Raw genomic sequence first — 243,139 nt, forward strand, 5'->3', positions numbered from 1 at the left:
GTGTGTGTGTGTGTGTGTGTGTGTGTGTGTGTGTGTGTGTGTGTGTGTGTGTAAATATGCTTTTACAACTGAACACTAAAAAATCTTCTGGCCCGGACAACATTCCAAGCACATTTTTAAAAAAGGTATGCAGAATGGACATGAAGGTACTTGCACGTTCTTTTCACAAGGTCATTGTGCGACGAACAAGTACCGAGTGACTGGAGGACAGCCAGAGGGAAGCTACTGCATAAAACAGGGAAAAAGCACTGCATTCAGAACTACCGTCCAATTTCTTTACCATCTACGGTGTGTAAACTTTTGGAACACATAATCCATAATGATATCTCAAAATTCTAGGAAAATAATAATATACTAACAAAGCATCAACACGGATTCAGAAAAGGTACTCTACAATTACCCAATTAGTTTTAACACTGTACGACTTTGGGGAAGCAATTAACAATGGGAAACAAATAGATGCTATTTTCATGGACTTTTCAAAGGTTTTCGACAGGGTCTCTCACAAAAAACTAGATTACAAATTGAGCTTGATGCTAAGAAACTCCAGAATAATTTATTGGCTCACAGCATACCTTGATGGCAGAGAACAATCCGTTGTTTTTAATAATCATTCTTCTCAACGGCTTCCGGTAGACTCTGGTATTCCCCAGGGCTCGGTTCTTGGACCTCTCTTGTTCCTTTTATTAATTAATGATATGCTGCATGTATTCCAGTTATGGTTAGGCTTTATGCTGATGAGTGTATATTGTACTCAGAAATAGACCGTATTACTGACCAGGACTTGCTGAACGATGCTTTTCGACAAGTTGTCGACTGGTGCGATGCCTGGCAAATGTGGAATAATTTCGAGATAACTGTTTTTATGTGCATTTCACGTAAGAAGCATAAACTAACGTTTCCGTACCATATTAATAAAATAATTATTTCCGAAATAACACATCATAAGTATCTCAGACTCTGATCACAAATGAGCTCACTTGGACTAAACACCTTGAATATGTCGTAGCTAATGCTAGCCGCAGGCTTTTTTAAAGGAGGGTTTTGAAACTTTCTACTCCCACTGTACGCCTACTCACATATGAAGCTGAAAAATCCGATGCTAGACTATGCATGTGTAATTTGAAACCCTTTTACTAAAACTGGCACTAACAAGATAGAAATGGTGCAAAGAAAAGCAGCTCGTTTCATTTATAACACTTTCGGACGCACTTCAGTGACACCCCTCTTAACAAAAGCAAATCTGCCACCAATAATGCAAAGAAACTATGTCACGACTAAAATTCATTTTTCAACTTATTAACGGTCACTATAAGACAGATCTCACGGGAATAATTACTTTTTCATCTGGTTATGCTACTAGGCAACGACATAGCTGAACAATAACCCCGTTTAGTACACGTAATAAATGCCTTAAGTATTCCTTCTTTCCACGAACAGTGGTTGAATGGAATACTCTAACCAATGACCAAGTATTAAAATCATCACCTTCGGCGTTTGTTTCAAGTAGTGAGTGAGTGAGTGAGTGAGTGAGTGAGTGAGTGAGTGAGTGAGTGAGTGAGTGAGTGAGTGAGTGAGCGAGCGAGCGAGTGAGTGAGTGAGTGAGTGAGTGAGTGAGTGAGTGAGTAAACCTTTATTTGGTCCAGCAAAACGCGATAAAACGCGCACCCGGCTAATCCCACGACGGGACTGACAGATCAAGTCTGCCGGCCCGATCGCGGGCGCGCTGGACGGCCAGGATTTGGTCCTCAAAGACGGGATTTCGCAGGAGCACGTCCCACTCTTCCTTGGTGAACTTCGGGTCCAGCGACCCGCACTGCCAGAGCATATCAGGCAACGTAGCTACCTCGCCACAGGCCACTCAAGAACAATTCGGATAAATCTCGGGATATATGCTGTTAAAGGACGCCGGATTTGGGTAGGAGTTCGTTTGCCGGAGTCTGAGTGTGACCGCCTGCGGCCTGCTTAGCTTGAATTGAGGCGGCGGGAAAACCCTTCTCTCTAAGTGAAAAAATTTATTCATTTCGTTGTGCGTGATAGGAGCGTCTCTTTGTCCGGGGAAAGAGTCGCCTGATCCGAGGGCAGTGCGGTCGGTAAAGCGACGCGCAGCCTCGTGGACAGACTCGTTGAGGTGCAGAGAAACCCCTTCAATCACCCCGACGTGTGCAGGGAACCAACGGATCGAGTGTATGGAGCTCTTGCCGTGTTTCGCGCCTTTCAGAACTTGAATTCTCTGCCGGGCTTCCCGGCCTTTCTGGAATGCACTGACGGCCACTTTAGAATCGCTATACACCCTTTCTCTCCGATAGTCTTGCATGGTGAGTGCAAAGGCCACTACTCGCTCGGCCACCTCTGGGTTCGTCGTCCGGACGGAAGCACAGTTGACTTTGCCCAGCGTGTCCACGACGTAAACCGCAATAGCCTTGACGTCTCGGTATGCAGCTGCGTCCACGAAGCTTGCTTAGATCTTGTCCTTGTTTATTTGCTTTAATATATTGACACATGTACTTGTCTTTATCGGGCGACACGTTTCACCGCCTAAGAAATGTTATCGCACAGCGCAGGACGCGCCTGCATGTATCGGAAGTTTCTGGAATGTAATCGATGGTTCCATCCGCTGTCTGTGACCGAACCTTGTGTAAACAGACTGAATGTGTGCGCGACGCGAATAATGTAGAACTTTGTGGAAAGCATGCGGGTCCCAGCGATTAGTCTGGAACATTCGACGATTGATGTATAAAAACCGACGCGCTTGACCCGTTGATCAGATTTTCGACGATCGCCGACTGTGTTCGCCGCTCTCGTTGTGCTTTAAGTGTAGCCTGTTTTGTGGGCACAGGTTCGCCCAATAAAAGCTAGTTTTGCCTTTCACAGTATTGCTACTGTGTTCTTTGACGTCACCATCACGTGACATCTGGTGGAAGTGCTTTGCGTTCATGTACCGGACGCCCCTACAAAGCCGTGACCCAAGCCCGCACCCGGAAGACAACACCAATGTCGCCAAGAACCAGCGAGGTAGCCGCAGGCTGCAAGGACTGCCCCCGGAGCACGGACTTTTGCCTGAGACGACAAGGAAGATCGCCACCAAGTCCACCCCAATGGCAGCCCCAGTATCCCCCGTCGTGCTGCAGCAGCCCAATGAGCCTCCGACGTTCCGCGGTTCAACGTTCGAGGACTCGGTAAGCTGGCTTGAGACGTATGAGGAAGTCGCTACATTTAACAACAGGAACAGGGACGACAAACGGCAACATGTCTTCTTTCCATTGGAAGCCGCGGCCAGAACGTGGTTCGAGAACGGAGAAGCCACCTTAACGACCTGGGAACTGTTCCGACGCGGCTCCCCGCAGAGATTCGCAAGCGTCGTGCGCCGAGAACGAGCCCAAGCGCTATTAGAAACCCGAGTGCAGCTACCTAATAAGACAACCGCGATCTTCACGGAGGGAATATATATATATATATATTCAGGGTGTCCCACGTAACTTTAGTCAAGCTTTGAAACATGCAGATGCCGCGTAGCTGGACGGAACCAAGAGAATGTCGTTTGCCGTCGCTTGGAAATATTCAGATTAATTCTTAATTTTGCCTAATTAATAATAAGTCTTATTACTAAACTTATCAAATATAATTGGATGAAAAGTCTCAAGGAAAAAAATGAAAAACTCCCCATACAGCCTTTTTTTTTTGCTCAATACGTGCTACATGAAAGTGTTTTTCGGAGCGTGTAAGCAGCTCGCGAATACACGCAAAAGTGGTGCCTGACTGGCCGCTCTACGCACTTTGCGTGTGTTTGCGGGCTTCTTTCGCGCTCTCAAGAACACTTATATGCAACACGTATTGAGCAACATAAAGCTATATCGGAAATATTTCACGTTGCCCTACAATTTTCACATTGACAATTCTCATCTAATCATACTACATGAGAAGTTCAATAATTAATCAAGACACATCATGTAATTAGGCGACATGAATAAATAATCAGAGTATCTCCAAGCGACGGCAAGCAACACTGCCTTGATCCTCACCAGCTATGTGGCATTTGCATATTTTTAAAGGTTGGGTAAAATTACGTGGGACACCATATATATATATATATATATATATATATATATATATATATATATATATATATATATTGACACGTGTATTTATCTTTATCGGGCGACCACGTTTCGCCGCCTAACCAGTGTTATCGCACAGCGCGGGACGCGCCTGCATGTATCCGAAGTTTCTGGAAAGTTATCGATGCTTCTATTCGCTGTCTGTTGTCGCCGAACCTTACGTTATCTGATTTCATCACCTACCGCGAATGGTGTAGAACTTTCTGGTAGGCACGCGGGTTCCAACGATTAGTCTGGAACATTCGACGACTGCTGTATAAAAGCCGACGCGCTTGACCCGCTGATCAGATTTTCGACGATCATCGACCGTGTTCGCCGCTATCGTTGTGCTATAAGTGTAGCCTGTTTTGTGGGCACAGGTTCGCCCAATAAAATTTAGTTTTGTCGTTCACAGTATTGCTACTGTGTTCTTCAACGTCACCACCACGTGCCATCTGGTGGAGGTGCTAGTGCGTTCATGTACCGAACGCCCCCGCAATGCCGCGATCCAAGCTCGAAGCCCGAGGACAAAACCAACATCGCCCAAGACCAGCGTGCTAGCCGCAGACTGCAAGGACTGCCCCCAGAGCACGGACTTCTACTTGAGTCGACAAAGAAGATCGTGGTCAAAACAACCCCAATGGCTGCCCCAGCGTCCCCCGTTATCCTACAACAACCTCGGGACCCACCGACCTTCCATGGAGCAGCGACTGAAGACCCAGAATCCTGGCTGGAGACCTACGAACGAATCGCGACTTTTAACAACTGGGACTCCGACGAAAAGCTGCAGCATGTATACTTTGCCTTAGAAGATGCCACCAGAACGTGGTTTGATAACCGGGAGTCGACCTTGACGACATGGGACCCCTTCCGTAGCGGCTTCCTGCGCACCTTTACGAGCGTCGTGCGCAAGGAAAGGGCCGAAGGCATGCTGGACGCCCGAGTGCAGCTACCTAACGAGAACGTTACCATCTTCACGGAAGAAATGAACCGTCTGTTCCGCCACGCCGACCCGGATATGCCAGAGGAGAGGAAAGTCCGCCTTCTCATGCGTGGTGTGAAGGAAGAACTTTTCGGCGCAATGATACGAAGGCCACCGAAGACCGTAGAAGAGTTCCTTCGCGAGGCCACCAGCCTCGATCAGACACTCGAAATGCGGAACCGGCAATTCAACCGCCTTACAAGCTCTACCCACTACGCAGGAATTCAATCACTGGCCACGGACGATCTGCGAGAGACCATCAGGGCCATTGTGCGCGAAGAGCTGCGCAAGGTCTTGCCTTCGTCGCAGCCTCAAGTGGCCTCGATCGCCGACATCGTGAAAGAAGAGCTGCACCGATCACTTGGAGTTCCTGAGGTGCAACCAGAATCACCACAGCCCCAGCCGGAAGCGATGACCTACGCCGCCGTAGCACGCCGTCAAGGCACCCCTTCGCGACCGCGCCAGGGCCCTGTAACGCCGCAATTCCGTCGTCTGCCGCCGCCGCCACCAGCACGCCCACCCGTCGCCCACCGCACATGCGCGAGGAAGACGGACATTTGGCGAGCCCCCGACCACCGCCCGCTCTGTTATCACTGCGGAGAAGCCGGCCCTGTGTACCGCCGATGCCCATACCGCGACTTCGGACTGAGAGGGTTTGCCGTCAACGCGCCGCGTCCACAGCTTGGCGAGCGCCCACGTGACATCGCCGATTACCTCGCCGCTACTCAGTGGAGCCCTCGACGGCCGTACCGTTCGCCGTCACCAGGCCGCTACCTGTCGCCGCAGCGCCGACCATACACCGGCCCAGCCCGGGGCCACTCTACGAGCCCGTATCCGGAAAACTAAAAGCAGCAACCGATGGAGGTGCGGTTGCTGTTCGTCGAACTGACGAAGATCCTCCGCCGCCGAGGAAGACGACGAAGAGACCATCTCGACGACATAATAACGACCCGCCGCCGTCCCGACGAAGTCAGGAAGCCAAGACTACACCGACGAAAGACGACTTGACGACGCGACGTTCCAGCTTCAGTTCAACACGACGCAGCCGTGATCCGAGGCCAAGACCTAACTGCAACGCCTAAGAACCACCGACCTCGACGTGCTTCTCGACGGCCACGCAGTTACCGCCTTAGTGGACACAGGGGCTGATTACTCCGTCATGAGTGTACACATCGCCGCCCAGTTGAAGAAGGTTAAGACTGCATGGGAGGGCCCTCAAATTCGGACCGCTGGAGGGCACTTCATCACGCCGACTGGAATCTGCACGGCAAGAATAACCATTCATGACAGGACTTACCCTGCCACCTTCGTTATTCTCCAACAGTGTTCACGAGACGTCATTCTCGGTATGGACTTCCTGAACCAACACGGCGCAATCATCGACCTGAAGTCGAAGTCAATAACGCTGTCGGAAGATAAAGCGATACCGGCGTGGAGCCCTCGTAGTCACCACGCCTTGAGTGTGCTCGAAGATCAAGTGAGCATCCCGCCTCGCTCCAGCATTGTTATTTCGGTCGGCACCGAAATACCCGCTGACGTAGAAGGTGTCATCGAAGGCGACCAACGTCTACTGCTAGACCGTGAAATTTGCGTCGCAAGAGGGATCTCTCGACTGCATGGAGGGAAAACTGAAGTGTTGCTGACAAACTTCAGCCAGGAGTTCAAGCACATCAAGGGCACGACGATCGCGTACATCGAGGAAATTCTGGAAACCAGTAATGCGTTTGTCCTCTCGGAATCCGCCGCATCTACCCCGACGACCATGGTTCCCGAACCAGACTACGACATTAATCCAAGTCTCCCCGTGATTAAGTAATAGCCGCTCAGAAGTCTGCTCCGACGATACAAAGGCTGCTTTTCGACGTCATCGAGGATTCGACAAACACCAGTCGCCAAGCATTGCATAATCACCGAGGAGTACGCTCGACCACTCCACCAGAGCCCTTAACGAGTTTCGCCGCGAGAACGTGAAGCTATAAGAGAACAAATCGACGAAATGCTGCGCGACGACATCATTCATTCGTCGAAAAGCCAGTGGGCATCCCCTGTGGTCCTGGTGAAGAAAAAGGACGGAACCCTGCGTTTCTGCGTCGACTATCGTCGTCTGAACAAGATCTCGAAGAAGGACGTATAGCCCCTCCCACGGATAGACGACGCATTGGATCGGCTCTGCAACGCTAAATACTTCTCCTCGGTGGACCTCAAGTCTGGCTATTGGCAAATAGAAGTCGACGAAAGAGATCGCGAAAAGACCGCCTTCATCACCCCAGATGGCCTCTACGAGTTCAAGGTTATGCCATTTGGACTGTGCTCGACGCCTGCAACGTTCCAGCGCGTGATGGACACGGTTTTTGCAGGATTGAAGTGGCAGACCTGTCTCGTTTACTTGGATGACGTCCTTGTATTCGCCGGAAATTTCGACGATCACCTTAGGCGGCTTGTTACAGTACTAGAGGCCATCAAGTCATCAGAGCTCACTCTGAAGCCAGAAAAGTGCCGCTTCGCTTACGATGAGCTTCTGCTCCTAGGCCACGTCATCAGCAAGTCTGGAGTTAGCCCTGACCCGCAGAAGACAGCTGCCATCGCAAAGTTCCCGCAGCCCATCGACAAGAAGGCAGTGCGTAGATTTCTTGGCATGTGTGCCTACTACAGGCGATTTGTAAAGCACTTTTCACGCATGGCTGAGCCGCTAACACAGCTAACTAAATGTGACGTCGAGTTCAAGTGGGAAGCGCCGCAGGCCGACGCATATCATGAACTAAAACGACGCATGCAGTCGCCACCCGTACTTCGCACTTCGACGAGCACGCCGATACCGAAATCCACACTGACGCCAGTAGCCTAGGCCTCGGTGCCGTCCTAGTCCAGAGAAAAGATGGACATGAACACGTGATAGCTAACGCTAGCCGGTCGTTGTCAAAAGCGGAAGGCAATTATTCTACAACCGAAAAGGAATGCCTCGCCATCGTTTGGGCTACAGCGAAATTTCGCCCTTACCTATATGGCAGGCCATTCAAAGTGGTCAGCGACCATCACGCGTTGTGTTCGCTAGCTAACTTAAAGGACCCTTCAGGACGGCTGGCACGGTGGAGCCTCAGACTACAAGAATACGACATCACTGTAACATACAAGTCTCGACGAAAACACTCAGATGCTGATTGCTTATCACGCGCCCCCATTGACCCGCCGCCACAAGATGACGAGGATGACGACGCCTTCCTTGGAATAATAAGCGCGGAAGACTTCGCCGAACGGCAACGAGGAGACCCGGAGCTAAAAGCCCTAGTCGAGTATTCGGAAGGGCACACCGACGTTGTCCCTAGGGCATTTAAGCGTGGATTGTCTTCGTTCGCGCTTCAAAACAACCTACTCGTGAAGAACTTCTCACCAGTCCGCGTCAGCTACCTTCTTGTTGTTCCGTCGGCACTGCGTCCAGAAGTACTGCACGCCCTACATGACGATCCGACCGCTGGGCACCTCGGTTTCTCCCGGACGCTATCGAGGATACAAGAAAGGTATTACTGGCCGCACCTAACCGCCGATGTCGCCCGTTACGTCAAGACATGCGGAAACTGTCAACAACGCAAGACACCACCGACAAGGCCAGCGGGATTACTACAGCCGATGAAGCCTCCTTACCGACCTTTTCAGCAGATCGGGATGGACTTGTTGGGACCGTTTCCGACATCAACTTCCGGAATTAAGTGGATCGTCGTGGCGACGGACTATCTCACCCACTTCGCTGAAACTAAAGCTCTACCGAAAGGCAGTGCAGTCGAAGTGGCGAAATTTTTCGTTGAGAACATCCTGCTGCAACATGGTGCTCCAGAAGTCCTCATCACCGACAGAGGAACGGCTTTTGCAGCAGAGTTCACGCAAGCCATTCTGCAATACAGCCAGACAAGTCACAGGAGGACAACTGCCTACCATCCGCAGACGAATGGTCTCACGGAGCGCCTGAACAAGACCCTCGCCGACATGCTAGCAATGTACGTCGACGTCGAGCACAAGACGTGGGATGCGGTCCTGTCGTACGTAACATTCGCTTGCAACACGGCGGTGCAAGAAACAACACAGATCACGCCATTTAAGCTGGTTTATGGCAGGAATCCGACGACGACGCTCGACGCCATGCTGCCGCACGTCACTAACGAGGAAAATCTTGACGTCGCTACCTATCTCCAGCGCGCCGAAGAAGCTCGACAGCTCGCCCGCCTACGGATCAAGAACCAGCAGCGTACCGACAGCCGACACTACAACCTCCGACGACGCTTCTTCGAGTACCAGCCCGGCGACCGTGTTTGGGTGTGGACCCCGATACGCCGACGAGGACTGAGTGAGAAACTATTGCGACGCTATTTCGGACCCTACAAGGTCATTCGACGTATTGGCGCACTGGACTATGAGATCGTGCCAGACGGCATTTCGCATCCACAGCGGCGCCACGCACGATCTGAAGTGGTCCACGTGGTGCGCCTTAAACCCTTTTACGGACGCTGACGAACTTCCTTATTTTGTTGTTTTCTTTGCTACGAGTGCTTTTCTTTATTACTTTCGTTTGTTCGCAGCATCTGTTCGATGCTTTTTTAGAGGGGGGTAATGACACGTGTACTTATCTTTATCGGGCGACCACGTTTGGCCGCCTAACAAATGTTATCGTGCAGCGCAGGACGCGCCTGCATGTAAAAGAAGTTTCTGGAAAGTTTTCGATGCTTCTATTCGCCGTCTGTTGTCGCCGAACCTTACGTTATCTGATTTCATCGCCTGCCGCGAATGGTGTAGAACTTTGTGGTAGGCACGCGGGTCCCAACGATTAGTCTGGAACATTCGACGACTGCTGTATAAAAGCCGACGCGCTTGACCCGCTGATCAGATTTTCGACGATCGCCGACCGTGTTCGTCGCTATCGTTGTGCTATAAGTGTAGCTTGTTTTGTGGGAACAGGTTCGCCCAATAAAATTTAGTTTTGGCGTTCACGGTATTGCTACTGTGTACTTCAACGTTACCACCACGTGACAATATATATATATATATATATATATATATATATATATATATATATATATATATATTATTTCATTGATTTGATTGATTGATTGATCGGGTGATATATTGTGTTGATGTGTGCGTTGGTACATTATATGATAAGCTGAGCAATGCTTACAAGTGCATCACTTCCAAGGACGCCAACCCCAAGGTTGGTTTTACCATAATTTTTCACTGATCTTTCCGTAAATGTTTTATACAATGTTGGCTTACAAATCTTCATATACATTCTATTATCTTCTACAAATATTGCCTCGCGCATTTCTCATATTCGTAATGCACTACCATCACAGGAGTCTACCTGCAGCCTCGCATACCTGTCGCATCAGCTTATTACGAAGCCGTAATTGGGGAACAGAAAAATATCGATACTACTCGCAGTACGAGGCAAACCTTTTCAATTCACTTGCCCGAACGTTTTCTGCATTCTCCCAGTTGTGGCGGACGTTTCTGTGTTACTTAACGTAGCTGAAATTAAGTCTTCTTTCAGCTTGAAAACTTGTCCAGCGGATGACAAGGCATTAATTAGGGCAAAGTCTTACGACACGTGTGAGTGACATTAGGACTAATTGCTCTAAGATTATTTAGACGGCGTGGTGGATTTTGACTCTTTTTCACTTGTCGTTTAGCGGATGGAGAATTACCTGTCGAGAGTGCTGGCCGGCTCATATAAAAGGTGGAGTTTTGCAATGCTGCTTCAGTGGGCTTGTTTCCATCGTTAATCTGTTAACGCTGCTCTGTTCGCAGGTATAGGGCCACTTATTTTGGTATTTGGACTGTACGCATGTCTTTAGAACATTGCTAATGTCAACATTGCTGCACACGAAGTAAGATTATGTAAAGCAGTGAAACGCACTAGTAGGCGAATGTTTTCGTAATTGTTTTTCAGTAATTGTTTTCTAATGTAAACCTCAGCGTAACGTAATCATAAACAAATTAAAATATTACCCATCTGCATGAAATGCCTTTAAAAGATATTTTCCTCATTTCACTTTCAGAAACTTAAAAATTGTACGCGTTCAAGCATGGTTCCCGACCTTGTTGCATTCTTGAGTTTAGTGGCCCAAATTGCCGTGTTTGTTTCGAATACCATGTATGCATTACAGGTGGCAATATTACACGCTTCTTCAGATATGTTGTTTATTATTTTTACGGTTGCAGGAAAAGGTCAAGATGGTAAAATCTCGAGGAGCTTTCATTGCGCTTTCTCTTCTCGTTGGTATGTATCCATAAGGGCGTATCTACGTATGCATAAGGGGCATAAGGGCAGATCCGGGCATATAGATTTATGAGCCGATATTTACGATTTCGTTTATTATTTAGGGCATGTGCATGTGTAGTATTTAGGGCAGTAGTGTAACTTAATTATCACGGCGCACTTGCGTGTCTGTGTGGTATATGAGATTTTTTAACAATAATATTAACATAATGTCATATTTTGATTGCTCAAGAATGTCAAGTTCTTTTTTGAAATTACTGGAAAAAATTTAAAGAATATCGTTTTTCACAGTAAAGGCAATTACGCGCATTTGCAGGCAAAACTAACGGTCCAGACTTTATTTTCTGGAAAGTAAAGATTCATTTATTTTATTTTATTGTTTCTTGATGCCTCGGAAAATTTGATACTGAAGACATATCTTGTAAATATCTTGTCTTACAACACCATCTGCAAGAATACGTCACCTACTTGAGCATATCTTTCTGCTTGAAACATATATAAACAGTACTCTAAATTTACCACAGGCGCTTTCGCTGGGCATCCGATTTCTTAAATTAACCTTTGTTAACAGCCGTATATAGGTGGTTTTGGAGTGGATCCTTATGTCGGGTAAAATGTAATAGATTTTGGCCAACCATCCGCCTTTATGTGAATTACGTCTCTCTTAGCTGGAATCAACAACAATCAGAAAACTCTAGGTGTATGACAGCGGTACCATCACCCATAAAAGAAATTATTGTGCTTCAGAGATTGACTCGACATCAATATGCTCAGGCCAGAATGTGTAGATCTGGGCAGTTACGTAGCCGTGGTGCCACCAATAATTCTCGTTGTACATATTTTGGAGGGCCAGCCAGTAGACTCATTAATATTCATTTTTCAGTCCTCTCGCTCTTCACCACGCCTGCAGTTGGAGGTTTACTTGCGCTCTCGGCTGCCATCAATCAAATCCGAGAACATCAGGGGCGCTTCGATGTTGAGCCGACTGCCGACGCATGAAAGGCACAAAACTGACAACCCAAGTTCATGGCGTTTTGTAAACCTACGTACATAATAGATGAAAAGACTAATAAAGTGTGCCTTGAAACCCACAGTCTCTGAAGGTAATGCTTTTCTTCCAGATATGCATACAGAATCATTCTCTTCTATACGGAGCACGATTGAGTGCACTGAAGGGTTTGTTTTTCCAGGCCCACGCATCACCCGAGACCGAAAGTATCTTATGCACTCCCACCCGAGCCCGGCCCAGCGGTTCCAAACCATGCCCGTACGTGGCCAGTGCACGAAAGACCCGGGCCCAGACGGACCTGGTCCGGCTCTGTTGAATTATTAGCTCTTAAGCCTAAACGAAGCAAGGTCGAGTTCACAGTTATTGTGAACATGTTAAGCAAAAACACACACAGCTATATTGCAAAAATCAGCGCCTTCCAGTGCCATCCAGTGTGAAACCAGCGCGTTTTTTTTTTACACTTCATCGCACTAGGGATGCTGGCGCTCGCTGGGAGTCATTGGGACATCACTGAGAACGCTGGATAAGAGCTGGGTCACACTGGACGACGCGCTGGCTGCACTGCCATGACGCTGGGGTGGACTCATTTGTGCAGTACAGGTGCTGGTTCACGCTGCAGTTTGCTGGTTCGCACTAAAAACTGTGCTAGTTTTGTTTGTGCTGCACTGGTTCCAGTACGCAAAGAGGAGCGCCGCTGCATATTAAATGCTTTATACGATTTCATCACTTGCTACTAGTTTCCTGTCATAAATAACGCTATGTTTTAGAGTCATAAAAGTGTATCTGATGTCGCAGTTTGGAGGAAAGATGCGTGAGGTGCCCTGTTTATGCACGCACATTTTACATTACAGATCACTTTCGTTTTTTGCATTTTCTCTTTTTGACTGGGCCGATAGCTAAATTCTTGAACGAAACAACGCAAACGCAGAAGATGCCGCGTCTTTTAGTATTTTGCACGTAACCCATGACTTAAGGTTATCGCCGTTGCCGCAGTGTTGTGGAGTCGACACGAAATCCAGAAGTCGTTCAGACGTGTTCGAACACAGATCCCGAGTTCGAAGCCTACTGCTGGTTCATATTATCGCACCGATAACAAAGCTGAGGCGACTGGTGCGCTTCCACTTTCCCTAGTGTACCAAAAAAAGTGTATCGAGTGTGGCTAGCACTCAAGCGGCCCGATAAGAAGCCAGCGTCTCTTATCTCTTTCCCTCGCTGCAGCCGCAGCTATAAAACGAAGCGCAATAAACGGCCGGGGGTTCTTTTTCTGGCCTAGCCTACTGATGTATCGTGGCTCTGCTTGAAGCGAAGGGTACATCGTGTCAGAACCGCCCCCGTCTATCCATCAGGATCGTTCCCGTAGCCAAAGCAATGACAATCGTCATACTGCTGGCACCACTTCAGCTGACTGGAAATGTCAGAAGAAACTGGCTTGTCTTCAAGCAGAAACTGCAACTGTTCCTGACAGCGACATCGACTGACAGCCCAAAGACGGCAGCGGTAAAAGCGGCGATCCTTCTCAGCGCTGCTGGCGACGAAGCACTCGACATCTTCAACAACTTCAGCTTCACGGAAGGTGGGCGCAAAGATGATTACGACATGCTGCTCAAGAAATTTGACAGTTACTTCCATGAAAAGGAAAACGAAGTCTACGAAAGGCACGTGTTTCGTATGCGTGTGCAAGGTCAGGCCGAACCATTTGAGCCTTTTGCACGAGACCTGAGAACTCAAGCTAAGCTCTGTAATTTTGGCGGCCTCAAAGAAGCCATGGTACGTGACCGGATTGTTTTCGGCACTAATAGTACGGCGCTCAGAGAAAAGATGCTCCGACAAGTCTCTCGCATCGCAGAGAGCAGAATAAATGTGCAAGGCGGCGGAGGTTGCCGCGCAGCAAAACGCTACATGGCGCAAACAAAGTCTGCAAGTAGACTACGCCTTAAGTAATCTGCCTGGCAAAGGAGAGCAGATTCGTTGTAAGCAATGCAGCCGGACGCACGCGCCACGACAATGCCCAGCTTACGGGAAGCGCTGCTACGCGTGCAACAGAATGAATCGCTTCTCGGTATTCTGCAGAAATCGCCAAGTCAACCAAGTACAGGAAGAGCTGGAAGGTGATGAAAATTTCCAAGTTTTGGACGTCAGCATATGCGGTGTCAACAAGCAAGCAGGGCTAGATTGGATGGTGCGAGGCCACATTTCCGGACGCCAGGTCAGCTTCAATGTTGATGCAGGCTCCCGGGCAAACCTCCTCCCCCTCAGCATATTTCAACGCATCCGCGGTACAACGTCCCTGCGCCAGAGTGCAGCGGTCCTGACTGCCTATAACGGCACCGTAATCAAGCACGTTGACATCGCCACAGCAACCCTGGTCATGAACGGAGCGAAGCATGAGACAAGCTTTTTTTATCGTGAAAGAAGTCCGACAAGCAATCTTTGGCTTTAACACGTGCCTGCAATTTGGTCTCATCTCAACAGCTGCCGACGCCATTAAACAACACCGCGGGCACGAATCACTAGAGCAGACAGTCCCGCACCTTTTCCGTGGAATCTGCTGTGTGAAACGACACTACCAGATGGTGTTACGGCCGGATGCGGTTGCGGTGCTACAACCAGCCCGGAGGGTACCCTTTTCGCTAAGGGAAGCACTACGTGAGGAGCTCAACCGCATGGAGAAGGCGTCCATCACCAAAGGGTAGACGAACCCACCGAGTGGGTAAGTCTATTGGTCATAGTACGTAAAAAGAATGGAAACCTCACGGTGTGCATGGACCCAAGAGTATCGAACAAACGCATCATGCGTGAACATTACCGAATGCCCGCACGTGAAGATATTAAGTGCGAATTGTCAGGGCGCGATTTTTTCCCGCCTTGACGCGAACTCCGGCTTCCATCAAATTCCGCTATAGATGAAGCCACATCGCGGATATGCACGTTTGCGACTCCGTTCGGGTGCTACTGATTCCTTCGTTTCCCTTTCGGGATTCCCTCCGTCAGTGAGGTCTTTCAGAAGACGCTCAGATTTTTGAAGGCCTGCCAGGAGTAAATGTCTATGTTGACGATGTCCTAATCTGGGGTAACAGCAAACAGCATGATGAGCGCATGCGCGCCGCTTTGACAAGGGCAGAAGAAGCTGGACTCGCGTTCAACTGTGAAAAGTGCGTCTTCGGTGTAAAATAAATAACTCTTTTTGGTGACGTCATCACCGAACACGGCATACGGCCGAGCGCTGATCTAGTTTCAACCATTCCAGATACGCCGCCTCCGAATGACAAAAACGCACAATGCTCGGTGTTGTTAGCTAGTTCCGCAAGTACCTGCCTCGACTCGGCGATAAAACTCCCCTGCTACGCAGCTTGGTAAAGGAACACGTCGTTTTCGACTGGACTTCAGCTTACGAGCGTGAATGGAAAAAAAATCTGAAGCATTAACACCTCCTTTGCTCGCCTTCTTCGACGCAAAAAGGGAAGCAAACTTAGGCTGGTGCATCGGGGCTAGGGATAGGCGCAGCATTGTTGCTGAAGCATGGCAGTGACTGTCGCCCAGTAATGTACGCTTTGCGAGCGCTAACCGATAGCGAAACGCCATACTCTCAAAGCGAGAAAGAAGCCCTCGGCATTATATTCGCATGCGAAACGTTTTACCAACTGGTCTATGACCGCAAGATTCTCATTGAAACGGGTCACAGACCTTTGCTGGCAACCGCGAAAAAGACCATCAGAGATATGCCGCCAAGATTACAGCGTTTCTTAGTACGTCTTCTCCGATACGATTATGATCTGGAGCTTGTGCCTGGCAAGGATTTGCTTTTCGCAGACATGCTGTCCCGTGCTCCTGCCCTTCCTGCCGACATGGAATCAACCGAAGACGTCGATGTTCATGCTGTGCAAGTCATCTCGAGCATAGTAAGCACACTAACAAAGCGGCACCTTCAAAAAGGAGACCTAGCGGACCCATACTTGAGCGAAATCTTGCAGCAGGTGGCACAAGGAGCTAAGGTTGAAGGCAAGTTAAACATGTTTGTAGCAGAACTATCGGTAGTTGATGGAATACTGCTATATGGATGCAAAATGGTTGTACCACAAACAATGCGAGCCGAGATGCAGCGCATGCCAGAAATACGCGTACAAGCAACCTTCCCAGCCTATTATTTTGTGGCCGACACCCAGGGAGCCGTGGCATCTGGTAGGAATCTGCCTCTTTCACTTTGCTGGTGATACGTACGTAGTGGTGTTTTATGCACATTCCAACTTTCCAGACGTTGAGAAGCTCGCTGATACCACTGCTCGCTGATACCACCACTCTGCCTGAATGCAGCAACCAAACGGAGCGCCCGGTGGTAAAACGCCGCCAGACGTCCAATGGCACGCGATTGCTTCCACTGCTGCAAGGAGACACGGTACGGGTTCGCGACGACCGCCAGTGGTCACGCAAAGCGCTGGTTCTCCATAAGGTTAATCCTTGGTCGCAAGTACTGAAAACACACAACGGCCGCCTTGTAAGGCGAAATAAGCAACACCTGTTGCGAACACGAGAACACAAGGTAGCCGACGACAGCGACAAGGACGTGGACATCCCCCGAGTCCTAGAACACCGGCGGTCATGATCAGCCATGTGCTGGACATGCAACAAGCCCTAAGCTCGCAGCATCAGGTACGGCTGCTGGAACAAACATTGCAGCAGTTCCACGCAGTTCAACCCGGCTACGGACAGAGCCTACACGGCTGACATACGATGCCAATTTTCGGCAAGTTTCTTAGTGCATTGTCAGATTTGATTTCTTCGGAGAGGAAAAGATGTATCGGGTGTGGCTATCACGCAAGCGGCCCGACAACAAGCCAGCGTCCCTTCTCCCTTTCCCTCGCTGCATGCAGCCGCAGCTATAAAACGAAGCGGAATAAACGGCCGGGGGTTCTTTTTCCTTGCCTAGCCTACTCATGTGTCGTGGTTCTGCTTGAAGCGAACGATACAAAAAGGTTCTGAGGCTCAAATACACACATTTTAGCTTTCGCGAGCTACCCGCGCAGAGATCGGTCCCCACCGAAGCTTAGGCCTAGCGTACCCGCCGAGCCCGTCCACACGCCAACGGCGTGTCTGGGCCCTGGAATCAACAAGTCTAACAAGAATAAATCACTCTATGTTTCAGCTTTCGCATTTGATGTTCTTAATTAAACCATTTTTTTCGTGTCTACAGGGTCAGCACAAGAAGCGATGAACGCCGATGCGACGCGCCATCAACACAGGTATATGTGCTGTTGCCGAAGGCTGCCAGCACTAGCCTACGCTTACCTGACCAAGATATATGACTAGACAGGCGTGGTCGATTGAAACGTATCACTGAACTAAGTAAAAGTTGCATATCCCTTGCGTGAAGAACAAGAAGCGGCTATCGAAATGCACAGTAACATCCCATACAGCGTCCCGGGTCGGCGGTTCATGTGGGACTTCTTCGCAGTTAAAATATCAATTGCAAGCAAAAATCGATGTTGTGCACTTGCAAGCATACTACTGAATAAGGAGAGCAACGTTTTCTTTCTGGTAGAGGCGTAAGTTTCTGGGCGATAGCGTATCCACCCAGTCTGTGCGAGACGCGTCTCTGTGAAACAACTGCTTCTGGATCTTGACATGGCAAATTGTTCAGTCATGTCCATCTACTGACATGACGTAGTGGTACTGTACGGGGCTTGTGATCTATGGGTCGGACGATGGAATCGTGGTCGAAAAATTTTTATTCTTACATTCTTTTATTTTTGATTGCACTAAAACACTTTCTTTTGCTTTCTGCATTCAAAAATATATATAAGGTGGCCAGCCAGCGCGTATTTAACGCTCTACAGTTGCTTTTCGCACCAGTACCCAGCGTCTCCCAGTATGCCCCGCCTGCCCAGCATACAGCGCGCGATACTGGCCCCATAATCCGTCATGGCACTGGACACGGCTTGTCCTCTAGGGTCAGTATAGTAACTCTATGGCAGTTCCCTTAGAAACTAGGTCCCGAGTTCTCTCTGGTAACTATCGCATGAAACTCTATGATTGGTGGTATGAGCAGACAGAGTTTCTCACTAGGTGTTATAGTGAGAAACTCTATGTGAGCAGATTCTGCCATATAGTTAATAACCAACTCTAGAGGAAAAGCTGGCCCGAAAAAGTGGGAACCGCTAGGGCGCCGCCCTGTTGCTACTGGTCAATGTGGCCAGCGCAGTTACTATTGGAATGGCTGAAAACAAGTACAGGGCACTTTATGCTTTGTCATTTAAAGACGCATACCTGATGACTTTATGAAGGTGATGCGTTAATATTATGTTTACGGAAGGCGCTTGCTAAGTGCGTGACTTATGTAAACCATGATGTACGCATTCATGGAATGAAAGATGACGCGAATTTCGGTTTGGAATCTGTTTTTTGAGATGCGTAGTAGTTTTTTCACAGAACACCTATATAAACTTAGAGAAGGGAAACTGTACCTTTCACAGTGCAACGGAAATAAGAGTAGCGGTGGCGTTGTGAACTAAAGTATGCGACCGAGGGTGGCGCTGGCAAAATTAAAACTAATATCATCATCATTATGTAGTGAGGAATATGGCCGCTAAGGTAGCGGCTGGTGGGGTTCGTAACTCTGCACATTCGCTGGTTTTGGGCGTTTTGCTACCGCTTTCGGAGGGTGTTCATGTGTACTATACTCTAAAATGACTACCGATAGCTTTATTATATCGCCAGGTGATCGAGAGGCCTCAACTGGCAAGAAAACACGTCAGACAAGTAAACTTGCATTGTTTATTGTCAATCGTGAATGAAGCAGTACATGCCACAATTTTCGCACAGGTCAGGTGGAGTTAATGCTGTCAGTCACTGAGTTGACAACATACAGAAACACAGATAGCAATCTTTTTAACAGAATTGAAAGCTGAAATCGAGCGAAGTTTTCTCATCGTGTTTGGCGTGCCGCTAAAGCAACGACAACGATATTGTGCTCGGCTACACTCGTACTTGTGTTGCGTACAGTGCTGTTTGACGTGTTTCATACTATACGTATGTTGTCTGTATTCAACTATTTCAGCTAGATTGCAGAAAAGAAACATAAGAAGTCCTCGGCAAAGATGTACTGTCAGTAAGGTAAGCTCAAGCTGCCATATTACATTGTTTTCATAACATATTGGCGATAGGCACGAAGTGTAGCGGGAAAAAAACATTATGCTAAATTTTAGATCACATATTGTGTTCTGGATATTTCTGCTGCCCATTTAGTCTTCAGGCGCAGCGCTAAAGGCTTTGACACAAGTGGAGTACTCGTAGGAAGGCGAGGAACGTAACCGAGACGACAGCGCTTACAAGGTCCTCTGCAAATATTGTGTATAAACAAGGACACTAAATAAACATATAAGTATGCCCAATTAATGCTCACAGATCCTTGTAAAATGAAATTTACGGTTTCATGCTGAAGAAACATCTCGGTTTGCATGTTCAAACAATGCAGAAAGGTTACCAGAAGATGAACACTTCAGTTTAGTAACAGAGGTGAGCAAGTGGAGCATCAGCCTGCAGCCAACGTTTAAACAAACATATTTGTGAGGGCCATGACGAAGATAAGTTCCCATGCTGAGGCTACCCTTGCTCGTCCACTGTTTATTGGATGAATGTTAAGCCAAACTTCAAGTATATTTCATAAACTTTTTTGTGAACACACTGTCCTCAGGTATGTCATCTGCTGTTTGAAGAGAAATAAAATTTGATTTTATTGGTTTGTCATGTTTCAGAAGTGTGGAGTAGGCCAGCTGTGTGAAGTTGCCTGTTCTAGCCATCTCTTAGGGTGTAGGGCTAGCCTAGTTACTGATTTGATCCAAACTGTACATGAGCCTTTTGTAGTTAACAAATCAAAACTGCAATATTCAGATCTAATTCTAATCCTATCATTTACCATCTGTACAATATTCGCTTAGATTTTATGTCTTATAAATATATTGGTGTACACGTTACAAATTTAAGTTGCACCAATATGGAGTGTCATTAACAATGCTATTCAGCTGCTCGGGTACTTACAGTGCAACTTTTCCAAAACACTGTATACTTTAAAACTACACCTTTACAAGATGCTAATACCCTCAAAACTTGAATATGCATCTGCAGTATGGGATCCCAGTCGCGTTAGTCTTGTTACTTTACTTGAACTAGTACAAACTTACTCTGCTTGTTTCATTCTTTCTAATTATAACCATACAGCGAGTATAACCTTCGTGAAACTAACCAGCACGTATTCCCCTAGCTAATCGCTGCAGTCGCCATGTTTCGCTATTTCATAAAATTTTCCTTCATACCAGCTTTCACGACGACTTCACACCGCGGCCTCAAGTACTTTTCAAACTGCATCGATCATCGCAGTATCGCAGGGATTGATTGTTGCTACACGAAGTCTTTCTTTCAATCTTTCATCCCCCGCACATATCTGGAATGGAACCACCTTCCCTCAAGTATTGTAGCCATCACCGATAACAAACGTTCTTTTGCAAAACATTGGCTAATATTGTATAATCAGGAGAATGATTGTATTATCAGAACTCACTGCTCTTGTTCCTTTGTTTTACTCTACTGCTTTGTACCCACTCCCCTCTTTAATGGCATATGGCCCTGAGTGTACCTTAAATAAAATATAGAATAATAAAGTGAAGATTGACTGCCAGAGTTTCAGTGAACGTGAAGCATCATTTCCTCAAAATTGCACTGAGCGGTTTTGAAGGCTTTAAAATTATTTGCCGTTTCATGTAACAAATTAACCCTATGAGGGAGCATGTGATACTTGGTGGTAATGCCCGTCAATCTGATCTGAAAATAGCAGATGACAGAGTTTGTGCATTATCAAGTAGTAGCTTGCTACATGACGAGAAAAGAAACAAGCTGGGACTCAACTTGTAGCTTCTCCAATTTTCATAAAACGCCCTTAAAATCAAGCAAGCTTCTATGTCAAATTTTAGCATTCCCGCTCGGTACGATACAAAACTGTAGACTGCTGCTTTCGTGATAGCGCTGACAGCCCTCTATCTGGTAAACTTGCAAACATTTCATGGTGAGGCACGTAGTTCAAGAGGACCTGTTGTCATTATGGTGACCGTTGAGCTTCTCATGGCTTGGCGTGGGTAGCTTGCAAACCAATAATATCGCTTTCGTCCTTCCTGAAAAGAGAAATCATGAAGCCATGACAAAGATGCAAGCAAAGAATGGTGAAACAAATGTTTGTCCAATTAATGAGCAAATCACAGTTCTAGTTGAAGTGTTCAGGAACATACCTTGCGAGGATTCTGGCTCTGTGGTGACACATTCACGGTTGACTTGTACGTCCAGCGACAATAGAGTACAAAGGGGTGATCAAATATCAGCAGCATTTGGAGGCTGGAGGCAAAAGAAGAAAGCCTCAATTACTATGGTGGAGGCATGGGTGAGCATGTGATTCATGTATGGCTAAGAAAAGCGCACACACGCACACACGCACACACACACACAACACTGTTTTGAGTGTGCATTTCTTTCAATGGTGTCCTTGTGCAGGCTGTGCTTAGTGAAACCTCGATTAATTTTTTTTGCCAGCTACTAGGTAACACAGTAATTTTATTATGTATCAAATGATATTAATGAAACTGTATCACTGGAAGTACACTTGCACTAATGGGCTGTGAATTTATCGCAGTTTATCATTCATGCAGACACAGCCAAAACTACTTTTGATACTGTACTCCGTACTAGGAATTTTAGCAACGTGTCAAAATAACAAGAGCCTTGTTTGAATTGCCTTTGAAGAGCAAGACCTTTACTGTGATTTTCCACTTTGAAAATAGGTTTCACTACAGGAATCTGTTTTATCCGCCTCGCACCCGAAGAAGTTGAAAGTGCGAAGCAGTGTTTTTTTTACTCACCGGTGCACACACCCAGAGGCTGCAAGGTTAATCCGTATCTTGAGTAGTTTCCACACAGACTGCTCGGTTCCTGCGACGAGTTTTCACGCTAGCTAGTACATTTTTTGTAAGCAACCCGTCATCTCGCGGCCAGAGGCGGCCGATCACTGACGATGGAAGCCGTGTACGTAGCCATTACGCCAGTGAAACGCCGCCCGCCGCAGCTGATAAAATTCACCGTCTTTAAACACGTTCGCCTGGCAGTGGCTATTGAATGTAGGACGCACAAACTGGCTGAGATGTTATTGTTGTCTAATTAAAACAAACCTGCGTGATGCTGCACAAAAGAAACGACCATCCAGTTCGCAAATATAGCCGCCGTACAATTTGAATCGGTAAATGGCACGGACGGCAATCGATACCAGTGGGCCGCTGCTTATCACACGTCAATAAGATCTCGAAACCTTTATTCAAGTAATAAAGCACAGGTTTTAATAACATAAATTTAATAAAAACAATTGTGTTTATTTTGCAAAAAATTTCACGTTAACTATGTTTGACAGTTATTATATGTACATTTATATTTCCAATATTCAGCCCCGTTAAGCGCCCCTAGCAGAAAAAATACAAATTAAAGTGTGCGACCAAATTACAGTAGCTCCACTTGCGCGCTCATGCTGGAACGCGCCGCGGTTGATTTTTCGCCCTTTGTGGCGATCGCTGGAACTTGAGAGTGTGCGATGTGGTTTCGTACAGTTTAGGTTTGACATGCGATCGCGCGTCAACATCTGACGCTATGGCAGATTCGTGCCTTTTGTGCCACCGAAGGCCTGAAGTGCTCTGGCATGTACCTTCAGATGGAAATAAATGAACGTATCTTCTTGCTCAGAACATCACGCGATTAGACAGCTCTTGTGATGCATCACAATCATTTGACAAGCGTCACAGTAGAGCATTTTTTTACATGCGGAGCGGTGTGTTTATTTGCAGGTTTCCCTTCAGTAGGAAATTGCTGGACAGGCGGACTAGCGCACCAGAATTGTACTGGCGAATCCACAGGCAAGTCATAGAATATATTTAATTGTTGCACTTTGCACAGTCATGCTTCTACAAAGGCCACAGCAGAAAAACAGCCTGATGGCGAGTATTTCTGCGCCACGAAGCAATCAAGAGGCGAGTGCCTAATACGGACGAAATCGAGTGCATGAACCCACATATTAATAGCGTAGGCGTCTTATTAACTGTGCAATATTTTCAACACTTCCTTGCACGCCATTTCATGTGGCATATCTTTTCTGGTGACAAATATGTGCAGCGAATCTATTTGCATGATTGACTCCGGGCCTGTGGGATCGTTCACTTGCACTTGATGCTGAGTCTTTTACATGTATCCATAAACTGCAGATATGCCCCTCAGATCCCTACGAGCATTTTCAAAATTCAATTATTTTAGACACCAGGTACATATATGCAATACTGACATAATCTCAGATACCACTGAGCAGCTGGGACACATTTTTGTTGAGTATACTCGCAGGTAAAATTGGTAGATATGTGGACAGCTCCAGCTCATTTTCCTTAAATCAGTGTGTACAAGGGGTATGCAAAAATAACTTTTTTCTCGCGCACCGATTATTTTGCTGTATAAGCAAGAGGACCCACCATGTTAGTGTAACGTATCTTGTACATCACACTAATATGTGCTTTAATTTACCAAGTGAGATGAGTTACTTTTATGGCTCATTCAGTCAAACCACACAAGCTGCATTCATCAATCTTCTATTGGATTTTGCAAATGTTTAATGAAACATGTTCCCCTGTTATGCAGATATGCAATGACAAGCCCTTCTGTGTGTTCGAAAGGTAAAATTTAAGCACTAAATTAAAGAAGGCCTTTCTAGTCAGAAACAACAAGCAAAAATGGTGAATGCATAGTATCAGAAGCCCGAGGTGCGGAAATTATGAGAAGTGTCGAATGATCTTAAGGAAAGGGTCGTATTTGAAAATGCAAGACTCTTTGGTGGAGGTCAAGCAAGTCAATATAGGTAGAATACTCTGCAAAATTATGCGAGTGAGGGGATGTCAAACAATTGGTCAGGAAATGCGTTCTTTTCTGCAAAACCAAAGGTGATTGCCATTACATAAGTCACTTTAGCATCATGAGACTGCTGCTTGATAAATTCAGAAATAAACCAAAAAACAAGACAAGCAAAAATAAAAAACAATTTAATGATGCTCTCTCCACACTGGGATAAATAAAAACAAACACATCACATCTAATGTGGACATATCAGACGCCTTGTGAAACACCAAAGGAAAAATTCAGTTTCGAGCTATGGAACTTGCCGCATAGATGTGGGGGGCCTTGCACTAATAGTGATAGTTACCACTGCATTTAGAAATTGAAAGCATTTGTGCAGACAAGGATGATTCTTTATATTTTTGGCTACCACTTCAAATGCCTCCACCAAGTGTTACAATGCTGCACGCAGCCATACTAAGGATCTCGCAGCAACACCTGCATGTAAAAAGCAGAAGCAGTCAAAGTGCTGGTGTATATTGGACACTATGTTTGAAAACTTTTAGACAAGAAGAGTGCAAGAAGCAGACATAACAACTGCATTTATTTCCACAATTCCCCATTTGAATGGCCTTTTCTTTTTGCTTAGACAATGCCTACGCCTAGCCATAGCAGCTCCCTCACACAGACTCCGCAAGCCAAGAGGCCGTGGAGGCAAATGCAGGTAAGAGGCAAGAAGCAATAGCACTGGTATTGCCATTCATCTAATTTCTTTCCTTTTCTTACGTTTAGGCAGCCAGCACACCCCGAACAGCCACCTTGACTGCGGTTGTGTCACCCTAGTTGCCAAGGAAGCATTTGAGGGAAAGCGACAGGCAATGTGAACAGCCACTTCTCCATGTAAACGATACTCTTTCTCTCGGATGACTCCTACGCCTCGCCACGCCAATTGATCTGTGCAGACTCCACCAACAAAGATGCCGTGGAGGCACGTGCAGGTCAGACGCAAGAAGCAGTGGCACTGGAGTCGACATTCACCCAATTTCTTTCTTTTCCTTACACTGAGGCAGCCAGCACACCTCGAACAGCCACCTTGACTGCGGGTGTGTCAGCAAATTCCTCTTGTACATATGCTCATAATAAACATCAGTAAACTTGAACTTAATAATAAACTTGAAGGCAAACGGGATATTGATGCATTGCTTTTTTGAACAATTAGTGCCCACATACATGTTATACTTTGCAGTGCTACAGAGCGTATTTTGAAGCTTCCCCATATATTTTGCACCTTTAGTTACGTATGTGTTGTGTCGCCCTCAATGCAGTTCATGTTGTAGCAGCTGCTTTGTCTGTGTATTGCACATTGGATTAAGCTTTTGATATCCACATGTGCAAAAGGCCTATACTTCTCTCACATATACAAAATAAGGTTCTATGTAGTTCTCAGTGTTACTATAAAATAAATGTAAACAATCCGATCGTGGAATTGTGTTTATTACAGTAATTCCTATGACAGTTATTGACAAGTTGACAACTTGAACTGGTCAATCCGTCGTGGGAAGGTATTGTTTGTATACATATAGAAAAAAGGGGGATATGTGTGTTTTTGTAGGGGGGTATAGAATTAGGGCGGTACGAAAAAACGTACCAACACCATCCTCTAGACCCATTGCTTTAAGGTACCGTAACAAAGCGTATCATGCATAAAGTTCATACAACTCTGATATTACTACACACGCCAGGCGACGCGAGCTACATTTGCCATGACTCGCATTCGCGACTGCACCGGATGCCCGCCATATTAGTCTGGTTAATCTTGCTCACTGCACCGAGGCAAAAGAACGATCATGGGGGCAGGTGCCTTTAAAGTATCTCGACTTTTCGAGGCACCGCTGCGCGTGCCAGAGGAGCTGTCCGGGCGAACACTACCTGGCACACACCTGCCTCGGCGGCCCCAACTTACGAACCGTTCTGCTTCGAGCTTTGATCCCCCCACTGTCTCTTGGGTACCCTGGTGTTCCTGAGCCGCCTGCTTTATTATAATCTCAGGTGCTCTCCTGAGACTTCCGTTTGTCGGTTACATGTGCCCTACAGCTGGATCAGTACTTGTAATAATAATTATAAAAAACGATCTATCGTCGCGACGTTAGATCGCTACAGCGGCTTCTGCAACATACCGCCCCCGTGTGAAGAGAATTACGGAACGCTAACGAGGAATCTGACCACAGCTTCGAGCTCCAAACTCATAACCTTGTCGAGTGACACTCGTGCAACAAGCGTGACCGCTGAAAACCGCATACCGCCGGAAATTTCAACAGGACCATCCTTCGGTTGCATAACTGCCACGTGCACGGCCAACATCGACCACACCCACACCATCCCGCAACATAAACAGCCCAAACATACGGCTGCACGTACACCGTATCACCACACTACAAGCGAGACGCCATGCTGCTACCATAAAGTTTCTCATATGTACTGCTAAACTCTATGGCCTATGGCTGCTACGCTGCTACGTTTGCCAGATTAAAACTGACTACTGGCACCAAGTCTAGTCAGCGTCTCAGGAGCTGGCAACCTCGGCGCGTAGCAACATGGCGGTGCTCTTGCGGTTCCCTATTTCAATGCATAGGCCCTATGGGTAGCTTGTCCTCTAGAGTCAGTATAGTAACTCTATGGGTTCTGCCATGCATGGTGGCGCGGCGGCCGTGCTGTGTGAAAGTTGGAAAGACGAGAGCAAAAGTGCCAGCAGGAGTGCATTAGAACATTTTAGTTTTTCATTTTTCTTTTATTATGTGGCCCGATTTTGCATTGCCCGTTCATCCCCTGAGTCAAAGGGATAAGTTCATAGTCATCATTATCATCATCATAATAGTAATGAGAATGAAGGAGTGGGCAGAACGTGAAGAGATCTTGGGAGAGCTACAGAATGGATTTCGAAAGAACAGAAGGCTAGATGATAATTTCTTTGTTATAACACAGTGCATAGAGATAGCGGCAGCCAGGCAGAAACCGCTATGGATAGCTTTTTTAGACATTAGAGGAGCCTATGATAATGTAAATCGAGAAAAGTTATGGAGCAGGTCGAAGGAATATGGTCTAGATAGAAAGGTGGTTGGATTCCTGCAACAAGTTTATAGGCCGGCACCGGGTGCACGCACGTGGCAGCAGACGACCCCAAGTGGAGTCCGCTGCTGCCACGCATGATGACGTCACAAAAAAAGTTTAATAGAAAATACATAAAATGCTAACATTATCATTTGGTTGTTAAATGCACTACGCCTAAATAAATAAAGCATTTATTTTATGCTGCGTTATAGAATCGAAAATGACTGTCGCCGGCTACACACGCGTGCACGCAGTGGAAGGACCGTTGTGGTTCCTTGTGGCTGTGTGTTGTGTACTGTAATACAGGAGCACTGTGTAATATCTGCGAGTACGAATAACGTTGCCGTTACGAAGCTACAGAAGCTTCGAACGAACTGTACTACATCCACGAAACAGCACGACATGTCGCCTGACTTGGACTGTCTGTTTCGAAGAGTCGTGGTAACGCAGCGCCGGCTGCATATGGTGCCGACACGGATAATGCATATTGCGGGGTGTGTCATATGTAGTGCTTCTTTAAGTTGTGTTTACGTCTTCTGGTAAATCCGGATGCTTGTTTGGCCTTGGACACCACGTCGACACACTGCTCACGAGCTCGAAAACGTAGTAGTAGTGGTGCGCGCCGGCATTCCCTAGAAAAAATTCTAATACAAAAACTAATAGCCTATGAGGTTATTGACACTAATAGAGTGTATTGGTATTAGACTAATAGCTTGTATTAGGCTAATAGGTTGACACTAATAGGACTAGACTAATAGCCTGTATTAGGCTAATAGGTTGACACTAATAGACTGTATTGGGCCAATAGGTTGACACTAATAGGACTAGACTAATAGCCTGTATTAGGCTAATAGGTTGAAACTAATAGCCTGTATTAGGCTAATAGGTTGACACTAATAGGACTAGACTAATAGCCTGTATTAGGCTAATAGGTTGAAACTAATAGCCTGTATTAGGCTAATAGGTTGACACTAATAGGACTATAATAATAGCCTGTATTAGGCTAACTGAACAAAATCAATAGGGCTAGACTAATAGGTCTATTAGCACTGGTACTAATAAGTGTATGATGACATTCTAGTTTACATAAAGGCACACTGGGCAGCTAGATCCTCCACGTAGCTCACCGCAGCGGCACGCATGTACATTGTGAGCAACATTAAGACACCTGTAATACACAAAATGTCTTTATTCCGCTCCACATACATGTTCTTTGCCTGCTTCTTTGAGTTCACCAACATTGCTGGCACTTTCTCCGTCGCTGTCCTGCTGTCCTGCTGCACTCACTTTCATAACGTCGGCAATCTTGACAGCAAGGATTTTATTCATAAGTTTTTTTTTTCCATTTCCCCAATCGGATAACGTTGTAGCAAAAAGTTGCTGAAGAAATCTGGGAACAAAACACACATAAGTAAACAAATTTCACGACACACACACAAAACAAGAAATGCTCATAGCAAGGCAACAATAATTGCAACGAAGTGTTCTTGATCAAGCCACAGTAAAAAATAGGCCAACAGTGACATTCTGAGAGCTGCCAAGCAGCCATCTCGTGCATTGCTTTTCAAGCTATTAAGCACAATATGAGCTGTCAAAAAGGAAAACACATATAATACTGGAATCTTAGTCTGGGAAAGTAATGTGAATTAGATTAGCGTAAAAAACAAATATACAACTCTGGTTTTTATGTCCTGATAACTAGACCGTGAAGCAAACAAATTGTGTAGGCTAGGCAGACAAGACAATCGGGAACATGCTATAATGGGTATTACGCTATAGATTTAACCATCTGTTTCAGGTGAGTTACACATGGAAGACTTAACTAAATACTTATACATACCACTTAGGACTGAGCACTTAGTTTTGTCCAACGCTGGCTTTGCGCCAGTTTTCGTCCGGTTTGATACTGCACCGGTCACACTGTGGCCAGCCAAGTCTGCCATTGAAAAAATTGCCACAGCAGCTTCCCGAACAAATCGGCTGTCCGTCTTTGCAGCCATGAGGCGGTTATAGAGAGCTTCTGTAATGTATACATTCTTCCCCAAATGTACCTGGAACAAGTTGCATGTTAAATATTTTACTTATCATTGTTATGCAGCAAAAAGTACTCAGAAAGACTGGTAATTAGGAAATTAGTGACAAACTTGTCACAGCATGACACAGGATCTACGTGTTATCCCATGTTTGCTAACAAGCACAAAGCTGCGACATTAACCTATCCAAGAAGTGCGTGTGCAAACAGAAATACTTACTTGTCCTTCAGCACTTTTGTAAACAGAAGCTGTTGACTTTCCAGAATTTGGTTCGCCATTTTCGTTTAAGTTGCTTGATGGCGTTTCTTCCGAGCTGCCCTTCACTGGTCCTTCAGGACTCCTGATGGGCTGTTGTGTTGGTGTTGGTTCGCCTGCGCTCCCGGGGGGCTGCAGTGCCTTTTTCATGCTCCTTTCCGTGCTTGTGAGAACTTGGTCACCGTGTGCGCTCTTTTCACAACAGCGTTTCTCTGGAATACAGGTCACCAAGAAATACCAAATGTACAATACACAAATATAAATGACATTTTCCCACTGCAAACATCATCTAAAGACAATGACACAGAATATCAGGCACGCACAGGCTCGTCTACTTTCATGGTGAAAAGGCAAGCATGTGGTCATGCTATGTGGAGTGTTGGTGCAGTCGCACATGGAACCAAGCCTGCAAATATATGCAGTCGTACTTAAAGGCATAGCTTTCGCATCATCTGCATTTTGAGTGGCTTGCCAGGCCTGTGTTGTATATAGGCAAATTTCACTTTCAGTTTTGCTGCTGCGTTGGCACCAATGCTCTACTTGTCTCCCGCATGTAACAGGCAGCAGTTTCAGAGTTTTGAACCTAATGAACTGAACTTTCTTTTTTTCCATCAGTGAAAAAGAATATGGCCTTTCTCATTACCTTAGCAGTAACCATAATGGTACCGAATTCTTTGCCCTCAAGATACAATTTACTGGAGAGAGTGCAGTTCATTTGCTTCATGGTGGTGAATGCACCACCCGTTGATACATGTGGCATGAAAATGCATGGCAGACTTAAGGGCAACGCAGGCCCATACGGTGTGTATCAGATGATGCAAAGCCACAAGTTCAGGTGTCGCTGCACCAGTGCAGGTTTGCGTGTATATGACCAACTGGCTGCATTGCCACTAGATTGTGCACAGTCACGTGCTTGCATGTTTACCCCAAGAGTAGGTGAGCCTGTGCACTATAAGCATATAGACAGGACAAAGATGTCACAGGAAGACAGAAGCTGCAAGTCAGTACTAGACTGAATCAGAAATTAAAGTGTTGAATAGCTGCACTAGGGGACAACTTTAACTTTGTCTGGCAATGAAACCTAGAAGGGTAGAATTTCTCAACGCGTTACTCTGCTATGTAGTCGGAGCGCTTTCAGTTTTTTAGAATAGATGCTGAATCGGTGCAGCTTCCACGTACAATGAATTTGCAAATATTTCCTTTCCCCCAGCAGGTATTGTAGATGAGAATAAGGAACTTTCAACGTTCAATATTGCAAACCTATAGGGAAAGAACTTGCATGTTAGTGAAGGAACTTGACAGATAATTGAGGAAGCTTAGGACAATGCAGAGGAAGATGGAAAAGAGAAAGTGAGATTAGACATTAGGATAAAAGCAAGCAGCAGATATTACAAATAAGGCGATGACTAGATAAGCACTGTAAAGGACTGCGTGATCATAGATGAAAAACGCTCATGCAGAATGGGAGATCTCTGGAAAACACTCGATACGATGAAATTGGATCTGAAACCTGCATTGAAGATCTTGCTACACAGAGCTTTTTCTAGCATCTCTATTCTTGCAGAGAGTTTGATATTTTCTGCTCTCAGCCTTGCCACTTCCTGCTCAAGCTCCTCTGTCTTGAGGTCTTTTTCCTCAGGGTAGAGAGCCTCCAACTGCTTTTTCCTGAATGTTGCCTCAACATTCTTTTGCCGCAACTTTGAAGTTCGTTTGTTCTTCTTCTCCTGTGCACGAACAAAAGGAAAAAAAACATGAACAAGGAAGTGCATGCAAGAACATCTGACCGTGTAGCTAGCAGGGTTGCTGTAAGCTGCCCTTTGCCCATTTCCCGGGGACCAGTAGTAGTGTCAGGAGGAAACAGATAGTGCACTGAATTAGGGCTACCCAATGGCCGCATTGTTACCACACACGCCTACAAGTACCAGGTGCAAGCTGCCCGACCATGCAGGTGCACCAGCGAATCAGCGCCGCTAAAAAGCATTTTTACACCACAAAATAACTTAATGGTGTTTGTATATACAGATATTTATGGGCCTCACCTCTCAGTAGGAATCATGACTGGTGCAAGAGTCTTCTTCCGAGTCACTGTACAGTGGCATTTTCGGGCACGAAAAGCGCTTGTCCACACCTTCCGTGCACGCGTCGGCCTCCTCTTTGGTTGCTGAAAATCGCATGATATGCGCACTTGTCGATACCCGTAACAATCGCGCCATGAAACATTACATAGAAAAGCGTATTTACCAAACAACTTCATAATTTGGGCCCGGAAATAACCGCTGTTTTCTGCGTCCTCCCAGCGCACCCCATACCATCTTGTGGAGTTGAAATCCCTGAGATTTTTGGGGGAGAAATTCTTAATGCGATCGACGGACACGGCTACCTTCATTCCATCATCCCTAAAGCGCACAAAGGTATAAATCGTGTCGAGATGTCGAGACACACGTGCTACTGGCACTAACACTAATACTATAAGCCTCGACGACCACAGACCAACAAGTGCGCAGGCGACAATAGAACTGCTTCGTCGGCGAGACTCCGCCACACGCACATAGGTGCACATGGTGATCGATGGCAATGACGATGGGTTGGGATATGTAAAATATTCGAAACACAATTTTATTGTTATAGCTTTTATAAATATATTTTGTCTTACCGTCACGTACCTTAAATTACAGTGATAGTTACATATAATTGTTATTAAAATACGAACTATGTATTAAAATGCATTTAGTGACAAATAAGATGATAACATGCAGCGCCAGCTTTTGATTTTTATACTCTTTAGCGCAAAGTCGTCCTGTAGGGCTGTAGGTTGCAAACTATGATGCATGCAGCACATGTGCACCACGTTATTGGCATGCCCATGGGTTTTTCCTTCGTCCATGCCATAGAATGAAGAACCGCGTTATATCCGTTCAAGAAGCTTTCCACACGCCTTGGTGTAGGACGTGTTGGTCTGGCCTTTAGTCGTAATACTCGCAGTTCAGTTTTTATTCATTCAGTCTTGCCGTGCCATTTTTTTTATTTGTTCAGTTTTACCATGCCGTGTACGATGCCGTGAATATACGTTTTAACGTTGGAGAGCCGACAGACACCTTAGCGTTCTGCATCATGGACCAGACGCGAAGCACTAGCGCCGGAGGGACGTCGCAGCGTAAGAAGCGCAGGAAACGTTATTTAGAGCCAGGGGAGACCTACTCCTTGCCACGGACATCGTTGCGGTACCAGGAGAGGGTCCGGGACACCCAGTCATGTTCACAGACGCCTACACAGCTTAGAAGCTCCGGCGCTGGAAGTGCAAATGCCGGCGTGTGTGAGATTGATGACGACGATGATTTCGACGCCAGTGACCAAAACCTTGATCATGCGGAAAGTGACGAGGGAGATGGCAACAAACAGTGTGACAGTGAATCCAGCTGCTCTGAAGACTGCAGTGGTGCAGATGAGTGCGAAGGTGATGCAGATGAATTTTGTAGCCTGTTCTCAAGCGAACGCGAACTCAGACATAAGTGTCAGAGATGCCATGCTGACGCTAATGGCGTATACTGCGTCAGTAGGCCTCAACTGGACGGATATGGAGAAGCTTGTGAGTGTCATAAACCTTTTTCTTGGCATGCCCGTTCTTCCTACTTCGAGCTACATGCTTAGAAAAGCGTGGAGGCAGTGGATGGGCGGCCTTGTCAAGCGACACTACTTTTGTGAGGCATGCGAAGCTGTGATGCCTAATCCTCGTCAAAAGGATTTTTTATGCCTGCACTGCAACACCGCCAACTCGGGACAAAATTCTTTTGTTACATTGGACCTCAAGAAGCAAATTGAAGTCATGCTTATTGAAAAGTCTGTGTCAAAGGGCTTGATGGAATCTTTGAAGAAAAGGGAACTTCAAGCGGATGATGGCTCTATGAAAGACATCTGTGATGGACGCCTTTACAAAGAACAGATGAAAAACTCTTCGTGGTGTGACATATCCCTCACATTCAACACAGATGGCGCGAAAGTTTTCAAATGCAACAAAGCTTCAATATGGCCAATACAGTGTGTGGTGAATGAACTGCCATTATCCTTGCGGTGGAGTAATGTACTATTATGTGGACTGTATTTTGGAAAGGGCCACCCAAGAATGAGTCCATTCCTTGGAACTTTTGTTAAAAGCCTTAAAGAACTGAACTCTGTCAAGTGGAAGTGTGACGAACTAGCGCTGTCCTCGAAGGTGCACATCACGTGTTGTTGTGTTGATGCCCCAGCACGTGCAGCAGTGCTGAATATGAAGCAATACAACGGCTACTTTGGGTGCAGCTTCTGCCTTCGCAAAGGTGTCCATATCCGTGGTAAGTACTTTCAATTACAAGCTAGTTTATGGCCGTTTAAGCACCTATCTATTCCCATATACATGTAGATATAACAAAGCTTGAGTTAAATTAGTCAAAATTGCAAAGGCACTTCAGTGCATACTTTATTATGTAACATCTTTTGAATGTCATCTATGATAGCACTTATGTCTTTGGCATTTTACTATTTAGGGGACAATGCAAATCACACAAGGAAAGCAGAGGGGCATTTTTTTAGTTATTCATGCCACCTGCATGCTAAATAAAACAGCTTTTTCAGATATGTGTTTTGCCAACCCACACAGAACAATTTCAAGAAGCGTAAAAGTAAGAGTGTGATGTGATTTATGTTCCCAGGCTCTCTGAGATACCCAGTTCCAGAGGGAGCAAGCCACCCAAATCTGAGGACCAACACAAGTGTCAGGGAAGATATGCGGATATCTCTGCAGTCTGGAAATCCATCCCACGGCATAAAGGGAGCTTCAGCACTTGCTTACATACCCAACTTTGACTTTTTGTCCAGACTACATGCATTGTCTGCTAGGAGTTGCAAGGCAGCTGGCCGACATATGGTTTGGGTCAGCAGATTCACCATCATATATTGGAAAGCCAGCTCAAATCAAGAGAGTGGACCAACGACTGCTCAGTATTAAGCCACCACAGTGGTTCACCCGACTCCCACGCACTGTGCAGGAAAGAGCGATGTGGAAGGCAAGCGAATGGAAATGGTGGGTTTTGTTTTATGGCGCTCCATGTCTCGATGGCATCCTGCCATCAAACTAACACAGCCATTTCTGCTTGCTGGTGTCAGCCATACACACTCTACTGAAATCCAGCATTAGCAGAGAAGACATTAGTGATGCAACAGGAAAGCTTTCTAGTTTTGTCTTCAAAATGCAGATGCTCTATGGTGAGACATCAATGACTTTTAATGTGCATCAACTTTTGCACCTGCCAAAGAGTGTGGTGGAACTTGGTCCTTTGTGGACTCACTCCACATTTGTTTTTGAGTCAGGAAATGGAGTACTGTTAAAATTAATAAGCAGTGCAAATGGTGTGCCAGTGCAAGTTATGGAACGGTTTGTGATGCATCTACAGCTTGCAATGCTCAAGAATACTCTTAATTTGCAGCCTAAAGTGAAAGAAATTTGTGATCAGTTAACACCTCCAGTAGCTTGCAAAAGTAATGAAACAAAGACTTTGGGAAGAGGGGTTGTGTGTGGCATTGTGGACAGCGAGCAAAAGAATGCATTTCTTGCGGAGCTTGGCTATATACCAGATAAAGTTACCAGCTTCCGGCGCCTTTTAGTTCGAGGCCACCTGCTTCACACCAGTGCATACCACCGTGCGAAAAAAACAAGGAACTGTACCTTCAAATGTACAATGGGTCAATTCTATACTTTGCACAATGTGTATGAACTTTGTGATAGCTCTTGCATGTTAATGTGCACACAGTTGGCCTGTGAAAGGTATCATGACATTGCACACATAAGCTCCTGCATGCCAAGGAGAGAAAAATTGTTGATGCCTCTTGACAGAGTAGGTAGCATTTCTGTTTTAATGTCTCTGGGCAGTTCCTGCTATGTTGCAGACCTACCCAATTTGCTTGAGAAAGACTAGAACAAGTGGTAGTCCATTTAATAACAGGCAAGTCAACAGCAGTTGACATTGAAGAATTAGTGTACCATGTAGTTTGTTGTCCCTTTTTTGTTATTCGGGAGGGTGGAAGGCTCCCCTAGAATACCTTGGCTTTCTTTCTTTGATGTCAACCACTGCTGAGTTGCCTTAACTTCACCTGTGCCATCACACCCTCCTTTAGTACCATCTTACTCTTACATAGATCCCATTTACTTAACATTTACTTCTTTTTTAGATCACCACTTCTAGATATGTTCCACATGTTTCACTGCGTAAAACAACCCTTCTTGTTCTAGTTTTAGGTATATGCAGTTTGAGCAAGCGCATGTGTGTTTAATCTGAGCCTTTCGCTAATTATGCATTATTACTGCCTTGAACATAAGTTCTTCACTAACCTGGAGTATATTTTTTTCCAAGCTTCATTTAGATGGCTTTCTCTTTGTCCTGCATACATTAGAAGCCCTAAAATCCTCTAAATTATGAGACAAAGGTGGTTAGATACCCAGATCCAGCCGATCTCCAATGAATCTGAACTCGCCAAGACGTCTTCAAAACATGATTGCTTTGTTATATCAAAATTATTATTGTATTGTTATATATTGTTAGCCATTTCAGTGGCACCAATCAAGAATAACTCTTCTTTAGCTGAACTGTGCAATCTTTACACTGCCCACATTCTATTATTTATTTGTTTATTTGTTTACTTAAATGACAATGGTGTAGGCTGCCTTTAGAAGCTCCAGCAGAGCGATTACATAGTATGACCAGAATGCATATTTTCCCTTCAAGAGACTATGAAGAAAAGCACAATTAATAAGATAAACATTTGCAAATACACCTGCTGTGCATAATAGCAACGCAATAGTCTTGATGCTGTTACATTTCCTGTCAGAAAGATAGGTGCAAAAGAGGGCTCAGTACACAAAACAAGTGCATGAAATTACCAGTGCATCTGGACTGCAAATAAAAAGGATTTGGGAGTGCTAGAGTTGACAAGATTTTGTGAAAGGGTGTGCCATTAGCTTATTGGTTGAAGAATGAACTATAAACATTCTGCGGTTCTTGATTATGGCACTAAAGTTGTTTTAATGTGTTAAGGCTATTACATTTATTGTGTTTGTCACAATTTATTAGGTTGAATGTAAGAGTGAAGTCTTATTTTAGTGCAGTTAGTGCTCAACATCTGCAAGTTATGTAATTTCTAGCAAGCTTCTAGTGTCTGGTATCTGTTACTGAGATATGTGTGTTGTATGCATTCCCAGTAAACCTAAGTGCTTTCTTTCTATGCATTCTATGGTACTTATGTCTGTCTGTGTGCTGGTCCTAGACGGCACTCATGTATGTGAGCAAACGCCTGATAGTCTTGTTTATCTTAGCTTAGCTTGGTCACACTGTGCAATGCTTCAAGCGGTGTTCAATAACCAGAACTTTTTCATTGCCGCTGTGAAAACATATGGACTATGTACATTATAGCTCATCTTAGAATCAACAGTTTCGAGGTGTTGCAAGTTCATCAGCTTGCCAAATGTCTACATTGCCTATCTTGTACTTAAAACTAGCTACTTTGTCTTATGTCTAATTACCATGTGTGCGCATTTTGTGATGCTTAGAGTAATCCTCCATGATGGGTGACATTAGCTGTTTATCACTACCAAGTACTTGCTTAAAATTGTATTGGTCATCGAGAGACTGAATGCTTTAGCATGATAGTCATTTGCAAAAAGAAGAGAAAGCAACGTCATGTGGTAGATAGAAGACAAACATTGTTCTGATAAATAAGAAAAAGAAGTAGCAGTTGATCACATAATTTACTTGTTCTTCCCTTTCTCAATTCATTGTGGCTGTTTGAATGAAGAAAATAAAAGATTTGGAGAAGTAGTTTTCTTGGTGATGGACCGTTTTCTTTAACACCGCTACAACTAAACTGACACTGAATATCTTGCAATTTTTTTTATTTTCAGCAACTTCATCCTGAAGCTTATTCTTGTGCGTCATATAAAAACCTCAATACATGATGGCTCAAAATTGTGCTGATTGCTAACTATCCTCATAAATGTCTCCCAAGTTTCACTCCTCCTGTAGCAGCCTACCTGTACTAATGTTTTATCACCGAAGCTAGTACGAACAGTGATTTATCTGTTTTGGCAGGCAGTATTCTTTAGTGTGGTAGTTGGTGAACAGATTACATATAGCATTAGCACGAAAATTTGCCTTTTATTTCTTCCATATCTTTGGGATACTTTCTTGAGGCCATCTACTGGGTATCTCAAAGAAAATCAAGTGCAGCAAAATACAGGATGTTACAACAAAACCTTGTATGATAAAAACCAGTATTAGAAAAGTTATCAAAACTATTGGGTAGCATTTGCACTATATATCTTACGGTTAATTACAAACATATAGGTTTGTTTCAAGGTTACCAAGAACCTGCTAATTGCCTTTATAATTACATTAGGCACCATGCAATTGAGAACTTGATGCTAGCAGGTATGTACAACATGCCTATTTGATGAACATTGCATAGGTCATTGAAGTTTTGGCGTTTACTTAAAATTTGAGGCAAACTTCATTAGTGTCTTACTTGATTTCTCCCCCCATAAAACAACTTTTTTATACATAATGGGAACATCAACTCATTTTTCTTTGCTATCTTTGAATCTGCAACTAGACACAGAGTGTCTACCATATAACCACACTTGAATCCTGACTGGCTTTGATTTTGCTATGACATTATGCCACCCAAGACTGGAAATTATGATGTTTATACATAGCTCTTATTTTTACTGATTAGCTTGTCAGTAATGTGATGTATGCCTGAAATCCACCCAGCCACGAATATATGTTACCAAAAAATCATCCCTTTTCATAACTAACATTCTATAATTTTAATATTTACTTCAACTCCTCATTAAAAACTTCGTATAAAATGTTCTCAAGCATATTTCTGTAACTGTAATAGGAGCCATATCAAAACTAATATGACACTTATTAGGCTAATAAAAGTTTCAACAAGACTTATACAACCTAATGAAACTTATAGAACACTAGTAGGATAATACAAATGTCAACAAGACTAATACAACCTAATATGACTGATAGAACACGTATTAGGATAATACGAATTTCGTTCACTAATAAGACTACTAAGACTAATAAGACTAATAAGACTAATAAGACTGATAGAAGGATGTGTTAGACTAATATAAATGCTAATAGGTGCTGCACCAAAACTGATACAAAACCTATTAGACTTATAGAAATTTCTACAAGACAAATAGAACACTAATAAGACCAATAGAAACATGTATTAGACTAATATAAATCTCTATTAGAATTTTTGCTAGGGTTGACGTCGATGTAGGGTGCATACACGTTTCCAAATCGCTTTGCAAAGTAAGGGCGCCTTTTGTCGATGAACAAAGTGCATTCACACATTTCGCTTCGCCTTACGCGCGCAGAAGCCTAGTAACGAAAGCCTGAATGTGAAACGAGAATTGGTAACACTGAGCTTAGTGTCACAAATTACTTCCCCCCCCCTCTTCTGGCTTCTGGATTGGATTGGCGGGGCTCGCTACGTGCTTGCACGCGCTTTTCCGAGCGCAGATTGATGTGCGCTTGGTTTCTGCACTTGGCTTTTATACAGTCGCTTTTTCGAGCGCAGATTGGTGTGCGTATGGTTTCTGCACTAGGCTTTTATACGACCTTTTGTCGCTGCTTTCCTTTTCTCTGGATTGATTCGGCGCGGCTTGGTGCAGCCGCACAAGTTGTTTCTTCATTCTATGGCCGCACAGACTTGTGCGCCTGCTTTTTGCACTGGTCTTTGAACACATCGCTCGCTGCTCGCGCTTATATATAAATACGAACTGAGCAAAGTGAGCGTCGCTTAGCGCGGAAGTGCTGCGCCGCGGGCGTGCTGTGTATCTAAGCGCGCAGCAATGCCGGGAAACATTCATACAAAAGCAAAGGGTCAGAAAACTGCGCTTTGTTTTCCATTACTTTGTCATGTACCTTCACACTGGGTAGCGCCGAGCGATCGCTTCTAACAAACGCAGAAATGAGTCTTTGCAGCGCGTGTGGCCATTAATTGACTGCCACCACAGCCATGTGAGGTGTGTCTCCAGAAGCGGTGCAGTTACCCTGCAGCCGGCGTAGAGGAGGTGGCGCTTCACTTTCTGACAATAACTTTCTATTTTTTGCCTGTGAAAGCCCGTGATAGCTCGTGAGGTCGTGCGGGACGAGCTGCTGGCGCGACCCCAACTCGCTGGCCCCGGGAGGATTGTGCAAATTGATGAATGCCGCCTTCGCGGCAAGCGAAAATACAATCGAGGCCGCCTGATGACGGGCGATAACGTTCCGCCGAGCCGCCAAAATCACTTCGGCATTGCAGGTCGGCGACCATGGGTATTCGGCATGATCTGCGTGACCACCGGGCCGCTCCGACTATTCAAGGTCGACAGACGAGACGCGGCGACGCGAGGCCCCATTATTGCAGCCAACGTTGAACCGGGGACGTACCACCATCCACAGTGATAAATGGGCCGCATAAAACTGCATACCGAACTTAGTGGATGCTAACGGAGCGAGCCTCAATCTGCAATGGGAAACTAAACCACAGCGTGAACTTTGTGGACCCGATCACGGGCGTTCACACGCAAAATATGGAAAGTTATTGGCATGCAGAAAGTGAAGCGCCACCTCCTCTACGCCGGCTGCAGTGTAACTGCACCGCTGCTGGAGTCGCACCTCACATGGCTGTGATGGGAGTCAGTTAATGGCCACAGGTGCTGCAAAGACTCACTTCTGCGTTTGTTAGAAGCGATCGCTCAGCGCTACCCAGTGTGAAGGTACATGACAAAGTAATGGAAAACAAAGCGCAGTTTTCTGACCCTTTGCTTTTGTATGAATGTTTCCAGGCTTTGCTGCGCGCTTACATACACGGTACGCCCGCGGCGCAGCACTTCCTTATATATAAGCGCGAGCAGCGAGCGATGTGTTCAAACACCTGTGCAAAAAAGCAGGCGCACACCAAGTATGTGCGCCTACACCAAGCAGCGCCGAATCAATCCATAGGAAAGGAAAGCAGTGACAAGCGATCGTATAAAAGCGTCCCATCTGCGCTCGGAAAAGCGATCGTGTAAAAGACTAGTGCCGAAACCAGGCGCACATCAATCTGCACTCGGAAAAGCGCACGCAAGCACGTAGCGAGCCACGCCAATCCAATCCAGAAGCCACAGAAGAGGGGGTGAGTAATGTGTGACACTAAGCTAAGTGTTACTCGAGAATCTAACAGAAAGGCCCGTTCCCGCCTGAAGGCACTGTTAGCAAGTGTCCGTGACAAGTTTTAAGTGACTCGCACGAGGCTGGGCGTTGAACAGCGTGTGGAGTGCCGCTGCTTCAGTCTGGCCAGTGCCCAACCTGCTTTCATGAACCATTTGAAATGCCCAGTGTATTAGTTGCTATAGATTGTGGTGCAGTACGTGAGACAGCCATTCTGTAGCAGCCGTGCAAATTACCTGTGGAAGTAAAAGTAATGCGGTAGGTTTTTGTGGTGATTATCATTATGTATCACATGCATGGGAGTGCGATCATTTACACCCTGTGCACGTGTTTAGATAAGTGCTTTATCTTCTGAAGATATGGTACAGCACCTGGGTCTTGAGTGGATCTTTCACTGTACAGGCTATACCAACACCTCTCTACCTTTGTGTGCTGCATTTTTGCCAACTGTCTTTGCTCTACAAAGAAGGCCAATTTTCTTTCGCTAAGTTTCACTCACTAAGGGAACAGGCTTGTGTGACTTAGCTGGACTTGGAGCAATCAACAGGAGTCAAACACATCTGGTAGAGCTTTGGTGGTACAATTTTCAATGGGGGCCATTCTACATGCACACCTAGGAAATCCTTTCCTTGGCAAATACTAACGTCGTGGCATTACTTTTTAAAATCTGTATGCCTTAATAATATTGTTAAAATATATAAGTATGTCTGCAAATTTAAGAAATGTGGAGTCCCTGACGTAATTCTTAATGCATTTCGGTACATTCCATTATTCCCGATGGACTCCTCAGTATCGCTTTTATTTCTCAGAATTCTCTCGCAACAGGTATCGTTCTTTCATCTTTAAAACAAATGAGCCCTCCCTCTTTTTAAATATGGTGACTAAGGCATTTGTAATATATAGATTGATCTTCTTAGCACCTTATTCAAGTAAAATGTTAGACTACATAGTTTATAAGCATACTGTCGAATTCATTGAATCACATAATGCCCATGTAAGTTATAACATCGCTTTCTGCATGGATTTAGTACCGTGTCGCAGTTAACTCGCGATGCCACTCATGTTTGTGTTTTCTAGCATTTCAAGCAATGTCAATCATGATTAATAGTTTGCACTTCATTTCTTAGCTTTTTTTTTACATTGCATGGTGTGTGCATATTGTTCTTGTATATATACCTGAATAAAAAATTTAGTTGCAAGTCAGTGTTCCTGTTGCGTTTTCAGTCCTTCATACTTTGTGCACTATTTCTAGTCTTTCAAAAATGCACTAACCCACCCCGCTCTAAGTGCGGAAGTTTAAAGTCAGCTGTTAAAATGAGAATCCAATAAACATCGAAACTATCAGTTGGACAATAACAATTATTTTACTGTTTGCAACATACAGTTTGTACATGTTGGTACAAGAATATTTGAAAGAGATATACAGAGTGTTACAGTGTGCAAGGTTGAACGGTCCCGTCTCTGCCATGAATACTTCAATATCATCATAGGTGTGCACAGGTCTTGCACTGCAAGCCAGAGACTTGCTCCAGGGCTTTCTTATTCTATTAAGGGTCAGCTGCTTGCATTCATAACGTGGTTGGTAAATTGCTTAGCTATTTCTCATCTAAGTCCCTGCATTTCATTCTGCTGTATTCACCGAATTATTTTCAGCACCTTTCTTTCAATGACATTAAGGGTTACATTCGTTTTGTGTCAAGGTGTTTTCTAATGCACCAAGATTAAAGATTCTGACAAGTTTTCAAAGCTGACGCAATGGCAAAAATATTCTCAGCCATAAAGTGTGCTCATTGAGACACCAGGCACCTTGTCCCACAAAACATCAATCAATTCTATTTTTAGATAAAAGCACATAAGTTTCTTATTTGCCAAGCTACATCGCTACACCAGTAGGCGCCACATGGTATTTCCGAAAAGAAGGTTGCACAAGTATTTAACTACACTCTTTAAAAGTTTACTGTTAATACCTGTGTTTCCTTCATTTCAGTTGCAATATGCGAAGTAGGTAGCAAGAGTGTGTAGCTTTAGTGCATCTGCTGTTGACAGAGCTAAGCTGACATGAAGGTGAAAGGGCATGCCTACATATATCAGCCCAACGTAAAGGTACGGCTTGATAAAGACATGTTGCGTTGGAAAGGTGAAATAAAGGTCAGCAGGATTCTCTGGTAATGTGGCACGCACAATACAGCTGGGATACAATATGCAGATTGCTTTGCAATTACTCATTTGCTTTCTTGGTGTTGCATGGCAGAAAAGAAAGCTGCAACATAAGTTTGCATGCTATAGTGTTATTTATCTTCATAACATCGGAAAAAAATGCAGTTCATTGCTCCACCAAAGGCACCATCAGCCAGCTGTGCCTTTCTTGACATAAAGCTTCTCAGCCTGGTTTCTACATATGTTACCTTTGAGAATTTCCTTTCACACAAACTTGTCCCAGGAACTGCGGAAAGGAGGTCAAGAATGCAACATAAATCTGGAAACGGATTTGTCCAGCCCAGTACCATTTTACGGTCCTGGCTTTCTTCATGCCAGTTTGGGACTTAAGAAGCTGCAGTTCAGCATGAAAGGTGTCGAATTATATATATTTCAGAGGAGCTAGACATAAAAATTCATTTTATTATCCCCCACGTAAAGGTTCAAAAGGCTCTACATGAAAACTATGATATCAACTTGCGTAAATCTCACGCAATGTGGGAATTCTTGTTATGTGAAGTATTTTACAGGTAGTTGGCTATGCCAAGGTTAAGGGTTGCTATGGGTCGTTCCGAAATGAACACTCGTGTGAAACTTGCTTTTGAATCTCAAACAGAGGTGACCAACAACAGGTGGGTGTGCTGCTGCTGAGACACCCGCATCTTTTCATGCGAGCCATCTGGTTCCAACGCAGGTAGCGTGAGAGTTGCATGACAAAGCTGGAATGATGACAATGAAACGAACAAGATGGCATCACAAACACAACAACACATTAGTGGCACAAGCTAATATACAACTTGGGCTACTGGGTTGGCATAAAAGCATGTAAGAGTAACAAGACCCATTATTGAAATCTTTCAATACAAACTAACAAAAAGCGCTTTGTTGTATCTATAAAACTACATAAAAAGTCACATACTCACATAAGAAAATACACAATAAAAAATCCATTATAGCAAAAGCAATATTGTATTACTTCTGCGACTTTATCTTATTGGTAAGGCCATGAAAGCAGAAATGCCAGGTGATACCACTTTACCAAAGCTCAAGCGAATGTCTCGTTTAGTCCACTTCCTTTTTGGTGAAGATTGATTTGCTGGTTATTGATGCTTGCACATGTTGACATAGCTCCTGCCAGTCATGGAAAAAGCTGATTTTATTATGATTACGGCATGCAGTTTCTCAGCTCCAAGCCCTGCTGTTTTCTTTAGCATAGCTTCCTTCAGTTGCAGCAATAATGTAAAGTTGATATGTGCTGGGCCAATGTGCAGATATTTTTTACTCTTACATGTCATCCAATCTTTTTCCTTCTCCCATTTTTGCCCAGAATGATGCAGTTGATTCGATTTCCAAGGTTGCTTTTGCATTGCTTGCAATTAAGCTTGGAAGGCAGCATTCTCCACTCTTTTTCTGTCCTTCCTGAATTAAGCAACAAGTGAGAATACTGCTTCAGGTGGCACAGTGGTTGCTTTATTTTGTCCTCCAATGTAATAGCAGTTGCTACGAACTTAGCAAGAACCTGGTCCAGATGCCAGCAGTCCTTTCTTTACCTTCGTCACAGATGTCTGAGAATGCAAATTATTGGCAGAAAGTTTGCAGATCATGCACTTCAACTTGCTCACCAGCTTCAATGCATGTTGCTATGCAACGTTTGCAGCAGTTTGTCCAACTAACATAGTCCACTGCCAACAAAACTTGTGCGTCTGTATCAGCATCACCCTTTTCTCTGGTGTTTGGTCGGGTGAAGTTCTGCAAGAGAATGCCTAATCATAGCACGAATTCCTGGGTATACATTAACCAGAAGATTAATTAAATTGGTTTAAGCAATATAGGTAGTTGGGCGAGTTGGTTCAGCATTGCATGCTTGTAAAAGTACATAAGATACAAGGACAAAATAAAGGACAAGAATCCGTAGTGCATGTGCTACGTGTGTATTGTCCTATCTTTTGTCCTTGTATTTTAGGTGCATTTACACGTCTGAAATGGTTTAAGCATGTCGCATCTTAGTTTCAACAGGTATGGCTGACTAGATTTTGTGTGGTTTTCAGTTTTTCTGCATGGGGGCTTACATCTGAGAGAGAGTGAAAGGAACAAGGAAGCCCGGGTAGATTAACCATGCGTACATCCAGTTGGCTACGCTGTATGGGGGTGAGAGTATGAGGGGTTAAAAGAAAAAAAGGAGGCAAGTGGAGACAGTTCACTCGCACAAAAGACAGATGGTGTCTATAAGTGTCTTTTCAGATTCGCTTATTTTAGAAAGTCATTAGAGCATGTATGTATAGCTTTCTTCGTTGATATGACCAAGCACCCAGGATCCTAGCCTCTGTAAAAGGTCAACTATCCAGTTGGGTGGGTACACTCTAAAGGGGCTGACATTGGACATCAAAGTGGGTTCACTGACAGGGGAGTGCTCAATGGTCTTTCCACAGTTACAGTGGGTACATTTAATAATGAAGGACAGTGAATTTGTAAAGGCACTTGATCAAGTAAGCCTCTAAATACCAAGGGTCACAAAGAAGGCCCAGATGTCATAAACACTTCTAATAGAGCTTTCTCTCACCACGAAAGGGAGATGGTGATGTTGCAGCAGGTGCAAACATCTTTGAAACTGAACGCTAGTGAGTAACAATGGTTCTTGAAAATGTAGCCAGTGAGCTCACCACTTTCAAGCAAACAAGATGATACCCAAGCAAGATGGTGGAATATTGAATATGAGCTCTGAGCACTTTAGTATACATAGCTATGCAGGCCGAGATTAGGTCTCTCTGCTGATTGCAATTGTAACGATTCAACTGTCAAATCGTGAGCGTGTTTTACACAGAGTAGATTCAAGAAAAGGCTACCTCGACCACGGCTATATCACCAATTTAACCAGTTCAGAGCTAAACTTACACACATGTCAAAATGCTAAAGGTCTCGTTAACAGCCATGCGTTCAAGAGGGATTTATTTAGAATTATTTTTCCAGCATATCCATACATGTATCCCCCTGTTGTGTTGACTAGGACATGGACCATTGATTTATGCTTGTAGATGCTTTGTAACAGTGAGGGCTGTCCTTAGGAATTTCAGTAGCCACACAATACATGATTTGTGGTGCAACTAAAAATAGATCTGAGCTGTGCTCCACGAAGGCAATGAGAAAATCACTTTGTGGTAGTGCATTTCGCACGCATGTATGTGTAAGTCAGTGCGCTTTCTTTTTCTTCTTTTCTCACTTCCTTTCTTTAGTCCCTGCCATTTAACACGGGGCATCAAGTTTTTCAAGCCTGGGGCTGGGGCTTCTCTAGATGCAATTAAATTTTTTCTGGAAAGAGAAAGAGAGAGAGGAGCTAGACGTTGAAGATTTCACAGCCACTGATATTCCACCGCACACTCTAAAAAAAGTTTACACCCTTTGGGGCTTGTCTTGTGCCACAGTGATAATCGTCATCTGCCTTAATTACTTGAATTTCCTCTCTTGAAAACTCGGCGCTCGCTACTTTCCTGTCGAGAGTGCTGTGTCATGATGATTACGCGCAAGTCGTTCGTGACTAGGAAGTACCGGCCTCGCAGCATTAAAGAAAGGAAATGCGGGCAAGACAAATGACGATTATATATTGTTTGGGGACAAAATACAACCCTAAGGGGGTAAACTTTTTTTCATAATGTAGTCATAGCTCACATAAATCCACACGTGGGCAAAGTCTTGTATGCATCTCATTAATGGTCGACAAATTTGCTTGAGATAGCTTCACCGCAATATGGAAATTTTATGAGCTCAATTGTACAAAATGAAGTGCAGAGAAACGTATGTTCTATATATATATATATATATATATATATATATATATATATATATATATATATATATATATATATATATATATATATATATATATATATATGCTCACTATATGCTATATATATATATATATATATATATGCTCACTTTAACATACTCGGGCTACTTAAGCACTATGTCAATTTTATGAACTTTTTGTCAATGGATAACTGTTCTAAGACCTGTGGTGTACAAAATTTATTTATCTTCCGATGGTGCTTGTGCAACATCTCCAAATATTACGCATCATTTATTATTTAAGACAACAGCAGTATAGTGGACTAAGGATGACTTTATTGACTGATGGAACTACCCACATGAAAATATTTCACTTTTAGTATTCTTAAGAGCTCATCATTTGAATTGTTGAAACACTCAAATGTGCTCAAATACACTGGGTTACAATTATTATTGGATTGTGTCTGCATTGGAAAGAAAAGAATGAAACTGCTGCCCTGTCGTGTATGGAACACCTGGCTGATAAGCAAAGTCATGAACTCAAACCCTAGCAGGAACACGGATTTGGTTTTTCTACAACAATGGGTTTTTTGTAGGATCATTTTTGATCACTAACTCAACCACGCTAGCACCTATGAGTGGCTCTCTGACGGCTAAATTAATATGTGGTACGATATATTTTAAGCTTGTTTTTAAACTACTATATGCACTTGAACTGACTTGACTTATGGTTGTGCAGCTTTGCTAAGGTTCACTTCTTTATATATTTTATATGCGTTTAATGGGTTCACGGCAACTCAATTTTTAATAATGAGTATGTTGCGGCAATCTAAATGTACCAACAACCATCATCCCGCACTCATTTCTCTCCTTTCAAGTTGAAAAAGAAACACAAGAGAAAGAACCATGCTCACTAATGAAAATGTTTTGCCTTTAGTGTATATATATGACTAAACCTGTCTTCCATACATGCTAATACAACTAGGAAGACATTACAGCATGGAACCCCTCTGGTTGCTTGAAAGTTCTGAGAACCGTGCAGCTGTAATTGATATCAATATAAGTGACCTTTCCTCTGTATATGTTCGAAGTAGTACTTAATGAACGGGATTGTGGAAGTATATGCTTAATGCTGATGCTATTAAGCTAATTTGTCAAAAGACATTGCTACCTGATTTGTGTGAAGCCTGTCTGCAGCTCCTTTTTGTAAATTTAGGTGTATAAAAAGGGTAATATTATATACCTGATGATAAAAGAGTCATTCTAGAGAGAATCTGGTTCATGTTTTAATGTTCGGAACAGAAGCCAGAAATATCACCGATGTCACCTACCATTGTTAATGACGTGTGGGCATGTCCTACATACTTTATTCTTAATCTGCTACTGAGTCCCCCTCTCTTTAAATCATTGTCCAAACAGATAAAGCATGTAGGTGGCTGTGTTAAACTTCATAATACCTTTTCACTGAAAGCCATGACCCAAGCTCCTAACAGTATTCCTTTGTATAAGCAATGCAACTTTTTGTCGTCAAGCTTAAATATTAAAAAGAACTGGTCTGCCAAAGGCTTTTCCGTAGTAGCCTAATAATTTACCCGCCGTTTGCAATAGCTACCCAAAATTTTTCACCGCATGCCTTGCATTCTTAGACTTTTGTCCTTGCTGTCTAGTTTTGGAATTGCTGACGTACATCATTTCAGGCGTGCTTTCTAGCAAGATTGGTACTTAGCGTTCCGTCAATTGTACAAACAATACTTGCCAGGTGTGCAGCTTGTGTTCCCCTACTTGATTCTGAAATGAAATACTTGTACACATTGTTTGGGACGTTTAGCACCTTCCGTGCCTTCGACGAGCAAGGTTCGTCCGTGGCTTTCTGCTAAAAACGGCCAAAGACAAGCTCACCTCGTAAGCAGTACTTCGCATTCTCTAGCAAAGCCATGGATAAGCCAAGATGTGTCTCAATGTTTAGTCAGGCTTTTGATCGAAGGCAATGCATAATCCATGGGACAGAGCAAGAAGAAGCAAATTTATTCTTTCTGAGCAGGTAAAACACGTTGCCAAATGAGGTTTTAAAAATACATTAGCCACTTCTGGTCAAAATGAAACGAATTGTGGGGTTTTACATGCCAAAACCATGATATGATTATGAGGCACAGCGTAGTGGGGCATTCCGCATTAATTCTGACCATCTGGGTTTCCTTGATGTGCGCCAAATGCACAATACATGGGTGTCTTTTCATTTTGCCCCCATCGGGGGTAACAGTGCGACATGGAAGAGGATAAAAAAGCGCTTGGTAGTACATACTGCAAGAGTGTGCTTAACTGAGCTGGTTAGTGCACGTTTATAATTGAATTTACCAGTGCTGAAGTTGGGTGGAGAGAAGACGACAGACAGCGTTAGAGGGGTGAAGCCTCAAAACACCGTAAATAATTTAATATAGTATCTTCTTTACAGCCACTTTTGTTTTCCAGGAGGATACTATGCCCTGTTGTCACGACACAGTATATGGTCCTGTGGGAGCAGGACATTGCAATGTTACGACATTCGCTCTAGCTCATTCAGTCGTCCGCTATGCTGCTACATTGGCCTTCACGAGTAGCAGCACACAAGTCAACCGAGCTAGCCGGAGGCCCCAAGAGAGTGTCAAAACGTCGCAATGTCCTTCTCCCACGTGACCACATACTGTGTTGTGATGTCACTACACCAGTATCCCCCTAGAAAACAAAACCGAAACCGGCTCTAGGAAAGCTATTATACTAAATCACGCCACTCCAAGGACTGTTACTCTATTTTTAGAGCTCTAAAGCCTTAATTTAACTACAAAAAAGGAATAATTGAAGATATCATGTCAGTACCTCTTCAATTGGAACATTGCAGATGTTCGGCCTAAATTGTATTGGGAGCTTTGAATAAGCATTTATGGTCTGAGGATGTGTTGTAAATGCCAAAGAAAAGTCGAACGGGGATAGCCACCGGGCATAGTTTTGTTGGTAAAATACTTTATTTGAAAAACCTGAAGGAGCTAAGTAACATTTTCTTGGTGCAAATGTTGGCTTACATAGCTGTAACTGGCACAAGAATTGTTGAAGCTTGAAGCAGGATCGACTCTGCCATGGGCACTCAAGCAGTGGGCATTCCTTCTCTGGCCAAAGACCTAGAGTGAGGGGTCAGAGTAGAACTGAAAATGTTGCCGTCCAGCATAAATGCAAGGACACACTTTATGTTATGCACAACATACGGTGTCTGTCAACAATAAGCTTGCGCACAGTCATAAAATACAGATATGCCTGCTCGTGGATAGACATAAATGGCTGCCTTATACATGACATTTAACATGACAGCCATCTGGCTTTGCCGAGGTATGCAGCAGTGTAACAGCCATGCAAGTGTTGGCAAATTGTATGGCAACATCTATGCAAATTAAAGGGCAGGCTATTGCTTCCTGTCAAGATAACCTGACTCAGTACAATACCAGTGCAACTTATATCTCGGTATTTCTGCCCAAAATAGACCCTATTTACACATTGCAGTTCTACCCACGTTAACTCTCACACTACTGCACACAAATGTTCTTTTCTTTCCCATTGCCAAACTCCTATTTCAGTTACCACTATAGAAATTTAATGAATAACCTTTCTGCCTAGCCAAAACCACATATACAGCTTATCCAAGCCACAAATCGCGATTTGCTCACGAGGAACAAATTTTATTCCATCTATTTCAGGCTTTCAGGTGGAATTTGTGTATACAGTTATGCAATTTTGGAGCTGTTTATAATGTTTTATGTACCGCGCAGTGGGGCAGTATTATTTTAACATTGTGTTTGAAAGGAAAACCTTTTTTTTAACATAAAGTATAATTTTCACTCTTTTCTTTCATTCGGGTGCTTGAGTTGTTTCCCGCAATCTTTCTGCATTCGAGTGCGTGACTCTGTCTTTCCAAGCTGCCAAGTGCCTTCGTTTCATCGTTGTGCTCTTTTTTATGCCTTCAGTATGATGCCTGTGATGTTTGATCACACACGAATTAAAGTGCAAACTTTCCTTTGACTTATCATTCTGGTTCTGATCCCGACTGCCGCACCTTATCTCAAATAATCCTTGTCTCGTTCTTTTGCAAGCTTCATTCCCCCCTTCTCCCCCCCCTTTGTTTTGTGTTTTTGTCTTTATGACAAATGTTCAACATTTCTTTAGCAGTCGTGGTAGATGGATTATTAGTCCCAGTGAAAGGAAAGCTGTCGCCGTCTTCAGAGCAGACACAGCACCCATTGACCGACACAGCATAGCAAACCTACTGACAGAGAACAGAATGGCTTTTATGGCACAAATTCAGATTCGCCTCTGAGTTTCTGTGCTTTTAGAGCTATGACGATTGCTTCTGCAACGCATCTATTTGCTGTGAGAATATCGCTACTCAAGTAGTGTTAATTTTTTGCAGCATTCTTTAGACCGAGTTACTTAGCTTCATCAATGGGCATCCTCTCGTCATGTGAACAAACTCAGCTCTATGGCCTACTTATTAAAATCCCTGTTGGCATAGCGGATGTGTAACATGATTTCTTGTCTAATTTGGTCAATCAGACCTCGAGCTTCACTTTACTGCCGCAGATGTCCAATTCAAAGTATTCACAAGCCTCTACGTCACTCTTGTTGATCCAGACTACTAGTCTTATGAACATGGTGGTCTAGTTTGTTCAACGCCTGTCACATGAATTGCAGATGCAAGCAAACTAAGTTGAACTTAACAACTATATGTGACATAGATGTAAGTATTCTATCACTTTTATTTGATTTCTTTGATGTCAGTGCGCAAGAATATTCCCATAATTCTCAGCCACTCAATGTCACGTATTTCAGTCTTTTAGGTCCCTAGGGCCCTTGTGAGTGCACAGCCAAGGATGCTACGTAATTGTTTGTAAACATCAGTGATCTTCCCAGTTCCTCCCATCTTTAATACCGCCGTGGCGGTGCTGGCTGCTTGAAGGGCAAAGCTTTCAAATTTCAGATGGGATGACTTCAGCGTCCCAGCCTTGCAAACCTTGGAGTGCCCATCACGGCACAGAACATTGAGGCACAGAATATGGGCAGGCACACAGCTGGTGGTTTCAAGGGCTAAGCCTGCATGATCAGCCTTCCGATGAGACTTGCTATCCCAGCCTTGCGAGCTATGGAGCAGTCATCGTTGTAGTGGCGAGATAAGTCTGCACTCTATGTGCTGTTCACTTCAAGGGCTAGGCCTTCAAAATGGATGTCACTGAAGAAATTTATCGCCCCAGCCTTGCAAGCTTTGCAGTTGTCATTGCATCGTCCTTCGCATCGATAAGGAGGTCATCGGCTGAACCGAGGGCTGGGCTGACAGGTTGTGTCATCCACCTCCGGAGCATCCTGGCTTTGTGAACTTTAGGCCGTTGTGCCAAAGGGCAAGGTCAAACAGGAGCTGAAGCAAGCAGAAGGTGCTCCCACCTCCCAAACCTACAGATGATGCCTGCAGCCACAGTATGAGTCCTGGGTATTATGGCACAAAATGTAAAGAATCGAGACAGATGCCATAAATACCTTGATCTTGCTCCTTTAATGGAACTCTAATGTGAACGATCATGATAGAAGAGTGATACTATCTTCCTCTTCTGTTTGCAATAGGTACGAGGGCATTCAAGGCAAGAAAACAGGAAAATTAAAGGACCTATTAGTACATATTAAGTAAGGGACTAATCAGTGCGGACCACGAAGCCCCGGGTGACAAAAATGAAGGGAATAGCTGGAACACGAAGGAAAGCCACGTAGAAAAGTTGCCCCATGGATTGTGCTGAAGACATGCCGTCAAGGCTTCACTGGACCAGGGCAACGAGTCAAAAACCTAGCTGGCCAACACATCGCTACAAGAGTACGGTTTGTTACTTCACCACGCCACAGAATTCTAACACAAGGCCTGTGAGCTCCCATTTCTGTGGCCAGAACACAAGCTTCTCGATATGGCCCTGTATAGTTGCTGGAGTGAGTGCAGTGCTGCTTCCCTCATCGTCTCACCTTGCTGCAACAGTGAAATGTGTTCTTTGGCTGAACAATACCTTCTTCATTCACTTCGTTTTGTGCCACTGCTTTATTTGTTGTAGTCTGCTGTTCACGTCAAAATACCATCTTACTCTTAGCTTCTAACTTATATCTTTACATTTACTTCCCTTTCCATGGGTGCATTAAACTTTTGTTGCATGTATGCAATGGTTTTATTTTCTTTTGGGCACTATGCGGTTTTGGGTAAGTCACCAATTCCAAGTATAAAGAACCTGCATCATATCTACTTATTATTGGCAGCTATGTGGAAAGCAGGCAAACGCAGTGAATATGTAATGGCTAAAAATCACTCTACATAGTTAGATTGTCTGTTGCAATTTATAGGCCTGCCAAACTTAAAAGAACACGACAGTGCAAGCCCGAAGGTACTTAAATTTAGAAAAATATACAAAAAATTATTTGGTTATTCATTATGATGACTGTTTATTAAGTAAAGACTGGCAGATTGTATTCCGTAATGATGCTGTGGACAGCCATGCAGCTCAATATAGTCGCAGCCGCAATGGGTCTGTGCTGCAGACATGCAGAAATGTATATGAAGTTTATTAATTAAATATTCACGTAACATCTGATGAGAAGTCAGTTGCCGTATACACGCAACCGTGCAGGTAGGTCTGCATAATCAATGAGCGCAAGAAAAATTAGGCCATAAAAATCGCTCAGTGGCTTGTTTTATTTGAAATCGATTTTGCCCAACCTACACACAAACGAAAAATAATCACATATGACAAATATGACAATATGACAACATGACAAACATAAATGAGTGAGGAAATGGTAGGGCGAGGAGGAGAACAAAGCCAGAAAGCGATTGGGCTTGGTTGATTGATTGATTGATTGATTCTTTATTGGTTTATCACATATACATGTGATGGGAGGCGAAGGGAAAAGCCATTCAAGGATGGCTTGAGGGAGTCCTTCGCCCCCACGCTGGCAAAGACAACAGCAGAGGCAAACACGTCCTGTTCACATGGTCGTACACTTTTGCCAAACCATCATATTAAGCACAACATTGCCATAAACCTTGACAAAACCATAAAATTAAACACATTAGTTACTGTCCTACGTAGGGCAACATGCGTTAACATACTTTACTTCACCTCAGCATCGAATGACAGCACATTTCATAACAATGTACGGTTAGTAATAGTGACATTGAAACAATATAATTAAATAGCAATCGTAAACAGCTCTAGTGGTCAACGTTAGGCTAGAAAGAATGTGTACAAGTCAGATAATGTTGCTTCGCGAATATAGATTTGTTTTTATTAAACTCATTTAGTAGACGTGGAAGTTTGTTTTGGAGCATTTGCCGACCATAGCCAGTGTGACAATATGGAACATTCCATATTTCTGTTGTTCTAGTGGCATATGATGCTTCCTTCAAATGGAGATTCACCAAACCCATGAAGATAGAATTATGACAATCATAGTTAAGGCGATATTCACGCAACAATTTATGCTCATATGTGTCTTGTACTCTAATTATTTTAAATTTTTTAAAGAGCTCCACAGTAGAATGCCGGAGTGGCACATTCTCAATTATTCTCAAAATTCTTTTTTGCATGACTGATAACCGCGAGAAATTCGATTGTGTTGTAGTCCCCCAGACCAAATGACAATAGTTTAGATAGGAAGCGAAGAGGGCGTTATAGATTAAGAATTTTATTGACTTCGGAATTAAGTAGCGGTTTCTGTTCAGAATTCCCGTTATTGCACCTAACTTTTGTAATATCGCATTGATATGCTCATCCCACTGCAGTGATTCTGAAAAATGTACACCAAGTACTTTAATAGACCTAACTAGCTCTATCTCTGAGCAGCGATAAATTAGGTTACGTACTACTGAAACCTTCCTGCCTATAGAATGAAACATCACAGCCTTTGTTTTCTTTGTATTTATCTTTAATTGGTTCGAAACCTGACAGCAGCTTCAAAGCATGGCCAGAAGGTTGGCCCAGGATGCTAGGCAATAGATGTATGTTGGGAAGAGTTCGAGGGCATTCTGGTCAGCTCCATGCTTGATCCATAGTACTATCTGCAATGCGTATCAATAAGCAGCCTCCTGAAAGTTGTTTCCTATGTAAGCATGGTTGTGTATGTTTCAGCTCAAGAACGGAAGTTATAGTTACCTGCTTCTGTGCCTGAATTGACAGATGAGCACGCTTAATAAATCAGAACGTGTCAATAGTGTACTGAGTAGGCGTATGTTAGCAGGCTAGGATTTTCTTTGTCTTTAGCTATATTTATCATCATTTTACCTGTTGCACAATGTAGACCAATGAAGGCCCAAGACAAGAAGGAAGATGAAAAAGTGAATGCATGCATGACTTTCTTTAATGAAAAAAAAATGAATGTTTTCTGCTTCAATGTCATAATACATACCTGCCAACATTTACAATTTCATCACAAAATGTCAGATTTCTAGAGGTTGCTTGTAATTCTTCTAACAAATAATTATAACACAAATAATTATAATGTGGGCATTTCTTGGGCACTTCTTCATAATCTGCACATGATCATCATCACATCGTGTTCTTCATCTTCATCTCTTGTGGGGACCCATTTTAAGATTGATCTGTGCCTTCAGTGTGATCGGTCCACCATGTATTCGGGGTGTATCAAAAGGTCACGCTAACTGCTACGTCACAATAACATTTTTTTTTCATTTGCATCCTAGTAAAGGCAAAAACTGATCTTAACGGAATGCAAATATTATAAATGGGCAATTTTCATAGCCACACTACTCAGACCGACTCGGTTATTCAGACTTACTGGCAGCAGTGCCACAAGTAAAACGGCAGGTAATATTTTGGCTGACGTTACATAAATATTTTGCGAATAAATATCACAAGCATTTGCTTTTCTATGACGCAGATTATGTTTGCTGCAAATATAGAGCAGCGTGCCTTTTCATAGCGCTGCTACAGAATGAAGCCATGTAAGGTTCCCAGAAGTGTTGCATAATTCAGTTTCCTAAAATCAGCTTCGCCACAAGAATGTTGTTATGCAGTGAAGCATACGCAATGTACGGCGGCAAAGCATATTATAAAGTGGAAAGGTGCCACTGTCACGGGACATACAATGTGTTCCTTAATTATACGTGTGTGCACCCGCCGTCTCCTCTCCGTAAAAGCACCAATACACATATTAATTGTACTAGCAGGCCATCAGAGCTACTTTGGACATGGCTGTGGCAAGGTGAGCTCTTATTTCAACCACCTTGCGCGGATTTAGCTAATATTCTAGAAATATTAGACACTTAAAAAACATGAACACTATAAACTTTGGCTTGATAAAATGTTACTTCTTTAAAGCTAGGGCCACACTTTTAACCCCAGAACATGGGCCTTAAATCTCCACAGAAACAGCTTTGAATGTCTGCCAGTACAGTTACTACATGTGTCGGTATTTCTACTATGACAGGGGACAGTAAGTGTGCGCATGTGTAATTAAGGAACACACATGTCCGGTGACAACGGCTGTATTACGGAAAAACTGACTTTAGGAAACCAAATTATGCAACATTTTTAGACCCTTGCCCAAAGCTAACCAAGTTATTTGCGCAGAAAACAATTCTCAGAATTTCTTACTATATTTCAGCTTTTTGTTTGCAATGGTAGTACTTTTTGCATATAAAGTTAAGAGTCTGTAATACAAATGGTTTGTTTGTGTGTAAATTGTCTATCGGGTATCTTAAGCGCCAAGTAGAGCGCAAAAGCAAGATGACATACAACACATAAAAGCTGAAATTTGATGTAGACAGTACAAGCTAGCATGAATTTTAGTTCTTGTGTAAATGTTTTTTGACCATGAGTTGAAAAGCCCTGTTCACTTAATGCTGAAGATAAAAGTAGACAAATTTTTAAGGAATGAAAATTCGCAGGGTAGGCTCATCAGAAAGTATAAGCTTTGTCTTTTAGTGAGGGTTTCTCACAAGGGTTTAAATGTGGTTTGTAATGAGAGCTAATTTTGAATGCTGATAACACTAAAAATTCTATCAGATTAAAGTCATTTAATGTGGATCTAGCTTCTTCGCTTCTTCCTCCAAGTTTGGCGTCGGCATCTAATCAAGTAAACGTAGCAGAATACCAGCTGTACAATGGTACAAACTAAAGTAATGTTTAACAGTCTCGGAAGAGAGCAGCAGTTTATGAAAGGTAGCGAGGAACTGGAAGTGGTAAAGGAATACATCTACTTAGGGCAGGTAGTGACCGCGGATCCGGATCATGAGACTGAAATAATCAGAAGAAAAAATGGGCTGGGGTGCGTTTGGCAGGCATTCTCAGATCATGAACAGCAGGTTGCCATTATCCCTCAAGAGAAAAGGGTATAATAGCTGTGTCTTACCAGTACTCACCTACGGGGCAGTAACCCGGAGGCTTACGAAAAGGGTTCTACTCAAATTGAGGACGACGCAACGAGCTATGGAAAGAAGAATGATGGGTGTAACGTTAAGGGATAAGAAAAGAGCAAATTGGGTGAGGGAACAAACGCGAGTTAATGACATCTTAGTTGAAATCAAGAAAAAGAAATGGGCATGGGCAGGACGTGTAATGAGGCGGGAAGATAACCGATGGTCATTAAGGGTTACGGACTGGATTCCAAGGGAAGGGAAGCGTAGGAGGGGCCGGCAGAAAGTTAGGTGGGCGGATGAGATTAAGAAGTTTGCAGGGACAACATGGCCACAATTGGTACATGACCGGTGTAGTTGGAGAAGTATGGGAGAGGCCTTTGCCCTGCAGTGGGCGTAACCAGGCTGATGATGATGATGATGATGATGATTATGATGATGATGATAATTGTGGCTGCGCCTCACTCACAACCTATGCTGCCGGCGCTGCCTGGTATGTCTCTCGCATTGCGTGAAGCCGACGCTACCAATGACGACACCGTCTGCACACTTTGCCTGGGCTTTATTTCAATTGCACTTTGCACTAGGAGGTGGGCCCTGTAGCCACGCCACTATCGCCTCCAACGCAGGCAAAGAAGATGGGCTCACTATTCCAGACACTAGTACCTCTGACCTGCATAGGACTTGCCACAGGTGAGAAGTATCGCGCTGATAACCCCCACAGCGCTACACACAAAGTGCTTGGAATGGTTCTTCATACATCCTTATCTCTTAGTACTCGTGGTACAAAGGCACAATTGGGCTAGTCGCTTGTGTGGGGGAGAAACCACTGGGGCACCATATCTACCAGCCAAGTTTTTCGATTTGTGGCTAATTCTGAGCACACATGGCGCAAAGTCATCTGCAGTGATGTCTGTTCTTTTTATGTCCGATGGTGTGTCCTAGTGAGCAACGCTTCACCTTTCAAAGAACAGATTTGGTAACAGCATGTACAATAAATTGAATGAAGCTGGATTTTAAACGCCCGTTCAGTTGATGAAATCGCACCAATATACCACTTGCCCCAATTGGGCAAATGACCAATAAACCATCGTACCCTATCTTAGGGCATCAAGGGGCAGCCAAAGTCAGAGCCCTCGAACAGTTGCCTGTTGATGTATTTCATGATGCCTGCAGTTAAGATGTCTGCTGCTGCGGCTGAGTAGTAGTGGCTTATGCCAAGGGGATGTGAGGGTGAGTGCCACAGTAGCTGAATTGGTAAGGCACCCCATGCCTAATGAAGGTGGTGTAGATTCAGTTCCTACCTACAGCAAGCTATCTTTTCGTCCACTTTCATCTCTGTTTTCATACTATCTATAAATTGCAAAAATGCACAATTAATTTACCCTATGCTTTCTCCGATTTCATTGTCTATTTTCATCACCTGGTCAAAGAATGGTGGCTCAGCTCCATACGGGATACTTCAGCTTGGAAGATAAGAAGGTCCAAGGAGGCCTACGGAAGTGACCTGCTCGGCAATTGTGGATACTGTTCAGAATCAGCTTTAAAAGAATAGAAGGTTTTGAGCTAAATGTATAGCAGACACTCGATTTGTCATAAAGGTGCTTAGAGTAAATACTCGTGCACTAAACATGAAAGCTTCAGCTAAATGTGTCCCAACTGCTGACAAGAAATGCAGAAATAAGGTAACTTCTCAATCTAATATATGCTCCTGACAGTGCAGCTTGTCATCAAGCACCGAAACATTTGTCAGAGCAGAAGCGCGACAAGGGGTCAGATGGGTAATAGGCACCCTCCAAAATAGTGCAATTTTCGGCTTTGAAGCTGGTCGGGGCACAGCATGGTATTGGGGTGTTCAATAAAAGCATGAATCTTTTCAAAAGGCGAAAGCTGACGCATACGCTTTCCATTCCGCGTTGTGGTACTTGTTAAGTCGTCAGTCCTCACATCACCGGCCACTGCGCTTTCTGCGCTCGTATGTTGACATTTCTAATGGCATTGCCGGACATTTGTGTCATTCTTCTGCTTGTCCATGTAGAGGTTTGGTTAAGATGTCCTCTTTGCCACATTAGGGTGAGAAAATTGTTTAATAGATAAAGATTAACATAAAATACATGTTTTCTTTGGATCGTTGCTCCGGGTGATCTAGTGCCTCACTTGATTACCTAACCCCCCCCCCCCCCCCCCCCCAATGCATCACAGGCTTCATTGCCTGTCTTGTTTCATGCTGGTGGCCAGAGTAGGCTCCAGTTACTTCAGTGTCAAGTGAAGGTATGCACGTGGGAGGTGCTATTTGCTGCTCCATGTAGTGTCTGCCTAACTGGACCGTTTAACCTGATTTGCAACTAGAGACAAGTTTTACATTTAAAATAGCGCGAGGCTTGTCACCGGCTTGTGGCAGCACTGCAATGCATACTAATAATGTGGTTAAGTCGACCATAAGGCAGCCCTATTACAAAAATCTGGACTTATATCTACCTTAACGCATCCCTAAATCAATTTTCCATTTCGCTTTCTTCAAAGTGTGGCCGCAGTAGCAGATCAAGCGAAATGCATAGATATTTCAGTGGCGTGAATATAATGCTCACACTTGATCATTACCTCCGTGTATTAGCTTGAGAAGCGGCTAATCACTTTGAGCATGCTAAAGTAAGCAAAAATTGAAGGCTCACTAGAGCGTCGAAGCAGTGCCATGAAAGAGCGAGCTACCCGAATATCGAGCCGAGTCGTGCTCGCAGACTCTTTTGAATTGCTATCTCAAAGCATAAATTCATATACGGTGTTGCAGAGTTTATAAAAACAATTTTTGTGTTTCTATTACTATGAATGTTGGCACTCCAGCAAAAAAAGGCCCCTTCTTACACGCCGAAAATGTGCGCAGCAGTGTACAGCATTTGTTGTACGTGAAAGCGAATAATTTTGCTATTGGCTTCAAGTAACAAAGCAAAATTCATGCCATTTCTGTTGCTCTAAGCCAGAGTGTGCATGCAGTTTCGATATTGGCACAACACTGGCAGACCAGTCCCACCGTGCCAGTGTTGACTCAACTTCCTGGGCGAAGCACTGATAGTTCGTGCTCCGACGCGCCGCCTGGGCAGTGCCAGAAGCTTGTACGCTATTGTCAAGAGAGGCATCTGTTTTTTGTAGGTTACTCTTTATGAACTGGCATACAGTTATTTCTGTACAATGTCAAAACAAAGAAAAATGAAGACATTAGTTCCCCTCAACCTAAGGAACTTAAAATCCAAATTTCTGCAGGTAAGGTGATGGCGTCCATGTTTTGGGAGCAAAAAGGGATCACCTTGGACTATATTTAAGTGGATGCTACAGTAACAGCAGTTAATTATTTATCACTGATGGCAAAATGAGACAGATTAGATCGACAGGCTTTTGAAAGCCGGTTTATCCCATAGGTCATGCGTGCCATGGCCGATTCCATTCCCTGAAAGCTGAAGAGCAGCTCGACAAGGACTTGCTAATCAGACGTAAGCGGAACAGACGCCACTAGACATGAGGTGTACAAATTGTACGCCTCATGTACAAATATGAGCAATGTACAAATATGTGCATAAATTTACCCACAGCTTTCAAGAACATGCCTGCTAGATACAATGTGTCAATTGTTCCTTTACACACCTGTCAAATTAGCCCAGTTGTGTTCTCGTACCACGAGACAAGGGTGTATAAAAATCACGCCAACCATTTTGTGCATTGTGCTGTGGGTTGGTCTATAAGATACCTCTCAGCTGTGGCAGGTTCTATGTGGACCAAAGGCCCAATGCCTGAATGACTATTTGAGGGAGCATTCAAACAATTTAAATAAACCGGATGGTGCAGCGCACATTGCAAGGCCTGCTAATGTGAGCCGTGCTTTCGCACATTATGATCCTGGGCAGGAGTAGCAACAAAACAGCACATGAGCTCACAAAGGTGCAATCAGAAAGATTGTGCACATGTTAGTAGCACTTCAGTTGCTTTAGTTCCCCAGAGGTACACTTGTTTAATGCAGGTTTGTAGTATTACTGGACAAACTAGTACTGTCACAACATTCGCCTCTTGCGTGCGCGCAAAATTTTTACCCTATGTTCCATCCTCTGAATCATTAAATCAGTTGGTAGTTCGCACTTTCATGTGTCCTTCCTCTATAAATATATTTTGCACACAAACAATGTGCAGCAGACTTCACCAACTTTCCCAAGACGAAGTCCTAGTCAGACTCAAAAATCTCCTTCAGAGATTTTCTTATTGTGATGAGAATTTGTCACTGCACGGCACTCTGTTCGAACAAAGTCTTCACTGACAAGATGGGAGAAAAGAAAGGTTATAGAGGCAAAAATTGTCACATTATCACCCTGATATATTCCCTAATGCAATGCCTAAAAGATTTTTTTTTGTTCGACAAGAAGATCAGGGTAAGGCTCAAGACCTATGAGCATTCTTTTGAACAGATGAAGGGATTAACCAAATAAGCCCTGCGAAGTGAAGCAAGATTCACACAATGAAAACTTGGCATTTGCTTGAGAGGGGCATGCATGGACATTCATATTAGCGTGCATCTCATATCTATAACCTAATGCAGGTTCCTGCAATAAACCTACATCGTGTTTGAGAACAAGTTGCGAGCAACATTTGCGCAAACCTGGTACCTCGCACAGCGCCATCAAAAGAAGCAATACAAAATAACAGCTTAGAAAACTAGCTGGAAGAAATTTAAGAAAATTTCTTGTTCGTCGAGACAGTCAAGCTTTACAACAAGATTGAGCCAGAGTAGAACTATGAGCGGCTGGGCCACGTTCTGCAATATTTGTCTTCATACTTTACATTGGGGTTGCTGAACATGTGCCTTTTCAACTGTGGCGAGAAGGTGTTCAAGCAAGTCGCGATTCGCTAGCCGCAAAAATCCGAGATAAGCAAGGAAATAGTATGTACATGCAAGACAAAATACAGTGTAAGTAAATGCAACATCGAGTGCCATATAAAAACAGCAACATCTCACATACTCAGGCAATATCTGCAACAGCAATCCTACGAAGGATGAAAAAAAAATCTTTTTCGCGATCGATGCACAACACTAAGCGGCAACTGCAGCAACAAGCACTTAGAACGAGTTTAAGCGTTTTTACCATAAGAGAAAAAAGTGCTGCCAAATTGAGAGTCCACATATGCCCCATTCACAACAGCAAATTCAACAAACAAGAGCAACAGCACTGAAAAACGTAACAGGAACTGTACAAGACCACACTACCAACCATAAACGCACTGCAAGGCATAAGGAAACGAGCTGCTCCAGCGTTGTGCCGAAGTGTCGCTCGAGGTCGCAAGCTCGAACACCATCCGGTTTTTCCAGCGCAACTAACTAGAACAACATTCTAGCACACAATACAGTAAGAAACCGTAAAATTGTGTTTTAGCTAAGCTCAAAAGCTGAAGCAGCTCCAGCAGCGCGCGCAAAACTATAAACCGGAACACGCTATACTTGTTTAAACAACGTCATCATAACTGTGACGTCACTTTCGTGCGTGGCAGCAGCGTTTTAGTATAGCATTTCGCTTCTACCACACGCGTATCACCAGTTACCGCCCAAGTTTATACAGATAATGAGGTAGAGATAACATGGGAGGGGGAAACTACAAAGCCAGCTAAAATAAGAAGTGGTCTCTGGCAGGGCTGTCCATTGTCGCCCCTGCTTTTTATGATTTACATGAGGCAAATGGAAAAGAGGATAGAACAGAGCACAATAGGAACCGACATAAGCTATATGCTGGAAGGGCAGAAGGTAGCTCAAGTACTAGCCGGACTGATGTATGCAGATGATATTGTACTGCTTGCTGACACCCGAGTAGGGCTACAGGAACTAATGAGGATATGTGGAGAGGAGGGAGATAAATTGGGACTACAATTCAGTAGAGAGAAGTCTGGGATAATAGTATACAATGAAGAAAGGGGGGAACCATTGGAAATACAAGGCACTAATTAAGATTGATCATGTTAAAAAAGGCCATGTCTGGTGTGACCGGGGCACAGCAGACGAAAGGTGCCCAAAACGTCTACGTTCACCTATGACGTCACGTCCGCTATAACACATGATGTCACATCGGTTCATTTCCATGGCGTCTGTCTTAAGCCGAGACCACACCTACGCTTGCGGACGCGCGTAAGCTCGCGTCCGCGCGCCTATCGCCTGCCGCGCCTCGCGAGTAATGGCGGTTTACATCCACAAAGACGCGTGACAGCGCGCGCTTACTGGGCTCACTCACAGACGCCTTTGCAGGCGCCGCTTCGTACTTTGTTATCGACAGTGTTTCAACATGTTCAATTTCTATAAACGTAATTGTAATGCTGTTATAGCTGTTAGATCAATGCAAAAAAAAAGGAAAGAAGCATTTTCTTGCATAATATAAATCCGCTTCACTGAGAGTCGAACGTTTCGCGCCGCACCTGCGTAGCCAGGCGCGCCGACGCGAGTCAACCCAAGCGCGCGATAACAGAGAGGAGCTGTTCCCCGAGATCACGCCGCATTTCGACGCGTACGAGCCATGCCGCACCGTCTGCGCATGCGTGGGCGCGTGAACGCGAGCTTGCGCGCGTCCGCAAGGGTACGTGTGGTCTGGGCTTTACGAGGCCGGTTGCGCTGCGAATCGATCCGTATTCCGTGCCCACTTAGAGCGTGAGTAATTGATATTTCCACGCTATATGCGTGTAATAACAGCTTGAGGCTGTGAGCTGTTCGATGCGTTACCGCTAGGTATCTTGCGCGCATATTTTGCCTCCTGGCCGCGTCAAATTGCAGCCGGCCTGTAGAATGGGCCGTGGCTCATGTGAATTTCCTCCGTCAGGATCGTCAATGCGTGCACAGAACTATTCAGTAGTCTGGTTCAGGGAAGGATGCGCGAAAGAACGAGGACGTAAGAAAACACTGGCATGACGAGTTGCTCCATCAGATCGTGTTACCTCACGCTTTTTTTCTAAGACCATCTCGCTCGAGCGAGATGGTGTTAGGACAGCATCACTACAGCTTTTTTACAGTTGTGCTGCAGCTCATTTAATCATCACATGCATTCTTTTAATAAGACAAATGGCATCGCTGCGCGGAAGAGCGAATGTTGAAGTTTCCCAACAAGAGCCAGTGCCGCCGTGCCTGCTGCATACACGCTTACCTTTCCTAACGCAGTTCAGACGCGGCACTAGCTCTGCTACTGCGTGATATAGGGTCACTATGATAAGAAAATTAAAAAGAACAAACAAAATTAATGAAGAAAATGTGGTCAAACGTTGCCAAGCGTGATAAACGGACCTGCCTCGCTAGATAAGTTGAATAAATCGGCGTCCTGAAGTCAGCTTTGCCCCAATAGGCTGGTGTTACGCGGTGAAGCGCACCCAACAGTATTGCAGTGAAGCATGTCAGAAGTGAAGAGTGACCGTTTTCACGCGACATATATCATATGTGTTCCTTAATGATGTACGCGTGTACCTGCCGTCTCCTGTTACATTACGCTCGCCGAGGCGCCTAATAAGTGTACTGGCCGGCCTTTAGCGCTATTTCAGACGTGGCTGTGATGCTTTGAACCGTTGGTTTGTCGACCTCGTAAGCCAGTTAATGCTTACACGGCCATTTTTTTCTGCATTGTTGATTTCTTCCACAATAGCTATGTAATTTCGTAGTTTCCTGTCCAACTGCTTTGGTCCTATGCGAGTCAAGATGTTCTCTTTAGCCGAGCGCAGTTTTCGAAAGCGAAACGACGCGTTTGCATCAGCATATAGTGCCCCTCGCCCATTTACAGTCAATCAATGTCATTTTGTATGTCACTGGGATACCACCGAACGCGGGGAACTCACTAGCACGCGGGGAACTGCATAACTAGCCATGGGATTAGGGTGCCTCTTGGGAAGCTGCTTTGCATCAAAGGCCAGGTACCCTTGCTATGCTTCACCACAAAACTTTTTGTATGTCTAACCGCTTAACATATTTGTACTGCGGTGAAGCTAACCTTACGGAACCGAATTTCGCAACGCTTTTTAGACTCCTGCATCTCTACCAGCCACTACCAAACGCTTGTCGGTACGTCTCTTGGCAAAGGTCCAGCTAAAATCTCTCCAGTTGTGAGTGGGGGAGGCTCACATATATGAAAACTGCAAAGCAAAGCAGTTGCCCTAATGAAGGCAAGCTCCCCTGTCGAAACATTTGCACCAGCCTGTTCGACCACCGTTATCACCGCAACATATTTGTGTGTTGCGGTGAAGCATGCCGATATTGGGAAAGATTTACGCGAATCTGGAATGTCTGGTTTCAGTCAGCGACGAACCTAACGTTCTACTCTCAACAAAGCAGATTTTCGTGGCAGGATGCATGATGGGTCTTGAGAACTTTTGTTGGCTAAAGCCATACATGCCAGGTTAGCTCTTGTCGCAATAATACGCTTTACCGCAATACATAAGAGGCCTCGCTGCAGGACACGCCCGCTGTAGTTAGCCAGAACCTGACGTGACCGTTCACTGCAAAACACATCCTGTATTGCGGTGAATCGTAATAAAGCACATTTGTCAGTTTAGAATGTAAAGACCGGTGCCCTTCGCTTTTGTGATATTATGACTGAGTTTAATGAGAACATGTATTCAATGCTAAATACATCCACATTGAAATGGAGACATGAACACTGATGGCAGCCTGTGTGATGTTTTATCCCTTTACTTTTTTGTGTACCTGTCATGCTGCCATTATTAAATTTTCCTGTACTTTGTAAGGTGCTGACGTACATAACATTACATCACAAGGAGCCCCTGTGTAATTAGTGTTCAACGACCAGTGTGATGGCTTTTCTCAAGAAAGGTTGAGGTTATTTTGTTGTGAAGGTTTTTTTAGAGAGGTAGCTTTCTGAGAAGAAATCAGATGTCAGGAAATAGACCTTAGTGGCACAGTAATCTTGGCTGCCTTTTGCTCAAGCATGCCCTAGGCATAATTGAATGATTTGCATTTGCAACTGGACAGCAGCCTTAGCTTGGGAGACCGGTGATATGGCATATTTTATCAAACTAGGCGACACATAGCATTACCACTCTGAACAGAAACCTGTTTAAATGTTTTACACCTTTAACACCTAGATTTTCAACCATGAATTCAGAAAAATCTGTAGCACATTTAGAACCTAGATTTTAAATGCTGTATAAGTTGTCTTCTTGTTCACTGCATTTGCGCTCAGCTTCTGTCCAAACGGGAGAGCACTTCTGCATAGCTTATTAGGGAACATTCTTATTTACATACCTTCTTTTTATTTATCTCGCCTACAATCACGATCAAATGTTTATGGCACATGAATGTGCTGTGCATGAATCTAACTTACAATGCCATGTTCAACAGCACAGTGCATGTAGGTGGTGTTGGTTCATTCAAGCTAAGCATTACTGTAGCCTTTAACTGTAGGTACCATGGTATGAGAGCAGAGAAATGGATATGCAAAGACAGTTGGGCACATTGAGACATCTTTGTTGTGTGTGAAAAGGTGACAGATACACAAAATGGGGAAAACACATGCACTTCCCTATTTTCTCGCACACAAAAAAAGCCAGAGGAATAAGGTTTCTTCACTGTGCCATAGAAACTATATGTTTGCTCTCAAAGGTAATTCTGATTCATTGGAGTTGTTCCTGTGCTGTGTTTCTTTTATTGAGTGTGCTTTAGTTTTTGCATGTTAATGTTTCAAACTCGTTTTTATTTTCAGAGACTGAACATCCCATGTCTTGATTTAACTTCCTGGTACACTTGCACTTAGCATGGAGGGATGAAGAAGCAGAGCGGTGTACTTTTAATAAATGCGCAGGTTTTAGCAGTATAACAGCAGTTCATTAAAAAAATGTGTGTGTGCTGAAAATGAAGTGTTCCTACCCACATTCCTCGTCATCTAATTATGCTTGTATTCCTGTATTTTCTTCGGCAAAACCACTTATATGGGGAACTGACCATAAGTGCTCATGAGCATTTTAAAGAACAGCCTTGAACCCTACTCGTGCACCGGTAAAATGTATAGATGCAGTGAAATTGAAACAGAAGGCAAAATAGCAAACATGATGCGGTATTTGTCAGACATGCATGTCAGCAATTTTTGCATAAAACGATACACTTAGAGCATACTAGCACTGCAAAGCACGCATCTTTCTTGTTAGGCATACATTACCACAAGCTCTTTAAAGGTGGTCACAAGAGAGATGCTGGCTTTAATGAGAAACTATAGACGTTAAAGGCAGCCATGAAAATGTATTAAGAAATTATGCAATGCATAGCATTTACTCAGTTCAGAGAGCTTCCAAAGTTGCCATAAGGCCTCGATAGCTGTGGAGGAGGGAACAGTTGTAGCCCTATTTGGAGCATGAGAAATGAACATTACGATCGGAACATAAGTAACAACTGGTAATGCAATTAAAAAATCTTGCTATACCTTTAAAAAGACAGTGAAATGAAATTAGTGTCACAATTTCCTTTTCTTTTCACTTCATTTAGGTTGAATATATTGATTTTAGTAACACAAAAAAGCAGGGGGTGAAGCACATAAGAAATATGCTAGTCTGTTTTTATATTCTGCCTTCTCTAAATTCAAAGTTCAGTAAAGTTAACTTGGAAAGCTACGGTGAAGCCATTGCTTCAGCCTGTATGGTTCATAACAGCAGCAATCGCCCAGCCTAACTGCTTGGGTTTACAGTGCCTTATTTGTATTGTATACCTTTTAAGTGCTGAGCTATTGGAAGATTGATTAAGGTGACCAACATGCTGAACCAGTAGTTTACTGAGTAAAATACATGGAGAAGGGTGGAAAGATAGGACAGAGCACAGGGGGATGTATTCCGTGCCCACCTAATGGAAATGTCAATTTCATCCGCTGCTGAAGTTCTGATTGGGTGGGCTGGGGTATGTATGAGAACGAGACATGCTCCCCCAGCTAATTTGCACTTCAGCAGAAAAGGATATGGACATGTCCACTAGATGAATACCTACAAAGCTATTTAATAGAGTACTTCTGTAACCAACATGCCTGCAATGCCATCCTTGCTTTCAATGTCTGTCTTAGTAGAAGTGTGAAAGAACCAGGTTTATGCATGAAAAGTTTTCCTGAGGGTGTGTGCCTTGAATCCTGTAGTGGTAATCACAGAAAACTGGGGTGGATCCAGGGTAGCACCAAAGGGCAAGCCTTCATCGAAACAAATATGGAGGGAAGTGACTGCATGCTCAAACTTGTCGTCTCACAAGTTTGCCAAGACCAAGTGATGTCAGAAGTTGATGAAGCCTACATGGTTAATGTATAACCGCTTAGGCCAAAATTATTTAGGTACTTTTTATGAGTACTACATATTTACAGGAAATCTCAACATAATTATGTTAGTGCAGAATACCTTCCACTAGTTGTGACGCACTTGAAAGAATGAAAATGTTTGAGTTGTACTTGTGTGGTGCATGAAGTTACTTTTTAATAAAAACTCAGCGATGGAAACAAAATGCAAAGAGTAGTACTCCAAATATATTGCCACCTCTTTAGGGCTAGATGAATTCGAATAATAATAATCAAGTGAAGATCGGGCATAAAAAATAGATGTTTCGGCTCCCACATGAAAGCCTTGTTCACAACAATTGTGAACAAAGCTCCAGTTGAACCAGCTCTTATTTTTCATTTTGTGGTTGGCATCTAATTTTAAACTACTTACCGTGCCTCTTTTGACCAAACCAGACAGGCTGCCGTCAAACTCTTCACTACTTCAATGCAAATAATTGGAGGTTGGCAAATATCACATTTTTCTAATAGGAATAGTAGGTATCGAATAGTCAAACACTGATGCATACAGCTACACCAGGCATATTTATCTTGGAATTAAGCACCATGCTTGTATCGTCTTGTAAAAAAAAAGACAGCTATTGAGGAACATTAGGATTATTTTTAAACACAAGTAATTAGGATATCTCTAAATATCCCTTCAAGAATTGTACTCCCTGATATGTTCATCTTTCGTGTATTTTACTTTCTTATTAGTGCCTTACGTTAAGTTTTACTCGTGTTATTTCCTTAAGTGTACCTTTTTGGCCTTTCATTACTTCAGTTGTTCCTTTTTCATGTTTTGATCTTGGAAGTAATGTTGATGAGCCCTGCATTGAGGCGTATTTTTTGTATTACACTTTAGAAGGCTGCTCACTCTTTTTTTCTTTTTCTTGATTTTATAACCCCCCTTACACAATGCCCCCATAGGGCCTGTAAGGTATATTAAATAAATAAATTAATTAATAAATAAATTATACCTCATATACTTGTAGCAGATGTAGTGCTTCTCAAGAATCACGTCCAAACTGCACACACTAAAACATTAAGTTGGGATATTCAAAAAGACAAGTACATGTTTTGCTTGCCGAGTGACTTTTAGTGTGCTCAATTATGTAAAGTATGCTATTATATGATTAATGTAATTTGCTAATGTGCTAGTGAGAAGACTGCTGCTTGTAGGTATGAACGAACCGAGTGAAAAAGAAATATAGGTTCTCAAACTTCTAGTAGTAAGTGCGGTAGCACTGAAGAAAAACATATTGCAACTAAATATTGCAACACATGAAATAACTGAAATAGCTAGGGAGGGTTTAATAGATCAATAAACAGGAAACTGCAAATTCCCAACATTTCTGAATACTTTTCTTCACATGTACTCACCTCATAAGTATGACTTCCCTTAATGCTCGAACCTCTGCCTTAATTTCATAATTCCCCATTCTCGCTGCTTTGGCCATGCTGATTGACATCTAGCACAAAGGTTGGCAAAGGTAGCTGAGCATGTGCATGTGTTGCGAGGCAAGCTGCCCACATCTGGTAGCCACATTCCAATTTCTCAGAGTAGGTGAAAGGGAAGCCTTGAGGGCAAACCATAGAGAAGACGGATACCTTGGTTCAATGATAACTGAAAACGCCAACATGAAAAAATTGGACAGCCCACAAAATCAGCAGAGTTGAGATAGTTTGGAAAAACTGAAAGGACGCATTATGATATTTATGTTATACAGGTTCCAGTCAAGTTGAAGATTTTCACTGTCTAATAAACTTACAAGACAATACATGACCAGCAATACTGCATGGAACCTAACCAATTTTAATAAAGTCACCTAGAAGTCAGGATGGAGAAGTGACTGAATTGAGATTGCTAAAATGGATGAGGTGGAGGCAGATTGTGAAGACAGGTCTTAAAAAATTAACATCCAACACACACTTAAGTTGGCAAAGATTTGACTCAATGTTCAAGAAGAAATTGACTAAGATAATTTATTGGTATACATACATGAGAGAGCAGCAACAATACAGCAGAGATAATTGTGATGCAAGAGGAAAGGACATTAGTCTAAAAATTAGCATTTGATCAGAAGAATGGTTAAGCATGGGCTCAGGCTCATGTACAATTCTGTATGGTACGCATGATGTCAGAGCTGCATCGCATAAGGAACTGTGGCCTTACATGCCTCGATTATGAAATGATGCGGGCCAAGAGTGGAACAAGGATAGCATCAAGAGGGGGCCTCCTCCAAAAGGAAAACAAGAGTGAAACGAGGCGAGAGAGATTTTCTACACAACAGATATAGAGTGATATGAGTCAGAATTAGAGCCAGCCTGTCTCAGGGGAAGAGACAAACTTCCAGGGCCCTCCACCTGAATCTGCCAAGGGTGTAGGCAAAACGGTACATATACATTCCGGTTTGATAGGCATAAAGTACTATATCTTTTTCATACTGTGTTTACCTTTAAACTTAGGCCAATATTGCTTGAATATAGCAGTTGTCAACTGGCAGATAGAAAATAAATCTGCACAACTAAGTGTATATCCAGAATATGGTAATATAGCTGTCTGCTGCTTATAATTAGTAACGAAAGCTCTTTTTTTGCACACAAATAATTCACTGATATTTGCAAAAGAGCATCATGCAGTAACTTAATTGTTCTTGGTTAAATAAAGCACAAAAAATGCTTCACTCAAACCTACGTACTACAATTGTTTATATGAATGATTAGTTGTCGAACTTGTCGATGAGGACTTTATATCTATTGCTGCAGGAAAATACTGGCAATTTTACATGACTGAAATGTTGCAATCTCACTCAGTATGTACACAATCCCTTTGAACATGAATTATGGTACACTGTCAATAAATGTGTAGAAGTCAAATAATTTTACTCCACAGAGTTGGAGACTCTCTTGAAAGGGTGCAGAGATAGCAGGAATATCCATTCTGCATTGTTTCGTGAGTTCTTGTTAATACAGAGTAATAAAGTTTTGACTTGATGTACAATTAGTATAATGCTACATTAATTGTTTTATAAAAAGGTTTAAATCACCGGCCCATACCACATGAAAGAGTTAATTACTAGGTGCAGGCACAATGCAGATTAAAGAAAGAACTACTTCACCACTGCTGACAGAACAAAACATTGAACATGTGCCGAAAATTGCCTTTGCATTTGCCTTTAGTAAAGCTGTCATGTGCAGCAGCACTCTGCAGTTTGATTGAGTGAACTGGAGTAGCATTGGGTAAGCAGCATCAATTGATCCGAGTCAAGTTTCTGTGGTTCTTTCCTTGCCACCATAATGGACAGAATAAGCAAAAAAATTCGCACCCACGAGCGATGTGGAAACCATGACCCAAGGAGTTGCACAACAAAGTATATACATTCTAATCTCTATACAGTTAAACCTTAGTATAACGAAATTCTCGATATAACGAAGTATTTAACTTTTCATAACCTCTTCTCCATAGAACACCATGCATTTAGAGCCTCAATATAACGAAGTGTGTTTGTGTGCAACTTTAATATAACAATATTTCGCTTCTGCCGCAAAGGAGTGCCAAAGACAATCAATGGTAACTTCCGCGGACGCAGATAGTGAAATGATTTAATTACAAGCGGCTGCTTGAAAACGCACCTCTTAAACTGCGTGCAGCGCGACGAGAACAACAGCCTGGAGCCGCATCGTGTTCCGTATAAATTAAGTCCAAGTGCGATCAGATCCTATCGCGCCCCGCGCATTTGTGCTTTAGGTGCGAGTAAATGTGTGCGAGGGTGAGACAAGGAAGATGGTGGCTTCATAAGTGCCGCCTTCCCACGCGAGCAATGGCAAAGTGGGGGAGGAAAACGAGTTCTCGGTAACGCGATCAAGCCTGCGCAAAGGGGCGGAGTGGGGGGTAAGTTGACGCACGTCTCGGCCATGACTGCGCGTGGCTGTAAGCGAGGCTGAGCGTATACGCAGCCGCGCACCCTGCTTTAGAGGTAATCTTGCGTGTGGAAAGAGTGGGCATACCGAGACGGCGTGGCATCATGTAAGCTGTCTTCCCGCACGTTTAGTATTGGAGGTTGCGCAATCTCGAGTTTCGATGACCCGTTATTGGAACGAGAAGCAGACGAAGCATTCGCTCCCAGCTGCCGGCGCTTTTCATGATAGCGTCGTCGCAGTGCGACCGGGCGACGCTTTGGGGGCGGAGTGCACGCTAAAGCATGGCGTCACTTAATTCGTACCGCTGATGTGAAGATATCAACGTGGCATGAAACCGTATCATTCATCGCTGATTCCTATATTCGTCAAAATAAAATGTTTTCTCATTCAAACTTGCTTTTCTTTATTGCCCGATAATTCGGAAAATTGCATGGCCCCTTTCCGTGCAACGAAAATCAATCGGCGACTGTACTTATTTGCATAACAGATCACATTTCAATACAACGAAATTTTTATATAACGAAGCGAATTGCCGATTTTACCTACTTTGCTATATCAAGGTTTAAGCGTATAATGAAATTTCCTGTTCTCCACACGGAGGTGGCAATGTGGGCTTGTTCATTGATCATAATGGAATGACATGTAGTGTAGCGCAGCAAAAACAAGAACACAAGAAGAAATGAAACACCGACACCAGCGCCTAATTATGTCTGTGTTTTGTGTCTTCTTGTGTCCTTGTTTTCGTCGCACTACACTACATGCCATTCAATATTCACTGTCACATTCATGAGCACTGAAAACCTAGAATCAACTAATATCATGCCTGATTTGCCATAATTAAAAAGAAAACTGTGGGTATAGTAGGTCTAATTGAGTTCTGGTGATTTTAGTATCACTGACATATAGCTTTTAAGAATGTTTAATCGTTTCTCCCATTAAGGCAGAGTACTGTTACAATAAGTGTGAACGTAGGCAAAAACAACATTTCTGGCTCTTGCATCAATTTTATGGCATGTTGCATGATCTAATCAAGTGGTTTCAATTTGACGAAGTTCTCGATTTAACAAAATAAAACCTCACATCCCAAAAGCCTTTATCAATTAGACTTACTGTACTTTTTAACCAAAGTACTGCATAACTATAAGCAGCTACAGCCGCCACGAGTGGCGAGCAGAATTTAAATGACATTGCTTTAGTCGAAACACGCCGAGCGCGGCTGCTAAAAGTATGCGCCACATACATTGTGCAAGAAAAAATCTGCGGGAACCGCGGTACCACACGCAGTTATTCAAGGCAGCACATAAAAGTGCCGCGTACTCAAATTGGTTAGTAAATGCGTTCGCAAGCAGTGTTTCGATTACTCACTTAATATATCAGCCACACGCTCGCATAGCACGGCCACGTGACTAACGCGGCCGTGCAGACGCTTCACTATGTGCGGATCGGCTGGTTGCAATATTGGGACACTCTATGGGTGCATGTTTAAAGCACAGCGTTTTTTGCCTATCGCGTGATCTTCGCGGGTGCTCCATGGCTGAGAGTATTGCATGGTACAGAATTGGCCCCAGTACGAAAAGTACACAGGTAGGGCGGTCCGTGCAGACGAAGCGTAAACGCCAGCTCAACATAACCACGTCGACATTATTCTGTAGCGATTATTTGTGCGAAAGCGTCAAATGGCCCATTGAGCAAAAAAGCCGGCGTCTGTCGTCTCAGCGAAACAGCACCTCAAATCCCATTGGCTGCGACCACGTCGCGAGCGCACCTCGACGAAACAGAGCGGGTGAAAGGGTACACCGGCTGTCGCTCTAGCGCGCCAGGTGTTGCGTGAGGGGAGAGGGTGTCGCCGCGACGCCACGTCATCCTTGCTCTCGCAAGCCGGCGCCCGGTCCGTATCTCCCCCCCCCTTACTGGGCTTAGCTGCTGCACGTGCCCAGTGGGACAATGTCTCCACTAATGTCTCTTCGGAGTGCCATCACTAGGTGAAAACCTAACATCAGTACCCTAGCAAAAAAACTCAGAAATTTCTACAAGTCTCTTAGGAATATGTATAGGTTGTACGGGTCCTTCTAAGGGTGATATATATTCCTACCTGACCCATAGAACTCTTTACCAGACTGGTAGGCAGCAGATAGATCTCACTGTGCTGCCTACAAGACCAAATAGCATGATTTATCAGTCTTTTAAACCCAGATAGATATCATCATACGACATACGGAAATCTAATTGAGGCACTGATAAAGCATGTTAGAAATAGCATACACACCGGTGCCCGCACACCTGAAGAGATGTTTTTAAAATGAACTGAATATACAACCCCAAATGCATTGCCTGCCACATGAACATATTAACAAACACAGTTGGGATATTGTATCAAATAAAAATGAAGTGTGTAAACTGTGCAATTATCAAAACTTTTTACAACTTCTATGCAGATATATTATCCTAAACATGTTTCAAGATAAATTAAAGCACACTTTTTCAAAGCACAGCAGCGTTACTTAGTCTGTGAAACGACATTGGGGAAGTTGCATGAGGAAAGTATCAGTCCATTTTGGTAGCAGGTGTGCTCCAGTTCTTTTAAGACAAAATTACATTTACAAATTTTGCGAGATGGACGTGCAACATTTGATGCATATCCAAAACAGGATTACTGTCCTCATCATCATTATCATCATCATCATCATCATCATCCTATTTATGTCCACTGCAAGACGTAAGCCTCTCCCTGCGATCTCCAATTACCCCTGTCCTGCGCCAACCGATTTTAACTAGCACCCGCAAATTTCCTAATTTTGGCGCAGCCTTCTGCCATCCTCTACTGCACTTCCCTTCTCTTGGTACCCATTCTGCCACTCTAATGGTCCAACAGTTATCTAATCTGTGCATTACATGACCTGCCCAGCGCCATTTTTTTCTCTTAATGTGTATTAGAATATCATCTATACCCGTTTACCCTCTTGTCTCTTAAAGTTATACCTAGCATTCTTCATTCAATTGCTCTTTGCGTGGTCCTTAACTTGTTCTCAAACTTCTTTGTCAGTCTCCAAGTCTCTGCGCCATATGTCAGCACCGGTAAAATGCACTGATTGTATAATTTCCTTTTCAATGATAATGGAAAGCTCCCAGTCACGAGCTCACAATGTCTGCCGTATGCGATCCAACCCATTTTTATTCTTCTGTGAATTTCCTTCTCATGGTCAGGGTTCCCTGTGATTAGTTGACCTGGGTAAACGTACTCCTTTACAGACTCTAGAGGCTGACTAGCGATCTTGAACTCTTGTTCCTTTGCCCAGTTATTTATCATTATCTGTGTCTTCTGCATATTAATCTTCAGCCCCACTCTTACAATCTCCCTGTTAAGGTCCTCAATCATTTGTTGTAACTCGTCCGCAGTGTTGCTGAATAGAACAATGTCATCGGCAAACCAAAGGTTGCTGAGGTGTTCGCCATCGATCCTTACTCCTAAACCTTCCCAGTTCAGTAGTTTAAATACTTCTTCCAAGCACGCAGTGAATAGCATTGGAGAGATTGTGTCTCCTTGTCTGACTCTTTTCTTCATAGCTGTCTTCCTACTGTTGTAATAAAGTTTATTTACAAAAGCAAAACAAACCACTTTCAAGACTGTGGATACTAACTGCAGCTCCAACATGTCAGGCTGAGTTTGTGAATGCCATAAATTAGACACTACATACGTGATTTCATTAAAGCTACTTTCTGGGCTAGTTGGTGCATACTTGATTTGAAAATTATAACAATGCTAATGCATCCATCCACAAAGGAACAAGGACAAGACACAAGCAACATGACTACAAACATGACTAGGGTTTATTTTACACTCCATTATCTAAATAATAAGCAAGCAACTTTAGCCACATTTAAACAAACACATAAGAGGAAGAACAGAGACTGAATTACCAACTTCACCATACCCATTTGTGATCGCAGGTGCTGTATAGAACGCCAGGTATAATTGGCACATGTTTTTATCACATTGCAACTTCGTATGAACCTATTTTCTCCAGACTATGCACCTTTGCATTCGTCTCAAGATTGTTGTGATATGTGACAGAACACAAGCGAGCTTGTGCAAAAAGAACAAACTGGCATGGCACACTGACAGGAAGCAAGGAAACAGGACAAGCATCGCTATTGGTACAAGATCTACAGCAATATATCAGAACATGACAATACAGCAATATTATTTATGCAAAAGTGAATACAGATCTGAGAACTTATTTATGTAAGAACATGGATTTACAATTTTTAAAACCACATATTCATGAACAAAAACAGCTAAACATCAGTGCACATATTGCAAAATCAGAAAACACAATTCTTCACTGGGTGCTAGTTCAACCACCGCACGTCGATATGTGTAAAGGCAGTTTAACCTGTGTAGCCTTCAGCACGCGACAGCAAAAAAGACTATCAGCAACAGGCTTCATATATAGTGTTTGGAGTCTTTGATTCAAACCGTAATACACTGTTAAAATAAAATTTCAGAGTTTGGTTGTTTCATTCAGAAAAAAGACAGTGTCTTAGTCATGCCGCCAGAGTTAACGGATAAACTTGCACCAGCTACATTGAGTCAAAGGAGAAAATAAAGTGAGGAAGACAGATCCATGGTGTGAAAGTGATGCTGTTGTATCAAGTAGCACAACTGCTCACTTCAGGCATCATTCAGCTGCTTTACATGCCTCTGCATACAGAGTGAGAAGCTTTACCTCGTCACCATCTGCTAGTGAAGCACTGTTTGTTCACTGTGATCACCCACTCAAGGCAGTCACTTGGTTAAGTAGGGTCTTTCGCTACATGTAAGGACACCGACCCGAAGCAATGCATAAGTCCTGTAAAATATTGTCATGTTTTGGATACTGCGACTGTTCATCAGCAGCTGCATCACTACTGCCAACATGCAGGCCATGCAATTCCCCAAGCACTTGCTCAACAAGAGTACACTAATGGAGAGTGGCAAATTGGGCTAGCTGGTTCATTAGGAAAACAAGAAGCTATTGCAAGAAAAATTAAACACTCTAGAATTTTGATGGCTCTGGCTTGTTTAATATATTCAAACATTAAAAAGCTGATTCTTACAGAACGCCATAAAGCATGGTGCACTGTTACCAACTGCTGTTTTTTAAAGCTATAACCTGTTATTACCAGACATTCATGTACCATGGCTGAATACATACTGTTCCTCGTTACCATGTCTTGAGCACAGGAATTAGTCTCTTTCATAAAGGTTTGGTATTGTCGCTACAAAAATATTGTGGTCTATTTCCATAAACACACAAAAGTGCATAACTTCACTGGGTGTTACATAAACTAGTGGCTCTCTCTTCTGATGCAGACTGAAAAGTGCTTTGCATGGAGAATTTCAACAGGAAATAGTTTCTGGCATTGCAGAATTGTAGAAGAATTCGCTCCAGTAAGAATTCTACAAATGAGAAAAAACTCACCTGAGAAGCTGACAAATTCAATGATTATAGTCTTTATAGTTCAAGTGTACTGGAGAGAGTGGAAGGTTCGTTGGTTGATGACCATTCGGTAATATTCAGTGACACTTGTTGAGTCACAGCCATGGTTGTGGACTACAGCCTGTTTTTCACTTTCATCCAATTTCAGGCACAGCTTTCCAGTGCCTAACAAAACCGTCTGCTGACCAGCTCTCCTCTCCTGTACACCAAGAAAATTGACTGCTTCTGGTGAAAGATTTAAACTAGCTTTAGCTGCCTGTAACTTTTGAACAAGTACATAACATTCCAATATTTGTAAAGGAACACCATCTGCTCCGCTGACCAATTCACAAGAAGTCCATTTCCGCCTTCAAATACAAATGAAGAATGCGATCTATGAGGTCCTAGTTTAGCCGCACATTTAGGAATATGCAGAATTTGGTGTACATTGTATGTCATTGCACCCAATCCGTACAACGACTGTGTTCTCGCAACAAACTCCGAGAGAAAATCGGATGATCTCATTATGGTCATCTGGAGTGACGGTGTCCAGTAGAAGTATGTAGACACCCTCCACAAGCGAAGTCGGATGTCTGATATATTTATCCGGCAGAAAGCCATGAAGGCATGGTAATGAATAATGAAGAACCCACCACTTCCATTCACTAGCTTTCCAGATTGTGAAGTCTGATAATCTTCGTAGTGAACGTGGGAACCAATTCGGTGGCTTGATTGCCAAACACCTTCTGTTTAAAGAGGCTAAACTTTTTCGTGAACCAATGTAAGCATCTTTTCTCTTTTAAATGTGATCGCATTTTTATTCTTTTTAGGCTGTGGTATGGTGTATATAAGTGGATATAGGTGCAGCGGTGGCGTAGAGGTAGAACACCCGCCTCGCGTGCACGAGGTCCGTGGTTCGAATCCCGGTGCCGCGCAATTTTCCACCGGATTGAAAAAAAATCCGCGTGTTGATAAAATTGCATAAACAGGGCTGGAGTGTTGCCTGATCCCGGTGACCAGAACCGGTAACGCACTCCCTCACCAGAGCAGGATTGGCCACCCTGGTGCAGTACTTGGCCACAACCTCCTATATGAACACAACAATCAAACCCAGGCCCTCTGTCCCCAGCAGCTGCGAAACAACTGACCACGGCGGCGGTCAGACCTGCGACACAGAAGAGGGTGCTAAGAATCCCTGGCCGCGGACAGGCCGCCATTGGAGTATGAACCTGGCAACGTTTAACGGTAGAACGTTATATGGTGAGGCGAGTCTAGCAGTGCTACTGGAGGAATTAGAGGGCATTAAATGGGACATAATAGGGCTCAGTGAAGTTAGGAGGCCAAAAGAAGCATATACAGTGTTAAGAAGCGGGCACGTCCTGTGCTACCGGGGCTTAGGGGAGAGACGAGAACTAGGAGTCGGATTCCTGATTAATAAGAATATAGCTGGTAACATACAGGAATTCTATAACATTAATGAGAAGGTGGCATGTCTTGTTGTGAAACTTAATAAGAGGTACAAAATGAAGATTGTACAGGTCTACGCCCCTACATCCAGTCATGATGACCAGGAAGTCGAAAGCTTCTATGAAGACGTGGAATCGGCGATGAGTACAGTGAAAACAAAATACACTATACTGATGGGCGATTTCAATGCCAAGGTAGGCAAGAAGGAGGCTGGAGATAAGGCAGTGGGGGAATATGGCATAGGCACTAGGAATAGCAGGGGAGAGTTATTAGTAGAGTTTGCGGAACAGAATAATATGCGGATAATGCAGACCTTCCTCCGCAAGCGGGATAGCCGAAAGTGGACGTGGAGGAGCCCGAACGGCGAGACTAGAAATGAAATAGACTTCATACTCTGCGCTAACCCTGGCATCATACAAGATGTGGACGTGCTCGGTAAGGTGCGCTGCAGTGACCACAGGATGGTAAGAACTCGAATTAGCCTAGACCTGAGGAGGGAACGGAAGAAACTGGTACATATAAGAAGCCGATCAATGAGTTAGCGGTAAGAGGGAAAATAGAGGAATTCCAGATCAAGCTACAGAACAGGTATTCGGCTTTAACTCAGGAAGAGGACCTTAGTGTTGAAACAATGAACGACAATCTTGTGGGCATCATTAAGGAGTGTGCAATAGAAATCTGTGGCAAATCCGTTAGACAGGACACCAGTAAGCTATCGCTGGAGACGGAAGATCTGATCAAGAAACGTCAATGTATGAAAGCCTCTAACCCTACAGCTAGAATAGAACTGGCAGAACTTTCTAAGTTAATCAACAAGCGTAAGACAGCTGACATGAGGAAGTATAATATGGATAGAATTGAACATGCTCTCACAAAAGGAGGAAGCCTAAAAGCAGTGAAGAAGAAACTAGGAATTGGCAAGAATCAAACGTATGCGTTAAGAGACAAAGCCGGCAATATCATTACTAATATGGATGAGATAGTTCAAGTGGCTGATGAGTTCTATAGAGATTTATACAGTACCAGTGGCACCCACGATGATAATGGAAGAGAGAGTAGTCTAGAGGAATTCGAAATCCCACAGGTAACGCCGGAAGAAGTAAAGAAAGCCTTGGGAGCTATGCAAAGGGGGAAGGCAGCTGGGGAGGATCAGGTAACAGCAGATTTGTTGAAGGATGGTGGGCAGATTGTTCTAGAGAAACTGGCCACTCTGTATACGCATTGCCTCATGACTTCGAGCGTACCGGAATATTGGAAGAACGCTAACATAATCCTAATTCATAAGAAATGGGACTCCAAAGACTTCAAAAATTATAGACCGATCAGCTTACTGTCCGTTGCCTGCAAAGTATTTACTAAGGTAATTGCAAATAGCATCAGGAACACCTTATACTTCCGACAACCAAAGGACCAGGCAAGATTCCGTAAAGCTTACTCAACAATAGATCATATTCACACTATCAATCAGGTGATAGAGAAATGTGCGGAATATAACCAACCATTATATATCGCTTACATTGATTACGAGAAAGCGTTTGATTCAGTCGAAACCCCAGCAGTCATGGAGCCATTGCGGAATCAGGGTGTAGACGATCCGTATGTAAAAAATTAGAGGACGCTTAAGCTTCGCCTTCAAGAGTGGAACGCGACAGCGTTCCCGTCGACATGCCAAGGGGTGTAAGACAATGGGCTACGGCGCAGCGACTACGCGCCCCGCATCGGACGCGGTGAGCGTCGAGCAACGCAGCGTTCGGCGCGACAACGAAATGTGCGCCTGAGCAAGCGACGCACGCCTGAGCCTTAGAAACAGCTTGTTTCTAAGGCAACACCGCGTTCACTAGAGGCGCGTTTGTACCGCTTTGAAGCATCGAACTCGTGGCTCAGTGGTAACGTCTCCGTCTCACACTCCGGAGACCCTGGTTCGATTCCCACCCAGCCCATCTTGGAAGTTGCTTTTTATTGATGAAGTGCCTGCCGTGATTTATCGCTCACGGCCAACGCCGCGGACGCCGACACCGACGCCGACGACACCGGCTTTTCTGCGACACGAGCTCCTTAACGCTATCGCGTTAAAATAGTGAAAGATATCTATAGCGGCTCCACAGCCACTGTAGTCCTCCATAAAGAAAGCAACAAAATCCCAATAAAGAAAGGCGTCAGGCAGGGAGATACGATCTCTCCAATACTATTCACAGCGTGTTTACTGGAGGTATTCAGAGACCTGGATTGGGAAGAATTGGGGATAAGAGTAAATGGAGAATACCTTAGTAACTTGCGCTTCGCTGAATATATTGCCTTGCTTAGTAACTCAGGGCACCAACTGCAATGCATGCTCACTGACCTGGAAAGGCAGAGCAGAAAGGTGGGACTAAAAATTAATTTGCAGAAAACTAAAGTAATGTTTAACAGTCTCGGAAGGGAACAGCAGTTTACGATAGGTAGCGAGGCGCTGGAAGTGGTAAGGGAATACATCTGCTTAGGACAGGTAGTGACTGCTGATCCTGATCATGAGAGTGAAATAATCAGAAGAATAAGAATGGGCTGGGGCGCGTTTGGCAGGCATTCGCAGATCATGAACAGCAGGTTGCCATTATCCCTCAAGAGAACAGTGTATAACAGCTGTGTCTTACCAGTACTCGCGTACGGGGCCCTGGAGGCTTACGAAAAGGGTTCTACTTAAATTGAGGACGACGCGACGAGCTATGGAAAGAAGAATGATCGGTGTAACATTAAGGGATAAGAAAAGAGCAGATTGGGTGAGGGAACAAACGCGCGTTAATGACATCTTAGTTGAAATCAAGAAAAAGAAATGGACATGGCCAGGACATGTAATGAGGAGGGAAGATAACCGATGGTCATTAAGGGTTACGGACTGGATTCCGAGGGAAGGGAAACATAGCAGGGGGCGACAGAAAGTTAGGTGGGCAGATGAGATTAGGAAGTTTGGAGGGTCAACATGGCCACAATTAGTACATGACCGGGGTAGTTGGAAAAGTATGGGAGAGGCCTTTGCCCTGCAGTGGGCGTAACCAGGCTGATGATGATGATGATGGTGTATATTTGTTCCAATAATCTTTCCTTTGCAAATCCTGGGCCTCATATTTTATTTATATGTATTCTCTCTTGTGATAATATAAGTACATTATTTCTGACTCACTTTTTGGGCAAACGAGGAAGCTTGCTTCTCCTTGAAGCACATTACACCTATACAACACACATAGATACTGATAGACTATAGATCTGGCAAACGAATATGAATACACTATTACACTAATAGAAAGAATACACTAGTAGACTTGTACCAGCAGAATAGCACAGATATGTCCAGAATGAAACTAAAAGGAATGTTATCAGTATATCAGTTGTATCATTTCATAATGCAATAGAACAAACTGATAGAATGTGTATTAGTTGATCCTATCAGATTTTTTGCTAGGAATCTTTCAATGCAAATGCATATCAACTTTTTGTCTAATGCTAATAACTGAACACATGGCTTTTTGTGCTGCAAGTTTTCTTTGACTCCTGCTTCAATGCAAGTTTTCTTGGATTCTCTTCAGCTTATTTTTGCATGAAAACCCAATTTTGACTTGGAACTTAAAAGCCACCTTTTTCAGCCAGTGCGACAATGAATAGATGGGATAATGCCAACTTTGTTCGGCTTTTACTCCTTAAGCTTCTTCCTCCCTGGTTGCACTTTAAGTTCCTTAATTAACGTGTTGTAAGATAAAGAAACCACTGAAACTGAATAACCTGCCTCGTCAAGCCTTGCCACCATATTCCTTATACTTTCAAGGATAAGGTGAGGATAGCTCTTGGTTGGGGCACCTCTAATTGCGTGAGTGGCAATACTGTACTTAATAAGTTTTGAATGGCTAGACCTATAATCAACAAGGGACTTAGAAGTTCTCGACTGATATCCCTAGCATACATGATACCACATAAAAGTAAGCCTCATATAAGAAGTTGCAGCACATTTTTTTGTGGAACTTCTAAAGTGAAGTTGAAACCTTGCTCTTGTTCTCTAGATAGCTTCAGTACTTCGTTGACAGCTCTGCGAAAGTTATCGTTTGCTGATGAAAAACAAATAATCATCCACGTATCTGAAAATTTAGAGCAAGCCCACTCAGGTTTTGATTATTTGCTGGTCAACGTAACTTAGAATATTACTGAGCACTGATGCAACACCGGAACCTATGTAGACGCCAGCATTCTGTACACATATTTTACCTTCCCACCAGACCGAAATTGACTTTAAATAGGGATCAAGAAGCTCCAGAAAGCTTGCAACCAGAATTTTACACCTTTCAGCAAATTCCGGCTAACCTGTTTGATTGTGTATGCAGTCCTTAACAAACTGCAGGAGACACACCTGCGGCAAAGAATTGTATAGATCTTCTGCATCTATACTAAAGCTTGCCCATTTCCCCAGAGTATGCTCCTGCAGGAAGTGTACAACACTCTGAGAGCTGGGAACAAGGAATTGGTTGTTGATTCTCAGCCTGTCAAGGTGTGTCTGCAGAAATTCTGAAACAACATAAAGCCATGATTTATATTCCGGCACAACTGTTCTGAAATGGATTCCCTAAACTTGTGTGTTTTGCACTGAAGAAGGCGCATAACAGAAGACCTTTTTCCACCTTAACATCATTTGAGACCGTTGTCAAACCAAATTGATTCAACTTCATGCCAGCTCAACATTTTATGTTAGCTAGATTGGCATAAATTTCATTAAAATTTCTGTCAGTGGCTGACACACCCTCCTCTAGAAAAGTGCCTTCCAACACGACATCAGATTGCCCTTTGTGTCCAAGAAACCTCCACGTTTCTGCCCCATACGTTAGCACAGGTAGAGGCAATGATTGTATGCTTGATTGCACACAATGATATATATATATATATATATATATATATATATATATATATATATATATATATATATATATATATATATATATATATATATATACACTTTTTATTTAACATCCAGGGCCAGGAGACGAGAGAAGCCAGACACAAATGACCAATTTCTGACTAAACGGATTAATTTTTGACCTTATATATACATCTTGTTTTTACTGCACATGTCCCTCACCTCCATCCAGGTTCCCAACATCTGTATCTAAAAAGCTTGTCTATCACCACATACAGGGTCTGTCCTGAAAGTAATGTCAGTCAATTTATTGTGACGTGACGTCAGAGCGCAGTCTAACCGGCTGAAACTGGTAGTGCCGGAATCAAGCTAAACAGTGCTCCGTCGCTCAGTGTGCTCCAAGCATTGGAGAGTGTTGGACGGACCTGACCGTGAGAGTTGTTTTTAATTCTTGTGCAAGTGAAAATGTAGCGCTCATTAGAATAAAGATTTGCGATCAAGTTTTGCGTGAAACTTGGCAAGACTGCTGCGGAAACTGTTGCTATGCTCAAGACTGCTTATAAAGAACATGCCCTGTCAGATCGGCAAGTGTTTCGGTGCCACAAGGCCTTTTTGGAAGGCCGACAAGAGGTCGACGACGAGGACTGCGCTGGACGGCCATCCACGACCACTACAGCTGACAATGTGATGCGAGCGAGGGAACTGTTGAACTCAGACTGACGATTAAGTGTTCGTTTAATGGCCGACATGTTAAACATTCCGAAAACTCAAGTTCATGAAATCGTTACAAACAATATCGGCATGTGGAAGGCGTGCACAAAAATGGTTCTAAAAGTGCTCACTGACAACTAAAAGTCACGCCGCATTGAAACGTGCCAAGAAAATCTCATCGTGTGCAAACGTGATCGAAAATTTTTGGACGTCATTACAGGTGACGAGACTTAGCTATTTGAATATGACTCGGAGACCAAAAGGCAATCATCGATGTGGCACATGCACTCGTCCCATCGCCAAAAGAAAGCCAGGATGAGCAAATCAAAGATCAAGATCGATTATGCTCATTGTTTTTTTTTTTGACATACACGGACTGGTTCATCATGAGTTTGAAGAACCTGGAACCACTGTGAACTCCAAATTTTATGTGGATGTCCTCGAAAGACTGAAACGCATGGTTCACCGCATAAGGCCGGACAACGCAGACAACTGGAATTTGCACCACGATAATGTGCTGGCCCACAGTGCCTTCATCATCAGCGACTATCTGGTTAAAACAGAGGTGCCAACGATCCCCCAGCCCCCATACAGCCCAGACTTGGCTCCCCCGACTTTTTTTCTGCTTCCACGCCTCAAAACACCCCTGAAAGGCAATCATTTTGGGACAGTGGACGTGATCAAAGCAGCTAGCACCACAGCATTAAAGGCCATTCCGGAGAAGGTCTACCGCAATGCATTCGAGAGCTGGAAGTCTCGCTGGAGCCGATGTATTGGCGCAAAGGAGAGTATTTTGAAGATTTTTAAACACTTTTTGTAACAATAAATTCAATAAACGATTTTTAATGGCCTTACTGACATTGCTTTCAGGACAGACCCTGTACATGTACCTTGAAGGTATGTATGTGGAAAGTATTTCAACCTCTGCTTGCTTTTCTGGCATGGAACAAAACGGCATTTTGTCTCTAAACCACTTACTTTTAAACTATTTCATTTGGTTCATTTTTCTAACTTCTGCAGAGTTGCATTCACACCTTCCATAGTTAACCGCCTCCATTATCATTCTTGCTTCCTAACATATGCCCTCCCGTCATGCTAATCGGAAGGCCTTCTGTTAGCAATGGGTGTTGTATTTCAAGACTATCGTGCAATGTTGCACGAAGAAAACTATTCTTGGAGTAAATTATTATTCAGCTTGATATCACGATACTGCCGCATGGTTGTTATTTAACTCTGCAAGAGACTGGTCCTGCCATGCTACCAAGAGTACATTTCATGGGTGTTATTCTCTTTCTTTTGACATTAGTTTATGAGGCTCACAGATATGTATCTGTGTCAACAACACCTGCCATGGTCTCCTAATATTGTGCAACACACTACATTTAATAAGATAAAAGTTGCATGTTTTCTCTCTTGGACCAATCTGCTCAGTGGCAGGAGGTCAAGACCACAATTGGGAATGGCTAGCCAAGATTTGTGGTGTCTGTTCTGAGTTATGCATCTGACAAGATTTCGTGGTGTCAAGAAGACATGTCAGACATCATGTGATCTGTCTAATTATTGTGCACAGAGTTATCAGCATGATATATATCGTTAATGCTATAAAGAGTACCTCCAGCAAGCAGTCTATATGTCTTTTTGTTGCTTATGGCAACAAAATCTAACATTCTTTGAAGCATGCTCACTTGCTGTCTGATGCATAAAATGAAGAATGTTGCCTTCTCTAAATTTATTAGCAACAAGAAAGCCACTCTGGAAGCAATTATATACATACACAGCAACACACACGAAAACCTACAAATGGGGGAAAAAGCACAAACTAGGCTAACAATAAAAGAAACCGGACACTCAACAAGTGTTCCATCTTACTCAAGTATGCACATTCAACTTGAGTTAGAGAGATAGATCCATGGTCGACTCCCGCACTCCTGTGCATGCATCTAAATATGTTAAACCTCAGCTACTCTTTCATATATAACTATCCCCATGTTTGTGAAATCTGGTGCACAACCACAAGAACAACAATGGCTTGACAGGTGGTTCACCTTTCAATGAGTTCTATAAGGAGGATGCATCAACTCTTCCAGCCAATGTACACATTATCACATGAAAGCAACGGCACACCACCATACAACACAAATTATATATTTACCACGTGTTATTAAACTTACGTCATTAAAGTACATTAGAATTGGCGCTAAGTCAGGTGCACAATATATGTATATACTTTAAACAATCATAAATAAGGCAGGAGCTTGGAATATGGTTGAATATCCTTGGAAGTGCTTTGATGATACAAAAGTCAAGGCTTTGGTTTTGGCATCACCCACTCCAAATCGTTTCCTTTCTTTTTTCAGGTTGAAACATTGGCAAGGTTTGTGCCATGCGCTTCGCCCGTGGTTATTCCTTGTTCGCGCCTTATAAAAGCGCACGGGCGTGACCTTAAAACAAGAAAAACGCCACAGTAACGCAGTGGTCCCTGCCTACTTTTTCATATACTTTACCGAAATACATTACGTATGCTTCACCGCATAACATGACATTATTGCGGCAAAGCTGATTTTATGGAACTCCATTATGTAACGGACCTTTCGTCATTCTGCTGCTCGCACGAGCATAAGCTCGCAAAACCACAAAACACAGACTTGGCTTGCTGCTGGTTGATTTTCTCGCTAACATTTCAAGACGTCCGCGTTGTTTACACAAAAATCGGTCAAGTTTCTCGCGATCGTACGCGCTTCAAAAGGCAGCGTGACCACCTATAATTAAGGCAGTCATAAGCGGCGACGAAATCCACAGAAGGTACATCAACTTCCACAAAGCTACTGGGCAACGCCATCATTAACTGGCACAGGCGTCCCCCAGGAGCTGGCAAACCCTGCGATGACATCCACACAAACCACGTCACTTTCCACAAAGCTATTGAGCAACACGATCAGTGACAGGCACAGGTGAAACCCGCAAAACACTACATGGGCAGAACTACTACGGCCACACTCAATCACTTCGCCACAAGCTCTCACATTTAACGACATCAAACAGCCACATTCACTTCTCCACAGTCACGGGCACAGGCGAAGTCCGCACGGGCAGAACGGAAGCAACCATTCAGAGCTCTCGTCGCGTTCATCGCTTTAGCGCCACCTATATAAAAGTAATATACGGAGCCAAGCCAAATCATTATTTAGCGTCTATTTGGGTGAACCTAACGCTTTCGGGCCCTAAGCGTTGAGAAGTGGTTCTTGTGGGGAAGGAGGAAAGCCCAGTACTATTTTCTGCAACCCATGTGGGAGCACGGCTCAGCGCCAGCAGGGTGGAGGGGATGGGATTAAAAGAGAGAGAGGGAACGAGGGAGAAGGGTAGAGGGTCGTAGAGCGAAGTAGTGGCGGATCAGGAAGCCCGAGGTGGTGGCATGGCCGTTAGGCCATCCGTCTTTGTAGAAATCTCATACAGACTCGCCGAGAGCCCCGACGAGACGAGGTACTCGACGACAGTTACGAAGGCTGGCAGCTGATTACGACAGGGGAAGAGGATATCGTCCTGTCATGAACATGGGAGCCCCAGGCGGTGGAACTCTTGCAGAAGTCGGCCGCGGTGCTGCAGGTGAGCAGGGCAGGCCAGCGCAGGAGGTGCTCCAGAGTCTCTGGTTCACCACAGGAGGCACAGGCTGGCGAGGTGGCTTTCCCAAGGCGGTGCCTGCGGGCTGCAGTCCAGTAGCAGCCAACTCACAGTCGGAGCAGCAACGAGGCATCCTTTCGTAGGAGGCCGTGCTGTGGAAGAGGCCGTGGAGGCCGGCCCAGGGGTACCCGTTTGTCCGGGTGGCAGGCGATGATGTGCCGGCGCAGCCTGTGTCTCGAGAAGTCTGCGGCCGTTACAGCAGGGCTGAGGGGGACGCTTGAGTGGTGCGCACTTTTTGCAAGAGTGTCCGCCACTTCATTGACCAGGATCCCCACGTGTGCCGGTAGCCAATGCCGAGATACTGAGCATCCTGCGTCTTGAAGGGCCGTCAGTCTTGAAGAAAGCAGCGCTACCCCAAGGCTAGCCCTGTCAGGGTTCTGCAGTGTTAGGATCGGCCTGCAGGGGTCCTGCTGCAGGTGCGTCCGCTGCAGGTGCGTCGATCGATCCGGGGTGGCGGCGCCCTTCAGAGAACCAGCGAGGATAGCGCTAACCAACCGTGAACTTCCTTTGGAGAACTGCGGACTACGGCAGCTCTGGAATTTAGGGGCGCCGGCTGGGTTCGGGCGTGACCACCTGACTACGGGGACGCCAGACAATGGATACCACGACGACTGCGCTGCAAAGGTCGTCGGCCCTCGGAGAGAGCACCGAAACCTGTGCGGCATGTGTGTGTGTAAAACCCCTACCCTCTTCTCGCAAAGGCGACCACGAGGACTTTCTACGATGACGTCGAACGATGACGTCGAACGGAGGGGTTATAAGCGGCTGCCCAGGTAGCACACAAAGTCTTGAAAACGTCGTATTAAGGGATTCAACGTCTGAAACGGATTTTTGACCAAAATCGACGCATCAAAGACGTTCCAAACAAGATAGCTTAAAAACGAGGGGTGAATACGTTTTGATAACGTTGGAAGCCAGACAGCTTAAAAACGAGGGGTGAATACGTTTTGCAAACGACTCAAAACGCCACCGCCACGCCACGGCGCGTCAGCCTCTTTAGCGGCTTCTACAATATTCAACAACCCATCAACGCGATCCAACCTTGCGCAAGGTGGCGATACCGTCGTCAGATCATGTGACCAAGGTGGCCACGTGATTCGTGATGCCGGGCAGCCGGGCGAGCCGGGGCATAGTCGCGTCGTCATGGCGTCGTCACGTCACCGCACTCGCATTGCGCTGTGGTGTGTTTGCGGCTGTTCTGAACGTGCTGCCGCTGCCCTTTGCTATGTAAGTGTTGCAGTGTTTTGCTGTCACGAAAGCGATATTCTGTGATCAGTTTGGGTTGTGCGATATGTTTGTGTGGTTTTAATTTGGAAATCAGTAGTGTTTTCAATTGTTATTTGATCAAGGCGGCCACGTTATTCGTGAAGCCGGGCATAGTTACGTTATCGCACTCGCATGGCACTATGGTCTGTTTGCGACTGTTCTGAATGTGCTGCCGCTGCCCTTTGTCATGTAAGTGTTGCAGGGTTTTGCTGTCAAGAAAACGACATTCTGTGATTAGTTTGGGTTGTGCGATCTGTTTGTGTAGTTTAATTTGGAAATCAGTAGTGTTTTCAATTGGAGGGCGCGGAGTGGAGGGCACTAATCAGCTCTTCAAGTTCACTGTCATGTTATGTGAGGCGCCTTTTCACTGACGCTGTAATTAAGGCGTTAAGGGCAGTATAAGGACGAAAGTTAGAGGGACGAAATCGTGCCTGTGTGTCCCTAGCGTCGGGGTCGGCCGCTATGCGTGATCCTAACAAGAAAGCATTTTGCAGAATGCGAAGAAAGGCGGCAAAATTTCTGTCTGTGCGCACCTTGCCGACCTCCGCAATAGAGCCATCATCGTGGTATTTTAGTCTCCCGTTTAGCAAGAGTGTTGCAGACAAGGGAACTGGTTCAAACAGGCTTTTTTTTAATGATTCACTACTAGTGCGGTATCCCAAAAGGTGAGGTCAAGTGCTCACCCTATTTTCTTCCCTCGCGCTACAGCGCACTGACAGAATTTTGCGTGCACCATACCGTGCTTTTATCATTTGCGCTTCAGGTTCTCGATTGTGCTTTCGCCCCCTTTACCCACGTGATGGGTATTTCATGGTATTATCGTGTACCACATGTGTCCATATATTGTGTCCAATATATGAAACGGCCAAATTCGATTTTATTTGACGCCTCAAATGGTAGTAATGTATTCAGTCCCTTGTAGCTTTGTGCTTGTTATCAATTTTACTATTTGGCGAATGGATACAGCATGTACGCTGCATAACTCGCTTGTGGATACTGCATACGTGAGTCGAGTATGCCCTTGGTATAAAATAACTTGTATGCTTTAGGTAGTACGATTGTTTGCAGTTTGGGACATGTGTCGGAATGTACGCTGTGCGCCCTTCGCGCTTTACGGCGGCCTGCCGAGTTCGTGCGGGTGCCATGTGTGCGCATGTAGTTCGCGAAGCGCTCTCGCAGTTTTTTTTAATATATATATATACATGTGTTCTGTTCGCGCGCTTCGCACAACAGGGCATGTCGCAGTTCTTTGTCCTTGTGCAACACATTTTCCTAGCGTACGTCTGTGCATTATTTGGTACCGGTTTAACACGGGGCTCTTTTAGCCGCTATCCAGTCCGTTACGAATCGAATTTCTCGGTCGTGATGGCTCCTCTGCGCAAGCTACGAGAGTGAGCCAGTCGCATCGATAATTTCGATCCGGATCGGGCTTGATCGCGATCGAGAGTGGTCGTGTGACACCGGTTTTACACATGGCTCCCACATAGGGAACACTTTAAGTTCAATGCTACTGAGTGAAGAGCAAGTGCATATATATGCCAGTGGTGGTATGTGGGCAAGTCTTTCTGGTGAAGCCAATACTTGTGCATTCAAAACATTTCAATTACCAGCGTAGTGCATCAATGTGTCTACTTCGACAAAATAGAGCACCAGTGCAGATATCTGAACATACCTGTCCAGGGCAGCAAGTGTGTCTAGATTGAAACCACTACCAGCATGTGCGGCAGTTCTATTTCCAGCAGCGGGACTGCACAATAATCAGTAGGGTGCTCTCAAGCTGTTTTTCTATGAAGCTCTGCCTGGACTGTGTGCCAAATATTTTTGGACGTGAAAGTGGGGGTGAATTGGTAAACATCAGTGGAACTGTGCCTGGACTTTGTGGCAAATGTTTTTGGATGTGAAAGTGTGAGTGAACTGGCAAAGAATTTGCTCTGGGCTACATGTGTTAAACGTTTTTCTCATTCAGAGTGCTTTTTTTTTACTTTAGGAGACTGGAGATGTGCGCAAAGTGTGACATGTCAGTGTGCTAATTAATGTATTTGCTGGTTTGCAAATTATTCGTTGCAACTTTATTTTTGCCAGAGAGGTACAACTTTGCCTCTTGTAAAGGGCTTTTTAGATAAAACACTTACTGTTTATTATGACCATTGCTTCCTTTGTTACACAAATGCAGCTTCCAGTGCATTCCAGTTTATTTCCATGTTTATGTAAGTTTCTAATATGAGGCTTGTATATTCATTTCTCACGTTCTGGAGTGGCAAGATGCAGCATTACTGTCTCATCGTTCGCTGTACTACAGTAGTGTTCACTTGTTACACTGAATCCCCCGTTTAAGTATTCTGTACTAATTTCACTTTATTGCTTTTTTGTTGTATGGTTATTTTTTTCTCGCCATTACCTTCTTTGATATATCCTAAAGGCAATATTTCCAATTTTGCATTGTTCCCATTTTTTTTTATTTCTGTCACAGGATTGTTTTATGATGGTATGCGGTGGTATTTCTTTTTGTGCTCTTTTCAAGCTTCTAGATGATTGGTAACATTGCTTGGAGGCAGTTACCATCCAATTCATACTCTTGCATTTTTCAGTCTACTTCTTCCATTCGCTCCGATGTCACTTCTGCATAACTCTAGTCCATCTAATAGCACGCGCACTTTACTATGATAAATTAGACACTTTAGTACACTCCAGGTTTTTCTGTTCATTTTTGTGTGTGTACTTGGAATTTTGTTTATGTGCTAGTGAATGTTCACTTTCGAGTTCATTACGAATCCTTTCTGCGACTTTTGCCATTGTTGATGTACTTTTATTTCTATTTGCATTTCTCACACAGTTTGTTCGAACCTTGCATAAGCATTACATTTTAATAAAGTGTTCTTGCTTTGTCACAATGTTCTCATTTCATGCACTCTTGGCATGAAGGGCTTGGTCTGGCCACCTGCCAAGACGTGGCCATTTGTTCTTTGCAGGATGTCATTCCCATTGTGGTTGTAAGCATCGTAGCTTACTAAAGGCGGTATTAAGGATTTATTATTCCTAACAGGCTCATTTTCGTGCGACTTGGTAGACGATGCGCCGGCCATGCGGGGAACAGTGCTTGGCACTGCGCCATGGCTCTTACAGTCAACACCGACGCTTCTACTCATCTGGGGTTGATTGGAGATGGTTGTTCGAAACGCCCGATCAGTTTCACCTCACGCGATTGGCCTAGGCCGTGCCAACGGGTGCGGCTGACGACGTCTGCGCGGCATAGGCCAGTCGCGTGAGGCGAAACCAAACGCGTGTTTTGAACAACGATGTCTCATCGCGCCCGTCACCCGCGAAAATTACCTTCAGATGATCGTAAACCTTTCAAGACCGCTTCTAGACCAGCTTTTTGATAACGTCCTAAAAACGTTTAGAAATTGGTTACGAATAGTTTTGGCAAAGGGATTACTTGTGTCTTTCCCAATCCTATTTCTAGACCAGCTTTTCGAATACGTCTTGCAGACCTGTTCTAGATCGTCTCAAGAAAGTAATTAAGCCGGACATTAGCAGAGATATCCGACGTTTTCCCGCCGAAGTTCTCTCATTCGTGTTTTCTTTAACCCGTTTTTATCGTCTTGAATAAACGCTACGAGAACGTTACGTATCTCTTTTGTGCTACCTGGGTGTTGTCGGCTGCTAGAGGGTGCTCGTGCTCGTCGTCGTGCTCTGTGCTCGAAATGTACTCGTGAGCTGTGTGCTCGATTGCTGTATGCTTTGTCTTGCGGGCTCCATTTGGGAGTCACGCTAGGCTGTCGATGTATGTCTTGTTTAACCTGTAAATAATGTAAATAAACCCTGTTCACCTAGTTCCTCCCTAGTTCCTCTCTACGACCTTCAACTCCTTCCAATGGTGGCAGCGGCGGGAACGACCTCCAAGTCCTACATCTGGTTGGCAGCGGTGAGATCAGCCTACGGCTCGTAGATCGGCCTACGACTCGGAAACAGCAACGGCAGCTCACAAACGTTGGCACGTGGTGACCGACCGGTATCCTGATCAAGTTGGAGGCGACTTGGGATTGATCACCTCTTGCAACTGACTGGGTACGGCGGAGAAGGACTGGTTATATAGTGCTACTTCAGTGGGTAAGCGTTTGGTTTTCGCTGTAAGATTTACCATGCTTCAATTTAGCTGTGTTTGTTGATTTGATTCTCTGGGATCTTTTTACTTGTATTCTGATTTGCGTTAGTATCGCAGCAAGTATTGTGTGACAGCAGAGCCAAAGCTTAAAGTAGCGACCATGGTCCTAATGTGTTTGACGAGAGCTGACCTGTTGTGGTTGTGTGAGGGGATTGAGGCAGACGTAGAGGAGGACTTGAGGGAAGCAGAGGTTCGTAAAACCATTCTCGAAAGTAACAATGATTTGAAATTCATAGGACAAATTGGTAAACGAATTCTAAGCAAAAAGCGGGAACAGGAAGCAATTAGGCAAGAACAGGAAGAATTTAGGTAAGAACAGGAAAAAGCTAGGCAGGAACTGAAAAGAATTTCGCAGGAAGAAGGCCTAACAGAAGTAACAAAAGGCAATACGTTGCTGCATTGAACAAAGAGATTGAAGGTTTGGAGCAGGAAATCAAGCGAAGTCAACAGCGGCTTGAGAAATCTGTAGGCTGGACGCAGCGAAAATGGAAGGAAGTCGCTTTGTCACGCTAGACTGTCGATGTATGTCTTGTTTAATCTGTAAATAAACCCTGTTCACCTAGTTCCTCCCAAGTTCCTCTCTACGACCTTCAAATGGTGGCAGCGGCGAGATCGTCCGACAACTCCTACATCTGGTTGACAGCGGTGGGATCGTCCGACGAATCTAATAGCAGACAGAGAATCGCCGCCTTGGAGTCGCAGAAGATGGCAGCCGGGGTCGCTGGTATAGCTCCCCTGTAAGTAGGTCCACAGCGAGGTGGAGTCCTGCTAGCTCTTCTGCGGTAGAGCTTGCATGCCCTAGCTGGGAGACGGCACAGCTTGCTCTTTCGTAGGGCCGGTGCAACGCAGGCTGCTGTAGATGAGCCCGTCTCCGGTATCAGATCCATCGACGAAGATGTGAAAGTGGTCCCCAAGTCTCTCTTGGAGGAAAGAGGCTGCCGTCTGCTGTAGGGCACATGTTGGGGAACGGTTCTTCGAGACACCTGGCAACTCCGTCGAGATAGGGATTGGTGGTCGATGTGGTGGGCGAGGCTGTACAGCGTTTGCAGGCGTGTCCCCTACTTCCTCCTTATAGAGGCCACACAGCCGTCCCATGTGTGATGCTGGTCGGGAGCGTAGGCGGGTCAGGAGTGCTTGACCATCTGCGGCATGGTGTAGGCGATCAATGTGTCGTAACCCCTGTTGTAGGAAGAGTAATGACAGGGGCAAGGCACCTGCCTCAGCCAAAGTGGCGGCCACTTGTGAGGTTCGGGGAACGCCACAGAGCCGTATTGCTGACCGATGCGCGCTGCAGCTCCAGTTCCCGCAGGCGGGGTGGGGCAGCGCCACAAGAGGGAGGGCATACAGTAGTCGTGAAGACTGCAGCTTCAAATAGCTGCAGGGCCCACCTGGTGGTACAGCCCTGTCCACGGGCAAGGAGCGTTGGATCGACCAGGGCAATATAACGTTTACCCCCCTTTCCACTCCGTCGACCGGATCGCAGAAACTGCGGCCGTTGAAAAATACAAGTATTTGGGCATATGGCTATACGAGGGCAAAAAGTACTTGGAAGAACATGAAAAAATTATGATTGAAAAAATGAAAAGGAACTCAGCTGTAATGAAACGCAAGGCACTATGGAACTATAATAGGTACGAGGTGTTTAGAGGGGTATGGAAAGGGGTTATGGTACCTGCCTCACATTCGGAAATTCAGTACTGTGCATGAAATCGGAAGTTCAGGCACGCATGGAAACAAGACAGAGAAGAGTAGGCAGCTTGGCCTTAGCAGCGCACGGGAACACCCCTACTGAGGGAGTGCAGGGGGACATGGGATGAACGTCATACGAACGTAGAGAGGCAATAAGTAAGCTAAAATATGAACAGACTCTCCCAGCACTGGGGAAAAAAAGGTGGGCGGGAAAAGTGTATGAAAAGTTTGAACACAAAGTGGACACTTAGAACTAGGAAGCTGAGGATTAGATACCTACAGCCGAGGGAGGCGGTCCAACGTGGTTCTAGTGTGGGAAAGGAGGTGAAGGAGACGGAAAGAAAAATGTGGGAAGAAAGAATGCTCGGAAAGCCAGTGCTATCTATGTATAGGACACAAAAACAGGAGATAAAGAGAGAGCTCTTATTTAATAACTCGCGGGGCAGCTCACTTTTATTCGAAGCTAGGACCGGGGTTTTGAGAACAAAAACATACAGGGCTAAATTTGAAGACGTAGACCTTTTGTGCACAGCTTGCGGAGCCGAAATTGAGACCACAGAGCATATAGTGCTGAGATGCATAGACCTTGGCGCGATTCTGGCTGAGGGAACAGTGACAGATATGGAAGGAGCATTAGGTTTTCCCGGGGAACGAGGGCAAATAGACGAGAAATGAATTGCAGTAACGAAGGGGAGGCTAGAGGATTGGTGGATGAAGTCAAGGGAGAGATAATACCATAAATCGGGGAGCTAATGTTTTCTATGCTATTTTAGATATTTATTTTGGGGGGAGGAGGGGAGTGAAAACTAGTTTAAGGAGAAGGGGATATAAAGAAATAAAGATGGGGGGGGGGGGGGCAAAAGGCTAGGTGGCGCTAGCCGCCGCCCGTTACAAAGGGTGTAGCCGCCATCCATCCATCATTGCATCCATCCATACAAAATCGCATGGCGGCAGCAGGAGCAAGTTTTGTTACAGTCATATGGTCACAGTGGTTTCATAGAATAAACTGCTTTCGAAGAAAATCGCTGACCGTCGTCGGGCTTCCCGGGGTCTATTCCATTACCAGGCCCTATGGTCCCCGTTGCCAAGCTGCCAGTGCTAACTCAACGCATCTGGAACAAAGGTGAGGTTACTTCTTGGAGTTTCGCACAGTTACTTGCTCTTATGCTATTGCAGAGAGAACCGCGTTGGTGAATTCGTGCGGTATAACGTGGTCTCGAAATTTAGCTAGCGCTGAACGGTTGCTCCAGTTTCGCAGAGATCGCAGGATCATCTATTCGTACCTCCTATAAGAACTGCAGTTTCTATGCGCTGCCCCGAGTTGAAACAGTAGAGTGCCACTGTTGGTAAGGTGCAACATGCGTGTGCTTAGTCGCGATGTGCCACCTCTCACGCGCCAACACTTGCATATGCACTGAACTGTCACTGCTGTGAATATTGTCTCACGGGCCTTTTTTTTTTTCTCGACCTTTATGTGGTGACAGTATGCCATGCGTACCTTATGTGGTTAATTGTAACGGGATCGTTGTGCTATTGTGCTCAGCAGTGGTCACGCACATGGCTGCATTTCTTTCCCTTACTCACTGTTTAATAGTGATAACCACTCTAGCTGAAGCATCAGCACTTTCCATTTGTTGCTCTCAGATAGTGACAGTACATTTCCTTCACTTAAAGCTTGTTAGCAGCTCTTATGTGTGAGCTGTGGAGTTGTCATGCACTTTGTACGTGGTGATCGAGCAGAGTAACAAATTTGCTTCCATGCTGCTGTTGCTTAAAAGTACTTTAAAAGGCAAACGTGCATAAGTGCATGAATCAGCTCATTTTACCCACGTCCGTTGCTTTCTTTGTTCATTTTATAATGGCACGTTTGTCCACACAAATAAGAAAAGCTTGCAAGACACTTAAGCTTTGCCTTTGAGTGGAACGCAATAGCGTGAAATAATCTGACTGCTTCCCGCCCTTCCCGGAAACTGCAGTTTATGTAACCGTAATGTTTTCGTTGAAACGGTGGCGGCAAACGCTATGCACGAAGGCGAGCTTTCTGGATCGTTTTCTCTTTCCCCCCAATGGCTGATGTCCTGGATGTGCGGAGCCGAGCACCATCTGGATGGTGTCGCAAGGAACTGAGCGGGGCATGCTGCTCCTTCTAAGACAGACTTCAGATGGCATCTGGAAAAGGGGCTTAAGCTTCTGCATAACAGAATTTTTTTCTAGTATATTCAAATTACAGTCCGACACTATGATGTCGGTAGGTTGTGTGTAAGTCCTAGTTTACAAATTTTTAAAAACTTTTTACTTTGAAACAATCAATTAATTTGATGACCCCTGTGCACTATGCGGAGGGTCTGCGTGGTTTGGTATAATTTCCGCGCCAGAGCCCCGTAACACCACAATTATGTCGTCCACTGCCTCCGCCGCCAGCTTACCTGTCGTCGCCCAACGCAACTACTGAAGGAAAACAAATGTATAGCACTCTGCAGTCCACCGCCCGCCCTGCTGTCACTGCGGAGAAGCCAGTCTGTCTACTGCCGGTGCTCATACCGTTACTTGGGACTACAAGGGGTTGTTATGCACCCACGGCAAGGGGAACGGCCTCGTCATATTGCTGGGTACTTTGACACCACTCAGTGGAGCCCTTGGTGATTGTATCGTTCCCCGTCACCAGGGCACTATCTGTAGGCGCAGCATCGACCATACGCTCACACAGCCGAGGGCCAATCTGTCAGCCCATATCTGGAAAACTAAAAGCAGGAATCGATGGAGATGCAGTTACTGTTCGTCGAACTGATAGAGGTCCTCTGCCACTGCCCAAGACGCAGAGAAGACTATCTCGACGCCATATCAATGAGGCGCTGCCCTCTTGACAAAGCCACGAAGCAAAGACTACACCCACAAATAAAGACATAGAAGCCGGTGACACAGGACACAGGAGCCAACTACTCCTCCGATATGAGTCGACTCATCACCTCCCAGTTGAAAAAAGTTAAGACTGCATGGAAAGGCCCTCAAATTTGGGCTGCCAACTTGAATTGCACGCCGAGTAATGCTGACTGGAATCTGCATGGCAAGAATTACAGTCCATGACCAAACCTACCCTATGACGTTCATTGTCCTCCAACAGTGTTTGTGAGACGTAATTCTCAGCATGGACTTCCTGAAACAACACGGTGAAATCATAGACTTGAAGTTAATAACGCTATTAGAATATTATAAAGGAGATTTATTGGGGTTCGTAGCGACCGCCGGTCCTAGGATGCACCGAGCAGTTTTCGAGCTCGAGCCTCTGCTGCGCGCTTGATGCTGCCGATGCTGCTGACTCTGTGCGCACGTTCGTCATCTGCCTTACAATGGCCCCGCGGAAATAAAGGAGCCATCCTGGCGACTTAGTTTTCTGGAAGGGTGGTAGAATGGTGATACGGCTTGAGACGCTGAACGTGAACGACTTCGCGGTTACGACGTCGCATGTCGGACGGCGGCGTTAGCGGCCCAACCAGGTAATTGACGGGTGATGTTCTCTCGAGAACGCGGTATGGCCTGTCGTACTTCGAAAGGAGTTTTGAAGTGAGCCCAGGCGTGCGGTGTGGCACTAACAACCAAACGAGAGCGCCCGGGAGAAAAGTGGGAGTCGAGTTCTGGGCATCGTGAACAGCTTTTTGACGGTTCTGGTCGTCCGAGGTGAATCGGTGGGCCAGCTGGCGACATTCCTCGGCGTGTCTGGCGGCTTCCGAGATCGGCCGGCATTCAGATGGGTCCGGCCGGTATGGCAGAATGATGTCAATTGTGTGCGAAGGATGACGGCCGTAAAGAAGGTAAAAGGGCGAGAATCCAGTAGTGGCCTGAGTCGCGGTGTTGTAGGCGTAGGTGACAAATGGAAGAACTAGGTCCCAATTAGAGTGATCAGGTGAGACATACATGGCGAGCATGTCACCAAGAGTTCGATTAAAGCGTTCCGTAGTACCGTTAGTCTGTGGGTGATAAGCAGTGCATTTACGATGAACAATGGCGCATTCAGCAAGCAGTCGTTCGATGACTTCAGATAGGAAGGCGCGGCCTCTGTCGCTTAAAAGTTCACGTGGACCTCCGTGACGAAGGAGAAAACAACGAAGTATGAAATTGGCGACCTCCTGCGCTGTAGCATTTGGTAGAGCAGCAGTCTCCGCATAATGGGTTAAGTGGTCTACCGCAACGATTATCCACCTGTTGCCGGTAGGAGTCAATGGAAGTGGCCCGTAGAGATCTATGCCCACGCGATCAAAGGGTCGGGATGGGCATTGTAAAGGCTGGAGTTCACCGGCGGAGCTGGGCCGTGGCGCTTTGCGGCGTCGGCACTCATGACAAGAGCGGACGAACTTTCAAACGAAATTGTACATTCCGCGCCAGTAATAGCGGTGTCGAAGTCTTTCATAGGTCTTGAAGACTCCCGCGTGGCCACACTGAGGGTCGACATGGAATGAGGAGCAGAGCTCTGATCGCAAGATTCTTGGAATGACGAGTAACCAGGTGCGTCTCTCTGGGGCATAGTTGCGTCGATATAGTAGCTGGTCGCGAATCGCAAAATGAGGAACTTGGCGCCGAAGCGTACGTGACGCCGGAACTTTCGACTCATCCGAGAGAAGGTCTAGCAGAGATGCAGTCCAGGGATCATTATGCTGTGCATCAGCAATAGTGTCAACATCCAGAGAGGATAATGTACACTCGCAGGCGGAATCGTCACTGGCCTTCGGGGGAGGCGGCGATCGGGATAGCGCGTCAGCATCGGAGTGCTTTCGCCCGGAACGGTAAACCACACGGATGTCATATTCTTGGATTCGCAATGCCCAGCGGGCAAGGCGGCCCGATAGATCTTTGAGCGTCGACAGCCAACATAGTGCGTGGTGGTCGGTCACTACATCAAACGATCGGCCGTATAAATATGGGCGAAACTTGCCAGGCGCCCACACAATGGCCAAACACTCCTTTTCTGTAACGCTGTAATTTGTCTCCGCTTTGGTTAACGTGCGACTCGCGTATGCGACGACATTTTCTGTGTGGCCAGGTTGACGCTGTGCCAACACAGCGCCAAGGCCTACACCGCTTGCATCGGTATGGATTTCGGTTGGCGCTTGAGGGTCAAAATGGCGAAGAATGGGTGGCGTCGTGAGAAGACGGCGCAAGGTTTCGAAGCCGTCGTCACACGCTGGAGACCATGATGAGAGATCTCTAGCGCCGCTAAGGAGCTGCGTGAGAGGCATTATAATTGACGCAAAATTTCGAACGAATCGCCGGAAGTAAGAGCAGAGGCCAATAAAACTGCATAGCTCTTTCATAGTGGTAAGTTTTGGGAACGCAGTAACAGCACATAGTTTCTCGGGATCCGGGCGACTGCCCTCCTTTGACACGACATGGCCTAAAATTGTGAGCTGACGAACAGCAAATCGGCACTTCTTCAGGTTAAGTTGCAACCCGGCGTTGGTCAAGCAAGTGAGTACGTGCTGGAGGCAGAGCAGGTGCGTTGCGAAATCAGGGGCGAACACCACAATGTCGTCCAGATAGCAGACAGATTTTCCATTTGAGGCCACGCAGAACATTATCCATCATTCTTTCGAATGTAGCAGGTGCGTTGCAAAGTCTGAAAGGCATGACGGTGAATTCATACAAGCCGTCTGGTGTAACAAAGACAGTTTTTGGGCGATCGGCCTCTGCCATCGGAACCTGCCAATAGCCTGACCGCAAACCCAGCGAAGGAAAGGACTCGGCTCCCTGCAGACAGTCCAGAGCATCATCGGTGCGTGGTAATGGGTAGACGTCCTTCAGCGTGATCTTGTTCAACCGTCGAAAATCAACACAGAAGCGGATGAAACCGTCTTTTTTTGTGACGAGGACCACGGGAGAGGCCCATGGGCTTTGGGAAGGTTGAATGACGCCTCGAAGGAGCATGTCATTGACCTGGTCTGCAATGATGCGACGTTCCGTAGCGGACACGCGATATGGTCTTTGTCGCAGCGGTTAGTGAGAGCCAGTGTCAATGTAATGCTCAACCGTCGATGCACGGCCAAGAGATGTTTGCGCAACATCGAAAGAACGGCGGAAGTGCTGAAGGACTGCGAGAAGTTGAGATCGCTGCAAGTGCATCAGATCTTCGGCGATGAATGGGCTGAACGTCCATGTTGAGTCGGGTACGGAGAGGGCATTCAGTTCATAGACGGCAGTAGAAGGCACTTTGTTGAGGACGGAGACAATTCGTGTTGAATCGACCAACTTGACGTAACCAAGGCATTCGCGGCGGAGCAGTGATAGCGGCGACGAAAGATGATTGTAAATGGGCATCGTGCTGACACCGGCGGCAAGGTCAAGAGCTGCAAAGGGCAAAGGAAGCACTTTTCTGGTAACAAAGTGACGAGAGGGCATGAAGAAGACCGTCCCGTCGGATATGGTACTACAGAAGACTGGTACGAATGCTGAAGAGCACGGGGCAATACAGGTGTCTTCTTTCACGAGAATTTTAGCAGCAGGATGAGCATCGATGGAGGCCAGGTCACCAAGGTGGAAAAGTTCAATCTCAGCCCGAGCGCAATTGTGGCGTGAGAGAAAATCCCATCCTAGAATAACCGAGTGGGAGCACGATGAAAGAGCTATGAATTCCATCATGTACAAAACGTCCTGTATGGTCACACGGGCAGTACAAGCAGCGGTAAAGCAAATGGGTTGAGCACTCGCCGTTCGAAGCGACAATCCAGACAGAGACGTCGTCACTTTACGAAGCGAACGGCAAAACCTGGCATCCATAACTGAAATAGCGGCACCGGTATCGACGAGGGCTACTGTGGCGACATTTTCAATAAACACATCAATGACATTGGCAGGTAAAGGAGGAGGACTTCGGCATGTCGACACTTGCGCAGTTCTTGCCTCAGGAACTGCGTCGTCTAGTTTCCCTCTTCGTTAGTGTAACATAGCAGCGGCAGCGTAACTGCCGTCATGTAAGAAGGGAGACGTTGACGACCCAGTGGTTAGCCGAAAACAACGCACAAGTGTTTAATGCACGTATATATAAAGCAAAAGGGGAAAGGGAAAAGGAGGAGTGAACATAGAAAAAGAACTTGGTGCCTGCGCATTGACAGCGCGCACATGACGCGGCGGTTTGATACCACATTTTGCAACATTTCTTCCTTCTTAAAAACGCTGCACTGGCTTGCGGGATCTTGTGGAGCGTCGAACAGGTTGCATGGGTACTTGGTCTGCCCAGGATGCCACGAGTGTTGGAAGAGGTATCTGGTGGTCCAGGTCTTGAAACACTTCTTGGGGTGAAGATTCTCCCGCGTCGTCGGGGCTCGCGGATGGCTCTTGGCAGAGTGGCGGTGCGCTGTGAGTACTGTCTCTGCTGATCGAGCCTGGGTCGGTTCCTGGTGGTTCATCTGGAGAAGATTCAGTACGGGTGCGCACTTGGTCGATGTGACGCCGCACGATTGCTTGAGGAGTCTCCACTGTGACCATCCGTCCTTCCGATGTCGCCGTTACCCGTCCTGGTATCCATTTACTATTTGACCCGTAGTTGCGGACATGTACACTACAGTCCGTTGGAGGCAACCACTCGTCGTTTTCCTTTTAGAATTAGACACCGTCGCTGCAGGGAAGCAGGTGTCCAGGCGCGATCGTATCTGGTACCCCAGCAGCATTTCCGATGCCGACTTTCCGGTTTTCTGGGGAGTCCTTCTGTAATTAAGCAAAAAATGCATAAAGTTATGCTCCAGCTTTCTGCGTCGCATCTTCCGGAGACCATCCTTAATTGTCCGTACTGCCCTCTCCGCCGCTCCGTTTGATTGCGGGTGATAGGGGGCGGTTTTTAGGTGTGTAATGTTGTTCCTGTCAACAAACGTTGCAAATTCCTGGCTGGTGAACTGTGTTCCATTGTCGGATACGAGGGTTCTTGGTACCCCGAAATGGCTAAATATATCCCGTAGGCAGTCAATGGTGGTTGCCGAAGTAGCCTGGTTCAACGGCACTGCTTCTATCCACTTAGTGTGGGAATCTACTACCACGAGAACCATTTTACCTTCTATTGGTCCTGCATAGTCGACGTGAACCCGCGACCATCTCTCCTGCGTTTGAGGCCAATTTAACGGCGGGGCCGCTGGTGGCATAGGCAAATTGGCAATGCAATTCTCGCATTGCGCTGCCGTGAGCTCTACTTCACAGTCTGTTCCTGGCCACCAAAACAAGGACCGCGCAACTGTTTTCATTGCCGAGGACCCCTGATGCGTTTCTTGCAATAATTGTAGCAAGCGCTCACGCGCTGCGACAGGTATTATGACATGGTGTCCCCAATAGATGAGGTTGTGTGCCAGAGATAGCTCTAACTTGCGATCAGCAAAGGGGACCAAGGAAAGGTCAAGTCGTTCTGCGCCTTTCGGCCACCCATGTAACACGTTTTGCTTTACGCAAGCTAAGGTTGAGTCATTGGCGGTCAGCTCCTTCAGCTCACGTGTTGTGACTATCCCTTCATCCAGGCTTTTCAAACAAAATACGTACTCTTCAGGGTCAGGTTCCGTGACGAGATCGGAGCCCTGCAGCGGCAGTCTGCTCAGTGCATCCGCATTCAGTAGCAGCCTTCCCGGAGCATATTCGAGCTTGTAACGGTAGCCTCCCAGGTAGAGGGCCCAGCGTTGGATGCGAGCTGCAGCCATGGCAGGCGTCTGGCGGTCGGGCCTCAGCAGTCCTAGAAGTGGCTGGTGGTCGCTAACGAGCACGAATTTTCGACCTAAAAGGTAATCCCGGAACTTAGTCACACCAAAAACAAGTGCCAGTGCTTCACATTCTAATTGAGAATAATTTCTTTCGGCTTTTGTCAGGGTTCGTGAACGGAACCCGACTGGTCTGTTGGTGCTTCCAATTGTGTGAAAAAGAACCGCGCCTATACCACGAGCGGATGCGTCACATTCCAACTTCAGTTCCCTCGATGGATCAAAATGCACAAGGACCTCGGCGTCCTTAAGATGCTGCTTTGCCTTCCGAAATGCAGATTCCTGTGATAACTTCCACTGCCAGCGTGCGTTTTTTCCTAGCAACTGGTACAATGGGAACAATGTATCTGACATATTCGGCAAAAACTTTGAATAGAACGACATCATACCAAGGAACGAACGCAGCTCGCTTAGGTTTTCGGGACTAGGGGCATTCATGATAGCATCTACATTCTTCTCAGTTGGGTGAAGGCCGGTACAATCAATACGATGCCCAAGATAAGCGACAGATGGCTGGCTAAATTTACACTTATCGTATCTGAGCTTCACGCCGTGTTCTCTGAACCGTTCTAACACCATTTGCAATCGAGCTCCGCAGTCTTCAACCCTTTCCACGACTAGAACGTCATCCAAGTAAGCCTGAACGCCAGGTAACCCAGACAGTATGGTATCAAGTTTTCTTTGGAAAATTGCGGGAGCCGAGGAAATGCCGAACGGAAGCCTATTGTAACAAAACAGGCCTTTGTGAGTGTTAATAACGCAAAGCTTCCGAGAGTCCTCGTCCAAAAGCACATGGTTATAAGCATCCCGCAAGTCGAGCGTACTGAACAACTGGCCTCCTCCTAGTGACGCAAAGATATCTTGAATTACCGGAAGTGGGTACTGCTCCGTGACGCAAGCAGGATTTAGAGTAGCTTTAATATCACTGCAAATTCTGATCGAGCCATCTTTCTTCAGAACAGGTACAATGGGCGTCGCCCAATTCGAATGCTTGACTGGCGATATTACACCCGGCGACACTAACCGGTCAAGTTCTTGCGATACCTTGTCACATAGAGCATTTGGAATAGGTCTCGCCTTACAGAATTTGGGAACAGCGTCGCCCTTCAGCAGGAGGCTGGCTGGTGGTCCCTTGATCAACCCCAAGGTTTCCGAGAAAACATCCTGGTATGTGTCGCAGATGGCATGGATCCTGTGACAGTCCACTTAATTCGACGTGGTCTCGCCTTCACCCGTCACTTGTAGTACCGGAACGCCCGCTTGGCCCGGGGCAGTCTAGCACTATAAGGGCACAGTTAAGAGAAATATCGTGGTATTTCACACAAAGTTGAAGCTCGCCCGCCACCGGCAATCTTCCATTGTAGCAGGATAGCTTCACGTGTGAAGGTTGCAAGCTTGGCCAGCATTTGTGATGTTTATCAAAAAGCTGTCGCGATATTACGCACACCGGGGAACCAGTGTCTACTTCCATGGTTAACTCCACGCCTCCTCAGCTAAACGTTCGTCTAATTAGTGGCTGAAGAACATTCTTTCGTGCTGACGCCAACGTCCAGATGTGCGCACTATCGCTGTTTGTCCTCTTCTGAAACGGCATCTTCCACCGCCAAGGCTTTGACGTGATGGACTCTCCGATTGCTGGGAACACCGTTACCATTGCGGCTGCGACACATTTTTGCCAAGTGACCCCTCTGACCACAAGAGTAACATAGGGCTTTAGCCCATTGACAGCTGTTGCTGTCGTGTCTAAAACTGCCACACCTTCCGCACTCCAGTCGCCCTGCGCTTTCCGTGCTTGATCTCGATGGTAGCTTGCGATGTGCTTCCACTTTAAGCACAGGCGGTACATCTACGAACATTGTCCTGGCATCTTTTCCGGCAGTTTCAGCGGCTATTGCTATCGACTCCGCTTCCTCCAGTGTTTATTCCTTCTTTGACAGAAGTTGCTTTTGCACAGCCCTTGAACGCACGCCACAGACAATTCTGTCTCGAAGTAGCCTGCTCAGCGAGTCGCCAAAATTGCAATTGTCTGCTATGCGCCGAATTGCAACGAAAAAATCATGAATGGATTCATTCTCCTGCTGACAGCGGTTGAAAAACTGTGAACTTTCAGCGATTTCATTGCGCTTTGGGTCATAGTGGTCATTTAACACCCTGACTACTTCGTCATAGCTTAGGGCATTGGGCTTTGCAGGTGCTATCCTTCCCATTAGGATTTGGATCGTCGACATGCTAAGTGCAGCCACTAGAAGTGCCCTCTTCTTAGTAGAATCCGAAATGGCATTAGCTTCAAAATATGCTTCCACTTTGATGAGGTAAGGCTTCCACTTATCTGCGACGTCGTCGAAGTTCGGAAGCATGTAGGAGGCCATCGTGGTCAGCAGTACGGCTGTCTCTGGGTACTTAGCGTTGGGTTCTACCTTGACTGCGTGGGTGCCATCCCATCCTCGTCGCCACTGTAACATAGCAGCGGCAGCGTAACTGCCGTCATGTAAGAAGGGAGACGTTGACGACCCAGTGGTTAGCCGAGAACAACGCACAAGTGTTTAATGCACATATATATAAAGCAAAAGGGGAAAGGGAAAAGGAGGAGTGAACATAGAAAAAGAACTTGGCGCCTGCGCATTGACAGTGCGCACATGACGCGGCGGTTTGATACCACATTTTGCAACGGTTAGGGACAGGTAGTCGACGCATAGGGGAAAGCGATCGGCGACGTGGAGAGGGTGATCGGAGGCATTCGAAGCGAGGACGGCAATCAATCTGGGAGCCAGCTGGTGAAGGGTCTGTAAGGCGCATTTGAATCAGGCGGCACATAGGGCGCTCGGCGATCGTCATCGAACGCCTGCGATTGGCGGCGGCAGAACCTTGCGACATGACCGGGACACCTACATGAGAAGCAGATAGGGCGATTGTCCGGCGTACGCCACGGGTTAGCGATGGCAGTGGTGTTCCAGGGGTTGGGAGGTGGAGGGCGGTGCACAGGCTGCTGGAAGGGACGCACGGGCACAATGTGAGGGGCCATTGCAGCAACTGTAGCATACGTGACTGGTGTAGTCACGACATCCTGCTGAACAGCCGGCAGCGCTTCCACGACCTCTTCATGGATCACGTTACGGAGATGAGATGGTAAAGTGCTGGCAGACTCCTGAGTGACGGAAACCAGAGATAGCTGTCGTGCGACTTCTTCGCGGACAAAGTCCTTGATTTGGGTTATCAGGGAGGCTTGTTCTGGGCCGGTGGTCAGGCTGCAGAGTGGCGCCGCATTTGGTGTGGGATGTCGCCTTGTCAGAGCTCGCTGCTTACGTAATTCATCATAGCTCTGGCACAAGCTGATGACGTCGCCAACAGTGCGAGGGTCCTTGGCCAGAAGCATCTGGAACGTGTCATCATAGATTCCCTTCATGATGTGCTTGATCTTTTCTGCTTCCGTCATGGCAGGGTTCACGTGCCTGCACAAAGCTAGCACGTCTTCTATATAGCTGGTGAATGTGTGTCCTGTGCGCGTGTACGCAAACGCTGCTCGGCTTGGAGTTTTCTGACGGCAGGTCAGTCAAATACTTCCGTAATCGACGTCTTGAATGCCGACCACGTTCGGATTTCTGAACCAGAGACTGGCCACGCCCGCGAGGTAGAATGATACGTAAGCCAGTTTGTCCAAGTCATTCCATTTGTTGTGAACGCTCACTCGTTCGTAGGACGACAGCCACTCTTCAACGTCGTTGTCGTCGGTTCCGCTGAAGATAGGAGGCTCCCGCTGGCGAACGGTGCCAGCGCAAGGGGCGGGTGGCGATGGAAGAGTCTGCTGGTCGGTGTCCGGCATGGCGGAGGGTAGCGTCCGAGAATGGAGTTCCAGGATGGTAGAATGGAACATTACCCTGCGCGGCTCCACCACTTATAAAGGAGATTTATTGGGGTTCGTAGCGACCGCCGGTCCTAGGATGCACCGAGCAGTTTTCGAGCTCGAGCCTCTGCTGCGCGCTTGATGCTGCCCATGCTGCTGACTCTGTGCGCACGTTCGTCATCTTCCTTACAATATCGAGTGATACCGCTGGAGAGTGCTCCTAGTCACCTTGCCTTGAATGTGCTCAAAGATCAAGTCAGCATCCCGCCTCACTCCAGCAGTGCCATTTTCATTGGCACCAAAACACCCGCAGATGTACAAGGCATCATCGAGGGCGACCAATGTCTACTGCTTGACTGTGCAATTTGCATTGCAAGAGGGATCGCTCGACGGCACTGAGGAAAATCGAAATTGTTGCTGACAAACTTCAGCGAGGAGCTCAAGCACATCAACAAAAACACAACGATTGCATACATAGTGGAAATTGCGGAAACTAGCAATGCGTTTGCCCTTTCGGATTCTGCCACATCTACCTCGACGGCCATACCTTTCTGAACCAGACTTCGACATAAATCCAAGCCACCCCATGAGTAAGCAGCAACAGCTCAAGGGCGTTCTCTGATGATAAAAAGACTGCTTTTCGACGTCATCGAGGATTCGGCAGACACCAGTTGCAAAGCGTCGCATAACCGAATAGTGTGCTTGACCACTCCGCCACAGCTCTTAACGCATTTAAACGCGAGAGTGTGAAGCTATAAGGCAGCAGGTCGACAAATTGCTGCATGACAACATCATCCAGTCGTCGAGAAGCCTGTGGGAATCTCCTGTAGTCTTGTTGAAGAAAAAGGACGGAGCCCTACATTTCTGCGTCAATTATCTTCAACTGAACAAGATCACAAAGGATGTATACCTCCTCCCACAGATAGAGGACGCATTGGATCGGCTCTGCAACGCTTATACTTCTTGGCCTGTGTGCTGATTACAGGCTCTTTGTAATGGACTCTCAAGAATTGCAGGGTCATTAACCTATCTCACAAAATCGGACATCGACTTTATATGGGAAACACGGCAAGAAGTGTTTCAGGAGCTAAAGCTATGGCTGCAGTCACCACCAGTGCTTTCGCACTTTGACGAAGACACCCAGATGGAAGTCATACCGACGCTAGTAGCATAGGCCTCGATTTCGTACTCGTCCAATGGAAAAATGGAGTTGAAAACGTAGTAGCTTAAGCTAGCCGGTCACTGTCGAAAGTGGAAGCGAATTATTCCATGGCATGGAAAGAGTACCTTATGATCATTTAGCCTACAGCGGCATTTCGGCCTTCTGTATATAGCAGGCACTTTAAAGGGGTGCCACCATGCCTTGTGTTCGCTGGAAAACTTAAAGGATCCTTCTGGTTACCTAGCTCGATGGAGTCGGAGACTTGGGCATCACCGTAGTCTGTAACTCCGGACTGAAGCATTCTGATGCTGAATGCCTGTTGCACGTCCCAACAGACCCGCCACTGCAAGACGAACTGAATGATTGTACCTTCCTTGGAACAATAAGCTCAGACGACATGCAAAGCACCAGCAAGTGTACCCAGAGCTAAAAAGCCTTGCTGAGTACTTGGAAGTCTAGGCTGAATTTGCCTCGAAGGTATTTAGGTGTGGATCGCCATTGTTTTTCTTGCGAAACAATGTCCTGGTGAAGAAATTTCCCCAGCCCATGCAAGCTACTTCCTCATTGTGTCCGCAGCACTCCAGTCAGAAATCGTGCTTGCCCTGCATGATTCAGATTTATTCGTAATACCTCTAAAGGTACTCTCGCAGGAGGGTATTTCATGGGAGGAGGGGGGAAGTAACACATACAGATGTAACAAATGAGTAATAACTAGAAACAAAGGTGGGAACTGATAAACTATAATCACAAAAATAAATAATAATACAAGGCCAATAAGATTGCCATAATAATAGAAGTGTACAAAAAGAGAATACAAATCGCAAGCACACAAAAATGGAGAGTAATCTGGCTCATAAAATGCACACGTGCCATTAATGTAAAACCAATCAGAACACAACACGTGAACTTAAAAGGCAAATCACTGCAATAAAAACAAGAAAAATTACCATAAAAATATGCATGTTACACAGAAGCCAATATAATTTTTTGACACTGTTTGTAGCTTAAAAAAGAAGGGGGGGGGGGGGGACATGAAACATGAAAGGTTGACGCACTTTCATTCATGATTAGAAGTTTCTGAAATTCATTTATATCGGTGATGGTTATGATGTCTGATGGCAAGGTATTCCACTCGGTTATTGTGCGTGGTATGAACGATCTAGCATAAGTTAGTGTGCGACACGTGAAGCATTCTATTTTAAAAGGATGATCACGGTGGGGAAAGATGGCAGGGGGTGGCCTAGAGAAGTCCGCGTGAAGTGATGCGTGATAGTAGAGCTTATGAAGAAATTATAATAAGACAGCCAGGCACATTGCGCTTTCCTGTACCCCTCGCAAGAATGTGGGAGAAATATTATTGGCCATGCCTGACTGCCGATGCTGCCCTTTATGTCAAGATATGCTGTGACTGCCAGCGACGCAAGACACTGCCAACAAGGCCAGTGGGATTAATACAGCTAATCAAGCCTCCTTGCTGACTGTTTCAGCAGATCATGATGATCGGATGACTGTCCCAACAGGAACAGTCATCCTGTTCCTGTTGGGACCCTTTCCGATGTCAACGTCCAGATATAAGTGGATCATTGTGGCAACGAAAGACCTTACACCCACTTCGCTGAAACGAAAGTTCTACCAAAGGTAGCGCAGCCAAAGCGTTGAAATTTTTTATCGAGAACAACTCGCTGCGACATGGTGCCCCAGAAGTCCTCATCACCGACAGAGGAACAGCACACAATGGAAATCACGCTGTTCAAGCTGGTTTACGGAAGGAACGTGATGATGACTCTATATGCCATGCTGCCACACCTCACCGATGAAGAGTATCTCGACGTTGCCACCTATCTCCAGTAAGCCGAAGAAGCCTGACAGCCCCGCGCCTATTCATCGAGAACCAGCAGAGGAGTGAAGGCCAGCACTACAATCTTCGACGACGCTATGTGGAATACCAGCCTAGCTACCGTGTTTTGGTCTGGACTCCAATACACCGACATGGGCTTAACGAGAAACTGTCTGGACGCTATTTCGGACCCTACAAGATCATCCAATGTATTGGTGCTCTCGACTATAAGGTTGTGCCAGACGGCATTTCACAATCGCAGCAGCCCTGCGCAAGACCTGAAGTTGTCCATGTGGAGTGTTAAGGCTTGCTACGCCCGCGGACAAACTTCGGGACTTTGTATCCCTTTTTTTCTTCTTCTTTATTCATGGTTTTCTTTCTGCTTTCGTGTTTGTTGGCGGCATCGGAACTATGCTTTTTCAGAGGGGGGTATGTGATGTATGAAGTGTGAGAATATAGTGCCATGGTAGGGAGAAGGAAAGAAGAAAACGACAAAGAGTGTAGATGCTGAGGCAAATCCAGTGCTTAATGGAAGAAGATGTCGAGGAGCATCAAGCATGTGAACATGTGGCGCAAAAAGATATAAGGAAAATGACCCAATCTTTAAAGTGAACGGAGTTCACAGGGGTCAATCAGGCAATGACAAGTAGGCCAGAGCGGCAGGAAAACGAGGCACGTGAGCAGAAGAGGGGGAGAGTTCGAGTAAGCGACACAAGGGTGACGATTGACCACCAGACCTGAGCCTCCAGGGCTTCACCTGACCAGGGCCTCCTGCCATCCTGTTCCTAGGCATCGCTACTCTACCCAAACATGGATGGCCACCCGAGGTCGCTGAACTTATGAACTCACTGGCAGAGGGTGAGTAGTCAGGCTACGGGCCCGAGTTTACACCGTGCTGCCTGGCCGAAACGCCACCTACATCAGCCCGTGCCGCGAAGCTGCCTGCATCCACTCCAAGCCAGAGCTGCCACACTCTGGCCGTTGGCCCATCAGTCAAATACATCGACACTGCGGTGAGACCAATGCCACTTCTTTCACTGCCTCGTCTCTGCCCCTCCGCGTCAAACTGTTCCATGCATATGCATTCACAGTCAGTCTATCCCTAACTTAAGTGGTACTGCTAGTTTTATAGCTCTGAGTGTGTCATTGCTTATTGTGACTCTTTCATTGAGTGTTTATTTTATGTGTTTCTCTCCATGCTAGTTGCATTAAAAGTTTTGTCTGTGTTTTACAACAGACGGCTTTGTCCTCAATTTAGTTCTCGGAGGCTCCGCCTCAGAGAATGATCTACAACAGTTAAAGATAACCTCCATCACAAATTGGCGTCTGTGGCATTACATAGGTAGCCATTTGTTTTTTTTACATGGTTAATTGAAGATCTTGAAACCATGAATAGCACGCCAGAGTTATTGGTCTAGGAGAATGCATGGGGCTCAAAGGACCTGAGTTGAAGGCGTGGTGCGCGAGGAAAGGGCTGCGGAATGAGAGGCTAAAGAGCAGAAACAATAGGCTAAAAGGCAGCAGATAGAACTTGAATGGGACGCTAACCCTCATATTCAGAAATGCATCTTGAAGCCTATGCTTGACTTGGTATAAATAACACCTGGTGCGAATGTGCCGAACGTGCTGATTCCAGTTCCTTTGGTGTATTAACAACAGGCGCTACATGCATTTCTGAATATGGGGATAAAATGCAGCTTCTAGAACGGGAACATGAATTGGAAGAGAGAAACATGCAGTTACGACTAAGCGTGCTGTACTCCTTGATTATGTAGAGCCTCTATGGCTGCTGGTATCTCTACTGAATGAAATGCCTTTTTGTAATCTATGAAAGCCACATAGAGAGGCTGCTTTTATTATGCTGATTTCTCAATTGATTGACGACATGGATGTCCTCCTTTATAGAGTATCCCTTCCTCACGCCAGCCTGTTCTCTTTGTTGCCTGAAGGCCAACAAAGAGAACAGCCCTTTGCGTTGCCCTTTTTCTGTTGGAATTTATCTCAGTGAATATTTTATACAGTACTGGAAGTAAGCTAATGGGTCTATAATTTTTCAATTCTTTAACGTCTCCCTTTTTGTGGGTTAGCATAATGTTGGCATTCTTCCAGTTTTCTGGGACCCTTGAAGTCGTGAGACACATCGTGTAAATGGCTGCAATCTTTTCAAACATGATATCTCCTTCATCTTTGATTAAATCGACTGTTATTCCACCTTCTGCTGCTGCTTTTCCTCGTTTCATGTCTTGCAAGGCCATTCTAACTTTATCGCCACTTATAGGAGCCCCTGTAACCTGCTCATTACTACTTGAAATGGAGGTATTGTGGCTGCTCTGGGTACTGATCAGGTCAGTATAGAATTCTTGCGGTGCTTTTACTATATCTTTGAAATTACTGATGATATTACCCTGTTTATTTTTCAATGTATACATCTTGGCTTGTCCTATGCCATGTTTTCTTCTCACTGATCTCATGCTGCATCCACTTTTTACTGCTTCCTCAGTCTTTCTTATGTTATAATTTAAAATATCCCTTACATTGTCTTTGTTCATCACTTTTGACAGTTCCGCGAATTTGATCTGATCACTTGAATTGGACACTCTCAATCTTTGTCATTTCTTTATGAGGTCTTTCGTTACTTGGGAGAGCTTAGCTACTGGTTGCCTTGGTGCTTCACCTCCTACTTCAATTTCTGCTTCTAAAGGCAGTCTACTTATGCTTTTGTTCATTACCTCTATGTGATCTTCATCCCGTTGTTCTAAGGCTGAATATTTGTTTGCAAGCAGCAGCCTAAATTGGTCTGCTTTTAACGTCACTGTGCCTACGTAGGCGTGTTTCTTCTTGACCAATCTTACTGTTTCTTTCTCCAACAATTTCGGAAAAATGATTGGATCAAACCTTTTGCCTGAGCAGACTGACGCTCTCTGCTGGGTTTTGGCCTCATACAGTGACATTTTTTTACATCTGTGATTGACCCCTGGGCCAGACTAGGTTTGTCACCCACTGCATCAACACTCGTGACTCTTTGCCCATTCACCGCCCACCTTACTGTGCGTCTGCATTAGAGCGCAAGGTGATTCACAATGTGGCGAAAACTCTTGCGAAGGACATCATCGAACCATCATCTAGTCCTTGGGCCTCCCTTGTCGTCTCAGTAAAGAAGAAAGACGTCTCCTGGCTATAGGCACCTCAACAAAATCACCAAGAAGGATGTGTACCTTCTTCCCTGTATTGACGACGCCCTCGGCTGCCTTCTTAGTGGCACCTTCTTTTCATCTCTGGACCTTCGCTCAGGCTACTGGGAAATCGCTGTAGACGACCTGGATAGCGAGAAGACCGCCTTGTGACCCCTGACCGCCTTTACCCATTCAAGGTCATGCCTTTCGGTCTATGCAACGCACCAGCTACCTTTGAGAGAATGATAGACACACTGCTTCAAGGATTTAAAGGGTCGACATGTTTGTTACCTAGACGACGTGGTAACCTTCTCACTCACTTTCGAAACACACCTTGAGTGGCTTTCTACCATTCTAGCAATATTCCCACGAGTTGGCCTCTAGCTGAATTCCTCGAACTGTCACTTCGCTCTTCGTCAAATTACTGTGCTGGGCCACCTTGTTGACATTTCCAGTGACCGACCAGACCCAGCAAAAGTATGTGCTGTCACGAACTTCCCCGTTCCACACTCTGTTTATGATGTTCATAGTTTCGTGGGGCTGTGCTCCTACTTTATTCGTTTTCTGAAATACCTTGCAGCACGTCCGCTCACGGACTTTCTCAAACAATTCATCCCGTTTTCTTGAGGTCCCCGACAAGCTGACGCCTTCTCTTGGCTAATCACCACTGTAACTACTCCTATACTTGCGCATTTTGACCCAACTGCCCTAATGAAGTGCATATGGACGTTAGTGGTCATGGCATCGGGGCAGTTTTGGCTCAAAATGAACAAGGCATTGATCGTGTTATTGCATGCGCCAGTCATCTCCTTTCGAAAACTGAAAATAACTACTCTATCACAGAATGGGAATGCCTTGCCCTTGTTGGGCGGTTTCAAAATTCTGTCCTTACTTGTATGGCCGAACTTTCTGTGTTGTCACTGACCACCGCGCTCTCTGTTGGCTTCCTTCACTGAAGGACCTTGCTGGATGACTTGGTCCGTGGGCGTTGCACCTTCACGAGTACTCTTGCTCAGTTGCCTGCATGTCTGGCCTCCTCCATCTGGATGTGGAGTGCTTGCTTTGTTAGCCTGTTCATCCACCAGACGTATCATACATTGAGCCTTGCTCTTACGTCATGACTATGTCTAAGTTGCTCCAGATTGGTGATGAACAATGTCGTGATGCTTCCTTGCGATTGCTCATTGACTGTCTCGAATGTACACCTAACGACGCATCACTGTGCTTGTTCGTCCTCTATAATGGCACACTGTCATAATGTCTGGGCAGATGGCCCTGAGCTGCTACTTCTTGTACCTCAACGTCTGCATTCCATGGTCCTGCATGCACTTCAGAACGAGCCAACTGCTGGTCACCTTGGCATATCGCGCACGTACGACCATGTCCAGCACCACTTTTCTTTGGGACAGTCTTGCCCAGTCTGTCCGACTTTACCTGGCCACCTGCTATAAATGCCGTCGTTGGAAACGACCTGCCGCACTCCCTGCTGGACTGATTTAGCCGCTTTCCATCCTGACCGAACTGTTCTTTTGTGTTGGTTTAGACTTTCTCGGTCCTTTGCCTGAGTCAAAATCCGGCAACAAGTGGGTTGGCCTTGCTGTAGATTATGCCACCAGGTATCCAAGCACTCGACTGCTCCCCACCAGCACTGCTACTGACGTTGCCGATTTTTGCTCCACAATGTATTCTATACCACGGCGCCTCTCGCCAATTGCTCACATATGGAGGCAGCACATTTTTGTACCACGTAATCGACAATCTTTTGCACTCCTCCTCAATGCAGCACAAGTTGACCACTTCCTACCATCCCCACACAAATGGCCTCATTAAGCACCTAAATGGCACCCTCACGAACATGCTCTCAGTGTATGTTTCATGTGACCACTGTGACTGGGAACTGGCGCTTTCTTATGTGACCTTCGCATACAGTTCGACGTGTCATGACACCGCTGGTTATTCACCCTTTTTATATGCTCTTTGGCTGTAAACCGACATTACCACTGGACACCATACTTGTGGCTGCAGCCGTGCCACCAAACAAATATGCACGAGATGCCATCACTCGTGCCGATCAGGCACGTCAGATCACCCACACTAGGCTGTCGGCCTTGCCAGCAACCCAGAAGTGCCTTTATGACAGCTGGCATCACCACATTTGTTTCTCACCCATTGCCTTAGTTCTTCTGTGGTATCCATTCTATAATATCAATACACGAGCGCCTAGCGGATCGTCTGCCAGGTCACAAACGTCACCTATGAGATTGTTCTCGTCTCACCGACTGTGCTACATACAATCACTCCCACTGACATAGTTCACATCAGCAGACTGAAAGCATACCGCTCTGCCTCTATAATCAATCTTTAAAGTTCACTGAGACGGCGCTCGTGCCGCCGAGAGTAATGTCATGAAGGTCTGCCTGGAGCAGACGACAAAGAAGACGGGTCTGTCTGGTGTGCAGGCTATCTGCCATCTTGGTTGATACTGTGTACCTCAGTTTATATACATTGCAAATACTCACGCCTCTTGTCGCTTTACATAACAATATTGATGTGAATCCTAGACCTTACTAACCTATGATTACTGCACTTTATCCTATCCAACACTTCCGCATCCTTCACTATACTGGGATCGGCAGAAAGTAAGAAATCAATTTCATTTTTTGTTTCATCATTAGGGCTTTTCCAGGTCCACTTTCTGTTGCTATGCTTCCTAAAGAAGGTGTTCACTATTCGCAGCCTATTCCTTTCTGCGAATTCTACCAGCATTTCTCCTCTAGTGTTCCTAGAATTGATGCCCTAGTTGCTAATTGCTTGTTCACCAGGCTGCCTTTTCTCCATTTTTGCATTGAAGTCGGCCATGACTACAGTATATTGAATTTGCACTTTTCTCATCGCTAATCAACATCTTCATGAAACATTTCTATTTCATCATCATCACGACTGGAGATTGGAGCGTATGCTTGTACTGCCTTTATTTTATACCTCCTATATAGTTTTATTACGATTACTGCTACCTTCTCATTAATGCTGTAGAATTTGTCAATGTTGTCCGCTATGTCTTTATGGATTAGGAATCCTAACCCATATTCCTTCTTGTTTGGCAGTTCTCTATAGCAGAGGACGTGGCCGTTAGCGCTGTATAAGTCTCACCAGTTCTTCAAACCTCACTAAGGCCAATGATATTCCAAACAATGCCTGATAGTTCCTCAAAGAGTCCTGCTAAGCTAGCTTCACTCAAAACCTGTTCATATATTGTGTGTTGCCTGGGTCAGCTTCCAGTGGCGACCGGTTTGAGTCCAGAGATTCGTAGCATCCTCTGCTGCTGGGGACTGAGGGCCATTGATCAAATGAGCCATAAGGGAGGTAGTCACTGAATACTGCACCAGGGAGGCCATTGTATCTTTTGTTAAAGTTTAGTGGGCCTTCGTAATTTGGTTATACCTGGATTAATATAGCTCCACTGGCTCTCAGCATTTTTTACCGGTGTCACGCAGCATTCCAAGCTTGGAGGGAAATGTAGTGTACTGGAGGTGAATTAGAGCTTACCGCCTTCCGATTGAAAAAATTTGTGACTCTTCCACTACTGTGAAGAGGGGTGCAAGCGAAGCTCGGGATCTGCGGCTTTTTGTTGTCGTAACGCCTCTGCTTTGCGCTCCCTCAAGGCGAGGTCAGTACGTCGAAGACGAGCCCTTTCTGAAGTGAGTTACGTGCAACGTTCATGAAACGCCGCCTGTGCTTTGGCTGAATGCTTGATGCATGGCGTGCTCTTGTTGCCGTTTCTTCAACGCAGCCTGCTCTTTGGCAGAATGAACCAAACATGGCCTCCCCATCTGACTGCCGGGCGTGAACTGGCGGGGAACGGTGGGTGCGAGGCAAACGAATATGCAATCACACCTTTTCCCTCCTCCAGAGGAAGGGGACGCCTGTGATTGTCTCATGCCTTACGCTACATCTACTTCTTCTTGCAGTTAAAACCCCGCTTTAGAAGGTGTGTATGATGAACCGACTGTGCTGAATCGGTTAGCATGGTGGTGTTGCAACCCGGAGTTCGGTTGTTTGATTCTACAGCCCGTTAAGCAATTTATATTTTCGCCCAGCTTGAGTTTTTTTTTGTACGGCAACATGAACACCGACGGCGACACGAGTAAGGCAATACAAGCTTTGCTTGAAAAAAACCCAAGTATTTGATCTCCTGACTATGGTGACCGAGCAAACAAGATTGCTCTGTGAGATAACCCTATAGGTGGCGAGGCCTCCCTACGATGGAGAAGTCAACCCCAGAGGATATCACATGCCTAAGTACTCCCTTGATTTATCCGCAATAGACGGGTTTTGCTGATCACGATAGGTAGCACAAAATTCAGTGCCCTTCCACTCCATGAAGAAGGATGACGAGCAAAGCTGTGAATTTAGGCCCCTTAATGGCAAACTGCACCTCTGTTGCGTGTCGTTCAAGTGTTGCTCTATCTTCAGGATCAACCCACGTATGAGGAGCACTAAAGCCTGCTTCACCTTCACTGTGGGTCAGCCCAGTATTGCACTACCTTCGGGATCCGCCCATGTATGAGGAGTGCTAAAGCCTGCTTCACCTCTCCACAGGTTGGCACGGCATCGCACTATCTTCAGGATGCGGCCATGTATGGAGAGTGCTTAACACCTGTTTCACCTCCGGCGCGGGTCTGCCCGGCATCGCACTATCTTTGGGATTGGCCCACTTGTGGGGAGTGCTTAATGCCTGTTTTACATCTGCAGTGGGTCGGCCTGGCATTGCGCTATTTTTGGAATCGGCCCTCATATGGGCATTGCTTCATTGCTGCTTCACCTCTGCTGCAGATCAGCCCAGCATTGCGCTATCTTTGGGATTGGGATTTGGGATTGGCCTATGTATGGGGAGTGCTTAACGCCTGCTTCACCTCGGCCGCGGGTCGGCCCGGCATTGCCCCATGTATGAAGAGTTGTTGGTCTATGTACACGGAGATGAGATCTGCCAGTACCTAGGCTTAAACAGCTTTGCTGTAAAGTAGCATTATTTATGAATGGTTCTAACATTGTCGTTCCAGAATTTTACGTATGCAGGCGACCGTGAACATGGCTAGGTCTACGACACATTTTCGACGAGCTTGAACAGCACCTAATATGAGTAGTGGAGAAAAAAAAAGAGTGGTGGAACGGGCTGCCAGAACATTCGGGTTCTGAGTCACGCGTGAAACAGGAGCCTTGAAAGCGGCTAGGTGTCCTCGACCTTCCTACAGGTTTGGACAGGGCTTAACGAGAACTAATGATGAAAAGTGGCAGAACGGGCTGCCCTGCCTGCCCGAAAAGCCACGAGACGCACACACGGTGACACCTTCGACTGCTTTCTGACGTGCCTTGCGGCTGCATGCCTCAAATTCTTTTCAGACCCAGTTGCTAGCAGGTCAGGAATGTTAGCTACAGTAAATGCATCTGCAATCAGTCAGACAAGGTTTGTACGCTTTGTGCGGGAGAGCAATGGACACCCCTGTTACCGCCGCACGCGAAATAACAGCAGTTGTGAATATGCACTCGAGACCCATTGGAACACAAAAGGAAACTTGCGAAACTGAATATGCGCGCAAATGCAGAAGAAAGAAAGTAGCGCAAATATGACCGTTTTGACATGATGAAAATCCGTATGTGAACTTTACAACTGCTGTCATTGCGTGGGTTTCCCTTGTTCTTTGCATGAATACTGCAGAGCCTTCTCATCACTCTTCCTTATGCATAAAAATTTTACATATAAGTACAATTGGACAGCGCGCTTTGGAAGTTGCTGTAGTTTAATTCTTGTACATTTATTATGTTATGAAGAGTACAGTGCTAACAACTATTCACGCAATAAGTTCCCCGAATACGTTTGCAATATAAGTATAAGCAAACTCATATGCAGGTAGTCTTACGAAGGGGAAATGTCGTCCACTATTTAAAAAATTACTACATCTCAGCATGTATATCTGGTGGATGAATATTAAGAGATGCGTTAGGAATTTTTCAGCTTTAGATCATTTTTTGGTTTCTCACTAGAAAATCAGCGCAAGCTATGTCACTAGTGTCAGTCTCAGCCCTTTTCATAAACTCACATGCCTAAGGACTCCCTTGATTTATCCACAATAGATGGGTTTTCTGATCTCAGTAGGTAGCACAATATAGCATTATTTCTGAATGGTTATAACATTGTGGTTCCGGAATCTCGTGTATGCAGGCGGCCGTGAACGTGGCTAGGTATATGAGACATTTTCGATGCGCTTGAACAGCACTTAAAACGAGTAGTGACGGAAAGGAGTGGTGGAACAGGCCGCCACAACGTTGCGATTCTGAGCCACATGAAAAACAGGTGACTTTGAAAGTGGCCAGGTGTCCTCTACCTTTCTACAGATTGGGATAGGGCTTATAAGAGAACTAAAGAGAAAAAGAGTGGCAGAACAGGCTGCCTTGCTTACTGTCCTCCTCACCAATCTTCATCTTTCTGTCTTACATTTAATCTTTCCTGTCATCTTCTCACTTCTGTTCACTTTCGATCTACTTGGCAGTGAGAGTTCACGTATGAATTATATATGACATCAGGTGATAGTGGCTGTGTACTGCTGGCACTGACAGGCTTCATATGTACAGAATCTTGTTGGGTCTCCTTGTTTTGCTCCGTGGTGGAGACTGCAGGCACAGCTCCCGAAATTTTATTATCTTTATGGCTCTAAGCTAATTGGAAATGCTGCCCAATTGCCTTCTGTTTTAAAGGGGGTGCACGGATAAATCTTTTATTTTAACTATTTTTTTGCCAAGAATGTTCTTTAAATATCTGAATTTACTAATAATGGTTGTGAGTATTGGGCTATTTAATATTTGCCTTAAAAAATTTAGTGGCAGACAAACGTTGTGGTTTCTTGTGTGCGCTGATATACATGGTTTGATTACACTGTGAGCCTGCGTGCTGGTTGCTCTGCTGTGATTGAGTCAAGCGGTGATTCCTTCAATGCTGACTGCTCCCCAAGTATTGAAGTGGAACATATCTATTTCAGTGTATCCACTTTTTAAAAATGTCTTGCAAATATTTTTGCAAGCCCATTTGTAGTCATGAATGAACAATGCATGTTTACCCATGGAAAATATTTTTTGGCACTTTTGCATTCTAAAAAAGTTGTGGCAATATTTTGCAAAATAGGTCAGGCTGAAGATTTTAAATCTACAATAAAGAAATCTTGACCCTGGGAGTCGCATTTGGTGAAAAAAGTAGACCCTCAAAGGACTAAGAGGAAGAAAAATGGGGGTGCATCCATTCTTTAGAGATGATTGGGGACATTAATGTCATTAGCAATCTTAGAAGTGGCCCACAGTTGTATATTTATTACATGATGAATAATATGAAAAGCGCACATACCCATGGCACATGCACAGTGACTGAAGTTGGCAAATGGCACAATGTAGCCAGTGTGGCTGCGGAGCACCTGACCAATGCAGTGGTCAGACCTGCAAGGTGGCAGAGGGTGCAGAGAATCTCCGGACGTGCACAGGCTGCCGCTGAAAATTGAACCTGGCAACATTTAACATGCGAACACTCTCAAGTGAGGCTAGCTTAGTGGAGCTTTTTGAAGTATTACTATCAGGCATTGCATGAGACACCATTGGGCGTAATGAGGTTTGAAAAACGGGAAGCTTATATAGAGCTGACTAACGGCCCTGTCCTCTGTTACAGAGCCCTTCCAGATAAGAGGAATTATAGGGTACGGCTTCTAATTCATGAAGTACATAACAGGCAACATTGATGAATTCTATAGTGTTGGCATGCGTATAAATAGCTTATTTTCGGTGAACGTTTTTCACGGACCAGTCTCTCTTACAGTATTGTCACACAGCTTAAACACCTTTCTGTATCAGAAGTTTCTCGAATGTTATTGCTGCTTGTGATGTTTGCTACTGAACCTTGTGTAATCACATTGTATAGTTGACACAAACTGTGTAGTACTTTCTGGAAGGCATGAAGGCACCAGTGATAAGACTCAAACCTTTTACGAGTCGTGTATGAAAGCCGATGCACTTGACCCGCTGATGACATTTCGACAATCCATGATTGTGCTCGCCTCTATTATTGCGTTGAGTGTTACTTCTTTTGCTGGTCGCAGGTTTTCCCAATGCGTTATGCCACTTTGGTTGTTCACCATCACTACAATGCGACAGTATTAATAAAAGGGTAATAGTCATCTTAATAAAACTTAATAGCAGGTATCGATTACAGGTAGTACAAGCCAACTCTCCAACCTCCAGTGATGATTATGGAGAAATAGAACAGTTTTATGGGTATGTTGAATAGCAATGAAAAACGTGCAAACTCTGTGTCCTGCAGTCATGGCTGACTAAAAGTGGCGGGTAATTGGCCTGGAGGACGAGTGACTAACAACTATAAAATAGTTGACAAGAGATTTTGGTAGAGTTCACGGTAAATAATCACCTTCAGATTATGAATACCTTTTCCGGAAGTGGAATAACAGGAAGTGGACCTGTAGAAGCCCTAATGGAGAAATAGGAAAGAAAATACATTTCACACTCTGTGCCGACCTTAACATAGTGCGGTATGTAGAAATATTAGGTAGGGTAATTGGCAGTGATCAAAGGTTAGAGACGTCTAGGATTTGAAAAGAAAAAGACCAAATTAGTCAAAAAGAAACAGGCCAGCCAACCTAGACTGGCCTGTAAAATTAGTGGCAGAGGCTGCGCAGAGTCACTGAAGAGTGGCACACACTTATTGACCCAACTTGGCATGAAAAAAGTTTGTTGAAGAGCAGCACATAAACAATGTTACATTCTCAGAGGTCTAGGTTGGGCTGACAGTTAGTAATGAACGCAGTTCCCTCAGCACAAGAGGTAGATGCTCTACCCATTTGACCATCAACTACACAGTGACTGTAGTTGGCGGGAAAGAGACTAGGTACTAACATACCTATGTACATACAGACCTACCGCTAAGTGGGTGGAGTTCTTGAAGAATGTTATTGCTTTAAAAATGAAAATTGGCAAGTAATGTAATGTTTAGGGCAGGTAACTGATGGTCTATCAGGGTTACAGAATGGGTACAAATGGAAGTGATTACATTACATCTCCAAAGGACATATTTAACTTTTTCCTATGCTCTCAAGGTTAAATCAGACGTGCAGCATCCATGTCACTCATCTATTCGTGAAGTGTCTACAGCCAGATTATTTCGTAACTGCCCAGCTATTAGAGCTCCGTTGAACTTTCATTTGATAACACCGGCAGGAGAAACAGGTCTTAGTCCCAGAGAATGTCCCAATGGCACCCACTCGCCTGCTCCCACCATGGGAATGGCAGACCATTGAATGCGACGTCTCTTTCATAGAAATATCTAAAAGGGCGCCAGAAGCACCATATACAATTCCATTTTCGTGAACTTCAGGAGAAGTACTCCTGTACAGAATACTATACAGACGCTTCCAAGTCCTCTAAAGGAGTTTTCTATGCAGCTCTGGGACCTTCATTTTCAGTATCCGGGGCACTGAATCCACACACAAGTATCTTTACAGCAGAAGCCTACGCTGTGCTATCGGCTATTCAAAACATAAGGCTCACAAAACTTGCTAGGGCTATTGTGTTTACAGATTCGTTAAGGGTAGTCAGAGCCCTACTTAGTCCAAGAAAATATAAGAACTCAGTTTTTAGTGAGCTGTATAGTCTGTTGTGCTCCCTATATATGCGCAATCAAGTGATTGTCATATGCTGGGATTGTCATATGCTAAAGGTATAAAAGGCAACGAAGCTGCTGACCAAAGTGCTAGGTCAGTAACTTATAGCGATGCAGATTCAAATATCCCCATCCGTGCCACAGACATAAAGCCTTTTCTACGCAGTAAATTGAGGAATCATTGGCAAGGCGAGTGGGATTCACAAGCAATGAATAAGCTTCACATAATAAAACCAAAACTGGGGAACTGGATAAATGGGAAAATAACAAGTTACAAGAAAGTACTTCTTTGCCGATTAAGGATACGCCACGCATACGGTACCCTCTCTCATCTCTTGACTGGGGGCGATCCTCCAACTTGTGTTAAGTGCGGCAGTAGTCTCCACTGTCCTCCATGTTCTTATTCAGTGCCCTGCAATAGAAACAGAGATGTAAAAGTATTTCCCTGCTGCATATCGCGAGAATATACCCCTTCGCCCTGCACTTTTTCTTAGCAATGAACCGCTTTTTAATCTGCGAACAGTCTTAGAGTTTTTAGCCAAAACGGACACCCTGAAAATCATTTGGCCAGGCAACTTTTAGCACACGACTAACAGCCTAGCATTCAAGGGCTCTTTTGAAACTTTGGTGTCAGTGTTATGTTTTATTGCATCATGTTTTAACGAAAGCCCATTGCCATAGCCCACATCACATCCCAGTCACTATCATTAGTTTAGCACCTATATATTCTACGCCACTTACAGTGGAAGTTTTTAGGCCCTTTTACAGCCATATCATGTCTACCATGATGAGTTCATTGTGAACGTCATGCACAATACATCGTCAACATTACCACTTGTCATGGCGCTCTTTGGCCAAACCTGGCCCTTGCGCCATAAAACACCACACATCATCATCATCATCAATGGAAGTGATGTGCAATTGTAGACAGCAGACAATTAGGTAGTGTGATGAAATAGGAAATTAACAAGCACAGGATCGTATCAGCTGGCACAAGACATGGGGCGATTGGGGATCTTACAGTGGACATTAAGTAGGCTAATGGCAGTGACCTTAGGATTTTGCAATTGCTTTTCATTAGTAGGGTTACACCAATAGCTTTAAAATGTATGAGATGAAAAAGTGTTAGATATGTTCCAGTGTAGAAGGTTTTCCACAGAAAAGCGATTGCCCTGCTTTTGAGTATTCATAGTGGATTGACCCTCGTAGCCCTTTAGGAATATACTGAATTGAAAGGGTTGTCTTGTGTTCTACGGTTGTGCATTGTGACCGGTCTCTGCATGTTTTTTATTGATGTATTTGTTGCCTCTTTTTCTAGATGGTGTAACAGCACTGCAATCCCTCCACTTCTGCAGGCCCCACAAATGCCATGAGCCAAACGGAAAGCATCACTGCCAAAACAGCATGCCGTAACCCTTTCAAAGTCATCGGTCAGGTCGAGGTTGGCACGCAGTGCAGCTTGCCTCTGGCTGACAAGTCTGTTGGCGGCTCGTTCAAACCAGGGAGCGAGTCTAGGAGCGTGCAGACTACGGAGGCTGTGGAACAATTAAGCTCCAGCTCAGGTGGGCAGTGCCCGGCTCTTCTTTTGCATTTGTTTGCTTGTGTGAGTTTGTGGTAAATGGCCAAGTCTGCCTAGCTTGGTACGATCTGCTGAAGTGTGTATGACATTCTTCTGGCAAGGACAGATTAGCAGGTTTTTTATTCTTTTCTGCCTGCAGATTGGGACAAAGTGCAAAAGTCATGCTCTGCTGAGCTCATTGAAGCACCTTAGATTGCAGAGCTTAATGCAGAGCCATCTTGACCTGGCATTGTAGCTCTTACATTGCTTTATGGCAACCTTACACCCAGTGAGTCTCTTAGCTATCTGTTCATATGTGTATTAGTGTAAGAACATGAATGTAGATCAATGCAGAATGTCAGTAGACCCTAGGTTTGAGGCAGATAAAATTCAAGCATAATTCTTTTATGCAGTTCACTGCACTTTGTTTTATCAATATGCTCATTCATTGAGGGAGGTGAAAACTGTATGGAAATATCGGAATTTGTATATTTATTCTATTGATTTTTTTCACATGTTGTCAAGACCTGGAGGCATTGCAGAAAGGAGTGGTAAAAAAAATAATGCAGTAAAAAACAACGAAAATAGTAACAGAAGGCATTCTAACAGCAGTCTTGAAGTTGGTAGAGTCTGTGGTGAGTGCGACTGATGTGGAAAGGCGATTCCAGTCTGTGCGTGTCCTAGGGATGAATGAGTCAGTGTAACAGTTTCTGTGGCACAATGGCATTGCGACTGTAAGGCGGTGGTTAGTGTGGGACAGAATATAAGACGGAGGGGTAAAAAAGGGTTCTTTTTAATGGGATACGCGGGGCTTGAAACGACAAAAATATTGCAAAAAAGTTGATTTTCGGAAAAGTGTTTTCACTATGTTTATACATTCAAGAATCCCTCCACGAAATCTAGAACCTAGATTTAATCAGAAAATAATAAAAAAAACTCTTACGCGGGCCAGGGTGGCCACGGAATTCGAAAAAATTGCCAAAAATTTTCCAACTTCACGCTGTCATCACTTGCGAACGCGATGGCTGGCGGACGCCATTTTGAGCTTGTTTGGAAGCTGCTTTCTTTGTGCATATTTTGCGCCATTCAATATTGCATAGGTGAGGAGGAACCGACGCTATCGCCTCGTTTCTGAAGGATGCGCCTGTGCCACTGATTGGCCAAAGCACGCACACCCCCTGCGCACCTAGCTCCTATTGGTCTGGGGCCGTTTGGGTGCCGATTCTCGCGTGCTCGACAGGTTGGTCGCTCTCGTGTGTGCTGCGTGTTTCTCCCTGTGGTTTTATTACGCTGCTGTGAATGTTTGTTCAGCCGCTCACTTCTCAACAACATTCAATAAGGGGTCTTTTTCGCCACCCGAATGGCTGGAGGAGATCGTCGTCTGAAGGCTACTATGCGTCAGGCGTTCGGCAAGGCACGAAGGCGGCCTTTCATGCACCTGGAGTTGCCGGTTGCTGGTCTGCCTGAAGATTCTGCCAGATCGAGTTCCGAGCTGCAACTCGGTACATCCAGCATCAACACTTCATCCACCCATGCCTCGGGTGTTGGCACAGACCATGTAGATACTGTTTTCTTCATGACCGAAGAAAGTAGCAAGCGCGCAGCAATCGCTGATAAGGCAAAAATGCACCTGGCGTCGCAGTCTGCAACAGAGCGAAAGTTTGAGCTTCTGGGTGTTGACACGAAAGAGGACGTCAGCAACAGCGGAACGGAATTTGCAATCGTGGATTTATCCGTGGTACAAGACTTTTTTGGACTAGTGCCGTGTCCTGTGTGCAGCAAGAAAACGCTGATGCTTTCGAAGGACCCTGCCAAGGAGTACGGGCTGTGTGCCAAGCTTGTGCTGGAGTGCTCCACGTGTGCCCTGCGCGAAAGGATCATCGGAGGATGAAAAAGGTCGTCAGAGGCTTCACATGTCCAACAAGGATCACACAAACACAAATGCTTTGACAAACAAGCTTGCAAAGAGGCACAAGCCAGCAACAGACTCTGCCTACAGTCCTGGGCTTTTATAGGTCTAGGTGTGACCTGTGTTGAGTGCACAATTGTGTGAGTGTGCGAAGAGATATAAATTTTTTTTAAATTTGAATTCAGGGATTTTACGTTCCAAAACCGTGATATGTTTCTGGATTAATTTTGACCACTTGGGAAGCGCTACAACACAAGCACATAAAATTTTTTGCATTTCGGCTCCATTGAAATGTGGTGACCAGCACTGGGATTTGATCCAGATTTTTTGTTGTAGCCATAAACTTTGTGGAAAGGACATATTTTGTTGTGGCCATGAACTCTGTGTAACTTTATTTGCATAGGGATGCCATTTGTGTGCCTTCTGTTCAACAAGGAACTAAAATAGAAATGTGAAGCTCATGGTGCTATCTTTCTCGCATTGCTTTCAATACCATGCATGATGTTGCAACCAATATCTCAGTGTTATTTTTTCACATTGGCCATATATATGTTTGAACTTGTTGCTGAAATATGGGGCTACATAGTGATGCAATTCATATTGCCATATCATTAGGCCATTCAAAGTCACAGTGAACTGAAAGTTCAAATTCATTTTTCTCAGCTTCGTTTTTTTGGACACCACACACTGCCTTACGGGGGATCTTCATATGTTCTTTCTAAGTACCAGCAAAATGTTTGGTATCAATATATTTGTGCCGAATGGATCTAGCCGGTGATGCTATTTATTTATTTCTAAAGTTGTCGACTAAATTTTAATTGCCACTAAATACGAATGAAAAGTAGCAATAATATAGCAATTATGTTTACATCTGTTTATTTTGCATTATAAGTGCACTGAGAACAATAAACATAGCATCACCGGCTAGAGCTACTTTCTGGCGTTCTGGCCATATACTTTGTTTTTGCTTTTGACAAAGTTAAGTTTTTGAAAAGTCCCATAAGAAGTTGACTGAATTTCTGTATTAAAAACTTTGCATCATTTGTTCTAATGCAGATATACAAAATCTAATTAGATATTTGCAATCAGCTGAAAAAACTGAACAATATTGTTAAATATCATCCAGTTCACACTAAAATTAACAAAATTGGTTTTGGAACCCACATCTTTCCTTAAAAGGAGGTTCAAATGAAAAACTTTGTGAAAAAGGCGCAGAGACGGGAACATTTACGGCTTGAAGAAACAGGTAATACGTAGTTCATTTCATTGATGTGATACTTGCATAATTAGACAAGATAAAGCAGGCACCTTGGCTTTGAATACTTTGTAGAGTAGGAACTAATCAAGACTGAGTTGGACCCCCAAATGGCTTTAGCATACTCCAATTTATACTCCAAGCATACTCCAACTGTAACTGCTTATATGCTGTTAATCTATTGTATTAAGGAGCGAGGAAGTGTGGTAACTGACACCACCAGGGGGCGTGCAATGTACAATATAAAGCAGAGTGCATGACCTGTGCGGGCAGTGTGCCTATGCCCCTCACAGCGGCTACTGTGTCTTCATTGCCATGTGCTATGGCTGCACCTATCTACACCTATCTGTGCTGTCTCATTTCCCAGCAACAAAATCCTTGCAAAAGCGAATTTTTAGTTTTTCCTGCCGATCTTGTTATTGGGAGGTTCAACTGTATAAGTGTTTACAAACTGCATCCTGTTACAAAAAAGATTTTTTATGACCTCGAGCACCATTACATTCAGGTTAAATTCAGTCAACTTAAGCAGAAGTAAATTATGGGTTACAGAGACAAACGCTTTGGCAAAATCAAGAAATATGCAATCGATGTTGATACCTAGATCAGAAATTAGAAAAAGATCATTAGTAAATGATAAGACTTGTGTTTCACATGAAAAGAACTTGCGGAAACAGTGTCGACAGGAGTTAAAAAAGGAGTTGGATTCTAAAAACACAGCCAAATGTGGATATATTGTATACTCGAGAATTTACATGAAATGCGTATTGGTGAGATAGGTGGGGTAAGTGTGTGTTATCTGTTTTGTGAACTAGAATCGGCTTTCCCACCAGTCATGTGGAAGAATAGAGTGTTCCAATAACATTGTGAAAATGTGCAGCAAATGAACAGCAGAAAATACATTAGTACATTTCAAGATTTTTTAATTGAGGCAGTCTAGGCAGGCAGAGGAAGATGTTTTTTATTGTTAATAAGGCAGCTAACACCAACCCAGTCAGTAGTAATGGAATCCATAGGCAGAAAACCTGAATTGGGTACAAGTGGTAATGTATGTAGTAATCGGTGTAGTGTCACGGTAACATAGGAAGAAGATACATCATTAAATACATTACAGCGCTCTTCAGAAGCAACAGGTTCATCAATTGGGTATGTTAGCTGGATTATTTTACTGGGGTTACCGGCACCTATGGTCCAGAACTTACGAGGATTAGTTTGCAAGAAAGATGGAAATGCAACAGTACAAAAATGCTGTTTTGCACTAGCAGTGGCTATGCTGTAATCACTTTCACAGTAAGCACACCAAGTGATGTTACTGCGTGAAGTTTTTGCATGACGAAACAACTGCTTTCTTTTGTTATGAAGTCTCTTCAAAAAGGGGCTGAACCAAGGGGACCGTGGTCTGAAAACGACGGTCCTTTGTGGCACGAAATGTTCCATTAGTGAGGAAAACATTTTATGTTTGAAAATACACAAATTTTCAGCAACACAGTGCTGATTGCAATTAGCGATGTAAGGAGCTGCGAAAATATTAATTTCAGTGGTAATCGAAGCCATGTCGACTTTGCTATAATTGCGAATCACCTTCGTAGTTTTCTTAACAGGAGCCCGTGTCTTGATATAAAAAAGGAGCGCAAGGTGATCACTTAAGCCTCTTAAGTGAAGAATTGGAGAAACTACATCAGTGTTCGCAGTGAGAGTCAGGTATAGTATGTTTGAGTAAAATGCCAATATGGTGCGTAGATTTTAGTACAAGCTGGGTCAAGTTGAAGTCCATGCATGTGTTTATAAAATGGGTACTCTGAGAAGACTGGGACGTTGCCATGTCATTATGCCAAATGATGTCAGGAAAGTTGAAGTCACCAAGAAGAAAAAGTGGTGAGATAGGGAATCTGACAACTAATTTGTTTAATGCATCGTAAAGGTCACCGCAAAATGATGTTGAAGCAGTTGGAGGCCGATAGCATATACAAAAAATAACATCTCTGTTGTCAAATGCAACGCATATGCAAACAAGTTCAGGTGGTGTTTCTCTAGAAACAAAGTTTGAAATGAGCATTTCAATAACTCCAATCAAGACACCTACCTCCACCTGACAAACAATTTGTTTAATGCATCGTAAAGGTCACCGCAAAATGATGTTAAAGCAGTTGGAGGCTGATAGCATATACAAAAAGTAACATCTTAACATCTTTGTTGTCAAATACAATGCATATGCAAACAAGTTCAAGTGGTGTTTCTCTAGAAACAGAGTTCGAAATGAGCATTTTATAACTCCAATCAAGACACCTACCTCCACCTGATTGCACACCGCAATCACAGCGATAACACAAATACTGTTTCTCACAATAAAAAAATTTGCTAGTTTTTATCTTAGCAGAGAGCCATGTTTCGGTGAGACAAGATGTTAGCTGTGTATTGACACGTGAACTCGTTTATCTTTTACAGGTCAGCGCTTTTAACGCCTAAGAAATTTATCACTCAGTGCAGGACGTGTCTACATGTATCGGAAGTTTCTAGAATATTATTGATGCTTCTATCCGCTGTCTGTTGTCGCCGAACCTTGTGCAATCTGATTGCATGTATGCGCGACACAAATGGTATAAAACTTTGTCAAAGGCATGCGGGTCCCAGCGGTTACTCTGGAAGATTCGCCAACTGATCTATAAAAGCCGACGAGCTTGACCCGCTGATCAGATCGTGATGATCGCCGACTGTGTTCGCCGTTGTCGCCGTTCTTTAAGTGTAGTCTGTTTTTGTGGGCACAGGTTCGCCCAATAAAAGTTAGTTTCGTCTTTCACAGTATTGCTACTGTGTTCTTCATACGTCACTCCACGTGACATCTGGTGGAGGTGCTTTTCGTTCATGTACCGTACGCCCCCGACAAGCCGTGATCCAAGCCCGGACCGCAAAGAGAACACCAAAGTAGTCCCGGACCATCGAGCAAGCCGCCGTGTTCAACAGCTTCCCCTGGAGCATGGACTTCTACCTCAGAAGACCAAGAAGATTGTGGCCAAGGCAACCACAATGGCAGCCCCAGTGTCACCCATTGTATTTCAACAGCCCAGAGGGCCCCCTACCTTCCGTGGAGCTACGTTGGGGGATCCGGAAACCTGGCTCAAAACCTTCGAAAGGATCTCGACCTTCAACAACTGGACCTCTAAGGATAAGCTACGACATGTGTACTTCTCCTTGGAAGATGCTGCGAGGACTTGGTTCAAGAACCGGGAGTCCACCCTTGCAACATGGGACCTGTTCTGCAGTAACTTCCTGTGGATGTTCACGAGCGTTGTCCGTAAGGAAAGGGCCAAAGCTCTCCTGGAAACCATAGGCCAACTACCCTATGAGACCATCGCCATCTTCACGGAAGAGATCACCCGTCTTTTCCGGCACGCTGACCCGGAAATGTCAGAAGACAAAAAAGTGAGTTTTTTTTAGGCATAAAGCAAGAACTTTTCTCCAGATTGATCCGAAACCCAGCAGAGACTGTAACCGAGTTTTTGACAGAGTCAAGAACGATTGAGAAAACTTTAGAAACGTGCACTAGGCAATATAACCGCCAAGTGCTCACGCCTCAGTGCGCCTTCCAAGCTTGGGGTTCCGGTAATCTCCAAGAGACCATCAGGGCCATTGTGTGCAAAGAACTGCGCAAGGTCTTGCCTTCGTCGCAGCCTCAAGTGGCCTCAATCGCTGACATCGTGAAAGATGAGGTTCAGCGATCGCTTGGAGTTCCTGAGGTGCAACCTCAATTACAGCAGCCCCAGCCAGAAGCGATGACCTACACCGTTGTCGCACACCGTCAAGGTCCCCCTCCTTGACCGCGCCAGGGCCCTGTAACGCCGCAATTCCATCGTCCGCCGCCGCCAGCACGCCCACCCATCACCCAGCACACCTACGCGAGGAAGACGGACATTTGGCACGGCCCCGACCACCACCCGCTCTGCTACCACTGCGGCGAAGCGAGCCATGTGTCCCGCCAATGCCCATACCGCGACCTGGGATCGCGAGGCTTCGCCGTCAATGCAGCGTGCCCGAGGGAAGGTGTATGCCCTCCTAACATCGCCGACTACCTCGCTGCTACTCAGTGGAGCCCTCCATGATCGTCCTGTTCGCCGTCGCGAACCTGGCGACGCTACCTGTCGCTACCTGTCGCCGCAGCACCGTCCACACACCGGTCCAGCCTGGGGCCGGTCCGTGAGCCCATATCCGGAAAACTAAAAGCAGAAACTGATGGAGGTGCGGTTGCTGTTCGTCGAACTGACGAAGATCCTCTGCCACCTACGAAGACTACGAAGAGACTACCTTGACGACATAAGGACATGCCGCCGTGCCGCCGATGTCTGGAAGCAAAGAACACTCAGACGAAAAACCACCTGATGATGCCACATACCAGCCACAGGTTAACGCGACGCAGCCGTGATCTGGCACCAAGGCCTAACAGTAACGCAAGACAAAGAACCACCGACCTCGACGTGCCTCTCGATGGCCACGCAGTCACCGCCTTAGTAGACACAGGAGCCGATTACTCCGTCATGAGTGGACCCATCGCCGCCCTGTTGAAGAAAGTTAAGACTGCATGGGAAAGCCCGTCAATTCGGACCGCTGAAGGACACCTCATAATGCCGACTGGAATCTGCACAGCAAGAATTACCATTCATGACCGGACTTACCCTGCCACCTTCGTTATCCTCCAACAGTGTTCACGAGACATCATTCTCAGCATGGACTTCCTGAACCAACACGGTGCAATCATCGACCTGAAGTCAAAGTCAATAACGCTGTCGGAAGATCAAGCTATACTGCCGGAGAGCCCTCGTAGTCACCACGCCTTCATGTGCTCGAAGATCATGTCAGCATCCTGCCTCGCTCCAGCATTATTTCGGTCGGCACCGAAACACCCGCTGACGTAGAAGGCGTCGTCGAAGGCGACCAACGTCTACTGCTCGACTGTAAAATTTGCTTCGCAAGAAAGATCGCTTGAATGCGCGGAGGAAACACGAAAGTGTTGCTGACAAACTTTAGCCAGGAGTTCAAGCACATCAACAAGGGCACAACGATCGCATACATCAAGGAAATTCTGGAGACCAGCAATGCGTTCGTTCTCTCGGATTCTGCCGCATCTACCCCAACGACCGTAGTTCCCGAGCCAGACTTAGACATAAATCCAAGTCTCCCCGTGATTAAGCAGCAACAGCTCAGAAGTCTGCTTCGACGATTCAAAGACTGCTTTTTGACGTCATCAAGAATTCGACAAACACCAGTCGCAAAGCATCGCATAATAACTGAAGAGTGCGCTCGACCACTCTGCCAGAGCCCTTACCGAGTTTTGATGTGAGAACGCGAAGCTATAAGACAAGTCGACAAAATGCTGCACGACGACATCATCCAGCTGTCGAAAAGCCCGTGGGCGTCTCCTGTTTTAGTGAAGAAAAAGGATGGAACCCTACGTTTTTGCGTTGATTGTCGTCGACTGAACAAGATCGTGAAGAAAAATGTATACTGAATACTTATAACGCTGAATACTTCTCGTCAATGGACCTCGAGTCTGGCTACTGGCAAATGGAAGTCGATGACAGGGATCGCGAAAAGACCGCCTTCATCACACCAGATGGCCTGCATGCATGCGAAGGTTGTGGGTTCGGTTCCCACCTGCGGCAAGTTATTTTTTCATCCACTTTAATTTCCATTACTTTATCGTTTCTTTATTTCATTTATTAAGCACAAGTAATTTCCCCTATGTTATCCTTGGTGTCAGTGTTTGTTGGCTTCTTATGATGTTCTGAAAGAGGGTGTGGGTTGTACATGTTGGCAGGTTTTATGGGGAAAAATACAGTACCGTATTTACTCGCATAATGATCGCACTTTTTTGTCAGAAAAATTGGTGCATATTCAGAGGTGTGATCATTATGCGAGTTAAACTTCCCGCGAAAAAAAATTTTTTCCGTCCCACGTTTGCTGCGGCATGCGGGTGTAGGTCACCAAAGCAAACATGGCGGCCGGCGGAGCAAGCCGAACGCGCCAAACGAAATTTTTTCTTCTTGTGAGTGCATTACGTGCATTGAAACAGTTTCTTTCGTATCAGTGATGAATAACATCATTAATATCGGCAAGTTTGTGGCAATAAAGTAGCCATGTCCACTTTGAGGGGACAGAAACAGATGGGCACGCTTAGCTGCCAGTGACAGAAACGCATGGCCAGCGCGTTATGGAAACTGCAGCATCTGTCTTCACTACTATCCTAATACGGCACATTTCCGCTAAGGGTGGACGAATATCTTAGCTGTTACAAGCACATTGGTGTGAGTATTTAAATACATGACCAGTGCATTGAGACGTTTGTGATAGCAATGTGCCAATGTAAGGTTCTTGTTTGATCTGGGAAGAATAAAATTTATTAAATAGACACAGGATAACATTTACTTACAATAACTTTTACTTCATTTTGTTTTCTTTCTGCAGCATCAAGGCCTATTTCTCCCACTGCCAAAAGTGACAACTCAGAGCAAGGATGCCTCCACCAATGTCACTTATGTGACTATGAGACTGATAATCTGTCTCATTCAGAAACACATGCCAGCATCCATACTGGCAAAAAGCCATTTCATTGCCCTTTATGCCCTGAGAGCTTTTCAAAAAAGCCCAACCTGATATCCCACCTTCTCAACCACACAGGCAAAAAGCCATTTCAGTGCCCTTTGTGCTCATGGACCTTCTCAGAAAACTGCAACCTTATGAAACACCTGTGCACCCACACAGGCGAGAAGCCATTTCATTGCCCTTTATGCCCTCGGGGCTTTTCTCAACAGTCCAACCTGAAAATTCACCTGCTCACTCACACAGGCGAGAAACCATTTCAGTGCCCTTCATGCTCTTGCAGCTTCTCACATAAGGCCACCCTCATAAAACACCTGCTCACCCACACAGGCAAGAAACCATTTCAGTGCCCTTTGTGCTCTCACAGCTGTTCAGAAAAGGGCAACCTTATGGAACACCTGAGCATCCATACAGACGAGAAGCCATTTCAGTGCCTTTCATGCTCTCGGCACTTCTCACGAAAGAACCAACTCAATGAACACCTGCACACACACACAAGTGAGAAGCCATTTCAGTGCCATTCGTGCCTTCGGAGGTTCGGACAAAAGGCCGCCCTTATGAAACACTTGCGCACACACACAGGCGAGAAGCCATATCAGTGCCCTTAATGCTCTCAAAGTTTCTCAGTAAAATGGAACCTTACAAAACACCTGTGCACCCACACAGGCGAGAAGCCATATAAGTGCCCTTCATGCCCTCGAAGCTTCTCAGTAAAATGGAACCTTACGAAACACCTGTGCACCTACACAGGCAAGAAGCCATATAAGTGCCCTTCATGCTCTCGAAGCTTCTCAGCAAAATGGAACCTTACGAAACACCTGTGCACCCACACAGCGGAGAAGCCATTTCAGTGCTCTTCATGCTTTCAGAGCTTCTCAGAAAAGGCTCGCCTGAAAGTGCACCTGTACACCCACACAGGCGACAAGCCATTTGAGTGCCCTTCATGCTCTCAGAGCTTCACACGAAAGGATAACCTGAAACAGCACCTGCGCACCCACACAGGCAAGAAGCCCTTTAAGTGCCCTTCATGCTCTCAGATGTTCTCACGAAAGACCCATCTAAAACAGCACCAACGCACCCACACAGGCGAGAAGCCATTTGAGTGCCCTTCACGCTGTCGGAGCTTTTCACGAAAGACCCGTCTGGAGCAGCACCAGCGCACCCACATAGGCGAGAAGCCATTTGAGTGCTCTTCATGCTTTCAGAGCTTCTCACGAAAGGCTTACCTGGAAAGCCACCTGCGTACTCACACAGGTGAGAAGCTATAGCAGTGTTCGTCATGCTCTCAAAGCTTCTCACAGAACATTTTGTTGAAAGCCAACATGTGCACCCACACAGGTTAGAAGCCATTTCGATGCCTTTCATGCATTCAGAGCTTCTCACGCAAACCAGACCTCATGAAACACTTGTGCACCCACACAGGCGAAACGCCATACCAGTGTCCTTCATGCTCTCGGAGCTTCTAAGAAAAGAGCAACCTTATGAGACACCTGTGCACCCACACAGGCAAAAAGCCATTTCAGTGCTCTTCATGCTCTCGGAGTTTCTCGTTGAAGAGCAACATGAAGACACACCAGTGCATTCATACAAGAGACTGATGATACAGTTGCACCATCTGTTCCAGGTTCTTTACCCAGTCTCATCACTTTAGCAGACATAAGAGAGCACAGCGCCATGATACTGTAGGGTAGGAACCATGTTCAAGTAGAATCTTAATTAAAAATCTGTGGATGTGTAGCATGCTCCGTAGTGTTGTTTGTGCTGCATCAGGTAGTGCAAATGTATATGCATGTGCTTCTAAAGGGGCCCTGAAACGCTTTTTTTAGGTCACCATATTTGCTCCAGATATTTTTGCAGTATGTAATAGAACATGCTGTAAAATTCTGAACAAGCATCACTTAAAATTGATGCCAACTACTGAGGAAGCAGCTGCTCTTTTTTTTTTTCACCCTGTTCACCACTTCATGCATTTTCACCGAAACGCATGGCTACAGCTTTTGTGACAGTTTTTCACGAAATTGCATATTAAATTACATAACACAATTTAGTGAGAAAGAAATTTATATTGGGGTGTCACACTTCTGATTGCGATCGGGGCTGATACAAATCTGGCGTTGCTGCACGATGATTTGCAATCACCATCCGAGAATCGTGATCAGGGTCCTTGATCGCGATCTCAGGCTGACGTCTACGCGGTTTAATGCAGTATTCTGAATTTGTAAAGCAAGGAAGCAGCTCAATAAAAAAAAAACAATTAAATGTCATCTTACCAGCAATAATAAGCTGTAAAATCTAAATATGCAAATCTGAATTTATAGCCAAAACATTATGCATTCCTGAGAGTTGCTGACAATCAGCAGACTATAGTCACCCAATCCAGATCATTAGATTGTACAGCAGCGGCCATGTATTGTTGATTGTGATGAAGAAGTGCAATCTGGATCAGCTCCAATCACGATCGGAAATGTACGTGTGACACCAGTATTATTGTTTAGCCGCACTTCTGCCAAGGCGATGGTTCATCATAGCCAGGTACAGTGAGACTTTGTTACCACGAACACCACAAATACAAACTTTTCAGAAACCCCCTGCTGACTTTTCATAGTTTCAGTGTAAAATATTTCAGTCCTACGAACTTCAGAATACTGAATTTTTCAGAATGATGATCATTATTCAGTTTCCCTGTTATGTTAACGCATTCGTACGACTAAGTAATATTTAAAAATCTGGGGATTTTTAAATTTTCATGTATCCTTCACGGCAGCTGAAACAGCAGAGTAGCAGACGACAAGGCGCAGAGAGCAGACGTCACAGCGCATTGGTTCAGAAAACCCGAGATGGCGCCTGAGAAAAAAAAAATGCATACGAGTGGAGGCGACATCGTACCACATTTTGCGAGCGCATGCTTCGCCCAGAAAACTCGCGTCGGGATGGAGGCACATCTCTTCCTTTTCCACCACTTTCACCCTTGGTTCTCTGCACACCCATTTCCTTTCAGGTGCTAAGTCATGCTCCCTAAAGGGATGCAGAAAATAGCCTCTTCCTCTTCACAATCACTCTCTTCTTTCTGCAGCCGTAGTAGCTCAGCGGGTGGCAAAATGTAACGTCTGTACTCGTTGGTATGCCACACAGTCGCACTTAGAATTTTCCACATGGTGTCTTTCATGCTCGCTTGCGCTTTGACATAGTTCATGCAGCTGCCTCGAGTGACACAGTTGCAGTGCCCATGGCAAGAAATGTGAAAAACATACAGCAAGGAACATTACGCTTTTGAGGTGACATGGAGCTACCTTTCTGTCGGTAATTTTCTTGGCAACACTGTCTGTTTTGCACTTGTCACTCTTACTATATGGTGCTTCGGTGGTGCATGGTGGCAGAATTTATGGAAAATAGCACCAGTGCCTGCTGAGAGCCAACAGTGACATTTCTATGGATAGCTCAAACGCTGACATCTTATGAACTGATGGGATTGATGGGCGGAATGGTTCATTTTAGGACTTTAGTATAATGATCTTTCAGAGTAACGAACAATTTACCGCGGTCTCCTCAGGTTCGTTATATCGAGATATCACTTTATCTGCATAGCCAAGGCCTTCATCAGTCGCCGTTATGGTCATGCATGCAAAGTGTCACATGTGTATTAAGTGCGAGGCACATGGTGCGATTTTGCGTGCGATCCGTCATGCGATGCGTCGGAGTGCGACTTACCGCATAGGAAGACTCGGGACACATGGTACGACTGAATGACTGGCGCATAGCTCCGCCCAGAGCCAGCGCCATTCCATGGATGCTCGGAATGACTTCGCAGATAAAGTGAAAACAAATGTGGTTGAACAGCTCTCTCGTTGTGAATAAGATATAAACACGGCAATGCGAGCAGCGTAGACATGTTTCCGCCAGGCCACATCTGCAGTTTCAGATCCGTTGCCGGTCACTGATCACTAGGAGCCAGCAGGCCTAGCTTGCGGGGTTGTTGAATCGGACACTGGTGGTGCATTGGACACAATTTTATGCAGCTCGTAATGAAACGCCTATGTTGGTCAGCGCAACGTGTACACAATTGCATCACGCTTGAATTGTAATCGATGCCCACGGAAGCCAACGAGCAAGCCAGGCGAGCCTGCACTCACTGGGAGACTGCATAGGCTTAGCTTGCTGGCTGGCAGATGCAGGGCTGAGAGCCCTTCAAGCAAGGTTCCGCCCCGAAACTTCCTTGGATTCTCTTTCACCATGAAAAGGGGGGGGGGGGCTTTCTCAGAATTTTACGGTAGAGCAAAATAAGTTGTGAAATCTGACCCACACAATTCTGCTATAGCTGAGAAATAACTAAATATACATTTAAACCTCAGTATAATAAAGACTTTAATATCGGCAATTTGCTTTCTTCTATTGTGACTTTTCATTAGTCGAAAAGTATTCAAGATTTGTTTCGATTTCCAGAATTCCTATGTGCATGCCCCTCCAAAATATGCATGTTCATTGTAATACCTATTATTGCACTACAAATGCCTGAATGATCTGCTTTCTAAGTTATGTGTTGTTTATTTCGCTATTGGTGTTCATAAAACAGTTGATTGTTCAATAACTTAGCTACCCACTGTGTTTCATCAGAGCATCAAATAAATGTCTTTGTTTATCGACTATTCGTTGTCTCTTCGTGGTATTTCAGTACTTGAATGTCGGCATGAAGTATAGTCATGTTAGTATTTTTTGTATCTGGGGCTGCAAGAGAAGTTTATTGATGGCATCTTGAAGTTCGTTATTAGTGCAGAAGGCACTTGTTATAACTAGTATACACAAATAATTTAAGTCTCAAATCAAATCTGAAGTCCCTGACGCCTAATTCATTCCTTCATTTTGTTTCCACTAATATATCGACATTTCAATAAGCACTAGTGTGACATATATCTGTAGAAATATTTGTTTAAAATTTCCATTTTGAATCCAGCATACAATGACACCTGCACTGTATAACACATTTGTGTGCAGAACGCAAGAAATTGGGCCACTCCTGATTTTTGACATCTGTAAAGATTCTTTGTGAATTGCAGTTGTGCAAGTCTCTCAAGGAATTTCCTCACCAACAAAATTGTGCGCAGAACATAGTCTTGAAGTAATAATCAAAACAGTTAATTCCTGGACTTAAGTGTGTGAATATTTTACGATTTCAAATAGGCACATCACAAGTAGAAATATTTTCTACAAACCTTCAAATACTTAAAGGGACCCTGAAAGAATTTTCAGGCTTTTGTACAGATTTATAGAGTCATTAGGATGCATGTATATGCTTTCTCTTAAAGCATGTAATTTATGATATGGTTTAAAAGATGTAAATTGCTATCGATTGCAACACGCCACTTGGCTGAGTTTTCAGCTGTCCGTGACCAGATTGCGAAAGGTGACCATATGACTCCTTTAGAGCAAGCTTTCTGATTCGCTGCTCAGGGTGCGTCATAATTATTCCAAATTTATGGCATGTAAATGGTGTTTCGAATAGTTGAAATGTTAATCAATTTGTTTCTATAAAGAAAGGAAAGTAGCAGAAAAAGAATGCACAAGGACATTTTATCACTACACTCGGGACTTCTGCCACACATCAAGTGTCTGCTTGTGTTACGTGCTCCGTGTTGACGAGAGCTCCGCTGTCAGTGTTTGTCTCGATCTTTCTTTTTGTGACTACCATGATTTGGCCTTGCTATGTTGTGGGCTGCAATCGTAGCAACTAATATGTCAAGCTGCAACATCGTGTCCTTCTGCAAGGCAGCAGATGAGCGGAGTTGCTGCAGCGCATCGGACTGTCAGTATCTAAATGGCACCAGGGGGGTATTCTGTAAGAGTCCTCCCAGTGGACTGCCCATTTCGGGCGCTGCTGATTGGCTAGGGCCACTCGTCTCCTCATCTCTCGTACAGCTGCATCCAATCAGCAGTGGCCGAAATGGACAGTCCACTAGGTGGACTCTCACAGAATACTCCCCAGGACTTGCGTGCTGGTAGCTGTCACTTTATGCCGGACGATTACTACTGCAATAGTGTTTTGTATGCCCGGTATTTGGGGAAGCGAAAGCACAAGTGGACTGGGCATGGGCATTTACAGGATGAGCGGGGCCACAAACATAAACGGACTGCACAGTTTATCCACCTGGAATGGAGACGCATGCAGTCAGAGTGGCGAACGGTAGAGAGCAGCTAGCAGCTGCCTCGGTTGCCACCCGGGACACAGGCTCAGCCAGACAGACAGCAGTTGCCCTCTTGGCTGCCACGGTGAGGGGAAAGGAGGGAAAGGAGCAGTTGGTCGTGATAGCAGATTTGCAAGCGGTATCTAGGCACTACCAACCACAGGGAGAGGTGGGCTAGTTCGTGGTCTGTATTGGAATGCATCATCTAACCACGCAAACGACAACGGACGAGGAAAGAAACACAGGACAGGCGCGGAACTTCAACTGAGATTTACTCCGGGAAAGCCTACATTTATACATGTATCATAAACACACTTGATAATCATCGGACAACCGTCACTCGTCATTGGCATGCGGGCGTGAGTGGCACAAATTTGCATGTAAAAAGTTGAATTCTTTATCACTCAATGACACTGAAGAGCTGCTTACGCAGCTGCCAGATTGCATTTTTATACAGTAAGCTTCATAGATTTCGCGGCTCAATTGTGACGCGAACATCTTTAAGACTTTAGTGCCGCGGAACCTAGGCGTGCAATTGCGACAGTGGCGACAATAGTCAGCTAGTTTGCCTCCCCCCGCCAATCCTTCTACTCCTGCACGGTGCTCCTGCAGTCTGACGTTTAGGCACCGTCCCGTCTGCCCTATGTAGCTGTTGCCACAAGAAAGGGGTACCTGGCACACTACCCCTATTCTGCATGGGACGAACCTGTCAACGTGCTTGATACTGCATTCATTTCTTTCCTTCCCTGCACCATGTTGCACATGCCCACCACTTTCTTGGGCGCCGTAAAAACCACCGGGACTTCACATTTTTCGGCCACCTTTTTGAGGCGGTGAGAGATTTGGTGGTAGTACGGAATGGGGGGGGGGGAGGCAACAGGTCGTCGGCACTTGCGGCTCTATGCTCTGGCGGAGCTGTGACTGGCCCCGCGCTTCCTTGTCAAGGGTTTCTTGCACCCAGGTGGCCATCTCATACTGAAATCCTGCGCTGTGCAGTCTTTGTAGCTGTAAAAACACGCTATGTTGCATTTCATGCTGGCAGGACTTATCAAGAGCCGCACGCTAGAAACCCTTGAGAAGTAAGCGCGGGGCCCATCAGAGCTCCGCCAAAGCGTAGAGCAGCAATGCTGACGACGACCTGTTGCCATCCTGTACTACCACCAAAACTCACCGCCTCAAAAAGGTGGCTGAAAAATGTGAAGTCCCGGTGGTTTTTACGGCGCCCAAGAAAGTGGCGGGCATGTGCAACATAGTGCACGGAAGGAAAAAAAAAACAAATGAATGCAGTATCAACCACGTTGACAAGTTCATCCCATGCAGAATAGGGGTAGTGTACCAGGTACCCTATTCTTGTGGCAACACCTACATAGGGCACACGGGACGGTGTCTAAACGTCAGACTGCAGGAGTACTGCACAGGGGTAGAAGGATTGGTGGTGGATGGCAAACTGGCTGACCATTGTCGCCACTGTCGTAATTACACGCCTAGGTTCCGTGACATTGAAGTCTTGAAGATGTTCGCATCACAATTGAGCCGCGAATCCTATGAAGCTTACTGTATAAAAATGCACTCTGGCAGCTGCGTAAGCAGCTCTTCAGTGTCACTGAGTGATAAAGAGTTCACTCATTTACATGCAAATTTGTGCCACTCACGCCCACAGCCAATGAGGAGTGATGGTTGTCCGATGATGACATATCAAGTGTGATTATGATGCATGGATAAATGTGGGCTTTCCCGGAGTAAATCTCAGTTGAAATTCCGCGCCTATCCTGTGTGTTTCTTTCCTCGTCCGTTGCAGTTTGCGCGGTTACATGATGCATCATAATATCTCCAGCTTTATACGTACTCAAAAGGCCCTCAAGAAACATACGGCCTGGACTTCATGGCATGAGCGCCTGGCAAGAAATGTGGTGGCACATGCCGCAGCCCGAGAACAAACTATCCAGGCTGGTCTGCAGGGGTCCATGCCGCGGAGGACCAGAATGAAGGCGCACCCAGACGATACACCGAAATCGTAATGAATTACAAACTCGGCAGAAGAATGTATCTTCCACTGCACCACAAATTGCAGCCATAGCACACAAATGCTAGATTTCACTGTCGTTTACCTTTCAAACGTGTCCTCGAAGGATTCGTGAGACGGTTTGTATGTTCGATCACCAACACCTTCTGGGAACTCGCACTCCCAACTCATCGACATATGGTATTGGCGCTAATCAATGGGCATTCTCAAAGGATTGCGGCAGCACAGGAGAAGCAGGTAGCACTCTGCATGCTTTTAGAGACCAGCAAATGTGCAGTGAAGTGTGCCTGCATGGCTGTTTGATTTCCCTACATTACTTGACCATCGCAAACAAAGCTTGTTTTCATGAGACGTGCAGCGCATCGTAATACATATGACTGCTGCCAGCTGTAGCTGCTCTCCTAATAGCAAACCCTCTTTCTGAAGTCTAGTGACTACGTAGAAACACACTTCACATGAACTCAAGAAGGAAAACACTATAGTAGCCAATAATTTGCTGTGACAAAGTGTAATCGTGCTTACCAGCTCTTTTGAAAATTGCCATGGCTTCTGCACACATACTGTGCGTTGTTTTGGCACTGTTTGATTTCCGACAGAATGCTTGCACGATGGCTGTAAGCTGCCATCTCATTCTTCATTCCCACAGTAGACACCACCCGACTTTATCTGCATTGACACTGCACAACCTCCAAAGAATGCACTATCATGAGGCATAACTAATTCATGGGTAGTGTCAATACAGCAGTATGTGTTACATTGTTACCTTTAATGAGGGAAACAATGGCCTTCGTCATATATTACAGAAATGATGCAGGAAATGAACTTTGTTTCTTTGAGAAATAAACTAGAGTTAAATATGCGTTATCACCTTATTTCTGTTTATTTGCAGTTCAACATAGAAACTTCGTTTCTGCTAATTTATGCATAAAGCCATTGTCTGTATGAACCATGAAAATCGTGACTGGTGCATAACACTTCGAAAACTATGCATAATAATCAAAACATGACAAAAATAATGGGAAAGAATGCGTCAATAGAGAGTTTTACAATTAGGGACCCAATTAAGCGGCCTGGGTACGCAAGATTGCGGGCCGCAAGTGCACATGTGCAGAATCCAAGCCAGTCTTGGGTTCTTGCGTTCGTGTTGACCCAAGACCCAAAAATTGAAAACTATCTTGGATCCCCAAGCTGTCATTGGTCTTAAAACAGCATACTCGGCTCGTAGTACTAACACATGAGTAATTACGTTTGTTATATCTTGTTTGCCCTTTCTGCTCAAAAATGCATTGTGTCTGTTTTCTCTTGTAAGAAAAGCTTTCTCTTTTTTGCTTGCGAGCGCATTTTTATTTTCCCCACTACGGCGTCCTGAGCACTCGACCTAACGTGATCTACGTTTGACCCAATTGTTAAACTCTTGCTCCTCTGAACCCAAGAGCAGCCTGTACAATGCAGCTTGGGGACCGAGAGTCTTCAGTCCCTAATTCTAAACCTCTATAATACGAGCTCTTGTGAAACTGCGCGTGTGTTGGAGGGGGAAGCATTGAGCGAACTACATGTAGAATGCTGCATGCACTGCATAACAATAAACAAAGTTTAATTGCCTTGTGCCAATTGAAACAACACATTTTCAAAGAACTCACGGAACTAATTGTTTATTCTTGAAATGAAAAAAAAAGGCTTCAAGCATTCCACATTCTGTAATCTTTTTGCCTGTCTGAAAAATAATTTTATGGGTGGAGTTCACAAATAGGGTCGTGAAGCATTGAAATGCAGAGATATGAGTAAACTAAGAAGGACCATTAGGAGTACTTTGTCTTATCACAATATCACCCTCGGAATCTCCCAAATAAAACAAGAAAGCTTGTCCAGTTTAGGATTTGTCTTTCTTTTAAGGACTTAATTTTCATTTTCTTTTTTTTCATTTATATACCCCTGTTTTTGGGGCATTGCATAAAGGGTGGGGTTAACATTGGAAATTATATTTCCCTCATGATGACAGGTGCAGTGTAACTTTATATAGGAACGCTGATCTGTAGGTGATGGCTGCGATATTATGGGGAAGGTCATTCAAGTGACTTGTTGTTTGAAGAAAAAATGATTTGGAAAAAGTAGTCGTGCATGCACATTGGTGTGAGTATTTAAATACATGACCAGTGCGTTGAGACGTTTGTGATAGCAATGTGCCAATGTAAGGTTCTTGTTTGATCTGGGAAGAATAAAATTTATTAAATAGACACAGGATAACATTTACTTACAATAACTTTTACTTCATTTTGTTTTCTTTCTGCAGCATCAAGGCCTATTTCTCCCACTGCCAAAAGTGACAACTCAGAGCAAGGATGGCTCCACCAATGTCACTTATGTGACTATGAGACTGATAAACTGGCTCATCTGGAAAGGCATGCCAGCGTCCATACTGGGGAGAAGCCATTTGAGTGCCCTTCATGCTCTAAGAGCTTCTCACGAAAGTTCTACCTGAGACAGCACCTGGGCACCCACACAGGCGAGAAGCCATTTAGGTGCCCGTCGTGCTCTCACAGCTGCTCGCGCAAGGGCAACCTTATGAAACACCTGTGCACTCACACAGGTGAGAAGCCATTTCACTGCCCTTCATGCTCTCAGAGTTTCTCACATAAAACCTACTTGAAAAAGCACCTGCGCACCCACACAGGTGAAAAGCCATTTCAATGCCCTTCATGTCTTCAGAGCTTCTCACAAAAGGCCAACCTTATGAAACACCTGCGCACCCACACAGGCGAGAAGCCATATCAGTGTCCTTCATGCTCTCGGAGCTTCTCAGAAAAGGGCAACCTTATGAAACACCTGTGCACCCACACAGGCGAAAAGCCATTTCAGTGCCCTTCATGCTTTCGGAGCTTCTCACAAAAGACCCACCTGAAAGAGCACCTGCGCATCCACACAGGTGAGAAGCCATTTGATTGCCCTTCATGCTCTAAGAGCTTCTCACAAAAGACCCAGCTGAAACAGCACCTGCGCACCCACACAGGCGAGAAGCCATTTGTGTGCCCTTCGTGCTTTCAGAGCTTCTCAAGAAAGGCCTACCTGGAAAGCCACCTGTGTGCTCGCACAGGTGAGAAGCCATAGCAGTGTGCTTCATGCTCTGAAAGCTTCTCACAAAACATTTGGTTGAAAGCCCATATGTGACCCACACAGCTGATAAGCTATTTCAATGCCTTTCATGCCTTCAGAGCTTCTCACACAAGCTCAACCTTATGAAACACCTGCATACCCACACAGGTGAGAACCCAGATCAATGCCCTTCAAGCTCTCTGAGCATCTCAGAAAAGAGCAACCTTATGAGACACCTGTGCACCCACACAGGGGAAAAGCCAACTCAGTGCCCTTCATGCTCTTGGAGTTTCTCGTTGAAGAGCTACTTGAAGAGACACCAGTGCATTCATACAGGAGACTGATCATACAGTTGCACCATCCGTTCCAGGTCCTTTGCACAGTCTCATCACTTTAGCAGTTGTAAGATAGCACAGCACCACGATACTGTAGAGCAGGTACTATGTTCAAGTAGAATCTGAATTAAAAATCTGTGGATGTGTAGCATGCTGCGTTGTGTTGTACTGCATCAGGTAGTGAAAATTTATGCATGTGCTTGTAAAGGGGCCCTGAAACACTTTTTACAGGTCATCATGTTTGCTCTAGATCTTTTCGTAGTATGTCATAGAACACACTGTAAAATTGCGAACAAACACCATTTGAAGTTATTGCCAACTACTGAGGAAGCACCCGCTCTCTTTTTTCACCCTGTTCACCGCTTCATGCATTTCCACCGATACTTGGCTACATTTTTTGTGGCAGTTCTTTACGAAATTGCATAATAACTTACATGACGCAATTTAGTGATAAAGGAATTTATACTCTGGTGTCACACGTACACTTCTGACCGCGATCGGGGCCTATACGAATCGAGTGTTGCTACGCGGTCATTTGCGATCGCAATCCTGCGTGATCCGGATCTTAGTGATCGCGATAGCAGGCTGAGTTTGCGCGCTTTAATGCAGTATTCTGAACTTGTAAAGCAAAGAAGCAGCTCAATAAAAAACAATTAAAGGTCATGTTACCAGCAATAATAAGCTGTCAAATCTAAATATGAAAATTTAGCCATGTTTTGCAAATCTGAATTTGTAGCCAAAACATTATGCATTCCTGAGAGTTGCTGACGATCAGCAGACGATAGTAACGCTATCCAGATCATTGGACCGTGTAGCAGCGGCCATATATTGATGATCGTGAGCAAGAAATCCGATTTGGATCAGCTCCTATCGCGATCAGAAATGTACGTGTGACACCAGTACTATTGTTTAGCCGCACTTCTGCCAACGCGATGGTCCATCATAGACAGGTACAGTGAGACTTTGTTACCACGAACACCACAAATACAAACTTTTCAGAAATCCCTTGCTGACTTTTTATAGTTTCAGTGTAAAATGTATCAGTACTACGAACTTCAGAATACCGAATTTTTCACAGTGACAATCATCGTTCGGTTTCCCTGTATTGTTAACGCCTTCGTACTACTAAGTAATATTTAAAAATCGGGATTTTTAAATTACCATGTATCCTTCACGGTAGCTGAAACTGCAGGGTAGCAGACGACAAGGCGCAGAGAGCAGACGTCGCAGCGTACTGGTTCGGAAAACCCGAGACGGCGCCTGATAAATAAAAAAATGCATGCGAGCGGAGGCGACATCGCACCACGTTTTGCGAGCGTATGCTGCGCCCAGAAAACTCTTGTAGGCATGGAGGCACATCTCTTCCTTTTTCACCACTTTCACCCTTGCTTCACTGCACACCCATTTCTTTTAAGGTGCTAAGTCATGCTCCCTAAAGGTCTGCAGAAAATGGCGCCTCTTCCTCTTCACAATCACTCTCTCGTGCTTCTTTCTACAGCCATAGTAGCTAAGCGGGCGGTGAAATGTAACCTTCGTACTCGTGGGTATGCCACACATTCGCACTTTGCACTTTCCACATGGGCGTCTTGCGCTGGAGTTAGAGGTATGGTAGCGGCGCCTGGTGGCGGCGCGCGAAACGTTATCTGGGTAGTACCGGCTTGGGTAATATTGAGCCCTGGCTGTGGCGAAGCACGTTTCTAGCCCGAGTTTTGCGTAGATTCGCACTTCTTTCTGCCCTTTTGCGAGTGCGAAAAGATTCGTCACTTCTCACAGACCACGCCGACCACACTACGAGCTAGCCGCAGCCTATAGTTTAACGAAAACGGACTATCCGTGAGACGTAATGCTGGAAGCAGAAGGAATCGGCGACGCCGATCCGGAGAGACTTATCTCAGCATCGAAAAAGCGTCACCGTCGTTACTTCTGCGTCGTGGGCTACCATGAACAAGAAGGCCTGAATCCCAACATCAGATTCTCCCGTTTTCCTTCAAGGCCTCACGAGGCGGAGCGTCGGGCGCGCTGGATAGCTGCAGTTCGTCTCGCTGGGTAAGCGAAACTTGGCGCCATGCTGACTGCCTCACTTGTTTTGAAGCTTGCTTGATTATCTGCGTTCTAAAATTCGGTCTTTTGCACCTACAGTCCCGATGGCAGACTGACATAGCAGCAGGCATCGCTGGTGATTCACGATTCGAGACCCGGCCACAGCGACAGTTCACAATTCGACTGGTGCGAACTGGTGAAGTGACCGGGTGTGTGCAAATGACCACAAATGGTCGGGCTGATTCGGTGACAATTCATTACCCCAGTACGAGCAGCACAGGTTAGAGAGCTAAATGTGCTCATCCTTGACCTCAAGCCAGTACGTTGAGGCAGCGCAGCAAGGTAGTATTGATTACAGCACATCGATGTTCGAGCGCTATCATTAAAAGCTACATCAAGCGAGCAGCGCACGAGCTCGCGCTGCAGCGCGATTCGCACGTACGTTACTGCGAGCTCATATGCATTGTACCAGTTATTTATCAGTTGCTAAAGGGACAGATGGCCGCTACTACAGTGCAGGCATAACTACTTGTCTAGCAGCATGCAGTCAACAAAGATTGCAGGAGGCCCGCCGTTTCGCGGTATGTCGAAAGACCGCTGCCGTCGCGGCGCGTACCGTCGTGCGCTCGAGCAGTTCCGTACGCATGATGTCTGCATATCGATGCTGTGAATTCATTTATAGCAAGCATTTCCTCGCGTTTGTGCGCCTGAATCTAGCAGCGTGCAAACCTTACCTGAAGTTCAACTTCGTACGCGACTCGATCGCTTCACTCGCGATTGACACCGCGCTAAACCTTCGCCGCTTATTTCTTGAACGGGGTACACGTATTCGCCGTTGCATAATTTATTTACTTTACGCAGCGTGCCACCCCTGAAAAAATCTTCGGCGCCCGATATTCGCGGCAAGCGGCGATACAACAAAACCGAAAGTGGTGGGTCCATATTGCAAACGTGCTTTCCGAAGCGGACGACCCAGCTTTGTACTACCCAGTGCGGAACAGAGGGCGCTTTTTAGCACCATTTTCGCAGCACCCCCTGGGCAATGCAAGAGCCCCATGGTGTCGTTCATGCTCGTTTGCACTTTGACATAGTTCATGCATCCACCTCAATCGACACGGTTTCGGTGTCCATGGCAAGAAATGTGAAAAACATACAGCAAGGAACCATTACGCTTTCGAGGTGACATGGAGCTACCTTTCCGTCGGCAATTTTCTCGGCAACAGCGCCTGTTTTGCGCGCGTTACTCTCATTATAAGGTGTTCCCGTGGTGCATGGTGGCAGAATCTGTAGAATATAGCATCAGCGCGTGCTGAGAGCCAACAGCTGCGTTCCTGTGGATAGCTCAAACTGTGACAACTTATGAACTGATGGGATTGATGGGCGGAATGGTTCACTTTAGGACTTTTAGTATAATGATCTTTCAGAGTAACGAACAATTTACCGCGGTCTCCTGAGGTTCGTTATATTGAGATATCATTTTATCTGCATAGCCAAGGCCTTCATCAGTCGCCGTTATGGTCATGCATGCAAAGTGTCACATGTGTATAAGTGCGAGGCACATGGTGCGATTTTGCGTGCGATCCGTCATGCGATGCGTCGGAGTGCGACTTACCGCATAGGAAGACTCGGGACACATGGTATGAATGAGTGACTGGCGCATAGCTCCGCCCAGAGCCAGCGCCATTCCATGGATGCTCGGAATGACTTCGCAGATAAAGTGAAAACAAATGTGGTTGAACAGCTCTCTCCATTGTGAATAAGATATAAACACGGCAATGTGAGCAGCGTAGACATGTTTCCGCCAGGCCACATCTGCAGTTTCAGATCCGTTGCCAGTCGCCGATGGCTAGGAGCCAGCACGCCTAGCTTGCGGGGCAGTCGAATCGGACACCGGTGGTGCATTGGACACGACTGCATCTGCATACAGCTCGTAATGAAACGCCTATGTTGGTCAGTGCGACGTGTACACAGTTATATGATGCTTGAATTGTAATACGTTTGTTTTTATCGATGCCGACGGACGCCAACGAGCAAGGCAGGCGAGTCTGCGTTCGCTGGGATACGGTATAGGCCTAGCTTGCTGGCCGGCTGATTCGAGGCCGAGAGCCCTTGAAGCAAGGTGCCCCCGCAAGATTCCTTGGATTATCTTTTACCATGGGACGGGAAGGAGGGGGGGGGGGCTTGCTTAGAATTTTACGGTAGAGCAAAATAAATTGGTAGTGACTACAGTGACGGGGCCCGTCACTTTAACAACAACACTGTAGCAATGGGGCCGTCACTATAACGATGTCGGTATTGGAGGCGAGCATAGAGTTTCATACAACTATGGTGTTCTAGAAGGGGGCAGTGGGCTCAGGAGCCGGAGCGCCCTATGCATTGCAGCGAGGCGGCGAGTGTGGACGGCACGCGGATTTCGGTGGCGGCGCTGTAGTCGCGTGGGCTGGCTCCCTCCGCTGCTTCGCCATAGAATAAAGTGCTTCGCGCGCTTGTTCATGCGGGCTTGATTCGCGACGTTGACTGTTTTTTGGTGTTTCAACCTACCGTTCGAGTCTGTTTCGCGCGCATTCAGCCGAACACGTGAGCAGTAGGAAGGTCGAAACGTCAACGGCAGCGACCCTGCTTCGCTCCCGGCTGTGAAACAGGATATAAGTGGAAAAAAGGAAAGCAGCCGTCGTTCACGTACCGCGCCGAAAGACGAATAAACACGGCGAATTTGGGAACGCAACTTGCACCGCCAAAACAAAAAACTCGACGAAACGTGTGCGGTTTGTGTGCGAAACACACTAAACGAGTAGGTGGATTTTTAAGCGATTCAACTGCAGATGGCCTAAGGGTAACGATATAGCGCATTATCACTGCTGGATTATCTTGTCAGCCAGGGATTTAGGTATGTTATGACATCCAGGTTAAGCCAGGATTCGCTGGAAAACTTTTTCGTATAGTCAGGCAATCATGTGGGTCTAATGTCCACCCAACACCAACGCAGTTTCTAATTGTCGTTAATTGCCTATCCTTTTATAACCTTGCGAAAATAGTACGCTCAGGCAATGCTGACCTTAATGGAGCTAGTGGAGAAATGAGTTCTCTCCTGAGTACGCAAGATGCTCCAGCTCAATAAGCCAGGGCTGCTGCAATCGACCATCTCATTGAGGAAGGAAACCTAGCTTCAGCCGAGCGCATGCTTCGTAGTATTCCTGCTGAGCACAGAGAGTTGGTGGAGCAGAAGAGCGACGACCGTCTAATACATTACATGGCAGGGTATGTTGCTCGAAAGTTTCTGAAGTGTTATGACTGCATGTCTTGCAAGGCCTTTCTTACGGAAACCCCCAATACGGAAAGTAGAAACTCTGAGTTCACTGTGACATGAGACAAGGGAGGATTGTTATATCCTCCGCTGGAGCTTTTCAGGGCAGTGAAGAAGTTGGAGGACATCTTCACTGTGTTCTTCAGCCGAGAGAAACTCTGCAGTGACAGCATAGTGGATGTAATGTTGCTAGTGAAGGAGAACTTCGGCTATGCCTTAGGCTGCAGCCAGCACTAAGATGCGCTCACAACAGAGTTGACCAAGTTCTATGTGCTGACCAGGCTGCACTTCTATGTAAAATGGATCAACCAATCGCGACAGGAACGGCGTAAAAAGAAATTGCACGCGAAGATAAGCCGTTCCTCATAGTGCCTGTCTCGTAGTAGCATGCACTTTGAGAAAGGAGTAGCTGCCCATCTTTCGTACCAATAAAGAGTTTGTGGCTACGACGAGTTCTCTTTATTTTGCTGTGTTACGAAATTTCGCTATCCCTGGTAACCACTACGACCGCATAATAGTGGCATCACCATAGGATTAACTCCCTAGCTTTCAGTGGATATATGCTTTCGTAAACAAAATCGCAGTTAAAGGAATAAAACCTCATCATATCTGGCTTCTGTTCCGAATGTGTTAGTACACGCGCTGCAATTGTTTGGCTCACTTGAACTTGTGAATGCAATTGGGTCCTGAAGTGTACAAAAATTGTTAATGGCAAATGAATTAAGCAATTTACCCATTCACATATTTACCTCTTCTACGGTGTACGCGAGCTTTTAGTTTAGAAATCAGTCGCATCGTTGTGCGGCCGTTAGTCTGCACTCGTTGGGTCGGCTTTATTTCCAAGCAAGCTTGAAGAACGTCCGTCTTTCAACCTTTCTCTGCGCCTTGTCTTAATTTTAGAGGAAGTTTTCAGAAAACATGCTACGGAGCTGCGCGCTTTCTTTTTTCGGCGTGACACAAAGCGCACGCGGCTTTCTCTGCGTTGAAAATGCTCAGTTTCGCGTTCCGTACAGCCCATGCTCTAGTGGCGCCATCTGGCGGCGTCGACGTGAGATGCCGCACCCGAAGGCTCTCCCTGACCCCGGTACCCCCTTCTAGTTCACTATAATACAACTATTGGGGCGAGGACTTATGGACTCGCCATCTGTCGGAAGCACCTCACTTGCATAGTCTGAGGGATAACGCTGCGCGCTCCGCATAGGTTTGGCTATCGGCGCTAAATAAAGATACTATGCGGGAGCGGTCCTGGACATTTTTGCAAGTACTTTCGAAATGACAGAAGTATTTTACCTTTAAAATAATAATCATGGACAAAAAAAAGCACAGAATGGTTTACAGACGCTATCCCTTTACCTACTACGTGCAGTAAGCGTGGACACTGCACGCGGTCGCCGCAATCGATTCCCCCGAACCGGTTTCTTGCGTGAAAGGTAGGCACTCGCTGAGAGAAAACTATGTGAAATATGCTCTTATAGTGAGCTGTCTGTGTAAACAAATGGAGCAAAGCAGAATGAAGCTTCAATGCAGCGATCGCACGCTGATTCGCGGTGACCGACTGCGCGTCTGCTTGCATGACCGCGCACAATATTTTGCTTTCGCTGCGAGTGCGTTTTCGCACCGTCTTTATGCCGCAGTATACGAGCATTTGACAGTATGTAAGCAACGACTGTTACATGTACACTGTCAGAGCTGTTCAAAAATAATTTTGTTATAGCTAGGCTTCGACGCCTACGGCGACCTGTGATGGGCGGTCACGAGTGTTTTTCTTTTCTTCTAAAATCTTGGAAGCTTCAATGTAATTATTTCTCAAGTTGCATCGCACTGTGTGTTTATCGATCTTCTAAGCGAGCCATTACCGGTTGCTTATTTTTCTTAATCCAGTGCAATATTCATTGTCAGGTGCTACATAAGCATGAACACATGCCATGGCTTTTTTTAATGTGTTTTTTACCGTTCACTTTCCGTTCTAGTGAACTTTCTTTCTCTCTTTCTGTATTATTATCGACATAGGTGTTACAGTGCATACGCAAAAAGACTGTTGGACCCAATAGCCGCAGACTGCAGGATGGGTCCGGATATACGAAATATAATAGACATTCGGTGCAAGCATAAGGGCCGGGATCAATACAGGGGATACAGCACGTTAAAAACAGAAAAAAAATTACGGCATGCATAGACATTATCACCAGTTACATAAATTATCAAACCACAAACAACAGAACGCCAAGCAAGAGTACAGGCACAAAATCAGGGGTTTATAGCTAATAAACAGTGCCTTGCCGAAATTTTGCGTTTCTTATTTTGGAGGGTATTTTGTTCCATGTCTTAAATCTAACACATTCAAGTAGTCTTTTGCCATATACATTATGTACAGGAGGCAGGTTGACATTTCCAGCCACAGTACTTCTGGTATGATGATGAAAACAATATGGACACAGGGAAAGGATGATTACGTTTCACAACATTGTTTACGTGGCTAGCTGTTTTATGCTCACACATAAGATCGAATGGCAATATGTTTAGTTGATTGAACAGTGACCTGCTGGGTTATCGGTTCTTAAGTGCGTCATGATTCTTAATGCCCGCTTTTGCAAAACCAAATGGAGCATAACAGAGTGAAGCTTCAGTGCAGCCGGGCCCTGTCACTGCAGTGTAGATGTTAAAGTGCCGGGCCCCGTCACTGCAGCCACTACCAAATAAATTATGAAAACTGACGCACATGGTTCCGCTATAGCTGAGAAATAATTAAATATACAGTTAAGCCTCAGTATAATGAACACCATAAAATCAGCAGTTTGCTTTGTTCTATTGTGAATTTTCATTATTCGAAAAGTATTCAATATTTGTTTCAACTTGAAGAATTGCTATTTGCACGTCCCTACAAAATATGCATGTTCATGTAATACTTATTATTACACTACAGATGTGTGAAATGATCTGCTTTCTAAGGTTTTTTTTTTCCGGTATTGTCTTTTGGTGCATATGAAAGTGTCCTGTTAGACCCATTCATGTATTTGTTGCTTCTTGGTTCGAGTATACGTGGTTCATCCTATACTATTTTGATCCTATTGTATTCGCACATTTTCTTCTTCTTTTTACAGGCTGCTGTTCATAAAACAATTGATTGTCCAATAACTTAGCTGCCCACTGTGTTTCTTCAGAGCATCAAATAAATGTCTGTGTTTATTGAGTATTCGTTGTCTCTTCTTGGTATTTCAGTACTTGAATGTCGGCATGCAGTATAGTCATGTTAGTATTTTTTTTTGTATCTGGGGCTGCAAGAGAAGTTTATTGATGGCATTTCGAAGTTTGTTATTAGTGCAGAAGGCACTTGCTATAACTAGTATACACAAATAATTTAAGTCTCAAATCAAATGTGAAGTCCCTGACGCCTAATTCATTCCTTCATTTTGTTTCCACTAATATATCGACATTTCAATAAGCACTAGTGTGACATATATCTGTAGAAATATTTGTTTAAAATTTGCATTTCGAATCCAACATACAATGACACCTGCAATGTATAACACATTTGTGTGCAGAAGGCAAGAAATTGGGGCAATACTGATTTTTGACATCTGTAAAGATTCTTTGTGAATCGCAGTTGTGCCAGTCTCAAGAAACTCCCTCACCAACAAAATTGTTTGTAGAACATGTTAAGATAATAAGTCCAGGAATTATCTGTTTTCATTAAGCGTGTGCGAATATTTTAGGACTTCGAATGGGCACTTCATATGTAAAAATATTTTCTACAAACCTTCGAGAGACGCTGAAACGATTTTCAGGATTTTTTGTACAGACTCATCGAGTCATTAGGATGCATCTATATGCTTTGTCTTAAAGCATGTCATTTATGATATGGTTTAAAATATGTAAATTGCTATCGATTGCAACACGCCACTCAGCTGAGTTTTCAGCTGCGCGTGAACAGGTGACGTAAGGTGACCATATGATGCCTTTAGAGCAAGCTATCTGATTCGCTCCTCAGGGTGCGTCATAGATAATTATCCCAAATTTATGGCAAGTAAATGGTGTTTCAAATAGTTGGAATGTTAGTCAATTTGTTTCTATAAAAAAGAAAAGAAAGTAGCAGAAAGAGAATGCACAACGACAGTTTATGACCACACTCCAGACTTCTGCCACACATCAAGTGTCTGCTTGTGTTACATACTCCGTGTTGACGAGAGCTCCGCTGTCAATGTTTGTCTCGATCTTTCTTTTTGCGACTAACATGATTCGGCCTTGTTACGCGTTGTGGGCTGCAATCGTAACAACTAACAATATGAGAAGCTGCAACATCGTGTCCCTGTGCAATGCAGCAGTCGAGCGGAGTTTACGCAGCGCATCGGACTGTTTATATCTAATCGGCACCAGGGGGTATTCTGTAAGAGTCCACCTAGTGGACTGTCCATCTCGGTTGCTGCTGATTGGCTAGGGCCGCTCGTCCCCTCCTCTCTCGTACAGCTGCATCCAATCAGCAGCGCCCGAAACTGACAGTCCACTAGGTGGGCTCTTACAGAATACCCCCTCAGGACTTGCGTACTGGTGGCTGTCACTTTATGCCGGAGGATTACTACTGCAATAGTGTTTCGTATGCCCGGTATTTGGGGAAGCGAAAGCACAAGTGGACTGGGCATGGGCATTTACGGGATGAGCGGGGCCACAAACATAAACGGACTGCACAGTTTATCCACCTGGAATGGAGAGGCATGCAGTCAGAGTGGCGAACGGTAGAGAGCAGCTAGCAGCTGCCTCGGTTGCCACCCGGGACACAGGCTCAGCCAGACAGACAGCAGTTGCCCTCTTGGCTGCCACGGTGAGGGGAAAGGAGGGAAAGGAGCAGTTGGTCATGATAGCAGATTTGCAAGCGGTATCTAGGCACTACCAACCACAGGGAGAGGCGGGCTAGTTCGTGGTCTATATTGTAATGCTTCATCTAACCACGCAAACGACAACGGACGAGGAAAGAAACACACAGGACAGGCGCGGAACTTCAACTGAGATTTACTCCGGGAAAGCCTACATTTAGACATGTATCATAAGCACACTTGATAATCATCGGACAACCGTCACTCGTCATTGGCATGCGGGCGTGAGTGGCACAAATTTGCATGTAAATAGTTGAATTCTTTATCACTCAATAACACTTACGCAGCTGCCAGATTGCATTTTTATACAGTAAGCTTCATAGATTTCGCGGCTCAATTGTGACGCGAACATCTTTGAGACTTTAGTGCCGCGGAACCTAGGCGTGCAATTGCGACAGTGGCGACAGTAGTCGGCTAGTTTGCCTCCCCCCGCCAATCCTTCTACTCCTGCACGGTGCTCCTGCAGTCTGACGTTTAGGCACCTGGAAGGATAACTGCTCCAGCTTTATACCTACTCAAAAAGCCCTCCAGAAACATACAGCCTGGACTTAATGGCACAAGCACCTGGCAAGAAACGTGGTGGCACATGTCGCAGCCCGAGAACAAACTATCCAGGCTGACGCTGGGGTCCATGTCGCGGAGGACCAGAATGAAGGCGCACCCAGACGATACACCGAAATTGTAATGAGTTACAAACTCGGCAGAAGAATGTATTGAAATTGAGCTTGATAAATACACTTCGGGAAAAAATGTCGCTGTCTAACTACACTTAGATTATTTTTAGTGTAGTGTTCTGTTAGTTTAAGGGCATATTATACATGCGGTAAGAGAGACAATTCATATCTTTGGGAGTTATGTTGTCTGGCAATCCGGAAAATGCGACGCGAAAGCGCCGCTCCCTTTTTTCGTGCGGGTGCTCGCGCGTCGGCGGCAATGCGGGCGTTCGCCGCGCGTCATGTTTTTCGCTCGCGGAAAACGCGCCATGCGGTTCCACGCGACCAGTGGCGCGTTCGAACGATCGTGTTCGTCCATACCGGTGTAGGCTTCGCGAGATGGTCTCGCTGAAGCGTGGATCGGCGCACGCGCGGAACGTCCGCGCCGATAGCCGACTCCGAGCCAAAGAGGAAGAGCCTTCTCCTTTCCGCGCACAAGTAACGCCGTTGTTAGGTGGCGTTAGCAGAGCCACACTCGCGCCATCTCTCGCAATGCGCTTCAACCACACCGACTGCCGCGGGCACCAGGCCACGCAGAGAAGCCGGATTACAGAAGACGGGAGCTATGCGGGAAGACAACATATCAGAGGACACGTGAAAGTCACGCATCGCCACAATTCAAGGCAAGTAAAGATACTCCGCGTATTTCTATTTAATAAAATTGTTACATGAAAACGGCGCACGTATGCAGCAGTTCTTATAGTGCACATGTCAAAGGGCATTAGTGATCTACTGTGCAATGTTAAAGTAGGATTCATGCTTTGCACTGTTGCGTCTGAGGTGGCATTAGGGCAAGGAATCCACCAAGCCCATCAACGAATACGTCCAGTAGTAAGGATGAAGGGAAAAGCTTCGTGTACATATGTTGTCTTCCTGCATTGAAATGACATTAGTTGCCCCCCCCCCCCGGCTTCAGTTACAGAAGCCCACTCCATGCAGGAGCATGTTAGACATTCGAGTTCACATCATGGCACGCCGGCCCCACTGCACGAAAAGTTTCCGCTTTTAATACCGTCATCTTCCCTAGGCGACTAGACTAGGGAATCTGATTACTGTATCACAGCCAATCCGAATCGTCGAATCGGTTGCGATACGATGCTCATGCTATCGCAACACCTCCGCACACCCGAAGCATGGAATAGGAGACAGGATAGCAACCTGGGAATCCACAGTTGGTGCCGTTCTTCCGTAGCGTTTGACGTTGGCCCTTTTTATCATTAGATCAAGCTGCCAGGTAGTGTTTGGGGGTGCGGTGCCTTTTGTGGACCCGTCAGTAGTCGTTGTCAACGCTGCGTTGACCTCTTGGTAGGCGCCGATGGATGGGTGGAGGTTACCTGGTGGCAAACTTCTAATTAATGCCTTTAGTCGTGTTCAGACGTAACCGTCAGCACCGTAAAAAAAGATGCTTGTATTAAAAAAAATTATTATTCGCCCCACAGAACACATCTAAACATACACAGAGCAAAAAGTATCACGCTTCCATGGCTTTCCAGGCGCTACATTAAATAGGTATGAATGAAAGCATGATAAATAATTACTTGGGCGAATGCCGATTCCCAGGCACAACACTTTAAAGGATACATGGTGTAAAAATTACACGAACGTGAAAAAAAAAAGAAACATGATCATGACGCAAACAGATAGAAAAAAAGTTTGCAATATGTTTTACATGCGCTAGATGTACAGCACTGCTGCACTGTGATGAATTTAACAAAGCATCTGGCTTTAAAAAATGATAAAAATCTTCGTGCAATTTTGCCTATAAATATTAAGTACAGTGGTTTCTTTGCCAAGAAAAGCGTGTTTCGAAGGTGCGAATTATTATAGGCGTAAGCTACAGCCCCTCTATACTACTAATGCTGTGATGAAGGAGCTTAAGCATAGACATAGGTGAGCGGCCTGATCGATCTGCACGGTCCAGCCACCTGGTGGTGCAGAGCTTAACCAGCCAAACAAAGAGCTAATATTGCTCTAACCAAGTGTTCATGACTACTCCAAACAATGTGTTCATGATTAAACTCCTGCAAAAATTTACACCAGCAGCAAAGTAGAATGCTATATTATTCTTGCGTTTGGTTGAGCTTTGTGCCACCAGGTGGCTGCACCATGCAGTCCATTCTAGAGCTACTGCATATGCTACCAAAGGTAGCAGAGTTGCGCGTCTGTTTTATCACGCCGCTAGCGCCTCTATTGGCAGAGCGTCATCACGTGGTAGTCAAGCAACCGTGCATTGCGGACAAGCAGATGCTCGGGCCAATTTTTGTATTTCCCGACGCCGCCGCTGCAGCGAACTGGATTGACACAAGTTATCGCCAGTCAAATTCAAAGCGAATTTGGCCGACCTTGGCGGCCAAATTCGGTAGCATGTACAGTAACTCTAGTCCATTCACATTTGCGCCTCCGCTCATCCCATAAAAGCCCATGCCCAGTCCGCTTATCAGTAGTTTTCTTGGCATCAGCATCTGTTTTGTGCACATCACTCTTAATATACGGCGTTTCGGTGGTGCGTGGTGGCGGAATCTATGGAAAAGAGCAACAGCGCAAGCCAAGAGCCAACAGCGACGTTTTGATGGACAGCTCATATGGTGACAACTTATGAAGTGATGGTTTGATGCGCATAATTATTCATTTTTGGGCTTTCAATATAACAATCTTTCCCAATAACGAACAAATTACTGCAGTCCCCTGAAGTTCATTATATCAAGATTTCACTGCAAAAAATATTTGTATTTATGTGGTGCTTATTTGAAAGCATAAAATATTTACACACCCTGCACCACTTGGACCCCTCTCTTCGACTGCGCATTCCATCTGGACTTTCCCGTATTGAGACAACTGTTCTCTGCTGACTGTGGCTTGGAGTGTATTTTACGAATACATTTGTTTGCTGCATTGGAATGGCTGACAGTGCTGCCTGTGATAGTTGTGGCAGCGAGGAAACAATTGAATGTATACTCTGTCATTGTTCCTGCTACAGCTCCCAGAGACAGTCCCTCGTGAAGGAGTTGGCATGCCTCGACAATCGGTCGCTTTCTCAGCAGACGGTCTTAAGAGCGCTGGCTGGTGCAGTCTTCACACCAGAAGGTGATGAACTACTAAAGTTCCTCCAATCAAGAGACCTGTTTGAACGACTGTGACATTCCCGAGTTTCTTCGTGTATGCGTGCTTTCCTTTTTTTTTCTGTAATCTTCCTCTCTCGCTATATATGTGCATTTTTCTTTATCTTTCTGTCTCCCCTTACTCCATGCCCAGTACAAAGTAGCAAACTGGATATCTTTCTTCTGGTTAACCTCCCTGCCTTTCGTATCTCATTTATCTCTCGCTCTTAAACAAAACAGTTAATCCTTGGATTTATTATCTTAACATGTCCTGTGCAAAATTTGGTTGGTGAGAAAATTCCGTGAGATATTGGCACAACTGCAATTCATAAAGAATCATTACAAATGTTGGAAAACAGAACTGGCCAAATTTCTTACCGTCTGCGCACAAATGTACCATATTTACTCGCATAATGAACATACCTTTTTTCCCGAAAAATATGCTCAATGTTGGGGGTGCATTATTAGGCGGGGTAAAATTATGAGCAAGTTTTTTTTTCTGTGGTCACTTCTAAAGAAGTCAGTTTCGCCCGAAATGCGAACCATCGATTGTGATGGCAAATGTGTAGACAGCTATGTGAAGTAAGGATAGTAGTTTTGTCGGCCGTATAAACTTACAAACATTCCAATGCAAACTGAGCGGCGAGAACGCAGCCTGCACAAAGGTATGAGCCACCATCGAGCCAGCCCTTGTCGCAGATCGCTTTGAAGATAGGGCGCGCCACGGCCGCACAATGCGCAGTTGCTGCCGGAGTAAAGCGCCCACCCCCCCTCTCCCCACTTCACTCCCCTCCTCCCTGTGCAATGAGCGCGACGGAAGATGGCATGTTTCCTTCTCGCTTTCCTCCCTTGTACGCGGGAGATTGAGCCGCGATCGTCGACGCCCCTCTGACACGGTTGTGCAAAACACAGTTGCTGCCAGACTACAATGCCACGGCCCCTTCCTCCCCCCCCCTAGCGCCTTTTGCATTATGAAAGATGGTGCGTGAGATTGAGCCGCGATCGTCAGCTTGCCTCTCGCACGCTTTTGCTCGCACCTGCACCACGCAGCGCGTGGTAACGACGGCAAAAATGCGCCTGGAGCGTCCGTATAATTGCTATCGCAATAAAAGTACGATACACGGTACGATTCAGCGTCCAATGCTAAGTCAGACACAATTGCACCTGCCGGATGCCATATAAGACACAGAATCACACTGTGTGTCTCCTCTTTCAGGGCAGCAAGTTCATGGTGCGATCATTATGGAAGAAAAAGCAGAAACATACTTCTTGACTGGATAAGTGGGGGCTGCATTCATTACACGAGTGCATTGATTAGGTGAGTAAATACAATACTATACAGTGCAGGTGTCACTGTATCGTGGATTCAAAAAGTAAATTTTATACAAGTATTTCTGGAGATATATGTCATACTAGTGCTTACTGAAATGCTGCTACATTGGTGGAAATAAAATGCAGGAATAAATTAGGCGTTGGGGACTTGACTCTAGACTTAAATTACTCAAGTATATTAGTAATGTGGTGGGTAATATGCATGTGCCACGAACACGATTTCACAACGTGGAGCAGATTCAAGACAAGTTTCACAGAAGTGTTCGGGCGCCCCGCTGTGCGCAAGCTTCGCGCAGAACAACGCTTACGGGGGCGCGCGCAACATCACGGTGAAACGTTCACAAGTTATATCGAAGATGTCATTGACCTGTGTAAGCGCGTGAATCCGTCAATGGCGGAACAGGACAAGATAAAACACGTTATGAAAGGCATTGATGAGGACGCATTTCAAATGTTGTTAGCGAAGGATCCGCGTACCGTGGCCGAAGTTATCAATTTGTGCCAAACTTTTGACGAGCAACGGAAACAACGCATCTTAGCTCGGCGTCCACCGCCTACGGAAGATCCGTTAGCAGCATTGGTTATTGGCGACAACCACACAACTTTGCTGACGCAAATAAAAGAATTTGTGCGCGAGGAGGTCGCGCGACAGCTCTCGATTTTGCCGACCACGGTGAAGCCTTCTCAATATTTGGCTCCAGCGATCCGACAGGTAATTCAAGAGCAAGTGACCGAAGCTCTTCCACCTCCGTGTCAGCCGGCTCCCGTGGCCGCGCCTCTGACGTATGCTGAAGCCGCTGCACGGGCGCCTCGTCTGGCGGGATTCTCTCCTCCGCCTTCAGCGCCTCTCCAACCGGTGTTCTCTTATCCGCCTTCGCCTCGCCAGCCGGTGGCTCCCTTTTTCAGCGCACAGCAGCAAGGTACAGAACCCTTGGCGCACTGCTGACAACCGCCCAATATGCTATGCCTGCGGTACACCGGGACATGTAGCGCGCTTCTGCCACCGGCGCTTGCCGGCCTTCGTGGGCACCGCGCGACCACCCAGCTCCGGCTTCCGACCATTCCGTATGCCTCAGCGACCACCACCGGAAGTCTACGCTGCTGATGACATACCAGCACCGCAGTCACAGCTCTACAGTACTCGTCGCTCGCCTTCCCCTCGTCGGCGCTCACTCTCACCCATGCGTCGTAGGCCCAGTGCCAGTACTACTGAGGCGGAAAACTGATTTCCGCAGTTCCTGAGGCACCAACTGCGTCATCGTCGGAACATCAAAAGTCCTCGTTTTTCCCCCGCTAACGTTATTGAAGTGTCCGTTGATGGCATCAAATGCCTTGCGCTCGTCGATACAGGTGCTGCTGTATCCGTGATTAGTGAGAAACTTTGCCGTGAATTACGGGAAGTGACCATGATGCCTTCGGTACTATTGCTTAGAACAGCCAGTGCACAACAAGTTCAGCCAGTCGCTATGTGCACTACCAGGGTGCTGATTCGAGACATTTTGTATTCGATTGATTTCTTTGTGTTAACTTGCTGCTCCCACGATGTGATTCTCGGTTGGGATTTTCTGTCGCGCCATCACGCCGTCATTGACTGTGCACGTGCTGAGGTTCAGTTCTCCGTTCTGTGCCATTTGCCACCTCACGACTTTCAAGTTCATGATGTTACCAGGATCTGTGTAGCTTCAGATACTGACCTTCCCCCTCACAGCGCGGTATTTGTCCCTTTTTCATGCACATCGCTTGCCGAAGCGACGGTCATATGTTTTCACCCGCTGCCGTCTTCATTCGCCGCCAGCCTATATTGTTGCCTTTCGCCCTCCTCACGGTTCACCATGGGGCTGCAGAAATACTGATTTCTAACCCAAATTCGTACACTTTGGCTTTGCACTGTGGCGAGACTATTGGTACCATCCAGACTGTGGACGCTGACGTTATTGTGCATTTCCCTGTTCCCGACGACGTGGATACTGCCAACGTAACAGCACTGGCACCCCATGTGCCATCTAACAGAGTATCACGGGATGTTTTTTGTCGCTCTATTGCCGATGACCTCGAGCCGACACAACGTGAGCGGCTTATTACTCTTTTGAATGATTTTCACGCCTCTTTTGACTGCAACCAAGCATCATTAGGCCGCACAAGTACCGTCTCTCACCAGACTGATACGGGACATCACGCACCAATACGCCAGCGTCCGTACCGCGTGTCAGGCACGCACCCAAGGGGCCCCCCCGAAATTAGGACGCATACCCCCCCCTCCCCGCCCACGTCACCACTTCTCACACACATTCCTAAAGCGCCGCCAAACCAATGTTGAGACTTGACAGCTATTCGACGGTCAACAAAATTTTGCTGCCTTCATTTTCGCTCCTTTTGGTTGGCGGTAATTGTCGGCGTCTCCTGGGATGTGAAGGCCAATTTCCTCATCAACTTCAGATGCATTCTGTTGTGACCGTTTATTCAACGGTCACGCTCATCGTTGTTGCTTCGTTAGTTCAACCTTCTTCATTTAGACTGATCCAGGGACCAGGAAAGGGATTCGCTTCGTGGTCAGCTGGTCTGTATGTACATGGAACGAGTTGGGGCCAGAGAAAGTGCCAATTACATTTAGCTTTTCTTTTTGTTTCATTATTTCCTCGAGTGACGGCTAGCCGCGACGCTGACAGATCCTCGGAACATTATACCCGTGATATAGGTTAGATAAGTAGGAAAATAAGATAATGCGAGACCGCGTCTATCATCAAACCCTGCAATAACTCTTACACTCATAGGCAATATGACTGTCACCCGTTAACTCGTCTGGCTTTTCCCTAATTGTACAGCTCTTCTCGTGCAAAATTGCCAACTGGAAACAAGAGTCGCAAAGATTTGAGAAATTAAGCGATATACTAAGGGAGAGTGCCAAAGCAACAGCCAAACAAGAAGGAAAAGCAAAAATGAACGAATTTAACCGTTCTTTATGAAAATATTCATGGATCAACATCTTTTTATTTAAAAAGGAAGTAGAGAAAACGCCGCCGGAAGTGGAGGACAATTCCGTGTGTTCTGCATGATGCTTCTACAATTATCATTCGAGCCGCATAACGTAGCCACTTCTCTGCTGTGCTTATGCAGGTGTTTTTCTAACCTTCCGCGGTGGGCGCAGTACGTGTAGAATCGCAGCTTCCTGCGCCATACGCGGTTGTACACGACTGGCGGCCACGCATTGTTACGTAGCTTCCCAAATAACAATACGAGTCGGTTGTGGCACTTGACTTGTTAGAGCAGTAAACGAGGGGCCAAAAAGAACTGCGATTGTTCCGCAAATATATATTTCTGTATAATTCTTCCAGAGCTAATTGAAAAAGCGCTGCTATAGTCGGATACAACTTAAGTCTGCAGTGAAGCCCCGCCCACGCCCTTATAACCGCCAGCCACTGTTCCTCCGCGAGGCTACAAATAATTCGCACTTCAAACTTCTTTTGTAACCTAAATAAGACGGTAACTACAAAAATAAAATTATTAGCGCGCAACCTTCCCTCACCTATTATATTGGAATGGCGAATGCCTAATTCTTTATTGAACTGAAATAACATGCTTGCTTCGCTACAACTATTTGTGGTGAAGTTTCACTTCAGTTGGCAGTGAAGTTTCATGCGAAATGCGCAGACTCCATACATTTTGTCATGTCTGTTGCACACCTCATGGCTTCCGCCGATGAAAAGACTCAAGAACAGCAGAATATCCGTCCGGAGGTATCAAGTGCGATGCCATGTTGAAAAGGCCGCATGACGGCGATATTGTTTGGTTTTGTGATTGGCTGGCGGAGAAACAACTCCGCGCGGTACGTGTGCCTTTGTTGCCAAGTGCTGTTCTTAAGTTCTATTCTACTAAAGTAATGTTTATTTTACATTTTCAGGGGGCTGCTTGTTCTTGGCAGTGTTCTTCCTGCGCTTCTTTTCTGCGCGTGTCCACTTGACGTGGTTCTTTGTTTGCCAAGTAAAGGAGAGGTGTATCGCACAGGCGTGCCTGTAAAATACACCTTATTTCATTTCTCTTTCGTGGGTTTACGCGTTTTTTTATCGAGTGGTGGGCGTTATGCACATTTGTACTAGTAAAGGTACCCCTCCCCTCATTTACATAGGAAAGTTACCTACAGTTGCCCCCCCCCCCCGAAAAAAAATCCTGGGTACGTGCCTGCCGCGTGTCATCCACCGAGCGTCGTGTCATCGCCGGGCAAGTTGAAGACATGCTTGAACGTGGTGTTATCAAGCCCTCCTGCAGCCCTTGGTCGTCTCCTGTAGTACTCATTAAGAAAAAAGATGGCTCGATTCGTTTCTGTGTGGACTATCTTCGCCTCAACAAGATTACACGAAAAGATGTCTGTCCTCTACCGCGCATAGATGACGCCCTGGATTGTCTTCATGGTGCCGCATTCTTTTCTTCTTTGGACTGGATGAATGAGTGGATGAATCCGACCGCTCGAAGACAACTTTCATTACGCCTGATGGCCTGTATGAGTTTACAGTAATGCCATTCGGCCTCTGCAATGCGCCCGCGACATTCGAAAGGATGATGGACAATATTCTGCACGGCCTCAAATGGAAGACGTGCTTGTGTTATTTAGACGACGTGGTAGTTTTCTCCCCGGATTTCACCACTCATCTCTCTCGTCTACGCGAAGTCTTTACTTGCCTTACCACCGCCGGCCTTTAACTTAACTTGAAAAAGTACCGCTTCGGAGCCCGCCAGCTGACGATACTTGGCCATGTCGTTTCCAACGACGGCATCCTTCCCGATCCTGACAAACTTCGTGCTGTCGCAGAATTTCCGCGGCCGACTACAGTGAAAGAGCTCCGAAGTTTTGTCGGTCTTTGCTCTTATTTTCGACGCTTTGTGCGCAATTTTGCCTGCATCATCCCTCCCTTGACGAAGCTCCTGGCTGGCCCTGGTGACCTTCGCGACTGGACTCCGGCATGTGACCAAGCCTTCACCACTTTGCGTCGTCGGCTTACCTCACCGCCTGTTCTACGCCACTACGACCTGAGTGCACCAACTGAAGTTCATACCGACGCCAGCGGCGTTGGTCTTGGAGCCGTCCTTGCACAACGGAAGCCTGGCTTTCCAGCATATGTGGTTGCATATGCGAGTCGGGCTTTCACGAAGGCAGAATCCAATTATTCTGTCACGGAAAAAGAATGTTTGGCTATAGTTTGGGCCTTAAACAAATTTCGCCCTTACTTGTATGGCCGTCCGTTCGACGTTGTAACAGGCCACCACGCGCTCTGCTGGCTTGCGTCACTGAAAGACCCGTCGGGGCGTCTTGGACGTTGGGCTCTTCGGCTCCAAGAATTTGACATTCGCGTCATTTATCGATCCGGGCGCCAACATTCTGACGCAGATGCGCTCTCCCGTTCGCCCATGCGATCCGACGAAACGCCACATTCATCCATAGAGTGCCCGGTTGCTACGCTTGCTGTTACTGACATGCCGTCTGAACAGAGAAAAGATCCGTGGATTGTGTCTCTCACTGACATCCTTAGCAGTTCTTCAACGTCTACATGCCCTCGAGCCCTTCGTCGCCAAGCCACCCACTTCGTGCTACGGGACGCCATATTGTACCGCCGAAACTATCAGCCAGACGGTCGCAAATGGCTGCTAGTCATCCCTCGCCATTTGCGTTCCGACGTATTTCCATGTAGACCCACAAGCTCATGCTGGCGTCCTGAAAACCTACGAGCGGCTCCGCCAGCGGTACTACTGGCGCGGCATGTATTCTTATGTCCGCAAATACATTCGGTCATGTGCAGCCTGTCAGCGACGCAAGACATCTCATACGACAGGCCCTCTGCAACCTTTACAGTGTCCTGCACGTCCTTTTGATCGGGTCGGCATTGACCTTTATGGGCCTCTTCCATGCAGTGCTAACGGAAATCGTTGGATAATTGTCGCAGTAGACCACCTCACAAGATATGCTGAAACAGCTGCGCTTGCTTCGGCTGCTGCTCGCGACGTCGCGGCATTCATCTTACGGCACGGCGCACCGCGAGAACTGCTCAGTGACCGAGGCCGTGTCTTCTTGTCCGAAGTTATTAATGAGCTACTCGCCACGTGCCGCACTATTCACCGCACCACTACGGTGTATCACCCACAGACTAACGGTCTAACGGAACGATTCAACCGCACTCTTGGGGACATGCTCACCATGTATGTCGCGTCTGATCATTCCAATTGGGACGATGCCCTCCCTTTTGTGACGTACGCATACAATACCGCCGTTCAGGCTACCACAGGCTTCTCACCATTTTTCCTTCTTTATGGACGTGAACCATCCACTACCCTCGACACCGTACTACCATATCACCCGGATGCCTCTGAATTCACCCCTCTTTCCGAAGTTGCTCGCCATGCTGAAGAGTGCCGCCAACTGGCTCGCTCGTTCACGTCGGATGCCCAAGGAATCCACTAGGATCGCCACGACAACGATCAGCCCACACAGTCCTTCGCCGTGGACTCTCACGTCTGGCTTCGGCTGCCCTTCCAAGCTCCAGGCCTTAGCCCAAAGCTTGTTCTGAAATATCAAGGACCGTACCGGATCGTCGCGTGTACTTCGCCTGTGAATTATGCGGTCGAACCGGTGACGCCATCTTCGGACAAACGCCGCCGTGGCCGCGAGACCGTTCACGTCAGCCGCCTGAAGCCGTACCACGACCCCCTTATCGTATCATCACCTTAGGTCGCCAGGATGGCTCCTCTTCGCCGCGGGGGAAGTTGTAGTGGGTAATATGCATGTGGCACAGTGCGGACTGTCACCGCTGCGGCGCGAGACCCGAGCGCGGGCTGTTGATGCGAAGCGCTAGGACTCGTGGTCTAGAGCTACCTGCGATCTCTCGAACGAGCTGCAATAAACCCCATTTCAGTAATAACAAGTGCCTTTTGGGCTAATAATAAACTTCCAAGCGCCATCAATCAACTTTTCTTGCAGCCCCCATGCAATAAAATGCTATATTGCATGCTGCCATTCAAGCACTAAAATACATACGAACAGTCAATGAATACTTATTCAACAGTATTTTATTTGCTGCTCTGATCAAACACAGTGGAAAGCTAACTTTCGAACAATCAATTGCTCTAAAAAAGTATTCATCTGTAAAAAAAAATGTGTGAATAGAATAAGATCAAAGTCTCTCTAGGATGAACCATGTATACCAGAACATAGAGGCAAATGAGTCTAACAGAACAAGTTCATATATACCAAAAGAAAATACTGAAAAGAACAAAACAAGAACACACAACTTAGAAAGCAGATCATTCAGACATTTGTAGTATAATATTAAATATTACATTGAACATACATATTTTGTATGGGCATGCAAACAGTAATTTTTGAGATCGAAAGAACTATTGAATATACTTCTTGAATAATCAAATATCACAAGATAGCAAAGCAAATTGCTGACTTCATTGTCTTCATTATATTGAGGTTTAACTGTATATTTATTTTTCAGCTATAGGGCGTTGTGTGGGTCACTTTTCATAATTTCTCTTACTCTATGTTCTATGACATGCTGCGCAAAGATCTAGAGCAAATATGGTGACACGAAAAAAAGTGTTTCAGGGCCCCTTTAAGGGCACATGAAGGCACTTGTGTTACTTGATGCAGTACAATGCTATGCAGCATGCCACATGTCTGTAGATCTTTAATTCAAACTCTACTTCAACATGGTTGTTGACCTACCCTACACTATCAGGGTGCTGTGCTCTCTTATGTCTACTCAAGTGATTAGATTGCGTAAAGGACTTTGAACAGACGGTGCAACTGTATGGCCGGTCACCTGTATGAATGCGCTGGTGTATGTTCAGGGCACCCTTTAGTGAGAAACTCCGAGAGCATGAAGGGCACCGATAGGGCTTCTCGCCTGTGTGGGTTCGTAGGTGGCATATCAGGCTGGTCTTTCGTATGAAGCTCTTAAGGCACGAAGGACAATGAAACGGTTTCTCACCTGTGTGGGTGCGCAGGTGGTTTTTCATGTGGCTCTTAAGTGAGAAGCTGAGAGAGCATGAAGGGCACTGATATGGCCTCTCACCTGTGTGGGTTCGTAGGTGCTTTACAAGGTTTCCCCTTTCTGAGAAGCTCTGCGAGCATGAAGGGCACTGATATGGCTTCTCACCCGTGTGGGTGCGCAGGTGTTTCATAAGCTTGCCCTTTTCTGAGAAGCTCTGAGAGCATGAAGGGCACTGATATGGCCTCTCACCTGTGTGGATGCGCAGGTGTCTCATAAGGTTGTACTTTTCTGAAAAGCTCCGCGAGCATGAAGGACACTGATATGGCTTCTCGCCTGTGTGAGTGCGCAAGTGGACTATAAGGCTGGCCTTACGTGAGAAGCTCCGAAGGCATGAAGGACATTGAAATGGCATCTCACCTGTGCACTCACACAGGTGCTCTTTCAGGTAAATCTTTTGTGAGAAACTCCGAGAGCATGAAGGACACTGAAATGACTTCTCGCCTGTGTGAGTGCATAGGTAACTTTTTTGGTGAACTTGTGAAAAGCTCTGGGGGCATAAAGGGCAATGAAATGGCTTCTCGCCCGTATGGACATTGGCATGTGTTTCCAGATGAGACAGTTTATCAGTCCCGTAGTCACATAACTGATATCGGTGGAGGCATCCTTGCTTTGAGTTGTCACATTTGGCAGTTGATGGAGAAATGGAAGGCCTCGATGCTGCACAAATGAAACAAAAGCAAGTGAAAGTTACTATGAAATGCCAAAAACAAAGAATGCAGATGACCAATTTAATAACTAGCTTTATTTTCTTTTTTTATTTGGGAAATCTTGAGAGTCAATTTAAGCATGATGAAGCAGGCAACTCCTAACGGTCCTTTTTCCTTTTTAATTTGCCCAATATTTCTGCATCTGAATGCTTCCCGACCCTATCTGTGAAGTACATCAACAAAAATAATTTTGCAGAAAGGCAAAAGATTACATAGTAAGAGAATGTGCAATGTTTAAAGACTTTCACGGATTTGTACGGTCCTTAGAGAACAGTTTAAAGATGATTTAACCGAGCTCGCTCTCTCATCCTCAATGACCACTCGAGGCCCAGAGGCCACTGACACTATTTGCAAAACTTGTTACAATTCGCTGGCACAAGAAATTTGTTTCGTAAAAGATTTCATCAGTGGGTTTTTTCTTGATCACATGCTGAACTTTGGCAACGTTTTCATAAGTTGAGGTTGCAAGGAGCTGGCTAGGAAGTACTGTATTTTCCTCCATATAATCCGCCAACATGTAAAACCCGCACCTTCTTTTCGAACAGTCGCGAAGCATGGACGGCTAGGCTAGTTGGTTTTCACTAAAATTATTAATCATTCTTCTAGCACTCAAATAAACAGGGACGAGCAGAGAAGGACAACAAGAACTGGCATTCTTGTTGTCCTTCTCTGATCGTCTGTGTTTGTTTGCTGGAATGATGTTTCACAATGCTTTCAAAACAACCCTGAAAGGAAAAAAAATGTGCGAGTATAATCAATGGAAGTAACTGCATACAACCCTCAGATGGTAACATGAACAGTATCCATTTGGGGATAAACAACTTGCGCATGTCGTATCTTCAGCCACTGACTCTGTTCCACTGTTTTCGGAGACTCTGCTGGGCCACTGAGCACAGCTTATCGTGATCCAATTTATACTTTTCCAGAGCCATGTGCACTATTCAGTAACTGCTAAAAGCAAAATGGCAGCCCGTACAGAGGAATATAATGACCAAAAATGAAGAAGGGGACAAGGGAACTTTGACACACGGGTGGAAAGACGGCGGGGTTCCCCAGGAGATAATGAAAGTTTGAGTAGCAAGAACCTTGCCCTCAAGTATGGCTTTGTGCCAGCACACTGTGCTGCCATGAAACCAAACTTCAAATCGAAATTTCTGCAATCTGCACCCCGGCCTTGTCTTTACTGTGAAATTTGTACAATTTTGGTTAATACAGGCCAAAATACGGCAACTTCTTTATGAGTGATCTAGCCAATCTTCACCCGAGAAGATTACTTGTTAACTTGGGCTTTTCTCAGTGCTGTCCTTATAGGCTTAACAAAGCATGACACCTTCAGTTACGGTCATGTTCAAGGTGAAATAAGTTCACATGCACTCTACTCCTCGTGCTCTGCTCCGGCATTCAATGTGAGAACACCTGATTAATGGTATAAATCAATGCTACCGTCACGAGCACAGAGGCAGACAAGCAAATCAAAGAGCACAATTGCGCATTATAACCAGGTAAAAAAATGGAAGACAATTTTCTGCATGAAACGACTGCACAATGCGGAAACAAGCAGACAAAGTGAAAGTATGTCTCTCTAGCTATGGCATGGAATAAAACAAAGACTCGCAGACATTCAGTTTGTAGGTTGTATATAATTTCTCTGATCATTAAATTGTTTATTGAAGCAACCGATCAAACAAACAGATGACGTTGCCTTAAATAATTCTCAAAGTCACATATCACTGTGATTGACGTCACAGTACTGTAATTTACGTAGGCGCACTTGTGAGATTAATGCAACTCAGCAGCTGAGAATTTGGTCGCTGTGCGGCGAAAGGCACACAGAGTTTGGTTTGAAATTTGAGCTCTTTTTGCAATGCTTAGTGATGTACTACTTTGCAGACACTATCGTTAGCATGCATTGTATGCATTAAGTTTCTCAGTTCATGAAAGCCAGACCTCAGAGGGGCCCGTCGACGCTCCGCTTGTGTGAAACGCTCTGATGGCAGAAGTGCCAATTAAGTGGCTTCTCTCCCAGGTGTTTGCACTTGTGTGTAATGAGTGGGGACAGGATACCAATAGCAAAGTCGCAACTGTCACAATGATTGAGGATGCTCTCCTGCAACTCCTTGTGCTTGACTGTTGGTAAGAAGCCATTGTTCCTCCCTGCCCACAGAAGCATAAAAAGTAATTGGCTCGGCCAATTGCACATAGTTTTGTTTACTACATGAAATTATAGTAAAAATTCTACGCAATCTTAACATCAGGCCAATACTTCATTTATGCCAAATGAGCAAGATTCACGGTGTCATGGAGAAAATTAAGTATATTTGCTACAATCATGAATGAGAGAAAGAGATAATGGAAGTTGAGTCACTATACATCTCTTTGTTCACATCAGCTTAACATAAGATAGCAAAATTAAGCCTCCTATTTGCACAGGAAACTTTTGGTACATCACTGCTAGTACTATTCAATCGCTTTCTTTAAATGAGTCTTCACCTTCATTCCTCAGTCATCAGACTTGAAATGCTTCTATTTTGAAAGTTTATCGTGAGATTCACTTTTCGCATACAGCATCCAAACATACATTGCCACATCAGGGAAGAGGCTAAAGAGTGTGTGCCTGATGAGGCCTACCCTCCTGCAGTGCATTTGAGACTGCAACAAGCTTCCTTGTATCGCAGCATTAGAATTGCACCAAAAAAGAACATCCATGATTCTGTGCAGTGTATAAATGTTTTGACATAATTAATTTTTCAATTACAGCTGTGAAAATGAGCATCACCAACAGCAGTAAAAAATAAATATGTAATCAGCCACGTTAAGACTACAATAGGTCGAATTTATGTGTTATGACCTAAGTAATAGATCTATAACTTCTGTTTCTTTAAGTATTGTACTTGGGAAATCATGTGTTAGATTTTCATTTTCTTTGTTATTCTTCAGGAAAGTTATAATGGTATGTTCAAATGTTTAAAGCTAACCTCAGGAATCCTGCAAGAAACATACCGCAGTTTGTAAACAGCACAAGGCTGTGCACGTGAACAAAAGCTAAGGTTAGGTTTGCTGTGGATCAAGTGATAAGCATCTATCGCCTGTCGAACTGTTACTAACTTATGTATGTTTAGAGTGGTTGCCAGTGTTCTTGTGTACTTGAAGTGTCGGGAATATTAATAATGGCTCTAATAGCTTTTTTTATGTTCTTCTACCCCAAACAAATAAGCAGAAATGAAGTGACTGGATAAGGGTAAAATATACGTTTCTTTCAGTCAGCTTGGTAGAAGCCTTAACTTCTGTATTAGACCGTATGTGTGTGATATTTTGGTACGCAAGTAATTAGTATGCTCAGTCAAGGTTAACTGTTCACTAAATACCACTCGAAGAAAATGTGTAAAACTCACACATTCTATTTTTTTCCTTTCTGAAAACTGAGTACAGGATCGAAGGGTACGATATTATTTTTAGATTTAAAAACAATAAATTTTCTTTCTTCCACGTTTACCTGGAGCTCATTCATTTTTATCCATACTGATAGTTCAGACAAATATTTGTTTGCACTTACTACAGTGTTCAAGAAGTTCTGACCGAAGAAAAATTTTAGTGTCTTCTGCATGCAGAACTATATCACCTGAACTAGGTGTATTGATACACCAGATGTGTCAACGAGATGTCCCAACACGGTAATCTGACGGCGCCCAAATTGACACTTCATGGAGTTCAGTTGGAGGCCGGCTTTTCAAAAGACTTAAAGAATGGCTGTGAGTTGAGTAATGTGGCTGCCGAAAGTGGGAGAAAAAAACAATAACGCTGTCAAGGTAACAAAGACAGGTGGTCCATTTGTAGCCTCGCAGAAGAGTCCATAATACGTTCGAATGTCGCTGGAGCATTGTATAGGCCAAAGGGCTTGACTTTGAACTCATATAACATCTGGTGTGATCAAGGCCGCCTTCTCGCAGTCCATTTCATCAACTGAAATCTGCCAGCAGCCGGATCGAAGATCGACGGACAAGAAGTATTTAGCTCCGTGCAAGCAGTCTAAGGCACCATCAATGCGTGGTAGTGGGTAGACATCCTTTCACGTGACCTTGTTTAAGTGGCGATAGTCGACACAAAAACACCAGGTACCATCTTTCTTTTTCACAAGGACAACAGGCGGAGCCCAAGGGCTGGCTGATGGCTCGATGAAACCTTTGTGGGGCACTTTGTCCACTTCCGATTGGATGACTCGACGTTCAGCATGCTATACACGATAGGGACACCGACGAAGAGGATACGTGTCTCCAATGTTTATACGGTGGTGAACAACAGATGTTTGGCCTAAAGGCCTGTAGCCGAAGTCAAAGATGTCACTGTACAATTCAAGTAGGAGACTTATGCCCGTGGCCTGTGCCGAGGTGAGGTCAGGTGCAATCATTTTTGCGAGGCCATCCATTAAGGAACCAGAGCTGTGAGCTGCAATTGGCGCTAATAAACCACTCTCGGCATTCAGACTCTCAATGTCAAAATCGGAACCAATAGAAATGCTGTCCAAGAACATGCCGGCCGGAATCACTTGAGGGCACAGGTTGAAATTCAGAAGCGGTATAACAACGTTGTTTTAGTAACTGTGACCTGCGTATGAAGAACAACAACATTCTGGTTCAAAAGCCCATCAATGATAGGGCAAAGCACATATTCACCGTCAGGAACCTGTGGCTGAGCGGTCAAAGTGACATAAGTAACTGCCTCGGGTGACTGACGCACATCGTGAAGCGAGCACAAGTACGGTGGGCCGTCCTGGGAGCATCGGCGAGTTGAGGCAGTTCTAACTGAAGAACGCCGGTCGCGCAGTCGATGAGAGCAGAATGAATGGTTAAAAAGTCCAATTCAAGGATAACGTCGTGAGGGCAGTTGTTGATCACAGCAAAGAGAACAGAAGTAGGGCAGCTAGCTACACTTAAATGCGCAGTACACATTCCAAGAGCAACCAGCATGCTGCCGTCGGCCACACAAAGCACTCGGGCAGCTGCTGGGGCGAGGACCTTTTTGAAACATCTACGTAAGATAGCCCTCATCACAAATACGTGGGCTCCAGTGTCGACAAGTGCTTGGACAGGTACGCCGTCTATTTCAACGCCAATTACGCTTCTCCTTGTGGGCACAGACAGAGGATTTTCTGCAGCAGTAGGCAATGCAGCACCACCTCTGAGAGCTGCATTTTTTAGTTTTCTGAAAGGGTGCGGCCAAAAGCTACAGGGGACGAAAGGCGACGTGGCTGCGGCGAACGGGAAGATGGGCGACGCATTTGCGGTGAGCAAGACTGGTGTTCGCGCGGTGATGGTGAGTGACTGTACCCCGTGTTCCTAGCAGAGTCACTGTTAGACTCAGTGGTGGGCGAAACATTGCAGGTATTTCCATTAGAACGGTTCAGTTTGGTCGGTCTAAGAGGTGTTGAGGGCCACGATTTGCAACAGGTGAAACATATCGGCTGGTCATCCGCAGTTCTCCACTCAGTTGGGATGCGATAACGCGGAGAAAAGCGTTGGGGTGGAGCGAAAATAGTAGAAAGGCATTCGTTAGCTCTAGGATTGGCAACAGCACAGACAGAATGTAATCCAATGTTTTCAAGTTCCATTTTGTTGCTTTCAAGAAAGTGGATGAGGCATCGGTGCATCGGTTAATCATTTTCTCAAAGAGTTTGCATAAATAACTGGTCACAGCTATAGGCCTATAACTACTGGGTGAGGAACAGTCCTTTCCCTCTTTGAGAATAGGAATTACGATTGCTTCTTTCCAGGTAGACAGAATGTAGCCAGCAGAGCACATGGAGTTAAAGAGTGACAGTAACATTCTGTGGGCTTCACGGTGTGTTTGATAATTTCACACATTATTCTGTCACTTCCTGGAGTGGATTTGTTACAATTCAGTGAAGAGTGAAATTCTGCCATGTTAAATGGATGATTGTATCCTTCAAGGGATGTGCCTTTCCGACCCAGAGACTGTCTCTGTGCTTGTCGTTGATATCTTAGAAATGTATTTGTGTAATGGGATGTACTCGAAATGTGCTCAAAATGTGCTCTTAGACAATCAGCGTGCTCCTCAAGAGCGTCTCCTTGTGTGTTTACTAGTGGTAGAGGACGAGCTTCTTGGCCGTTCATTTTGCTTACCCTGTCCCAGGCTTTTCTTCCATCTGTACAAGAATTAATGCCAGAGATGCATCTCTGCCAGCTTTCCCTTTTAGTACGGCGGCGCATTCTTCTACCTTTCGACTTTGTTTCTTGAAACTGATAAGGTTTTCTATAGTCAGAGTCAAAGAGGTGATCTGAACCTTATTTTGTTTCTTTCGCGCTTCCCTACATTCAACATTCCATCTGGCAACATGTCGTTTAGAACGCGATCCATTGGTTTGCGGGATACATATTAACACTCCATCGACAATAAGTTCAGTTAAATATACTACTGCATCGTCACTACTAAATATACAAATGTCATCCCAGGTCAAATGTGTCAGCTCTCTGTACCACTGCCGGTCCGCCGAGTCAACTTTCCACTGGAGCACATGTGGAGAGCATTCGTCTCGTTTTGTTATTTTGAAGTAACCAGAAAATTATCACTTAACTATTTAACCATGGAAGGTAGTGCTTAACCACCTTCCATTCCAAGTATGGCACGACTGTACTTGATGCAATGCTTAAATCTATATATGAAAATGTTTTGTTTGCGACGCTCTAAAAAGTCCGTTCTTTCTTATTTAGCAAATGTTCACCTGTACATAAGAGGAAATTTTCTATGAGGTGCCCCCTGGCATCACATCAAGAGGCGGCCACAAGGTATGTGCATTTAGGTCAACAACAATGTAGGGCTCCAGAAGTTGTGCAATAAAGCTTTCAAATTCTGTTCTGGAAAGTTGGTAGCCGGGCGTGATGTATAAAGAAGTAATTATCAGCAGCTTACCAAAAAGCACTGCTTTCACTGCAATTGCCTCAAGGGGCGTTAGCAGCTGTAAATGCCGGCGGCCCACACCCTTAAGATCTACTATGGCAACACCGCCCAATGAGGTGAAAACATCGTTACAGCCTTTGCAGTAAATGGCACATTGCCACAGAAAGTTTCTATGTGTAGCATTGGCATAGCCTAGGGGTGGGGTTGGGGGGTCGAAACTCCCCCTGCCCCCGATATTTTCTGGCAAATCCGCCCTTTCCCATGGAACAAAGTTTCAGGAGGTGGGCTCGGAAAGGACGACATGGATGAAAGGGAAAGTCCCAAGGGGGATGAGAGGGTTGTCATGTCACTGCACCTAGAAATTAAGTTTATCCAGTTTCCCCACAACCACTGTCGTGTCTATAGTAGTAGCATCTCCTTGCCTTCTCACATAACCTTTTCCCTATCCCCTTCTCCCCCTGTCCCCCTTGTATGGGTCACCAAAAGTGAGCGAAAATTCCATCACATGACACCATCGAAATTTTAGCGCAAAGCTTTGTTCCTTCATTTTTAAATCTAGAATAATATAGCATGCTGACAACGATATTTTCTGGCAAATCCGTTCTTTCCCATGGAACAGAAAGTTTCAGGAGGCGGGCTCCGAAAGGACGACATGGATGAAAGGGAAAGTCCCAAGGAGGATAAGAGGGTTGTCATGTCACTGCACCTAGAAATTAAGTTTATCCAGTTTCCCCACAACCACTGTCGTGTCTATAGTAGTAGCATCTCCTTGCCTTCTCACATCACCTTTTCCCTATCACCTTCTCCCCCTGTCCCCCTTGTATGGGTCACCAAAAGTGAGTGAAAATTCCATCACATGACACTATTGAAATTTTAGTGCAAAGCTTTGTTCCTTCATTTTTAAATCTAGAATAATATAGCATGCTGACAACGCTGAAAGCACGATTGAGTGATAGGAAACTTGCAAAATAGTCCCCACCCTCTCCCGTACGTAGCCGTGGCCGTAACACTCACTAGAAAGTCTGGCTGGAAAACGACAGTGATCTCCACTGTTACCTGGGCTGCAACAAATCTGGCCTGCAAATGAGAAGACACACGATAGTGCGCTGTCTTGTTTTTGTATAGCCCCGTTTTAGCGTTGTTCGTTTTTCCAAGTCACGTACCAGGTAGGTCATTGACATACATTATATAAATGCATTAATTCGTAAACAAAATTTTAAGTTTTCTTTAATATTGTTGTGATACAGAACAGTACATACAGACAAGAGACAATGATGAAGAAGTGTTGTTGTTGCTGAGGCGCTTCAGCCGCCATGTTCTAGTGTCAGCTGGTGCCTTCAGCACTCGCCTTGCATAAACAACATTCATGCTTGTCTTTGCCTCGCAACATTTTAGTGGAGGTGCTGGGTACCAACACGGAGTTCCACGGCGATCGCCCTGTCAGCCCCAACACAGTGATTGACAGCTAAAGTGCCACAATGACCGACTGCCCACCTCCAGTGCAGCAGACTCTGACCTCTGTTGTGTTGTCCCAGACGCGAGACCCAGGGACCTTCAATGGCATCGATGGTATGGACGTTGAAGACTGGATTTCCTGGTATGAGCGTGTAAGCGAAAATAATCGGTCGGACCCAATGCTAATGCTAGCGAATGTGCTATTCTATTTCCGAGACACAGTGCTAGCATGGTATGAGACCCACAAATGTGACATAACGAGTTGGAACGACTGAAAGCAGAAGCTTTTAGACCTCTTTGGAAAGCCCTTTGACTATCAGCTGGCAGCAAACAAGGAGCCATCGACCCATGCTCAAATGTCGACAGAACCTTACGTGGCATATATTCAAGATGTCCTCACGCTCTGTCATAAAGTTCAGGGTGTCTACCAAGTTGACATTTCCAAATTCCTTCAGTTTTTCAGGTTTTCCCTGAGTACTTTTGCAAAATTCCATGAGTGACACAGAACTTTGCTTTTATGTCATGATGGGCTAACACCATGTTACCCAATGCTGTCACTCTTTAGTAATCATATGAAAAAATGCACCCGAATTACAAAGGAGAGGTTGGGCTTTCGCCAGGTGTTGCAAGATACCTTTGGCACAATCGTGATTGGAGCTGTCAAAAAATGGAGACAGCATCATCGTTTTTGCCGTTACTGTGGCATACACTTCAAATGTGCAAACTTGGTGCAAACAAGTTTTAGTACTGTTCGGGGTGCAAAACTATGTCAGGGCTTGACGTTATAAGTGCATTTGACAACAATGTGATAAAATGGGTGGAATCATACAGTATGATTGTGGCAGTGCATTCTGCGTATAGAATGTAAAACAGAGCAACTGTTGATCTTTCACTGGAAACTTGGTTGTGCAATGGCTACCCTGTTGACAGTGAACTTGAGGACAATGTGGTCGAATTTGTTTTGTGAGCACCGTACACAAGTTCTCCCAATGATAGCAGATTCAAATCATTGCAAAGGGAATTGAATTGCTCACTAGCGTCTCATTTCTCAAAGGGAAAAGGCTTGACTTCTCGCATCCGCAAAGGTGGACGAGCTCGTAGCACACTGTAACAAGACTGCTGTGGACGAATAACTATCCAATAGGACAAATTGGTGGCACGGAAGAGGTCCGCCAGCCACTGCAGTCTGCAAACACTGCGCAAAACTTGAAGCTCCCATCAACGGGCAAGGACTAAAATGAGTGTATGGTGAGCCTTCACCTCAAGACACCTACAGGTCCATTGAAGTGATCCCTGGAATGCACCTCAGGTGCCCAGTGCATGCTGCTGATTGCCTGACGATAGTGTAGCACATGCCTAGTCCTGCTTAGTCATCACCGATGATGTGCTATGGGATGTGACCCAAAGCTGTCCCAGAACAACAGTCCCGACAGTTCCCATGCAGTTTTCGCCTCCCTAAATGAATGAGCATATTGATAAAACAAAGTATGTTTTGTGGTTAACAGCAATAAAGAATTTCGTTCATCCAAAACGCAGGGGTCGACTTACATTGTGCATTGACCTATAATCAGGTTCTTACACTCATCACTGATTTCGGCATAACTAAGAGACTCACTGGGCGTAACATTATTGTAAAGCAATGTAAGCTAGGGCTACTACAGACATCAGGGCAAGAGTGCTCTCGATTAAGGTATACCACCTAAGCTGCTTGAATGTGCTCAGCAGAGCAGTATTTTTGCACTTTGATCATATCAGTATGCAGACAAGGATAATAAACCTGCTAATTTGTCTTCAGCAGCAAAACGTCCTACACACTTGAGCAAGTCGTACCGAGCAACGCAGACTTGGCCATCTACCACACTCACACAAGCAAGCAAGTCTTTGTAAGGGACGTGGCGGTCTCTGCCCACCTGAGGTGAAGCATAGATGATCCAGGGTTTCCGTAGTCTGCATGCTCTTTGAGACGCTCCGTGCTTTGAAGGAGCACCCGACAGATTTGTCAGCCAGAGGCAAGCTGCACTGCATGCCAACTTCGACCTGACCAACGACCTTCGAAAGAGCATCGCGTGTCGTTTTGGCAGCGATGCTTTCAACTAGGCTCATTGCATTTGTGGGACCTGCAGAAAATAATTGAGGTGATTGCAGTCTTGTTAAAGCATCAAGAACAAGGGGTAAATACAACAACAGAATAAATGCAGGGGCAGTTTACAATGCATAGCCATGGAATACAAAACCTTTTCGGTTAAGTGTTCCTAAAGGGCTACAAGGGACACTCCGCATTGAATACTCGAAAACAAGGCAACCTCTTTTCTGTGGAAGGCTTATGACAGTAGAAAATCTCAGACACTTTTTCATTTCATACATTTCAAAGCTGTTGGTGTAGTCCAAATAATGAAAAGTGACTGCAAGATCCTAGGGTCATCGCGATCAGCCTATTTAATGTTCACGGTAAGATATCCAATCATCCCACATCTTGTGCCTGCTGATACCATCCTGTGCTTGCAAATTTTCTATTTCATCACCCTACATAGTTGTCTGCTGTCCACAATTGCATGTCAATTCCATTGGTGCTCATTTTGTAACCCTGATAAACCGTTGGTCACCTGTCCTACACGTCACATTGCCTGCAAAAGATCATTTTCAATGCATTAGCATTGTTAAAGAACTTCGCCCAGTTAGCAATAGGTATGTATGTATGTATGTATGTCCACACCTAACCTCCTTCCTGCCAACCTGCGTCCCTATGTGGTCAATGGTCAAATGGGTAGAGCATCTGGCTGCTGTGCTGAGGGAACTGTGTTCAAAACCAACCATCAGCCCAACTTGGGTGACTGAGCATGTAACATTGTCTATGTGTTGCTTTTCAACAGACTTTTCTGACACCAAGTTTGTTGATTGGGTAGGTATGTGCCACTCTTCAAAGACCCTGGGCGGCCTCTGCCAGTGATCTCTAATTGTCCTCATCTTGTCACCTACTTTTATCCCAACTGACGTGTCTAGGTTGGCTGATCTGTTTCCTCTTGGCTAATTTGGCCTTTTCCTGTTCAAATTGAGAACAATCCTAGACCTCTCTAACTCATGATCCCTGCCATTTACCCTACCTAACACTTCTGGTAACATGGCAACATTATTTGTGTAATCTGTTGCAAATAATAAAACACATAAACCGAATCTCTGCGTGTGTTTACTTTGCACCGCAGCAAGAGCAACGTACTTCCATTGTCTGCTTGTTCCGGCGTCGTCGTGCAGTTGCACGCGCTGACACCAAAACTGTGTCATTTTCTACCCTGTTACAGCACGTGATCATGCTCTGTGATCTACTTATGTTTGCCTCAGTGTTCGTGTCGCACTGATTTATACCGCTAGTCAGGTGTTCTTGTGCACAGCGCGAACAATTGTGCGCTGCGCAAAAACAGACAAGCACAACAGCTCGCGCGCAACACCGCCAGCAAAAAAGCGTTGCGCAGCAAAAAAAGAAAGAAAGAAAGAAAAAGAAACAAAAAATCAAGGTGGGGGCCCGCGAACTATGCGTCACACGATCCTCGAGGTCTGGTATGGGCACGGTGGGTATGGGAGAATGCAGGGAAGGAATTTCGCCTGTGAAGGCTAGACGGGGCAAGTGGAGAGAGTCTCTCTCTTGGCAGTGATGATCAGCTCCTGAAATCATGGGTTCGCGGCACTGAAATATTTATATCTCGGCTATTAATGAACCAATATGAAAAATTCTTGCGGCTGAATGCTCTTTAGAAGGCATGCACGTAGCAACTTCCAGCGTAGAACCAAAATATACCATGGGGCCTGGTGAAGGGCGCTTTAAATGAAGGAAATGTTAAGGAAAAGCTAAGTTGGATTTGGATTTTGTGGCGGATGGACGTGCTTTTCGGGGCTCCGTGGCGACGACGAAATCATAAATTCTTGTGCATGCTTTGAGCTTGCTTCTGTTTTTATTTGCTGGTTTTTTTGCATTTAAATAGTAATTGGGCGTGCAGACGCTCCTGTGTCGAGGCTTCAGCGACTTCGTTCGTAGCTAAGTACTCTTTTTTCTTCTTATTAGCTGATGTTTTTGAAGTGTTTTATTTTGCATGGAGCAGGAGGGCAAAATTTGAAATCGTGGTAAGCGTGGTAAACGTACCGGCTTTGTCTAGGCCTGGCGGTTTCCCTCGTTAGGCCTAGGTGCTAGGCGGGACCTATTTGATAGGCCTATTTAACTATCTCAGCTAGCTCTTCGAAGTGATTTGGCGGACGTGCTCGTTGAGCCTAAGGACGTAGGCCTAGCGATGAAACCAAAGAAAGGGAAGGCCGCGGGAGACGACGAGTGCCTGCGCTGGTGCTCCCTCGACGAGACCAGTTTCAAGAGCTTAGCAGACGCGGAGGAGTCTAGCTTTACGTGCAGGCTGTGCGAAGGGGTCAGGGAAGCAGTCCAAAAACTGGAAGGAAATTGGACAGCCAAGTTCGAGGAGCTGAAAGCAGACCTGAGGGAGGAGCGGGAGAGGCGGTTAGCTTTGCAGGCGAAAGTCGGCGAGTTGGTCAAGGTGGAAGCGGTGCAGGCCGCGCAATTAGTAAGAACCGTGGCCGAGCTTGGAGAAGAGAGGGAAAGGAGAGCAGAACTACATAGGCGTTTCGATGCGCTTGAGACAAGCGCAGCGGAGAATGATGGATCGGGACACCAAGCCGGTGGCAAAAGCACAGAAAGTAGGGTAGACCCTACATGCAAAGTCGGTGGCAGGGTGGCAGAGCAAGCGGTAGTCAGCTCGCCGCCGGTGAATCGGCGTAGTTATAGCGAAGCAGCGCAACACGCCCCGCGGGAGGCGACGCTGCAGCCACAGGGGCGCCAGCGAGCGCGAGGAGAGGAGGGGAACAAGCTAACCCCAAGAAATGAGCTCATAGTCAATGATAAGCACAACCTGGAAGTTAGGAGAGAGGGAAAGAATGCCCTAGTACTTATCGGTGGTGATTCGAATATGAGGAGGTGCAAAAGAGCTATAATGGAGCGTGCAAAGGGTGATAAGCGGGTAGCAGTCGGGACGTTCCCAGGCAGGACAATGGACGCAGTACTGAGAGAAACAAAAAGCGAGCTTTCTGAGAATGTTGCAGAGCGCAATTTGGTAGTGGTAGCGGCGGGGCTAAATGATGTGTTGAATGGTGAAGCTGCAAAAGTAGTGGAAAGATTAGCGGAGGGAGTTGACGATTTAAGGGCGATAGCACAGCAAGTCCAGATCGTGGTATGCACAGTGCCGGAGGTGCAAGGAAGGAACGGAGCAATTGCCAAGGACGTTGTGGCTGTAAATTGTGAAATAAGAAAGCTAAGCCAGGAGAAAGGATTTGATGTGGCAGACATAAACAGAGAAGTGCATAGAGCAGGCTTTGACGGAGGCTTTACACGAGATGGCATCCACTTTAATGGAAGGCTAGGAGCCGAGATCGGCTGGCACCTGGCAGGTCGGGCAGTAGCTTTTTTAGGGGGTCCACTGCGCCTCAGGGCGTAGCGGTAGGTAGAAACAGTGTAGAAAGTGCAACAATAGAGGCTGATGCCAATAAAATGGCCACTAGGAGGTCCAGGAAGAAAACTACAAATAAATTTAACACCAGGATCAGGTACATAAACATGCAAGGCGGTAGAAAGAGAGCGAGGTGGTTAGAAATAGAACAGCAGTTAAAGGACGAAGAAGTAGGTGTATACGCGCTATGCGAAGCACACCTCAGGGATCTAGAAGACCCACCGCTTATTGAAGGCTACGTCTGGGAAGGGAGCAATAGAACAACAACGGACAGGAAGGGGGGAAGAGTAGGTATGCTCATACACCAAGGAACAAATTGGCAAAGAATAAAGTTAACTTGCAAAGAACATGTCTGGGCATCAGGTACAATTGCTGGTAAAAAGGCATGGCTAAGAGTAGTTTATTTAGGGACAGGGGACAAATACAGGCAAGAGAACAAAGATCTAGTGAAGTGTCTCGATGACGATATAAAGCAGTTTGGAGAAGGTGCCGATATTTGTCTGCTGGGTGACATGAATGGCCACATCGAGGATCTGGATGGATACACAGATTGTAATGGGAAATTGATGCTAGACTTCTGTGAACGACACAACCTAGTTATAGTAAATAGAGAAACTAAGTGTGAGGGACAAATCACGTGGGAGTCCCGTAACAGACAAACGACCATTGACTACTGCTTAATGTCGCAGGGATTGTATAGCAAGCTAGCAATAATGGAAATAGACGAAGAGGGGAAGTACAGCCTCGGAAGTGATCATAAGCGTATTAGTCTACAGTTGGGAGCCCTACTCAAAAGAGAAATGCAGGGAAGCCAAAAAGAGTACGCAAAATTAAATGACGCGCAAATAGCGCAAATAGCGGCTGGCATAGAGGAAGCAATAAAGAAACATCCCATGGAAAGGTGGGATTATAATCAGTTAGAACTACTCATTAGTACAAAAATAAAAGAGGTAAAAGGAGTAAACTGCTGGAGAGGAAAGGGGAAGCCACGAAGTTGGTGGAATAAGGAAATTAGAGAGGCCATCGAACAACGACAGTGGGCATCTCGGGAACACAGAGAAGCAAAGAGAGCGCAGTTATCTGAAGAGGAAATAGGCCAAAAATGGGAATATTATCGACAAAAGAAACAACAAGTGCAGGTCCTCGTCCAGGCTAAAATAAAGCAGTCCTCTGATCGCTGGCTGGCTGAAGTTCGTGACGCAATAAAGGGGGGTCTAGAAAATTCTGGAACCATATAAGCTGGCTGGGTAAAGCTAATCACAGAAAAGAGGAACAGATTCACGATGCCGAAGGAAATTGTTTAGAGGGAGAGGACGCTGTGAACTACATCGGTTCAGTTATAGCAGAGTCATTTAGGAAAGACGATAGGGTAATCGCCCCAAGTGAGGGAGCAACACAGAATAGCATAATAGAAAACAGCTTAGAATTGACCAATCTTAACTGGAAAAAGGCAGAAGCAAATGTTCCGAAATGCACGTCCGCGGGGATAGACGAAATTCCAATCAAGTTAATTAATGAACTTGGCCCAAGAAGCAAGGAAACGCTGATAAAAGCATTGGAGGCAGTCATAACAAATAAGCAAATTCCGCACAGCTGGAAACAGAGTAAAATGAATTTGATTTATAAAGGGAAAGGAGATAAGAAGAACATAAAATCTTTCCGACCAATTACGATAACATCAGTTATATATAGGCTGGCGATGCAGGCGGTGAAATTAAAAATGCAGTCATGGGTAGAAAGTAATAGAATACTTGGAGAACTTCAGAACGGGTTCAGAAGTGGTAGGCGCTTAGATGATAGCCTGTTCGTGCTTACCCAGTGCATAGGAATAGCTAAGGCGGAAAATAGACCTCTGTATTTAGCCTTCCTGGACATAAGTGGTGCATACGACAATGTGAACAGGGAACTCCTGTGGAACATATTAAAAGCTGAAGGTATCGCTAATGAGGTAATTGATTTTCTACAGGAACTATATCGAGAAAATAATGTTGAAATAACATGGGAAGGAATCAAGAGTACGACAACTGTCGAGGTTCACAAAGGATTAAGGCAAGGTTGTCCTCTATCACCGCTGCTGTTTATGCTTTATATGATAAGCATGGAAAGAAGGTTACAACGAAGCAATCTAGGGTATAATCTGTCGTACAGATTAGGCGAAAAGGTTGTTGAGCAACGACTACCGGGTTTAATGTATGCGGACGATATTGTACTGTTAGCAGATAGCCAGGAAGATTTGCAAACTCTGGTTAATTACTGTGGGGACGAAGGAGACAGTTTAGGTTTCAGTTTTAGTGCAGCTAAGTCCGGTGGGATGTTTTTCAACGATACAACTGATCAGGAGCTTACAATACAAGGCCACGAAATACCCCGAGTGGCCGAATACAAGTATCTCGGGGTATGGATAAACAAAGGGCAGATGTACACGGAAAAGCACGAACAGTCTCTAATAGCAAAAGGGCGAAGAGATGCCGGGATAATGAAACATAAGGCATTGCGGGGTTACAACAGGTATGAGGTACTGAGAGGCATTTGGAAGGGAGTAATGGTGCCGGGGCTTACTTTCGGGAATGCGGTCCTGTGTTTAAGGGTAGAGGTTCAGTCGAGACTAGAAGTAAATCAGAGAGCTGTGGGAAGGTTAGCACTAGGTGCCCACGGGAAAACCACAAACGAAGCAGTACAGGGAGATATGGGCTGGGCATCATTCGAAGCACGGGAAGCTCAGAGTAAAATCTTATACGAAAAACGTCTGAGGAAATTGGATGATAACAGGTGGGCAGCTAAGGTGTTTAAATACCTATACAGAAAGAGCGTTGACTCACAATGGCGGAAAAGAACTAGGAAGCTAACCAGTAAGTATGCCAGACATGAGGACGAAAAAGGACAGAGCATTAAACGACAGGTTAAAAATGCGGAAGGTAAAAATTGGATAAATTCAATGGAAAAGAAGCATAGTGTAGAACTATATCGATACTGGAAACAGCAGATCAGGAAGGAAGCGTTTTATGATAACGCAAGAGGCAGTGCCCTACTCTTTGAAGCTAGATCAGGATGTCTTAGAACGCGGAGCTATAAAAAGAAATTTAACGAAGAAGAAGACACATGTACTGTGTGTGGCAAATATGTAGAAACGATGGAACACCTCATACTAGAATGTGATGGTATCAATCCCGATGTCGATGCGGCCACAGTCACCCTTTCTGAGGCCCTAGGGTTCAGAGATGATAGTCATGCAAATAAATAAGCGGTGGAAATTAGCAAAAGGCGATTGGAGGATTGGTGGCTCAAAAGCAGAGAGGTGACATAAGGTTAAAAGGGTAGGAAGACGTATTTAAAGAAAATCGAGAAATTCAATAACACACAACACAGATAAAAATAAAAGGCAAAATAAAAATCTGAGCATGGTGGCAACTGCCATCGCCCCGTTTCCATGGGGACGCTCCTACCTTCCATCCATCCATCCAAGTACTGTCATTACCTGAGGGCAAGAAATGGAAAGTTCTGACGCTTCAGCTGGAGTGGTCAGCAAACTTAAACAGTGAGAAGGGGAAAAAATGCAGTCATGTGCGTGACCACTGCTGAGCACAATAGCACAACCATCTCGTCACACCCACATAAGAGACGCGCCTCATTAGACAGCACTGACAGTTCAGTGCATTTTCAAATGTTGCCGCGTGGGAGGTGGCACACTTTAAATCGCGACTAAACACACGCCTGCTGCACATTATAAACAGTGGCACTCTACTGTTTCAACTAAGGGCAGCGCTCAGACGTGCGCTTATCGAAGGTACCCATACGTACCAGATCCTGCGATCTCTGCGAGGCTGCAGCAACCATTTCCCACTCTGTGAAATTTGTAGACCACGTTATAGCGCACGAATTGGCAAATGCGGTTGTTCCTACAATGAAGTGTCAGCAAAAGAACAGGTAATCGTGCGAAACTTCGAGTACTCTCACCGTTGTTCGGTTGTTCCAGATGCGCTGCAGTAGCACCATAGATTTCTCTATGGTAGCACCGGTAGCTTGTTAGTGATTGACGCTTGACGCACACGATGGCACCAGGGGAAACTGTACTTTCCACCATAGAGTTTCTCACTATAATAGTAGCGAGTTTCGTGGGAGAAACTCATACGAACCGTGCATGGGAATGATTGGAAATACAGGCTACGGATTGGCATTCTGTTGACTGGCAAAATAGTCTACAAGTATTTCTTTGCAGTTTTGGTTTCGCTCCAAATACGACGCAAAGCTATTTGCCTTTGTTGTTTTGCTCGAAGTGGCGATAACGCGTTCTGAGCCGATATGTGTGTCGCAGTGTGATGTCGAAGCCCTGACGAGAAAGCGACGGCATCGTAACCGCTGAAAGAACATGTTTTGACCGTTCTGACCTTGGTTTGTTAAGTGTGTAGGTTGGCGCTGTAGCGTTGCGAGCTTTATGAAACTTCGTAACATTAAAAACAAGGCACTACTGATACAAGACATAGACAGTTGTACTTCTAGAGGCTTCACAGTCAAATTTTATTGAGGGCTTCGTTATGCATTGCTCGTTTATGTGCTCATTGAAATGCGTGTTTTAGGACTTTGAGAACACAAACTTACTTCCCAGGTAGCACAAAAGAGATACGTAACGTTTTCGTAGCGTTTATCCAAGACGATAAAAACGGGTTAAAGAAGACACGAATGAGAGAACTTCGGCGGGAAAACGTCGGATATCTCTGCTAATGTCCGGCTTAATTACTTTCTTGAGACGATCTAGAACAGGTCTGCAAGACGTATTCGAAAAGCTGGTCTAGAAATAGGATTGGGAAAGACACAAGTAATCCCTTTGCCAAAACTATTCGTAACCGATTTCTAAACGTTTTTAGGACGTTATCAAAAAGCTGGTCGAGAAGCAGTCTTGAAAGGTTTACGATCATCTGAAGCTAATTTTCGCGGGTGACGGGCGCGATCAGACATCGTTGTTCAAAACACGGGTTTAGTTTCGCCTCCCGCGACTGGCCTATGCCGCACAGACGTCGTCAGCCGCACCCGTTGGCACGGCCTAGGCCAATCGCGTGAGGTGAAACTGATCGGGCGTTTCGAACAACGATCTCCAATCGAGCCCCAGATGAGTAGAAGCGTCGGTGTTGACTGTAAGAGCCATGGCGCAGTGCCAAGCACTGTTCCCCGCGTGGCCGGCGCATCGTCTACCAAGTCGCACGAAAATGAGCCTGTTAGGAATAATAAATCCTTAATACCGCCTTTAGTAAGCTACGATGCTTACAACCACAATGGGAATGACATCCTGCAAAGAACAAATGGCCACGTCTTGGCAGGTGGCCAGACCAAGCCCTTCATGCCAAGAGTGCATGAAATGAGAACATTGTGACAAAGCAAGAACACTTTATTAAAATGTAATGCTTATGCAAGGTTCGAACAAACTGTGTGACAAATGCAAATAGAAATAAAAGTACATCAACAATGACAAAAGTCGCAGAAAGGATTCGTAATGAACTCGAAAGTGAACATTCACTAGCACATAAACAAAATTCCAAGTACACATACAAAAATGAACAGAAAAACCTGAAGTGTACTAAAGTGTCTAATTTATCATAGTAAAGTGCGCGTGCTATTAGATCTACCAGAGTTATGCAGAAGTGACATCGGAGCGAATGGAAGAAGTAGACTGAAAAATGCAAGAGTATGAATTGGATGGTAACTGCCTCCAAGCAATGTTACCAATCATCTAGAAGCTTGAAAAGAGCACAAAAAGAAATACCACCGTATACCATCATAAAACAATCCTGTGACAGAAATAAAAGAAAATGGAAACAATGCAAAATTGGAAATATTGCCTTTAGGATATATCAAAGAAGGTAATGGCGAGAAAAAATAACCATACAACAAAAAAGCAATAAAGTGAAATTAGTACAGAATACTTAAACGGGGGATTCAGTGTAACAAGTGAGCACTACTGTAGTACAGCGAACGATGAGACAGTAATGCTGCATCTTGCCACTCCGGAATGTGAGAAATGAATATGCAAGCCTCATATTAGAAACTTACATAAACATGGAAATAAACTGGAATGCACTGGAAGCTGCATTTGTGTAACAAAGGAAGCAATGGTCATAATAAATAGTAAGTGTTTTATCTAAAAAGCCCTTTACAAGAGGCAAAGTTGTGCCTCTCTGGCAAAAATAAAGTTGCAACGAATAATTTGCAAACCAGCAAATACATTAATTAGCACACTGACATGTCACACTTTGCGCACATCTCCAGTCTCCTAAAGTAAAAAAAAAGCACTCTGAATGAGAAAAACGTTTAACACATGTAGCCCAGAGCAAATTCTTTGCCAGTTCACTCACACTTTCACATCCAAAAACATTTGCCACAAAGTCCAGGCACAGTTCCACTGATGTTTACCAATTCACCCCCACTTTCACGTCCAAAAATATTTGGCACACAGTCCAGGCAGAGCTTCATAGATAAACAGCTTGAGAGCACCCTACTGATTATTGTGCAGTCCCGCTGCTGGAAATAGAACTGCCGCACATGCTGGTAGTGGTTTCAGTCTAGACACACTTGCTGCCCTGGACAGGTATGTTCAGATATCTGCACTGGTGCTCTATTTTGTCGAAGTAGACACATTGATGCACTACGCTGGTAATTGAAATGTTTTGAATGCACAAGTATTGGCTTCACCAGAAAGACTTGCCCACATACCACCACTGGCCTATATATGCACTTGCTCTTCACTCAGTAGCATTGAACTTAGTGTTCCCTATGTGGGAGCCATGTGTAAAACCGGTGTCACACGACCACTCTCGATCGCGATCAAGCCCGATCCGGATCGAAATTATTGATGCGACTGGCTCACTCTCGTAGCTTGCGCAGAGGAGCCATGACGACCGAGAAATTCGATTTGTAACGGACTGGATAGCGGCTAAAAGAGCCCCGTGTGAAACCGGTACCAAATAATGCACAGACGTACGCTAGGAAAATGTGTTGCACAAGGACAAAGAACTGCGACATGCCCTGTTGTGCGAAGCGCGCGAACAGAACACATGTATATATATACTAAAAAAAAACTGCGAGAGCGCTTCGCGAACTCCATGCGCACACATGGCACCCGCACGAACTCGGCAGGCCGCCGTAAAGCGCGAAGGGCGCACAGCGTGCATAACGACACATGTCCCAAACTGCAAACAATCGTACTACCTAAAGTATACAAGTTATTTTATACCAAGGGCATACTCGACTCACGTATGCAGTACGCACAAGCGAGTTATGCAGCGTACATGCTGTATCCATTCGCCAAATAGTAAAATTGATAACAAGCACAAAGCTACAAGGGACTCAATACATTACTACCATTTGAGGCGTCAAATAAAATCGAATTTGGCCGTTTCATATATTGGACACAATATATGGACACATGTGGTACACGGTAATACCATGAAATACCCATCACGTGGGTAAAGGGGGCGAAAACACAATCGAGAACCTGAAGCGCAAACGATAAAAGCACGGTATGGTGCACGCAAAATTCTGTCAGTGCGCTGTAGCGCGAGGGAAGAAAGTAGGGTGAGCACTTGACCTCACCTTTTGGGATACCGCACTAGTAGTGAATCATTAAAAAAAAGCCTGTTTGAACCAGTTCCCTTGTCTGCAACACTCTTGCTAAACGGGAGACTAAAATACCACGATGATGGCTCTATTGCGGAGATCGGCAAGGTGCGCACAGACAGAAATTTTGCCGCCTTTCTTCGCATTCTGCAAAATGCTTTCTTGTTAGGATCACGCATAGCGGCCGACCCCGACGCTAGGGACACACAGGCACGATTTCGTCCCTCTAACTTTCGTCCTTATACTGCCCTTAACGCCTTAATTACAGCGTCAGTGAAAAGGCGCCTCACATAACATGACAACCCACGAAACACAGAACCTCTTAAAAACTTCTTGAAACGGCTACAAACGGCTATAGACGTCTTGGTCTATGATAAGACTGAAAATAGAATTTCTTCTAAACATAACCTCAGCACTTGGAATATGCTAGTATATATTCTATCTGCGGCAAAACCCACTACTGGTGTCACTAGAGTCTGTTTTGGTAAACGTATTCAGAATGTCTAACTCAAGAACTTTTCTAGATCTTTTTTGTCTAAAAGTGCATAAAATGCCAAACGACGTGTTAAATGTGCGGTTACCGTCGGCCGTCGGCGTTAGAGAATAAAAGACGCCACAGACAAATCGAACTCGTTGGAAGCAACATAATTGGCTTTAATATTAAATAATTTCACACCAGAACTTCAACAATCAAGGGCGTGTTATTGTTTTCCATACGGGGCGCGCACACGACGCCTGGAAAGCATTCTATGCTCGCGCAGCAGGTATTTACAGCAGCAGGAGCGAAACGCCGGTGTTGCACAGCGGTGTCACAGAGCCACCGCGCTGCGATCACTTCGGCGGCACAATCCAAATTTGTCGGACATCTCATTCTGTGCTGGACACACTGGGAGGCAGGAAGTTTGAAAAAACGGCCATTGCCGCCCGCTATGTGTCGGTCGTGGGTTCGTTATCCAGTTGTGCGTCATTCTAAGCCGTTCTGTACATTTCTACTGGATATTAACTGGAGTCATTTAGCTGTGCTGATGCTCTGTGCCGTGTGTTTTGCATCAGTGCTTCGTGACATCGGCTGTATTGCGTGTTTTCGCCGACGGCTTACTACCACAATGGCGGGATCTGCGTTCGCCGCCTTCGTGTCTCGGTGCGTCTTTGTACGTCGCACGTTCGGATAACACTTTTTCCGGTAAGTTAAATACATTGCGCTTCGTTTTTTGTCAACAATGTGAATATATTTAGGTGTTACTCGCGATAATTCTTGATATATGGGCTCTTCTGTCCTGCGAGTTTTCGTCATTAGTTTTATACGAGGGTTCTGCTTGTGTTCAGCCGTTCAGCATTACCGCGCTCCACGACTTCCGCAACAACAGTCAGAACTTTGCCCTGCTTGTTAGCCTGTGGTTAACGTAGCACGAGCCAGCCGAAAGGAGTGCATTCGAAGACGACGCGCTGGCTGTAATGCTGAACCAGACTGAACTCGCCCTATTTTGTGTCCTTTTGTTCTTAGGTGTGCGCGCGTGTGTGTCAGTGACTATGCAGTTTGTAGCGTTCCCACTTTATAGCAAAACAAAAAATATAACTGCAGTGTTTACTTCATCTATACAATTCCAAATTAAATCGTCTGCTGATGTACAAATTTCACTTGTGTTTTGTTCTAAATAAGCAGCAAAACCTTTAAACTAGTAGGTGCTTCATCTGGGAGTGAAATCACGACAGCTTGGCATTTATTAATGAATGACTGTGACCGGGTCACCTTATTTGTAATTGCAAATTTGCCTTTCAACTGACTTTATGCTATCTTATTTTGTCCCTTTCACTCTATAGACGGCTGGACATCCTCCTTGTACCTTGGCACTAGCTGGATGACGGGACCTCATCATTATCAGTGTAAGCCAATGTACTGTACGCCCTCTGGTCCTCCCAGTGCTTTCTATATGGGTTAAGGCCAGGGAGCGCTTCGTGGTAAAATAGCTAGTTAGTGTCTCACAAATGGCCATTTTTTGCACTGGTCCATTATAAGCTGCCACTATTATAACCAATTTCTCAGTGCCAGTGTACATACACAGTTCTACTAATAATTAGTTTCCCTAAGCCTTACAAAATTTACCTGTGGGTAGTCATTGCTATGTAAGAACTCACAAATTAACTCTGCTGTGTCATAGAAGTATTCCATACATGAGTAAAAATTTTCTACAACAGTGTACATTACACCTTGCTTCCCTATGCACATATGTATTCAAGCCAGTATTTGATTAGTTTGGTATTCTAAATGTTTTCTGTGTGATTTAGTTTCTTTACAGGAACTTACTGTACAGCATCAGCAAGCAGTCTAAATTAAGATTTATGTGTGCTGTAAAAGGTGTGCTTTGCCGCTAGAATTGATAAAACATAGGCCAAGGCTTCCATACAAGGACAAACTTCAATTTCGCTCTACCACCATCAGCACTTGGCTGGCGCTTGCAAAATGAATCACATCAAGTAGCTTGTGCCAGACTGTTTTTAACCTTATTGTGAGGAGATCACAAAGTGATCTGTGGAGGTGCCTGCGTCTGAGATATAGATTGCACTGCAACATATGTGCGTGCAGAACAGGCATGATGCTGAGGGTTCCAGCAGTTTCAGAGGTGCTTTTAAAATTTTGTCATAACTGCAATTTTACCTGTGCTGTTTTTTATCACCTATTTCAATAATATCATTGGAGGTGTTATCAGAATTTATCAATCTATTTGCCCTGGCCCATTAGCCTGCCACATTTGCCTTTTCACTAGGTGGGCAATTATTCTGCAGGGACCATTACTTGAATACACCTTTTTGTGTGCAGTGGCTTCTCAGTTGCAAGTCAGCATAGATGCTCAGAATTACCTGAGGCTATAGATACACTGATGAATTTGCCACCTGTACGAATCACTTTGCACTTTCTCACGCAAACAGCATGCTAACACTTCCAAGTCAGTGGGCAATGTTATTGTTTGATCACATCATGAGATACTTTCAACTTTGTATGACGCATCATCCAAGGTGTTGCGTCATTTGTGTGAGGTATTGTCCGAAGCCAATTAGGGTCACATGAAAATATATCAACAAAGTGATTGATCCAGCTAGGAGTGTTGCTTTGGAACACTACTTTATCACCAGTCCTCCTTTGCATGCTACCTGCTTACTCTGTACTGTGTCATGTTTAAGTTTGAAGGAAAGGCAGCAGCTAGGCAGTGCAAAATGCCAAACTTGCTTTTAGTTCAACACTATAAAACGCTATTTAACTTTTTAATTAAGTTAGTACATCATTTACCTGCAGAGTGAATTACTGTTTTAAACTGATTATATTTTGCAGGAAGCTTCTCAGACTTGTTTGACAGGTTGATAAGTGGCTTTTTAGCCACAAAACACCATACAATAAATTAAAGGCTGACTTTGACTCTGCTATGCAACTTAATGACTATATGCCAGGAACAAGGTCTCTGAGTTGTGGTGCTGGCTAACACTCCCAGCGTTCGACTAGGACACATAAATACCCAAGAAAGTGGATGGGAAAACGACGCCGCTGTAGCTCAATTGGTAGAGCATAGCACGCGAAATGCGAAGGTTGTGGGTTCAGTTCCCACCTGCGGCAAGGTGTTTTTTCATCCACTTTAATTTCCATTAATTTATCGTTTCTTTAATTTAATTTATTAAGCACAAGTAATTTCCCCTATGTTGTCCTTGGTGTCAGTGTTTGTTGGCTTCTTATAATAGGAAATATACTAGTCATTTTAAACATCATCGCATACATACCTTAAGATACCTGTAATTTAAGAGAAATGAGTGCTTAAATTTATTTTTAATGTGAGCCAAACTTCTTACTTAGCACATATTGCTAATTGAAGTTCCAATTTCAACATTCCCATTTCTTCCCTTGCCCTTTTTTCCTGTTCTGTGCAGGTATTGCTTTCCTATGTCTACAAGAACCGTCACACGTGGCCTGTGACAGCAAGCTTTTGTGGGCAGCCAGTTGCTCTCCTACGAAGGCTGGCCTACTCGGGCAGCGGCGGCAATCATCTTCAAGATTTATCCATGATCACCTTTGCTGCTATTTGTCACTCTTGTTAATTACACTTTCTGCATCTTTCCTAATTTATTAGGTAATAAAGTATGAGTATGTGACATGGTGCGAAGTTGATGCCTTGCTGCATTTTCACTTGCAATCACCTTTTACGCATGAAAAGCTCATCATACAGTTTATGAAAAAAAATAACAGCATATTATGATTTATCTTTCAGTTCTTGTAACATGCAACATACAAGGAATTCACTAATGGATGGTATGCTGAAGAACTCGCCATTATTTCTGCGTGATGCTGTGCAAGCATGTGGCGCTATCTTACAAGAGGCACCCAGAAAGTAAGTTACAATTTACTTTTAAATGAAGCATGGACATCAGAAAAAATATATTTATATTGCTAGTTAGAGTGGTTCGCAGAGTGTTTTTCCATATGTGTACTATCCTTTATTTCTTAACTCATTGCAGCACAGTGTTCTGTTCCGTATACTGGTGTAAGGCTATTGTGCCCCCTGTAGCTGAAACAAGGATGTAATTTTTGCCTGAACTGCAGCATCACTGACAAAATTTTTCTTTGCTAGAAACTATTTCAATTTGGTGGAGACCCAGCGGGGCGAAGTTTTGTCAATAAAGATGCGTTTCACGCAGAGATGTTCTTGTTTAGGTCAATGAGTCAACATTGGAATTATATCAGCATACAATACAGATCTTGTTTTATTTGCAAAATAATTCTGACAGGTGGCATTCAATTGATTGGTCTAATTAAAAAGCACAAATTGACCAGTGAGGCTGTACTACACTATTCCCATGGTTCACATCTGGAAAAACTACCTCTTCATCACTCTATCCGACAATATAAACTTTTTTTTCTGATGTCTATGCCTCGTTTAAAATAAATTGTAACTGTGGGCAAACGTCGTGTTACTGTAACAGCTGCCGCAAAAATTTGAGGGAATGTCTAATAAAAGTCTTCAGTTGTTCTTGTCAAGCTGTCCATTAGCCAACTTTTAGCGTAACGTTAGCAGGGCTTACTGAAGTACTTCTAGACGTCCATGGCTACAAAATGTCTTGATCAAGACAGCTACTAGGCTTTTGAATAAGCTGTTCAAGACATCTTTTAGACATCAAATAGCTGCTTGCGTGTTTCGTGGGAATGAACTTGAAGAGCTGATTAGTGCTCTCCACTCCGCGCCCTCCAATTGAAAACACTACTGATTTCCAAATTAAACTACACAAACAGATCGCACAACCCAAACTAATCACAGAACGTCGTTTTCTTGACGGCAAAACCCTGCAACACTTACATGACAAAGGGCAGCGGCAGCACATTCAGAACAGCCGCTATCATACCACAGCGCAATGCAAGTGCGATAACGTTATTATGCCCGGCTCAAACAGATCGCACAACCCAAACTAATCACAGAATGTCGTTTTCTTGACAGCAAAGCACTGCAACACTTACATGACAAAGGGCAGCGGCAGCACATTCAGAACAGTCGCAAACAGACCATAGTGCCATGCGAGTGCGATAACGTAACTATGCCCGGCTTCACGAATAACGTGGCCGCCTTGATCACATAACAATTGAAAACACTACTGATTTCCAAATTAAAACCACACAAACATATCGCACAACCCAAACTGATCACAGAATATCGTTTTCTTGACAGCAAAACACTGCAACACTTACATAGCAAAGGGCAGCGGCAGCACGTTCAGAACAGCCGCAAACACACCACAGCGCAATGCGAGTGCGGTGACGTGACGACGCCATGACGACGCGACTATGCCCCGGCTCGCCCGGCTGCCCGGCATCACGAATCACGTGGCCACCTTGGTCACATGATTTGGCGACGGTATCGCCACCTTGCGCAAGGTTGGATCGCGTTGATGGGTTGTTGAATATTGTAGAAGCCGCTAAAGAGGCTGACGCGCCGTGGCGTGGCGGTGGCGTTTTGAGTCGTTTGCAAAACGTATTCACCCCTCGTTTTTAAGCTGTCTGGCTTCCAACGTTATCAAAACGTATTCACCCCTCGTTTTAAGCTATCTTGTTTGGAACGTCTTTGATGCGTCGATTTTGGTCAAAAATCCGTTTCAGACGTTGAATCCCTTAATACGACGTTTTCAAGACTTTGTGTGCTACCTGGGTTGTAGTAAGAAGGGTTGCTGCTTCCTTGGTGTAGTCTAGTGTCGCAAAATGGGTAAGTGCAAAGCCACGCCATAACGCTTCGGAAGCGGTACGTCAATATAAAATATAATGAAGCATACTCGTAGGAGGCCACAAGCGTCCTAGCTAGCACTGCAGCAGATGTGCTTAAAAGTACTTGAAGATGTTCAGCAATCGTGACAGCCGACGCAGCCTTTCGAAAGAGCGAGAGAGTTGGCAAGTGCCCTATCGTCTGTGAGAGAAGTCTCGCGTTCGCAGCGAGCAGGCGTCGTAGCAGACGGCACTTGTATCATTCCTCTCAAAGGCGTAACACTTCCTCACAATACAAAATGTTTATTTCCCTGAATACTTGATGATTATTTTTACATAAGTACATGCACGGTTATTGCTGTCGTAAAAATAAATAATTATTCTCTGGCGTTAAATAGGGAACAGAATTGCAGAAGAATGCATACCCTAGTGTGCCCTGGTGGTAAACCGTGCTTCAATCTCAAAGTCATACAAAGTTTATGCAATGTGTTGTACATTATATAAAGGTACTGTAAAAATAAAATAAAATTTTACGCAATAATATTTGAGTACAGATTCGTTTACTGCGCCGCAAGCAAATATGCCACTAGTCTATACAGATCGAAGTCAATCCGAAGCATATACTTCCCATCATTCCCATGTCATCATCATCATCATCATCATCAGCCTGGTTACGCCCACTGCAGGGCAAAGGCCTCGCCCATACTTCTCCAACTACCCCGGTCATGTACTAATTGTGGCCATGTTGTCCCTGCAAACTTCTTAATCCGATCCGCCCACCTAACTTTCTGCCGTCCCCTCCTACGCTTCCCTTCCCTTGGAATCCAGTTGATAACCCTTAATGACCATGGGTTATCTTCCCTCCTCATTACATGTCCGGCCCATGCCCATTTCTTTTCCTTGATTTCAACTAAGATGTCATTTACCCGCGTTTGTTCCCTCACCCAATCTGCTCTTTTCTTATCCCTTAAAGTTACACCCATCATTCTTCTTTCCATAGCTCGTTGCGTCGTCCTCAATTTCAGCAGAACCCTTTTCGTAAGCCTCCAGGTTTCTGCCCCATACGTGAGTACTGGTAAGACACAGCTGTTATACACTTTTCTCTTGAGGGATAGTGGCAACCTGCTGTTCATGATCTCAGAATGCCTGCCAAACGCCCCCCCCCCCCCCAGCCCATTCTTATTCTTCTGGTTATTTCAGTCTCATGATCCGGATCCGTGGTCACTACCTGCCCTAAGTAGATGTATTCCCCTACCACTTCCAGTGCCTCGCTACCTATCGTAAACTGTTGTTCTCTTCCGAGACTGTTAAACATCACTTTAGTTTTCTGCAGAATAATTTTCAGACCCACCCTTCTGCTTTGCCTCTCCAGGTCAGTGAGTATGCATTGCAATTGGTCTCCTGAGTTACTAAGCAAGGCAATATCATCAGCGAATCTCAAGTTGCTAAGGTATTCTCCATCGTCGCGTTGGCCTCCGTGTTTTGTTGCGCTGTGTTATCTGGACAGTGCCCTACCGTATGTTGCTGTGGCCAGGTGGGACAGGAGGAACTAAAGTTCGTGAAATGAACGCACATGCAACGCTGTACGCAGCGTGCCGCGCCACGGCAATGGCAACGGACGAAGGAATATCCGCTGGAAATTTTGCCCTCTTTGGCGGAATCATGCTAACGTGCTAACGATTGTTTGGAGCGCGCGCGTCCGAGCAGCCCGGTTGCGCGCAGCGCGGCGTGGTTTCGCAAGAAATGTAAGAGGAGAGCTGGCCCGGAGCAACGCCATGAGCAACTCCAACTTCCGGCTTCACTTTAGCTTCACAAAGAGTGACGTCAGGGCCTCTCCTGAGTTTCCTTCCTCCGTGAGGAAGAGCGTTGGGTCGAGGCAACGCTCAGGAGAGCCCCCGTAGGACACTATAGCACCACATTTCCCTCTAGGGTATTTATTTAGAAACTCTATGGGCATAGAGTTTCCTACCAAAATTTTTGTAGGAAACTCTATGTCTGTGGGGACTATAGGAACAAACTAAACGTCCATTTGAAGGATCGCCAGCCGATTGTGAACCGGCGCGAGTAAGAGCGTGCGCGAGAGAAGATCTGCGGATTTTGCTCCTTGAATATATGATTCTGCCTAGGCACTACGGAGGAGGTTTCTTAGCGCATGTTGTAGGCATTTGTCCCTAGGCGTGCCGGCATTGCGGAGCATAGTGCGTTCCGTGAACGCACTCCGCTCGGAGTGCACTCTTCTGCGAGCACACTCCGCTTGCGACATTGAGATCTGGGAAAGTGCACTTAAAACCGAGTGCACTCTCCGTAAGTGCACTGAACTTTCCCGCTTGATAGGGGTATTATATCTGCAAAATAGATGCATAATTGGTCAAGTTGACACATATAATCGTTATAATAGTGTAACAGTATGCGATATGTAGCGTTCGAAAAAAAAAAGCTATTGCGTCGCTGCGTCAAGGGCGTAACAGAAAATGAATATAAAGAAGTTAACACAAGTAATCGTTAAAATAATGAAATAGTAAATGATCGGTAGCGTTAGAAAAAAAAAAAACTGGCTACGTCGCCGTCGCGAAAAAGAAAATAAAGCAGTTAACACATTTAATTGTTATAATGGTGTAATAGCGGATGATTGCATGGTAGCGATGGGTATAGATGCGTAAGTTAGCTAAATAAGTAAGAAAAACCGAAGTAGCAGCCAAGCCAAGGAATGCTTACGCATTAGTAAAAATGTCTCAGCATTTCTCAGTATTTCTTTATTTAACTCTATACTGTTCTTCGAACTCGTCCTCAACAACTGCCACTTCCTCTTGTTTAGTAATAAACGGTATTATTTCCAAGGGACACCGTGCACCTTGTGCCTGCAGACTTAAGAAAGGCTTTGCTTTCCAGGGCGTCCAGGTTATGTCTGTTGCGGTTACAGCGGTGCCGTCGCAAACCGTTCAGGACAGCTGCGCAGAAGCTGAGATTGTCGCTGCGAAAACGCAGACGTTTATCTACGAACTTCCTGAGCTTGAAGGGTTGGGTTGCAGTCACGAAGATCAGAAACGCCGCAATTAAAGAGGAAGACTTGGGAGAAAAAATGTCAACAATATATCCCCTAAACAACAAGAGAATATGCGTCACTGCTTTGCAGCAGCGAAGAGAAAAATTAAGGGACCAAAGGCATGTGCTTTACTAGCGAGTGGATGCTGGAATGCATCTTAATGAAAATTAAAGCCCAAGGCTTTACAGACACCTGAGAATGAACAACATTCTTATCCTTCCCACTCCACCATAAAGAAATACACAAATTCTTAGAAAGGTGGATGTGGCTTCAACAAAATGTTATAAGCGACGAAAGAGAAGAAAAGAACAATGGACCACTTCAGGTGTCACGGGGGTCTCTTGTTCGACGAGATGAAGCTGTCAGAACACCTTTCTGTTTAACAATACGGGAAACTGCGAGGCTTCGTAGACTTGTGTCCCTTTACTCCGCTCCAAGATGCCAACCTGTCCTGTGACCACGGCATGGTTCTTATGCTCGTGCCGTTTACTGGAGAATTCTCTCAATCATAAGAGCATTTGCAACGCGTGGAAATGTTAAGGGCAGCATCCTGTGCAAAATACTCATCGAAGCCATAATTATTGTGAAGAAGGCAGGACTGGATTTCGTGACGTGTGATGGAGCCTCGTGGAACCGTCGAATGTGGACAATAATGGGTATTCAAGGAACTGCAAATAACGTCACGTGCAAGGTGAAGCATCCTGCAGATTCAAAAAGCTTGCATTTCTTGTCGGACTTCCCACATCTCCTGAAATGCCTCCGCAACTCATTGCTGAGAGGCGGCTTCAACACACCAGAGGGTCGGGTAAGGTTCTGTACTGGACGCTTTGGTTAGCTTTGATACTGCTATGTTACGTAGGCCTATCATTATAGCATTCGTTTCATTTCGCAGGTGTCCACGTATTTTCTCCGTGATGCTTACAACTATGACAAAGACAATATCACGCTGAAAGCAATGCCTGGGTTCACCACCAGCCACATTGAACCAAACTTTGAGAAGATTCGAGCCTCCCTTGAGTTTCAGTTGTTCGGCGATTACGTGTTGCGTGGCCTCCATCATTACAAAGATATCGTCGACACACGCTGCGAAAAGGGGTTTCGAGACCCCTTTCCGCCATCCAGATCTGGATGGCGCAGAGTCATTCTTCTGGCATCAAAGTGAACACTTCGGTAAACGCATGCTGTCAGTGCTGTGAAATAGAACTGCACCATGCAAGGAGTCCAAAAGGGGTGGGGGGGACTTAAAACGAACATGCATCAGAAAATGGGTGGATAAGCTCTCTTCAGTTGGGTGCCTTCGGTGCGATATCCTCCTTTTTTTTTCGCTGTCATAATTTATCTAATTATAAACTGAGTCGCCTAATCCAGGAGCCATAAAATGTCGGTGCTGTCACGGCTTTGCTCCCGGCGCCCAGCGTGGTGCTTTTCCGTACTGCACACGCCTCATGTGCACCTTCCATTACTCGTCGTTCAGACGAAGGTGCATTAGAATAGTCCTGGGCATTCAGTCGAGGCGCAAGAACTCCTATTTGTAGCCATACCGTATGGTGTACTGCGAAGCCCTCATTATTTGCTAGTGTCAATACCCGCCTTTCGTCATTGTGCATTTGAACCTAGAATGAGCAGAACAGGTCGTGCGCCTGTCTGTGTTAGCACGTAAAAGTAAAACAATGCCATCATTGCATTGACTTGTCATCGGTGCGTGCTTTCAGTCCCCATTTTCGACAGAAAACAAATCAACATTAAAGCGTCCGTAACGGTATAATGGGTGCGTTAATTAACGTCGTGTGGATACCTTTGATTGAATTTTCCTATTATCGCAGAATGGTCAATCAACTGATCAAAGTGACGACATCTCGCTTCAAGGCTGAAGCATTGTGGCCCAATTCTACCGGCGTTGCTCACCTGTCACGCTTCCTAGAGTACACTTGGGAACGGCTCACCGCTGGCGGCGTCGGATTCCTCAGCAAATCCACAGCTGTGGGGTTCAGAGTCACACTGTCCAGTGTGCTGTCCTTCCTCGAATATTTGACCAAGGAGCTCCAGTTCCGCTATACTTGATGACAGCGCATTTAAGTCAAGATCCTACTGAGAAATTATTTGGCATTGTGCGCCAGTCACCTGGTTGCAATGACCACCCAACTCCGGAGCAATTCTTAACAAGTCAACAGCTTATGCTTCTACAGATGAGCAAAACCGGTGTTGAGCCCACTGTACTGACGGCGCTCCTGGATACCAGTGCTGCCAGTTCATCCCACTCCAAAGATTTGCAAGCAACTCTTGATGAATATATTTCACGAGGAAACCTTGATGAGCTAAAAATAGCTGTGAGCCAGAAACGCAGTGCCTTTCCCGCCGAGCATTCTAGATTAGCAAAGAAAACCAGAGATGCGCGCCTTGTTTATGACATGGCAGGGTATGTCGCAAGAAAGTGAGTGAGAAAATCAGGCTGTGACATGCGCTGTGCGCTGCTGCTCGTACCAGCGTCAGAAAGTGAAACACATCCGTTTACAGAATTTTCAGCGTCATGCGATAAGGGAGGATTGCTCCATCCATCTAAGGAACTTTTTGAATTTGTAAACTATTTGTAGGACGCGTTCACGATTCAAGTTCAAATCAGCTTCATGCAAACAGCATTCTGGATGTGTTGTCACTCGTCAGGGTTAAGGAAAAGACTCTCGGTTGCATTGAGCACGCGGAAACAGTCAAAACTAACATAGCAAAATTCTATGCTGTTACGCAGTTGCACTTTTTAATTAAAGGCGACAACAGGTCGAAAGAGGACCGACGCAAGATGGTGCAGCTTTTAAGTCAGAAGATGCAGTTGATTTCCATGGCTTTAAAATGTGCCATGCACACGTGTTTCGGTTTAGCTTTTTCTGGGCATCGTACCGCTAACTTGGACCAAGATTTTGAAAAAAAAAAACAAACCTATACGGTCTTCAGAACAGAAATCGCGTGGATGTTGTTAGCGTTTATCTAAACTTACAGTACCATTTTTTTGCTTGTCTTTCTTGTGTAATTAGCTGAGATAAATTAATTCACTTTTAAATATAGCTTGAAACGTTCAGGCGTCAATAGGAAAGTTGTGGAGCTTCACAAACATTGACCAACCCAGGTACTTCCAAAGAGATAGACTTAGCGTGGCCGTTCTTGTTCGGGAAAAACGAAAGCCCGTGGAGTTTAAAAAATACCACGTGACAACGTGCTCTGTGCGCCCGAATGCGCCGCGATTACAGCGCTCTGAAGAGTGATTTGTAAGAACACCGCCAGCGCTGTGCCTTCGCTTCACTTACGAGAAAGAGCATCAACCTTTGATCGCTCTGACATTACCGGCAGCGGCTGATGACGGCACTTCGAAAAAGTGCTTCGTCAGCAACCGCTCGCGCCTGTCACCGAAGAACGCACCGTCATCAGCCGTTTATTAATCTGATATGACGAGAAGAGCAATTTTTTGTCCAGCGTTCAAGCCGATGCGGAATAGAAAAAAGACACACAAAACATGCATCATACATCTGGAACCTGCGCGAGAGAGAGCATCATTTGTTACGACGCCGATTTTTTTCCAAGCTGTGCCAGCGTCTAGATGCATGTGAGGTCGACTGTTTATTACTGTCGTGCCGCGCAACCGTTTCGAAGCATTTGTTTGCAGTGCCGAAAGCATGCCGTACTCAAGCGAGCAGAAGGCGAACATAGTCTTGCCTTGGAAGCGGCCCGGGGCAACAAGAGGAAAGCTGCCAAGATATACTGAAATTGTGAATGTGGGGGAAGACCTAGCGCGAACACAATTATGAGGAGTTACTTGACGCTGAAAGAAACAGGTAGCTTCAAGAAGACGCGGCACAGAAAGGGGAATATTAGTGGAGAGGCTGAAGGAGACATTTTGGCTTTCATGACTGCAAACCCTTATTCCAGCGGGCGTGATGCGAGTGGTGAGGTCGGGCATTTCAAAGTCTTCAGTGTCAAGAGTTCTTTGGGAGACTGAAATGGATCCGTATCACCTCAAGCCGCATCAAAAGCTGCAAGAAAGAAACGTTCAATCGTGGCTTGATTTCTCACATTCGATCATTGTGAAGGCCGGACAGGCCGCCATTGGAATCTGAACCTGGCAACATTTAACGCTACAACGTTATCTAGTGAGGCGAGTCTAGCAGTGCTATTGGAGGAATTAGAGGGCAGTAAATGGGATATAATAGGGCTCAGTGAAGTTAGGAGGACAAAAGAAGCATATACAGTGCAAAAAGCAGGCACGTCCTGTGCTCTGGGGCTTAGCGGAGAGACGAGAACTAAGTATGGACAGCTGGGGTAGTTGGTTGTGATTAGCATTATGAAACATCGTTCCAGCGCACAATTGAACACGGACGAGAAGAGAAAGACAACACGAACGCCGGATAGACGAGAACTAGGAGTCGGATTCCTGATTAATAAGGATAAAGCTGGTAGCATAGAGGAATTCCATAGCATTAACGAGAGGGTGGAAGGTCTTGTTGTTCAACTCAATAATAGGTACAAATTGAAGGTCGTACAGGTTTACGCCCCTACATCCAGTCATGATGACCAGGAAATCGAAAGCTTCTATGAGGACGTGGAATCGGCGATGGGCAAAGTCAAAATAAAATACACTATACTGATGGGCGACTTCAATGCCAGGGTAGGCAAGAAGCAGGCTGGAGATTAGTCAGTGGGGGAATATGCCATAGCTTCTAGGAATATCAGTGGAGAGTTATTGGTAGAGTTTGCAGAACAGAATAATATACGGATAATGAATACTTTCTTCCGCAAGCGGAATAGCCGAGAGTGGACGTGGAGGATCCTGAATGGCTAGACTAGAAATGAAATAGACTTCATACTCTGCGCTAACCCTGGCATCATACAAGATGTGGACGTGCTCGGTAAGGTGCGCTGCAGTGACCACAGGATGGTAAGAACTCGAATTAGCCTAGACCTGAGGAGGGAACGGAAGAAACTGGTACATATAAGAAGCCGATCAATGAGTTAGCGGTAAGAGGGAAAATAGAGGAATTCCAGATCAAGCTACAGAACAGGTATTCGGCTTTAACTCAGGAAGAGGACCTTATAGTGTTGAAGCAATGAACGACAATCTTGTGGGCATCATTAAGGAGTGTGCAATAGAAGTCGGCGGTAACTCCGTTAGACAGGATACCAGTAAGCTATCGCAAGAGAGGAAAGATCTGATCAAGAAACGCCATTGTATGAATGCCTCTAGCCCTACAGCTAGAATAGAACTGGCAGAACTTTCGAAGTTAATCAACAAGCGTAAGACAGCTAACATAAGGAAGTATAATATGGATAGAATTGAACATGCTCTCAGGAACGGAGGAAGCCTAAAAGCGGTGAAGAAGAAACTAGGGGTAGGCAAGAATCAGATGTATGTGTTAAGAGAAAAGCCGGCAATATAATTACTAATATGGATGAGATAGTTCAAGTGGCTGAGGAGTTCTATATAGATTTATACAGTACCAGTGGCACCCACGACGATAATGCAAGAGAGAATAGTCTAGAGGAATTTGAAATACCACAAGTAACGCCCGAAGATGTAAAGAAAGCCTTGGGAGCTGTGCAAAGGGGAAAGGCAGCTGGGGAGGATCAGGTAACAGCAGATTTGTGGAAGGATGGTGGGCAGATTGTTCTAGAAAAACTGGACACCATGTATACGCAATGCCTTGTGTCCTCGAGCATACGGGAATGTTGTAAGAATGCCAACATAATCTTAATCCATAAGAAAGGGGGCGCCAGAGACTTGAAAAACTATAGGCCGATCAGCTTACTGTCCGTTGCCTGCAAAGTGTTTACTAAGGTAATCGCAAAGAGAATTAGGAACACCTTAGACTCCTGTCAACCAAAGGACCAGGCAGGATTTCGTAAAGGCTACTCAACAATAGACCATATTCAAACTACCAATCAGGTGATAGAGAAATGTGTGGAATATAACCAATCCTTATATATAGCTTTCATTGATTACGAGAAAGCGTTTGATTCAGTCGAAACATCAGCAGTCATGCACGCACTACGGAATCAAGGTGTAGACGAGCCGTATGTAAAAATACTGAAAGATATCTATAGCAGCTCCACAGCCACCGTAGTCTTCCATAAAGAAAGCAACAAAATCCCAATAAAGAAGGGCGTCAGGTAGGGAGATACCATTTCTCCAATGCTCTTCACAGCGTGTTTACAGGAGGTATTCAGAGATCTGGATTGGGAAGAATTGGGGATGAAAGGTAATGGAGAATACATTAGTAATTTGCGATTCGCTGATAATATTGCCTTGCTTAGTAAGTCAGGGGACCAATTGCAATGCATGCTCACTGACCTGGAGAGGCAAAGCAGAAAGGTGGGTCTAAAAATTAATCTGCAGAAAACTAAAGTAATGTTTAACAGTCTTGGAAGAGAACAGCAGTTTACGATAGGTAGCGAGGCACTGGAAGTGGCAAGGGAATACAACTACTTAGGGCAGGTAGTGACTGCGGATCCGGATCATGAGACTGAAATAATCAGAAGAATAAGAATGGGCTGGGGTGCGTTTGGCAGACATTCTCAGATCATGAACAGCAGGTTGCCATTATCCCTCAAGAGAAAAGTGTATAACAGCTGTCTCTTACGGGTGTATAGGTGTATAATAGCTGCCTGTCACGTACGGGGCAGAAACCTGGAGGCTTACAAAAAGGGTTCTACTCAAATTGAGGACGACGCAACAAACTATGGAAAGAAGAATGATGGGTGTAACAATAAGGAATAAGAAAAGAGCAGATTGGGTGAGGGAACAAACGCGAGTTAATGAGATTAGTAGAAATCAGGAAAAAGAAATGGGCATGGGCAGGACATGTAATGAGGAAGGTACATAACCAATGGTAATTAAGGGTTACGGACTGGATTCCAAGGGAAGGAAAGGTAGCAGGGGGCGGCAGAAAGTGAGGTAGGAAGATGAGATTAAGAAGTTTGCAGGGACAACATGGCCACAGTTAGTACATGACAGGGGTAGTTGGAGAAGTATACGAGAGGCCTTTGCCCTGTAATGGGCATAGCCAGACTGGTGATGATGATGAACAGTGCTAAATACCGGATTTTGTTGACAAAGTGTTCTGGACAGTGAGGCAACCTTCTCCAGAAATTTTCACGATCAACATCCATAATGCGCATTACTGGAGCCATACAAACCGGCATTGGGTGGCGCACACCAGACGCCAGTAATGGTCATTCAGCGTGCGGTGCGGTATCTTTGATGGAAGAATGTTAGCCCCATATTTTTATCACACGCTCGCTGCTCCGCGGTACGTGAACGACATCTTGGAAGGCCCAGTCGAAGATTTTCGCTGTGATCTTCCGCTTGCGTTTTTAAAGCGCACTTGGTATCAGCACGAGAATGCAACAGCTTACAGCGGCATTACCCGAGCCTGGCTTGACGAAGCCTTCAAACGATAGTGGGTCGGGCGGCTTGAACCAGTGGCATCGCCCGCAAGGTCACTGGACTTGACACCTCTTGACATCTTGCGGATACATGTGAAAGACCGAGTGTACCACAAACCTACAACTACACCAGAAGCGCTAAAGGCAGAGATTGCTGATACCTACAGCGAGATACTGTCTTGCGCAATCAAAAAAGTTATATCGGACGTGCTGAAAAGGTGCTAATACTGCATTACGACGGAGGGCAACTTGTTTGAACATATTCTTTTGACAGACATTACATCGAATAAATCTCTACAACCGTTACCCATGAATACCCACGAAACACGCAAGCAGCTATTTGATGTCTAAAAGATGTCTTGAACGGCTAATTTTAAAGTCTAGTAGCTGTCTTTATCAAGACATTTTGTAGCCATAGACGTCTAGAAGTACTTCAGTAAGCACTGATAAATTTACGCTAAAAGTTGGCTAATGGACAGCTTGACAAGAACTGAAGAATTCTTTTAGACATACTCTCAAAATTTTGCGGCAGCTGTTACAGTAAAACGAAGTTCGCCCACAGTTACAACTTATATTAAATGAGGCACGGACATCAGAAAAAAAAATTATATTGTCGGATAGTGATGCACAGGTAGTCTTTCCAGATGCGAACCATGGGAATCGTGTAGTACAGCCTCATTGGTCAATTAGTGCTTCTTACTTAGACCAATCAATTGAATGCCACCTATCAGAATTATTTTGCAAAGAAAACAAGGCCTGTATTGTATGCTGATATCATGCCAATGTTCGCCCATTGACCTAAACAACAACATCTCTGCATGAAACACGTTATTATTGACAAAACTTCGCCCTGCTGGGACTCCATCAAACTGAAATAGTTTCTAGCAGGGAAACACTTTGTCAGTGATGCTGCAGTTCAGACAAAAATTACAGACTGGTTTCCGCTACAGAGGGCACAATACCCCGACACCAGTATACGAAACAGAACGCTGTGCTGCAATGAATTGTTAAGAAATAAAGGATAGTACACATCTGGAAAAACACTCTGCGAACCACTCTAACAGGCAATATAAATATACTTTTTCCGATGTCCATGCTTCATTTAAAAGTTCATTGTACCTTACTTTGTGGGTGCCCCCTTGTAAGGTAACCGCCACATGCTTGCACATCACCACGCAGAAATAATGGCCAGTTCTTCGGCATACCATCCATTAGTGGATTCCTTGCACATTGCATGTTACCGGAAGTGAAAGATAAATCATAATATGCTGTTACTTTTTTTATACACTGTACGATGAATTTTTCACGCATAAAAGATGATTGCAAGCGATAATGCAGCAAGACAGCTACTTCACACCATGTCACATAGTCATACTTTATTACCTAATAAATTAGAAAAGATGCAGAAAGTGTAATTAACAAGAGTGACAAATAGCAGCAAAGGTGGCCATGGATAAATCTTGAAGATGACTGCCGCCGCTGCCAGAGAAGGCCAGCCTTCGTAGGAGAACTGGCTGCCCACAAAAGCTTGGTGTCACAGGCCACGCGTGAAGGTTCTTGTAGACATAGGCAGGGAATACCTGCACAGAAGAGAAAAAGGCGAGGGAGGAAATGGGAATGTTGAAATTGAAACTTCAATTAGCAATATGAGCGAAGAAGTTTGGCTCACATTAAAAATAAATTTAAGCACTCCTTTCTATTCAATTACGGGTATCCTAAGGTATGTATGTGATGATGTTTAAAATTGCTAGTATATTTCCTGGCCTATAGTTATTAAATTGCAGAGCTGATTTAAAGTCAGCCTTGAAATTAATATATGGTGTTTCGTGGATAAAAAGCCACTTATCAACTTTTTAGCAAGTCTGAGAAACTTCCTGCAAAATATAATCAACTTAAAACAGTAATGCGCTCTGCAGATAATTGATGTACTAACTTAATTAAAAAGGTAAATAGCGTTTTATATTTTTAAACTAAAAGCAAGTTTGGCATTTCGCACTGCCTAGCTGTTGCCTTTTTTTTTCAAACTTAAACATGACACAGTACGGAGTAAGCAGGTAGCATGCAAAGGAGGACTGGTGATAAAGTAGTGTTGCTGGATCAATCACTTTTGTTGATATATTTTCATGTGAGCCTAATTGGTTTAGGGAAATACCTCACACAAATGATGCATTACCTTGGATGATGCGTCATACAAAATTCAAAGTATCTCATGATCAAACGATAACCTATCCCAGTGTCTTAGGAAGTGTTAACATGGTGTTTGCGCGAGAAAGTGCAAAGTGATTTGTATAGGTAGCAAATTCATCAGTGCATCTATAGCCTCCGGTAATTCTGAGCATCTACATTGATTCGCATTTGAGAAGCCACTGCACACAAAAAGGTGTATTCAAGTAATGGTCAATGCTGAATAATTGCCCACCTAGTTAAAAATCAAATGTGGCAGGCTAATGGGCCAGGACAAATAAATTGCTAAATTCTGATAACACCTCCAATTATATTATTGAAATAGGTAACAAAAACAGCACAGGTAAAATTATAGTTATGAAAAAATTTTAAAAGCACCTCTGCAAATTGCTGGAACCCTCAACATCATACCTATTCTACACGTACATATGTAGCAGCACAATCTTTATCTCAGACGCAGGCGCCTCCACACTACTGTGTAATCTCACAATAAAGCTAAAAACAGTCTAGCACAAGCTACCTGATATGATTCATACTGCAAGCGCCAGCGAAGTGCTGACGGTGGTAGAGCCAAATTGAAGTTCGTTCTTGTATGGAAGCCTCGGCCCATGTTTTATCAATTGTAGCGGCAAAGCACACCTTTTACAGCACACATAAATCTCAAATTAGACTGCTTGCTGATGCTCTACACTAAATTCCTGTAAAGGAACTAAATCACACAGAAAACATTTAGAATACAGAACTAATCACATACTGGCTTGAATATATTTGTGCATTAGGGAAGCAAGGTGTAATGTACACTGTTGTAGCAAATTTTTGCTCATGTATGAAATGCTCATATGACACAACAGAGTTAATTTGTGAGTTTTTACATAGCAGTGACTAACTACAGGCAAATTTTGTAAGGCTTAGGGAAACGAATTATTAGTAGAACTGTGTATGTACACTGGCACTGAGAAATTGGTTATAATAGTGGCAGCTTATAAGGGACCAGTGCAAAAAAAAATGCCCGTTCGTGAGACACCAACTAACTATTTTACCACGAAGCGCTCCCTGGCCTTAACCCATATACAAAGCACTGGGAGGATCAGAGAGGGTACAGTACATTGGCTTACACTGATCATGATAAGGTCCTGTCATCCAGCTAGCGCCAAGGTACAAGGAGGGTGTCCAGCCGTCTATGGAGTGAGAGGAACAAAACAAGGGAGTTGAAAATAAGAGTTGACAGATTTGCAACTACAAAGGAGGTGACCCCTTCCCACTCATTTATTAATAAATGCCAAGCAGTCGTGATTGCATTCCCAGATGAAGCACCTACTAGGCTAAACGTAATGCTGCTTATTTAGAACAAAACACAAATGAAATTTGTACATCAGCAGACCATTGCATTTGGAATTGTACAGATGAAGTAAACATTGCAGTTATATATTTGTTTTACCATAAACTGCGAACGCTACAAGCTGCATAGTCACCGACACGCGCGCGCGCAGGCAACGCTGTAACTTATGCAAGAACAAAAAGACACAAAATAGGGCGAGTTCAGTCTGGTTCAGGATTACAGCCAGCGCGTCGTCTTCGAATGCACTCCCTTCGGTTGGTTCGTGCTACGTTAACCACAAAGACTAACAAGTAGGGCAAAGTTCTGACTGGTGTTGCAGAAGTCGTGGAGCGCGGTAGCGCTGAACTGCTGAACACAAGCAGAGCCGTCGTATAAAAGTAAAGATGACAAAAACATGCAGGGCATAAGAGCCCATCCATCAAGAATTATTGCGGGTAACATCTAAAAATATTCACATAATATTGTTGACAAAAACGAAGTGCAATGTATTTCACTTACGGGAAAAGTGTTATCCGAACGTGCGACGTACTAAGACGCACCGAGACACGAAGGCGGCGAACGCACATCCCGCCATTGTCGTAGTAAGCCGTCGGCGAAAACACTCAATACAGTCGATGTCATGAAGCACTGATGCAAAACACACGGCAAACAACATCAGCACAGCTAAATGACTCCAGTTAATATCAAGTATAAATGTACAGAACGGCTTAGAATGACGCACAACTGGCATAACAAATTACGAACCCACGACGGAGATATTGCGGGCCGCAATGGCCGTTTTTTCAAACTTCTTGTCTTCCAGTGTTAACAGCACGGAATGAGGTGTCTGACAAAGTTAGAGTGTGCCTATTTAACTGCCGCTGAAATGATCGCAGCACAGTGGCTCTGCGGTGCAACACCGGCATTTCGCTCCTGCTGCTGTTAGTACCTGCTGCGCGAGCACAGAATGGTTTCCAGGCGCCGTGTGCACGCTCCGCATGGAAAACAATAACTCGCCCTTGATTTCTGAAGTTCTGGTGTGAAATTATTTATCATTAAAGGTAACTTATTATGTTGCTTCCAACAAGTTCGATTTGCCTGCGGCGTCTTTTATTCGCTAACGCCGACGGTAACCGCACTTTTAACACGTCGTTTGGCATTTTGTGCACTTTTAGACAAAAAGACTTAAAAAGTTCTTGAGTTAGACGTTCTAATGTGTTTACCAAAACGGACTCTAGTTACACCAGTAGTGGGTTTTGCAGTAGATAGAATATATACTAGCATATCCCAAATGTTGAGGTTATGTTTAGAAGAAATTCTATTTTCAGTCTTACCATAGACCATGACGTGCATAGCCGTTTCAAGAGGTTTTCAAGAGGTTCTGTGTTTCGTGGGGAGCCATCTGTGTGAAACTTTTGTACAACGTGGAAAAGGCGCGTAAGTAATGTGAAATTACAAATTCTCTGCCGACAAGGATTGGACAGGAAGCTAAAAAGCAACCTTTTGTGTCAGCTTACAGTTCTTGCTTTTGTGACAACCAGCGTAATTCGCACGACGTTATCAAGCTTCTTGTAATGCGTGTTTGCTTGTTGGGGTCTTGCTCCCAAATTCGAACTCATGAGAATGTCATTTTTCCTCCCCATGCAGTCTGCTAGTGCGAGTGTGCAATTATCGCCGCAGAAACGAGAGCCGCGCTGTATTTCAACTGCCAGCCGAACCCACTGCAGTTTATCTCGGAACCAAGCACAACGCGAAGCAGCACGAAAGGCGCGAAGCGAGCCATGTTTTTTACAAAGCACGGTTGACACCGCTGTGATCGTGGCGCATTCGGGCGCACAGAAAGCGCTGTCATGTGGTATTTTTTTAAAACTCCGCGTGCTTTCGTTTTTTCCAGAATAAAAACGGCCATGCTAAGTCTATCTCGTTGGAAGTGCCCGGGTTGTTGGGAAATACTCGTGGAGCTCCACAACTTTCCTCTTGACGACTGAACGTTTCAAGCTATATTTAGTATGTTGATTTATCTCGGCTAATTACCACAAAAAAGACGAGCATACGAATGGTACTGTAAGTTTAGACAACCGCTAACAACAGCCATGCGATTTCTGTTCTGAAGAATGCATAGATTTTTTCAAAATCTTGGTCCAAGTTAGCTGGGACACCCTGTATATATATATATATATATATATATATATATATATATATATATATATATATATATATATATATATATATATATATATATATTAAAGTCATTTTTGTCTGCTAAGGCTATTACTTCTGCCAATGAAAGTTATGTGCACTATTCACTAATAAGTGTGTTTGCTACTGAAAACACGCTTATTCCAGTCGGGAGTTTTCACTTTTTTCTCTTGCATATATGTCGTGAATATATACGTCTATGTACCCCTTGATTTACCTAGAAGTGCATTGCTCATTCTTCGCGCAACGCAGTTAGAAAACGTGGTTTTGTTTACTTTCTCATGGCTAAAACTAACTTTCCTACCGGCCGAGAAGAGTCATATGCGCACCAGAGCAACTAAAAACATAAAAAAAATGTACTGCGCAGATTTTCTGCGAGAAAAAGTGGCCGTCCGCCAGCGTCCGCACAACGAACGCTAGCTCGCTAGCAGATGACGCGCTTGACAACCGCAAGATTGAAGACGGCACGTTGTATAACCCATGCCCCAAATTTATGTACGCAGCAAAAAGGTCTCAATATAAATTTGCAATTAAAATAAAGCACCATTCCAAGAGCGTTCACACGCGATTGGTCTCAGAACCCGCAGCGAGAGCACGTTGAATCTGCCGCGAAGCGTGTCTCTGCCCTTAGTTCGCTCGCAGCGCCCTCGCAAAATTTTTCCACACGCGGCGCCTCAGCGGGAGAGCGCCGTTCGGCCCACTCGACCATAGTATAGTACACTCTAGTGGAGAGCAAACTATAATATGACAGGTGCCTTAAACAATGAAAAATTGTGACCTTTTTACATGAATGCTTCTCAAATTACGAACGCTTAAAGTCATAATTCGCCTTGGCTCTGGGGCAGAGTGTACATTCACTTCAAGTGCAAAGCTGAAGGAGTTTCTTGAAGTCACTTCATTGCGGAAGTCATTTGATTCTAATGGCATTAAATATCACTGTGTAGCAACGAAATATTGCCATTCGATGCTAATGCCAATGAAACGTCCAGTATGACAGGGGTAGTTGAGCTGCTCCTTATCTTTCTGACAACGGATTTGTTCACAACATGTACAACAAATTTAGTTAAGTTGGCTTTTAAAAGCCTGTTCATTGGATGAAATCAGAGCAACAGACAAGTTGACCCCTATTTGTACAAGTGGCCAATAAATCATTGTATGCTGTCTTAAAGCATCAAAGTGGCTAAAATCAGGGTTCTCAAGCAGTATGCTTATGTACTATGTGACGCATGCAGTTAAAAGACTGTTCTATGTCGTCAGTTGTGGCTGCGAGTGCTACCGGCTAGTTCCCAGGGCTGCTATTCTACACACGCACAAATACTTAAGGTGGATTGGAGGATGAGTGCCACGTACAGTAGCTGAATTGGTAAAGCACCGCACGCATAATGCAGAACATATGGATTGAGTTCCCATTTACAGGAAGTTGTTCCCTCAACTTTCATTTCCCTTTTCCATTTTTATCTGGCGTCCGCCCCGATCCCGCAAAAGTTCGTGCTGTTCTCGATTTTCCGGTGCTGACCTGTGTAAAGACGTCCGCAGCTTTGTAGGCTTATGCTCTTATTTCCGTCGATTTGTCAGAAATTTTGCCTCACTGAGGTACGTATAGATGGTAGTGGCTATGGAATTGGCGCAGTTTTAGCTCAATGTCAACGTGGTCCTGACAAAGCCACACGCTTTCACATGCTGAACGCAATTACTTCATTACAGAGTGCGAGTGCCTCGCACTCGTATGGGCAGCGAGCGAATTCCAGCCGTACTCATAGGGTCGACCTTTCGCTGTTACCACGGACCATCACGCTCTCTGTTGGCTCTCGGCACTTAAGGATCCAACGGGTCGTCTAGGTCGCTGGGCACTACGTCTTCAAGAATTCACCTACACAGTGTTGTACAAGTCCGGTAGGCTACACCAGGATGCCGACTGTTTGTATTGGCACCCCGTCGATGCCCCTGCCCAGGTAGCATAAAAGAGATACGCAACGTTTTCGTAGCGTTTATCCAAGACGATAAAAACGGGTTAAAGAAGACACGAATGAGAGAACTTCGGCGGGAAAACGTCGGATATCTCTGCTAATGTCCGGCTTAATTACTTTCTTGAGACGATCTAGAACAGGTCTGCAAGACGTATTCGAAAAGCTGGTCTAGAAATAGGATTGGGTAAGACACAAGTAATCCCTTTGCCAAAACTATTCGTAACCAATTTCTAAACGTTTTTAGGACGTTATCAAAAAGCTGGTCTAGAAGCGGTCTTGAAAGGTTTACGATCATCTGAAGCTAATTTTCGCGGGTGACGGGCGCGATGAGACATCGTTGTTCAAAACACGCGTTTAGTTTCGCCTCCCGCGACTGGCCTATGCCGCGCAGAAAGTCGTTAGCCGCACCCGTTGGCACGGCCTAGGCCAATCGCGTGAGGTGAAACTGATCGGGCGTTTCGAAAAACGATCTCCAATCGCGCCCCAGATGAGTAGAAGCGTCGGTGTTGACTGTAAGAGCCATGGCGCAGTGCCAAGCATTGTTCCCCGCATGGCCGGCGCATCGTCTACCAAGTCGCACGAAAATGAGCCTGTTAGGAATAATAAATCCTTAATACCGCCTTTAGTAAGCTACGATGCTTACAACCACAATGGGAATGACATCCTGCAAAGAACAAATGGCTACGTTTTGGCAGGTGGCCAGACCAAGCCCTTCATGCCAAGAGTGCATGAAATGAGAACATTGTGACAAAGCAAGAACACTTTATTAAAATGTAATGCTTATGCAAGGTTCGAACAAACTGTGTGAGAAATGCAAATAGAAATAAAAGTACATCAACAATGACAAAAGTCGCAGAAAGGATTCGTAATGAACTCGAAAGTGAACATTCACTAGCACATAAACAAAATTCCAAGTACACATACAAAAATGAACAGAAAAACCTGGAGTGTACTAAAGTGTCTAATTTATCATAGTAAAGTGCGCGTGCTATTAGATTGTGGGGATGCGTGACTCTCACGCCTCCCCTGAGATCTAGTTTTCCCGCATGGCTCGTCTCCTGCAGGGCGGCTTCGCCCGCCGCGTGGCCTGGCGCAGATGTGGGGTCTCTCCTCCCGTGCTCTTGGGACAAAGGAACGACAACACAGTAGTGCAAACAATCACAAGGGCATTTATTGCACCTTTCATAGATCAGTGCCTGCTAGCCGAGTTGCTATCCACAAAACATGCCGATGGGCGCGCGACAAATCTAGAAGTCTGACTCACCGCGACCTGGTAGCGAGCGAATATGTTCGCCCCATGCTGGATCCCAACGCCTGGTCATTCGCGTGTACGGTCACGCGGACGGTGTCCAAGGCGGCCACGCGAGACGGTCTCGCAGAAGCATGGGTCGGCGCACGGGCAGACGGCATGTCCGTCCCGCTTGCTTCCCGAACCCCCGAAGAGAGACCGAGCGCCTTGTCTCCCGGCGCCCGAGTAACCCCGCAGCGGCGCGACGCTCGCGCCATCTCTCGCACCGCGCTTGTACCACTCCTACCGCCGCGGGCGCCAGGCCACGCGACGGGCGAAGCCGCCCTGCAGGAGACGAGTCATGCGGGAAAACTAGATCTCAGGGGAGGCGTGAGAGTCACGCATCCCCACATCCCCCCAACCTTAAATCACAACATATTCCGGCGAGACATGTGACACGGTCTAACATCAAACTGTGCTTCGCAAACAAGGTAGAACATTAAACAGTGGTCGCGCCGAAGAAATGTCCGCACGCTGTCCATAGCATGCGAGCCGACATTGTCCTTGGCTGCACCGCTGGCGTCCGCCGGTCACAGCGGCAGCTTTGCAGACTCGACGGCACGATGCCAGGCCAGGACTCCGGAGACGACGACGCAGTAGTCGGTACGAACAAGCGTCGGTCGCGCCGACGCGCCCTGCTGGGAAGAGCCGCCGTAGCTGTCGGTGACCGCCGGCTCTTTTGTCCGCCGCCGAGGGTTGTAAGCGGGATGCAAGAGGCCGCCGAAGTCGCTGCGCCGAACTGGCCACAGCATCACCATCGCCCGGGGTGGCTCGGTCGTAGTCCGGGGCAGCAGCGCAGACGATGTGCAGGTGACAGCAAACCAGGGGGGACTCCAATCACGCTGCGTAAACTCAACACACTCGGCAAACACTAAAGTAGCGCAAGGGAGAGGAATTATGCATGCGCATCGCCCACGTGGTACGATGTTCAACTCGGCTAGCAAAAGATCGGGCAGCTACTCAGATGCTAAGTTCACGTGAACGAAGCTCGCTTTCTTGAGTCGAACGAGTAATTTCAATTCGTGCGAGGCTAAATAGAATGAGGGAAGCGAATTGCAACACCTCAACGCCACGGTCCACCAGGTTGTGTCCCTCCACGTGCGACAGGCAGCTTCGTAAAGCCTTAGGCCTAAATCGTCGCTACCCTGACAACAACCGGCATCCAAAAACAACACCCAAAATGGGCGCAAAATAGGCAGCCGCGAGGAGACGTCAGCTCTGTGAGGTGGTCCTACTCCGCTCGGTGCACAAAGCATCCGAGTTGACGGCGCCCACCGTCCCAGACGGTGTCGGAGCGCCCGGTGCCAGGCCGCAATACCAGTCAGCCCGTAGTGGCACCCGTGGCCCGCGGCCACCCGGCTCCCAGAGCCGCGACTTCATCCGAGTCAAAGAGATAGAAGAAGCTATTTACATAAGAAATTCGGACCACCCACGAGGCTTCCGTACTCACTCCCTTCAGGCTTGCCAATGCTCCGCGGGCGCTCAGCCTCGCTCTCCCAGGATGCAGACCACGTGGCTCTCGTACCGACGAATATCATAAAAAAAACGCTTGCGAAAAGGCTTAGCATGTTGACATGTTCAAACACACTACAGCCACCACCACCTCGCTCAAGAAAGCACGCCGCCGACGCTGGCGATCAAAATTCACGCTAGGCCTACGCTTCGGTTCAAACAAAGGTCTCGAACGAAGCAAACTGTTAAATCTATCGTCCGATGTCCCAAGAGCCCCACGTTGGGCAGCCAGATGTGGGGTCCTCTCACACCCATGCTCTTGGACTGCGCTTCAACCACATCAACCGCCGTGGGCATCACGCAGGCCACGCGGCGAAGCCGGATTACAGGAGACGCGCTATGCGGGACAAACATCAGGGGACGCGCGAGTCGCGCATCCCCACAAGATGGACTAGAGTTATGCAGAAGTGACATCGGAGCGAATGGAAGAAGTAGACTGAAAAATGCAAGAGTATGAATTGGATGGTAACTGCCTCCAAGCAATGTTACCAATCATCTAGAAGCTTGAAAGGAGCACAAAAAGAAATATCACCGCATACCATCATAAAACAATCCTGTGACAGAACTAAAAAAAAAATGGGAACAATGCAAAATTGGAAATATTACCTTTAGGATATATCAAAGAAGGTAATGGCGAGAAAAAATAACCATACAATAAAAAAGCAATAAAGTGAAATTAGTACAGAATACTTAAACGGGGGATTCAGTGTAACAAGTGAACACTACTGTAGTACAGCGAACGATGAGACAGTAATGCTGCATCTTGCCACTCCAGAACGTGAGAAATGAATATGCAAGCCTCATATTAGAAACTTACATAAACATGGAAATAAACTGGAATGCACTGGAAGCTGCATTTGTGTAACAAAGGAAGCAATGGTCATAATAAATAGTAAGCGTTTTATCTAAAAAGCCCTTTACAAGAGGCAAAGTTGTACCTCTCTGGCAAAAATAAAGTTGCAACGAATAATTTGCAAACCAGCAAATACATTAATTAGCACACTGACATGTCACACTTTGCGCACATCTCCAGTCTCCTAAAGTAAAGAAAAGCACTCTGAATGAGAAAAACGTTTAACACATGTAGCCCAGAGCAAATTCTTTGCCAGTTCACTCACACTTTCACATCCAAAAACATTTGCCACAAAGTCCAGGCACAGTTCCACTGATGTTTACCAATTCACCCCCACTTTCACGTCCAAAAATATTTGGCACACAGTCCAGGCAGAGCTTCATAGATAAACGGCTTGAGAGCACCCTACTGATTATTGTGCAGTCCCGCTGCTGGAAATAGAACTGCCGCACATGCTGGTAGTGGTTTCAATCTAGACACACTTGCTGCCCTGGACAGGTATGTTCAGATATCTGCACTGGTGCTCTATTTTGTCGAAGTAGACACATTGATGCACTACGCTGGTAATTGAAATGTTTTGAATGCACAAGTATTGGCTTCACCAGAAAGACTTGCCCACATACCACCACTGGCATATATATGCTCTTGCTCTTCACTCAGTAGCATTGAACTTAAAGTGTTCCCTATGTGGGAGCCATGTGTAAAACCGGTGTCACACGACCACTCTCGATCGTGATCAAGCCCGATCCGGATCGAAATTATCGATGCGACTGGCTCACTCTCGTAGCTTGCGCAGAGGAGCAATCACGACCAAGAAATTCGATTTGTAACGGACTGGATAGCGGCTAAAAGAGCCCCGTGTGAAACCGGTACCAAATAATGCACAGACGTACGCTAGGAAAATGTGTTGCACAAGGACAAAGAACTGCGACATGCCCTGTTGTGCGAAGCGCGCGAACAGAACACATGTATATATATATTAAAAAAAACTGCGAGAGCGCTTCGCGAACTCCATGCGCACACGTGGCACCCGCACGAACTCGGCAGGCCGCCGTAAAGCGCGAAGGGCGCACAGCGTACATTCCGACACATGTCCCAAACTGCAAACAATCGTACTACCTAGAGCATACAAGTTATTTTATACCAAGGGCATACTCGACTCACGTATGCAGTATGCAAAAGCGAGTTATGCAGCGTACATGCTGTATCCATTCGCCAAATAGTAAAATTGATAACAAGCACAAAGCTACAAGGGACTCAATACATTACTACCATTTGAGGCGTCAAATAAAATCGAATTTGGCCGTTTCATATATTGGACACAATATATGGACACATGTGGTACACGGTAATACCATGAAATACCCATCACGTGGGTAAAGGGGGCGAAAACACAATCGAGAACCTGAAGCGCAAACGATAAAAGCACGGTATGGTGCACGCAAAATTCTGTCAGTGCGCTGTAGCGCGAGGGAAGAAAATAGGGTGAGCACTTGACCTCACCTTTTGGGATACCGCACTAGTAGTGAATCATTAAAAAAAAGCCTGTTTGAACCAGTTCCCTTGTCTGCAACACTCTTGCTAAACGGGAGACTAAAATACCACGATGATGGCTCTATTGCGGAGATCGGCAAGGTGCGCACAGACAGAAATTTTGCCGCCTTTCTTCGCATTCTGCAAAATGCTTTCTTGTTAGGATCACGCATAGCGGCCGACCCCGACGCTAGGGACACACAGGCACGATTTCGTCCCTCTAACTTTCGTCCTTATACTGCCCTTAACGGCTTAATTACAGCGTCAGTGAAAAGGCGCCTCACATAACATGACAATGAACTTGAAGAGCTGATTAGTGCCCTCCACTCCGCGCCCTCCAATTGAAAACACTACTGATTTCCAAATTAAACTACACAAACAGATCGCACAACCCAAACTAATCACAGAACGTCGTTTTCTTGACGGCAAAACCCTGCAACACTTACATGACAAAGGGCAGCGGCAGCACATTCAGAACAGCCGCTATCATACCACAGCGCAATGCAAGTGCGATAACGTTATTATGCCCGGCTCAAACAGATCGCACAACCCAAACTAATCACAGAATGTCGTTTTCTTGACAGCAAAGCACTGCAACACTTACATGACAAAGGGCAGCGGCAGCACATTCAGAACAGTCGCAAACAGACCATAGTGCCATGCGAGTGTGATAACGTAACTATGCCCGGCTTCACGAATAACGTGGCCGCCTTGATCACATAACAATTGAAGACACTACTGATTTCCAAATTAAAACCACACAAACATATCGCACAACCCAAACTGATCACAGAATATCGTTTTCTTGACAGCAAAACACTGCAACACTTACATAGCACAGGGCAGCGGCAGCACGTTCAGAACAGCCGCAAACACACCACAGCGCAATGCGAGTGCGGTGACGTGACGACGCCATGACGACGCGACTATGCCCCGGCTCGCCCGGCTGCCCGGCATCACGAATCACGTGGCCACCTTGGTCACATGATTTGACGACGGTATCGCCACCTTGCGCAAGGTTGGATCGCGTTGATGGGTTGTTGAATATTGTAGAAGCCGCTAAAGAGGCTGACGCGCCGTGGCGTGACGGTGGCGTTTTGAGTCGTTTGCAAAACGTATTCACCCCTCGTTTTTAAGCTGTCTGGCTTCCAACGTTATCAAAAAGTATTCGCCCCTCGTTTTTAAGCTATCTTGTTTGGAACGTCTTTGATGCGTCGATTTTGGTCAAAAATCCGTTTCAGACGTTCAATCCCTTAATACGACGTTTTCAAGACTTTGTGTGCTACCTGGGTGACTCCAGTGATGCAACTGCTGAAATATCCACGCTCTCCGCCTTCCATCACCTCGGCGAGGAGCAAGCACATGATACATCCTTGTGTGACCTTATCAGCCGCCTCCGTTTTGACCCGCCAGACCCCTCGCTTAGCTTGTTCCTCGCTTTGGACGGCATCTTATACTGCCTAAATTACGTGCCTAAAGACACGAACTGCTGATAATCGTTCCTTTTAATCTTCGGACAACTGTACTCGCGCAACTCCACGAAGTCCTTACCGCTGGCCACCTGGGTGTTTCCAGGACCTACGACCGTGTCCGGAGACAATTTTCTGGCGTGGACTCTACCGTACCGTGCGACGTTATGTCGCTGCTTGCGAACCATGGCAACGTCGTAAGAAGCCTGTTTGCTTCCGGCTGGGAACCCTCCAGCCAATTGATCGTTTATCATGTTGGCCTCCTGTTGGGCCCTTTCCTTACCTCCAGAGCTGGAAATAAGCACATCAGCGTTGCAACGGATTATTCAAACCGCTATGCTGTCACACGAGCCATGCAGACCAGTTGTGCTACCGACGTCGCAGACTTCCTGCTCCAAGACGTCATCTTACACCATGGAGCTCCTCGCCAGCTTCTCACAGACAGGGCCCGCTGCTATTTATCTCGGGTTATTGAAGATTTACTTCGCTCTTGTGCCATGAAACAAGTTCACGACAGCATACCACCCTCAAACAACCGGCCTCACTGAACGCCTGAACCGAACACTTACAGATATGCTCCCGATGTATGTCTCCTTAGACCATCGTGACTGGCATGCCGCGCTTCCATTTGTGACATTGGCGTACAACTCTCCTCTTTGGTTGTGACCCAACATTGCCTTTCGACACGCTCCTGCCAAGTGCTCTAGAGTCCCCGTCTGAGCAAGCTCGCGACGCTATCGCTACAGCTGCCCAGGCACGTCAGATTGCCCACCGTCGCCTTTCTGATTACAGGCAAGACAGAAGTTTCTTAATGACAACCGTCATCATGTTGTCCAGTTCTCTGCCGGCGACCTCGTACACCTTTGGACTCCTTCAAGGCATGTAGGCCTATCGGAAAAACTGCTCTCCCAGTACTCTAGTCCTTACCACGTCGTCCAACAGCTCAGTGGTGTGACTTACTAAGTAGCTCCAGCCGATGCTTCCCCGTCGTCCATGTCAGCTGATATCGTCCACGTGGGTCGTCTCAAGCCACATCATGCGGCCGCCATCTAGAAGGCGCCGGGTAGGCGCTTTTGCCACCGGGGTTATGTCACGGTGCCACGAGAGGGACAAATACGATGATCACTAACAAGACAAAAAAGACGACGTAGTGGGACTAACCTTACGTTCGGCCATACTGGTTGTACCGGCCATATCTTCTGCAGAGTAAACGCGGTCCCTTCAGCCTTATCTCTCTGCCCGTTTCGATATGTTCAAAACAAACATTTATCCAGCGATTTTTTAACCTCATTGTTTGTTTTCATCGCCTGGTCAAAAGAATTAGGGCTCAGCTTGATACAGGCCATTTCACCTTGGAAGATAGAAACATTCAAGGAGGCTTAAAGAAGTTACTTGCAGGGAGATTGTGGATACTGTTCAGAATGAGTTTTAGAAAATAAGGGGTCTTCAGCTAAATGCATGGCAGAGACGCTCGATTCGTCATGAAGGGCCTCAGGGTAACAAACATAAAAGTTCTAGCCTAGTGTGCCCCCACTGCTGACAAAAAATCCAAACATGTGTTAACGTCATATTCCACCATATGCTATCCTGAAAAAAGTAAATTTTTTGTAGGCTACTTTTCATGAATTCACACATGGATAATTTTGTACAATCTCAAAACCAAGAAAAGTGAAGACATTTGTTTCCCTCAGTCCAAGGAATTCCAAATCCAAATTTCTGCAGGTTAGCTGATGCCGTCTATCTTTTGGGACCAAAAAGGAACCACCTTAGATTATTTGTAAGTGGGTGCTACAGTAACAGCAGTGAAATAATTGATGGACAAAATGAGGCAGATTAGACCAACAGGCAGTTAAAGGCCAGTTTACCCTATAAATAATGCGTGCCATGTCCGAAACCATCCTTGAAAAGCTGAAGAGCATCTCAACTTAACATTTAGACACCACTAGACCTAAGGCTGCCATATGTGCACAAATTTAGCCACCGCTTGAACAACATGCCTGCTAGATAGTGTCTCACTTGTTTTCATATACGCCCATCAAATGAGCCCAGTTGCAGTCTTGTACCACAAGTGTGTACGAAACATTACGCCAACCATTTTCTGCACTGTGCTGCCTGGTGATCTACGAAATAGCTTTCAGCCTTGGGAAATTCTGTGGGCCAAGTGGGGCAATGCTTAAATGACTATCGGAGGGAGAATTCAAACAATTCACATAAGCTGGATGGTGCAGTGCACATTGCAAGGCCTGCTCACTTGAGCCATGCTTTCACAGATTATGATGCTGGGCAAGAGTAGCAATAAAACAGCACGAGCTCATGAAGGCATGTTTTATCAGAAAGAGCCTGCACTAGTAACACTTCAATCACCTTATATTCCGCAGAGGGGCACTTGTTTAAGGTTGATTTGTAGCATTACTAGGAAAATGAACACTGTCACATCTGCATCTTGCATTTCACAAAATTTGCACCATATGTTCCATCCTTTAGCTTTTTAAATCAGTTAAAGTTGGCATATTGTGTGCATGTGTTCATCCTGTGTAAGTACCTTTTTGCACACGGAAACTATGCTGAGAAAACTTCACTAAGTTGCCCTGGGGAAGTACACTTGAATCTTAAAAATATCGTTCACAGTCTTTCTTTTTGCAAAGAGAAATTCTGTCACTGCATGGCATGCTGAACAAATTCTCATGTGGTTGACAACTTCACTGATAAAGATGGGAGTAAAAAAAAGGTTATAGAAATAAAAAGTGTCACATTGTCACCCAGATATATTTCCTAACGCAATGCTTAAACTATTTTTTTTTCAGACAACAGGATTAAGGTAAGGCTCAAGACTCAGGATACGATTGCCCAGGTCAAGGGGTTGCACAAACAAGTCCTGCGAAGTGCTGCAAGGTGTAGATTCATACATTAAAAACCTAGTATTTGCTTGAGAGTGGTGTATAGCTCACCAGTATTCCGTGAGAATGGCAGACGTTCGTGGCTACCCCTGGACAATGGTTGACTGTATATACGTACTGGCCTTTGAATAAAGGGGGCATTTGTTTGGGAAAGGACCTGTTGGGCGCCTGTCTTTCTATGCGGATAAAACATGGCGTCAGAAGTGGGATTGGTATGCCACCCACCCTTCTAAGTGAATGGCTACAGTGAAGCGTGGTCGATAGCAATCCAATGGGCAGCGGCGAGGACCAGCGTAGTGCCAGCGAGCAGCCAGGTGTCAGACAATTCAGCCTAAAACTGCAGCTGCCTGTAAAAATTGCCTCACCAATCCGGCAGCTGGCAGACATGGCAAACCCACTACGAGGACTACGCAACTGTTTTTGGACTCAGCCAGGAGTCAAAAGACATAGGGGTATGCTTGCTTCTTTATTCCATGAGTCCCAGAGCTCGCCCACTCCCCAATACAGTTTTGCTTGGCGCCCAGTCGCTTGCGTCTTACAATATGGTCACTGCTCATTTCACTGCACACTTCGTTTACGCGGCAAACGAATCGTATGCATCCCGATGCTTTCCCAAACGGGTTCAGATGCCTGATGAAGGCGTCCATATTTGTTACTCTGACCTGTACTGGCTGGTCGAACGTTGCAACTATCCTTCAGCTGGGATAGAAGGAAGGCTAGTGTGCGACCGGTTCTCCGTTGGCCTGCGCGACACTCGGCTATTGTCGCAGGTGTATCACAATGCGAATTAAGATGACACTCGTAGATGCATGGACGCAAGCGCGAATCCGCAGATGCAGCTAAGGAACGAAAGTTGTCGTACTTTGGCAGCGAGCATTCCCGCGAGCTTCACCCAGATGCCGCTAAATCCAGCAAGTCCTCCTCCCGTTGCTGCAATGATGCAAAATCTCGAACCCGAACACCCACAATTAAGAGCAGCCCGCATGCAATTTTTGTGACCGCTTCCCTCACTCGCGCTTCGACTGCCCGGCTCGACATTGTTTGCAACTTCTGTAAAAGGAAAGGGCAGTTTGCCGAAGTCTGTCTCTTGTGCAAGACCAAGCAGGCCAAGCTCAGCTTCATCCAAGTTCTTGCCGTTGGTGCACCCACTAAGGCAAAATTTGTGGACGTAACTATTGCGCTGTTTAAGTTAGACTCGGGAGCCTAAATTTGCACGGTTCCATGCGACTTTCCTACGATGCCAGCGCAACTATGCCAGTCACTATGCGTGCTAAGCTCACATTCTCACATTCAGCTCAAGCTCGCAACTTCAATGGCAACAAAAAATTAGCACTCAACAATTACGTTGCCACGTCCCTCACTGTGCCTCTCCTAGGTTTACTGGCGCTGCAAGCTCTTGGAGTTGACAAATTTCTCGGTGAACTTGAAGCTCCAGCAGCAACTCTGCATGCCGAGCCCTTCTGTGAACTCCACACACTCAAGGACGAGTAGACCACCCGTCTAAGAGCCGATGGAGCACCCTTTTCAATAACCGTTTCACGTAGGATTCCTATACCATTGCGTGGAACTATACAAAATGAACAGGATAACTGGAGAAGGCGGGCGTGATACGTACGGTGAGTAGAGTCTCACACCATGGTGCTCTGATTGCGTCATCGTGCATAAAAAGGATGCATCCTATTGACACAGCTGAACAAGGTGCTCCTGAGAGAGCACCACATACTTGCAAATGTGGGGCAAGTGCTTGGCCACCTTGGTGATTCAACTATCTTTTCGAAGCTCGATGCAACCGCAAGCTTCCACCAGGTGATGCTCTTTCCCTAATTCCACGAGCTGACTACATTTATAAGCCATTTTGGTCGGAACTGCCCTTGCCGGCTGCTCTTTGGCATCAACGCCACCCCCGCATAGTTTCAAAAGCAAATGGCCAGAATCTTTGAACGCCAGTCGGGGGTGGTAAATATAATATCTGATATCGTTGTCTTTGGTTGCACTCGCAAAGAATACCACTCCAGACTGGACCAAGTGGCAACACGACTTAAGAAGGCTGGCGTCACACTCAACCAGACAAAAAATGTCTATTTGCGGTCTCGGAAGTCTCCTTTCTCGGAGTTGTGGTTTCATTCGAAGGCGTATCGCCCGATCCGAGCAAGGTCGACGTGGTTGAAGCCATGTATGCTCCTAAGGATGTGGCAGGAGTTTGACGTTGCTGGGAATAGTGAATCACATAGCCTGATTCTTGCTGTACATTTTCGATGTCACAGCATCCATCTGGGCCCTCCTGCACAAGTCAGCCTGTTGAACCTGGACAAGGTCAAGAGGTGGCATTCATTAAAGAACTCTTCCACATCAGATCGCGGCAGGGCGAAATACTATCCGGTCTTTGCTACCACAATTTCCGCAGACGTAATTTCTTTTGGAGTTGGTGCGGTCTTGTTGCAAGTGCAACCTGCGGGAAAAAGTTGGCCAGTCACTTTTGCTCTGAGGTGCATGACCGAGACAAAGGAACACCATAGCCAGACTAAAAATGAAGCTTTAGCTATGACATGGGCTATCGAGTGGTTTGATGAGTTCATCCAGGGAGTATGTTTGAATCCTGAAACCGACCATTTGTCACTCCTTTCACTTTTTGAGAAGATGGAGCTGGACGTGTTGCTTCCTTGAATACAGAGGCTGAGGCCGAAAACAATGTAGTGTCAGTTCAGGATGCTAAATGTACCTGGAAAGCTCCTAACCACAGCAGATAACCTGATGCACATGTCCCGAAAATATCTTACCCCTGTGGGAACGGCTCGGTCCCTCAGTTCACGCCAGCAGGCTCCAGTCCTGGCCAGCCGCGCCCAAAAGCGCCCTGCCGAGAGCCTCGAAGCACTGCTCGCACTTTTCAGTCCCTTCGTCCTCTCCTTCGACTGCTGGCTCCGATGCCGGAGTTTTGACGATGCCGGAGTTCCGATGATGCCGGTGGCTCCGATGATGATGATGGTAGAGTTCCCATACTACCCCTCCCTCTGCGAAGGCAACGATGGAACTGGCCCAAAGCGGCTTGCCGCGACGGCCCCGCATCCCCGGTAGCGGGCAAACCCTGCAGACTGCTGCACCGAACGAGGATCGGTGGATCAGGCAACGTCTGAGTCACCAAGGTCTTCCAGGTACCCAAAGGCCATAAACCTGGCTGGCTTCCCGGACTATGCTTCGCGAAGATGCGGCAGACTAGATGGTGGAAGCTCAGATTTGTCGAGGTCTTGCAGGAACCAGAAGGCCCTAAACCTGGCTGGCTTCCTGGACTATGCTTCGCGAAGATGCGGCAGACTAGATGGTGGAACCTCAGATTTGTCGAGGTCTTGCAGGTACCAGAAGGCCCTAAAACATTCCCGGAGGCACACCTGGTCCGGTCTTCTTTACCGACCTCATTCTGGGGAGTGCACACAGCAGGTAGCCTGAAGGTGCAGCCGCATGCTTACTGTCATGCCACCGCACAGAGACCAGCACCAACCATCACAGGTGCGCAGGCTCCACAGGTGCGCAGGCTCCACAGGTGAGCAGGTAACAGGATGGGAAGATCATAGGCTACCATGATCATTGCTCGAAGAGTGCTGCTTCCACTACGGCTGACAACCAGTCTCGAGCACCTGCGATTTCATTGGAATACCGGGCAGCACTCACCAAGTCCTCTTGAGTCTACTTTGTGGAAGTCCCCACACTACATCGCCGAGGGACACAGCCACTCATGGAGGTGATGGTGATGTCATCGTGTTGCTGTCATCCAAGCCAGTAGCGTCCTTCCCAATGACGGCGCCGAGAGCCGCAGCAGGACATAGCAGACCATGACGCCCCCAAGTCCCATGCCAGACCTGATGACGGTGACAGAGGAGGAGCCAGCGGAAATGCTTCTTGGCAAACGCCAGAGCTGCAGCTCACACCCAGGAGATGGCCACGCACCAGGCCAGGCAGGCCTCGCTACTGGCTGTGGAACGGGCGCTGCCCGCCTTCCCACGAGCATGGTTTGTCCCGGAACGCAGCCAAGGCCCCATGTTACGGCCGCCAGTGTGGGAATGGCGCGTCCCTCAGTTCACGCCAGAAGGCCCCAATCCTGGCCGGCTACGCCCAGCCGAGCCTCGAACCACCACTCGCACTCTCCAGTCATTGACTGCTGGCTCCGATGCCGCAGTTCCGATGATGATGATGATGATGATGGTGGAGTTCCCATATCCCCTAGGCTAGACACCGTAGAACTATTTGCAATGCAAGTAGTCTCCTGCTTATTGGAAGCCTATGCCTGAACATACGGGAATTGCGTCAGGCACAAGATTCGGACGATAAGTGCAAACCACTTATCACATTCTGGCAACATGGATCGCGACAGAAATCGAAGATTCCATTATATCTAAGCAAGTATGCCTTAGTGGAAGAAAAGCGCTCGGTCTGCAATAACCATCTACTCAAGGGTGCCTGCATGTGCGTGTGCACTCCGTATAGCAGTACTAGTACTGACTCTGTTAGATGTAGGGCGCCAAGGAGTGAACAGGAGCAAGGCTCTGGCTCGTGTGTTTGGTGTCCTCGTATACTGGTAGACACCGCTTTTGTTGTCACCAACTGTGAACAATGTGCCTCCAGTACAATCAGCAAGGCTGAATGTCCGATTCAGCCCTGCTGATTAGGTCGAACCACGTTACAAAAATATGCCAAACTGCGGAAAAGAAGCTTTGGTTCTTGCGACGGAAATTGTAGTTAGCCTCACAGTCAGTAAAACTAACAGCTTATTTAACGTACGTTCGACCCACGTTAGAATATGCCAGCATAATCTGGGACCCTTATCAGTCAGGGTTAATTGAGAGACTGGAAAGAGTTCAACGTCGAGCAGCAAGGTTTATTCTATCGCGCTATTCACAGATTCAGTCTCCGAAATGCTCGGTTTGCTGAACTTGCCTACGCTCGCTGAACGCAGGCGCATAGCTCGGTTAAAGTTCTTTTTTCTTCTCACAAAAAACACATTCAACATCAACAGCGAACAGTACTTGATAGCAAGACAAGGTAGTACACTACGGAAAAGAAAATACAATACTTTTCAAATGCCTCAGATGTACATTAACGCTTACGCATTTTCCTTCTTCCCAAGAACCATTAAAGAATGGAATGAACTACCGGTGTTAACGCGAGAAAGCATCAGTGCGGAAGAATTTGAGAAAAACTTAAAGCAACATTGAAAGATGTACGCACGCATACTTGCTCACCCTTTTCTTTATTTTTTGAGGGGGGGGGGGTGTATAACCTCTTTTATTAACACTGCATTTATAGTCATATTGATCGGAGTATCTGCAGAATATTTCGCTTATGTATCTTCTTTGTTCGCTTATGTTCACCTATTAAAACAATATTCATGTACTGTACTAATTCCCGAAATACTGCTATTGACTTGTTTTGTTTTTGTGCTATATGTATTATTGTAATACCATGTATTCTACTAATTGTTGAAGTGCTGCTTTGACCCACCCTGTAACGGCCGACAGGCCAACAGTATGAGTAAATAAAAAATTCCCACATGCCTACCTGGATGTCTCTGGGAACTTATTGACTTCGATTTGTTTCACTTTATGGGCCAAACATTCATTCTCGTGGTCGAGTACTACTCTAGGTTTCCCGAGGTGATTAGCTTGGCGGTTGTGGCAGCTCAAGCAGTCATTGATGTCCTGAAGTGCACCTTTGCACAGCATGGGATCCCTTAAGGCCAGCTCGGACCACAGCCCACCATTTGCATACTAGGAATTTGCAACGTTTGCAGCGGCATATAGCTTTGACCACGTAACCAGACACCAACATTATGCATTCAAATGGAGAGGATGAGAGGATTCGGACCGCGAAGAATCTGTTCTGTAAAGCAGAAGACCCTCACTTGGCCTTATTGAGTTACCAGGATACTCCAGGAGTCAGTGGTTTCAGTCGGACTCAGCTCTTGATAGGGCGACAACTACGGACCAGTCTCCCAAATATTGATGAACAGTTACATCCGAACTGGCCAGTAAGAGGGAAGATGGAATGTAGAGAAGGTACAAGCAGAAGCGGAGCAGAGACTTTAATAGGTGCCAACAAGCCGTACACCTCCTCCCGCTACTAACAGGTCATAGTAGCTACGACAGGTCACAATGTGTGAGTGTGACCTGACCTAGTAAAGGCTACAGAGTTTAGCTTGGTCGAAAGGCCATGATGCAACGTGGTTGAAATGCAGCGAGGTGGTGTACTGCAACGTAATCGCATGACTTGATTCCTTTTGTTCCTGCTAGAGAACAACAGACAACACCAGGTAGACAAGAGCCACACCAGCATCCTTTTGCCGTCTGGGAACCATCATCTTCCAGCACAGCAAGGTCAAGAACCGCCCCGGGACAGTTCTCTATGGATAGTGATCAAGTGGTACGTACATGTAAGGGAGGCCTACGCATTGTTCCCCCAGATCGCCTAAATTTATAATTGTTTCCTGGCCTCTACCTCTCCTCCATGTTCCTTAATGGGGGATATGTAGAGGCCGCCACTTCCGTTAGAATGCCACAAGTGCATAGCTCTCCCTGGACTTTGGTTTGACTGTACAGTCGAACCCACTTATAACAACATTCAAGTGCCACGAACATTCCATCTTATAACCAATAATTGTTATAACCGGGTTGAATGAAAAAATCAGAATAGGGGGATGGCAGAGCTGATGTGAGAAAACTATAATAGCAGGGAAGTCAGTGGCCCTCCCCAGCACCTGTCTCCACCTAGCTGCTGATTGTGTTCACTCGTTTAACTGCTTCCTGGGAGCTCCGATCGTGTGTAACAAGCCGCGGCTGTCGGCGTTAAAGAATGGCACTGATATAACAACTGCAAAGGGGGGTCACGGGTGGCACGCGATATGCGAGCACCGCCGAGGCATCGCTTTGGTGGCCCCAAAAGGGGCCTTTTAAAAATTGCGAGAAGGCTGCCGCAGCAGCCTGTCAGCTTGAGAAATCCAGAACGAATGCTGAGGCGAGATCACCACAAGCATCTCGCCACGCACTTCTTCTGGCTTGCACGAGAAAACCCATCTACCAATCGCGCTACCGCACTAGCCTTGAAGATGCATTACCAAGCCCACATTGCAACCCTCGTGAACCCTATGTCCGTCAGCCTTGCATGCTTTACGCGAAGCTTGCCTACATCCTCCAAGGCATCCAGGTGCATTAGGTAGTGAAGCAAAAGGTTCCTCGCGATAATGAAGCCCCAGAGGGACTGAATCATCTGCCGGGCCTCCGGCAGATGATTCAGTCCGGCAGAAGGACAACGTTGAGGCAGCCTGCCCTACCGCGTCACCATTACCGTCGTCGTCATCGCTGTCTGATGCAAGCACGTTCGCGACGATCGCCTGATTGGTTAGAAGCACATAATTTGCACATCTATAGCCATGCGCTTTCTTTTCACCGGCAATGTCGTGCATTGCCGATGATTAGCGGGCGGATCAGCCATCTTCCGTTTCGGCGGCAAGTCAAACCCACTGTTGGTCAAATGAGGCTGAGAAACTGCATGGCCAGGAACGATTTTGAAGCAACAAACAAAGATGAACGCGAGCGATTAAGCTGTTTGCAGAAATGTGCTGAATGAGGAGCCAGCGAGCAATAGGCGAGCAACCTGCGAGCAGCGCAGTTGATGCGGTCCATTAGTGTTTCGGAGGGTGGGGCGGCTTAGAGCTATGGGCGCAGCCCATTCGTGTTCGGAGGGGTGGAAGGGCAAACGGGAGAGGCACAGGAAAAACTAGCATGCGGTGGCTGTTGGAGCAGTGGCCCATCTTGCAGCGGCTCAAATTTCTCGTCTCTTTTTTTTCAAGGATTTCGCATTTCACTACCTTTCGGCTCGGACACCCAGCAGCCAGATTTTATCGTTATAACCGATAATGCAGCACCGGGGCATTGTAGTAAGCAGGTTGACGGTGCAGCAGTTTCTCATTGTTATTACCGATATATTGTTAAAACCGGTATCGTTATAAATGGGTTCGACTGTATATACATACAGGCCTTCAATTAAAGGAGGCACTTGTTAGTTTGGGATTGAATGTGTCGGACGTCTGTCTTTCTATGTGGACACAGCAAGTGGCATGGGCCTACAAGCCTACCCCAGTTATATTTGCAGACATCTTACATCTACAACATAGTATGGGCTCCTGCAATGAACCTACGTCGTGTTTGCACACAAGTTGTGAGGAACATCGTGCAGACATAGTGCCTCGCATAGTATCATCAAAAGAAGCAATAATAAACAGCAGCTTAGCAAACTAACTCCAATAAATCTGAGAAAATTTTTTTGACTTCAAGGCAACCAAATTTTACAGCGAAATTGAGCATGAGTAGAACTGTCAGTGGCTGGGCCACATTCCTCAATATTCATGTTCAATGTTTACATTCGGGTTACTCAACATGTGCCTTTTTCACTGTGTCGAGCAGGTAGGTGCTCAAGCAAGTCTTGATTCACTAGTTGCCAAAATCAGAGGTAAGCAGGGTAACAGTATGAACATGCAAGGCAAGAAACAGTACACGTAAACGCTACACGGAGTGCCATTGAATTTTGCAACAGCTCACTCACGCATTATCTGCAACAGCAAGCCCCAGAAAAAAAGAAAAAATTTTTTTTCAGAAGTGATGCACAAAACTAAGTGGCAATGACAGTAACAAGTGTTACAACCAGCTTGAACCTTTCCACCATAAGAGAAAAAAGTCTAAGTTGAGAGCCCACATGTGCCCCATTCATAATGGAAAATTCAACAATCAAGAGCAACATCACTCAAAAAAGGAATAAAAGCTGCCGAGGACTCATCTACCAACCACAAACGTGCTGCAAGGCACAAGAAAATGAGCTGCTCCAGAGTTGTGCCCAAGTGCCCCAGAGTATGTGTGGTCTGACCCTAAGTTTAGCATGATTCTAGGCTAGTTGAGTGTTCAAAACAGGCGAGACCCGATGACTACATATGACACTAATAAGCAGGGTGGCCAAACCTTGATTCCTATGTGAGCGGCCGCGGCTGAGCGTGAGGTTCCAGAAGTATGTATCGAAATTCGAAAGCAAATTTTCGCTTCCTACAGCCTGGTTACTAAACTGCGTCAATACATATAAACAGTAGCAGTAGAAAGAAGCGCACTGAACACCCTTCTAGATTGTTGCCAACTGTTCGCCAACAGCAGCCAGGTGTCAGTACCATTTGTATTACCCAATAAAGCAGCCGAACAAGTGTTAGGAGCAGGCTTCTGTAAAAAAATATAGCATATGAGAAAGAAAAGGTGACTGAGTGCTCTGCCTGTGAGGTCCACATGTCATGCATAACTAAAAAAAATTCGCTTAGATGTTCACAGCAGCACATCCTATCAGAGGACTGCGTTTCTTCACCAAGCATGCGGGGTGGTTCAGGACCCCTTTAAAAAGTACCACTTAACAACAGTCACGTTGGTGCATTCCTGTCTCTATGGAGATGTGCTATGACTATATGAACTTGGACAATCTTTCACCTTGGAAGTATACATCCACAGCCATTCAGTAGAGAACAAAAGCTCCACTGGCGAGTTCAATATTGCAACAATTGAAATGATCGTATAGCTACGAGGTGCTCTTCGATACATGCAGACGTGACGGTTAACTCAAGAAGAGGACAAATAGCTTTCTCAAACCCTACACACCCCGAGATCCAAGTCACTCGAAGCTATGCAACAGACTTTTCAGACCGCTTATTATTTGAGCAGCAGGCTATGCACGATACTACAGAAACCATTGCCAACTTGCCTAACATCAGCATAACCCACATTTATTTGACAGGCTCAGTGCAGTTAAAAAAACAAACGCTGCGGATTTGTAAGCAGATTCACAAACTTAACAATTCTATGCACGTGAACAGTACTGTCTACTGGGTGCAGGCACATGTGGTCATGACCATAACAATTATTGGTCTTGTAGTTCAAATTCACTTTTTTTCAACCTCCGTAACTCCTCTTTCACTTCCCTTTTCCCTCGCTATTTTATTACTGCCCGAAAATCCATCATCCGGTGTGACACACATGCCCATATCCCTCCACGTATCTGCTTCACTGCCCACAATCTCGGGTGGAGGAAGTCGCTGTTGGATGGATGGATGGCGGCTATACCCTTTGTAACAGGCGGCGGCTGGCGCCACCTAGCCTTTTGCTCCCCCTCCCATTTTTTTTTCTTTCTTTATATCCTCTTCTCCTTAAACTAGTTTTCACTCCCCTTCTCCCCCCTACATAACTATCTAAAAAAGTATAGGAAACATTATCTCTCCTTTGACTTCTTCCACCAATCCTCTAGCCTCCCCTTTGTTACTGCCACTCTTTTCTCGTCTATTTGCCCTCGTTCCCCGGGAAAACCCAATGCCCCTTCCATATCTGCCACTGTTCCCTCTGCCAGAGTCGGGCGAAGGTCTGTGTATCTCAGCACTATATGCTCTGTGGTCTCCATTTCGGCTCCACAAGCTGTTCACCAAAGGTCCACGTCATGAAATTTAGCCCTGTATGTTTTCGTTCTCAAAACCCCCGTCCTAGCTTCGAATAATAGTGAGCTGCCCCGCGCGTTATCAAATAAGAGCTCTGTCTTAATCTCCTGTTTTTGTGACCTATACATAGATAGCGCTGGCTTTCCGAGCATTCTTTCTTCCCACATTTTTCTTTCCGTCTCCTTCACCTCCTTTCCCACACTAGAACCACGTTGGACACCCTTCCTCGGCTGTAGGTATCTATTCCTCAGCTTCCTCGTTCTGAGTGTCCACTTTGTGTTCATGTTTTCATGTATAGATATTTGTACACTTTTCCTGCCCACCTTTTTTCCTCCAGTGCTGGGAGTCTCTGTTCATATTTTAGCTTACTTATTGCCTCTCTACCTTCGAATGACGTCCATCCCATGTCCCCCTGTACCCCTCATTAGGGGTGTTCCCGTGCGCTCCTAAGGCCAACCTGCCTACACTTCTCCATCTCATTTCCATGCATGCCTGAACTTCCGACTTCATGCACAGTACTGAATTTCCGAATGTGAGGCCAGGTACTATAACCCCTTTCCATATGCCCTTAACCACCTCGTACTTACTATAGTTCCATAGTGCCTTGTGTTTTATTACAGCCGAGTTCCTTTTCACTTTTTCAATCATAATTTTTTCCTGTTCTTCCAAGTACTTTTTGCCCTCGTTTAGCCAAATGCCCAAATACTTGTATTTTTCAACATGATCAATCTTAGTGCTTTGTATTTCCAATGGTTCCCCCCTTCTTCATTGTTCTTCTTCACTGTTCAGAGACTTCAAGCCAGGGTTGCCTTTTCAGCAGCCACCATTTCCACCTAGGGTCAGCGATATCTACACATTAATTGTCCACTGTCTGCAATGCTCCGCTCCTGCATCTATAGCTGATGCCCGCCATCCATTTTAGACGTACCCTGGGCCTCTGGGTCAAAGACAACTCGCAAAAGTGTACTTCAAGGTGTGAAAATTAATAGTGATCGAGCAGAAGACTATGAAAGATTGATTGTGGACCACACATTCTATAAGTATGTTGCAATATCTCAGTGAAACGAGATACTGCAAATATTTAGTTTCATACCGCTGTTACCCCCATGGCAACCAAAGAATAAAAAAGAAGCATTTTGTTGTTGTGAACAAGGAACACTCCTATATTCAAGGCGATGCGGGCACTAATGTTTAGCCATGTGAATGATATATAAAAAACCATTCCGTAACGCGAGTGCCATGCAACGTTTCTTTGCAAAAAAATACTACAGGCTTTTGAGCACCCGACGCTTCCGTTTGTGTGAGCATACCGTTAATGGCACGCTGTGACTAGGGTGGCCGCCACATGGTCCGGCTGTGCGGCATATTATGCAGAGCACAAAAGGAATAGTCCATATATCATTGTACATACCTCATCAAGAGAAATGGCCCTCGAAAGTAAGGATGAAACATTCAACTGCATGTAAAGGAAGCCAAACCCGGACATGGCAGCAATGCTAAGGCAGGTACAGAGGCATCCTTCTCCAGAGACATGCTAGCTTCTCTGCACATTGGGTGTGCAGCAACACCCCCTCTTATCCTGATTCAATTCTCCGTCAGCGTTAATGATCTCTTAAGTCTGTGTGCAAACAAAAAAGTGGGAAAGGAAGGGATAGGAACTATGGAAAAGTGGGTGGGATATCCTGAAGGCCAAGAAGTTTGAGAACCCCTGCCTAGTGTAACTGTGCACTGCTCTATCTAAGAAAGGCATATCATCATCATCATCATCATCATCATCATCATCAGCCTGGTTACGCTTACTGCAGGGCAAAGGCCTCTAACATATTTCTCCAACTACCCCGGTCATGTACTAATGGCGGCCATGTTGTCCCTGCAAACTTCTTAATCTCATCCGCCCACCTAACTTTCTACCGTCCCCTACTATGCTTCCCTTCCCTTGGAATCCAGTCTGTAACCCTTAATGACCATCGTTCATCTTCCCTTCTCATTACATGTCCTGCCCATGCCCATTTCTTTTTTTTTTATTTCAACTAAGATGTCATTAACTCGCGTTTGTTCCCTCACCCAATCTGCTCTTTTCTTATCCCTTAATGTTACACCTACAATTCTTCTTTCCATAGCTCGTTGCATCGTCCTCAATTTAAGTAGAACCCTTTTCATAAGCCTCCAGGTTTCTGCCCCGTACGTGAGTACTGGTAAGACGCAGCTGTTATACACTTTTCTCTGGAGGGATAATGACAACCTGCTGTTCATGATCTGAGAATGCCTGCCAAACGCACCCCAGCCCATTCTTATTCTGATTATTTCACTCTCATGATCCGGATCCGCAGTCACTACCTGTCCTAAATAAATGCATTCCCATTAAAAAGGCATATATGCTAGCACAAATCCTAAGGGAATCGGAAGTGACCTACGAGGGCTTCAATGTGTCACTTATTGTGAAGAGAGCCTGCACATGAAAAAATTATCTATTTCAATGAACATAACGTAATGTCGTTTTGCCTCCACAGATTTGTAGGCAAAAGGATCACTCATGGCAGAATGAGAATATTCCAGCAAAACGAACAAGCAAGTTCATTTACAAGTGTATTCACACTGCTTATATTTTAAACGCCTCGGGAATGTAGCTTCACTCCAACTAAACAACACATCCACAGAATGGTGTTATTTAACCAAACAGGACTTCCCAAGAATTTAAGACAACAAGAACTCAGAAAAACAATATGTAATTATTTTTCCTTGCGTACATATAATACTCTTTTCATGCACAAGGATGTTCAACTAGGCAGCGATTTACATGGAGAACAACATGCCTTAGTGAGACACACAACATTCATAGTTTATCCCTAATGAGTATTTTACAGTGCACTAGAGCCCTTTGTAGGCAAAATGAATAAACAAATACTTCGCCGTTGAGCTGTTATATCAAGGAACATCACATGGTCATGGCCATTAAAATAAGTGCTACAAACTGATTAACAAAAATGTCCCTGCAACCTTCAACACAGCTGGCCTCAGCTATACCTTTATATAACTAAAGAACTTTTTAATTAATATTTCCTCAATGTGCACCTACATAACTGGTACCCTACTTGACTGTGATATGGTGACGTCAGTGTCATGTTATATCGGTGTTCTCAATTGTTTCATTACATTGTTAAAACACAATGAAATAGTTTGTCACATTATGTTGAAACATGCGAGTTACCCCGGCAGCTCAACGTATCCGAGCATACTGTAACGCTTTTGTAACAGAATGCCATGCAGCATGCTGCACATATATGCATATTCCCAGTTCAGGTTTTATGTAATACATAGATACCTACATGGCTGAACTATATGGATAGACAATTGCCATTGGAGTTCATTAGTTACGAATCTTTGAAAGAAGAACCTGCACTGATATAGTCAATTGTTGGTGCAGGTACCTCTTCACATGGCTGTAACGTGCCAAAGTCTGAAGGCTTACGTGTCACCGAAATGGCTGAGTGGATGTGGAGGTAATCCTTAGGAGTGGAACTTGGCAAAAAGAAAAGTCTCACATGTTTACTTTTACATGTAGGTACATTGTTGCTGAATATAGACCTAAACTAGTGGTGCGCAAAATTAATTTTTCAGATTGAATGGAATACGAATCAAATAATGCCAGAAGCAGAATATGTTTCAAGTAGTTTTTGAAAAATAAACAGTTATGATCAAAATATGTATAAAACAATGTGCACACAGTGGTGTTCATAACACTCGCAAGTTCCTGTTGTTCCATCACACGTTATGAAGGACTGTTCACTAAAAACACAAATGGGAGCATAAGGACCAAATGCTCGTACACAAAGGGCTCTTCGGAGAGTGGAAGTGATCCCTGTGTAGCCAGGAAAGTCTAGCTCCCTGAGCAATGTATGCAGCCTCTACTATGCACACTCTCATATTTTATGCCTATACTACTACGCCCAAGAGTTTGAACAGCGTGCATACATAATGTTTTAAAGGGTCCCCGAAACGGTTTGGCGAAGTTTTGTAAACACATAGGGTGGAGCTACAGTAAAACATTTGCACCACAATTTGTATGAAGCATTTCATATTAAGAGAGCTGTGGACGAGTACAAGTTACCATCCTCCATAGCAATGTATTTTCTCAACTTGTTTGCTGAGTGATGAGGTCTAAGCTCCATTTTCACTGGCTCTGCGTCACGATGCAACGTCGTGTCATCTACTTCCAGTTGTCACGGAGCCAGCGTGCCAAGCCCCACCAACCTCTCTGCCAGCCGCCTGGCAGTCGATCCCAAGCGAGAGCTATCGAAGCAGCATGCGTTGCGAGCATTCGGTTGCAGCGTCGAGCGTGTTTGGTATTTCGGTAACCACAGGCAAGCTGGGCATTTTGACGGATAGATGAAGGCATGAGCTACAGCCCCTCCATTATACTATTGCTGTGATGGAGGAGCTTTAGCATAGACATACCTGAGCGATCTGATCGGTGTGCATGGTTCAGCCACGTGGTGACACAGAGCTTAATCAGCCAAAGAGCTGATACTGCTCTAACCTTGTGTAAAATTTTAAACATTTAGAAAAACAATGTCTTCATGATTACACTCATGCCAAAAATTTACACCAGCAGCAAAATAGAATGCACTTCGTTACTGCTGTATTATTCCTGTTTGGTTGAGCTCTGTGCCACCAGGTGACTGCACCATGCAGTCCTTTCACATTTGTGCCTCCATTCATCCCATAAACACCCATGCCCAGTCCACTTGCACTTTCATTTACACGAATACGCTAAAAGTCTCTATTATGGTAGCAATGCTCCTGCGGGAAGTAACATCCGCAAATGCATAGATTCTTGTGCAGATTGGATCCCGACAGTCACATGCACTGCAGCCACTAAGCTCATCTGCTGCCTTGCACAAGGAGTCGATGTCCCAGCTTGACATATTGCCAGTTTGCAGCCCACAATGTAACAAGGGCGAACCATGGTGTTCGCAAAAAGAAAGATAGAGACCAACATTGACCACAGAGCTCTTGTCAACACAGAGGACGTTGTAACACAAGTAGATGACACTTGCTGTGTGCCAGAAGTCCCGAGTCTAGTGATGAAATTGTCTTTGTGCATTCTCTTTTATTTTCTTTTTTATAGAAAAAAATTAACATTCCAACTATTTCAGACATGATTTGTTCGCCATAAAGTTGGAAAGATTACCTATGATGCGCCCTAGGCAGCGAATGAGACAGCTCGCTCTACTAGCGTCATATGGTCACCTTGTGTCACCTGGTCAGGGGCAACTGAAAACTTAGCCGAGTGGCGTGCTGCAATCGGTAGAAATGCACATTTTTTAAAACCTCATAATAAATTGCGCGCTTCATGTAGATCATTTAGATGCGGCATTGACAAGAACTCACCCTAACAACTCAATAAGTTTGCACAAAATCGTCAAAATAATTTCAGGGTCCCTTTAAGTGTTCAAAGGCTATTAGAAAATACTTCTATTTATGAACTGCTTATTCGAAAGTATAAAATATTCGCACACCCTTAATCAAAACAGCTAATTCTTGGATTTATTTTCTGAAGAATGTGTCCTGTGCACAACTATGTTGGTGAGGAAATTCCTTACGAGATACTGGCACAACTGTGATTCATAAAGAACCTTTACAAATGCCTAAAAACAGGATTGGCCTAATTTCTTGCCTTCTGCACACAAATTTATTATGAAGTGCAGGTGTCATTGTATGCTCGATTCGAAACATAACTTTTACACAAATACTTCTACAGATATATGTCACACTAGTGCTTCTTGAAATGCTGATACATTGGTTGAAATAAAATGTAGGAATGAATTAAGCATGGGGCACTTGACATTTGACTCTAGACTTGAATTACTCATGTGTATTGGTTATAACAAGTGACTTCTGTGCTGATAATGAAATTCCAACTGCCATCAGTCAACTTCCCTTGACGCCCCCCCCGATACAG

The 243,139-nt window shown here is 45.3% G+C and overlaps 2 protein-coding genes, 3 long non-coding RNA genes and 1 pseudogene across 8 annotated transcripts; 3 read left to right on the forward strand and 3 right to left on the reverse strand.

Annotated features, from left to right (window-relative positions):
• Positions 1-28,548: 28,548 nt before the first annotated feature.
• Positions 28,549-30,751, reverse strand: LOC142590480 (uncharacterized). Its single transcript, XR_012830160.1, has 3 exons — positions 29,609-30,751; positions 29,197-29,407; positions 28,549-28,746 (listed from the first exon to the last, which is right to left on the reverse strand). It is a non-coding gene; the product is annotated as an uncharacterized LOC142590480 (long non-coding RNA).
• A 65,999-nt stretch (positions 30,752-96,750) lies between these two features.
• On the forward strand, positions 96,751-155,676 carry LOC142590479 (uncharacterized). Of its 3 annotated transcripts, XM_075702634.1 has the most exons (4): positions 96,751-96,932; positions 125,607-125,813; positions 146,051-146,347; positions 155,631-155,676. In XM_075702634.1, the coding sequence occupies exons 1-4, from the start codon at positions 96,881-96,883 to the stop codon at positions 155,642-155,644; spliced, it is 570 nt and encodes a 189-aa protein (XP_075558749.1). In that variant the 5' UTR covers positions 96,751-96,880; the 3' UTR covers positions 155,645-155,676. The 3 variants fall into 3 exon arrangements, with proteins under 3 accessions (XP_075558749.1, XP_075558747.1, XP_075558748.1); XM_075702632.1 differs by lacking the exon at positions 155,631-155,676 and having other exon boundaries at positions 146,051-147,673; XM_075702633.1 differs by lacking the exons at positions 146,051-146,347; positions 155,631-155,676 and adding an exon at positions 135,427-136,320.
• A 13,899-nt stretch (positions 155,677-169,575) lies between these two features.
• LOC142590475 (uncharacterized) lies at positions 169,576-189,309 on the reverse strand. Of its 2 annotated transcripts, none has more exons than XM_075702622.1 (3): positions 189,112-189,309; positions 181,570-181,776; positions 169,576-171,242 (listed from the first exon to the last, which is right to left on the reverse strand). In XM_075702622.1, the coding sequence occupies exons 1-3, from the start codon at positions 189,236-189,238 to the stop codon at positions 170,254-170,256; spliced, it is 1,323 nt and encodes a 440-aa protein (XP_075558737.1). In that variant the 5' UTR covers positions 189,239-189,309; the 3' UTR covers positions 169,576-170,253. The 2 variants fall into 2 exon arrangements, with proteins under 2 accessions (XP_075558737.1, XP_075558738.1); XM_075702623.1 differs by lacking the exon at positions 169,576-171,242 and adding an exon at positions 188,956-188,999 and having other exon boundaries at positions 181,676-181,776.
• Positions 189,310-193,390: 4,081 nt separating this feature from the next.
• Positions 193,391-196,892, forward strand: LOC142590482 (uncharacterized). Its single transcript, XR_012830162.1, has 3 exons — positions 193,391-193,945; positions 194,584-194,646; positions 196,678-196,892. It is a non-coding gene; the product is annotated as an uncharacterized LOC142590482 (long non-coding RNA).
• A 5,794-nt stretch (positions 196,893-202,686) lies between these two features.
• Positions 202,687-204,469, forward strand: LOC142591504 (uncharacterized; annotated as a pseudogene).
• Positions 204,470-210,871: 6,402 nt separating this feature from the next.
• On the reverse strand, positions 210,872-213,749 carry LOC142590481 (uncharacterized). The gene is made up of 3 exons (XR_012830161.1): positions 213,481-213,749; positions 212,759-212,821; positions 210,872-211,039 (listed from the first exon to the last, which is right to left on the reverse strand). It is a non-coding gene; the product is annotated as an uncharacterized LOC142590481 (long non-coding RNA).
• Positions 213,750-243,139: the final 29,390 nt, after the last annotated feature.

The sequence above is a fragment of the Dermacentor variabilis genome, chromosome 8 (assembly GCF_050947875.1).
Source record: "Dermacentor variabilis isolate Ectoservices chromosome 8, ASM5094787v1, whole genome shotgun sequence".
Classification (NCBI taxonomy): domain Eukaryota; kingdom Metazoa; phylum Arthropoda; class Arachnida; order Ixodida; family Ixodidae; genus Dermacentor; species Dermacentor variabilis.

Bases quoted from the DNA above. Each gene is read 5' to 3' on its own strand.
- LOC142590479 (XM_075702632.1), top strand. From the start codon at position 96,881: ATGGTCCCCGTTGCCAAGCTGCCAGTGCTAACTCAACGCATCTGGAAC. The intron at 96,933-125,606 runs GTGAGGTTACTT...CCACTTCTGCAG, and splicing joins TCAACGCATCTGGAACAAAG to GCCCCACAAATGCCATGAGC. The intron at 125,814-146,050 runs GTGGGCAGTGCC...TTCTTTCTGCAG, and splicing joins ACAATTAAGCTCCAGCTCAG to CATCAAGGCCTATTTCTCCC.
- LOC142590475 (XM_075702622.1), bottom strand. From the start codon at position 189,238: ATGGTGGAAAGTACAGTTTCCCCTGGTGCCATCGTGTGCGTCAAGCGT. The intron at 181,777-189,111 runs GTGAGAGTACTC...TATTTTCTGCAG, and splicing joins TCTGGAACAACCGAACAACG to GTCCCACAAATGCAATGAGC. The intron at 171,243-181,569 runs GTGGGCAGAGAC...TCATTTGTGCAG, and splicing joins TCATCTATGCTTCACCTCAG to CATCGAGGCCTTCCATTTCT.